Source organism: Aegilops tauschii, chromosome 3 (assembly GCF_002575655.3).
Source record: "Aegilops tauschii subsp. strangulata cultivar AL8/78 chromosome 3, Aet v6.0, whole genome shotgun sequence".
In the NCBI taxonomy this organism is placed as follows: Eukaryota; Viridiplantae; Streptophyta; class Magnoliopsida; order Poales; family Poaceae; genus Aegilops; species Aegilops tauschii.
This window is the reverse complement of record NC_053037.3, coordinates 580111193-580399550: the sequence shown is the minus strand read 5'-3', so window position 1 is coordinate 580399550 and position 288358 is coordinate 580111193. Positions and strand designations below refer to the sequence as shown.

The following is a 288358-nucleotide window of genomic DNA, read 5'->3' as shown; positions in this document are numbered from 1 at the left end:
TGATCTGTGCAGCTCCGTTCTCCCTGGGTGGATCCTATTTGACGCGCGCGTGCGTCCACGAGACGCGCTTTCGCTGAAGCGCAGGAGCACCTGCGTGCGACGGGCCGCCGGCCCACTTCGTGAGTTAAGGCAGTGCCAGCAAACCGGTTTCTTCCTATTTGTTTCTCTTTTGCCGGCTTTCTGATTTTTCGTTTTTATTTTTTAATTCTGTTTCTTTTTTCTTTCTCTTTTTATTTTATCCTTTTTCATTTTTATTTTCATCCTTTGTTTTCAAAAAAGTTTGAAATTCCATATTTTCTTCATGATTTCATAAAAAATTCATGGTTATTAAATTTTGTTCACAGTTCAAAATTTGTTCAGCGTATATTACGGAAATGTCCAATGTATATTTAAAATTTGTTCAGCGTACATCAAAAAAATGTTCAGTATGTATCTAAAAACTGTTCAGCATATATTAAAAAATGTTCAATTTATATATTTAAAATTGTTCATCTTATTGGAATTTCGAAATTTCTGTTCATCTTTCCAATAATTGTTCGCGTTTTAGGAGTTTGTTCAAATTTAAAAAATTGTTCATGGTTTTAAATAGTGTTCGCGTTTGTAAAATTTTGTCCAGAGTTTTCTTTTTTTTTCGATGTTTGAAAATTGTTCGAAAAAATTGAAAATATGTTCGGTACTTTAGAGCTCGCGCCGCATACAGACACGTAAAACGTTTCAGCCCGATTGGTAGGTTCTAGACTTCACGAACGGCACGTCACGAGTTCGATATCTGGCCACCGCGTTCATTTTTGGCTATATTTTACGCGCTGGAGTTCCTGACCTCCAAATGGGCCGGCCCATGTGCATCTACCTTCGGCGAACGCACCTTCGTTTGACGCTAACGAGCGTCAGACAGGGAGTCCCTTCTCCCTGTCTCTCTCACCTCAAGTGTGGGTCCAGTTAATTTTTCTTTTTAGCCTAAAAAAATTTATTTTTTCTTTTAGAAACACAACTTTTTATTGTAAGTTTTATTTTTGAATTTTTATTGTAATTTTTTTACTATATTTGTGTGTGAGCACTAAGTGCTTTATTTTGTGAAAAATCTTGTATTACTCAACATCAAGAATTCCGACAATGTCTAGGACTTCCTTTGGCCCAGACCCAAGCCATACAGCATAATTGGATTCCCAAAGAAGCATCCCTGCGCCCTATTGTTTCTCGGGTTCAAAACCCGCCGGAGTTGATCTCAGAACTGCTCGAGCCCGCGACGGCATCGTGGAACGCAGCTTTGATCACAAATGTTTTTCCTGCCGACTGATGCGGAGGCAATATTGAAGATTCCGGTATGCACCAAGAACATAGATGATTTTTGGGCATGGCACCCGGATAGGAAGGGGCGGTTCACGGTGAGCTCCACTTATAAGTTCATGGTAAAAACAAAAGATTACAAGAGAGGATTAGCTCGAAGGGAGAAGTGGCTCATCTATCTGTGAGAAGGAGGAAAAGGATTGGACGAATCTATGGAACTTGAAAGTCCCTTCGAAGTTGCGTGTGTTTCTTTGGCGTTTGGCTCGCCACTCGCTGCCGACAACGGATGTTCTCAACAGATGAAATATATCAACCAGGGATGCATGTCCTTTGTGCGGTGTGGCAGATTCTTGGCGCCATGCATTGCTAGCATGCACTCATGCTAGGTGCACTTAGGCGCTGGCTGATCCCGTACTGGTGTCTAAGATGGCTAAAAACAAGGAGCCTCGAGCCAAGAACTGGCTTTTCCAGCTGAATGAGGATCTTGATCAGAACATGTTTGCGAGGATGGTGGTAACCCTTTGGTCGATCTGGTACTCACGGAGGCAAGCTATTCACGAGGGAATATTCCAATCACCCGGGCAAACCTCATCTTTCGTTGATCGCTACATAGCTGAACGATCATATTCCCACACAAGTGGCGAGGCAAAATCTTGGAACGGGGAGCCGTCAGAATGCTCCTCGGCAATGGTTACCTTCGCTGGAGGGAGTAGTTAAAATCATTGTTGATGGTGTGTTGGTGCGAAACAGAAGAGGAGGTGCAGTTGTTGCTGTGTGTCGCGACCACACTGGAACGTACCTTGGATCCTCCGCGGTGGTATATAATGGGATCAGAGATCCAACTATTCTGGAAACTTATGCATGCAGGGAAGCGCTGGCACTGGCGGATGATCTTCTCGAGCAGAGGCTAAAGGTGGCGTCAGACTGCCTGGGAGTGGTGAATGATATTAACAAGGGCACAGGAGGAGCTCATGCTGCCATCGTTCATGAAATAACAAGTCATTGTAATAGTTTTGCTTTTTGTTCTTTTGTTTATGAGTCTAGAAACCACAATTTTGAGGCTCATAACATCGCCAAGTTTGCATGTAATTTGAATGTAGGTAGACACGTTTGGCTGAGTAATCCTCATGACCCCGCACGTGTGCCTATGAACATTCTTGAGTAATAAAGTGGCGAGGTTTTTCTCAAAAAAAGTTTTATATTCCTATTTTATCTATTTTCTTACTTTTTATTTCTTTTCTATTCAAATTTTCCCTCTTACTTTGTTGTAATTAGCTTTCTTGGGTTCCACCAATCTTGGGTAATATTTTTATGCCGTTTTATGAATTGTTTGAGAAATTAAAAAAAATTATCACATTTGTGTACATATTTTTTGAAAAGAATAAATTGATTCTAACACAAAAGACTTTATCGTGTTTTTTCGCGGAACAAAAACGTTTTGCATGAGTTGCATAAACACATATTTTTCCCTAAGTAGGTAACACAGTTAATGGATAGGCGAAGGTATTTACAAAAAGGCTTTTCATGTCTACATACAGGGCAACTGATGCATGTCTGCGAGAAGCAGGTAATGTTATTCTTTTTTTAAGTAGGAGATAATGTTATTCTGACTGTACACTGAGCATGGCTTGCTGTATTTTGATTTGGCAACTTGTTCCCAACATTTTTCTTCTGTTGTTTAACCTAGTATGTTCCTTCTATTCTCTCCGCTCAATTTTTATATTTTTTTTTCAAGCCTTTTTCTCTATTCCTCCTTTGGGTTTCCTTTCATTGATTTTCAAATACGCTTCATGTTTTTCCGTTAGTTTCTACTGATTTTCTGAATTGAATTTTAGCCCTAGTTAACCTAGCTCGCTCCAGTTTCAGCTACTAACAGTTAGGCTAGGAACCAAGGAACGCTCACTACCTGATCGCGATGTACTCACCCAGCCAGTCAATCAGTGAGCTCTGGTATAATAAGAGACGCAACCTTGTGCAGAATCTCAAAGAAGGATGCTCACGTAATTGCTACCTCTAGAAGAATTGCAACATTGGGCCGAAAACCATGCACGCTGGAGGATTTGTGGCCAAAATTGGAAAATTGGATTATCTTTGCAAATTAATCCTGGCCAACGATCTTTTAACAAGTACAAGATCCATCGGATTAAAAAAAACAAATAAATAGGAAAAACTTTAAACTTGCATTGTCATATCTCATGAGTTCAATGTGATTGAATTTCTGCCAAAGTTTATTAGTTATGATGAAGGAAAATTGAAGTAGTAGTCTTTCCAGGAGTCTGAGTCAACAGAAAATTATGAAATATGGTATGGCATAATCCTTAACGAAATTCCCTAGAAATCAAGGGAACCACATAAAAAATGCATCCAAATTATATCATATAAACTTCTGTTAGATATCTTCCAAATCAAATATGCCCTAAAAGTGAAGATTTGGTCGTACTGCATGGGCCCCTTCGTTTGTTACTATTGATGTTATATTGGTATCTACAAGGATACAAAAGGTATGTGCCTCAAGAATGGCGAGCTTTCAAGCGCTCAAAGGTTGTCCAGGTTTTTCTCCTCTTGATTTTTGCTCCGAGTAAACGATTGCAGAGACACAAATGATCCTTATAATGACTGAGCAAGCAAGCACATGCCGCCATGACAACCCCTTTACCTTCCCTGACTTCATGACCAATAGAACATTGTGGACTATATATGTCGGAGCACATAGACGTTTCTCAATGATTATGCCACTAACCTCACATAAAAGGTAGATATATATGTACTCAAAAATATAAAAATGTATCTATGCGGTGGTACGTAGGATTATGAAGCACTGGGAATAAGTACACATTAGGGTGATAAGACAAGGTATCAGTTCTGAATACACGATCTCCATGTATGACCCCATTGCAGATGAACCTGGTCGGGGACCTTGCGCCTATTAACAAGTTTGATTTTGTTGGATTACAAAAAGAAAGAATAGGAAAAAAACACATAATTGCATTGTCTTCGTCCAAAAGATACAAAAGATGATTCTGGCTTCGAATAAATAATTACACCCACATGATCTATTTATGACGACCAACCATGCAAGCACAATGCACCATGCCGCCCTACTTTACCTTCACTGACTTCATGGCCAGCAGAACATCGCGGACTATATGTATGCTCCGAGCACACACACTAATCTCACTTCAATGTGTAGCTACTCACCAAAAAAGAAATGGTTGTCTGCATGAATACTTAGGATTGCGAGGTACCGGGAATGAGTACACACTAGCATGAGAGGGCATCGACGCCTGGACTCAATCATCAAGAATTCAGTATCTTCTAAGCACAAGAAGAACAGATCCTTTCGGCTACCTAGTACCAGTCACTACTAACAGCTAATTGAATTATCTGCTCTGTGTTAAAGAAGCCGGAAGTTGAGCTTGTGCAGATGGTAGTAGCAAGAACCTCAAATGAGGCCATAAGAACCTCAAGACGTGGCCATGTGACCGAGCACTTCCCCATTGGTAGTGTTGGGTGTGTCGGCTCCATCAAGGGTTGAATGTACTGGTATGAACACATGTGCTGGTGGCGCAGCAGCACTACACCTAGCATTTGCATTAATAATCCCTTCTTGTGCATGTGTTGGTCTGATGTACGGGTGAGAGAAACAAAATTTGAATGGGAAAGAGAACTTTCAATCCAAGTTCTAATTGGCACTGGGTATTCATGGATGCTTGTTCCTACTCTTCTCATATTTTGACTGCATGCATGCACATGCACTGAATTAGGATTTCGGTGCAAGCTAAAAACAAGGGATAAATCATTGTGCCGTGATCCAGATTATAAACTAAGAAGAGGGGGAATGAGTCATTAGCAAATACACATAGCTGCAAGAAAATCTGTTTTCATTGCTAACTGCACAATCTGAACTATAACTGCAGTTACACAACCTGATTGAACATCACATGAAGCATTGATTCCTTCAAATGGCTAGCAGCTAAAGTCAAATGATAAAAAACATAATTGCAACCGGAGCAATGCAAAGAGAGAATTTTAGTGTGTTTCAAACTTTCAATACCTAACAAGATGAAATAAATTGCGAAAAAGAATGAACGCAGATAGAAAATTTCATCGACTATAATGCACTCTTTCAATTAAACTAGTACTCCTGGATGTTTTTCTATTTAAACAAATAATAAACAGAGAATAGCATAGTCAACAAGGAGGATATCTGCCTCATTTCATTGTCAGCAACAGGTACTTTGTTCTGGATACAGAAACAGGAAACATATGTATGTTTGCTATAAATTTTAGTACTAAGAAGACCACCAGGTAATCTATAAGAAAGAAGACCTTGATAAAAGGACAAGTCGATTCTTCACTAAATATTTTGGACGGTCTCCTATTCGGGCAAAACTGGTTCGTGCTGGAGCCGCTGTACCGTGCCCAGAACAAAGGACCTTCTAGTTCCTAGGTGACATCAACAAAATAGGGAGAAAGAGCAAAACTTCGAGGTTCCAATGCAACCTGGAATGGACAGATCCCAGAGCATGCAGTCAGTCCGTCAGATAGCTCTGCTAGGGAAAATATCCTGTGGAGCTTAGGCTCATGGACACCCCCTTATCTAGCCATCCAATTCTGCATCGCGATTCGTGCAAGTAGTTTTTTTTTGTTTCTCTCATATAGTTTAACATATGAACTTCAAACTTTTCAGCACAACAAAACATTCTGACTAGAATGTGGGAAAAAACTTCCAGATTTTTTCGTGCATCATAAATACTAAAAATAAGATTTTTTTTAATTAAAAAATCTCATTTTCTATATTTTTCTTGGACAAAAAAATCTGAAAGTTTTATCCCACATTGTTCTAAGAATGTTTTGTTGTTCTGGAAAGTTTCAAGTTCATTTGTTGTTTTGTTTTGAAGAAACAAAAAAGAGAAAGTTTTCATGTAGTAAGTTAGTTGTGTAGCACGGATCTCAAAGCAACATTATATGGTGAGGATAGGAGGTGTCCAGGAGCCCGTGCTCTAAATATCCGCGTCGCCTCTGCTAGAAGAACTGCAACCTTGCAACAAAAGGCAGAGAATACAGTTTAAGATCAAGACACTTTTCCTTGGTCTCAGATTGATCAAACGCACTGAAATTTATTAATCTGGGTGTTCGGCTTGTATATTACATCGACTTGGTAAAACTGTAACCACAGGCAAGAAATTTGACACCACTTAGTAGCATGCTAGATAAAACTGAATGTGGGCTTACTTCAAGTGATCCTGCAGCAGGACAAAACATACTCAGTAACAAATGATCAAAGTGAATTTTGAGGCAGTCAATCCATTTGAGACCAATGGTACTGAAGATGATCTTGCGCCGGTCACACGGAGATAATGAACATGCCTGGTACTCCCTCCGTAAACTAATATAAGAGCGTTTAGATTACTAAAGTAGTGATCTAAACGCTCTTATATTAGTTTACAGAGGGAGTAGAATCTAAAGGAGAACACAATCTGGAACCTCAGCCCGACCATGATAAACCTAATCCCAAACAATGCAAGAGCAACGACAACATAACATTTCAACACCTAACCAGATGTAATGGATACATGAATAAGAATGAACGAACATTTCACTGAGAAGTTGACTATAATGCAATCATGCACTTCAACAAGCAGTGCTCCAAGCTCTTCCAAAATCCAGGTTCAACTTGCTAGTCATCAAAGAGGATAATATTCCCTAATTTCATCACCAGGAACAACAGAACTGGTAGCCATTCAGCCTAAAAGGGTATTCACAGACACAAAATTCATGCAACAATGTAATAGTCATGGCTTCTTGATCATAATAAAGAAACTAATCTTTGAAACACACCCCAAAATGACTTGGTAGTTGAGGTATGGAAATAAGCATAGATTTCAGGCAACCATATAACAGCAGAGCTTCTTGACCACAACTTGATATGCATCAACAGAGAAGCCTGCAGGATCAAACTTCATATTGCAGATGATGAGGATACCGACAGGCTGTTCAAAAGTGCCACAACACTGAACAGCTATCAGATTCAGATCAGACGAAAGGCGAATCGTTCACAACATAACCCTCTAGTGCCAGAAAGAAGGTATGTGAAACCAAAGTTTGTTTGAGCAGAAGTTGAGTATTAATTGAAGCGGCCTTTGCGACGGAAATTGGCAACCAACTTGTAGCGCATAAAAAAATCCGTACTTTCAACCTGTCAGTCAGCTCTGGTAGAAGAACAGCAACCTTGCAACGAAAAGCAGCCAATACAATTTAAGATGAAGGTATTTGTCGCCAGTTTCTGGTCGATGAACCCCCACCCCCGCAAAACACATGTTTAAGTTCTCGCACATATACCCCAAAAGAGCACGAGTGCCACAGAAAACTGAACATATGTAGCCTCCTAGTGATGTGAGCAGCTGAGCAATTGCCCTGTAATGGTCCAGTAAAAAATGATCAGAGACACAATTCCTGGTGATGTCCTACTTCTGCTCGAGACAATCTGATTTCGACCAATGGTTATAGAGAAGAAAGGAGCATGGCTGTGTCTCGAGGGGAACACCAGCATGACCATGATTGAGATAACATCAAAAGATGCAACAACAAAGCCAGAACTATAACTGAAAATCCAATATCTAACCTGATGCAATGGATACATGAAGAAAAATGAATTGCAAGAGACCATTTCACCGGGAAGTTGGCCATAATTCAATGAGCAGTGCTCCAAGCTCTTCCACAAATCAAGTCCAACTTGCTAGTCAACAAAGGGTTTAATGTGCTCTAATTTTATCATCGGCTACAACAGAACTTCAAAACAGGAAACCAGAGTATTCAAAAGAACTGGATGATCTTTAATAAATAAGAAGACTTCTAAAAAATAAACAAAGCCAACTCTTCAGTTCAAAGCAAAACAGGGACACAAGGCAGATCAATTGGCAACTATTTCAAATGCTGAGGAAAATGACTTGGTTATTTTAGTATCAGCATGCATGGTAGCCATTGAGCCCAAAAGGATAATTCACCTCAAAAGCAGAGCAAAATGGCTTGGTAATTTTAGCATTAACACAAGCAGTAGTCACTTCAGCCCAAAAGGGTATAAAAAAAGGCATAGATATCATGCAACCACATAACAGTCACTTCTGGTCATAATTTATTATACATCATACATCAACACAAAAAGAAGAAATCAGCATGCTCATGCTTGATCCAACTCGTAGACATTGCAGCTCATGAGGATATGAAGACTAGGCCGTTAAGAAGCACCTCCTCACTCAATAGCCATCAGATGAAAGGCGAAGCGTCCGCAGCATAACCGTCTAGTGTCATGAAGAAATCATGAGGTACAAGAGTTTGTTTGAGCCAATGTTTATAGGCTGAGATGTCTCGGAAAATAGCAATCAGCTTGCCATCAGTGTCAACGTAAAACAGCGAACGCCCAAGTCTGACCAGCAAGAGCACGTCGCCATCACTCAAAGCAACGGTCACATGCCAATAGGCTAGAGTACCAACAATGCCTTCAAGGTTCCCCCAGATTTGTGCGACTGGCAATTGAACCCGGTACTTCAAATCCCAAACCTCACTTTCGTAGTTGTGCAGCACCCATATATCGACAGTTTCCATGGCCCAGTTACAGCTATAGATGCCAAGCGTGTCATCCATCTCACAGATACGTGAGCTGGTGGGGACAGGTGGAGCACGCATCTGCCGAAACGACTCAGTTGTGGTGTCGAATACGATTATCAGTTCGCTTTTACCCACATACTCCCATGGCCTGCTTTCAGTCTCATACAGCACCGGGTACCAGTGCAGGCTATCACGTAGCCGGACAGCTACATCTAAGAATGCTAATTTGATCTCCGAGCACCCGACATACCTCCGTGGCTGGTGGGAGCCCAGCGCAAAGACATAGCAGCGGCCAGTTTGATGTCTAGACGAGTCAGTGTTGTTCCTCTGTTGCAGTAACAGCCGGTACTCGCCGGTAGGGCGGTGTGGGTACATCCCCAAGATCCTCAAGTCCGGCAGTGGCTCGGGCCCGGGGGACACCAATTTGAAGTCACGCGTTGCTGGGTTGCAAACGGAGAGGCAGGTGCGAGAGCCACCAGCGTAGTCATACTTGGAGAGGACGAGGAGGCCATCGCAGGAGGCCTCCACAACGAAGACCCCGTCAAGCCAGGCGACGGTGTGGAGCTGGGCAGCCCGAATGTCTATGGCGAGGATGCTACGGTACCCGTTGCCGTGAACGATGGGGAGGGCGGGCTGGCGGGCTGGCGGGCGTGGTGGACAAGGAGGAAGCGGCGGGTGGAGGTGGCGCAGCGCCAGGCGCGGCGGACGGCGCGGCAGCGGAGGAGGGATATGGGGTCGAGGCGGATGAGGATCTCCCAGAGGACGATCTCATCTGGGAGGTTGTGGAGGAGAGGAGTCGCTGCTGCTGCCGCCATGGTCGCCGGCTGCGGCTGGGAGTGGTGCTGGTGGCGGCGGCGGCGGTCAATCGGTGTTTCGGTGGAATGGGGAATTGGAGATGAGCGTATAGAACTCTGGTCTGGGCTATTAAGTGTACATAGCTCTCAAACGGGCTGGGCTAAGCCCACAAGAACAAAGTTTTCCATACTTGAGAATGTCCTGTAGTATCAAATTTCAATATTACGCTAAACAAATAAATTTCAATATTGTGCCGTAATAATAAAACAAAATTTCAATATTGTGACGATGTTGCCACCAACAAAATTGTGACGACTACTCAAAAAAAAATGTGAATTTGTATGAAGTTTGTTCTGATATGCCACCTACAAAAAGAGAATAGGAAGAGCGTACTACCAGACTTAAAGTAAATGAATTCTACTCTCAACACTCACTCAACTGCTTTGTCTGGCCTACAATACGTTCCAAGCTTCAGCTACTCTTTCTCCCATTCCCACCCTTGCATTGAATTACTTGTACAAGTTTAAATTCTTGCAAAGCCTCCAAGGGAGCTAGCCTTGTCATCGTCGTCCGCCGAGGGTTAAGCCCAGCTGCATCTTCCCATGACGCGCAAGGGGGTTGGAGGAGAGGGGAGGGGGTGTCAAAATCGGTAGTTGTGGTTCTCCACATGTTGCCCTAGGAGCGATAGATGTTGGGTCTGGGCGAATCTGCCAATGAGATGAACCACGAAGATGTAAACAAGCGAAACAATGCCAACCGTGTGCAAGCTCAAAGATTGTTATTCTTGTTGTATTTCATTTCGTTGAATAGTCCCAATGTAGTACTCCCTTTGATCCCAGATGAATGTAGTGGTTTTAGTTCAAATTTGAACTAAAGCCATGACACTTTTTTTGAATCGGATGGAGTATGTATTTGCATACACCAGTTGGCAATCATCAGGAGTACGTAAGAAAATAAATAATCATGCCTAATTAGCAAGACTAGGTGGTTGGTTGCCGGGACAACTGAGCGAGGGATGCTTCAGGGTGAGGGAATAGGGACATTGCTGCATCATGATCTCGTCGACGAGGAGTGTCTGTCGGGAACGGGCATGCCCTGCAGCAGCATGCAGGGCGCCAAGGTGAAACCCTCCATGTCGTCGTAGCTGCGCGACGCATTTCTCTGCACGGTCATCTCTCGGTAACATTGGCCATGCACATCTTGGCCATGATGATAATTTCTTAATTGTTTATACGGAGCAAGAATCAAGAGGCAAGAAAACTGGATGACATTCGTGCATTTGAAAGTTTGTCATCCTTGAGGTACCTCCCTTTCTATCTTTTCGGATAAAGAAAATAACATCAATATTAATAATCGATGGGGCCAGCCATTGTATGGATAGATCTTCACTTTAAGGGCATCTTTGATTTGAAAGGATTTTTATAAAATTTGGAGGATAGCATCCAAATGAACTTTTTCTACACCAGTCCTTTTTTGTGGAGGATTCTTTTACACAATATTTCTATTAACTCAACCTCTTCGAAAGATTATTTTGCTTTTTTTCTTTTGTGTAATAAAATAACTTTGGCATATATTCTATCCCATTGGATTCATAACATGACAAAACAATCTGGTGGGTTTTCTTACTCCTCTTTTTAATCCTACGAATCAAACATTTTATAAAATATTGTTAGCAACGATTATTTTAAAAACACAATACGGTTTGTAGATCATACAGGCTGCATAATGTAATCCCACTAATTAAAACACATCAGGCAGAGGTGGGGATGATTGGAGGTGATTGTTTTATGACTTCAAAAATAATCTAGAATCTTTCATTGCCCAACAATAATGGTTCTCATCGAGCCCAGTAATTGTCATTAGTACTTCTGACGGAAAAAGGTCCACCCTCTTTTCTACCCTAACGACAACTGTTCTTTGTTGCATGGTAGTTTGTAGAAATACTTTTGGTGGGCTAGACATACTTGCATACTTTATTTGGCTACTGATCATTTTTATGCAACTGATGGGTTTGAGGTTTAACAAATTTACCAAGGATTGGTTTGAGCTAGAGTTGCGACATTTCAGGGTAATACGACCATTCCGTTGTGACTAGCAAATCAAATGATTAAGCAACGACATGCACATGGTCGTCGAGCGAAGGTAATCTAGATAGGACCCACACGTATGAGGGCGGAGCAGTGGTCATAGAGACGGAGGAGCGGCGACCACAAACACCATAGGTGGATGATCTTCCGATGAAGGAGTGGTGGCGGCAGGAGGAGCTAAGTCACAATGATGCCAGTGGTAGTCGGAGCCGACGGCAACGCTAGGCTTAGCACCGTGCCTCACGTGAGGTCCAAGAGAGAGAAACATAGGGCACCGAGTCATGTTTGTCGTCCGGATTGCTCCAATGAGGAAAATGGGTGGGACATACCATCCTACTGATGGGGGCCTGTTTAGCGAGACATACCATTCTAGGAACTCCCCTTCAATAGCAAAGAAGATACTACTTACATCAATCATAGTGAGCCATTTGGGAGGTTGGGCTCCATGGAGCTTGTTTTTGTAAAAAAAAAGAAAAACATATTTCAAAGCTTAATTTTCTTCTAAAAAAATTATACATGTTCATAAGTAGTATATATATTGTATAAGCCTACAAAGTTCCGCCATGAAATACATACACATGTGCCTTTTTTGTGTAGCTCTTACTTTTTTGTGTAGCTCTCACTTTAATGTATATCATCATCCATCATCGTTTCATATACATGTTCGATTCCATTCCAAACATTTGTATTTTTTACATGATTCCAAAGATTTGTTGCTTGCAAATGAAACTGAGCGATGGCCAAAGCCCAGCCCGTTTGAGAGCTCGGTCCCGAAGACAACACAACCGCACGAGAGAGAGGAAGACCTACCCACTCTCTCTGCCGCCGCCGCCGCTGTCACTACAACTCCACACCACCATCAGTGAGCTCCCGACCAGCCGGCGACCATGGCGGAGGCCTCACCGCCTCCTCTCCACCGCGGCCTCCCCAACGAGATCGCCATCTGGGAGATCCTCGTCCGCCTGCCCCCCAAACCCCTCCTCCGCTGCCGCGCCGTCTGCCGCATCTGGCTTTGCGCCACCTCCACCCGCGAATTTCTCCTCGCCCACCACGCCCGACAGCCCTCCCCCCCCCCCCCCCCCCCCCCCCCCCCCCTCCTCTACAGCTACAACTACAATTGCAGCGGCGGCCTCGAGTCCCTAGACATCATCCCCTTCGACCACCGGGTGCGGGTAGGGGTCGCCGCCGCCGACCGTCTCCAGTCCGTCGCGCGAATTGGTGACCCTTCCGCCCGCCCATACATATCCTGCGATGGCTTCCTCGTCCTCTTAATCGGCCAAGAACACTTATGCAACCCGTCAATGTGCTCGCCTCCCAAGTCTTACCACCGGCACCCACCAACCCGCCGGAATGTACCCGCACGGCCCAACCGGCGAGTACAGGATACTGCTGGCTCCTGATGATCCAGATGACTCCTACCAGGTCTACACACTAGGCCCCAGCGAGCCGCCCAGGCACATAGACATAGAGGGCCCCAATGTGGAGGACTTGTCACCCAGTACACATCTCATGTTCCGTGGTAGCCTGCATTGGTGCATAGGCAGCATTATACATGTATTCAACACCACAACTGAGTCCTTCTGGCAGATGCTCGCTCCAGATGTTCCTCACAGTGTTGACCGGTATGTGATGGATATACTTTATGGCGCTGTCCTGTTTGAGATGGATGGAATGCTTAGCATGCCCATTCTTACTGATGAATTTACCAGCATTGGTATCTGGGCTATGCAAGACTATGAAAATGAGGTCTGGACCTCAAAATACCGGGTCGAATTGCCACTTGCAGACCTCACCGTGCAGTTTGGAAAGTTTAACCCATGTCTTCATGGGGTGCCCGCTTTTTGGGACGGTGACGTGATCATCCTGGTCCAGTTTGGTGAGTGGCTACTTCGGCTTGACATGGATGGCAAGTTGGTTGCCAATTTGTGCCATTGCAGAGGCCTCTTTCCTACTCGACATCAACTCAAGCAAACTCTTGTTCAGCATACCTTCTTTCCGACACTAGAGGGTTATACTGTCAATGCTTCACCTTTCATCTGACCAAAAGATTATGCTGTGAAGACTTAGCCTTTCATCGGAGACCGTTGTTCACTGTGTGGTGCTTCTTAGCAGCTTAGCTCTCCTTATCCCTATGAGCTCTAGTATGTATTAATCAGATCCACTATGAGTCCAGTACCTTCTTTGTAGATGTATTAAAAATTATGATGAAGAAGCTCGGATTACTCCATGGTTGTGTTATACTATTTCATTGAATATTACAAGTCATTTCTGAATATTACAAGTCATTGATGAAGAAGCTCAGCTTAAAAAAATTGGGCAGAAGTGGTGGCAGTGAGTGTTGGTGCTAAATCACAAGTCATTTCTGACTTGTGTCTCTGTTTTCTTGAACTCACAAGTGGAGATCCTTTTCCCCTTTATATGGTCTCCTCGTAGTATGCGATAGTTAGCAATCTAGCTGCCTCTTGTCTCTGCTTATTGAACAGAATAATTGACTTGTCTTTTTATGTGGTATACTTTTCTAGAGATTACCCAGTTGTCTTCTCAGAACTAACTATTTAGCAAATGTACATTTCTTATTCCTATTTTGTGTTTTGTTTTATCAGAAGGTGTAATGAGGCAGATTATCCTCTTGTTGGCTGCTAACCATTTCAAGGAATTAATACTATCATAGTACTATTCCTTTGACAATTAGGATTGTAGATCTGATAATAAAGATAAGAAATCGACTAAGTAGGGGTGGTGTTTGTGCCTTTCTAACTAATGTTTTTTTAACTGCAGTTTCTGCTTATTAGTTTGAGCATTAGGGATTATTTGCTGTTGACTGTATTCAAGAAACCATTGCACTCAATTTCAATCCCCACACAATACTGTTTGGTAACTTACCTAAAAGCTGTGTTGTTAGGCTAGTGCATGCAGTCGGCTGCCATCATAAGGAAAAAGTAGCTCACTGTCAGCTATGCTCTCAGCTCAAACTATGTCTTGAGCTGTGGAGGACATCCACTGCTAGTTTGTAAGAATAGTTCACTGTCAGGTATATTTATTAAAGGAAAAAAGCAGTTCACTCACGTGTTTCCTCTTGCAGCACAGTGCAGGTAGTTTACAAGAAGGAAAGAAGATGACTCGAGTCTGTGTTTGTGAGTGAGTTCATCTATTGCTGCGGTCGTCGACATTTTGTTCGTGGAGATGTGTGTGCCAGCCTAAGTGCCTAACTGGTTGCCAGAATCCTAGGTATGGAAGGAACTTTTGATCCTTGCAGTCGTTGGTGTTGTTGTTTCACCTCCCTTTGGTGAAACAGAACATGATGTTACACTGATGCTCAGAATAATTGCTGTTATGAGCAGGCACGTCTATGCTCAAAATAAGAAGAGACGACAAAACACTTGAAAAGCTCGGGCTGGCGCGTTGCGACAAAACACAATAAGAAGAGAGTTACCCTGGGATGCAAGATACGAGGGGGGATGGGTCTGAAGACGCTCACCATGCTACTGTGTGCTGCACTAGCTACCAAGGCAGTGGCGTTACGAGCTGAGCTGCGGCAAGTTCTGAAGAGGCACCCAGAAATTCACGCTCTGACTGGTTGTGAGTCCTGTATGGAGGATATCTGCTGATGCTGTGGATGCTTGATGAATGGTGTCTCGGTTGGGGCCTCGGTTGCCTCTGTCCAGAATGGCAGGGAGGAGAACTGGAGAATGGTGTCGGCAAGTTCTGAAGATCGCATCAAAGGTAATTGTACCATTGGGGCCTCGGTTGCCTCTCTCCAGAATTATTTTGTCTGTACCAAACCTGATTACCATGCGTGCGACGATAAGAAAGGCAAGCTGTACATGTGTGCTGAAGCAAGGCGACGCAAGATGCATCCCAGACGGTGGAGACGTGGTGAGTGATCAGTGGTGGATCAGACTCAATATTGAGGGCTCCTTTGTTGAACAGACTGGCAAAGGACGTACAGGTATATTATGCGTATAACATCAACAGTTCGGAATCGGCGGACAGAGTACCATGAAGCTAAAACGAGTTGGAGTTCTAGGGGGTGCAAAAAACTTCCTGATGTTGGATGGACACAGACTGATTCCAGCTGAATATGTGAAGACATGGTCTGATGGGGCTGGTGCTGGGGCTGTATTGCAAAGAGGGGATGACGGCGCTGTTATGTTTTTGCTGTTGCTGATTTTTGTTGGTTGGTCACAGCGCGTTGGTAAGGCTTCGCATGACGAGGCTCTGCCACTAATCAACAGCCTTAGTTCAGTTTTTCTTTTTTTAGAAGAAGCCTTAGTTCAGCTGAACGATTGTCGTCTCTGTTTATAGTTTACAACGGCCCATTGTGGACATGGGCTCGCGCCCGTCCCGGTTTATAGTTTACAGCGGCCCATTGTGGAAATTGGATATCTATCCTTCGTTACGTTTTTTCTTTTCAAGTACAATTTGCTACTCCCTATGGGTCACAGAGATAGTTGAAGCTTTTTAAGCTAAAATTATTTATTAAATATAATATATTCTGATTAATAATTGTTGGGATGGCCGAGATGGTCTAAGGCGGCATGTTAAGTATGTGCTCCGAAAGGGCGTGGGTTCGAATCCCACTCGCAACAAACATAATCTTTTTTGTCTCTAATAAAATCGTTTTCCCCTTTGATTTTCATGGAATTTCTTGACGTCGGGAAATCTGTTGCTTTTTTATGTTGGACCAGAGTGATTCAGTTCGGGGCCCAGCTTATCATGGGCTTGATTGGTAGGTGCAAAAGAGGAAAATCCCATTATGGGCCGACCCATTTAATGTTCATCAAAGTCATGCATATATATACATGTACCATTGGCTCAAAAAAATTATATACACATACCTTTTTTAATGGAAGGTTTTGCTTGCTTTATTCGTTCCTCTTATAAAAAATCTCGAGGGTCCACATGGAGCAAGCAAGAACACTCTTTGAACATGCGGCAACTCTTCTTTCAATTTTATCAACCACCGGTGACATGTATGCCTAATGGAAGGATGAGATACGTCATACGTGGACGGTGTTGAACTGATACGACATCCGAGAATCTGGGCCAGACCTAGAGCCCTTCCTGCGCCAACATTGACTGGAATAGGTAAACTGACATGCAAATCTGTGACTTTAGCGAACAATGTAAGTATCTTTGAGGAGAATCAGCTAATACTCGCACGCTTCCATGACTAGGGGTGTGTGTGTGTGGGTCGCTTGCGTACTTGATGATCGGGAAATTGTCGTCGTTGAAATGAACAAGTGATGCAATTTGCCCTAACAAGTAAGTAATCAGATTTTGTAAGAGATTGGCCACCAGCGAATCCAATATAAGTAAGTAGGTGATCCCAGTGGGGGAGCCAGGAAAAAATGAATGAGAGGGGCAAGTAGTGTTACGCCTTGTTAGGTAGGGCCGATCCATCATAATACACAATTTTACCAGCAAAAAAGTCAGTGTTTATATTAATACTAGTCTTAACTCATAAATGTTGGGGGAGGGAGTATATAAATAATTAAATAATATAAATACAATATATTTTTAGTTTTGAAATTTATATTATATTAAATATCCATGCTCCATACAACTAAATCTAATTAAAATATACTACAAGCAATTCCCATGGTATCATCTTGTTTTCTCTCTTCATATGGAACAAAAAAAAAAATCCTATTTGAACCCATGACATCAGGGAAACTAATAACTAGCACATGTGAATTAGGTTTTCCTCGGAAGCAAAATAGTACTGGTCCCACAATATTCAACCATGCAGATGCAGATTGATGGCACTGTGTGTGAGCTCATGCGTGAACATATAATGCTTCACCTTCTGTGAAGTAGGATCGACAAAGCTTTACTACTAGTGCAAACACACCTGTGCAAATAGGCCGTGAACAAGAAAAACAATATATGGAGCTAGTGGAGTGGAGAGACGAGTTAATTAAGAAAGTAAATGTGGATTCTCATTTGGTAATAGGAGGCATTAGGAACGGGCGAAACTTTTCTAGCTTAGTTCATCAAGTGGCCTTGCATAAAGCGTATCGGCACTTCGGTATCTGTAGCACACCCGAGTCTTAGGGCAACAACTCGCACCACATCGCCGTTCTTGGAGTGAGGCACATCTTCATGTCTAAACCAGTATGCACAACGTCTCGCTGATATTTGGTCACCAGATGACAGACGGGCCTAGCTGTCAGCCCAGCGACAAGTACCTCGCAGAGGAAAATATCTTGTGCTCGAGTGAGCCCGGCTCCTCGGTGCATGCTGAAGGTCGCAGGAGCTCTCGAACATTTTTGCAAAAAAGCCTCCCGAAAAGTTTGCAAATTGTGCATAGGTAGAACAGATCCATCAGCTTTCTTTTTGAGGGGAATCAACTTTCTATATGCTGTCTGATCTAAGATCCAACGGCCCAAAAGCCCGTGTCACCGGAGAACTTGGGCCTCACGAGCATCTGATACTCCACCATACAGATGCTCGAATAATGACGGCGGTTTTTCTGAGAGACCTAGAATTAATAAATACACTATAAATAGAGAAGAGATAAGATGGCTCATATTGCGGCAAAACTCATCTTTGCTAACTATGTGCTGACATGCAAATCACGTTTTGGTATTAACTCGCATTGAATTCACATTGTCATCCAAAAAGGAATGTCACAGTGGTAGAAGCAGTGTAATATCTTTCGCAAAAAAATAAACAGTGTAATATAGAGTGTCATCCAAAAGGTTTTTTGATTGCACAAACATTTTTTTATAAATTCGAAACATGCTTTGAAACACATAAATTCTAGTCATCAGAAATATTCGAACAAGCTCATGGGCGTCCAACACGTCCCTGCTGCCAGACATTGTTAATCAGAAATATTCTTCGCATCGACGACACGCTGGTCCAGCACTTCCCCAATGCCAATGTAAGCTGGCCGCGCCGTGCCCCACCGACGACGACAAGCTGGTCCAGCACGTCCTCGATGCCAATGTCGGCAGCTCCGTGCTAGTCGCGCCCTGCCGTACCAGCATGTCGTCGTCGGTACGGCAGGACGCGGGGATGTGCAAGTTGGACTAGATGTTTGGAAGAGCTTGGAGCACTGCTCGTTGAATAAAATGATTGCATTATAATAAACTTCCCTCCTAGTGAAATGTTCTGTTGCAAGTCAGTCTTGTTCATGTATCTATTGCATTAGGTTGGGTATTGACACTAGTAGAAAACTGGGCTTTGGTCACAGGGCAATATTCACATTAGACCCGGTTCAGTCACGAACCGGGACAAATGTGAGCATTGGTCCCGGTTCGTGCGGCCAGGGGCCTGCCGGGCCTCGTGGGGGCATTGGTCCCGGTTCGTCCGGACCCTTTGGTCCCGGTTAGTGGGACAAACCGGGACCAATGGGCCACGTTAAAGGCCCACCACCCTTTAGTCCCGGTTCATACCACAAACCGGGACTAAAGGGCTGGTCCTAGTTGCGGCCAGTGTTTAGTCCCACCTCGCCAACCGAAGGGCGCTCACACCAGTTTATAAGCCCGTCCCTCTCTGCCTTGTTGAGCTCCTCTTAAAGTGAAAATAGATGTCCTTATACAGGGAATTTGACCTAAATTCACAGTAAATTTCATAGAAATTTATTATGAATTTAGGTTGAATTTCCTCTATAAGCGCATCTATGTTCATTTTTTTATAGTAAATAAAATAAATAAACCTTAATAAAATAAAATAAACTATAGTAACTAAAATAAATAAACCTTAATAAATTAAATAAAAATAGCAGCAGTAAAATAAATAAAAATAGCAGCAGTAAAATAAATAAAAATAAATTAATTAAAGTAAAATACATAAGTAATTAGAAATAACATAAATAAGTTTTTTGTTGTAAGTAGAAACAAAACAAAACAAATAAAGCAAAAGAGAAAACAAAAAACAGAGAAAAAAAATCATGCGACCTACTAGGCCACCACGGCCTGAATACGACTTGAAACCCATCCGTGGGCCAGGATTCAGGCCCGCAGAAGGCCCAGTAGGCCCCACGGGCAAAGAGAACGGTTAGGCCCGAAAGCCTGCAGTTGAGAGGAGCTCGAGAGGGTGGGCGCAGCAGCGCTTATAAACCACTCTCGAGCACTCTCAACTAGCGAGGTGGGACTAAACTTTTGACGCGGGGCAGCACAAGGCCTTTGTCCCGGTTGGTGCCACCAACCGGGACTAAAGGGGGCATTGGTCCCGGTTCGTGGCACCAACCGGGACCAAAGGCCTTTAGTCCCGGTTGGTGCCACGAACCGGGACCAAAGAGTTCCCTATATATACCCCATCGCCACAGCAGAGCACTCCAGAGTGCTCTGTTTTTTCTGGCCGGCAAGGGGAGGGCATTTGGGTGCTCTAGCTCACCTCCTATGCACATGAGGTGTTCGATGAAATGTCTGAGCCACACTAGTTAATCTTTCTCCTCTCGAAACTCGACCTCCGAGCACAATTTTCCCCGAGATTTGTCTAGGTTTAGCGGTCCGTCACGTCCCGTCCCCGTCTTCACCGCCGTCGATCGCCCGCGCCGATCTCGTCGCCAGCACCACCGTGGTGAGCCTCTTGTTCTTATCTTCTTTCTGAAAGGAAAAAAATTCTTACTTTAGATAGTTACTTGTCTAATTTTGTTACTTTTATTATTCCTTCTTATTACATAGTGCGATGGTTTTGGTATCCGCCCCCGTCGGCCCTCGTCCTGTCTATGATTCGGATGTGGTATATATTATCTTTTTATAACTATTTGGTTCATTTATTGTTTATGACAAATATACCGACCAACGTGACATAGATTTTATTTATCTAGGAGGTGGTTGAACCGGAAATTCTAACCGACCCTATTGTCGAGAGGTTAAATTTAGTTGAAGAAGAAAACAATTACTTGAAGGAAAAAATAAAAAAAATTGAGGAGGAGAAGATGATATTGGAGTTGCATGTTGCGGATGTCGTCGATGATCACAAGATCAAGATGGATGCAATGCGCTTGAAGATTAGAAAGATTAGAAAATATGCCATTCATACCGAGGCTTGGTATCATTATGCCGTTGGATCAATTGTTACCTTGGTTGCGATTATGATCGCATTTGTTTTCGCATTGAAATGTTTTACATAGTTTCAATGTATGGTTTAATTAATTAGATGCTCTGGAGAGCTATATATATGTTGTTAGATGAGAACTATGTATGTACTTTGGTTTTAATGTGATGATGAACTTCTATTAATTTGGTCACTTAATTATCTATTCATGATGTTCTGTAATGGTTTTTGACACACTTAATTATATATAATGCACGCAGATGAACCGGCAATGGATGTACGGTGACAGACACACCTCTGAGTACATTAAGGGCGTGCATGATTTTCTCGAAGTGGCTGAGGCAAACAAGCAGAATGGTTTTATGTGTTGTCCATGCCCTATATGTGGGAATACGAAGTCTTACTCTGACCGGAAAATCCTTCACACCCACCTGCTTTACAAGGGTTTCATGCCACACTATAATGTTTGGACGAGGCACGGAGAAATAGGTGTTATGATGGAAGACGGCGAAGAAGAAGAGGACGATGACAACTATGTGCCCCCTGAATACGGTGATGCTGCAACGGGGGAAGCTGCTGAAGATCAAGAGGAACCAGACGATGTGCCAAGTGGGAGTCTGTAGGAGATATGCCCTAGAGGCAATAATAAATGATATTATTTATCTCCGAGTTCATAATTATGTTTATGTTCCATGCTATAACTGCTATGGTTCTCGAGTCTGCAATAACCACGAGGCTCGGAGGAAGACTCATATGCACGTGTGGAATAATAAACGGTAAAATGTATTCCTAGTCTGGCCTCTAAGACTAGCTCAAGTGTTGCATGATGGTTATGTTTTCCTGATCATGGGCATGTCTATGTCAGCAACCTTGAGGGCATAATGTTAAGAGAACATTTGTGTTGAATCGACCCGGCATGATGTTATGCTATGAGATTCATTCGTCACAAGTTTATTGGTACATAACACAGAGATGGTTAACGTTTGCATGATTCCTTAGACCATGAGAGTATCGAGTTTCTTCATGCTTGCTTCATGAACTTTGGGGTTTGTTAAACGTCATCCGTAATTGGGTGGCTATTACGGCGGCTTACGGGTTCATGGAAAAGTGTGTCAAGTAACTTGATAGCTCAAGATTGGGATTTGCTCCTCCGACGATGGAGAGATATCTCTGGGCCCTCTCGGTGTTACGGTATCCATCATCGTCTGGCCAGACACTTTGTGATTTGATCACGGGGATGCCGGAACACGATAACGAGAAAAGAGAACAATACCGGTAACGAGGTAACTAGCATAGTGGACAAGTTGTTGATCCACGGGAATGCCAACATGTCTCACCTCGGGTATTTGTAACATATCGCGAAGCAACAGGAATAGCACACAGCAACTGGAGGTTCACTCGAATATTTATTCGTGTGGGTATAGGGGTCAATATGGGTGTCCACGGCTCCGATGTTGATCATTGATCGGAAGGGGTTCCGGGTCATGTCTATACTTCACCGAACCTATAGGGTCACACACATAAGGGTCATCTATCTGCTGAATACTAGACAGGGAGTCTGAGAGAAAATCACCGAAAAAGTTTCGGACACCGAAAAGTTTCGGACAGCGGAATCGTACCGCAAAGAGAGGTCATCGGATAAGTTTCGATGATACCGAAAAGTTGTTTCGGGATACACCATTAAGTCAAATTGGTTTCGGCACATGCCTGATAATTCTTGGAGGATGCCAGAATCATTCTGGAAGCTTTTTGGAATTTTCTGAGATAAAAACCGGAAATGTTCTGGAGCTGCCGGAGCCACATCAGATGCGTTTCGCAGATGAAAATCACTAAAACCGGAATTGTTTCGGAACGCGTTGAAAATCATTTTAGTGGGTACTGGAAATGTTCTTAGCCCACATAAATATTTTCAGTTCGATCAGACGCTGAAAAATGTCGTCGTGAATAGTGAAAATCAGCTTTATGGTTACTTTATGGAAAGCCACCTTTTGGGGCTTTGCTCCAAAAGATCTTGGGGATGACATGGATGGATAGGAGCCATTTTTTGGGCCCCTCATGAGGGTGTGGCCGGCCACATGGGGTATCCCCCCTTGGGGACCCTCTTGTTCCTTGGTTTCACTCCTAGGTCCTTGTGGAAGGACTTCATTCATGTGCATTTTGGGTTTCTTGTGAAACTACCCTACCCCCTTGGGATTTCCTATAAATAGAGGTGGAGGGGCAGCCCTCCACACTCATCCCTTGCTCTCATACACATGCCATGCATTATCTGGCTTCTTCTCTCCCTCCCACGAAAAGAGTTTCGTAGAGCCGTAAGGCTGTCTGGGTTCCGGCAGGAACTAGTTCTGGACGGCGAAGCCCTGCCGGATAGATGACACCGTATGTGTGCAACTCTGTAGAGAGATCGTAGTTTCGGTCTTAGTTCGTGAGTGCCTCCCGAAGGGCTGTCCGTGTGACCGTCCGAGTTTCGAAGGTCCTCCCGAAGGGCTGTCCGAGTGACCGTTCGAGTTTCGAAGGTCCTCCCGAAGGGCTGTCCGCGACACCGTCCGGGGGGCTGTTCGACCGCCTCCCGGAGGGCTGTCTGAGGAGCAGATGAGGGTATACATCCTCGCGGTTGGGAGGTTGTAAATCCTAGCTGCGGGGATCTGCACCGCCGATCGTCATCGACTCTACTTCCCGCTGCACTACGAGTCGGTAACGAAAAAGATCAAACCATGTATGCAGTCTCCATAGTGGTCCTGGGCTGGTGCGTAGGTCGGAAATTTTTTGTTTTCTGCTGCGTTCCCCTACAGTGGCATCAAGAGCCGTGCTATGCGTAGATGCAGGTTTCGATCTAGAATACATGGAGATGTATGCATATTGCATAATATAATTAGGTAGTAGATGAGATCTATTGCTGAAAATTATTTATGCGGGTGACAGATGAAATCTGTTACCCGAGGTTCTTGTTGCTTCCCTAGAATTTGCGTTTGCTCAATCTCGAGACAGCATGGTGGAATTTGACAAAGTTCTGGCAATCCGTGATCCTGATTGATCATGGAAGTGCTATCAGTTCTTTGGGTTCTGCCGTAGTCAAAAGAAAGATGAAATTCGCAGATGAAAGGGCATTGCAGATATTATCTGCATGGGGGTCATGCGTATGACGAAGTTTAGTATGGGGCTCGAGATTTAATTATCTCGTGTTTCATACACCCCGAGATGTTAATGTAGCAACTTGAATAATCATACTTGATGATAAAACGTTGGTAGCTGCGGTTTAAGTCAAAACCTTAGAAGCCACGTAAAATAAAATTTTGCATAAACCTATTAGAGGCGTCTAACTTGGTTTTGCAGGATGTGCATGTGATGTGGTATAGCAGTGCTCATACTAATTCGATTATGTATGAGATGACTATATGATGTAATTTGATTAACATGACCTGCGTGTCATGATTCGGCATGATGGCTGGAGCCATATGATTGCACTTTAATGACCTGCGTGTCAACCTTGTTGTAATGCATTATTTTGTTAGCTATAGAGATAGCAATATTATCTGGTGCATCAACAAGGTGGTGGCAATCTTCGCGAAGGTGAACACCGACGCGAATGCCGAAGACGAAGAAATGAAATACTTCTCCGTCAGAAAGGGCTATACCATATCATGCTATTATGAATTGCCTGAGATGTTTATCCCTTATGATGCACCCTTCTTGATTGCGCGGTAGTCGCTTTTATTAGGGTGATCTCTCACTTAAAATATCAAGTAGTTAGTGTTCTCCCAAGTGTAGCACCGTCACGGCACCTATCTTTTCGGGGTGCGCCATGGATGCATGGGTACGAACGACTAGAGAAGTGTGAGGCGGGTGAGGTCAGACCTCGCAGCAAGATCACTTGGTTGTCTTGACGTTCATGGCAGGATCGTCCTGAGCTCGGAACACATGCATCGAAAGATGAGCAAGAGTCACATAGAGATGTGATCGGCAAGTTGGCCTACCGATTAAAATTCCCGTTATGAGATGATGATTCTATGGCGATGAATTGAAGTCTGGATCTTGTATCACTCAAAATTAATTGTGAGAGATATTGATTTGAGTGGGAGCGCACTGTTGAATTAACATGTTTAATTCTCAGTGCAATTAATTATGAACACTGTCTAAGTGTTTCTTGCAAAATAGTTGTAGAATAATGGTTCGCGTTTCCACCTTCCCTATTAAAATTGAATAACTGTTAAATATCTGGTTAAAACTTTACGATTGGTAATGTAATATGAGGATTGTCCTCAAAAGTGCCGAGAAGGACTTTGTCCTATCGCATGCTTTCCGTATCCTCCCGCTAAAGCTATGGATCATGTGACTCTCGTCCTTTGATCCAAAAGCTATAATTCCGTTTCAGTCAAGTGCAATATGTTTGCTTCCATGAAACCCAAACTTCGAAAGTTGGGATAGTTATATGATATTCATGGAACTGTAAATTATTTTCAGATACAAACAAAGTAATGTTTGTTTGCAAGTATTAGTAAAAGTGTTTACTATGCATTTGACTGTTGGGAAAGGGATCCAGAAGAACGCCTGTCATATAATGAAAGGTGAATAAAACAACAACTTAAAGATAAAGGAAGTGTTCAAAGGGTGTTAGTATGACTTACACGCCTAGGAAGTCCGGGGCTAATGCCACTCTTAAGTTGGGTGCTTCTTCTGAGAGTAGGAGAAATACTAAAAGTTAAACTGCTAGAAGTATAAAGGCAAAAGGAAAGAAGACTGGAATATCTAGCTCATGTATGAATGTCATACAAGTTTTTGATGTATAGAAGGCTGGTCAAAGATATAGTTCTTGCGAATTATGGTTAAACATGTTAATCACTAATTCTTGGGTATTGTGAGTTCATCACAAAAATGCCCGCTCGATTGCAGTCTGTTGCAACTCGATGTAAGAACTACTATGGCATGAAAGACTAGCTAGAAATGAGGTTAAGGTATACACATGGAACATAGTAAATGTTACTATACCTTCCATCGGTGTATTGCCGTCTGTATTTATTTTCATAATTCATTTAGAGTTTTACAAACTCTATCCCATTGCATAAGGCATCTTGCAAGAAGGTTGTTCATAAGAGAACTTTTTATGTTCGATGTTATGAATAACACAAGGGCCATACTTTCATTATGAATGAGATGTATGTTATGAATATTGATAATAATACAATACCTCTGGGTTTACTTTTCATAATTCATTTTAGAGTTTCATACACTCTAGCCCATTGCACAATGTTTGTTGCAAAAGAGTTGTTCATAAAAACAACAATTGTTGTTAAGTATTATGAATAACATAAGGGCCATACTTCCATCATCGATGGGACGTATGTTATGAATATTGAGGGTAATATGATACATCCATAACACTGACGCTAAATGTCGCAAGACTAAAAGAATACCACACAAGTGTGGCACTACATTTGGTCACATTGGAGAAACCCGCATGGAAAATTCCATTATGATGGATTTTGAAGTCTTTTTGATTTTGAATCATCTGACACTTGCAACTTTCCTCCGAAAAGTGAAGTGACTAAAATACCGTTCACAGGCCATAAGGAACGAACAACAAACTTATTAGTGATCATACATTTGATGTGTGTAGTCCGATAAGTGTTGTTAGTGGTGGATTTATTTATCTTCAGAAATGACTCAAGTAGATATATGGATATTTACTTGATGAGACGTAAGTCTGGATCTTTTGAAATCATTCGAAAGGTTCTCAAAAATGAAGTAGAAGTTATTGTAACAAGAAAATTATGTTTCTGCAATTTGATTGCACAAAGGAATATTTGAGTTACATGTTTAGCGAATGTCTGATGAGTTGTGAAAGGGGTTTCATAACTTGCACCTCCCGGAACACCACTGCAAGTGGAAAGTCCGTGGAGATGTAATCAAACCATTTATGACATGGTAAGGTCAAAGATGACATAAATAAATTTGCCATTATCCCTTTTAAAGTGATGCTTTAGAGACTGCGGCTTTTACACTGAAAAGAGTTACTTCGGGTCTGTTGAAATGAAGCCATGGTATGGTACGCCCAACAATGTTATATCTTTTCTTAACATTTGGAATATGGGGCTTGTGTAAAAGGTTACAAACCTATTCCAAATCAGACAAGTGCTACTTTGTAGGTTATACCAAAATGTTGGGTATTCCTCCCTCACTATACCGAGGCAAATAGTTTTGCCGCGAAACGGTGTGCTTTTAAAGAGAATGGTTCTTTCAAAAAGGTGAGTGGGAGAATAGTGCAACTCGACGAGATAAACAGTATCTAAGTCATCAGATCAAAGGAAAGAGACCTTGGAAGTAATTCCAGAGTTTCCTACTGCGACTGATACGGAAGTCTCTACAATAAAATGTATGAACTTCGGTCGAACTTGCAGCTGAACCACGTAGGCAAGGCTCGTGCAAACCTCTCAGGTGCGCAAACGAGATATTGTTGTTAGACAACATTATACCTACGATACACAAGGAAGCGTTGATGGGCCCTGACTCCGGAATTGGCTAAATGCCAATACAACCCAAGTTGGTTTCCATATAAGTGATTCAAGATTAAAACCTTGATACACCTTTCGGAAGACTTAGAGTCTAACGAATATTTATGGAACTTAAAACTGATATGGATAAAAATGTTTTAGCCATAAAGCTCGACTTGTTGAAATAACAAGTTCAAGAGTTGACTACGATGAGGTTGTTTTCATCGTAGCGATGCTTAAAGTCGGTTCGGGTTGAACTAGCAATTAATACATATTTCAATCATGAGATATGAAACATGGATGATAAAAGGATTTCCATCTGATGGAAATGAAAGCTAGGACTTGTATATGATACAGTCCAAAGTAACTTGTCGATCCAGAGGATGCTAGTAGGTATGCAAACTTCAGAGTTCTAGCAATGGACAGAAGAGAGCAAAATGGAGTTGGAATCTTCGTGTTTTGATGAAATGGTCAAAGGGGTTTTGACTTCATCAATGGGTAACGAAGATGCTTGTAATTCAAGAAAGTAAGTGGGAGCGTAATAATATTTCTAAAAACCTTATGTGCTTGGCACATTGGTAATTGGAAATAAATTTCTTGACACGAATTAGGACTTCATTTGAAAATAGCTTTTCGATGAAGTGCTTAGGCTAAATAGCCTCAATATTAGGCATGATGATCTATGGAGATAGATTTACCTAATGGGGCTAAGAAATGAATACATATTGACAAGATGCTAAAACCTTTTAGCATTTAAAACGCCAAGGAGTGATTCTTGCCAAAGTCACATGGAAGGAGTTTTTGCAAGACTCGGTGTCCCAAAACACTGATGAGTAAAATACATGATGCAGATTCCACACACTTTTGTGGTTGGATTAATCATGTATTCCATGGTATGTAGAACAACCAGATATGTCCGATACTCCCAAGGTGTTGCGAGTATGGATACTAAAGTGATCAAAGTACTGATCGTGGGACAACAGTGAAAGATGTCATTGAGTACTAGAGTAAGTACTGATGATATGTTTTCTTGCAAGCGGAGATCATGAAGAGTTCGTTGTAAAATGTTACATCGATAGTCTTCATCTTTTCACCGTGCGATTTTTGATTTAAGTTAAGGGTTTTGTGTAACACACAATGTGGTGGCACAGTTAGTTGGAACTTGTTCAAACTAGTTACTGTGGCGAATTCTATAACAAGGGCTAAGTATGTTGACGCTTTAGAAGCGACAAAGAAGATGTTGAATCATATAGTTCATTCATGAACTGAGTATAGTTCCAAGATGGCTTTTGACAATGGGACACTACTGCAGGTAGTTGCTCCATAACTCAGTCTGAGGAATCCAGGTTCGACCTGTGATTCACATACATACAAAGCCAAGTCCACACAAAATATGAATTTTTGTGAAAACGTGAAAACGCGAGGACATGCAAAGATACACACGGAACTGAAGTCGTCAGATCCGTTGGACATCAGGCTATACCACAAGCGAAGCATATTTACACCGGTGTGCCACAGGTGTAAAGTGCATTAGCATTAACTAGATTATTGACTCTAGTGCAAGTGGGAGTCTGTAGGAGATATGCCCTAGAGGCAATAATAAATGATATTATTTATCTCCGAGTTCATAATTATGTTTATGTTCCATGCTATAACTGCTATGTTTCTCGAGTTTGCAATAACCACGAGGCTCGGAGGAAGACTCATATGCACGTGTGGAATAATAAACGGTAAAATGTATTCCTAGTCTGGCCTCTAAGACTAGCTCAAGTGTTGCATGATGGTTATGTTTTCCTGATCATGGGCATGTCTATGTCAGCAACCTTGAGGGCATAATGTTAAGAGAACATTTGTGTTGAATCGACCCGGCATGATGTTATGCTATGAGATTCATTCGTCACAAGTTTATTGGTACATAACACAGAGATGGTTAACGTTTGCATGATTCCTTAGACCATGAGAGTATCGAGTTTCTTCATGCTTGCTTCATGAACTTTGGGGTTTGTTAAACGTCATCCGTAATTGGGTGGCTATTACGGCGGCTTACGGGTTCATGGAAAAGTGTGTCAAGTAACTTGATAGCTCAAGATTGGGATTTGCTCCTCCGACGATGGAGAGATATCTCTGGGCCCTCTCGGTGTTACGGTATCCATCATCGTCTGGCCAGACACTTTGTGATTTGATCACGGGGATGCCGGAACACGATAACGAGAAAAGAGAACAATACCGGTAACGAGGTAACTAGCATAGTGGACAAGTTGTTGATCCACGGGAATGCCAACATGTCTCACCTCGGGTATTTGTAACATATCGCGAAGCAACAGGAATAGCACACGGCAACTGGAGGTTCACTCGAATATTTATTCGTGTGGGTATAGGGGTCAATATGGGTGTCCACGGCTCCGATGTTGATCATTGATCGGAAGGGGTTCCGGGTCATGTCTATACTTCACCGAACCTATAGGGTCACACACTTAAGGGTCATCTATCTGCTGAATACTAGACAGGGAGTCTGAGAGAAAATCACCGAAAAAGTTTCGGACACCGAAAAGTTTCGGACAGCGGAATCGTACCGCAGAGAGAGGTCATCGGATAAGTTTCGATGATACCGAAAAGTTGTTTCGGGATACACCATTAAGTCAAATTGGTTTCGGCACATGCCTGATAATTCTTGGAGGATGCCAGAATCATTCTGGAAGCTTTTTGGAATTTTCTGAGATAAAAACCGGAAATGTTCTGGAGCTGCCGGAGCCACATCAGATGCGTTTCGCAGATGAAAATCACTAAAACCGGAATTGTTTCGGAACGCGTTGAAAATCATTTTAGTGGGTACTGGAAATGTTCTTAGCCCACATAAATATTTTCAGTTCGATCAGACGCTGAAAAATGTCGTCGTGAATAGTGAAAATCAGCTTTATGGTTACTTTATGGAAAGCCACCTTTTGGGGCTTTGCTCCAAAAGATCTTGGGGATGACATGGATGGATAGGAGCCATTTTTTGGGCCCCTCATGAGGGTGTGGCCGGCCACATGGGGTATCCCCCCTTGGGGACCCTCTTGTTCCTTGGTTTCACTCCTAGGTCCTTGTGGAAGGACTTCATTCATGTGCATTTTGGGTTTTTTGTGAAACTACCCTACCCCCTTGGGATTTCCTATAAATAGAGGTGGAGGGGCAGCCCTCCACACTCATCCCTTGCTCTCATACACATGCCATGCATTATCTGGCTTCTTCTCTCCCTCCCACGAAAAGAGTTTCGTAGAGCCGTAAGGCTGTCTGGGTTCCGGCAGGAACTAGTTCTGGACGGCGAAGCCCTGCCGGATAGATGACACCGTATGTGTGCAACTCTGTAGAGAGATCGTAGTTTCGGTCTTAGTTCGTGAGTGCCTCCCGAAGGGCTGTCCGTGTGACCGTCCGAGTTTCGAAGGTCCTCCCGAAGGGCTGTCCGAGTGACCGTTCGAGTTTCGAAGGTCCTCCCGAAGGGCTGTCCGCGACACCGTCCGGGGGGCTGTTCGACCGCCTCCCGGAGGGCTGTCTGAGGAGCAGATGAGGGTATACATCCTCGCGGTTGGGAGGTTGTAAATCCTAGCTGCGGGGATCTGCACCGCCGATCGTCATCGACTCTACTTCCCGCTGCACTACGAGTCGGTAACGAAAAAGATCAAACCATGTATGCAGTCTCCATAGTGGTCCTGGGCTGGTGCGTAGGTCGGAAAATTTTTGTTTTCTGCTGCGTTCCCCTACAGCTGCAAGGGGGAAAGCTGCTGAAGATCAAGAGGAACCAGTGCCCGATGATGATGATCTCCGCCGGGTCATTGTCGATGCAAGGACGCAATGCGAAAGTCAAAAGGAGAAGCTGAAGTTCGATCGCATGTTAGAGGATCACAAAAAAGGGTTGTACCCCAATTGCGAAGATGGCAACACAAAGCTCGGTACCGTACTGGAATTGCTGCAGTGGAAGGCAGAGAATGCTGTGCCTGACAAAGGATTTGAGAAGCTATTGAAAATATTGAAGAAGAAGCTTCCAAAGGATAACGAATTGCCCGACAGTACATACGCAGCAAAGAAGGTCGTATGCCCTCTAGGATTGGAGGTGCAGAAGTTACATGCATGCCCTAATGACTGCATCCTCTACCGCAGTGCGTACAAGGATCTGAACGCATGCCCGGTATGCGGTGCATTGCGGTATAAGATCAGACGAGATGACCCTGGTGATGTTGACGGCGAGCCCCCCAGGAAGAGGGTTCCTGCGAAGGTGATATGGTATGCTCCTATAATACCACGGTTGAAACGTCTGTTCAGAAACGAAGAGCATGCCAAGTTGATGCGATGGCACAGTGAGGACCGTAAGAAAGACGGGAAGTTGAGAGCACCCGCTGACGGGTCGCAGTGGAGAAAAATCGAGAGAAAGTACTGGGCTGAGTTTGCAGCTGACCCAAGGAACGTATGGTTTGGTTTAAGCGCGGATGGCATTAATCCTTTCGGGGAGCAGAGCAGCAATCACAGCACCTGGCCCGTGACTCTATGTATGTATAACCTTCCTTCTTGGATGTGCATGAAGCGGAAGTTCATTATGATGCCAGTTCTCATCCAAGGCCCTAAGCAACCCGGCAACGACATTGATGTGTACCTAAGGCCATTAGTTGAAGAACTTTTACAGCTGTGGAATGGAAACGGTGTACGTACGTGGGATGAGCACAAACAGGAGGAATTTAACCTGCACGCGTTGCTGTTTGTAACCATTAACGATTGGCCCGCTCTCAGTAACCTTTCAGGACAGACAAACAAGGGATACCACGCATGCACGCACTGTTTAGATGACACTGAAAGTATATACCTGGACAAATGCAGGAAGAATGTGTACCTGGGCCATCGTCGATTTCTTCCAACCAACCATCGATGTCGAAAGAAAGGCAAGCATTTCAAAGGCGAGGCAGATCACCGGAAGAAGCCCGCCATGCGTACCGGTGATCACGTACTTGCTATGGTCAATGATTTACACGTAATCTTTGGAAAGGGTCCCGGCGGACTAGCTGTTTCGAATGACGCTGAGGGACACGCACCCATGTGGAAGAAGAAATCTATATTTTGGGACCTACCCTACTGGAAAGAGCTAGAGGTCCGCTCTTCAATCGACGTGATGCACGTGACGAAGAACCTTTGCGTGAACCTGCTAGGCTTCTTGGGCGTGTATGGGAAGGCAAAAGATACACCTGAGGCACGGGAGGACCTGCAACGTTTGCACGAAAAAGACGACATGCCTCCGAAGCAGTATGAAGGTCCTGCCAGCTACGCTCTTACGAAAGAAGAGAAAGAAATCTTCTTTGAATGCCTGCTCAGTATGAAGGTCCCGACTGGCTTCTCGTCGAATATAAAGGGAATAATAAATATGCCAGAGAAAAAGTTCCAGAACCTAAAGTCTCATGACTGCCACGTGATTATGACGCAACTACTTCCGGTTGCATTGAGGGGGCTTCTACCGGAAAACGTCCGATTAGCCATTGTGAAGCTATGTGCATTCCTCAATGCAATCTCTCAGAAGGTGATCGATCCAGAAATCATACCAAGGCTAAGGAGTGATGTGGCGCAATGTCTTGTCAGTTTCGAGCTGGTGTTCCCACCATCCTTCTTCAATATCATGATGCACGTCCTAGTTCATCTAGTCGACGAGATTGTCATTCTGGGGCCCGTATTTCTACACAATATGTTCCCCTTTGAGAGGTTCATGGGAGTCCTAAAGAAATATGTCCGTAACCGCGCTAGGCCAGAAGGAAGCATCTCCATGGGCCATCAAACAGAGGATGTCATTAGGTTTTGTGTTGACTTCATTCCTGGCCTTAAGAAGATAGGTCTCCCTAAATCGCGGTATGAGGGGAGACTGACTGGAAAAGGCACGCTTGGAGGGGACTCAATAATATGCAGGGACGGATATTCTTGGTCTCAAGCACACTACACAGTTCTACAGAACTCTACCTTGGTCACCCCGTATGTCGATGAACACAAGAACAGTCTGCACTCCAAACACCCGGAGCAGTGTGACGACTGGATTACATGTGAACACATCAGGACTTTCAGCAGTTGGTTGGAAACACGTCTCAGAGGTGACATCACTGTTTGTGATGAGTTGTACTCGTTGTCCAGGGGACCATCTTCGACTGTATTGACTTACAAACGATACGAGATAAATGGGAATACATTTTACACGATCGCCCAAGATCAAAAGAGCACCAACCAAAACTGCGGTGTCCGCTTTGATGCAGCAACTGAGAGGGGAAAGGACACATATTATGGTTACATAATGGACATATAGGAACTTGACTACGGACATGATTTTAAGGTCCCTTTGTTTAAGTGCAAATGGGTCAATCTGTCAGGAGGCGGGGTACAGGTAGACCCACAGTACGGAATGACAACAGTGGATCTGAACAATCTTGGGTACACTGACGAACCGTTCGTCCTAGCCAATGATGTGGCTCAGGTTATCTATGTGAAGGACATGTCTACCAGACCGAGGAAAAGAAAAGATAAGGAAGCGAATACATCATACGATGAGCCAAAGCGCCACATAATTTTTTCAGGAAAAAGGGACATTGTGGGAGTGGAGGGCAAGACAGACATGTCTGAAGATTATGAAAAGTTTCATGAAATTCCTCCCTTCAAAGTCAAGGCTGACCCAAGCATCCTGATAAACGATGAAGATTATCCATGGTTACGATGCAATAAGCAAATGACACAAGCGAAGAAAAAGTGAAGACTTTCTCCTGCAAGTATTATGATGATACCATGCCAACTTTGTAACAGACGAGTATGATACCATTGTCCGTTTTGTACAAGAAGTGCATCTAGTTTTTGCCGTAACCCTCTCAACTTTCTTGCACATGCTATGTGGATGAAATGATGATACCATGCCAACTTTCAACCTTTTCAGAGTTCATTTGAAATGCTTTTCAATTTTAGGGTCTTATAGCTCAAAATAATTAGTAAATGCATGAAAAATAACAGGCCAAAAATTAAAAATTATGCCACCTACTGGGCCACCACGGCCTGAATACGATTAGAAACCCATCCATGGGCCAGGATTCAGGCCCGCAGAAGGCCCAGTAGGCCCACATGCATGTACAGAGAGGTTAGGCCCGTAAGCCTGCTTGAGAGAGGAGGTCGACAGCTCAGGCGCACCGCACCTTATAAACAGGTGCGACTCTCTCTCAGCTAGCGAGGTGGGACTAAACTCACCACCACACCGCTGTGCAAGGCCATTGGTCCTGGTTGGTGGCACGAACCGGGACCAATTCCACCCTTTGGTCCCTGTTGGTGCCACGAACCGGTGCTAATGAGGCTGTGGCCCCATGAGCACCTTTAGTACCGGTTCGTGGCACGAACCGGTACTAGAGTTTCTTACTAAGCAGTTTTTAAGTCCCACCTCGCTAGCTGAGAGGCAGTAGGAGCGGTTTATAAGCCCTGAGTGCAGAGACGATGAAGAAGAGGTGCAATGCTCACGTTGCTTAGCTTCAAGCCTTGAGGAATAAGGTAGACTGCATGGAGCTATGTGCAGTGCAGTCTACACTATTCCGAAAGGCTTGAAGCAAATCAACGAGCATTGCGCCTCTTTTTTATTTTTAATTAACTTATTACAACTCCGGACTTCTTGTGTTCCGACAAAATAAAATAAACTTTAATAAAATTTATGAAACTAAAATTAACAACGTATTTTCTGTTCAAAACATTATAAGAAACCTCTATTTGAAACTAAAATCATATAAAATTGATGCAACTAAAATTATCGAAGTATTTTCTGTTCAAAATCGTTAAAAGCAAAAAGAATTTTCATAAAGAACTTTTTTTGATAGAAACTTTAATAGCAAAAAGAATTATCATAAAGTAAAATAAATAAGTAATTAGAAACAAAATAAAATAAAATAAATAAGTTTTTTGTTGTAAGTAGAAACAAAACAAAATAAATAAAGCAAAAAAGAAAACAAAAAAATAAATACAGCAAAAAGAATTTTCATAAAGAACTTTTTTTGATAGAAACTTTAATAGCAAAAAGAATTATCATAAAGTAAAATAAATAAGTAATTAGAAACAAAATAAAATAAAATAAATAAGTTTTTTTGTTGTAAGTAGAAACAAAACAAAATAAATAAAGCAAAAAAGAAAACAAAAAACAGGCAAAAAATAAAAATTATGCCACCTACTGGGCCACCACGGGCTGAATACGACTAGAAACCCATCCATGGGCCAGGATTCAGGCCCGCAGAATACCCAGTAGGCCCACAGGCATGTACAGAGAGGTTATCCCCGTAAGCCTGCTTTAGAGAGGAGCTCGATAGCTCAGGCACACCGCACCTTATAAACAGGTGCGGCTCTCTCTCAGCTAGTGAGGTGGGACTAAACTCCCACCACCACGCCGCTGTGCAAGGCCATTGGTCCCGGTTGGTGGCACGAACCGGGACCAATGCCACCCTTTGGTCCCGATTCGTGGCACCAACCGGGACCAATGCCCCCCTTTAGTCCCGGTTGGTGCCACCAACCGGGACCAAAGGCCGCCGCTTCCCGCCCTTTGCGCTGCTGAAAAGAGGCCTTTGGTCCCGGTTGGTGGGACCAACCAGGACTAATGCCTACCTTTAGTCCCGGTTGGTGCCACGAACCGAGACTAAAGGCTTTGCTATATAAGCAAACACTTAGGAAATTTTTCAGAGTTCATCTGCAGTTTGCCCCGACGACGCCGACGCCGCCCGCCGCCCCCGCCGTCGCCGTCGCCCGTGCCCGTCGTCGCCGTCGCCGTTGCCCGCGCCCTCGCCGTCAGTCGCGCCCCTGCCCCGACGCGCGCCGCCCCGGCCTGTCCCCATCGTCGCCGTCGCCCTGCCCCGCCCTTCGCCGCCGGCGCCCCCTACCCCGAGCGCGCGCCCACTGGCCCGTCGCCATCCTCGCCGCCGACCCCGCGGTCCTCCTCACCTTGGTCCGGCCGGCGCCCTTTTTTCATATATATGCTTTTTTTTTTCATATATATGCTTTTTTTCATATATATGCTTGTTTTTTCATATATATGATGATATGTTCATGTATGAGTATATGTATGTATATATGTTCTCTGTGTATATATATGTTCATGTATATATGCAAAAGATAGATTTTTAGAAAAGTTAGGATTTTTTTCTGTTCATAGATTTTTTTGGTGATATTAATTATTGTAGAATATGCAAATGTTTGTATATTCATATGAACAGTGCATTAGGCAAAACCTTTACTTTTTTTCGAAATTTTCTATTTGAACATTTTTTTATGAATGAGAGGAAAAAGGAAAATAAGAAGAGGAAGAAAGGAGAAGAAGAGGAGAGGAAGAAGAGGAGAAATAAATAAGAAGAGGAAAAAAGAAGAAAAAGAAGAGGAGAAGAAGAAAGGAATAGAAGAGAAGAAGAAAAAATAGAAAAAATTCTATTTTTTCTTCCTATTTTTTCTTCTTCTCTTCTCTATTCCTTTCTTCTTCTCCTCTTTTTTTTCTTCTTTTTTTTTCTTCGATCTTCTCCTCTATTCCTTTTCTTCTTCTCCTCTTTTTATTTCTTCTTCGTTTTCTTATGTTTTATCGGGTCTGTCGTCGTCGATATACCCCTCTCCCGATAACTTTAACACGAGGGGGGGTCGATATACCCCCTCCCCGATAATATTATTTTCCCATGTACGTATGTCGTCGTTGTCGATATAACCCCCTCCCGATAACTTCAACACGTGGGGGGGGGTCGATATACCCCCTCCCCGATAACATTATTTTCCCATGTATGTATGTCGTCGTTGTCGATATATATAACTCCCTCCCAGATAACTTCGACATGATGGACGGTCGATATTTATACCCCCTCTCGACCGTGATAACTTATACCACGGGAGCACCCCCGGCCCTCTCGCTCGACCAAAACTCTCGAGGACACCCAAACCCTAGAAAAAAACGATGTCGGTCTCCTACCCCCTCCCGCCGCGCCCCTACCCTTGAAGCGTTGCCGAGGCCACCCCAAACCCGGAATAAGCTAGGTCTACGTTTGCACTAATATATCCACCTGCTGTCATGTTTGTGTAATAATTGCCATGTTGTAATATTTGCAGAAACAATGGAGCACGGACGAGACGAGCAAGCAGAAGAGGTGTTGGGGGACATAATCTTAGCCGGAGGTGATATCTTGTCGTATCTTAACGACAATGATGGTCTGGAAGAACAGGGTGAAGAAGCAGGCTACGGTGATCGAAGAGTGGAGGAGGAAAAACATGATTATGATGGCTCCGGTGACCCAATGCTGGTGCAAGAAGGAGCCCGTGGTGACGGCTCCGGTGACCGAACAGAGTCCGGCCAGGTAAATATATTAGTTAAGCCTGTGCTGACTAGCTAATTGATGCATTCATTGTTTTGGTATGTACACATATTAATTAACACTCGTCTTTCTTCTTTTTTCTAGCCCTCCGGATCGAGCACAACTGCGGTAAAGAGACGAGGCCCGAAGAGAAAGTTGCGCTCGGATGAAAGGTTTGAGATCACAGAAATCACGCGCGACGGCCAACCGATTGAACCCATCCAGACAAAGGATGCATTTGCTGCTCAGTGCGGGGTTCTAGTTAGGGACAAGATCCCGATCAGCATCCACCAATGGTATAAGCCTAAGAAGGAAGACCCTGAGGTGTCTTATGTCAATGATATGCAGAAAGATGATCTTTGGACTGAGCTGAAGGCAAATTTCACCCTACCGCCAGAGGAGGATGCGGAGAAGCCAGTTAAAGAGCAATTAATCAAGTCTCATGCTCTTAAGAAGATGGCAGACCTATTCAGGAGGTGGAAGAATGAGCTGAAAACGTTTGTCGACAAAGAAGAGACACCAGAATTCATCGGCCGGTATGAGAAGATCAGAGATCACTGGCCCGCATTTGTGGCCCACAAGACATCAGAAAAGAGTAAGAAGATGTCAGCGACAAACAAGAAGAATGCTGCGAAGAAGAAGGTTCACCATCGCACGGGGTCAGGTCGCTACCTCAAAGCCCGACCTAAGTGGGCAAAGGCTGAGAATGATCTGCTTGAAAAAGGGATCGAACCACAGACAATGAACTGGACAGATCGTTGCCGGACTTGGTTCTTCGGGGCTGGCGGAACCTTGGACCCTGTATCAGGAAGGTGCGTTTGGACGAACGAGCTTTTGAGATACCAGTCAAGAAGATTCAGCAATATATCGATGCAGCGCAGGAAGGGACGTTCGTTCCAGACAGAGAGAACGACGAGCTCACAATGGCCCTCGGGAATCCTGAGCACCCTGGACGGACACGAGGCACGCCAGGCTCCGTTCCGTGGAAGGCTGGTTTTCCGGATGCGGGCGGTTACAAAAGCCAGGAGAGGAGGAAAAAAGTGGAGCAGATCCAAATTCAGAAGCTGCACGAAAGGGTTCAAGCGCTAGAGGAACGAGACGGCAATCGACATGCCGAAACTGCCCCCGAAGCTACACCGCCATCTCAGCGGAGAAGCAGCGTGGCTTCCACCGAGCTGCTTCAGCTGGAGCATGCGACTCCTGCTAGCTACCCCGTGGATGCTATCACGGAGTCTCAACATTGCCACCTTATGGCGGAATGGCAGAACTTCAAAGTCAAGGCGGCTGTTGGCTCTGTTTTACCTCCTGAACCCGGCGCAACCTACCACTGCCGGCCGATTCCAGAAGGATATGCTAGGGTGATGGTGGATGAAATAACGGAGGGATTTGAGGAGCTCCAGCTTGACCACCCTACCGGTGAAGGGGAGACTCGGCTGGGTTCTGCTCTGAAGACTCCATGCCTATGGCGGAAGGAGCTCATCAAGCTTCCGAACTGGACGGCTCCGGGGAGTAAGGGCACTCTGCCTCCTCCTCCGCCTCCTCCTCCGGCGAGTGATCAGGGCACTCAGCCTCCTTCTCCGGCGCGTGGCGGCACTCCGCCTCCTCCTCCGGCGAGTGATCAGGGCACTCAGCCTCCTTCTCCGGCGCGTGGCGGCACTCTGCCTCCTTCTCCGCCTGCGCCAGCGCGCCAGAGCAGCCAGCCTCCTCCTTCTCCGCCTCGTCAGCAAGGGCAGAAGGGACCCGCCGCCGCTGCAGCTGCTCCGGCGCGTCGTAGTCCTTCTCCTCCGCCTCATAAGCAAGGAAAGAAGACAGCCGTAGCCGCTCCGTCTGCTCTGCCGGCGTCTAGCAGTACAGCTGCCAGAGGCGGGAGGCAATACAGATTCGGTCCTTCTCTGAAGATTCCAGAGAAGTTACCATACGAGAGGACTGAGGAGGAAACCAGGAAGATCGTGCGAGCCGAAGTGACAAACATCTTTGAAGGGGTGAAAGCAAAGAAACATCCACCTCCGGAGGAGAAGGTAGATCCGGTGAAAGCAAAGCGCACTCTGGCTGCCCTGACAAAACCACCAAAGTCTCCGCCGGGAGGCAACTATGAGCGCATTCTTGCAAAGACATATGCCGAAGCGGAGCGGTCGGGAAGTACTGTCAGTGATCAAAGGTTAAAAGAACGACGAGCTGGGAAAAAAATTGCCCAGCTCGGCGAACAAGCGAACCAATCGTGCCCCCCGCTCAAGGTGTCAAAAGACATCGTCGCCAATGATCCGAGGATGGTGCCCGGTTATAGCAATCTTGGAGATTACCTGCCCGATGATGTACATTATGAAATCATGGAGGTGGACGAACACAAATACCATTACGGGAAGCCTCTCGTCAAAGATGAAAGATCTCTAACAACGATGATGCGAAGATTACATGATTGGTACATGAAAACCTGCAGAGAGTCTGATGGGACGAGTACTTTGACGCTGAGAGTTAAACCGGAGCATGACCTCGTTGGAATTGAACTGCTGAATGTTCCATTTGAGGATTTCTTCCAGTTTTACAATCAAAAGGCCCTCGATAAAACAACGATCACTTGCTACTGTCTGTAAGTAGTACTACTTCTGTCATTAAGTCTCTCTATATAGGTCAACTCTTTCATTGCATGTATTTATAATTATCCTCACTATATTATGCAGATTGAAGATCGCCGAATTGAAGAAAAGACAAATCGGTGATATTGGGTTCATTAACACAAATCTCATAGATGCATATCCGGTTGAAAAACATCCCAAAGAAGCCGAGGCCAACTTGCTACAATCGTTGGTATTAAATCAAAAGAAAGATATAATACTCTTTCCTTACAACTTCAAGTGAGTGTTACTGTCTTGTGCATATTCGGTTTCCCTTATTAGTCCAGGTTATGGTAATGTAATTGATGACTTATGCATGCATGCGCAGCTTTCACTATATTCTCCTAGAGATTAAGCTTGAGTAGGGAGTAGTAACCGTCTTAGACTCGAGACGAAAAGATCCCCAGGACTATGCGAACATGACTCAAATGCTCGAGAAGTAAGTTAAATCGATCATTATCCACCATATCAGCAACTTTGTTCATTTCCTGATATCAAGTAATTGTTTTCTTTGTCTGGCAGGGTTTGGAGAAAATTCACCACAAAAGCTCCGGGACTGCCGAAGAAGCTGCAATTTAAACACCCGAAAGTAAGTACTATAGTAGCACGTTCCGCGCATCTCCTAGTGATTCAAGCGCTAGTTTCATCAATACCATTTAGCATGCTTGCTTATCAGTTTGATTGACCTCTATTTCTTGTAAAGTGGTTGTGGCAGGATCCCGAGAATAATTACTGTGGATACTACGTTTGCGAGTCCATCCGCTACACGACCTGTGAGCGGGGCTACACTGAAGAACAATATGAAGTGCGTAAGCAATAATATTCACAATTTTATTTTATTACTATCATTTGTGTTGAGTTTCATTTATTCATATATATATGTATTGACCCCCTTCTTGAAATTAGATGTTTCGGAAGCGGGATGAACTCCTAGCACCAGATGGTATGTTAGGAATTCAAGAGGAATTGGCGGCATTCTTCCTTGACCACGTGATCGCTGAAAACGGAGAATACTATGTGGACCCTGTGTTCTTACAATTTAATTAGGAGATTGTATTGTAAGAGATAATTATTGTATATATGTAGCCGGTAGTGTCGGATAGATATACGAGAACTTGTTGTTCGACCAATCTCTCGGAGAAGGAGAGGTGGTCGATATAACTTCTCTCTGTATGCATATGTTTATGACGATCTTCTGTTTCCTTCATTTGATTACTAGCTAGCGTGTCTAGTCCTCTCCATACGTATATAGTACGTAGCGTCGACCAAGCACGGAGACAAGAGAGGACACTTCTCTCTATTAATTAGCTAGCTAACACAATATATGAAACACCTAAATTAACCCCCCAAAACCCCTAAACCACCCCCTTTCAAAAAAAAAACAAAAACCTCAGCTCCTGCCAGCTGCTGAGGCGTGGATGCCTATTGGTCCCGGTTGGTGACACCAACCGGGACAAAAGGCCCTGCCTATTGGTCCCGGTTGGTGGCACCAACCGGGACCAAAGGCCCCCCTGCCTGGGCTGGCAGCAGCGGCCACGTGGAGGACCTTCTGTCCCGGTTCGTGTAAGAACCGGGACTAAAGGGTTAGGGCTTTAGTAACGACCCTTTAGTCCCGGTTCGAAAACCGGGACAAAAGGCCCTTACAAACCGGGGTAAAAGCCCCTTTTCCTACTAGTGTGAGATGTTCATTTATAGTTCTGCCTTTTGCTATTGCACCTTTCGGGATTATCTCTAGTAACTCAATGGTTGTAGTCAGGTTCGTGTTCCCCTTGAGACACTCAATGATGCTCCTTCCTTCTCTATAACCATTCGCCGAAATCAGATTGTCTCAGACAGAACATCACCAGGAATAGTGTCTAATCATTTTTCACTGGATCATTACAGGGCAATTGCTCAGCTGCTCACATCACTTGGAGGGTACATATGTTCGGTTTGCTCTGGCATCCATACTCTTTTGGGGTCTGCTTGTGCAAGAACTTAAACACGTGTGTGTGCGTGGGGGTGGGGGGGGGGCACTAGTAGAAAAAGGGGCTTTTGGCCCGGTTGGTAAGGGCCTTTAGTCACCAACCGGGACTAAAGGAAATTTTATGATTTTTTTTTAAATTTTTTTTGAATTTTTTTTATTTTCAAATTTCTGAATTATTTTAACCTCTAATCTCTAATCACCACCCCTTATCACTGCTCAATTTATCCTCTAATCTCTAATCACCCCTCATCATTCCAAATCATCTAACTTCCCGGACAGTCACCCATCCTCTCACTACTCACGCTTAACTTCCGGGTTCTATTCTCCCTCGTTTCCAAGTCTGCACTTGTTGTTTTCCTGACAATAGTAACTAGTAGAAAACGGGGCAAAGGTCACAGGGCAGTTTTCACATTAGCCCCGGTTCAGTCACGAACCGGGACTAATGTGAGCATTGGTCCCGGTTCGTGAGCCCAGGGGGCCGTCCGGGGCCTCGTGGGCATTGGTCCTGGTTCGTATGGACCCTTTGGTCCCGGTTGGTGGTACAAACCGGGACCAATGGGCCACGCTCCTAGCCCACCACCCTTTAGCCCGGTTCATACCACAAACCGGGACTAAAGGGCTGGTCCTAGTTGCGGCCAGTGTTTAGTCCCACCTCGCCAACCGAAGGGGGCTCACACCAGTTTATAAGCCCGTCCCTCTCTGCCTTTTCAAGTGAAAATAGATGCCCTTATACAGGGAATTTGACCTAAATTCACAGTAAATTTCATAGAAATTTATTATGAATTTAGGTTGAATTTTCTCTATAAGCGCATCTATTTTCATTTTTTATATTGATAAAATAAATAAACCTTAATAAAATAAATAAAACTAAATAAACCTTAATAAAATAAAATAAAATAAACTATAGTAACTACAATAAATAAACCTTAATAAATTAAGTAAAAATAGCAGCAGTAAAATAAATAAAAATAGCAGCAGTAAAATAAATAAAAATAAAATGCGTCTGGAAGAGATTGTCCGTTTTGTACACGAAGTGCATCCAGTTTATGCCGTAACCCTCTCAACTTTCTTGCACATGCTATGTGGATGAAATGATGATATCATGCCAACTTTCAACCTTTTCAGAGTTCATTTGAAATGCTTTTCAATTTTAGGGTCTTATAGCTCAAAATAATTAGTAAATGCATGAAAAATAACAAATGAAGTCAGAAAGGATTGAAAAATGATGATGTGGCTTTGAATGGTGCATTTTGAACACACACAAAGTCAGGAGTTCAAATAAGTTTTAAAAAATGAAATCCCTTTGTAACAGACGAGTTTCCGGATGAAATCCTGATACTTTGAAAGAGATTGTCCGTTTTGTACATAAGTGCATCCAGTTTTTGCCGTAACCCTCTCAACTTTCTTGCACATGCTACATGGATGAAATGATGATATCATGCCAACTTTCAACCTTTTCAGAGTTCATTTGAAATGCTTTTCAATTTTAGGGTCTTATAGCTCAAAATAATTAGTAAATGCATGAAAAATAACAAATGAAGTCAGAAAGGATTGAAAAATGATGATGTGGCTTTGAATGGTGCATTTTGAACACACACAAAGTCAGGAGTTCAAATAAGTTTTAAAAAATGAAATCCCTTTGTAACAGACGAGTTTCCGGATGAAATCCTGATACTTTGAAAGAGATTGTCCGTTTTGTACACGGAGTGCATCCAGTTTTTGCCGTAACCCTCTCAACTTTCTTGCACATGCTATGTGGATGAAATGATGATATCATGCCAACTTTCAACCTTTTCAGAGTTCATTTGAAATGTTTTTCAATTTTAGGGTCTTATAGCTCAAAATAATTAGTAAATGCATGAAAAATAACAAATGAAGTCAGAAAGGATTGAAAAATGATGATGTGGCTTTGAATGGTGCATTTTGAACACACACAAAGTCAGGAGTTCAAATAAGTTTTAAAAAATGAAATCCCTTTGTAACAAACGAGTTTCCGGATGAAATCCTGATACTTTGAAAGAGATTGTCCGTTTTGTACACGGAGTGCATCCAGTTTTTGCCGTAACCCTCTCAACTTTCTTGCACATGCTATGTGGATGAAATGATGATATCATGCCAACTTTCAACCTTTTCAGAGTTCGTTTGAAATGCTTTTCAATTTTAGGGTCTTATAGCTCAAAATAATTAGTAAATGCATGAAAAATAACAAATGAAGTCAGAAAGGATTGAAAAATGATGATGTGGCTTTGAATGGTGCATTTTGAACACACACAAAGTCAGGAGTTCAAATAAGTTTAAAAAAATGAAATCCCTTTGTAACAGACGAGTTTCGGGATGAAATCCTGATACTTTGAAAGAGATTGTCCGTTTTGTACACGAAGTGCATCCAGTTTATGCCGTAACCCTCTCAACTTTCTTGCACATGCTATGTGGATGAAATGATGATATCATGCCAAATTTCAACCTTTTCAGAGTTCATTTGAAATGCTTTTCAATTTTAGGGTCTTATAGCTCAAAATAATTAGTAAATGCATGAAAAATAACAAATGAAGTCAGAAAGGATTGAAAAATGATGATGTGGCTTTGAATGGTGCATTTTGAACACACACAAAGTCAGGAGTTCAAATAAGTTTTAAAAAATGAAATCCCTTTGTAACAGACGAGTATCCGGATGAAATCCTGATACTTTGAAAGAGATTGTCCGTTTTGTACACAGAGTGCATCCAGTTTTTGCCGTAACCCTCTCAACTTTCTTGCACATGCTATGTGGATGAAATGATGATATCATGCCAACTTTCAACCTTTTCAGAGTTCAGTTGAAATGCTTTTCAATTTTAGGGTCTTATAGCTCAAAATAATTAGTAAATGCATGAAAAATAACAAATGCAGTCAGAAAGGATTGAAAAATGATGATGTGGCTTTGAATGGTGCATTTTGAACACACAAAAAGTCAGGAGTTCAAATAAGTTTTAAAAAATGAAATCCCTTTGTAACAGACGAGGTTCCGGATGAAATCCTGATACTTTGAAAGAGATTGTCCGTTTTGTACACGAAGTGCATCCAGTTTATGCCGTAACCCTCTCAACTTTCTTGCACATGCTATGTGGATGAAATGATGATATCATGCCAACTTTCAACCTTTTCAGAGTTCATTTGAAATGCTTTTCAATTTTAGGGTCTTATAGCTCAAAATAATTAGTAAATGCATGAAAAATAACAAATGAAGTCAGAAAGGATTGAAAAATGATGATGTGGCTTTGAATGGTGCATTTTGAACACACACAAAGTCAGGAGTTCAAATAAGTTTTAAAAAATGAAATCCCTTTGTAACAGATGAGTTTCCGGATGAAATCCTGATACTTTGAAAGAGATTGTCCGTTTTGTACACGAAGTGCATCCAGTTTTTGCCGTAACCCTCTCAACTTTCTTGCACATGCTATGTGGATGAAATGATGATATCATGCCAACTTTCAACCTTTTCAGAGTTCATTTGAAATGCTTTTCAATTTTAGGGTCTTATAGCTCAAAATAATTAGTAAATGCATGAAAAATAACAAATGAAGTCAGAAAGGATTGAAAAATGATGATGTGGCTTTGAATGGTGCATTTTGAACACACAAAAAGTCAGGAGTTCAAATAAGTTTAAAAAAAAGAAATCCCTTTGTAACAGACGAGGTTCCGGATGAAATCCTGATACTTTGAAAGAGATTGTCCGTTTTGTACACGAAGTGCATCCAGTTTATGCCGTAACCCTCTCAACTTTCTTGCACATGCTATGTGGATGAAATGATGATATCATGCCAACTTTCAACCTTTTCAGAGTTCATTTGAAATGCTTTTCAATTTTAGGGTCTTATAGCTCAAAATAATTAGTAAATGCATGAAAAATAACAAATGAAGTCAGAAAGGATTGAAAAATGATGATGTGGCTTTGAATGGTGCATTTTGAACACACACAAAGTCAGGAGTTCAAATAAGTTTTAAAAAATGAAATCCCTTTGTAACAGACGAGTTTCCGGATGAAATCCTGATACTTTGAAAGAGATTGTCCGTTTTGTACACAGAGTGCATCCAGTTTTTGCCGTAACCCTCTCAACTTTCTTGCACATGCTATGTGGATGAAATGATGATATCATGCCAACTTTCAACCTTTTCAGAGTTCATTTGAAATGCTTTTCAATTTTAGGGTCTTATAGCTCAAAATAATTAGTAAATGCATGAAAAATAACAAATGAAGTCAGAAAGGATTGAAAAATGATGATGTGGCTTTGAATGGTGCATTTTGAACACACACAAAGTCAGGAGTTCAAATAAGTTTTAAAAAATGAAATCCCTTTCTAACAGACGAGTTTCCGGATGAAATCCTGATACTTTGAAAGAGATTGTCCGTTTTGTACACGAAGTACATCCAGTTTTTGCCGTAACCCTCTCAACTTTCTTGCACATGCTATGTGGATGAAATGATGATATCATGCCAACTTTCAACCTTTTCGGAGTTCATTTGAAATGCTTTTCAATTTTAGGGTCTTATAGCTCAAAATAATTAGTAAATGCATGAAAAATAACAAATGAAGTCAGAAAGGATTGACAAATGATGATGTGGCTTTGAATGGTGCATTTTGAACACACAAAAAGTCAGGAGTTCAAATAAGTTTAAAAAAAACTAAATACAGCAAAAAGAATTTTCATAAAGAACTAATGGCACTAATAGAAAGTTTATATGTTTTCTAAAACTAATGGCAGTAACAGACAGTTTATAATTTTGCTGACCTAAAAGCAAAAAGAACTAAAAAATAAAGCAAAAAACAAAAGAAAAGAAATAATGCAAAAAATTTAAAAAACTGCCATCTATTGGGCCACCACGGCCTGAATACGACTAGAAACCCAACCTGGGCCAGGATTCAGGCCCGCAGAAGGCCCAATAGGCCAACGGACAGCACAGTTTGACATTAGGCCCATAAGCCTGCATTTGAGAGGAGCTCGAGAGGGCAGCCGCAGTGGAGCTTATAAACCACTCCGAGCCCCTCTCAACTAGAGAGGTGGGACTAAACTTTTTGCCGCGGGCAGCGCAAGGCCTTTGGTCCCGGTTGGTGGCACCAACCGGGACCAATGCCCCCCCTTAGTCCCGGTTGGTGCCACCAACCGGGACCAAAGGCCTCTGCTTCCCGCCCTTTGCGCTGGTGAAAAGAGGCCTTTAGTCCCGGTTGGTGGCACCAACCGGGACCAAAGGGTGGGTATTGGTTCCGGTTGGAGCCACCAACCGGGACCAAAGCCTTTGCTATATAAGTAACACTTTGGAAATTTGCTGATTTCCATCGCCAGTGTCCCCCCGCCCGACGACTACGCCGCCAGGCTGCCCCGTCGTCGTCGCCGTCGCCCGTGCCCCCGAGCCCACGCCATCGCCCGTCGCGGTCGTCCTCCGCCCCCCGCCGTCGTCGCCATCGGCATCCGCCGCGCGCCCCCGAGCCGTCGCCCCGTACGTCACCGTCGCCGCCCTCCGCCCCCGGCCCGCCGCGGTCGCCGGCCGTCGCCCTCCGCCACCCTGTGAGCGCCGCCCCGATCCCCTCCTCCTCCTCCCTGTAATGGATGTGTAGTTAGATTTGTAATTAGATTGTTGTAATTAGATTTGTATGTGTAGTATTAATTTGGATGTAATTAGATTTGTATGTGTAGTATTAATTTGGATGTGCAGTTAGATTTAGTTGTTGTAATTAGATTTGTATGTGTAGTATTAATTTGGATGTGTAGTTAGATTTGTAATTTAGTTGTATTAATTTGGATGTGTAGTTAATTAGATAATTTAGTTGTGGTAATTTAGATGTGTAGTTTAGATTTTTTTGGTGATATTATTATTGAATATGCAAATGTTTTTATGTTCATATGCAAAGAATATATCAATTTTTTCATAGAATTTTTATGATTTTTTCTGTTGTAATTTTGTTCATAGAATTTTTATGATTTTTTTTGTTCATAGAAATTGTGTATGATCAAAGTCATTTATGTATGTTCATATTTAGAAGAAAAAGAAGGAGAGAAAAAAGGAAAATAAGAAGGAGAAGAAGAAGAGAAGAAGAGAAGAAGAGGAGAGGAAGTAGAGGAGAAATAAATAAGAAGATGAAAAAGAAGAAAAAAAGAGTAGAAGAAGAAGAAATAGAGGAGAAGAAGAAGAAATAGAATAATATATTATTCTATTTTTTCTTCTTCTCCTCTATTCCTTCTTCTTCTCCTCTTTTTTTCTTTTTTTTTTCGATCTCCTCCTCTATTCCTTTCTTCTTCTCCTCTTTTTTTGCGTCTTCTTCCTCTTCTTATTTTTTATCGGGTATGTCGTTGTCGATATATGTACCCCTCCCCGATAACTTTTAGTAAGTACTACCTAGAAAGTGTTTAATATAATTAGTTAGAAAAATAATAGAACTAGTTAAACTAGCTAGTTTATTTTTAGTAAGTACTACTTTATTCTATTTATAGTAAGGAAATTAATAGAACTAGTTTGTTTTTTTAGTTAAAGTAATTATTCCCGCATCGACGTCGACGGTGCCTATCCCGCATCCTCGTCGTCGACTCGGCGGAGGAGGCCGGCTTGATCAGAGGGGCCATGTCCGGGACTGGGCTCCGCCGGGCTGGTTTTGGGAGGTGCTACCTTCCGGTGGGCGTAGGTTGGTGAGGAACCAGCCCGTCGTTGACCCGATCCTTGTTTGGTGGCGCTCGCGTGGGCCAGTGACGGTGCCGAGGCTTCCGGACACCGCGGAGGAGGTACGTCACCGTGTCAGCGAGGAGGACCAGCACGTCCGTCGCTACATGGTTGCGTTGGAGGGCAGGTTCGACAGTACCTGGCAGGTTCTTCAGGGATCTCACTGGAGCTATGATCCTGTGATGGTTCCGTCCCTTTGGGTGTCCACCGCCCGCGCCGATGTCCGTCGGGCGCTACTGTTCTAGCTGTACTAGCGATGCTATATGTATGATAGTTTCGAGGTGTATTAGTGATAATATTCGGTGATGTACGGACGCATGGAGATGATGTAGTTTTGCTTATAATTGAATGCATCCTAATTTGAATACTACTTTATTTTGTGATTTGATTTTGCTTATTGAATGCTCAAAGTGGAAAACTACTCCGATCCTACTTTGAATGCTAAAATTGGAGAGCACTATGATTAGTTGATAGCTTATAGGGTTTTTGTTTTCGCAGAAATCTAGGAGCCCCCCGGCCCCTCCATCATCCCCGCCGTCGTCCCCGTCACCGCCCCCTCCGACATCGAGGTGAGACCAGCCAAATCCTCTTTTAGAAAGATAATTAAACGATATTTCGGGTTGACTGTAAGTTTGTCGAGTCTCCACCATATATGAGAGGACGAAGAATCCCGACTGTGTTGTTGTGGGGGTAGCTTCTCCTTCGTTCCTGTGTGCTAGACAATTTGGTGTAATGCACTCGAGAACGAAAGGAGGAGCTACCATCACCGACGGTCGCAAATGTCAGAGAGGAATCAGTGAGGGAGAGTTCCACCATATATATATGAGAGGACGAAGAATCCCGACTGTTGTCGTGGGGGTCGCTTCTGCTTTGTTCCCGTGTGCTAGCTAGACATTTTGGTGTAATGCACACGGGGACAAAGGGAGGAGCGACCATCACCAACGGTCGAATGTATACACCACGTGAGCTGAGAGTTTTCAAGAAAAGACTCGACAAACCGATAGTCAACCCGTGATGAATAATAATGATCTAACTTAGGTTTTTTAGTACATATATTTAATTGTAGATGTTTAATATTTTGAATTATATATGAACATAGGAAATGTCATACTCGGACGACGAAAGTCTCCCGGGGGAGTGCGACTGGTGCCATGACGACCGAGGTCAGTGCGACAGGCCTCACCTGGACGAAGATTGGCGCTTCAGTATTAAGCTGGAGGAGACGTTCGATGTTGAAACGGTACGCAACGACGACAAGTGTTATTTTTTCGTAATTAAGCACGACTTCAACTATTTCAACGTGTACTTTTCATCTTTTACAATTCGGCTAGCTTATCCCATGCCATGCAAGACGCTACGTCTTGGAGAGGATGGGTTTTGAAGACCATGAAAGTATGGAAACAAAGAAAATTCACCTAAGGACCCATCATGATATAGATTTTGAAGTAAAGCTGTATAATTCTGAGAGCGTAACCCATTTTGGTTGCAAAAATTGGGAAGCATTTTGCAAGATGTATGGTTTTGATGAGGGTATGCTTGTCACCATGGATCTTAGTGATCCTGACATCGAGCAAGACAATATGGACATTTGGGTCCATGTTGATACGCCTTCAATTCTACCGCTATGTGAGTTTCTCAAACATAGTTATTATCTAATTTATATTGTTCATTTCAAAATAGTTGAAAGCTTATTTTCATTGACAGCTTATTTTGATTGTTCAAACAATGTGCGGAACATGGTAGACATAACCTACTACACCGATAGCTCTGAGTTAACTTGTAAGGAGAAAACTCATCTGGTCGGATTTTGTACTGATATTGAGAATTACAATATCTACAATCAAACTCCTCATCATTATGGTCCTCCATACGTGCCACTAGTGCATGTGGTGAACTACGGTAACTACTATGGAGATACCCTGGTAAGATTTCTTACTATTACGACATCCGTGCATATTTTGCATAGTTCTAAAACTAGTGCATTACCATTGCTAACTATGAAGTTATTACTATGTTTTTCAACAGATAATCCCAGAGGATTGTGTGCCTCATTTGATGTATCAGAATGGTAGGCTTGATGTTTTGAATATACAACCAGGTCATCCTACGAATCTCAACTGTCCATACCGGATTTCTAAAAGAAGTGGAGACATGCAAATCAAAGAATGGAAAAAATGTATGGACAGTTGCAAGGAGCTTCTTGGAAGCAAAAGGAAGCGAGGCGCAAGAATTGGAGACAGGATGATCTCCATTCTCCATAATGGGGAGTCAGGGTCTATATTGTTTTATGCTATTTTACCTTAAAGAGGGTATTTCGGTCCTACCTAATACTGATGATCATGTGCTAAGAACAATTAAGTAGGGTTGGTTCGATGACTGTGAGGATGATGATCGATCGTATGACTTGTTATTAATAACGAGTAGAAGTTGTATGATGATGATTAGTAGGACTTGTTATTATATATGATGATGCATGATGCGTGCATGAAGAGTTATTATATATCAGCGGGTGAAATGAACATGGATTGGATTGAAGTGAAGGCAACATGCATGTGGTGCGTGTCGAAAGTAGTACAATCCAAACTTGATCAAGTCCGGATTAGTATTACTTTCGACATGCACCACATGTTGCCTTCACTTCAATCTAAGCCATGTTTAGGCATAGCAGTACGTAGCGTTGGTAAACCAAGCACAGAGATATAAGAGAGGACACTTCTCTCTAATAGCTACCTAATAACAACCTAAATTAACCCCCCAAAACCCCCAAACCCCCCCCCCCCTTTCAAAAAAAAACAAAAACCTCAGCTCCTGCCAGGTGCTGACGCGTGGTTGCCTATTGGTCCCGGTTGGTGGCACCAACCGGGACCAAAGGCCCTCCTGCCTGGGCTCCCCGCACCAGCCACGTGGACGGCCTTTAGTCCCGGTTCGTGTAAGAACCGGGACTACAGGGCTAGGGCATTAGTAACGACCCTTTAGTCCCGGTTCCTGAACCGGGACTAAAGGCCCTTATGAACCGGGGTAAAAGCCCCTTTTCCTACTAGTGTAAGATGTCAATCCTATTAACCCTCAGGAATTTAGCTTGAGCATGAAGTGACACATTTCACTGTTTGAGTTTGAAACTATTGTTTTAAAAAACAATAATTATTTAGTAACACTAATATTTCTGAAATAATTAGTTTGACCACAGTTTGACCAGATTTGACCAAAATTCAAAAAAACTGAAATAATTATTTAGTAACACTAATATTCTAGAATAATTAGTTTGCCATTGTTTGACCACAGTTTGACCAGATTTGACCATATTTTTTCCAAATATAAAATTTGAAACTATTTTTTTTCTGTTACTAGTAAGTTTGAAGTTTTTTGAATTTTTTTGCCTCTCCAGATCTTAAAAGCCCCGTAACTTTTTTTTTCTGTTAGGTTTTTGAGGATTTTGAAAATGTTTAACGGGGTTCCCCAGTTAAAATCGGATGTAACTTTCCGAGTAGATGATTTTTCATATAAAAAACTTTTCATATAAAACCTTTAGTCCCGGTTCGTGGCACCAACCGAGACTAAAGGGCCCAGGTGAACCGGGACTAATGCCTTAGCCGCACGAACCGGGACCAATGCTCACATTAGTCCCGGTTCGTGACTGAACCGGGACTAATGTGAATATCGCCCTGTGACGAAAGCCCTGTTTTGTACTAGTGGGGGGGGGGTGGTGGTGGTGTTTGACCACCACCGGAAACAAGCCCCCGTCCAGGCTTGAGTACAGCTTTGCGCCCTCGCAAATTCATCCATAACCTCTCCAAAATGCTCAGAATCCATGGCGTCCAACTTCACTTTGTTTTACTTTGTCATATAAATGGCTCGTTTGCTAGATGGAGTAAGAACACTCTGTGATCTCCATCTTTCAGATGTTATTCCAGACTGTACAGGAGCAACTTTGCACCAATGCATGATTCTAGTTAAAGTGTCGAACATTCTTAAACAAATAAAAAAATTGCAATTTGACATGATTACTTTGATCTTCTAGATGCTTCAGTCTCATTGCAGATTGAATTTGTTCACGCCATACATCCGTGTTGTGTTTCTTAGGCAGCAACAACCGCTCTTATCTATATGGCTGATAGATCATCCGGTGCACCCATGAATATCTTTTGTGTCGAGCACTACACGACTAATGGATATAGTTTACACAATCAGGTCGGCACACATTGTTGCCTCAAAGGTGGGTTGGCTTCATAAAACTCCATTCATATAGATTAGCCTTCCACCATAGTTAACGGCTTGTTCGGATAATCCCTCCCACAAGGGGATTGGAGAGGATTGGAGGGGATTGAGGTGGATTTTGACTTGTAGGGGATTTAATCCCTCACAATCCCCTCCAAACCCCTTTAAATCTCAAGGACGAACAAGGCCTAAGGAATGTTGAACATGCGTCGGGTCTTTCAATTCCATCAACCAGTGGTGACATGTCCTGAATGAATGGTGTGTTTTGCCTAGGGGACGCCATCGATTCTGTTTTTTTTTGCGGGTGGAACGCCATGGATTCTGAGCACCCAACCAAGTTCAGCAACATTGACATGTATTATATAACGTTTTAGAGAAATTGACCTACAGACCTATGGCTGAAGCGAACGTACGCCAAAGCATCTTTGAGGACAACCAGCTGGTGCTCGCATGCTTCCATGACTGGCAGCGTGTCCTTTGTGCACTACTTCCTTCGTTCCTAAATGTAGGTCTTTTTAGACATTTTAAATGGAATACAACATACGGACGTATGTGGATATATTTTAGAGTGTAGATTCACTTATTTTGCTCCGTATGTAGTCACTTGGTGGAATCTCTAGAAAGACTTATATTTTGGAATGGAGGGAGTAGATGATAGGGAAATCATGGGCATGGAAATGACCAGGTGATGCAATTTCGCCCTAATGTCAACAGGTATTAATCAGATTTTGCAACAAACTGACCGCTAGAACGAAATATAAATAGAGAAGAGACGAGATGGCTCATATCACGACAAAAATCATCTTTGTCGAAAAAAGCTCTGGGCTGGAAATCATGCTTTTGGTATTAATCTTTGTTCAATTAGCCTTTGTCGATCACCGGTACTAGCTAGCAAAAAGGAGCAGCAGGTCGTAGGATGTCGCGTTCTTGTCATGCCAAGTAAGTACTTAGTTCTTAGATATGGAAGGATGGGTCGGTGCTTTGTCAGGCTAGTGTGTACTCATTCCCGGTGCCTCACAATCCTACACACACATACATATACTCTTTATTGTTTTGATGTAAGTAGCTACCATTTGAAGTGAGATTAGTGGTGGAACCATTGAGAAACATGTGTCTGCTCTGAGCATACATATAGTCCGTGATGTTCTCTCGTCCTTAAAGTCAGTGAAGGTAAGGAGGGCCGGCATGGCACCATGTGCTTCCTTGCTTGGCTGCTATAAATTGACCATGTAGCTCTGCACAATCGTTTATTGGGAGATAGAATCAAGAGCAAAGAATCTGGACAACCTTCGAGCACATTTGAAAGCTCGTCTTCTATGAGGCACCTACCTTTCGGATCCTTTTGGATGCAGATAATAACATCAAAAGTAATAATCAATAGGGCAGACATGGTACGGACAAATCTTCACTCTTTGTTCTGAAAGATTCAAATAAAAATTTGGAGGCTAGAATCCGAATGAATTTCTTCTATCTAGGTCCTTTGGTTCGTAGTGTTAAATATTATGAGAATTTTTATTAAGGATTCTTCTACACCATACTTCGTAATCGACATTATTTTCATTTGGAGGATTATGTGAGTTACTCAACCTCTTGGAAAAATACTTTTATTTTTCTTCATTGTAATAAAATAGACATTGGCACTAATTCAATCCCATTGGATTCATCGGATATGACATTGCAATTGTATTTTTTTCGTATTTCTGTGAACCCGGCAGGTAAATCTAAAATTCTGTAAAAGATCGTTGGCAAGGATTATTAGGGAAGACAATACAGTTTGTTCGGAGAGAAGATACTATCATTGTTTTTTCTCTAACTGCAAGGGGCTATGGTTTTTGATAATTAACCAATTCTTTTGGTTTGGGGCACTACTACTGCCACTAATAATAATATAATATAATAATATATATATATATATTTTTATATAATAAAGCACAGATTGACTTTGTCGGGTTCACCGTCACAATACGCTTTCTTCCTGTGAATTTACGCTTTCAGTTTAAACTTAAAACATATACACGAGGTGGTACTAAAGCGTTAGAAAAAAAACGAACCGTTTTTCCTCCGTTCAAGGCAGGCCGTATTATTTTCGGCCGGAATTCACAGCGACAACCTGCGTGGCCCATCTACGCTGGCAAAGACCAAAAATATTTTGTGCGGTACATGGGGATCGAACTCACGTCCTCCCACTAAGCCTGTAATACCGAGATCAATTGAGCTAGCAATTGTTAGTTTCTTGAAAGAGAGTTCAACTCATGATGAAATAGTCCCACCTCGACTATTTACATCCAGCCACACCAGTTAATATACGTGCAGAATTTGCACCTACCCAGAAGCTAGTTGCTGGATGATTACCACCTAGGTGGTGGCTGATGAGATAATGGATGTATGCAGATTGTCATGGAGTCTACCAGAGACACGATGCTACATGAAAACAAGGCAAGACGTGATACAAGGAAGGAAGATGCATGCTATTCTTGGGAAGATGAACAACGATGTACAATTTTCATGGGAGATCAGCGGAACTGACAGGTTGAATTAATGTACATTTTGCTCTATCCTTAATACATGGCACATGACATCTTGACAGCCTGGGGACTCATGAGTGTGAATATACGATTGAACTGCTATCCTGGAATATTCATGTAAAAAAAATACTCATTTGCTTATGGATATATACTACATATCACTAGATTATTGATAAAAAATACGTTGTGATGCTAGCTAAACAATTTTTTTAAATTAACAGATTATGCTTGCTGCAACTATTACTCCTCTTGATTCGTTTGCTTGCTGCTGCAATTATTATTCTAGGTTAGTTTGCTTGCTGCTATTACTTCATATTTATTGAAGTTCAAGAATGAACAAATAATCTAAAGAATGACCTAACAATCAAGAGGTGGTTGTTCAGACAGATCAATTTACTTGAAATCATACCCCATATGCTGATGAAATGAACCAATTTCTTATCATCAGCGAGCGTTGTCCAACGACATGGTTCCTTGATCTGGCAGATTCATAGAAACCAGCGTTTTCTCCCGTTGCAACGCACGGGCATTTGTGCTAGTTAAGACAACATTGGGTTGCCACTAATTAAGGCAACATCAGGTATAGATGGGATGATTTGTGAAGCAGTTTTTTTTATGACTTGAAGTCGATCTGCCATCTTTTATTCCTTAACAATACTAGTCGTAATTTTCATTAGTGCTTTTGATTGATGGACAAAGGTCCACGATAATCTCTTTCCTAACATCAACCGCTTTTTGTCATCCTAAAAAAAACGCTTTTTGTTGGCCTGGTACTTTTGATGGGTGAGAGAATATACATATGTGCCTACAATTAATTTTATGATATGAAGTGACAGGCTGCCAGCTTGTCCAAAGGGTTGATCCAAGCTAGAGCTGCGGCACTTGAGGGATCCTAGCCTCCTAGTCCTAGGGGGAATTTCGAAATTGCCCACTTCTCCGCACGGAGCGCGTCCCATCCCGTCGGCCAGAGAACAAATCGCCTAGAGCTTTTCCTATTTTTGTGACAACTCACTTGCAACAAAACTATATACTAAAAAAAAATACACTTCCGTGATGGTACGTGTTTGTCACAGTAGGTCGCGTTTTTTTGTCATGCAAGTACATCTATGACAATTTTATAACAGAATTAAGATAGTCATACCTGTACTGTCGTAGAAGTGTTTCATGACATTACCAAAATTATTATCACGGAAGTGTCCACTTCCATGACGATAAATCACGCGTCACAGAAGTGCTTTCATCAATGGTAACCGACACGTGGCATCCACCGTAACGGAACGCCGTTAAGCTATCGGGACCGGTTTTGGATCCGATAACCCGTTAACAGCCCGGATAAATGGGGATTTTCCACGTGTAAAATCGTCATTGGCTGGAGAGGAAACACGTGTAGCTCCGCGTTGGCACAGGTGTCACTCATCCAATGGGCGAGATGCGCCTATGATATGTTTACACGTGGACCGGCCCAAAAGTGACCCATAAAGTTTAAATGGGCCGGCCCAACTAAAGGCCCACAAGATTTTGCAGACCATAATGGGCCGGCCCAGCTAAAGGCCCACGAGATTTTGCGGACCATAATGGGCCGGCCCAGCTAAAGGCCCACAAGATTTTGCGGGCCATAATGGGCCGGCCCAGATAAAGGCCCACAAGATATCTTGTGGGCCATAATGGGTCGGCCCAGGTAAAGGACCCTAGTAGGCCGGCCCATTAACTGGCTGCCATGTTTTGGGCCAAATGCCGGCCCATATTTGATCCGGTCCATTAATGGCCTGCCTCGTTCCGGGCCTAATAATGGACCATATGCGATCCAGCCCGTTAAAAGCCTACCACATTCTGGGCCAAATTACGGCCCAGATCAGGTTCGGCCCTTTAAGAGGCTTTGGGCTAAATTATGGCCCATATCAGATTCGGCCCGTCAACTGGACGCTATACTTTTGGGCCCACTTGCTAAAGGCCCATTTAGTAATTCGGCCTGATATTAGTTTCGGCATGTTAAGGGCCCGTTTAACATTTCGGCCCTATATTAATTTCGTCCTGTTAAAAGCCCGTCATGTAGCTGGGCTTAACTACGACCCGGTTTGCATCCGGCCTGCTCGCAACCGATAATCTGATTGGGACAAACAAGGACCAGACAATTTTGACCTGTTAAAAGCCCGTGATTTGATTCGCACAATCATGGGCCGGGGTCCATTTCGGGCTGTTGCCGGCCCGTGAGCTGTTCGGCACGTTTCTGGCCCAACCTACTTCTCGGCCTCCTAAAAGCCCATTGAGTTTTCTTGCGAAAAGAGGGCCGGCGGTTTACTCGGCCTGTTAAAGGCCCGAATCTACTAGTGGGCCAGTTTACATTTAGGCTTTTTAACAGACCAAGATGACGGGGCCCATGATGCGGATCATACATCGTGATTGCATGACGGCTCGATTATGTACCGTAATTTTACGGTTTGGCCGGTTTACTGCGAAGACAGGATATATATACACTAAAATAACTGCAGCATCATGAATAAGAAAAAACCTAGACTATACAATAAAGAAATTACGGCATATTACATCCACTGGGCATCAAAGTTCGCCACTATGATAATAAAGCACAAGCAGACAGCAGATTACATACACTGGGCATCAAAGATCGCCACCAGTGCAAATAAACACGCCGACAAAATAATATACAAAACCGAGAGCACTTCAATAGAGTTCAAGAAAGGTTAGCCCTGCTGGGGACCTGCAGCGCAAGCAGCTGAGCAAGCTGATGAGACTGCGCTTGTTTAACACTTATATCATCCTCACTCTGAAAGATAAACAAGCAGACAGATGACAGGTTTTGCACATAAAAGTATCAGTGCTGACAATTCATCACATTTCTTACTAACGAATAAAGTGACACAGTTTAAAATTGCATTAACACAATATGGTATTGTTCAGGTCAAGACATGGTAGGAAATGACATTGTGAAGGAATTGGCAGCTTCACGACATCACTGGATTACAGATTAAGAACTCATAAGTATCAATGGTTAGTGTGCTGTCAATTTATCCCATTTCAGATTGGCAAATAAAGAGACGGTTTAAACAATAGTAGAATGATATGACAGTGTTCATAGTTAAGACATTGCAGAATATGACATTGTGCTGTAGTGGGTAGGTTCACCACACCACTGGATTACGGATCAAGAACAGAAGCATACATGCAGTGCAAAAGAAGATCACTTGCTCTGTATAGTTTAATTTACATGGTATGAAGAAGGAACTTGGTTGTACAACTGAAAACTGAAATTGAGAAGGACAAACTTTTGTTTATGAACTACATAATAAACTTTAAACATGCAATTTGATGAAACACCAAAAATAAACAGCTGTTGCAGTCATGCCTAACCAAATATACACAACAAAGTTTGAAGGCTTGAGAAGTACAAACTTACATTATTGGTGAAGACATGCTCTATAAAGCCCTTGTCCAAGCTGATGGGGGGGGGGCAATTCAAGAAGTTTACCACATAATCTTCTTCATAAGCATTGCCTTTATTCTATATTTTGTTAAGAGTAAATATATATGTGATAATATAATAAAAAATGGAGAATATTTAAGATAAGATGAAGAGTGATGCTACATAAGCAAGTAGCTATAAATGTAAGTACAGCGATACAGGCAAAAGGTACAGCCAAGAGCAATGCACAGCTAAACTTCTTTAGTACCATCAGTACTGTTAATATTAGTGTAACTCTCATAGGCGACACAGCTCCCCGCATTTCCTTGCTATTCTTATAAGATTCGAGTGGGCAGGCCACTACAAATCCTATTCCTATGTTTACAAAATCCTACGAATCAAAGAGGCCCGAAGAGTTCAAAGTGTCCATCAAAACCGACCGTATAGACCTCTACCTACACTTCAAATGTCCCTGCTCATCTTCACTACAAGGAACATACTGTACTACTATCATACTCCCTCTGTTCCAAAATATAAGTCTTGGTAGAGATTTCCACTATGGATCACATATAGATGTATCCAGATACATTTTAGAGTGTAGATTCACTCATTTTGCTCCATATGTAGTCCATGGTGGAATCTATACAAAGACTTGTATTTAGGAACGGAGAGATAACTTATTAAAGAAGAACGGAAGAGGAACATGCTAAAGAAGAGCAAGCAGATTTTGGATAATAAAATGTTCGTTGCGCAGTGCCCACATGATGAACCAGAGTGCATTAAGAATGCAACTCCCTGCTGTCTCTCGACTCTTTCAGGCGGTTGCATGAAGATCATACGTCTCCTAACCCTTCTTCTTTCTCGTCTTTGATTCTTCCCATACAGAACACCGCACGGGCCGCCGGCCGGACCACCGGCCTGTTGGAAATATGCCCTAGAGGCAATAATAAATTGGTTATTATTATATTTCCTTGTTCATGATAATCATTTATTATCCATGCTAGAATTGTATTGATAGGAAACTCAGATACATGTGTGGATACATAGACAACACCGTGTCCCTAGTAAGCCTCTAGTTGACTAGCTCGTTGATCAATAGATGGTTACGGTTTCCTGACCATGGACATTGGATGTCGTTGATAACGGGATCACATCATTAGGATAATGATGTGATGGACAAGACCCAATCCTAAGCCTAGCACAAGATCGTGTAGTTCGTTTGCTAAGAGCTTTTCTAATGTCAAGTATCATTTCTTTAGACCATGAGATTGTGCAACTCCCGGATACCGTAGGAATGCTTTGGGTGTACCAAATGTCACAACGTAACTGGGTGGCTATAAAGGTGCACTACAGGTATCTCCGAAAGTGTCTGTTGGGTTGGCACGAATCGAGACTGGGATTTGTCACTCCGTGTAAATGGAGAGGTATCTCTGGGCCCACTCGGTAGGACATCATCATAATGTGCACAATGTGACCAAGGAGTTGATCACGGGATGATGTGTTACGGAACGAGTAAAGAGACTTTCCGGTAACGAGATTGAACAAGGTATCGGGATACCAACGATCGAATCTCGGGCAAGTACTATACCACTTGACAAAGGGAATTGTATACGGGATTGAATGAATCCCCGACATCGTGGTTCATCCGATGAGATCATCGTGGAACATGTGGGAGCCAACATGGGTATCCATATCCCGCTGTTGGTTATTGTCCGGAGAACGTCTCGGTCATGTCTGCATGGTTCCCGAACCCGTAGGGTCTACACACTTAAGGTTCGATGACGCTAGGGTTATAGGGAATAGATATACGTGGTTACCGAATGTTGTTCGGAGTCCCGGATGAGATCCCGGACGTCACGAGGAGTTCCGGAATGTTGGGAATCGTAGCATAATTTAAAATTTTCCTACGCTCACCAAGATGCATCTATGGAGTCTACTAGCAACGAGGGGAAAGGAGTGGATCTACATACCCTTGTAGATCGCGAGCGGAAGCGTTCCAATGAACGTGGATGACGGAGTCGTACTTGCCGTGATCCAAATCACCGATGACCGAGTGCCGAACGGACGGCACCTCCGCGTTCAACACACGTACGCTGCAGCGACGTCTCCTCCTTCTTGATCCAGCAAGGGGGAAGGAGAGGTTGATGGAGATCCAACAGCACGACGGCGTGGTGGTGGATGTAGCGGGTCTCCGGCAGGGCTTCGCCGAGCTTCTGCGAGAGAGAGAGAGGTGTTGCAGGGGAGGAGGGAGGCGCCCAAGGCTTAGATGTTGCTGCCCTCCCTTCCCCCCACTATATATAGGGCCAAGGGAGAGGGGGGGGCGCAGCCTTGCCCCTTCCTTCAAGGAAGGGTGCGGCCAGGGGGGAGTCCTTCCCCCCCAAGGCACCTCGGAGGTGCCTTCCCCCTTTAGGACTCTCCCTTCTTTCTTATCTCTTGCGCATGGGCCTCTTGGGGCTGGTGCCCTTGGCCCATATAGGCCAAGGCGCACCCCTTACAGCCCATGTGCCCCCCCGGGGCTGGTGGACCCCCTTGGTGGACCCCCGGACCCCTTTCGGCACTCCCGGTACAATACCGATAAAGCGCGAAACTTTTCCGGCGACCAAAATAAGACTTCCCATATATAAATCTTTACCTCCGGACCATTCCGGAACCTCTAGTGACGTCCGGGATCTCATCCGGGACTCCGAACAACTTTCGGGTTTCCGCATACATATATCTCTACAACCCTAGCGTCACCGGACCTTAAGTGTGTAGACCCTACGGGTTCGGGAGACATGCAGACATGACCGAGACGCCTCTCCGGTCAATAACCAACAGCGGGATCTGGATACCCATGTTGGCTCCCACATGTTCCACGATGATATCATCGGATGAACCACGGTGTCGAGGATTCAATCAATCCGTATGCAATTCCCTTTGTCAATCGGTATGTTACTTGCCCGAGATTCGATCGTCGGTATCCCAATACCTTGTTCAATCTCGTTACCGGCAAGTCTCTTTACTCGTACCGCAATGCATGATCCCGTGACTAACGCCTTAGTCACATTGAGCTCATTATGATGATGCATTACCGAGTGGGCCCAGAGATACCTCTCCGTCATACGGAGTGACAAATCCCAGTCTCGATCCGTGCCAACCCAACAGACACTTTCGGAGATACCCGTAGTGCACCTTTATAGTCACCCAGTTACGTTGTGACGTTTGGCACACCCAAAGCACTCCTACGGTATCCGGGAGTTGCACGATCTCATGGTCTAAGGAAAAGATACTTGACATTGGAAAAGCTCTAGCAAACGAAACTACACGATCTTTTATGCTATGCTTAGGATTGGGTCTTGTCCATCACATCATTCTCCTAATGATGTGATCCCGTTATCAATGACATCCAATGTCCATAGTCAGGAAACCGTGACTATCTGTTGATCAACGAGCTAGTCAACTAGAGGCTTACTAGGGACAGGTTGTGGTCTATGTATTCACACATGTATCACGATTTCCGGACAATACAATTATAGCATGAATAATAGACAATTACCATGAACAAAGAAATATAATAATAACCATTTATTATTGCCTCTAGGGCATATTTCCAACACGGAATGGTCCTGAGGTAAAGATTTATATATGAGAAGTCTTGTTTTGGTCACCAGAAAAGTTTCGGGTGCTATCGGTAACGTACCGGGACCACCGGGAGGGTCCCGGGGGTCCACCAGGTGGGGCCACCGGCCCCAGAGGGCTGCGTGGGCCAAGTGTGGGAAGGGACCAGCCCCTAGGTGGGCTGGTCCGCCTCCCACAAGGGGCCCAGGGCGCAGGAAGGGGGGAAGGAGGAAACCCTAGGCTCAGATGGGCCTTAGGCCCACCTAGTGGTGCGCCCCCCTCTCTCCCCCCTTGGCCGCCCCCTAGATGGATCTAGGGCTGGCCGCACCCCTTGGGGGGAAACCCTAGATGGGGGCACAGCCCCTCCCCCTCCCCTATATATAGTGGGGGTTTTGGGGCTGCCAAAGACACGAGACTTCCTCTCTCTTGGCGCAGCCCTACCCCTCTCCCTCCTCCTCTCCCGTGGTGCTTGGCGAAGCCCTGCAGGATTGCCACGCTCCTCCATCACCACCACGCCGTCGTGCTGCTGCTGGACGGAGTCTTCCCCAACCTCTCCCACTCTCCTTGCTGGATCAAGGCGTGGGAGACGTCACCGGGCTGCACGTGTGTTGATCGCGGAGGCGCCGTGGTTCGGCGCTTAGATCGGAATCAACCGCGATCTGAATAGCTACGAGTACGACTCCTTCATCCGCGTTCTTGCAACGCTTCTGCATCGCGATCTACAATGGTATGTAGATGCACTCCCCTTCCCCTCGTTGCTAGATTACTCCATAGATTGATCTTGGTGATGCGTAGAAAATTTTACGTTCCCCAACAGTGGCATCATGAGCTAGGTCTATGCGTAGTTTCTATGCACGAGTAGAACACAAAGTAGTTGTGGGCGTCGATGTTGTCAATTTACTTTCCGTTACTAGTCTTATCTTGATTCGGCGGCATCATGGGATGAAGCGGCCCGGACCGACCTTACACGTACACTTACGTGAGACAGGTTCCACCGAATGACATGCACTAGTTGCATAAGGTGGCTTGCGGGTGTCTGTCTCTCCCACTTTAGTCGGATCGGATTCGATGAAAAGGGTCCTTATGAAGGGTAAATAGAAATTGGCATATCACATTGTGGCTTTTGCGTAGGTAAGAAACGTTCTTGCTAGAATCCCATAGCAGCCACGTAAAACATGCAACAACAATTAGAGGACGTCTAACTTGTTTTTGCAGGGTATGCTATGTGATGTGATATGGCCAAAAGGATGTGATGAATGATATATGTGATGTACGAGATTGATCATGTTCTTGTAATAGGAATCACGACTTGCATGTCGATGAGTATGACAACCGGCAGGAGCCATAGGAGTTGTCTTAATTTATTGTATGACCTGCGTGTCAATGAAAACGCCATGTAATTACTTTACTTTATTGCTAACCATTAGCCATAGTAGTAGAAGTAATAGTTGGCGAGACAACTTCATGAAGACACGATGATGGAGATCATGATGATGGGGATCATGGTGTCATGCCGGTGACGAAGGTGATCATGCCGCACCTCGAAGATGGAGATCAAAGGCGCAGGATGATATTGGCCATATCACGTCACTTTATGATTTGCATGTGATGTTTATCATGTTTAAATCTTATTTTCTTAGAACGACGGTAGCATAAATAAGATGATCCCTCACTAAAATTTCAAGAGACGTGTTCCCCCTAACTGTGCACCGTTGCGAAGGTTCATTATTTCGAAGCACCACGTGATGATCGGGTGTGATAGATTCTAACGTTCGAATACAACGGGTGTTGACGAGCCTAGCATGTACAGACATGGCCTCGGAACACATGCGAAACACTTAGGTTGACTTGACGAGCCTAGCATGTACAGGCATGGCCTCGGAACACAAGAGATCGAAAGGTCGAACATGAGTCGTATAGTAGATGCGATCAACATGGAGATGTTCACCGATGATGACTAGTCCGTCTCACGTGATGATCGGACACGGCCTAGTTTGACTCGGATCATGTATCACTTAGATGATTAGAGGGATGTCTATCTGAGTGGGAGTTCATTAAATAATCAGATGAACTTCATTATCATGAACATAGTCAAAAGGTCTTTGCAAATTATGTCATAGCTTACACTTTAGCTCTACTGTTTCAGATATGTTCCTAGAGAAAATTTAGTTGAAAGTTGATAGTAGCAATTATGCGGACTAGGTCCGTAAACTGAGGATTGTCCACATTGCTGCACAGTAGGCTTATGTCCTTAATGCACCGCTCGGTGTGCTGAACCTCATCGTCGTCTGTAGATGTTGCGAAACATCTGACATACACATTTTGATGACTACGTGATAGTTCAGTGCGTAATGCTAACGGTTTAGAATTGTGGCACAAAGACGTTTTGAAACGTCGCAGAACATATGAGATGTTCCGAAGGCTGAAATTGGGATTTCAGACTAGTGCCCACGTCAAGAGGTATGAGACCTCTGACAAGTTTCTTAAGCCTGCAAACTAAGGGAGAAAAGCTCAATCGTTGAGCATGTGCTCAGATTGTCTGAGTACTACAATCACTTGAATCGAGTGGGAGTTAATCTTCCAGATGAGATAGTGATGGTTCTCCATAGTCACTGCCACCAAGCTATTAGAGCTTCGTGATGAATTAAAACATATCAGGGATAGACATGATGATCCTTGAGCAACTCGCGATGTTTGACACCGCGAAAGTAGAAATCAAGAAGGAGTATCAATTGTTGATGGTTAGTAAAACCACTAGTTTCTAGAAGGGCAAGGGCAAGAAGGGATACTTCATGAAACGGCAAATCAGTTGCTGCTCTAGTGAAGAAACCCAAGGTTGAACCCAAACCCGAGACTAAGTGCTTCTGTAATGAGGGGAACGGTCACTGAAGCGGAACTACCCTAGATACTTGGTAGATGAGAAGACAGGCAAGGTCGACAGAAGTATATTGGATATACATTATATGAATGTGTACTTTAGTAGTACTCCGAGCAGCACCAGGGTATTAGATACCGGTTCGGTTGCTAAGTGTTAGTAACTCGAAATAAAAGCTGCGGAATAAACGGAGACTAGCTAAAGGTGAGATGACGATATGTGTTGGAAGTGTTTCCAAGGTTGATGTGATCAAGCATCGCATGCTCCCTCTACCATCGAGATTGGTGTTAAACCTAAATAATTGTTATTTGGTGTTTGCGTTGAGCATAAACATGATTGGATTATGTTTATCGCAATACGGTTATTCATTTAAGGAGAATAATGGTTACTCTGTTTATTTGAATAATACCTTCAATGGTCTTGCACCTAAAATGAATCTCGATCGCCGTGATACACATGTTCGTGCCAAAAGATATAAAATAGTAATGATAGTACCACATACTTGTGGCACTGCCATTTGAGTCATATTGGTATAGAACGCATGAAGAAGCTCCATGTAGATGGATTTTTGGACTCACTCGTTTTGAAAAGATTGAGACATGCGAACCATGTCTATTGGTATATATGCATGAAGAAACTCCATGCAAATGGATCGTTTGGACTCACTTGATTTTGAATCACCTGAGACATGCAAATCATACCACATGGGCAGGATGACTGAAAGGCCTCGTTTTCAGTAAGATGGAACGAGAAAGCAACTTGTTGGAAGTAATACATTTTGATGTGTGCAGTCCAATGAGTGCTGAGGCACGCAGTGGATATCGATATGTTCTTACTTCACGGATGATTTGAGTAGATGCTGAGAATATTTACTTGATGAAACACAAGTCTGAATTATTGAAAGGTTCAAGTAATTTCAGAGTGAAGTTGAAGATCGTCGTGATAAGAGGATAAAATGTCTATGATATGATCATAGAGATATCTGAGTTACGAGTCTGGCACACAATTAAGACAATGTGGAAAGTGTTTCACAATTAATACCGCCTGGAACACCACAGTGTGATGGTGTGTCCGAACATCATAACTGCACCCTATTGGATATGGTGCATACCATGATGTCTCTTATCGAATTACAACTATCGTTTATGGGTTAGGCATTAGAGACAAGCGCATTCACTTTAAATAGGGCACCACGCAATTCTGTTGAGACGACATCGTATGAACTATGGTTTAGAGAAACCTAAGCTGTCGTTTCTTAAAAGTTTGGGGCTGCGACGCTTATGTGAAAAAGTTTCAGGCTGATAAGCTCGAACCCAAAGCGGATAAATGCATCTTCATAGAATACCCAAAACAGTTGGGTATACCTCCTATTTCAGATCTGCAAGCAAAAGTAATTGCTTCTAGAAATGAGTCCTTTCTCGAGGAAAAGTTTCTCTCGAAAGATTTGAGTGGGAGGATGGTGGAGACTTGATAAGGTTATTGAACCGTCACTTCAACTAGTGTGTAGCAGGGCAAAGGAAGTTGTTCCTGTGGCACCTACACCAATTGAAGTGGAAGCTTATGATAGTGATCATGAAACTTCGGATCAAGTCACTACCAAACCTCGTAGGTCGACAAGGATATGTACTACTCCTAAGTGGTACGGTAATCCTGTCTTAGATATCATGTTGTTAGACAATACTGAACCTACGAGCTATGGAGAAGCGATGGTGGGCCCATATTCCGACAATTGGTTAGAAGCCATGAAATCTGAGATAGGATCCATGTATCAGAACAAAGCATGGACTTTGGTGAACTTGCCCGATGATCGGCAAGCCATTGAGATAAATGGATCTTTAAGAAGAAGACGGACATGGACGTTAATGTTACCGTCTATGAAGCTCGACTTGTGGCAAAGAGAATTTTCACAAGTTCAAGGAGTTGACTACGATGAGATTTTCTCATCCGTAGCGATGCTTAAGTCCGTCGGAATCATGTTAGCATTAGCTGCATTTATGAAATCTGGCAGATGGATGTCAAAACAAGTTTCCTTACCAGTTTTCGTAAGGAAAGGTTGTATGTGATACAATCAGAAAGGTTTTGTCCTAAGGATGCTAAAAGGTATGCTAGCTCCAGCGATCCTTCCATGGACTAGAGCAAGCATCTCGGAGTCAGAATATACGCTTTGATGGAGTGATCAAAGTTTTTGGGTTTATACAAAGTTTGTTAGAAACTTGTATTTACAATAGAGTGAGTGGGAGCGCTACAACATTTCTGATAAGTATATGTGAATGACATATTGTTGATCCGAAATGATGTAAAATTTCTGGAAAGCATAAAGGGTTGTTTGAAAGGAGTTTTTCAAAGGAAGACCTGGATAAAGCTGCTTACATATTGGGCATCAAGATCTATAGAGATAGATCAAGACGCCCGATGATACTTTCAAAGAACGCACACCTTGACATGATTTCGAAAGAGTTCAAAATAGATCAGCAAAGAAGGAGTTCTTGGCTGTGTTACAAGGTGTGAGTATTGAGTAAGACTCAAGACCTAACCACAGTAGAAGAGAGAGAAAGGACGAAGGTCGTCCCCTATGCTTTAGACGTAGGCTCTACAGTATGCTATGCTGTGTACCGCACTTGAAGTGTGCCTTGCCATGAGTTGGTCAAGGGGTACAATAGTGATCCGGGAATGGATCACATGACAGCGGTCGAACTTATCCTTAGTATCTAGTGGACTAAGGAATTTTCTCGATTATGGAGGTGAAAAGGAGTTTGTCGTAAAGGGTTACGTCGATGCGAACTTTGACAGTAATCCGGATGACTCTGAGTAGTAAACCGGATTCGTATAGTAGAGCAGTTATTTGAAATGGCTCCAAGTAGCGCGTGATAGCATCCACAAGATGACATAGATATTCGTAAAGCACACACGGATCTAAAAAGTTCAGACCCGTTGACTGATAACCTCTCTCACAAGCATAACATGATCAAACCAGAACTCATTGAGTGTTAATCACATAGTGATGTGAACTAGATTGTTGACTCTAGTAAACTCTTGGATGTTGGTCACATGGTGATGTGACCTGTGAGTGTTAATCACATGGTGATGTGAACTAGATTATTGACTCTAGTTCAAGTGGGAGACTGTTGGAAATATGCCCTAGAGGCAATAATAAATTGCTTATTATTATATTTCCTTGTTCATGATAATCGTTTATTATCCATGCTAGAATTTTATTGATAGGAAACTCAGATACATGTGTGGATACATAGACAACACCGTGTCCCTAGTAAGCCTCTAGTTGACTAGCTCGTTGATCAATAGATGGTTACGGTTTCCTGACCATGGACATTGGATGTCGTTGATAACGGGATCACATCATTAGGAGAATGATGTGATGGACAAGACCCAATCCTAAGCCTAGCACAAGATCGTGTAGTTCGTTTGCTAAGAGCTTTTCTAATGTCAAGTATCATTTCCTTAGACCATGAGATTGTGCAACTCCCGGATACCGTAGGAATGCTTTGGGTGTACCAAATGTCACAACGTAACTGGGTGGCTATAAAGGTGCACTACAGGTATCTCCGAAAGTGTCTGTTGGGTTGGCACGAATCGAGACTGGGATTTGTCACTCCGTGTAAACGGAGAGGTATCTCTGGGCCCACTCGGTAGGACATCATCATAATGTGCACAATGTGACCAAGGAGTTGATCACGGGATGATGTGTTACGGAACGAGTAAAGAGACTTGCCGATAACGAGATTGAACAAGGTATCGGGATACCAACGATCGAATCTCGGGCAAGTACTATACCGCTTGACAAAGGGAATTGTATACGGGATTGATTGAATCCCCGACATCGTGGTTCATCCAATGAGATCATCGTGGAACATGTGGGAGCCAACATGGGTATCCAGATCCCGCTGTTGGTTATTGGCCGGAGAACGTCTCGGTCATGTCTGCATGGTTCCCGAACCCGTAGGGTCTACACACTTAAGGTTCGATGACGCTAGGGTTATAGGGAATAGATATACGTGGTTACCGAATGTTGTTCGGAGTCCCGGATGAGATCCCAGACGTCACGAGGAGTTCCGGAATGGTCCGGAGGTAAAGATTTATATATGGGAAGTCCTGTTTTGGTCACCGGAAAAGTTTCGGGTGCTATCGGTAACGTACCGGGACCACCGGGAGGGTCCCGGGGGTCCACCAGGTGGGGCCACCGGCCCCAGAGGGCTGCGTGGGCCAAGTGTGGGAAGGGACCATCCCCTAGGTGGGCTGGTCCGCCTCCCACAAGGGGCCCAGGGCACAGGAAGGGGGGGAAGGGGAAACCCTAGGCTCAGATGGGCCTTAGGCCCACCTAGTGGTGCGCCCCCCCTCTCTCCCCCCTTGGCCGCCCCCCTAGATGGATCTAGGGCTGGCCGCACCCGTTGGGGGGGGGGAAACCCTAGATGGGGGCACAGCCCCTCCCCCTCCCCTATATATAGTGGGGGTTTTGGGGCTGCCAAAGACACGAGACTTCCTCTCTCTTGGCGCAGCCCTACCCCTCTCCCTCCTCCTCTCCCGCGGTGCTTGGCGAAGCCCTGCAGGATTGCCACACTCCTTAATCACCACCACGCCGTCGTGCTGCTGCTGGACGGAGTCTTCCCCAACCTCTCCCTCTCTCCTTGCTGGATCAAGGAGTGGGAGACGTCACCGGGCTGCACGTGTGTTGAACGCGGAGGCGCCGTGGTTCGGCGCTTAGATCAGAATCAACCGCGATCTGAATCGCTACGAGTACGACTCCTTCATCCGCGTTTTTGCAACGCTTCCGCATCGCGATCTACAATGGTATGTAGATGCACTCCCCTTCCCCTCGTTGCTAGATTACTCCATAGATTGATCTTGGTGATGCGTAGAAAATTTTGAATTTCTGCTACGTTCCCCAACAGTGGCATCATGAGCTAGGTCTATGCGTAGTTTCAATGCACGAGTAGAACACAAAGTAGTTGTGGGCGTCGATGTTGTCAATTTACTTTCCGTTACTAGTCTTACCTTGATTCGGCGGCATCGTGGGATGAAGCGGCCCGGACCGACCTTACACGAACACTTACGTGAGACAGGTTCCACCGAATGACATGCACTAGTTGCATAAGGTGGCTTGCGGGTGTCTGTCTCTCCCACTTTAGTCGGATCGGATTCGATGAAAAGGGTCCTTATGAAGGGTAAATAGAAATTGGCATATCACGTTGTGACTTTTGCGTAGGTAAGAAACGTTCTTGCTAGAATCCCATAGCAGCCACGTAAAACATGCAACAACAATTAGAGGATGTCTAACTTGTTTTTGCAGGCTATGCTATGTGATGTGATATGGCCAAAAGGATGTGATGAATGATATATGTGATGTATGAGATTGATCATGTTCTTGTGATAGGAATCACGACTTGCATGTCGATGAGTATGACAATCGGCAGGAGCCATAGGAGTTGTCTTAATTTATTGTATGACCCGCGTGTCAATGAAAACGCCATGTAATTACTTTACTTTATTGCTAACCGTTAGCCATAGTAGTAGAAGTAATAGTTGGCGAGACAACTTCATGAAGACACGATGATGGAGATCATGATGATGGAGATCATGGTGTCATGCCGGTGACGAAGGTGATCATGCCGCACCTCGAAGATGGAGATCAAAGGCGCAGGATGATATTGGCCATATCACGTCACTTTATGATTTGCATGTGATGTTTATCATGTTTAAATCTTATTTGCTAAGAACGACGGTAGCATAAATAAGATGATCCCTCACTAAAATTTCAAGAGACGTGTTCCCCCTAACTGTGCACCGTTGCGAAGGTTCGTTGTTTCGAAGCACCACGTGATGATCGGGTGTGATAGATTCTAACGTTCGAATACAACGGGTGTTGACGAGCCTAGCATGTACAGACATGGCCTCGGAACACATGCGAAACACTTAGGTTGACTTGACGAGCCTAGCATGTACAGACATGGCCTCGGAACACAAGAGATCGAAAGGTCGAACATGAGTCGTATAGTAGATGCGATCAACATGGAGATGTTCACCGATGATGACTAGTCCGTCTCACGTGATGATCGGACACGGCCTAGTTTGACTCGGATCATGTATCACTTACATGACTAGAGGGATGTCTATCTGAGTGGGAGTTCATTAAATAATCAGATGAACTTCATTATCATGAACATAGTCAAAAGGTCTTTGCAAATTATGTCATAGCTTACACTTTAGCTCTACTGTTTCAGATATGTTCCTAGAGAAAATTTAGTTGAAAGTTGATAGTAGCAATTATGCGGACTAGGTCCGTAAACTGAGGATTGTCCACATTGCTGCACAGTAGGCTTATGTCCTTAATGCACCGCTCGGTGTGCTGAACCTCATCGTCGTCTGTAGATGTTGCGAAACATCTGACATACACATTTTGATGACTACGTGATAGTTCAGTGCGTAATGCTAACGGTTTAGAATTGTGGCACAAAGACGTTTTGAAACGTCGCAGAACATATGAGATGTTCCGAAGGCTGAAATTGGGATTTCAGACTAGTGCCCACGTCAAGAGGTATGAGACCTCTGACAAGTTTCTTAAGCCTGCAAACTAAGGGAGAAAAGCTCAATCGTTGAGCATGTGCTCAGATTGTCTGAGTACTACAATCACTTGAATCGAGTGGGAGTTAATCTTCCAGATGAGATAGTGATGGTTCTCCATAGTCACTGCCACCAAGCTATTAGAGCTTCGTGATGAATTAAAACATATCAGGGATAGACATGATGATCCTTGAGCAACTCGCGATGTTTGACACCGCGAAAGTAGAAATCAAGAAGGAGTATCAATTGTTGATGGTTAGTAAAACCACTAGTTTCTAGAAGGGCAAGGGCAAGAAGGGATACTTCATGAAACGGCAAATCAGTTGCTGCTCTAGTGAAGAAACCCAAGGTTGAACCCAAACCCGAGACTAAGTGCTTCTGTAATGAGGGGAACGGTCACTGAAGCGGAACTACCCTAGATACTTGGTAGATGAGAAGACAGGCAAGGTCGACAGAAGTATATTGGATATACATTATATGAATGTGTACTTTAGTAGTACTCCGAGCAGCACCAGGGTATTAGATACCGGTTCGGTTGCTAAGTGTTAGTAACTCGAAATAAAAGCTGCGGAATAAACGGAGACTAGCTAAAGGTGAGATGACGATATGTGTTGGAAGTGTTTCCAAGGTTGATGTGATCAAGCATCGCATGCTCCCTCTACCATCGAGATTGGTGTTAAACCTAAATAATTGTTATTTGGTGTTTGCGTTGAGCATAAACATGATTGGATTATGTTTATCGCAATACGGTTATTCATTTAAGGAGAATAATGGTTACTCTGTTTATTTGAATAATACCTTCAATGGTCTTGCACCTAAAATGAATCTCGATCGCCGTGATACACATGTTCGTGCCAAAAGATATAAAATAGTAATGATAGTACCACATACTTGTGGCACTGCCATTTGAGTCATATTGGTATAGAACGCATGAAGAAGCTCCATGTAGATGGATTTTTGGACTCACTCGTTTTGAAAAGATTGAGACATGCGAACCATGTCTATTGGTATATATGCATGAAGAAACTCCATGCAAATGGATCGTTTGGACTCACTTGATTTTGAATCACCTGAGACATGCAAATCATACCACATGGGCAGGATGACTGAAAGGCCTCGTTTTCAGTAAGATGGAACGAGAAAGCAACTTGTTGGAAGTAATACATTTTGATGTGTGCAGTCCAATGAGTGCTGAGGCACGCAGTGGATATCGATATGTTCTTACTTCACGGATGATTTGAGTAGATGCTGAGAATATTTACTTGATGAAACACAAGTCTGAATTATTGAAAGGTTCAAGTAATTTCAGAGTGAAGTTGAAGATCGTCGTGATAAGAGGATAAAATGTCTATGATATGATCATAGAGATATCTGAGTTACGAGTCTGGCACACAATTAAGACAATGTGGAAAGTGTTTCACAATTAATACCGCCTGGAACACCACAGTGTGATGGTGTGTCCGAACATCATAACTGCACCCTATTGGATATGGTGCATACCATGATGTCTCTTATCGAATTACAACTATCGTTTATGGGTTAGGCATTAGAGACAAGCGCATTCACTTTAAATAGGGCACCACGCAATTCTGTTGAGACGACACCGTATGAACTATGGTTTAGAGAAACCTAAGCTGTCGTTTCTTAAAAGTTTGGGGCTGCGACGCTTATGAGAAAAAGTTTCAGGCTGATAAGCTCGAACCCAAAGCGGATAAATGCATCTTCATAGAATACCCAAAACAGTTGGGTATACCTCCTATTTCAGATCTGCAAGCAAAAGTAATTGCTTCTAGAAATGAGTCCTTTCTCGAGGAAAAGTTTCTCTCGAAAGATTTGAGTGGGAGGATGGTGGAGACTTGATAAGGTTATTGAACCGTCACTTCAACTAGTGTGTAGCAGGGCAAAGGAAGTTGTTCCTGTGGCACCTACACCAATTGAAGTGGAAGCTTATGATAGTGATCATGAAACTTCGGATCAAGTCACTACCAAACCTCGTAGGTCGACAAGGATATGTACTACTCCTAAGTGGTACGGTAATCCTGTCTTAGATATCATGTTGTTAGACAATACTGAACCTACGAGCTATGGAGAAGCGATGGTGGGCCCATATTCCGACAATTGGTTAGAAGCCATGAAATCTGAGATAGGATCCATGTATCAGAACAAAGCATGGACTTTGGTGAACTTGCCCGATGATCGGCAAGCCATTGAGATAAATGGATCTTTAAGAAGAAGACGGACATGGACGTTAATGTTACCGTCTATGAAGCTCGACTTGTGGCAAAGAGAATTTTCACAAGTTCAAGGAGTTGACTACGATGAGATTTTCTCATCCGTAGCGATGCTTAAGTCCGTCGGAATCATGTTAGCATTAGCTGCATTTATGAAATCTGGCAGATGGATGTCAAAACAAGTTTCCTTACCAGTTTTCGTAAGGAAAGGTTGTATGTGATACAATCAGAAAGGTTTTGTCCTAAGGATGCTAAAAGGTATGCTAGCTCCAGCGATCCTTCCATGGACTAGAGCAAGCATCTCGGAGTCAGAATATACGCTTTGATGGAGTGATCAAAGTTTTTGGGTTTATACAAAGTTTGTTAGAAACTTGTATTTACAATAGAGTGAGTGGGAGCGCTACAACATTTCTGATAAGTATATGTGAATGACATATTGTTGATCCGAAATGATGTAAAATTTCTGGAAAGCATAAAGGGTTGTTTGAAAGGAGTTTTTCAAAGGAAGACCTGGATAAAGCTGCTTACATATTGGGCATCAAGATCTATAGAGATAGATCAAGACGCCCGATGATACTTTCAAAGAACGCACACCTTGACATGATTTCGAAAGAGTTCAAAATAGATCAGCAAAGAAGGAGTTCTTGGCTGTGTTACAAGGTGTGAGTATTGAGTAAGACTCAAGACCTAACCACAGTAGAAGAGAGAGAAAGGACGAAGGTCGTCCCCTATGCTTTAGACGTAGGCTCTACAGTATGCTATGCTGTGTACCGCACTTGAAGTGTGCCTTGCCATGAGTTGGTCAAGGGGTACAATAGTGATCCGGGAATGGATCACATGACAGCGGTCGAACTTATCCTTAGTATCTAGTGGACTAAGGAATTTTCTCGATTATGGAGGTGAAAAGGAGTTTGTCGTAAAGGGTTACGTCGATGCGAACTTTGACAGTAATCCGGATGACTCTGAGTAGTAAACCGGATTCGTATAGTAGAGCAGTTATTTGAAATGGCTCCAAGTAGCGCGTGATAGCATCCACAAGATGACATAGATATTCGTAAAGCACACACGGATCTAAAAAGTTCAGACCCGTTGACTGATAACCTCTCTCACAAGCATAACATGATCAAACCAGAACTCATTGAGTGTTAATCACATAGTGATGTGAACTAGATTGTTGACTCTAGTAAACTCTTGGATGTTGGTCACATGGTGATGTGACCTGTGAGTGTTAATCACATGGTGATGTGAACTAGATTATTGACTCTAGTTCAAGTGGGAGACTGTTGGAAATATGCCCTAGAGGCAATAATAAATTGCTTATTATTATATTTCCTTGTTCATGATAATCGTTTATTATCCATGCTAGAATTTTATTGATAGGAAACTCAGATACATGTGTGGATACATAGACAACACCGTGTCCCTAGTAAGCCTCTAGTTGACTAGCTCGTTGATCAATAGATGGTTACGGTTTCCTGACCATGGACATTGGATGTCGTTGATAACGGGATCACATCATTAGGAGAATGATGTGATGGACAAGACCCAATCCTAAGCCTAGCACAAGATCGTGTAGTTCGTTTGCTAAGAGCTTTTCTAATGTCAAGTATCATTTCCTTAGACCATGAGATTGTGCAACTCCCGGATACCGTAGGAATGCTTTGGGTGTACCAAATGTCACAACGTAACTGGGTGGCTATAAAGGTGCACTACAGGTATCTCCGAAAGTGTCTGTTGGGTTGGCACGAATCGAGACTGGGATTTGTCACTCCGTGTAAACGGAGAGGTATCTCTGGGCCCACTCGGTAGGACATCATCATAATGTGCACAATGTGACCAAGGAGTTGATCACGGGATGATGTGTTACGGAACGAGTAAAGAGACTTGCCGATAACGAGATTGAACAAGGTATCGGGATACCAACGATCGAATCTCGGGCAAGTACTATACCGCTTGACAAAGGGAATTGTATACGGGATTGATTGAATCCCCGACATCGTGGTTCATCCAATGAGATCATCGTGGAACATGTGGGAGCCAACATGGGTATCCAGATCCCGCTGTTGGTTATTGGCCGGAGAACGTCTCGGTCATGTCTGCATGGTTCCCGAACCCGTAGGGTCTACACACTTAAGGTTCGATGACGCTAGGGTTATAGGGAATAGATATACGTGGTTACCGAATGTTGTTCGGAGTCCCGGATGAGATCCCAGACGTCACGAGGAGTTCCGGAATGGTCCGGAGGTAAAGATTTATATATGGGAAGTCCTGTTTTGGTCACCGGAAAAGTTTCGGGTGCTATCGGTAACGTACCGGGACCACCGGGAGGGTCCCGGGGGTCCACCAGGTGGGGCCACCGGCCCCAGAGGGCTGCGTGGGCCAAGTGTGGGAAGGGACCATCCCCTAGGTGGGCTGGTCCGCCTCCCACAAGGGGCCCAGGGCACAGGAAGGGGGGGAAGGGGAAACCCTAGGCTCAGATGGGCCTTAGGCCCACCTAGTGGTGCGCCCCCCCTCTCTCCCCCCTTGGCCGCCCCCCTAGATGGATCTAGGGCTGGCCGCACCCGTTGGGGGGGGGGGAAACCCTAGATGGGGGCACAGCCCCTCCCCCTCCCCTATATATAGTGGGGGTTTTGGGGCTGCCAAAGACACGAGACTTCCTCTCTCTTGGCGCAGCCCTACCCCTCTCCCTCCTCCTCTCCCGCGGTGCTTGGCGAAGCCCTGCAGGATTGCCACACTCCTTAATCACCACCACGCCGTCGTGCTGCTGCTGGACGGAGTCTTCCCCAACCTCTCCCTCTCTCCTTGCTGGATCAAGGAGTGGGAGACGTCACCGGGCTGCACGTGTGTTGAACGCGGAGGCGCCGTGGTTCGGCGCTTAGATCAGAATCAACCGCGATCTGAATCGCTACGAGTACGACTCCTTCATCCGCGTTTTTGCAACGCTTCCGCATCGCGATCTACAATGGTATGTAGATGCACTCCCCTTCCCCTCGTTGCTAGATTACTCCATAGATTGATCTTGGTGATGCGTAGAAAATTTTGAATTTCTGCTACGTTCCCCAACAGTGGCATCATGAGCTAGGTCTATGCGTAGTTTCAATGCACGAGTAGAACACAAAGTAGTTGTGGGCGTCGATGTTGTCAATTTACTTTCCGTTACTAGTCTTACCTTGATTCGGCGGCATCGTGGGATGAAGCGGCCCGGACCGACCTTACACGAACACTTACGTGAGATAGGTTCCACCGAATGACATGCACTAGTTGCATAAGGTGGCTTGTGGGTGTCTGTCTCTCCCACTTTAGTCGGATCGGATTCGATGAAAAGGGTCCTTATGAAGGGTAAATAGAAATTGGCATATCACGTTGTGACTTTTGCGTAGGTAAGAAACGTTCTTGCTAGAATCCCATAGCAGCCACGTAAAACATGCAACAACAATTAGAGGATGTCTAACTTGTTTTTGCAGGCTATGCTATGTGATGTGATATGGCCAAAAGGATGTGATGAATGATATATGTGATGTATGAGATTGATCATGTTCTTGTGATAGGAATCACGACTTGCATGTCGATGAGTATGACAATCGGCAGGAGCCATAGGAGTTGTCTTAATTTATTGTATGACCCGCGTGTCAATGAAAACGCCATGTAATTACTTTACTTTATTGCTAACCGTTAGCCATAGTAGTAGAAGTAATAGTTGGCGAGACAACTTCATGAAGACACGATGATGGAGATCATGATGATGGGGATCATGGTGTCATGCCGGTGACGAAGGTGATCATGCCGCACCTCGAAGATGGAGATCAAAGGCGCAGGATGATATTGGCCATATCACGTCACTTTATGATTTGCATGTGATGTTTATCATGTTTAAATCTTATTTGCTAAGAACGACGGTAGCATAAATAAGATGATCCCTCACTAAAATTTCAAGAGACGTGTTCCCCCTAACTGTGCACCGTTGCGAAGGTTCGTTGTTTCGAAGCACCACGTGATGATCGGGTGTGATAGATTCTAACGTTCGAATACAACGGGTGTTGACGAGCCTAGTATGTACAGACATGGCCTCGGAACACATGCGAAACACTTAGGTTGACTTGACGAGCCTAGCATGTACAGACATGGCCTCGGAACACAAGAGATCGAAAGGTCGAACATGAGTCGTATAGTAGATGCGATCAACATGGAGATGTTCACCGATGATGACTAGTCCGTCTCACGTGATGATCGGACACGGCCTAGTTTGACTCGGATCATGTATCACTTACATGACTAGAGGGATGTCTATCTGAGTGGGAGTTCATTAAATAATCAGATGAACTTCATTATCATGAACATAGTCAAAAGGTCTTTGCAAATTATGTCATAGCTTACGCTTCAGCTCTACTGTTTCAGATATGTTCCTAGAGAAAATTTAGTTGAAAGTTGATAGTAGCAATTATGCGGACTAGGTCCGTAAAATGAGGATTGTCCTCATTGCTGCACAGAAGGCTTATGTCCTTAATGCACCGCTCGGTGTGCTGAACCTCATCGTCGTCTGTAGATGTTGCGAAACATCTGACATACACGTTTTGATGACTACGTGATAGTTCAGTGCGTAATGCTAACGGTTCAGAATTGTGGCACCAAAGACGTTTTGAAACGTCGCAGAACATATGAGATGTTCCGAAGGCTGAAATTGGGATTTCAGACTAGTGCCCACGTCAAGAGGTATGAGACCTCTGACAAGTTTCTTAAGCCTGCAAACTAAGGGAGAAAAGCTCAATCGTTGAGCATGTGCTCAGATTGTCTGAGTACTACAATCACTTGAATCGAGTGGGAGTTAATCTTCCAGATGAGATAGTGATGGTTCTCCATAGTCACTGCCACCATGCTATTAGAGCTTTGTGATGACCTATAACATATCAGGGAGAGACATGATGATCCTTGAGCAACTCGCGATGTTTGACACCGCGAAAGTAGAAATCAAGAAGGAGCATCAATTGTTGATGGTTAGTAAAACCACTAGTTTCTAGAAGGGCAAGGGCAAGAAGGGATACTGCATGAAACGGCAAATCAGTTGCTGCTCTAGTGAAGAAACCCAAGGTTGAACCCAAACCTGAGACTAAGTGCTTCTGTAATGAGGGGAACGGTCACTGAAGCGGAACTACCCTAGATACTTGGTAGATGAGAAGGCAGGCAAGGTCGACAGAAGTATATTGGATATACATTATATGAATGTGTACTTTAGTAGTACTCCGAGCAGCACCAGGGTATTAGATACCGGTTCGGTTGCTAAGTGTTAGTAACTCGAAATAAAAGCTGCGGAATAAACGGAGACTAGCTAAAGGTGAGATGACGATATGTGTTGGAAGTGTTTCCAAGGTTGATGTGATCAAGCATCGCATGCTCCCTCTACCATCGAGATTGGTGTTAAACCTAAATAATTGTTATTTGGTGTTTGCGTTGAGCATAAACATGATTGGATTATGTTTATCGCAATACGGTTATTCATTTAAGGAGAATAATGGTTACTCTGTTTATTTGAATAATACCTTCAATGGTCTTGCACCTAAAATGAATCTCGATCGCCGTGATACACATGTTCGTGCCAAAAGATATAAAATAGTAATGATAGTACCACATACTTGTGGCACTGCCATTTGAGTCATATTGGTATAGAACGCATGAAGAAGCTCCAGTAGATGGATTTTTGGACTCACTCGTTTTGAAAAGATTGAGACATGCGAACCATGTCTATTGGTATATATGCATGAAGAAACTCCATGCAAATGGATCGTTTGGACTCACTTGATTTTGAATCACTTGAGACATGCAAATCATACCACATGGGCAGGATAACTGAAAGGCCTCGTTTTCAGTAAGATGGAACAAGAAAGCAACTTGTTGGAAGTAATACATTTTGATGTGTGCAGTCCAATGAGTGCCGAGGCACGCAGTGGATATCGATATGTTCTTACTTCACGGATGATTTGAGTAGATGCTGAGAATGTTTACTTGATGAAACACAAGTCTGAATTATTGAAAGGTTCAAGTAATTTCAGAGTGAAGTTGAAGATCGTCGTGATAAGAGGATAAAATGTCTATGATATGATCATAGAGATATCTGAGTTACGAGTCTGGCACACAATTAAGACATTGTGGAAAGTGTTTCACAATTAATACCGCCTGGAACACCACAGTGTGATGGTGTGTCCGAACATCATAACTGCACCCTATTGGATATGGTGCATACCATGATGTCTCTTATCGAATTACAACTATCGTTTATGGGTTAGGCATTAGAGACAACCGCATTCACTTTAAATAGGGCACCACGCAATTCTGTTGAGACGACACCGTATGAACTATGGTTTAGAGAAACCTAAGCTGTCGTTTCTTAAAAGTTTGGGGCTGCGACGCTTATGAGAAAAAGTTTCAGGCTGATAAGCTCGAACCCAAAGCGGATAAATGCATCTTCATAGAATACCCAAAACAGTTGGGTATACCTCCTATTTCAGATCTGGAAGCAAAAGTAATTGCTTCTAGAAATGAGTCCTTTCTCGAGGAAAAGTTTCTCTCAAAAGAATTGAGTGGGAGGATGGTGGAGACTTGATAAGGTTATTGAACCGTCACTTCAACTAGTGTGTAGCAGGGCACAGGAAGTTGTTCCTGTGGCACCTACACCAATTGAAGTGGAAGCTTATGATAGTGATCATGAAACTTCGGATCAAGTCACTACCAAACCTCGTAGGTCGACAAGGATATGTACTACTCCTAAGTGGTACGGTAATCCTGTCTTAGATATCATGTTGTTAGACAATACTGAACCTACGAGCTATGGAGAAGCGATGGTGGGCCCATATTCCGACAATTGGTTAGAAGCCATGAAATCTGAGATAGGATCCATGTATCAGAACAAAGCATGGACTTTGGTGAACTTGCCCGATGATCGGCAAGCCATTGAGATAAATGGATCTTTAAGAAGAAGACGGACATGGACGTTAATGTTACCGTCTATGAAGCTCGACTTGTGGCAAAGAGAATTTTCACAAGTTCAAGGAGTTGACTACGATGAGATTTTCTCATCCGTAGCGATGCTTAAGTCCGTCGGAATCATGTTAGCATTAGCTGCATTTATGAAATCTGGCAGATGGATGTCAAAACAAGTTTCCTTACCAGTTTTCGTAAGGAAAGGTTGTATGTGATACAATCAGAAAGGTTTTGTCCTAAGGATGCTAAAAGGTATGCTAGCTCCAGCGATCCTTCCATGGACTAGAGCAAGCATCTCGGAGTCAGAATATACGCTTTGATGGAGTGATCAAAGTTTTTGGGTTTATACAAAGTTTGTTAGAAACTTGTATTTACAATAGAGTGAGTGGGAGCGCTACAACATTTCTGATAAGTATATGTGAATGACATATTGTTGATCCGAAATGATGTAAAATTTCTGGAAAGCATAAAGGGTTGTTTGAAAGGAGTTTTTCAAAGGAAGACCTGGATAAAGCTGCTTACATATTGGGCATCAAGATCTATAGAGATAGATCAAGACGCCCGATGATACTTTCAAAGAACGCACACCTTGACATGATTTCGAAAGAGTTCAAAATAGATCAGCAAAGAAGGAGTTCTTGGCTGTGTTACAAGGTGTGAGTATTGAGTAAGACTCAAGACCTAACCACAGTAGAAGAGAGAGAAAGGACGAAGGTCGTCCCCTATGCTTTAGACGTAGGCTCTACAGTATGCTATGCTGTGTACCGCACTTGAAGTGTGCCTTGCCATGAGTTGGTCAAGGGGTACAATAGTGATCCGGGAATGGATCACATGACAGCGGTCGAACTTATCCTTAGTATCTAGTGGACTAAGGAATTTTCTCGATTATGGAGGTGAAAAGGAGTTTGTCGTAAAGGGTTACGTCGATGCGAACTTTGACAGTAATCCGGATGACTCTGAGTAGTAAACCGGATTCGTATAGTAGAGCAGTTATTTGAAATGGCTCCAAGTAGCGCGTGGTAGCAGCCACAAGATGACATAGATATTCGTAAAGCACACACGGATCTAAAAAGTTCAGACCCGTTGACTGATAACCTCTCTCACAAGCATAACATGATCAAACCAGAACTCATTGAGTGTTAATCACATAGTGATGTGAACTAGATTGTTGACTCTAGTGAACTCTTGGATGTTGGTCACATGGTGATGTGACCTGTGAGTGTTAATCACATGGTGATGTGAACTAGATTATTGACTCTAGTGCAAGTGGGAGACTGTTGGAAATATGCCCTAGAGGCAATAATAATTTGGTTATTATTATATTTCCTTGTTCATGATAATCGTTTATTATCCATGCTAGAATTTTATTGATAGGAAACTCAGATACATGTGTAGATACATAGACAACACCGTGTCCCTTGTAAGCCTCTAGTTGACTAGCTCGTTGATCAATAGATGGTTACGGTTTCCTGACCATGGACATTGGATGTCGTTGATAACAAGATCACATCATTAGGAGAATGATGTGATGGACAAGACCCAATCCTAAGCCTAGCACAAGATCGTGTAGTTCGTTTGCTAAGAGCTTTTCTAATGTCAAGTATCATTTCCTTAGACCATGAGATTGTGCAACTCCCGGATACCGTAGGAATGCTTTGGGTGTACCAAATGTCACAACGTAACTGGGTGGCTATAAAGGTGCACTACAGGTATCTCCGAAAGTGTCTTTTGGGTTGGCACGAATCGAGACTGGGATTTGTCACTCCGTGTAAACGGAGAGGTATCTCTGGGCCCACTCGGTAGGACATCATCATAATGTGCACAATGTGACCAAGGAGTTGATCATGGGATGATGTGTTACGGAACGAGTAAAGAGACTTGCCGGTAACGAGATTGAAAAAGGTATCGGGATACCAACGATCGAATCTCGGGCAAGTACTATACCGCTTGACAAAGGGAATTGTATACGGGATTGATTGAATCCCCGACATCGTGGTTCATCCGATGAGATCATCGTGGAACATGTGGGAGCCAACATGGGTATCCAGATCCCGCTGTTGGTTATTGGCCGGAGAACGTCTCGGTCATGTCTGCATGGTTCCCGAACCCGTAGGGTCTACACACTTAAGGTTCGATGACGCTAGGGTTATAGGGAATAGATATACGTGGTTACCGAATGTTGTTCGGAGTCCCGGATGAGATCCCGGACGTCACGAGGAGTTCCAGAATGGTCCGGAGGGAAAGATTTATATATGGGAAGTCCTGTTTTGGTCACCGGAAAAGTTTCGGGTGCTATCGGTAACGTACCGGGACCACCGGGAGGGTCCCGGGGGTCCACCAGGTGGGGCCACCGGCCCCAGAGGGCTGCGTGGGCCAAGTGTGGGAAGGGACCATCCCCTAGGTGGGCTGGTCCGCCTCCCACAAGGGGCCCAGGGCGCAGGAAGGGGGGAAAGGGGGAAACCCTAGGCTCAGATGGGCCTTAGGCCCACCTAGTGGTGCGCCCCCCTCTCTCCCCCCTTGGCCGCCCCCCCTAGATGGATCTAGGGCTGGCCGCACCCCTTGGGGGGGAAACCCTAGATGGGGGCACAGCCCCTCCCACTCCCCTATATATAGTGGGGGTTTTGGGGCTGCCAAAGACACGAGACTTCCTCTCTCTTGGCGCAGCCCTACCCCTCTCCCTCCTCCTCTCCCGTGGTGCTCGGCGAAGCCCTGCAGGATTGCCACGCTCCTCCATCACCACCACGCCGTCGTGCTGCTGCTGGACGGAGTCTTCCCCAACCTCTCCCACTCTCCTTGCTGGATCAAGGCGTGGGAGACGTCACCGGGCTGCACGTGTGTTGAACGCGGAGGCGCCGTGGTTCGGCGCTTAGATCGGAATCAACCGCGATCTGAATCGCTACGAGTACGACTCCATCATCTGCGTTCTTGCAACGCTTCTGCATCGCGATCTACAATGGTATGTAGATGCACTCCCCTTACCCTCGTTGCTAGATTACTCCATAGATTGATCTTGGTGATGCGTAGAAAATTTTGAATTTCTGCTACATTCCCCAACAGTGGCATCATGAGCTAGGTCTATGCGTAGTTTCTATGCACGAGTAGAACACAAAGTAGTTGTGGGCGTCGATGTTGTCAATTTACTTGCCGTTACTAGTCTTATCTTGATTCGGCGGCATCGTGGGATGAAGCGGCCCGGACCGACCTTACACGTACACTTACGTGAGACAGGTTCCACCGAATGACATGCACTAGTTGCATAAGGTGGCTTGCGGGTGTCTGTCTCTCCCACTTTAGTCGGATCGGATTCGATGAAAAGGGTCCTTATGAAGGGTAAATAGAAATTGGCATATCACGTTGTGGCTTTTGCATAGGTAAGAAACGTTCTTGCTAGAATCCCATAGCAGCCACGTAAAACATGCAACAACAATTAGAGGACATCTAACTTGTTTTTGCAGGGTATGCTATGTGATGTGATATGGCCAAAAGGATGTGATGAATGATATATGTGATGTATGAGATTGATCATGTTCTTGTAATAGGAATCACGACTTGCATGTCGATGAGTATGACAACCGGCAGGAGCCATAGGAGTTGTCTTAATTTATTGTATGACCTGCGTGTCAATGAAAACGCCATGTAATTACTTTACTTTATTGCTAACCGTTAGCCATAGTAGTAGAAGTAATAGTTGGCGAGACAACTTCATGAAGACACGATGATGGAGATCATGATGATGGGGATCATGGTGTCATGCCGGTGACGAAGGTGATCATGCCGCACCTCGAAGATGGAGATCAAAGGCGCAGGATGATATTGGCCATATCACGTCACTTTATGATTTGCATGTGATGTTTATCATGTTTAAATCTTATTTTCTTAGAACGACGGTAGCATAAATAAGATGATCCCTCACTAAAATTTCAAGAGACGTGTTCCCCCTAACTGTGCACCGTTGCGAAGGTTCGTTGTTTCGAAGCACCACGTGATGATCGGGTGTGATAGATTCTAACGTTCGAATACAACGGGTGTTGACGAGCCTAGCATGTACAGACATGGCCTCGGAACACATGCGAAACACTTAGGTTGACTTGACGAGCCTAGCATGTACAGACATGGCCTCGGAACACAAGAGATCGAAAGGTCGAACATGAGTCGTATAGTAGATGCGATCAACATGGAGATGTTCACCGATGATGACTAGTCCGTCTCACGTGATGATCGGACATGGCCTAGTTTGACTCGGATCATGTATCACTTAGATGACTAGAGGGATGTCTATCTGAGTGGGAGTTCATTAAATAATCAGATGAACTTCATTATCATGAACATAGTCAAAAGGTCTTTGCAAATTATGTCATAGCTTACGCTTTAGCTCTACTATTTCAGATATGTTCCTAGAGAAAATTTAGTTGAAAGTTGATAGTAGCAATTATGCGGACTGGGTCCGTAAACTGAGGATTGTCCTCATTGCTGCACAGAAGGCTTATGTCCTTATTGCACCGCTCGGTGTGCTGAACCTCATCATCGTCTGTAGATGTTGCGAAACATCTGACATACACGTTTTGATGACTACGGGATAGTTCAGTGCGTAATGCTAACGGTTTAGAATTGTGGCACCAAAGACGTTTTGAAACATCGCAGAACATATGAGATGTTCCGAAGGCTGAAATTGGGATTTCAGACTAGTGCCCACGTCAAGAGGTATGAGACCTCTGACAAGTTTCTTAAGCCTGCAAACTAAGGGAGAAAAGCTCAATCGTTGAGCATGTGCTCAGATTGTTTGAGTACTACAATCACTTGAATCGAGTGGGAGTTAATCTTCCAGATGAGATAGTGATGGTTCTCCATAGTCACTGCCACCAAGCTATTAGAGCTTTGTGATGACCTATAACATATTAGGGATAGACATGATGATCCTTGAGCAACTCGCGATGTTTGACACCGCGAAAGTAGAAATCAAGAAGGAGCATCAATTGTTGATGGTTAGTAAAACCACTAGTTTCTAGAAGGGCAAGGGCAAGAAGGGATACTTCATGAAACGGCAAATCAGTTGCTGCTCTAGTGAAGAAACCCAAGGTTGAACCCAAACCCGAGACTAAGTGCTTCTGTAATGAGGGGAACGGTCACTGAAGCGGAACTACCCTAGATACTTGGTAGATGAGAAGGCAGGCAAGGTCGACAGAAGTATATTGGATATACATTATATGAATGTGTACTTTAGTAGTACTCCGAGCAGCACCAGGGTATTAGATACCGGTTCGGTTGCTAAGTGTTAGTAACTCGAAATAAAAGCTGCGGAATAAACGGAGACTAGCTAAAGGTGAGATGACTATATGTGTTGGAAGTGTTTCCAAGGTTGATGTGATCAAGCATCGCATGCTCCCTCTACCATCGAGATTGGTGTTAAACCTAAATAATTGTTATTTGGTGTTTGCGTTGAGCATAAACATGATTGGATTATGTTTATCGCAATACGGTTATTCATTTAAGGAGAATAATGGTTACTCTGTTTATTTGAATAATACCTTCAATGGTCTTGCACCTAAAATGAATCTCGATCGCCGTGATACACATGTTCGTGCCAAAAGATATAAAATAGTAATGATAGTACCACATACTTGTGGCACTGCCATTTGAGTCATATTGGTATAGAACGCATGAAGAAGCTCCGTATAGACGGATTTTTGGACTCACTCGTTTTGAAAAGATTGAGACATGCGAACCATGTCTATTGGTATATATGCATGAAGAAACTCCATGCAAATGGATCGTTTGGACTCACTTGATTTTGAATCACTTGAGACATGCAAATCATACCACATGGGCAGGATGACTGAAAGGCCTCGTTTTCAGTAAGATGGAACAAGAAAGCAACTTGTTGGAAGTATTACATTTTGATGTGTGCAGTCCAATGAGTGCTGAGGCACGCAGTGGATATCGATATGTTCTTACTTCACGGATGATTTGAGTAGATGCTGAGAATATTTACTTGATGAAACACAAGTCTGAATTATTGAAAGGTTCAAGTAATTTCAGAGTGAAGTTGAAGATCGTCGTGACAAGAGGATAAAATGTCTATGATATGATCATATAGATATCTGACTTACGAGTCTGGCACACAATTAAGACATTGTGGAAAGTGTTTCACAATTAATACCGCCTGGAACACCACAGTGTGATGGTGTGTCCGAACATCATAACTGCACCCTATTGGATATGGTGCATACCATGATGTCTCTTATCGAATTACAACTATCGTTTATGGGTTAGGCATTAGAGACAACCGCATTCACTTTAAATAGGGCACCACGCAATTCTGTTGAGACGACACCGTATGAACTATGGTTTAGAGAAACCTAAGCTGTCGTTTCTTAAAAGTTTGGGGCTGCGACGCTTATGAGAAAAAGTTTCAGGCTGATAAGCTCGAACCCAAAGCGGATAAATGCATCTTCATAGAATACCCAAAACAGTTGGGTATACCTCCTATTTCAGATCTGGAAGCAAAAGTAATTGCTTCTAGAAATGAGTCCTTTCTCGAGGAAAAGTTTCTCTCAAAAGAATTGAGTGGGAGGATGGTGGAGACTTGATAAGGTTATTGAACCGTCACTTCAACTAGTGTGTAGCAGGGCACAGGAAGTTGTTCCTGTGGCACCTACACCAATTGAAGTGGAAGCTTATGATAGTGATCATGAAACTTCGGATCAAGTCACTACCAAACCTCGTAGGTCGACAAGGATATGTACTACTCCTAAGTGGTACGGTAATCCTGTCTTAGATATCATGTTGTTAGACAATACTGAACCTACGAGCTATGGAGAAGCGATGGTGGGCCCATATTCCGACAATTGGTTAGAAGCCATGAAATCTGAGATAGGATCCATGTATCAGAACAAAGCATGGACTTTGGTGAACTTGCCCGATGATCGGCAAGCCATTGAGATAAATGGATCTTTAAGAAGAAGACGGACATGGACGTTAATGTTACCGTCTATGAAGCTCGACTTGTGGCAAAGAGAATTTTCACAAGTTCAAGGAGTTGACTACGATGAGATTTTCTCATCCGTAGCGATGCTTAAGTCCGTCGGAATCATGTTAGCATTAGCTGCATTTATGAAATCTGGCAGATGGATGTCAAAACAAGTTTCCTTACCAGTTTTCGTAAGGAAAGGTTGTATGTGATACAATCAGAAAGGTTTTGTCCTAAGGATGCTAAAAGGTATGCTAGCTCCAGCGATCCTTCCATGGACTAGAGCAAGCATCTCGGAGTCAGAATATACGCTTTGATGGAGTGATCAAAGTTTTTGGGTTTATACAAAGTTTGTTAGAAACTTGTATTTACAATAGAGTGAGTGGGAGCGCTACAACATTTCTGATAAGTATATGTGAATGACATATTGTTGATCCGAAATGATGTAAAATTTCTAGAAAGCATAAAGGGTTGTTTGAAAGGAGTTTTTCAAAGGAAGACCTGGATAAAGCTGCTTACATATTGGGCATCAAGATCTATAGAGATAGATCAAGACGCCTGATGATACTTTCAAAGAACGCACACCTTGACATGATTTTGAAAGAGTTCAAAATAAATCAGCAAAGAAGGAGTTCTTGGTTCTGTTACAAGGTGTGAGTATTGAGTAAGACTCAAGACCTGACCACAGTAAAAGGGAGAGAAAGGACGAAGGTCGTCCCCTATGCTTTAGACGTAGGCTCTACAGTATGCTATGCTGTGTACCGCACTTGAAGTGTGCCTTGCCATGAGTTGGTCAAGGGGTACAATAGTGATCCGGGAATGGATCACATGATAGCGGTCGAACTTATCCTTAGTATCTAGTGGATTAAGGAATTTTCTCGATTATGGAGGTGAAAAGGAGTTTGTCGTAAAGGGTTACGTCGATGCGAACTTTGACACTAATCCGGATGACTCTGAGTAGTAAACCGGATTCGTATAGTAGAGCAGTTATTTGAAATGGCTCCAAGTAGCGCGTGGTAGCATCCACAAGATGACATAGATATTCGTAAAGCACACACGGATCTGAAAAGTTCAGACCCGTTGACTGATAACCTCTCTCACAAGCATAACATGATCAAACCAGAACTCATTGAGTGTTAATCACATAGTGATGTGAACTAGATTGTTGACTCTAATAAACTCTTGGATGTTGGTCACATGGTGATGTGACCTGTGAGTGTTAATCACATGGTGATGTGAACTAGATTATTGACTCTAGTGCAAGTGGGAGACTGTTGGAAATATGCCCTAGAGGCAATAATAAATTGGTTATTATTATATTTCCTTGTTCATGATAATCGTTTATTATCCATTCTAGAATTGTATTGATAGGAAACTCAGATACATGTGTGGATACATAGACAACACCGTGTCCCTTGTAAGCCTCTAGTTGACTAGCTCGTTGATCAATAGATGGTTATGGTTTCCTGACCATGGACATTGGATGTCGTTGATAACGGGATCACATCATTAGGAGAATGATGTGATGGACAAGACCCAATCCTAAGCCTAGCACAAGATCGTGTAGTTCGTTTGCTAAGAGCTTTTCTAATGTCAAGTATCATTTCCTTAGACCATGAGATTGTGCAACTCCCGGATACCGTAGGAATGCTTTGGGTGTACCAAATGTCACAACGTAACTGGGTGGCTATAAAGGTGCACTACAGGTATCTCCGAAAGTGTCTGTTGGGTTGGCACGAATCGAGACTGGGATTTGTCACTCCGTGTAAACGGAGAGGTATCTCTGGGCCCACTCGGTAGGACATCATCATAATGTGCACAATGTGACCAAGGAGTTGATCACGGGATGATGTGTTACGGAACGAGTAAAGAGACTTGCCGGTAAGGAGATTGAACAAGGTATCGGGATACCAACGATCGAATGTCGGTCAACTACTATACCGCTTGACAAAGGGAATTGTATACGGGATTGATTGAATCCCCGACATCGTGGTTCATCCGATGAGATCATCATGGAACATGTGGGAGCCAACATGGGTATCCAGATCCCGCTGTTGGTTATTGGCCGGAGAACGTCTCGGTCATGTCTGCATGGTTCCCGAACCCGTAGGGTCTACACACTTAAGGTTCGATGACGCTAGGGTTATAGGGAATAGATATACGTGGTTACCGAATGTTGTTCGGAGTCCTGGATGAGATCCCGGACGTCACGAGGAGTTCCGGAATGGTCCGGAGGTAAAGATTTATATATGGGAAGTCCTGTTTTGGTCACCGAAAAAGTTTCGGGTGCTATCGGTAACGTACCGGGACCACCGGGAGGGTCCCGGGGGTCCACCGGGTGGGGCCACCGGCCCCAGAGGGCTGCATGGGCCAATTGTGGGAAGGGACCAGCCCCTAGGTGGGCTGGTCCGCCTCCCACAAGGGGCCCAGGGCGCAGGAAGGGGGGAAGGGGGAAACCCTAGGCTCAGATGGGCCTTAAGCCCACCTAGTGGTGCGCCCCCCCTCTCTCCCCCCTTGGCCGCCCTCTAGATGGATCTAGGGCTGGCCGCACCCCTTGGGGGGGGGGAACCCTAGATGGGGGCACAGCCCCTCCCCCTCCCCTATATATAGTGGGGGTTTTGGGGCTGCCAAAGACACGAGACTTCCTCTCTCTTGGCGCAGCCCTACCCCTCTCCCTCCTCCTCTCCCGCGGTGCTTGGCGAAGCCCTGCAGGATTGCCAGGCTCCTCCATCACCACCACGCCGTCGTGCTGCTGCTGGACGGAGTCTTCCCCAACCTCTCCCTCTCTCCTTGCTGGATCAAGGCGTGGGAGACGTCACCTGGCTGCACGTGTGTTGAACGCGGAGGCGCCGTGGTTCGGCGCTTAGATCGGAATCAACCGCGATCTGAATCGCTACGAGTACGACTCCTTCATCCGCGTTCTTGCAACGCTTCCGCATCGCGATCTACAATGGTATGTAGATGCACTCCCCTTCCCCTCGTTGCTAGATTACTCCATAGATTGATCTTGGTGATGCGTAGAAAATTTTGAATTTCTGCTACGTTCCCCAACACGGCCCCCACCGCCTGTGTTCCTCCGCCACTCCCACCCCCACCCCGGCCCCCGCCCGCGTCGAGTTTTCTTCGTTTGGCGAGGCCCCACCACCGCCCCCCACAACCACCGTCCCCACCCGAGCCCCTTCTTCGCACCGGCGAACTCCAGCGAGCTCTAAAAAATCGACTGACCCAATTTTGAAATTTAGTCTACTGTGCTTTAACTAGTGTGGAATATAAAAGGGGAAAACCATAAGCATTGGGAGTATAGTGTTGAGCGTGCTAAGGCGGATCTGAAGGTGCAAACCGGACAAAGGCAACTTTGCAACCAATGTTTGGTTTCAATTAGCAGGTAAGTGATGGACAAGAAATCAGAGTAAAGCAGTGGCGATCTATTTATTTGCTGCGATAAATAAGTTGAGCAGATACGAAAGAGTACCGCCTCTGGTGTAGCGCCGTGTATGCATCTGCTGAGAATTTGACGGTGCTGCGGTAGCGATGGCTGTCGGCGGCGTGGAAGCAGATCTAGGAGGGTAGACGGTGACGGCGGGGCACGGTGGACGAGACCGTCGTAGGAGCGGCGCCGGCAACCCATGGAAGTTTATTGGACCACTGTTCATAAACAAATAATTGGACCATTGTTCATCTGTTTGTTTATCAGTATTTCTAGGTTTACATCAATCTGAACTTCGACTCCAGCTAACGAAACTGAATTCTTCTGAAACTTTGGCAGCAGCTGTTAACTGGCAGGAGGGTTCGGGCTAATCATGACCAAGCAGGACGGCCACGTCGCCAAGGAGTACTCCGCCGCCGGTTGAACGGGGAAGGGGCGGGGAGGGATGGCAGAGGAGGAGGAGGAGGGAGGATACCTTGGTGGAGCAGAGGAGGATGAGCGATTCGCAAGCACGGTCAAGTCACGACTGCCGGCCAATGTCGCCGTCGCGGCCAGGAGCGAGTCGCCGTCACCGTCGCGGCCAGGAGCGAGTCGCCGTCGTCGGCGCGCCTAACCCCCGTAGTGGCCATCGTCTTCTGCGCCTCACCACATCGCCGTCGCGAACGCCGTCGCTTGACCACCTCGTGGACACCAGCGCCGGCGCCTTCCGGCGGCGCAACTCGATCTAGGTCTCGAGCGAGAGGCGAGGTGGGGAAACACGACGGCCTCTGGTCTGTATCGGATACCAGCCTGATACGGGTGTAAACGAGAAAACCAGTGTAAAACTTACAGCACAAAAACGACATGCCAAGCACCAACGACAGGCCGATCCGTTTTTATTTTACAGGGGTATATTTTACAGGTGTATTGGGCCCTAAAACGAGGAACCAAGCGGGGCCTAAGGTAGCGGGTGGGCGACACTGCCACCATGGGCTTGGGAGGTGTCACGAATGTGCACATGTTAGGATTTAAGCAGTGGGTATCTATACTTTCAGGTCCGAGCCCTATCAGGATGGTATGATGTGACCTCCGCTCTTCGGTAACAAGGTTTTCTAGGACACACATAGACTACTACTCCGAGAACGGTACTTTTTTTAAGGACTCCTCTCACACCGTGTGACATTGATAGGGTGGTTGTACTAGTTTTCATACAGTTTGCGCCTATTGAATACTCCCTCCGTCCGGAAATACTTGTTATTAAAATAAATAAAAGAGAATGCATCTAGACGTATTTTCGTTTTAGATATATTCCATTTTGTTCATTTTGATGACAAGTATTTTCGGACGGAAGGAGTACTACACGACTGTTTGTGGAATTCGTTACTGAAAAGCACGGGAAGTCGACCCAAAAACTAAATAAAAGACATACGTAGTCAGTTTAGTTGCTGGACATTCATACATATTTCACCTTATGTATCTTGCCCAAAAAGGGTTTTCCCCCACTTTGTATACAAAGCAACCAACCGATACATCCAACGATAGGTGTTGGGGCGAAAGCAACACAGTCATGCCCAAAAAAAAAGAAAGAGAAAATACAAGAGAAACAAATGCCAACAACGGCGGATCGACGAAAACGAAGAAGAAGCCTCGTGGCCGCTGCACCCACCGGAGATCGCCAACCAAGCTCCGAGCCTCCGAAGCACCGGTACCAATCAGCACCTCCAAGAAGGGACGCGACGATGACGACGTTGCTGCCCAGGGTTTCCCCCGGTACGCTGTAGGAGAGAGGAAGGGTAGCCCCAAAGCCCTCCAGGAAGGTCCGGCGGTACCCACAAGCGCCACCGCGTCGGTGTCGGTCAAGCCAACAGGGATTTCTCCCGATCGCAACCTCCACCTCAGGCACTCCAAAGCTCGCCACCAAACAGACCCTCACCCTGCGCCAACCCGGACACGAAGCTTCGCACGCCGTCACACCCCGATACCGTGAAGCAAGGCCCGCACACTACTAGGAAAAGGCCTGCTAGTGGCGCACCTGTTTTGCCTACTAATGGCGCACTACAGGTGCGCCACTAGCATCACGCCATTAGATTTTTTTACCAATGGCGCACCACAGGTGCGCCATTAGTATCTGGTATACTAATGGTACATCACACGGTGCGCCAGGTGCGCCATTAGTATCTATTAGTATCTGGTATACTAATGGTACATCACACGGTGCGCCATTACTATCTGACTTAGTAATGGCGCACCACATAGAAGTGCGCCATTACTAACATTTTTTTTGGGTCACTATGGCTTAATCTCGGGTCAATATCCCGAAAGGTCACCCATCCTAACACTACTCCAGCCCAAGCACGCTTAACTTCAGAGTTCTATCCAACCCCAGCACCAGCTCACTTCACAGGCACTTGTTGATATATCTATCATATCAATCCTATTAAACCTTGTTGATGTCTAGGACTTTGTTCATGTTCATGTTCATGAGTGTGATGAAATTTTGAAAAAATATTTGAAACTTTCCGGTCATATTACGTATCATATTTTGAAAAAAAATTCAAAATTTTTTAAACCAATTTTTTTCTGTTACTAGTGGCGCACCTAGCAAATGGTGCGCCACTAGTAAGTTTGATTTTTTTTTTTCATCCCCGCCTCTAGATCTTAAAAGCCCCGTATCTTTCGTTCTATTAGGTTTTTGGCGATTTTGAAGATGTTCAATTCGTATGTAACTTTTCGAGTAGATGATTTTTCATATATAAAACTTTTTAATCCGAGTTCGTATGCAAAAGTTATGCCCATTTTACAAATTCCAGAGAGATTTTGCAAATAAAGTCAAAATTCATATTTGTAAATTTTCCCAACAACTAGACCACATATCACATGGGAAACTTATTTTTTTTGACATTTCCATCATTTTCTTTTATTTTTCTAAAACTGAAAAGGCGGTCGGGGGGGGGGGGGGGGGTGCATTCGGTGGAATTTTTGGGCAAAGTTAGTAATGGCGCACCGTGGGTGTGGTGCGCCATTACTAGTTAAAACTAGTAATGGCGCACTGTCCCTGGTACGCCATTACTAGTTTTGAAAAAAAATAAAAAAGTTTTGTTAGTAGTGGCGCACCGAGGGTGTGGTGCGCCCCTGGTGCGCCATTACTAATTTTGAAAAAAAATAAAAAAAAATTGTTAGTAGTGGCGCACCGTGGATGTGGTGCGCAATTAGTATTTGAATACTAATGGCGTACCAACACATGGTGCGCCATTAGTATATAGTAGTGGCGCCATTAGTGTTCATATTATCTATAGCCCTTTTCCTAGTAGTGGCACAAAGAAGAAGAGGAGCCGGAACTAGGGCAGCAGCACCGTCGGCACGCGGGAGGGCCCCACCTCCACCTCACAAGTTTGGTTTAGATCACACACTGTTGTTGTTGTGTGTTCGATCAGGTTCATGTGGTTATAATTGATCATATGTGTGTGTGATCAGGATCAGAATCCGTTGAATATTTGGAAGCATACCTTCTGCTGAAACTTGAAAATGAAATTTAGCTAACTTTTAAATGTTTGTAGATGTATGGGTTCAACCAGGACCAAGTTGAATACCATCATATTGGCCGAAATGGAAATGTTCATGGAGTTGGATTTGTAGCTGCCAGGAATCTGGATGCACAACATGGTTTTACGAACTCGGCGGTCTCGCAACCTTAGCACTTGTCTGATTCATGCAGACCCCGGAGACGGCGTGCACACCTCGTCCGTTTCCCCCCTCTAGGTGCCGGCGGCGGCACCGTCCGTGAGGGAGGCCACACCACCGAGACGAGCGCCGCCTCTTCAGACATGCCACCACTCCCCCCGCATGTATGAGGGCCCGGTGCGACGCTGCGGTGGCACTGCTACCCTCCCAGGGCCCTCGTCCCGCCTAACCCTAGAGCGGTTGACCACAAGATCTAGACCTTTGACTTCCCACAGACGGGCTTTGACAAGTGGACCTCTTCACCCGGTTATGTTAGGTCAGCCCATAGGGACACCTAGGAGCAACATCCGGGCCAAACCCACAGCAACACCCCCTCCGTGTAGACCCGACGCGTCCGTTTCCCCCCTCCAGGTGCCGGCGGCGGCGCCGTCCATGACGGGGGCCACACCCCAGAGACGCGTGCCGCCTCTTCAGACATGCTACCACACCCTCCCCCCGCATGTATGAGGGCCCGGTGTGACTCTCCGGTGGCATTGCTACCCCCCAAGGCCCCCGTCCCGGCTAACCCTGGAGCGGTTGACCACCAGATCTAGCCCTTTGACTTCGCACGAAGCAGCTTTGACCAGTGGACCTCTCCACTCGGTTGTGTTAGGTCAGCCCATAGGGACACCTAGGAGCAACATCCCCTCCGTGTAGAAACGACGCGTCCGTTTCCCCCCTCCAAGTGCCGGTGGCGGCGCCGTCCTTGAGGGGGGGGGGCACACCTTGGAGACGTGTGCCGCATCTTCAGACATGCCACCACACCCCCCGCATGTATGAGGGCCCGGTGCGCTCCGGTGGCATTGCTACCCCCAGGGCCCCCGTCCCGCCTAACCCTGGAGCGGTTGATCACGAGATCTAGCCCTTTCACTTCCCACGGACGGGATTTGACCAGTGGACCTCTCCATCCGGTTGTGCTAGGTTAGCCCATAGGGACACCTAGGAGGAACATCCGGGCCGAACCCACAGCAACATCCCGTCCGTGTAGAAACGACGCGTCCGTTTCCCCCCTCTAGGTGCCGGCGACGGCGCCATCCGTGAGGGGGGACACACCCCGGAGAAGCGTGCCGCCTCTTCAGACATGCCACCACTCCCCCCGCATGTATGAGGGCCCGGTGCGACGCTCCGGTGGCTTTGCTACCCCCCAGGGCCCCCGTTGACAGTGTCCTGGACTAGGGGGTATTCACCACGTCGTCTCCCGATCAGTTAGATTGGGCCGAGGACCCCCATGGCCATATACTCCTGGGCCAGTTCGGACAACTGCCGCATACAAGGAAGATTCCACAAGACTTGGTGATCAAGACAAGGACTCCTCCCCACCGGCGTATTCGGCTAGGACTCTTGTTATCCTAGGCCTCTGGTGCATTATATAAACCAGGGCCAGGGTAGTCGATAGATCATTACAACAATCATAATCTCATAGGCTAGACTTCTAGGGTTTAGCCTCTACGATCTCGCGGTAGATCAATTCTCGTAACCCTATATTCATCAAGATCAATCAAGCAGGAAGTAGGGTATTACCTCGATAGTGAAGGCCCGAACCTGGGTAAACATCGTGTCCCCTGTCTCCTGTTATCCATCGATCCATGACACATAGCTTGGGACCCCCTACCCAAGATCTGCCGGTTTTGACACTGACAATGGTGCTTTCATTGAGAGTTCCGTTGTGCGATCGGCAAAAGGATCGATGGCTCGCCCGCAGATTAACTGCGACGTCGACATCTTCGTCACCGGCTCGACTGGTCACCTTGGCTTGACTGAGGACTGTGCCCTGCCTCCGGTCGTCATGTTCGGACGAGGACCTTCATCAAGACCAACTCCGATCTCTATCAAGATCATGGAGGAATCATCCATGGAGTTCGGGGGCTCAACGTCAACATTGCCCTCGGGCGACCGTGCTGTTTTTCTGGACAGCAAACTTGTATCCGCCACCACCGCCTCCTCGAGTGTCTTTTTAACGATCGCTTCAGTGGAGTTGTGCGGAATTGAGTCTACAACAACCCTGGAAAATTTCGTCGAATTCCGATGGAGAAATCTCTGGCAATCTATGATATACCGGAGCCCTGTCAAATCCAGACGGGTATCTGGAAGAGTTTAGGGCGTGGTCTCCAGAGCCCAGCTCGGAGGTCCTTTGGAAGATCCAACCGTTCATTTGCTGCGGAATTCCCATATTTACCACCCCTCAAAATTTCAGCTCGATCCGACCGTCCAAACTCCGGGAACTTTCCGATTAGTGCATCACTTTTCAGATCTGTTTTCTGCGCGAATACAGATCCGATCCGAATTCATGTTTCTTTATGAACCTGATATTGGACAACCTTTTTAAAGGAATTTTATTTTAAGGTATTGCGCGTTGTTCTTAACACATGCCCATAAAACTTTAAGCCTCCTCTGAGGTAATCTTCGCCATCACGCTGGTGTCAAACCAGTCCGGCAATATAGCTCCACGACTGCCGACCTGCACTAGACATGTTGTCGCTTTTTAAGCCGAGCTCAACTTCTTCGAATCCTCACCTCGGCGAGCCAAACAAGAGTTCGGAATCGCCAAAGATAAATCATCACCAACATCGCCGTTCCACGAATTACACGGAGGGGGCACACCGGCATCGCCGCATGGTCACTTCATCAAACCAGCATTGGCCGTGTCACAAGTTATGACCTATACCGAACTACTTCAACACCTCGGCTGACATGGCAGCTGCAACGACTCCTTACCGACCTGCTCCGTCACCTAGGCTAGACCGGGGACTTGGCTATTTCTTCATCAACATGCTCCGGTGACTTCGGCGTCACCAGCCGACCAGCTTCGTTACGTTAGCTGGACCGAGGGCTTTGCCTCGGCAAGCCAACCTTTGCCAGCATCGCCATGCCGTCGCTTTATCGCCCATCAAGCAATGGGTGTGCGGATCGATTCCCAATTTTTGGGAGTCGCTTTTCTTCGGACTGCTACAACAAATAAATCAGGTGCTATTAATCCTAACATTTTTTGCTTGTTGGGTTTATTTTTCTTAAAGAACTATTACTCTGGTTTGTTGCATTATCTGTACACAGGTCTGTCAAATGGCGGCCACGTTCAAGACGGTCGCGTGGTGGTTCGGTCAGTTTCCATACATAGTTCGGCGAACGCCGCATCCGAAACTCGGACCGCCCTGCAAATTCAGGCTTTGTCACGCCTTCACTGCGTCACGCCGACGCCCTGCATCGACATTGGCTTCGGCGCCAGGCCACATATTTTTAAATAAATTATTTTTGCATAAAGCAATTTTGCAAGGATTATATATATTATTATTATTTCCTGGACTGCACTGTTTTATGTGTGCAGGTAATCGATTTTGACTGCGTTATGTGGTCACTACTCCGGAGTCCCGAACTCCTTGCTCGGACACCTCGGGCCTGGGGGCTGGGACCTCGGCCATGCCGAGGACTGCGAACTTTGTCGGATCTATCACAGATCAATGGGCGTCTTCATCCCGCCACAAGCCCGAATCACGTCATCAACACCGAGCACATTACCAGCTAAGTTGCTTTCATGCTCAAAAACATTCAGTTTCAAATTTTGTTCGGTTCGACCAAGCATTATACTTTTGGCACAAAGTTGTTTGTGACAAAGTTCCTTGTCAAAACTTTGTTTGTGACCCACATATTCAAATACCCCGTGTATTTGGGGGCTCCCTTGATGGAGCTTTTCCTCTTGCATATGATTATACTTGTACGGCTCCGTTCCTTGTTCGTATATTACGCCACAATATGCACCTTATTGACCTAAGCGATTTGCAAGCTGGGTTGCCTTGCTCCTGTGTTTACCCCTACGTTCCCGATTGTTCGGCTAGGGAGTAAAGGGAGCACCTCTACTATTGTCACGACCGGGTCATCCGAGCTCTGACCTCAGACTGGGTGAAGCCGAAAGCTGGCGCTCTTATTGTTTTCAATAATGGTCGGCACACAGCGGAACTCATGAGTACAAAAAATCTATTGCACAAGTCTCATAGTAATAATGAGCAACCGAAGAAAGGTATCAGTGGGGGTACTATTTTCTTCGAAAATGCTTCTTACACTTCGTCATTAATATAGCATAAGTTCCCTAAGCGCGCTTTGTCTGTTACAGCCTTATGACCTGATTGCCTGGTTATCGGAAACACCGTCAATAATGGTCTAGGAGATGTGCCGAAGTGGGCTGGAGTGTTGGGCCCCTAGGCTGGGCTAACTAGCAACTCTTTTGTTAGTGGGCTGATTTGAATTAGGGGTCTCATGTCAAACTTTTGAAAATTAGCGAGCTAAACGAGTTAGCTCGTGAAACTCATTAGCTCGCTCGTTAAGCTCATTAATTTTAATGAGCAAAAAACATTGTTCGGCTTGGTTCATTAACTAACGAGCATAAGCCGAAATGAGGCGAACTATCGAGCGCTCATTATGCTCGCGAGCTTCGAGCTTTTCTTCCAGCCCTATCGACATAGATGGTGGTCGGTGCGCCTCAGATTGATGACGTGGCACGCACATCTGTGCTGACGGCCGCCCGTCTAGGCCGTCGGCATAGATCGGACGCTGTTAGCCGCACGTCACGAGCGGGGACGCCGGGCCCGCATCTATGCCGACGGCTTACGTATGCCGACGGCTGCTGTAGGCATAGGCTGGGGCTACTCCGATGGCTGACCTGTGCCGATGGTTGCCGTCGGCATAGCTCGGGATAGCCCGACGGCCACGCTATGCCGATGGCCTGGATTCGGCTGTCGGCATATCCAGGAATAGGGCGACGGTGGCCGTCGGCACCGGCCCCTGTTCCGGTAGTGTCTATATGTATACATAGTCAATTTGCCTTTTCGTTACCTTGCAAGTGAAGTGGACTTCAATTATTACGCAATTGTGTCTGTGTTATATTGTCCTAACATGTGAAATTTAACTCGTGCAATATTTTAAAAGCCTATGGGAACGCACGGTCACTCTATTAGTCTATATAGTTATTGTACTACTATTTAACCATCCTCTTATGGCAGGGTGTACTTTGAGACTATCGAAGTGCATGGTCTTGATTATTTTACAGCCTCGAGGAAGCTGCTCGGGAGTTTCCTTTTGTAGTCGAGTAGAGGGTGTCATCTGCTTGGGTCTTTTCGTTTCCGTTGTTTACGAGTAGGGTGTGTCTTTTTTCTATTCCAGTGTTTTGTTGCTGCCAATTGTGCGAGTAGCGGGTGTCTTTATCAGGTCATATCACGCCGCGTTGTCATCTAGCAGCTTATTAGTACTTACACTTCCGCTTCGGTAGACCCCCTCTAACACAAGGTCGGCTGAGATTGCCCAATACCTCTTCATAACACAGGGTATGATGGGCATTTGTTAAAAAGAGTCGGCCCGCCCGCCCGCCCAAAAAAAATGCCCGAGCGTATACGTATACGAATATAGGTCCCGCCCGCCCGACTGAAAAAAACCAACACTCCGTCCAGACGTGGCCGCCCCGCCCGCCCGCGATCAACGCGGCTGCCGCGCATCGTCTTCCGCGTGTTGCCCCCGTCCCTATCCACCCTCCCCCAGACCGCGCCTGCCGCACGCCGCCGTCTGCCAGCTCCCCGCCTGCCGCACGCCACCGCCTGCCGGCTCCTCGCCTGCCGCGCCTCTCACCTACCGGCAACCGCGCAGTCAACGCGGCTGCCGCGCATCGTCTTCCGCGTGGCGCCCCCGTCCCTATCCACCCTCCTCCAGACGCGCCTGCCGGATCCCCGCCTGCCGCACGCCACCGCCTGCCGGCTCCTCGCCTGCCGCGCCTCTCACCTACCGTCGTTAATGCCCCTCCCCGCACCTGCTCCGCGCCCGCCGGCTATAAAATCTACTCCCGTCGCACCCGCCCTGCCCACACCGCCCGTCCATCTCACCCCTCTCTCGCCCCCACCGCTGCGTCATCTCCACCGGCCTGCAAAAATGGCGTCGAGCGACTCGGACAGCGAGAGCGCGGCACCGGGTGGCGTCTGGCCTTCGAGCCTGACACAAGGGCAGACGGAAGATCTCTTCCGGTTCGGCCTGTTCGTGCCGCTGGCGGCGAAGGTGCCGCGGCCGTGGAGGATCTCCGCCGACGGCTACCCCACGTAGGGCCCGCCGGCGACGAACGCCGAGCTGAGCGCGCACCCCGGTGGGCGGTTCAACCGGAGGAACCGCCACCCATTTTGGAGGGGCAAGCGGTTCAGCGACGTGATCGGCGCCTTCAAGCGCGCCGCCCGTGGGCTCCCCGTCGGCGACATCACAGGCGAAGCCGGGCCCTCCCGCCTGCGCGGGCGCGGGCGCGCCAGGCCTCCTGGCCCCGCCCCGCCAGCCCCGGCCGAGGCCGTGATCCCGCCGGAGGTGGCGGCGCTTCGACAGGATGGCGACCCGGAGGACACGCCCGGACTGCTCACGGCCCTAGCGCGGTCATCGGAAGAAGCCGCCGCGGCGGCGGCGCGGGAGGCCGAGGAGCAGGCGGCGGCCTTGGCGGCTGTTGAGGCAGCGCTCAAGGCGGAGCAGAGCGACAACGGTAGCGACGATGATGATGGAGGCGACTGCGGCATGATGGAGGTCATCGACCTTTCCATGGAGGAGTAGTTTGTTTAGGTTGTTTTTTATGTGTAATTTCAAATTTCGTTCAAGTTTATGTGAAATATCCTTAAAATATGAATGGAATTTGAAATGTTTTGAATCAAAAAGACATGTGTGCTCTTATTTTTTACGAATTTTAATATCTGATAAAGTAAAAAAAATCCTTAAACAGATGTAAAAAAATTTAATGTCTATCGAAACGGACCATTCCGTCATAGCGGAATGACTTACCTTAAATTTCATGCAGCAAATGAAAAACTTTATGCGATATTAGCTATATAAGCAGACCCGAATGTGTGGAAAAAAAGTATGGGATTATCCGATTCACTTGCTGAAAACGTGAAAGAAACACATGAAATACTGAACGCACGTCGCGTCACGTTCAGGCAGTGTTTTAAGGTATTTTCGCCCAAAATAACACTAGAAAATGCATCGGACGTCAAAAAAATAACAAAAATTGTCGTGCGTGCTCCCGATGGTGCCTGGAGTACGTGGAAAAAATTGGGGGTCGTTCGGTCTAGATGAAAAAAAACGTCTTTGAGAGTAGCGCGACCGGCACACCGGAACGGTGCTGGTTACACTAGGGGTGCGTGATTGCATGCATGAAATTAAACAATTTTTTGCGAGGGTGTGTGCATGCCCAATATAGGTCCCCACGCAAGATATGAACGAAATCGGACACCGAACGCACGTTGCGTCACGTTCGGGTAGTGTTTTAGGGTATTTTCGCCCAAAAAACCCTAGAAAAAGCATTGGACGTCAAAAAATAACGAAAATTGTCGTGCTTGCTCCCGATGATGCCTGGAGTACGTGAAAAAAGTTTGGGGTCGTTCGGTCAAGATTAAAAAAACGTCTTTGAGAGTAGCCCGACCGGCACACCGAAACGGTGCTGGTTGCACTACGGGAGCGTGATCGCATGCATGAAATGAAACCATTTTTTGTGAGGGTGTGTGCATGCCCAATGTAGGCCCCCACGCAAAATATGAACGAAATCGAAGACCGAACGCACGTCGCGTCACGTCCGGCCAGTGTTTTAGGGCATTTTCACCGGGAAAATCCTAGGAAATGCATCAAGCGCCGGAAAAATATGCAAACTGGCGTGGGTGCTGTTGACGGTGATGCCAACGTGTGGAAATAGTTGTGTGCCATTTGGCAGAGTAAAAAAAAGTAGTTGGGAACTCCCCTCCGGTAGACCGAAACGAACCTCGTTGCACTAGGGGTACGTGATCGCATGCATGCAATTGCACGAAAGTGGGCATACATATGGGCATGGCTGACATAGGGCCCCACGCAAGGTTGGAACGAAAACGGACACAAACGAACGTTGCGTCACGTCCGGCCAGTGTTTTAGGGCATTTTCACCTGAAAAAATCCTAGGAAATGCATCGAGCGCCCGAAAATATGCGAACTGGCGTGGGTGCTGTCGACAGTGATGCCAAAGTGTGGAAAAAAGGTTCGTGCCATTTGGCGGAGTCAAAAAAAAGTAGTTGGGAACCCCCCTCCGGTAGACCGAAAAGGGGCTCGTTGCACAAAGTCCACGTGATCGCATGCATGCAATTGCACGAAAGTGTGCGTACATGTGGGCACGGCCGACGTAGGGCCCCACGCAAGGTTGGAACAAAAACGGAGACAAAACGAACGTTGCGTCACGTCCGGCCAGTGTTTTAGGGGTTTTTCACCGGGAAAATCCTAGGAAATGTATCGTGCATCGGAAAAATATGAAAATTGGCATGGGTGCTGTTGACGGTGATGCCAACGTGTGGAAAAAGTATCGTGCTATTTGGCGGAGTTAAAAAAAGTAGTTGGGAACCCCCTCTGGAAGAGCGAAACGAAGCTCGTTGCACTAGGGGTACGTGATCGCATGCATGCAATTGCATCAAAGTGGGCAGACATGTGTCCACGGCAGAAGTGGGGACCCACCCAAGGTTTGAATGGAAACGGACACAAAACGCACGTTGCGTCACGTCTGGCCAGTGTTTTAGGGCATTTTTCCCGGGAAAATCCTAGGAAATGCATCGAGCGCCAGAAAAATATGCAAACTGCCATGGGTGCTGTCGACGGTGATGCCAACGTTGTGGAGAAAGTCACGTGCCATTTGGCGGAGTAAAAAAACGTAGTGTGGAACCCCCCCCTCCGGTAGACAGAAACAAACCTTGTTGCACTAGGGTTACGTGATCGCATGCATGCAATTGCATCAAAGTGGGCAGACATGTGGGCACAGCTGACATGGGGACCCACACAAGGTTGGAACAAAAACGGACACAAAACGAACGTTGCGTCACGTCCGGCCCGTGTTTCAGGGCATTTCACCAGGAAAATCCTAGGAAATGCATCGAGCGTTGGAAAAATATGCGAAATGGCGTGGGTGCTGTCAACGGTGATGCCAATATGTGAAAAAAGTTGCGTGCCACTTGGCGGAGTCAAAAAAACATAGTGGCCTCGCGTCTTTTGTCTGACGTAAAAAAATACACGAATTGACAATATTATAGAAAAAATAAAAAACATATTTAATAATGTGATGTAACGTTACATAACTGCCCGGGCACTGCCCGGACAGTGCACCGCCCGGGCAGGTAAGTAATGTTACATCACATTGTTAAATATGACCATGCATGGGTTAACTGACGCGGCTATTTAAGCCGGTCGCGGCGTTCTTCCGTGGCCGAGGTGGGACTAAAATGCATGGCGCCGGCTGCCCGCCCGCGAGGGAAAAAAATTAAACCGTCCGTCCGCACGGGCCTGGTGACATGGCAGGCATGCAGACGTGCCCGCGCAGCCCGCCCGCGATCAACGCGGCAGCCCCGCAGTCAACGGGCATGCGCGCCATGCGCGCCGCGTCGCACCCGTCGCGGACCCACCCCCCACGTCCCCCGCACCAATCACGCCGCCCGAGGCGCGCATGCACGCAGGCGGTTTCACGCGCGTGCCCCGGCGTCCCACCTGCCACCTCCCCTCCCCGCATCGCTGCCGCATGCCGCCGCTGTCGGCTCCTCGCCTGCCGCTGCGCCTGCCGGACGCCACCGCTGCCGCCTACAGGACGCCACCGCTGCCGCCTCCTCGCCTGCCAGCCGACAGCCCCGCCGTCTGGTTTGCCCCGCCGCCTGGCATGCCCCCTCCGGACGCGTCGTTCGCGGCGGCCGAGGGTCAAAGCGCCTGCACGCCTGCCGCCGGTCATTAACGCGCCGACGTTAATAGCCCCGGCGTCCCACCCGCCACCTCCCCTCCCCCGCATCGCTCCGCCCGCAGCCCGCCGCTTTATAAAGGCCCAGCCCGTCCCTCCGACGCCCACCCCGTCCCTCCCACGCCCACACCCGCACCCGTCCCACCGACGACCACCGTCGATGGCGTTCTTCCGCGGCAGTAGGAGCACCGGTGGCGGCGGCGACAACGATGACAAACTCGGTGCATGGCCGATGAGCATCGGAGTGCCGGAGACGGACTGCCTCCCCGTGCCGCCGGGCTGTCGTCTTCCCCGCAACTGGAAGATCGACGCGGACGGCTACGCGACGCCGGGTCCCGGCGCGATGGAGGAGGAGCTCCGCAACCACAGCGGCGGCCGACACAACATCGAAGGCCGCAAGAATTTTTGGCACGGGAAAGACTATTGGGAGGTCATGGCAGCCTTCTGCCTTGCGACGGCCGGCGTGACCCCCGACCTGACGGGCCGCAGCGGCAGTCTTCGCGCACCGCCTCCACCGCACGATCGCTGCAGACGTGGCGGCGGCCACGGTGTGCAGCCGGCACCGGCGCCCGCGCCGGCCGCCCCTCCCTCGCCGCCGGAGATAGAGCTACCACCGGAGCAGGTCATCCTCCACGAGGACGGCGATCCGGATGACACCCCGGGGTACCACGTGGCCGTACGGGCGTCGGAGGCTGCGGCGGCGGCGGTGAAGGAAGCCGCCGAGATTGCGGTCGCAATCCAGGCGGCCGAGGCGATGGCGGCGCAGCAGGCGGCGATGGCGCCGCCGGAGTGGCAGCAGGAGTGGCAGCAGGCGCCGGTGGCGGAGAAGGAAGAGGATTCGGACGACGTCCCGGTGGACTGGGACGACGTCGCGAACCGGTCCAGCAGCGACGATGACGGCGGCAACGGCCCGGCCGTGATCTACCTCGTTGATAGCGACGCCGAGTAGTTTTTTAGTGTGTTGTTTAGTTAATTTGGTTATGTCGTTCTAAGCCTAAGTACTAGACTTTATGTACGAACTAGACTTTATGTACGAACTAGACTTTATGTACGAATTTATCATCATCGAGTTTGCTCGAGTATGTAAAATATCTTATCTATGTTCAATGAAATTTGAGTGAAATTTGTTTTGTCCATTTCATTTGAGAGTATTGATTTGATGATGCATTTGTACACGAATATATGGTAAAACATAAGAAATTAGTAACGATGCTCAATGTAAAGGTACGCTATTGAATGCATGTAATGAAACGAAATTTTGTGAGTGTGTGCGCATCCCGAATTTACTCCTACACGCATGATATGAATGAAATCACACAAGAAACACACATCGCGGCACGTCCGGACAGCGGTTTAGGGTACTTTCGCCTAGAAAACCCTAGAAAATGCATCGGACGTCAAAAAATACCGAAAATTGCCGTGCGTTCTGTGGATGGTCAAGCCAACGTGTGGAAAACGTTACGTGACGTTTGACGGAGTAGAAAAAAACCGTAGTTGGGAACCCCCTCTCCGGCAGACCGAAAAGTAGCTGGTTGCACGGCTGCGTGATCGCATGCATGCAAGTGCACCAAAGTGTGCGTGCACGTGGGCACGGCCAACGTAGGCCCCCACGCAAGGTTGGAACGAAAACGGATACAAAACGAACGTTGCGTCACGTCTGGCCAGTGTTTTATTGATTTTTGACCGAGAAAACCCTAGAAAATGCATCGAGCGTCGGAAAAATATGCAAATTGGCGTGGGTGCTGTGGATGGTGATGCCATCGTGTGGAAAAAGTTTCGTGACGTTTGACGGAGTAGGAAAAAAACCGTAGTTGGGAACCCCCTCTCCGGCAGACCGAAAAGTAGCTGGTTGCACTAGGGCTACGTGATCGCGTGCATGCAAGTGCACCAAAGTGTGCGTGCACGTGGGCACGGCCAACGTAGGCCCCCACGCAAGGTTGGAACGAAAACGGATACAAAACGAACGTTGCGTCACGTCCGGCCAGTGTTTTATTGATTTTTGACCGAGAAACCCCTAGAAAATGCATCGAGCGTCAGAAAAATATGCAAATTGGCGTGGGTGCTGTGGATGGTGATGCCATCGTATGGAAAAAGTTTCGTGACGTTTGACGGAGTAGGAAAAAAACCGTAGTTGGGAACCCCCTCTCCGGCAGACCGAAAAGTAGCTGGTTGCACTGGGGCTACGTGATCGCATGCATGCAAGTGCACCAAAGTGTGCGTACACGTGGGCACGGCCAACGTAGGCCCCCACGCAAGGTTGGAACGAAAACGGATACAAAACGAACGTTGTGTCACGTCCGGCCAGTGTTTTATTGATTTTTGACCGGGAAAACCCTAGAAAATGCATCGAGCGTCGGAAAAATATGCAAATTGGCGTGGGTGCTGTGGATGGTGATGCCATCGTGTGGAAAAAGTTTCGTGACGTTTGACGGAGTAGGAAAAAAACCATAGTTGGGAACCCCCTCTCCGGCAGACCGAAAAGTAGCTAGTTGCACTGGGGCTACGTGATCGCATGCATGCAAGTGCACCAAAGTGTGCGTGCACGTGGGCACGGCCAACGTAGGCCCGCACGCAAGGTTGGAACGAAAACGGATACAAAACGAACGTTGCGTCACGTCCGGCCAGTGTTTTATTGATTTTTGACCGGGAAAACCCTAGAAAATGCATCGAGCGTCGGAAAAATATGCAAATTGGCGTGGGTGCTGTGGATGGTGATGCCATCGTGTGGAAAAAGTTTCGTGACGTTTGACGGAGTAGAAAAAAAACCGTAGTTGAGAACCCCCTCTCCGGCAGACCGAAAAGTAGCTGGTTGCACTGGGGCTACGTGATCGCATGCATGCAAGTGCACCAAAGTGTGCATGCACATGGGCACGGCCAACGTAGGCCCCCACGCAAGGTTGGAACGAAAACAGATACAAAACGAACGTTGCATCACGTCCGGCTAGTGTTTTATTGATTTTTGACAGGGAAAACCCTAGAAAATGCATCGAGCGTCGGAAAAAATATGCAAATTGGCGTGGGTGCTGTGGATGGTGATGCCATCGTGTCGAAAAAGTCTCGTGACGTTTGACGGAGTAGAAAAAAAACCGTAGTTGGGAACCCCCTCTCGAGCAGACCGAAAAGTAGCTAGTTGCACTGGGCTACGTGATCGCATGCATGCAAGTGCACCAAAAGTGTGCGTACACGTGGGCACGGCTAACGTAGGCCCCCACGCAAGGTTGGAACGAAAACGGATACAAAACGAACGTTGCGTCACGTCCGACCAGTGTTTTATTGATTTTTGACCGGGAAAACCCTAGAAAATGCATCGAGCGTCCGAAAAATATGAAAATTGGCGTGGGTGCTGACGACGGTGATGCCAACGTGTGGAAAAAGTCTCGTGACAGTTGGCGGAGTAAAAAAAAAGTACCTATCAATCAATGTATTTTCGATAATGGTTGTTTTAAAAAACGAACGCAAGTAATGATTGGGAAAAAACTAATGAATGGGTTCTTAGAAAAAAAATTAATAGATAGGCCCCGCGTATACATGCATATCCATCGGGGGTCAAAGCCCAAGTGGACGCCGCCTCCACGCCTCCACGATCGCCAGTCCACGCCGCCTCCACGATCGCCTCCCCTGACGCCATCTGCGGCTGACGCTGCCCCCTACGCCACCTCACGCCGCCTCCACGATCACCTCCCCCGACGCCATCTGCGGCCGACGCCGCCCCCGACGCCACCTCATGCCGACGCCAGCTCACGCCGACGCACCAGACAGTGACTGCCCCGACACCATCTGTGGCCGACGCCGTCGCCCCCGTCGCCACGTAACGCCGACGCCCCCAAGTTGGTAAACACAGATTCGGACGTACTTGCATGTTTCATGTGCTTTATCATGGATAACCTTGATCCTAGAATTTTTTATCCTAGATCATTAGAGTGTGTAGTTAGTGCACTAAGTACTGCGTAAGTACATGCATGCATGAGTGGCTGATACATGCACTGTAGATACCATAGTTTTTCTTAGTTCTGTCAAAACCACCTAAGTGTTTGGCTATAGTGTAGTTTTCCCAAACACACCCTAAGTTGCACCTTGGAATATGTAATGTGAATGAGGTTATATATCTATGAAATTTATTTGCAGGTTGCGACCGACGCCATCTGCCAGCAATGCCACCGTGCCGTCGTCCCCCCAGGGCCGGCCCTGATCCCATGGCACGAGGTACTATGCATTCATCATGTTTATCATGTATCCATATAAAGAAGCTAACATTATTTTTGCTCCTATTCCTAGCGACGGTGGAGTACGGAGATATTTTTTGTTCGGTTGAGAAGTGGTGTCTCTTGGTCAGCAAACTAAACTCTAGCACTGGTAGAAAATGGGCCTTTAGTCCCGGTTCGCAAAGGCCTTTAGTCCCGGCTGTGCAACCGGGACTAAATATGCGCGACTAAAGACCCCCCCTTTAGTCGCGCCTCTTACGAACCGCGACTAAAGGCTTTAGCCCCGGTTCTCGTGGCTAACCGGGACTAAAGGCCCGTCCTTTAGTCCCGGTTCTCGTGGCTAACCGGGACTAATGGCCTCCTCCGCAGGTTTAGGGTTTTAGCCCCCTTAAACCTGGTTTTTTTGCGAATTTTTTTAAATTTTTTTATTTTCAAATTTCTGAATTATTTTAACCTCTAATCTCTAATCACTACCCCTCATCACTGCTCAATTTAACCTCTAATCTCTAATCACCCCTCATCATTCCAAATCATCTAACTTCCCGGACGGTCACCCATCCTCTCACTACTCCAGCCTGAGCACGCTTAACTTCCGGGTTCTATTCTCCCTCGTTTCCAAGTCTACACTTGTTGTTTTCCTCACAATAGTAGGATGTCAATTCTATTAACCCTCAGGAATTTAGCTTGAGCATGAAGTGACACATTTCACTGTTTGAGTTTGAAACTATTGTTTTAAAAAACAATAATTATTTAGTAACACTAATATTTCTGGAATAATTAGTTTGACCATTGTTTGACCACAGTTTGACCACAGTTTGACCAGATTTGACCAAAATTTAAAAAAAACTGAAATAATTATTTAGTAACACTAATATTCTAGAATAATTAGTTTGACCATTGTTTGACCACAGTTTGACCACAATTTGAATTTTTTTGAATTTTTTTGCCTCTCCAGATCTTAAAAGCCCGTATCTTTTTTTTCTGTTAGGTTTTTGAGGATTTTGAAAATGTTTAACGGGGTTCCATCCGGATGTAACTTTTCGAGTAGATGATTTTTCATATAAAAAACTTTTTCATCCGAGTTCGTATGCAAAAGTTATGCCCATTTTAAGAAATTCCAGAGAGATTTTGCAAATAAAGTCGAAATTCATATTTGTTAATTTTCCCAACAACTAGACCACATATCACATGAGAAACTTATTTTATTTTATTTTTTTGACATTTCCATCATTTTCTTTTGGTTTTTCTAAAACTGAAAAGGCGGTCCACCGGGGGGGGTGGGGGGTGGGTAGAGTTTGATGGGCCCTTTAGTCCCGGTTGGTCTGGCCAACCGCGACTAAAGGACTAACCTTTAGTCCCGGTTGGTCTGGCCAACCGCGACTAAAGGCCTTCGGGCCAGCCTGAGGACCTTTAGTCCCGGTTGGCCAGGCCAACCGGGACTAAAGCCCCTCCCGTCCGCCAGCTGTCGACCGAGCGCGCTGGGCCCAGACAGTTGGTCGCGGGTCTCCTCCCGAACCGCGACTAAAGACCCCTTTGGTCGCGGTTCGATTATTTTGGGGACTAATGGGGGCGTATGGAAGCCTCTTTTTCTACTAGTGTAGGCAGAAAAAGCGTTTTGCAAGCACTAGTCTGGAAAAAATGCTGATGATTCCTAGTGTGCTCATGCGAAAATGTTTGCTCAAGTTCATTATTAAATCATATGCGTTAAAGGCGAAGGTGAAGGTGCCTAGTCGCTTTCTAGATTCCAATACGGGGGAAATGATGATAGACGAGCTGATTGAGAACATCGTTGCCAGTGGCACGTACGATGATGATTTTCTCCGTAGAATTGTTCTGGTTCTTCTAGGCACGGTTCTTGCACCGCAGTCCACAAAAGAAGTTCCTAATACTTATTACAAGTTAGTGCATGATGTGGAGGCCATCAAAGCATTTAATTGGAACGCGTTTACTTTACGCGTGTGGGGTTGAAGGCTTCACAAAGACCTTATCAGATCTTACAAAATTTACTTGGCCGATCGGAAACCTTGCCCTCCTACGGGTAAATCTTATGTTATATTTGTTTCTTTCGAACTATTGTTTGTGAAAAAAAATTGCTAATATACTTCATGTTCATGCAGTACTTGTTTTGGGAGAAAGTGCAGCCACTGAATGATGAGGCATTTGATCCATTGGCTCATGAATATCCGTTGATGCTTAATTGGTCAGAAGATGAGGCTAAGAAGCGTGACGCGTACGACACGTCATATGGCCGTGGTAATGGGACGGTAAGTTACTATTAATATGTTACTATTTCGTACTGCATGCACTTATGTTACTATTTATATGTTGAGAAATTTATATTGATTTTACCTGTCACAGATTGATGACGTGATAAGTGAGAAGTACAAGCAGACATTAATTGCTCAACAAGGAAGAAAGGCGGAGGAAGAATTAGAGCAAGAAGATCGTGCCCAAAAAAAGAAAGATAATAGAGATGAGGCTTCATCGAGCAGGGATAGTACATTAGATCAAGTGATGAAATGCATCAAAGATATGCAAAAAGAAATTAGACTTCTCCCTCAAAAATGTGCTGAGTTAATATGAGTGATGTTCAGTTTACATTGGATTATTCATAATTTATGCATGTAGTTAATGCTTTCGATGTGTCATTGCAGATAGTAGTGGAGAAGCTGGAGAAGAAAGGTCTTGTATTCAAGCTAAACAAGGGGTCTGATGATGACATTGAGTTTGTGGAGCATAGTGAAGACTGGGTGGGGAAGTATGGTCCATCAAAATACAAGTCATCAAAATATTGGACAGATGTAAAATCAACTCCTGCAAAAGAAGATATGGACAACAGGGTGGACGCATCCTTCACCACTGGGAACGGGAATAAATTGGCGCGTGAGAAAGGTGTGCATCACAACACACCTGGTACAGGAGATGAAGGAGACCCCTTCGTTATTGAGGACAATGGTAATTCACCCAACCCATCTCTTGCGACGGTAGACACGAATGACTTTCCGGCTGTTACTTCAACCCCCAAGAATATGAATGAAGTGTCAGACGGGTCTAGCGCCGATAAATCTGAGGAGATTAGTATGGATAGTCTGAACACCCGTATTAAAAATGCGAAAGAAAATGGTACTCCGGAGAATGATGGGAAGGAGAATGATGGGAAACGCAAGAGCAAACAGTCAAAATATTGTCTTTCACCTTAGCAGCAGAACGGTGGACGTAAACGTGCAAAGAAAAGTAAGTGCTAGGTAATTTATTCTTGCAACATACTTCTGTCCTTGCATGCACACTTTATTAACTCATTGTTTCTTGCTATTTTAGGTCTGTTTGGTATAAGAGCTGCTATGATTAATACTGATTACATTAATGAGGATCACATAGAGGCTGCGAAGGTTTATATCCGGACACTGGCAGACTCGGAGAAGCTTTGCAGCAAAACTGTCGTGCACATGACGGGAATTGGTTGGGAAACATGTACACATGAAATGCGTGAAGCCATCATTTCGAAAAAGTGGTTGCATGGCGGTGTAAGTATTAGCAATAATTAATTAAGTTGTACATGTCATTTACATAAATTACCTAATAGGCGTATTGATGTTATGTTATTTTGTAGGTCATCAATAGTTATTGCAACCATCGTGCTGACCGTCACATATTATCATCTTGGGTGTCCCACTGGCTTATTCTTCGTGCTGATGGAAAGGTTAACAACTCTAAGAGGCATTTTATGGATCACTTCACAAACCAAACTAAAATGGTGTCTAGAGTTACTGAAGAGTATTTCATCAAAGATAAGGTACTTCAGTTTAGTATGATCATTCGTAGTACATCTGTGTGTACACCAACATGAATAAACTTTGTTGTAGGCATACTTTCCTTTTAATGTGGAAGAAAATCATTGGATAACAGTTCTTATGCACAACAAGAAAAAAGAGTTTCAAGTTTTAAACTCTACTGGTAAATGCAGCAAAAGAGTTCTTGCAAAGATTGCTAAGCTGGTAAGCTTGCAACGTTACATAAAACAATATATAGTTATTCGAAACGTACTTCATATGGATTTGTCATTTTTATTTCAGAGGGCAGAAATAGCAAATGATACAAAGGAGGTGAATGCTCTTATTGAAACGGAACATCCTGTATCATCCTGGCCAATAAAGGAGTACGATATGCCGTCACAAACAGACGGGTATGTTGCAAATGTTGAATTAGTATGTACTTGTCTGATCCATCAATAATTGACTTGTGGTTTCTTGCAGAGTCTCTTGTGGTCTTTTCGTGGTGAAATGCGTTCAAAACTGGGACGGAGATGATTGGACATTTGAGTTTGATCAAGATGAGGTTAATGCTTCAAGGGGACGCATTCTAGCTGAAATACTTTTTTCAGAGTGCAACACGAAGGAAGTAGTGAAAGAGAAGATCCTCAAGATCATGGAGAAGAAATGAGTCGGAGGATGGGGCGTTGGCTATTATCTCCACTAAATAAACGTGTCGTTGTCGGTACTTGATACAATTTTCATAATAAGACATCTCTATATTGTAATGCGGCATGGTTTAGCATGTTCAGCAACTAAATAAATGTGTCGTGGTCGGTATTTGCTACAATATCTATTCTTCAAAGTCACTCTTATTTGCATTATTGTCGGTGACACTCTTATTTGCATCATTGTGGGTGATGATTTTTCAAATTGTTATATAGTGTGATGATTACGCCGCCGTGGCCGGCCTGGCGCTGCCTTTTTATAATGTTTTGTATTTTGTACTGTGATGTAATGCGGACGCCGGCTGCTTTGCTGCTTTTTTATAATGTTTTGTATTTTGTACTGTGATGTAATGCGGACGCCGGCTGCTTTGCTTTCTGTCAAATAAAACTTAGAAAAAAAATGCCCAACCACCGCAGCCGGGCCCATAGTAGCGAACAGATCATACCCAAATCAAGCCCGAAGGGGGCGACTCGGGCGGCTGATAGAGCCCACTAATAGGCCTGGCAACGGGGTCCAACGGGGCTGCGGGCGTGGATAAGAGAGGAGCTTGGTGGAGGGGGCGGAGGCAGCTATTTAAGCCGCTCCTCGCGCCCCCCGGCTTCCGAGGTGGTACTAAAGATGGCGCCCCCATTGCGCCCCACGCTGCACGCGGTCGCCGCAAGGCTCAGGAGGCCTAATTTGCGTTGTCTCGGGCCGGCCCAGTTTGGCCCAATGAAGGCACGCCGCCACTCGCCCCCTGCCCCGGCCCACGCCCACTCCCCTCCCCCGCGCGCCGCTGAACTCAGTGTTTAGTCCCACCTCGGAAGCGGGGGCCGTCGAGGACCGGCTTAAATACCTGCCTCCGCCCCCTCCACCGAGCTCCTCTCTACCTAGTACCCGCAGCCCCGTTCGACCCCGTGTCTGGGCCCATTAGTGGGCTGAATCGGCCGCCCTAGTCGCCTTCGGGCTAGATTTGGGCAGGTTCTGCCTGCTACTATGGGCCCGACAGAGGTATTTGGGTATTTTTTTTTCGAACTTGCTATTTTGGACAGAAGCAGCGGCCGGCCACATACATTTCATAACAGTACAAAGGGAATCACAGTACAAAATAGCAGCGTCGGGCCGCATTTTTTCGCAGTACAAGAAGTACAAATCAGGTGTACAAATCATCATAAAAAATAAACAGAATTTCGAAACTGCATATATAAACAGTACAAACCATCACGTAACAGTACAAATCAAGTTTTCTGGCACACATGTGCGAATAAACATAGCATAGGTTATTTAGACATGACTCGTGCGACCACTTTTATTCTTCTAACCAACCAAGCTGCTTCTCTACGCCCGATTCCTGAACAAAATATAAAAAATTGGGTGAGAAAAATATAGTCGGTAGAATCAAATTGGCAACATAACAAAACAAAAAGGTAGCAACTCACTTCTCGTTCAGACTACATGTAGCCTTGTTATGTCTACATGTAGCCTTGTTATGTCCTGAGAGACTACATAGACTGCACAAAGGACCACTTTTCTTCTCTGTAAAATCTTTTGGCCTACCATTCTTTGTAACGTCGGGGCCACCCTTCGACCGCCCCTTCTTAGGTGCACCCTTCGTCGAAACTTTCTGAGGATCACCAATACCAGGCTCAACTTGTTGTGCCTGACTTGCCTCCTTCTTAAGCATAGCATACCTTCTACTTCCTGTAAGTTCCTCCTCTGAAATCTTTTTCTGCGCTATTATGTTGTCCAGACACTTCATCAACTCGTCGAACAAGAAGGGATCATTTGCTGCAACATGAGCAGCTTCTGCGGTTTTAATGGTTATTGCACTATACCGTTCTCTCTCCAATGGCCCTGACCAACCCCATCCAAACATATCACTCTTCCGCTGCACAGGCAACCCATGTCTCGCATGTTTGGACAACCGATGCAGGACACAACACTTTGGTATTTCAGTTAAGTTCAGATGATGGAGAACAAACAGAATATGTTTGCATGGCAGCCCTTTCCGAACCATCCTAAGACAACTGCATGTAATTGTTTCTTCTGAGTTACCTGGTTCATAAACAACATTGTACCTGAACTTGTGGTTATCCTTCCATGTCACCATGAATGTCTGACGCCCAATTCCCACGAGCGTCTCAAATATCTCCAGCTGACCCATCTTATGCAAATCATCTTGGAGGATGTAGAAATTAGCAGGTGTGAATACTTTGGCGGCATGCTCCTCAAGGGCCTTATATTCAGTAACCGACGGTGGTTCCTTCTGGAATGCCTCGCAGTCATCATACGCCTCGTTCTTACGCAGGCGAACTATACAGTTCTCATAATGCACCATCAAATCAACAATTGTCATACTGTAGTCCAGGTGAAGGTGAAGGCAGGAGTTGAGGCTTTCACTCCTCTGGTTACTTCGCATACCAAGGAAAAAACCATCGGAAAGATATGAAGCTGCCCAAAGTCTCCTCTTCCTGTACATCCTGTCAAGCCACTCTTCAGTTCTATCCGTCTTCCACTTATCATAGAAAGCTTTCTATCTCTGCTCAAAGTTCGCTTGAGAGGTGGCATAGTACATGAGCGATCTGAACTCATCCAGTGACTTGTAATGCAGGTGCCTCTGCATATTTTTCTCGATATGCCAGGAGCAAAGACGATGGAAAACATCTGAAAGGACAGTCCGAATAGCCCGGATCATTGCAGCGTCACCATCTGTGATTATTGACTTTGGCTTCACCTGACAGTTTGCCTTCATAAATGTTTGCAGCAGCCACACGTATGTCCCTTCCGTCTCGTCAGCAATGATGGCACAACCAAACACTGTGGTGCAACGGTGGTTGTTAACTCCGACAAAGGGGACGAACGGCATACCGTATCTGTTCATCTTATACGTGCTATCAAACACGACCACATCTCCGTAGTCCTGATAGTCCCTCCGCGACTGTGCATCGCACCAGAACATACTCTTCAGTCGCCCTTCCTTGTCACGCACATACTTAAAAAAAACACAGGGTCCTTCTCCTTCCTGCTCCTCATAATGCCAACTGCCGTCTCTGCATCACCCTTTGCAATGAGCTTCATTTTTTCTCTGCAACAAAGATTGTAAATGTCCCTCATGATAAGCCCGCACTTATCGTACGAACCGTATCTGCTGATGAAGTTATCCATTATAATATGCTTACTTATCCCGGCCGCTTCCATCGCCAATATCTCGGCCCTCTGGCCATCTCCAATCCGTCTGTGTGACGACAAAAAACAAACCTCGTCGGGCCGAGCCATCGCGTGGTTGTGATCATCCACGAATGATGCGACGAACCAAACGTCACGTTCTCTGTCCAGCTTCACCACCATATGTGCACCGCAGTCGCAACGTGTCTCCGTTCTAGCCTGCGCTTGCGGCCCTCCATGGTTATGAACTTGCTCTGCCTTCTCCCTGCCCTGGAGCAAAGAAACCGCCGGTACCATATCATTCCCGAAGCACCTCGTTTCACCTTCTGTTTCCTGATGCTAAACCCGTGCTCTCTGGCGTCATTGTTGTAGAATATGTATGCATCCCCTTGCGACCGAAAGGTCATAGCCATGACCTTCCAATGTGTCTCAAGCATCTTCTGCTGCCTTTGAGCCTCCTCAATATCAATCTCTCCCTCATCGTGATCAACGCTAGGACCATCTGACTCCTCCTACAACATTCATTTGAAAATATATATGTCAATTACTATCATTCAAATCATAGTATTGATCGATGTACAACATCTATCAACTAACATGGCTCAAGTTATCTGCAAATGATTCCTGCCAACTATGTTGCACATTGTCAACATCCACATCTTCCTGCAAATTTGTACACAAAGATATATAGTTAGCCATGCCATACCTTGCAAATTCAAAAATAAAATCAAAATATACGCCACTTACGTTTTCACTATTTGCGTCATGTTCATTATTATGAAAATCATCCGGAGGTAAGATATCATATGACGAGACGGAATCATTGTCGCTGCTGTCATCATCTTCGTTCAAATTTTCGTTATCAGTCTTAGTCACCTTATCAGTATCATTCTCGTCCCTCCTGAATGCGGATTTTTTCTCCATGTCAACACGCCTAACTCACAGAACTGCAAAACATTTGAAGTGTTGATTACAACAAGGACAAAAACTCATGTTGGTTTGCAAAAAAAGAGAAAGACGTGTAATCCATGAACCGAGCAGCTACCATGAATTTTTTCTTAATGCAATGGTTCAAACAACACTTTTTATTGTTGTGTGAAACAACTAGTTGAGGTTGCCCAGAGGTGTGTGCATATTGTGTGATGTCGTCATGAAAAAAATATAGCGTTCTTTAAATTAAGCCTGCCCTCCACTTACATCCTAGATTCGCCACTTAACTAGCCCTAACTTCCATCCATCATGCCCGCTAGGTTTAGATGACAAACCTTGCCCCGCGGTGTAGGCGTCGCCGGCGTTCGATGAAGGCAGCTGTCCCCGCCTTGAATCTAGCAGCTGGCGACGTGCACGACGAGCCACCGGCCGGATGTTTGGCCGGATCCGCGACGGGGGGTGGGGAGAGTGGTGTGGAGGCGGCGTGGCATGTCGGGACCTTCACGTCCGGGCGGTGGATGATGACGGTGAGATGCGGCGACGCACGCTGTTGGGACGGCGACGGCGGCGTCTGACGGAGTCGGACGGCAGCGTCGGACGGGGTCGGAGGGCGGCGATCCGCGGCGGCGGCGATCGGATGGGGCGGGCGAGTAGACGGGGTGGGCGGGCGAGTACACGGGCCTTCACGTCCGGGCGGTGGACGATGACGGTGAGATGCGGCGACGCACGCCGTTGGGACGGCGACGGCGGCGTCGGACGGGCTCGGACGGCGGCGGCGGACGGGGTCGGAGGGCGGCGATCCGCGGCGGCGGCGATCGGATGGGCCGGACGAGTAGACGGGGTGGGCAGACGAGTAGACGGGGTGGGCGGGCGAGTAGATCGTGCTGGTAGTTTGTTTGTGTTTTTTTTTGCATGCACGCGGTCTACGTACGCCATCCACAACTGTATAATACGAGGTGGGCATACCCTTCTTTCGTACGCTTTGTTGGGGGTCTACCGAAGCAAGCCCCTAGTACTTATTCTCCCTAACGCAACTCTTATCTCTCGCCCACTTCGATTTTGCTCGTCTTCTGCTAGCTGCAGCCGGCGGATTATCGCCTGATCTGTCCCTTGTCCGGCAGATTACACATGTAAGTTCCACTTCTTCTAATTTAGCCTTACTCTCGCGCACCTAAAGTGTGCGCTTAGCAGCATGTGTTTGTCTTTAATCCAATAGTACCCACACATATAGCTATGTACATCACTCGATGCAGAGACTAGAGACTATCCTCCTTTTCAAATGCAAATAAATAAATAAATAAGGTAGTACCCACACCGCTAGCTTGGAAATACTGAATTCCGAGTACTTAACCCTCGCGTTGTGTTGTTGTATCCATTCTAGATGGCAGGAGGAGTAGAGGTTTTAGTGGTGTTTTGGAAAGAATGGGGGATCCAAGCGCTGGTGCTGCTAAGCTTCGCGCTGCAGGTTATTCTCCGCTTCTTGTCGGATTTCCGTCAGTGCAGAGATTCAGCCGTGCTCAGAGCCATCATTTGGCCAGCGTATCTGTTGGCCGACACGACAGCCATATACGCTCTGGGCCACATGTCTGTGACTAGCTGCAGTAGCAGCAAGAGGTCGCTGGAGCACCGGCTGATGGCGTTGTGGGCGCCGTTATTGCTGCTGCACCTTGGCGGGCAGGACAACATCACCGCCTACTCCATTGAGGACAACCGGTTGTGGTTGCGACATCTACAGACTTTCGCGGTGCAGGTGCTGGCAGCTACCTATGTCCTATATGAGTCCTCCGTCGTGGCTCGTCAGACCTTGCTCCGTCGGGCTGCAATTCTTATGTTTGTGGCTGGTGTTCTTAAGTACGGGGAGAGAGTATGGGCGCTCAAGTGCGCTAGCACTAGTAGCCTATCTTGCAAGAATTACAAGAGTTTTGGCAGGGTGCGTATTGGAAATACAAAGACATGCATTGATGGGTGCATATGGCAGAGGCTCGGTGATGTTAGCTCACTCGCTACTAAATATCCCTAAACATTTGTTGAAGGGTCCGTTGCCTCTTATAGCTCTTCAGAAGGGAGTTACAGAATTTCATTGGAAGGGTATGTACCAGGTGGCCGAGGTGCAGCTCTCGCTCATGTACCAGGTCTTTTACAGCAAGGCTCCAGTGATCCACACATGGTACGGGCGCTGCATCCGGGTCATCTCGCCGATGGCCATTCTCACTGCATTCCTGACATTCCGTCGATTCTGTCAAACAGATGGTGGTAACTTCAACATAGTAGATGTCGGTGTCACGTATGTTTTGTTGGTAGGCGCCGTTGTCCTGGAGATCACATCAATGTTGAGAGCCATGTACTCGGAATGGGCACAAGCCGACATGTCCAGATGGGAAACTCATCTAGATGGTCGCGATCCTAAACCTGTAGTTATGTTGTTGTTGTTTGGTCTTCAGCTTGTGCTTTGCTTGCCCAGCTATCTTGTGAGATGTGCAATGTTGAAGGCAGGACTGCCAGCAAGGTATTGGTCAGGCTCCATGGGACAACACAATTTTATCCACATGTGCACTCAGAGCAGGGACAGTCGGAGCAGCAGAGTTGCGAGATGGATGGGACGTGAGGACTGGTGGAACACACTGGTCTACACGTCGACCATCCCAGTCCCGGCAGATTTGAGCCAATTACTAGAGAAACAACTGTTGCCCATGCATATTCGCTACCAGACCTCTGGCCGAGATGACATCAATAACTCAAGGGGCCGGGTGGCCCTGAAAAGGATGGGAGTATCGCAAGAGGAACTGGCCTGCTGGAGCGTGGACATCGAACTGGATGAGAGCATCCTCGTGTGGCACATTGCCACTCATGTCTACCTCAGCTGGTACAATGCGACAAACTCACACCCTCCGGCTCTGGCTTCAACAATCGAGGTGCTCTCCAACTACATGATTTTCCTGCTTGCGGCACGTCCCTACATGCTGCCCGACAATATTTGTCGCCAGAGCTATGTGGAGTTGTGCAACAAGGTGATCAATCAGCTCGAATACAGCTCGGCCGATGATCTGGTCAGCTTACTACGGCAGCAAGGGGAAGCACTAAAGACCATCGGCCCTTGTGAGAGCCCTCCTGAGATTGCTAATACAGAGGAAGAGAATTCAACATTTGACAGAGTATGTCAGCTTAGTTCAAAACTGATCCGCAAATCTGTTGCAGGTGCTGACATGCTGGACCTCATCTGGCAAGTGTGGGTGGAGATGCTATGCTACGTTAGTTACAAGTGCAGCGCAGACTCCCATGCCAGACAGCTCAGCAAAGGCGGAGAGATCACCACTGTCATTGCTATTCTAATGGAATACATGAGATCGAATATCTTCCATTCCAGACTTTCAGTGCACCTGAATATACTAGACTGCGACATATGCTAATCGATAAAACACTTGCAGTACTACTATTAGTCTGTTCAATCTCAGAGTCTTCACCGCAGAACTACAGCAATTACGGTATTACGCTTAGCCACCTATTGTAGTGTTAGTCGTGCTGGAATTGAACTGACGGCAACATGCATGCATTCAGTGGGATCACGTGAAGTTCAGTCAGCACAAGCAGTGGTTGGTAACACGATATATTTTCAGATGTGTTTGAAGTCATCGAGAGAATGAAAAAGATATTAATCACGCCCTTAATTTGTATACTCTGATATTGTTTGCTGCCTTTTTGGGAGCTGCAACCACTACAGGAAATGCATTGAAAGCAAACTACTCAATATACTCGGCTAGCACTATTAGAAAAAAGGTTATAGGCAAACGCTTACTAGTAACGCGGGTTTATGCCCCTCGCTACTGCTACTTACTAGTAGCGCGGGTTTTTACCCCTCGCTACTACTAAGCGGTCTCTACCGTGCCCCCTCGGGACATGCCATAGTAGTAGCGAGAGGTATAAGCCCGCGCTACTACTAAATTGATAATAGTAGCGAGGGCGATAAACCCACGCTGCTACTAACTACATGGTTTTTAAAGAGCCCTGAAATCCCCATCTCCTTCCCCAAATCCTTTCTCTCCCCCGTCACTCTCCCCCCTCTCTCTTCATAGGCTCTCATATGGACCTCCTACGCATGCGCGCCTCCTCCTCCATGGCGCCAAAAGAGGACGACGCCTCGCGCCGCCGGCGTCCCGGAGCTCGCCGGTCTTCCCCGCATCTCCGTGCCACCACGCCGGAGCACCTCACCACTGGCGACCAACCCCGCTGCTACCTCCATCTCCTTCCTCTCTTCCTTGTTTTTCTTTTTCTCTCTCTCTCCCTCTGGTTTGACTCACCCTCCCATGTCCTTGCCTGTGCAGGTCGTCACCATGGACGACCAGGAGTTCGCTGCCTTGGCTGCGAAGAGAATCCCCATGCCACTGCCTTGCCCGGCCATGGATACGTACACTCTGCAGCAGCCGGCGCCGGCACTGGTCTGCCGCTGCCTTGCTCAGCCATGGATATGTACCCTCTGCAGTAGCCGGCGCTGGATCTGGTCTGTCGCTGCCTTGCTCGGCCATGGATACGTACCCTCTGCAGCAGCCGGCGCTGGATCTGGTCTGCCGCTGCCTTGCTCGGCCATGGATACGTACCCTCTGCAGCAGCCGGCGCTGGATCTGGTCTGCCGCTGCCCTTCCACAGCTCCGGCAACCCCTGCCATCGCTGGATCTGGATCGAGATTTTTTTTTTTGAAATTAATAGTAGTAGCGCGGGTGACACCCACGTTACTACTAATTAACGTAGTAGTAGCGCGGGTCCGCGCTACTATTACAAATTAGTTGTAGCCGCGCTACTACTAGGCTTTTTCCTAGTAGTGTATAAGGCCGATAAAACACTTGCAAACATCTCGTGGTTGGCAACTGGGTGTAAGCCGAGTGTTTGCTATCACGTACTCAGTTAGTGTCAAATAGGGATGCTTGGCAGCATAAAGCATTTTGACGACCAGACTGTGTTGTCGGTGTTGCCATGTGGCACCTGCACATAAGCTGAGTGGTTTTCTTAAACACTCGGCTTATAGGAAGCCGAGTGCCACATGGACACCGTCACACCGGTAAGCCGATTACTCACCAGCAGCACACGCAGCTTCCTGCAGCACCTTTACCAGAACATCGGCCCTCCTGAGACTGCTGAGAGCCTGAGACAGAGGAAAAGTATTTGACAGAACTATAGGCCCTCCACATCAAAGTCTCCGCCGCAGAGCTATATTATTCTCTTTCCGTTTTTATGTCAAAGTTGAACAGAACTGTGAAACAATAGACATGACAGCAGGTACTCTTGCATTTTGTCAATATATAAGCAACAAATAAGAAGCCTTTTTCCTGCTACCGGGTGGGTACTTACCTTCCATGGCATCGATCATTGATTTGTGTGTGGGATCGCTAGCTTCAAATCAGGTAGGCAACAAACATGAAGCCTTTTCCCTGTAAATCGGTCAGCAGGCGCTCTCCGAAGCCAGCTAGATCTGCTTGCCACCATGGCCCCCGCTTGTGTCGGCGCTCTCCACCGGAAGAATGGTCTGCGGGAGCAGGATGGATAAGGAAAAATGCAAGAGTGGTGAGCGTGTATTGTGTCGAACAGGTTGCAGGCAGGCATGAGCAAACGGTGGGTGACACAAGCTAGTAATTGTAAACCATATCGGGTTTGTAGACACTGTGGACCACGATCAGGGAGACGACCACGATCACCGATGACCAGGCCGGCGACGAAGTCCGCGTTCGCAGCAGCCGCCCGCCCGCTCACGTTCATCCTTGCTAGAGTATGTAACAAAAAAATTTGCCAAAATTACCACAATTCGCAGCCGCCGGCCGCTCGCTCGGTTCATCTTTGACATGGCAGCTCGTGCCTCGTGCTCCGGCACCCTTCCTCCCCTCGTCTGGCAGGAGCCATGGCAGCTCATGCTTGGGCACGCATAGAAGCTACCACTATTAGGGAAAACCCTAGTAGCAGCGCTTGATATATGCATAGCAGTAGCGTTGGGTCAAGCGCTACTGCTAGCGCACTACATCTAAGTTGTAGCAGTAGCGCTGCCCCTACCAGCGCTATCGGTAAGTATTGTTAGCAGTAGTGCTTCCTGGACCAGCGCTACTGATAAGGTCCACAGGAAGCGCTGCTGCTAATCCAGCGCTACTGCTAGGTGCTTTCCAGCGCTACTACTAATGTTCCTGCTTTCAGCAGGTATTTGTGTTGTATTTATATAGACTCTATACAATAGTTTCATCAGATCATAGTAAACATACACTATTCTCATCATATCATAGACGTACAGTAGTCTCGTCATACCATCATCATCATCATCATCATTCAACACAAATATCATTAAATCTCGAAAATAGTGATACACAAGTGCGATCATGTCATGTCTCGAATAAGTGCAACTGCATGGTCATCGCAAACACACAAGTTTAATCATCTCTATCTAAACTATGATGTAGAAGAGAAGAGCGATCAACATGAGCAAGAGCGCGACTATGTAGTACCGGCGGTTCCGCCCTGCTCATGCTGGAGTGTCCACCTCAAGTAACTACTTTCCGCTTCGGCTCTGCTGTCGAACCCTCTGTGGCTAGCACCCGGGTACCTGTGCACCTGGGCCTGAGCGGCTGGCCAGTGGTCGTAGACTCCTGGAACCCTCCCAACGTACACGACATAGTAGCCCTTCGCCATCTCTGATCTATGTACCTGCATCGTGAGTTGATGAATTGAACGATAATATGCAACATAATGTACTTAAGAAAACAAGGAGGCATAATTAGTAAAATACAAGCAACCAATAGTAAACATAAATGACGAAGTTCCTCATACCCAAACTAATTAACTAGAGCGATCTACGCTAGTTCAGGACCACGGTTTAGTTACATCACATAGTTTCGCCGTGCATAAATTCAAAGTTTTGCCATAGAAAGACAGTAGTGACACATTGTCATCAACAATCAGTCCTCCATGTCGGCGGTCAATCTTCATAGTCAGGGGGGAAGCACCCGAGCTTCTTGAAAGGCTTCAGGTCCAGACGCTGAGCGAGTAGCAGTGCTCGAACATCTTCCCGCATGATTGGCCCATGGTAGAACATCCCTATTGGTTTGAGGAACTACTTCATGATCACTTGGGCAAGTTCACACTGTACGTGATAAAACTCAGCTCTGATTCGATGATCTGGTGTCCTTCCTATGCTTGTGGCCCAGCTGACAATCTCGACATCGTTGGTAGTAGGTGACATGCGAAGGCGTTGATTATCCCTTCTATACTCGAGCAGGTGATGCATGAGGTAGAATCCATCAGCCATACTGGTGTGCGGTTGCTGGATGCAGCAGAAGTCGGTCTTATGACCGAAAGCCAGCTCGCGATTCCTATACTTTTTCACCTTGATATATCCACCAGACAGGCTGAAGGTTAACAGGGCACTATCGAGAACACTCTTTATGTGCTTGTAATCCTTTGTGCTGAGGTTCTTCGATGAGTCCAAGTACATCGCATGGGAGTATTCCGGGTACAGAGCGATGAGGACGGCGCCCGCTCCCCCCCCCCCCCCCCGTTGCGCAAATTAAGTACACCTCAAATTAGCCTCCATGCTTGCAAAGGAATGATTAACACTTACGAAAGGATATGTGCGGATGACTTACGTGGGATGATAAGGCACGAGAATCGCTTCCTTGTCCTTATTAGCAATCATGAATTCGCCGAGGTACTTGCTCGCATAGTCACGGTGCTCTTTGCAAACTGCCAAGAAGCTCTCGTGCATATAGAACGGGTCCGCGACGCAGATATATTTGATGTTCTCGACCCTGATGAAGTAGTTCAGATACAGCGAATACATGCGGTTGAACTGGAAATCCAGCTTAGTCATGTGGAACATGGCGTAGATGTAGTCAAATCACAGGATGAACTTATTCGCGGGCCATCTCTCGACGTACAACCTCCCACCCGGCACGTGAGCCACGTAAAGCGGGTATCCTGGTTTTTCTGTGACCAGAAGGCTTTTCTCTCTGGCTAGCACATCTTCATGGAGTCTCCTTAGATCACTGTTCAGTATGTGCTCTAGCGCTTTCGCAGGTAGGATCGGTTGGCCGGTGACATGGAAGCGCTGCGCACCTTCGACATGTATTCTGTCTACCACCCGGGGCTCCAGAGGCGGCTGTCTGCTTGAAGCAGCTCTGGCTCCTTTAGGGCCTTTCTTGTCCGGTCTCCTCCTTTGCTTCTTGGTGGGTGGCGGTAGTGAGCCCACCATACCTTCCCTAACCACCACCCCCAGTGTCGTCGGGCTAATCAGTGGACGGGCCTCGGGGGGTTGCTGGGTACAGGCGGCATCTGGAGGCGTCTCCTGCGAGGATCGCTTGAAGAGAGACTTTTTGCATTCCGCCTTAGGACGTTCCAGCTCCGGCAAATCAGGCAGCATCAAGTCATCATCTCCACGCTCATAGCCTGAGTCTTCGCCGTCCTGAGCCATCAATCCTCCATCATCATAGGCGGTATTGAAATACTTGTCTGGGTCATCATCATCATCCTCCATGTCATCATCAACATTTGCTTCTTTAACAACGGGGGCTACATCATCTGGCACTAATGGAGGCTCTCCCTCGCGTCGTCCACTATCACTCGCCACGACAGGTGCAGGTAATGTGGTAGGTGGGGTGGTGTTCATACCTTCTTGAGCAGGTGGCGTTGGCGTGATACTAGGCGCCTCGAGACGAAGAAGAGACTTCGGCCAAGGCAAGAACCATCCCTTGCATGCGCCAATCATCTTAGGGGTCTCGTTGTCATCGACTGGTACCGGAGGAGGAAAATCCTCGAAGCTGGCAAAGACACTGGCCACGTTAACCTTGAAGACGCCATCGGGCATCTCTCGGTTGTGGAACATGCAGTCCTTCGGCTTCACGATCGTTGCCTTTCCCACGACCACCTTCTGGCCCTTGATGTTGTAGATGTTGGGGAATGTAGCAGAAATTCAAAATTTTCTACGCATCACCAAGATCAATCTATGTAATAACTAGCAACGAGACAGAGGGGAGTGCATCTTCATACCCTTGAAGATCGCGATGCGGAAGCATTGCAAGAACGCGGTCGGTGGAGTCGTACACCTAGCGATTCAGATCGCGGCCGAATCCGATCTAAGCACCGAACAACGGTGCCTCCGCGTTCAACACACATGCAGCCCGGTGACGTCTCCCATGCCTTGATCCAGCAAGGAGAGAGGGAGAGGTTGTGGCAGACTCCGTCCGCAGCAGCACAACGGCATGGTGGTGATGGAGGAGCGTGGCACTCCAGCAGGGCTTCGCCAAGCACTACGAGAGACGAGGAGGGAGAGGGGTAGGGCTGCGCCAAGAGAGAGGTAGACTCATGTCCTCTGCAGCCCCCAAACCCCCACTATTTATAGGGGAAGGGGAGGGGCTGCGCCCCCATCTAGGGTTCCCCTCCTAGGGGTGGCCGCCAGCCCTAGATGCATCTGGGGGCGGCCAGAGGGGGAGAGAGGGGGGGGGGCGCACCCTAGGTGGGCTTTAGGCCAATCTGAGCCTAGGGTTTTCCCCCTTCCCCCCTTCCCTGCGCCTTGGGCCTCTTGTGGGAGGTGCACCAGCCCACCTAGGGGCTGGTCCCCTCCCACACTTGGCCCACGCAGGCCTCCAGGGTTGGTGGCCCCTCCCGGTGGACCCCGAACCCCTCAGGTGGTCCCGGTACGTTACCGATAATGCCCAGAACACTTCCGGTGTCCAAAACGGGACTTCCCATATATAAATCTTTACATCCGGACCATTCCGGAACTCCTCGTGACGTCCTGAATCTCATCCGGGACTCCAAACAACATTCGGTAACCACGTACATCTATTCCCTATAACCCTAGCGTCATCGAACCTTAAGTGTGTAGACCCTACGGGTTGGGGAATCATGCAGACATGACCGAGACATATCTCCGGCCAATAACCAACAGCAGGATCTGGATACCCATGTTGGCTCCCACATGTTCCACGATGATCTCATCGGATGAACCACGATGTCGGGGATTCAATCAATCCCGTATACAATTCCCTTTGTCAATCGGTATGTTACTTGCCCGAGATTCGATCGTCGGTATCCCAATACCTCGTTCAATCTCGTTACCGGCAAGTCACTTTACTCGGTCCGTAATGCATGATCCCATGACTAACTACTTAGTCACATTGAGCTCATTATGATGATGCATTAGCGAGTGGGCCCAGAGATACCTCTCCGTCATACGGAGTGACAAATCCCAGTCTCGATTCGTGCCAACCGAACAGACACTTTCAGAGATACCTGTAGTGTACCTTTATAGCCACCCAGTTACGTTGTGACGTTTGGTACACCCAAAGCATTCCTACGGTATCCGGGAGTTGCACAATCTCATGGTCTAAGGAAATGATATTTGACATTAGAAAAGCTCTTAGCAAATGAACAATAGACGATCTTTTGCTATGCTTAGGATTGGGTCTTGTCCATCATATCATTCTCCTAATGATGTGATCCCGTTATCAATGACATCCAATGTCCATGGTCAGGAAACCATAACCATCTATTGATCAACGAGCTAGTCAACTAGAGGCTCACTAGGGACATGTTGTGGTCTATGTATTCACACATGTATTACAGTTTCCAGTTAATACAATTATAGCATGAACAATAGACAATTATCATGAACAAGGAAATATAATAATAACCATTTTATTATTGCGTCTAGGGCATATTTCCAACAGTCTCCCACTTGCACTAGAGTCAATAATCTAGTTCACATCACTATGTGATTGCAATGAATCCAACACCCATGGTATTTTATCATATCTCGCTTGTGAGAGAGGTTATTAGTCAACGGGTCAGAACCTTTCAGATCCGTGTGTGCTTTACAAATCTCTGTGTCATCTCCTAGATGCAGCTACCACGCGCTATTTGGAACTATTCCAAATAACTGCTCTACTATACGAATGCGGTCTACTACTCAGAGTCATCCAGATTAGTGTTAAAGTTTGCATCGGTGTAACCCTTTACGACAAACTCTTTTACCACCTCCATAATCGAGAAAATTTCCTTAGTCCACTAGTTACTAAGGATAACCTTGACCGTTGTCCTATGATCCATTCTTGGATCACTCTTGTACCCCTTGACTGACTCATGGCAAGGCACACTTCAGGTGTGGTACACATCATAGCATACTGTAGAGCCTACGTCTAAAGCATAGGGGACGGCCTTCGTCCTTTCTCTCCATTCTGCCATGGTCAGGTATTGAGTCTTACTCAATACTCACACCTTATAACACAGCCAAGAACCCCTTCTTTGCCGATCTATTTTGAACTCCTTCGAAATCTTGTCACGGTATGTATTCATTTGAAAGTACTATTAAGCGCTTTGATCTATCCTTATAGATCTTGATGCTCAATGTTCAAGTAGCTTAATACAGGTTTTCCATTGAAAATCACTTTTCAAACAACCCTATATGCTTTCCAGAAATTCTACATCATTTCCGATCAACAATATGTTAACGACATATACTCATCAGAAATTCTATAGTGCTCCCACTCACTTCTTTGGAAATACAAGTTTCTCATAAACTTTGTATAAACCCAAAATCTTTGATCATCTCATCAAAGCGTATATTCCAACTCCAAGATGCTTACTCCAGTCCTTAGAAGGATCGCTGGAGCTTTGCATACTTGTTAGCATCTTTCAGGATTGACAAAAACTTCTGGTTGTATCACATACAACCTTTCCTCAAGAAAATCGTCGAGGAAACAATGTTTTGACATCCTATCTGCAAGATTTCATAAATGATGCAGTAACTGCTAATATAATTCCAACAGATCTTAGCATCGCTACGAGTGAGAAAGTCTCGTCGTAGTCAACTCCTTGAACTTGTCAGAAAACATCTTAACGACAAGTCGAGCTTTCTTAATGGTGATACTTACCATCATTGTCCATTTTCCCTTTTAAAATCCATCTGTACCCAATAGCCTTACGACCATCAAGTAGTTCTTCCAAAGTCTATACTTTGTTTTCATACATGGATCCTCTCGGATTTTATGGCCTCGAGCCATTCGTCGGAATCCGGGCCCACCATCGCTTCTCCATAGTTTGTAGGTTCATTGTTGTCTAGCAACATGATTTCCAAGACATGATTACCGTACCACTATGACGTAGTACGGATCCTTGTCAACCTACGAGGTTTGGTAGTGACTTGATCTGAAGTTTCATGATCACTATCATCAACTTCCACTTCAATTGGTGCAGGCTCCACAGGAACAACTTCCTGTGCCCTGCTGCACACTAGTTGAAGTGACGGTTCAATAACCTCATCAAGTCTCTACCATCCTCCCACTCAATTCTTTCGAGAGAAACTTTTCCTCGAGAAAGGACCCGATTCTAGAAACGATCCCTTTTGCTTCCGGATCTGAGACAGGAGGTATACCCAACTATTTTTGGGTGTCCTATGAAGATGCATTTATCCGCTTTGGGTTCGAGCTTATCAGCCTGAAACTTTTTCACATAAGCATTGCGACATCTTAGGTTTCTCTAAACCATAGTTCATACGGTGTCGTCTCAACGGAATTGCGTGGTGCCCTATTCAAAGTGAATGCGGTTGTCTCTAATGCCTAACCCATAAACGATAGTGGTAATTCGATAAGAGACATCATGGTATGCACTATATCCAATAGGGTGCAGTTATGATGTTCGGACACACCATCACACTATGGTGTTCCAGGCGGTATTAGTCGTGAAACAATTTCCACAATGTCTTAATTGTGTGCCAAACTCGTAACTCAGATATTCATCTCTATGATCATATCATAGACATTTATCCTCTTGTCACGACGATCTTCAATTTCACTCTGAAATTACTTGAACCTTTCAATAATTCAGACTTGTGTTTCATCAAGTAAATATACTTAGCATCTACTCAAATCATCTGTGAAGTAAGAACATAACGATATCCACTGTGTGCCTCAGCACTCATTGGACTGCACACATCAAAATGTATTACTTCCAACAAGTTGCTCTCTTGTTCCATATCACTGAAAACGAGGCCTTTCAGTCATCTTGCCCATGTGGTATGATTTGCATGGCTCAAGTGATTCAAAATCAAGTGAGTCCAAATGATCCATCTGTATGGAGTTTCTTCATGCATATATACCAATAGACATGGTTCGCATGTCTCAATCTTTTCAAAACACGAGTGAGTCCAAAGATCCATCAACATGGAGCTTCTTCATGCGTTTTATACCAATATGACTCAAATAGCAGTGCCACAAGTATGTGGTACTATCATTACTATCTTATATCTTTTGGCATGAACATGTGTATCACTACGATCGAGGTTCAATAAACCATTCATTTTAGGTGCAAGACCATTGAAGGTATTATTCAAATAAACAGAGTAACCATTATTCTCCTTAAATAAATAACCGCATTGCGATAAACCTAATCCAATCATGTCTATGCTCAATGCAAACACCAAATAACAATTATTTAGGTTTAACACCAATCTCGATGGTAGAGGGAGCATGCGATGCATGATCACATCAACCTTGGAAACACTTCCAACACATATCGTCATCTCACCTTTAGCTAGTCTCCGTTTATTCCGCAACTTTTATTTCGAGTTACTAACACTTAGCAACCGAACCGGTATCTAATACCCTGGTGCTACTAGGAGTACTAGTAAAGTACACATTAATATAATGTATATCCAATATACTTCTGTCGACCTTGCCAGCCTTCTCATCTATGAAGTATCTAGGGTAGTTCTGCTTCAGTGACCATTCCCCTCATTACAGAAGCACTTAGTCTCGGGTTTGGGTTCAACCTTGGGTTTCTTCACTACAGCAGCAACTGATTTGCCGTTTCATGAAATATCCCTCCTTGCCCTTGCCCTTCTTCAAACTAGTGGTTTTACTAAGCATCAACAATTGATGCTCCTACTTGATTTCTACTTTCGCGGTGTCAAACATCGCGAATAGCTCAAGGATCATCATATCTATCCCTGATATGTGATAGTTCATCACGAAGCTCTAGTAGCTTGGTGGTAGTGACTTTGGAGAACCATCACTATCTCATCTGGAAGACAACTCCCACTCGATTCAAGCGATTGTAGTACTCAGACAATCTGAGCACATGCTCAACGATTGAGCTTTTCTCCCTTAGTTTGTAGGCTTAAGAAACTTGTCGGAGGTCTCACACCCCTTGACGTGGGCACGAGCCTGAAATCCCAATTTCAGCCCTTGAAACATCTCATATGTTCCGCGATGTTTCAAAACGTCTTCGGTGCCTCAATTCTATACCGTTTTAACATTACGCACTGAACTATCACGTAGTCATCAAAACGTGTATGTCAGATGTTCGCAACATCCACAAACGACGCTCGAGGTTCAGCACACCGAGCGGTGCATTAAGGACATAAGCCTTCTGTGCAGCAATGAGGACAATCCTCAGTTTACGGACCCAGTCCGCATAATTGCTACTATCAACTTTCAACTAAATTTTCTCTAGGAACATATCTTAAACAGTAGAACTAACGCGTAAGCTACGACATAATTTGCAAAGACCTTTTGACTATGTTCATGATAATTAAGTTCATCTAATTATTTAATAAACTCCCACTCAGATAGACATCCCTCTGGTCATCTAAGTGATACATGATCCGAGTCAACTAGGCCATGTCCGATCACCACGTGAGACGGACTAGTCATCATCGGTGAACATCTTCATGTTGATCGTATCTTCTATACGACTCATGTTCGACCTTTCGGTCTCCCGTGTTCCCAGGCCATGTCTGTACATGCTAGGCTCGTCAAGTCAACCTAAGTGTATTGCGTGTGTAAATCTGGCTTACACCCGTTGTATGCGAACGTTAGAACCTATCACACCCGATCATCACGTGGTGCTTCGGAACAACGAACCTTCGCAACGATGCATAGTTAGGGGGAACACTTTCTTGAAATTTTAGCGAGGGATCATCTTATTTATGCTACCGTCGTTCTAAGCAAATAAGATGTAAAAACATGATAAACATCGCATGCAATCAAATAGGGACATGATATGGCCAATATCATTTTGCTCCTTTTGATCTCCATCTTCGGGGCACCATGATCATCATCGTCACCGGCATGACACCATGATCTCCATCATCGTGTCTTCATGAAGTTGTCTCGCCAACTATTACTTCAACTACTATGGCTAACGGTTTAGCAATAAAGTAAAGTAATTACATGGCGTTATTCAATGACACGCAGGTCATACAATAAATTAAGACAACTCCTATGGCTCCTGCCGGTTGCCATACTCATCGACATGCAAGTCGTGATTCCTATTACAAGAACATGATCAATCTCATACATCACATATATTTCATTCATCACATCCTTTGTCCATATCACATCACACGACACATGCTGCAAGAACAAGTTAGACGTCCTCTAATTGTTGTTGCAACTTTTTTACGTGGCTGCTATAGGTTTCTAGCAAGAACGTTTCTTACCTACGCCAAAACCACAACGTGATATGACAATTTCTATTTACCCTTCATAAGGACCCTTTTCATCGAATCCGATCCGACTAAAGTGGGAGAGACAGACACCCGCTAGCCACCTTATGCAACTAGTGCATGTCAGTCGTTGGAACCTGTCTCACGTAAGCGTACGTGTAAGGTCGGTTCGGGCCGCTTCATCCCACGATGCCGCCAAATCAAGATAAGACTAGTAACGGCAAGTAAATTGACAAAATCAACGCCCACAACAACTTGTGTTCTACTCGTGCATCGAAACTACGCATAGACCTAGCTCATGATGCCACTGTTGGGGAACGTAGCAGAAATTCAAAATTTTCTATGCATCACCAAGATCAATCTATGGAATAACTAGCAACGAGAGAGAGGGGAGTGCATCTTCATACCCTTGAAGATCGCGATGCGGAAGTGTTGCAAGAACGCGGTCAGTGGGTCGTACACGAAGCGATTCAGATCGCGGCCGAATCCGATCTAAGCACCGAACAACAGTGCCTCCATGTTCAACACACACGCAGCCCGGTGATGTCTCCCGTGCCTTGATCTAGCAAGGAGAGAGGGAGAGGTTGGGGAAGACTCCGTCCAGCAGCAGCACAACGACATGGTGGTGATGGAGGAGCGTGGCACTCCAGCAGGGCTTCGCCAAGAACTGCGAGAGACGAGGAGGGAGAGGGGTAGGGCTGCGCCAAGAGAGAGGTAGACTCATGTCCTCTGCAGCCCCAAAACCCCCACTATTTATAGAGGAAGGGGAGGGGCTGCGCCCCCATCTAGGGTTCCCCCCCTAGTGGTGGCGGCCAGCCCTAGATGCATCTGGGGGGCGGCCAGAGGGAGAGAGAGGGGGGGGCGCACCCTAGGTGGGCCTTAGGCCCATCTGAGCCTAGGGTTTTCCCCCTTCCCCCCTTCCCTGCGCCTTGTGTTGGAAATATGCCCTAGAGGCAATAATAAATGGTTATTATTATATTTCTGTGTTCATGATAATAGTCTATTATTCGTGCTATAATTGTATTGTCCGGAAATCGTAATACATGTGTGAATACATAGACCACAACCTGTCCCTAGTAAGCCTCTAGTTGACTAGCTCGTTGATCAACAGATAGTCATGGTTTCCTGACTATGGACATTGGATGTCATTGATAACGGGATCACATCATTAGGAGAATGATGTGATGGACAAGACCCAATCCTAAGCATAGCATAAAAGATCGTGTAGTTTCGTTTGCTAGAGCTTTTCCAATGTCAAGTATCTTTTCCTTAGACCATGAGATCGTGCAACTCCCGGATACCGTAGGAGTGCTTTGGGTGTGCCAAACGTCACAACGTAACTGGGTGAATATAAAGGTGCATTACGGGTATCTCCGAAAGTGTCTGTTGGGTTGGCACGGATCGAGACTGGGATTTGTCACTCCGTGTGACGGAGAGGTATCTCTGGGCCCACTCGGTAATGCATCATCATAATGAGCTCAATATGACTAAGGCGTTAGTCACGGGATCATGCATTGCGGTACGAGTAAAGAGACTTGCCGGTAACGAGATTGAACAAGGTATTGGGATACCGACGATCGAATCTCGGGCAAGTAACATACCGATTGACAAAGGGAATTGCATACGGATTGATTGAATCCTCGACACCGTGGTTCATCCGATGATATCATCGTGGAACATGTGGGAGCCAACATGGGTATCCAGATCCCGCTGTTGGTTATTGACCGGAGAGGCGTCTCGGTCATGTCTGCATGTCTCCCGAACCCGTAGGGTCTACACACTTAAGGTCCGGTGACGCTAGGGTTGTAGAGATATATGTATGCGGAAACCCGAAAGTTGTTCGGAGTCCCGGATGAGATCCCGGACGTCACGAGAGGTTCCGGAATGGTCCGGAGGTAAAGATTTATATATGGGAAGTCTTATTTTGGTCGCCGGAAAAGTTTCGCGCTTTATCGGTATTGTACCGGGAGTGCCGAAAGGGGTCCGGGGGTCCACCAAGGGGGTCCACCAGCCCCGGGGGGCCACATGGGCTGTAAGGGGTGCGCCTTGGCCTATATGGGCCAAGGGAACCAGCCCCAAGAGGCCCATGCGCAAGAGATAAGAAAGAAGGGAGAGTCCTAAAGGGGGAAGGCACCTCCGAGGTGCCTTGGGGGGGAAGGACTCCCCCCTGGCCGCACCCTTCCTTGAAGGAAGGGGCAAGGCTGCGCCCCCCCCCTCTCCCTTGGCCCTATATATAGTGGGGGGAAGGGAGGGCAGCAAAATCTAAGCCTTGGGCGCCTCCCTCCTCCCCTGCAACACCTCTCTCTCTCTCGCAGAAGCTCGGCGAAGCCCTGCCGGAGACCCGCTACATCCACCACCACGCCGTCGTGCTGTTGGATCTCCATCAACCTCTCCTTCCCCCTTGCTGGATCAAGAAGGAGGAGACGTCGCTGCACCGTACGTGTGTTGAACGCGGAGGTGCCGTCCGTTCGGCACTCGGTCATCGGTGATTTGGATCACGGCGAGTACGACTCCGTCATCCACGTTCATTGGAACGCTTCCGCTCGCGATCTACAAGGGTATGTAGATCCACTCCTTTCCCCTCGTTGCTAGTAGACTCCATAGATGCATCTTGGTGAGCGTAGGAAAATTTTAAATTATGCTACGATTCCCAACGGTGGCATCATGAGCCAGGTTTATGCGTAGTTACTATGCACGAGTAGAACACAAAGAAGTTGTGGGCGTTGATGTTGCCAATTCTTCTTGCCGCTACTAGTCGTTTCTTGTTTCGGCGGCATTGTAGGATGAAGCGGCCCGGACCGACCTTACACGTACGCTTACGTGAGACAGGTTCCACCGATTGACATGCACCAGTTGCATAAGGTGGCTAGCGGGTGTCTGTCTCTCCTACTTTAGTCGGAACGGATTCGATGAAAAGGGTCCTTATGAAGGGTAAATAGAAATTGGCAAATCACGTTGTGGTCATACGTAGGTAAGAAAACGTTCTTGTTAGAAACCTACAAACCACGTAAAACTTGCAACAACAATTAGAGGACGTCTAACTTGTTTTTGCAGCAAGTGATATATGTGATATGATATGGCCAGAAGATGTGATGAATGATATATGTGATGTATGAGATTGATCATATTCTTGTAATAGGAATCACGACTTGCATGTCGATGAGTATGACAACCGGCAGGAGCCATAGGAGTTGTCTTTATTATTTTGCATGACCTGCGTGTCATTGAATAACGCCATGTAATTTACTTTACTTTGTTGCTAAACGCGTTAGCCATACAAGTAGAAGTAATCATTGGCGTGACGACTTCATGAAGACACAATGATGGAGATCATGATGATGGAGATCATGGTGTCATGCCGGTGACGAAGATGATCATGGTGCCCCGAAGATGGAGATCAAAGGAGCATGATGATATTGGCCATATCATGTCACTATATGATTGCATGTGATGTTTATCATGTTTTTGCATCTTATTTGCTTAGAATGACGGTAGTAAGTAAGATGATCCCTTATAATAATTTCAAGAAAGTGTTCACCCTAACTGTGCACCGTTGCGAAGGTTCGTTGTTTCGAAGCACCACGTGATGATCGGGTGTGATAGATTCTAACGTTCGAATACAACGGGTGTTGACGAGCCTAGCATGTACAGACATGGCCTCGGAACACACGCAATACACTTAGGTTCACTTGACGAGCCTAGCATGTACAGACATGGCCTCGGAACACGGAGGACCGAAAGGTCGAGCATGAGTTGTATAGAAGATACGATCAACATGGAGATGTTCACCGATCTTGACTAGTCCGTCTCACGTGATGATCGGACACGGCCTAGTCGAATTCGGATCATGTTTCACTTAGATGACTAGAGGGATGTCTATCTGAGTGGGAGTTCATTAAATAATTTGATTATATGAACTTAATTATCATGAACTTAGTCTAAAATCTTTACACTATGTATTGTAGATCAAATGGCCCACGTTGTCCTCAATTTCAACGCGTTCCTAGAGAAAACCAAGCTGAAAGATGATGGCAGCAACTATACGGACTGGGTCCGGAACCTGAGGATCATCCTCATAGCAGCCAAGAAAGATTATGTCTTAGAAGCACCGCTAGGTGAAGCACCAATCCCTGAGAACCAAGACATTATGAATGCTTGGCAGCAGCGTGCTGATGATTACTCCCTCGTTCAGTGCGGCATGCTTTACAGCTTAGAACTGGGTCTCCAAAAGCGTTTTGAGAAACATGGAGCATATGAGATGTTCGAGGAGCTGAAACTGGTTTTTCAAGCTCATGCCCGGGTCGAGAGATATGATGTCTCCGACAAGTTCTTCAGCTGTAAAATGGAGGAGAACAGTTCTGTTAGTGAGCACATACTCAGAATGTCTGGGTTGCACAACCGCTTGTCTCAGCTGGGAGTTAATCTCCCGGATGACGCGGTCATTGACAGAATCCTCCAGTCGCTTCCACCAAGCTACAAGAGCTTTGTGATGAACTACAATATGCAGGGGATGGAAAAGACCATTCCCGAGGTATATTCAATGCTGAAATCAGCTGAGGTAGAGATCAGAAAAGAACATCAAGTGTTGATGGTGAATAAAACCACTAAGTTCAAGAAGGGCAAGGGTAAGAAGAACTTCAAGAAGGACGGCAAGGGAGTTGCCGCGCCCGGTAAGCCAGTTACCGGGAAGAAGTCAAAGAATGGACCCAAGCCCGAGACTGAGTGCTTTTGCTGCAAGGGAAGTGGTCACTGGAAGCGGAACTGCCCCAAATATTTAGCGGACAAGAAGAAGGCCGGCAACACCCAAGGTATATGTGATATACAAGTAATTGATGTGTACCTTACCAGTACTCGTAGTAGCTCCTGGGTATTTGATACCGGTGCGGTTGCTCATATTTGTAACTCAAAACAGGAACTACGGAATAAACGGAGACTGGCAAAGGACGAGGTGACGATGCGCGTCGGGAATGGTTCCAAGGTCGATGTGATCGCCGTCGGCACGCTACCTCTGCATCTACCCACGGGATTAGTTTTAAACCTCAATAATTGTTATTTAGTGCCAGCTTTGAGCATGAACATTGTATCTGGATCTCGTTTAATTCGAGATGGCTACTCATTTAAATCTGAGAATAATGGTTGTTCTATTTATTTGAGAGATATGTTTTATGGTCATGCCCCGCTGGTCAATGGTTTATTTTTGATAAATCTCGAACGTGATGTTACACATGTTCATAGTGTGAATACCAAAAGATGTAAAGTTGATAACGATAGTCCCACATACTTGTGGCACGGCCGCCTTGGTCACATTGGTGCCAAGCGCATGAAGAAGCTCCATGCAGATGGACTTTTGGAGTCTCTTGATTACGAATCATTTGACACGTGCGAACCATGCCTCATGGGTAAGATGACCAAGACTCCGTTCTCCGGAACAATGGAGCGAGCAACCAACTTATTGGAAATCATACATACCGATGTGTGTGGTCCAATGAGTGTTGAGGCTCGCGGAGGATATCGTTATGTTCTCACTCTCACTGATGATTTAAGTAGATATGGGTATGTCTACCTAATAAAACACAAGTGTGAAACCTTTGAAAAGTTCAAGGAATTTCAGAGTGAGGTTGAGAATCAACGTGACAGGAAAATAAAATTCTTACGATCAGATCGTGGTGGAGAATATTTAAGTCACGAATTTGGTACACACTTAAGGAAATGTGGACTAGTTTCACAACTCACGCCGCCTGGAACACCTCAGAGAAATGGTGTGTCCGAACGTCGTAATCGCACTCTATTGGATATGGTGCGATCTATGATGTCTCTTACCGATTTACCGCTCTCATTTTGGGGTTATGCTTTAGAGACTGCCGCATTCACTTTAAATAGGGCACCGTCTAAATCCGTTGAGACGACACCGTATGAATTATGGTTTGGGAAGAAACCTAAGCTGTCGTTTCTAAAAGTTTGGGGATGCGATGCTTATGTCAAGAAACTTCAACCTGAAAAGCTCGAACCCAAATCGGAAAAATGCGTCTTCATAGGATACCCTAAGGAAACTATTGGGTACACCTTCTACCTCAGATCCGAAGGCAAGATCTTCGTTGCCAAGAACGGGTCCTTTCTAGAGAAGGAGTTTCTCTCGAAAGAATTGAGTGGGAGGAAAGTGGAACTTGATGAGGTGATAGTCACCCCTTCCGAGTCGGAAAATAGCGCAGCGCGGGAAAATGTTCCTGTGGTGCCTACACCGACGGGGGAGGAAGTTAATGATGATGATCATGAAGCTTCGGATCAAGTTGCCACTGAACTTCGTAGGTCCACAAGGACACGTTCCGCACCAGAGTGGTACGGCAACCCTGTCCTTGAAATCATGTTGTTAGACAACGGTGAACCTTCGAACTATGAAGAAGCGATGGCGGGCCCAGATTCCGACAAATGGCTAGAAGCCATGAAATCCGAGATAGAATCCATGTATGAAAACAAAGTATGGACTTTGACTGACTTGCCCGATGAGCGGCGAGCCATAGAAAACAAATGGATCTTTAAGAAGAAGACGGACGCAGATGGTAATGTGACCATCTACAAAGCTCGACTTGTCGCTAAGGGTTATCGACAAGTTCAAGGGGTTGACTACGATGAGACTTTCTCACCCGTAGTGAAGCTGAAGTCCGTCCGAATCATGTTAGCAATTGCCGCATACTATGATTATGAGATATGGCAGATGGACGTCAAAACGGCATTCCTTAACGGCTTCCTTAAGGAAGAGTTGTATATGATGCAGCCGGAAGGTTTTGTCGATCCTAAGAATGCTAACAAAGTATGCAAGCTCCAACGCTCAATCTATGGGCTGGTGCAAGCATCTCGGAGTTGGAACATTCGCTTTGATGAGATGATCAAAGCGTTTGGGTTTACACAGACTTATGGAGAAGCCTGTGTTTACAAGAAAGTGAGTGGGAGCTCTGTAGCATTTCTCATATTATATGTGGATGACATATTATTGATGGGAAATGATGTAGAATTATTGGAAAGTATAAAGGCCTATTTGAATAAGTGTTTTTCAATGAAGGACCTTGGAGAAGCTGCTTATATATTAGGCATCAAAATCTATAGAGATAGATCAAGACGCCTCATTGGTCTTTCACAGAGTACATACCTTGACAAGATATTGAAGAAGTTCAGTATGGATCAGTCCAAGAAGGGGTTCTTGCCTGTATTGCAAGGTGTGCAATTGAGCACGGCTCAATGCCCGACCACGGCAGAAGATATAGAACAGATGAGTGTCATCCCCTATGCCTCGGCCATAGGGTCTATTATGTATGCCATGCTGTGTACCAGACCTGATGTAAACCTTGCCGTAAGTTTGGTAGGAAGGTACCAAAGTAATCCCGGCAAGGAACACTGGACAGCGGTCAAGAATATCCTGAAGTACCTGAAGAGGACTAAGGATATGTTTCTCGTTTATGGAGGTGACGAAGAGCTCGTCGTAAAGGGTTACGTCGACGCTAGCTTCGACACAGATCTGGATGACTCGAAGTCACAGACCGGATACGTGTATATATTGAATAGAGGAGCAGTAAGCTGGTGCAGTTGCAAGCAAAGCGTCGTGGCGGGATCTACATGTGAAGCGGAGTACATGGCAGCCTCGGAGGCAGCACAGGAAGCAGTCTGGATGAAGGAGTTCATTACCGACCTAGGGGTGATTCCCAATGCGTCGGGCCCAATGACTCTCTTTTGTGACAACACTGGAGCTATTTCCCTTGCGAAGGAGCCCAGGTTTCACAGGAAGACCAGGCATATCAAGCGTCGCTTCAACTCCATTCGTGAAAGTGTTCAAAATGGAGACATAGATATTTGTAAAGTACATACGGACCTGAATGTAGCAGATCCGTTGACTAAACCTCTCCCTAGGGCAAAACATGATCAACACCAGGACGCAATGGGTGTTCGATTCATCACAATGTAAATAGATTATTGACTCTAGTGCAAGTGGGAGACTGTTGGAAATATGCCCTAGAGGCAATAATAAATGGTTATTATTATATTTCTGTGTTCATGATAATAGTCTATTATTCGTGCTATAATTGTATTGTCCGGAAATCGTAATACATGTGTGAATACATAGACCACAACCTGTCCCTAGTAAGCCTCTAGTTGACTAGCTCGTTGATCAACAGATAGTCATGGTTTCCTGACTATGGACATTGGATGTCATTGATAACGGGATCACATCATTAGGAGAATGATGTGATGGACAAGACCCAATCCTAAGCATAGCATAAAAGATCGTGTAGTTTCGTTTGCTAGAGCTTTTCCAATGTCAAGTATCTTTTCCTTAGACCATGAGATCGTGCAACTCCCGGATACCGTAGGAGTGCTTTGGGTGTGCCAAACGTCACAACGTAACTGGGTGACTATAAAGGTGCATTACGGGTATCTCCGAAAGTGTCTGTTGGGTTGGCACGGATCGAGACTGGGATTTGTCACTCCGTGTGACGGAGAGGTATCTCTGGGCCCACTCGGTAATGCATCATCATAATGAGCTCAATATGACTAAGGCGTTAGTCACGGGATCATGCATTGCGGTACGAGTAAAGAGACTTGCCGGTAACGAGATTGAACAAGGTATTGGGATACCGACGATCGAATCTCGGGCAAGTAACATACCGATTGACAAAAGGAATTGCATACGGATTGATTGAATCCTCGACACCGTGGTTCATCCGATGATATCATCGTGGAACATGTGGGAGCCAACATGGGTATCCAGATCCCGCTGTTGGTTATTGACCGGAGAGGCGTCTCGGTCATGTCTGCATGTCTCCCGAACCCGTAGGGTCTACACACTTAAGGTCCGGTGACGCTAGGGTTGTAGAGATATATGTATGCGGAAACCCAAAAGTTGTTCGGAGTCCCGGATGATATCCCGGACGTCACGAGAGGTTCCGGAATGGTCCGGAGGTAAAGATTTATATATGGGAAGTCTTATTTTGGTCGCCGGAAAAGTTTCGCGCTTTATCGGTATTGTACCGGGAGTGCCGAAAGGGGTCCGGGGGTCCACCAGCCCCGGGGGGCCACATGGGCTGTAAGGGGTGCGCCTTGGCCTATATGGGCCAAGGGCACCAGCCCCAAGAGGCCCATGCGCAAGAGATAAGAAAGAAGGGAGAGTCCTAAAGGGGGAAGGCACCTCCGAGGTGCCTTGGGGGGGAAGGACTCCCCCCTGGCCGCACCCTTCCTTGAAGGAAGGGGCAAGGCTGCGCCCCCCCTCTCCCTTGGCCCTATATATAGTGGGGGGAAGGGAGGGCAGCAAAATCTAAGCCTTGGGCGCCTCCCTCCTCCCCTGCAACACCTCTCTCTCTCTCGCAGAAGCTCGGCGAAGCCCTGCCGGAGACCCGCTACATCCACCACCACGCCGTCGTGCTGTTGGATCTCCATCAACCTCTCCTTCCCCCTTGCTGGATCAAGAAGGAGGAGACGTCGCTGCACCGTACGTGTGTTGAACGCGGAGGTGCCGTCTGTTCGGCACTCGGTCATCGGTGATTTGGATCACGGCGAGTACGACTCCGTCATCCACGTTCATTGGAACGCTTCCGCTCGCGATCTACAAGGGTATGTAGATCCACTCCTTTCCCCTCATTGCTAGTAGACTCCATAGATGCATCTTGGTGAGCGTAGGAAAATTTTAAATTATGCTACGATTCCCAACACCTTGGGCCTCTTGTGGGAGGCGCACCAGCCCACCTAGGGGCTGGTCCCTTCCCACACATGGCCCACGCAGGCCTCCGGGGTGGGTGGCCCCTCCCGGTGGACCCCGAACCCTTCAGGTGGTCCCGGTACGTTACCGATAATGCCCAGAACACTTTCGGTGTCCAAAACGGGACTTCCCATATATAAATCTTTACCTCCGGACCATTCCGGAACTCCTTGTGATGTCCTGGATCTCATCTGGGACTCCGAACAACATTCGGTAACCACGTACATCTATTCCTTATAACCCTAGCATCATCAAACCTTAAGTGTGTAGACCCTACGGGTTTGGGAATCATGCAGACATGACCGAGACATCTCTCCTGCCAATAACCAACAGCGGGATCTGGATACCCATGTTGGCTCCCACATGTTCCACGATGATCTCATCGGATGAACCACGATGTCGGGGATTCAATCAATCCCATATACAATTCCCTTTGTCAATCGGTATGTTACTTGCCCGAGATTCGATCATCGATATCCCAATACCTCGTTCAATCTCGTTACCAGCAAGTCACTTTACTCGTTCCGTAATGCATGATCCCGTGACTAACTACTTAGTCACATTGAGCTCATTATGATGATGCATTACCGAGCCCAGAGATACCTCTCCGTCATACGGAGTGACAAATCCCAGTCTCGATTCGTGCCAACCCAACAGACACTTTCGGAGATACCTGTAGTGTACCTTTATAGCCACCCAGTTACGTTGTGACATTTGGTACACCCAAAGCATTCCTACGGTATCCGGGAGTTGCACAATCTCGTGGTCTAAGGAAATGATAGTTGACATTAGAAAAGCTCTTAGCAAACGAACTACACGATCTTGTGCTATGCTTAGGATTGGGTCTTGTCCATCACATCATTCTCCTAATGATGTGATCCCGTTATCAATGACATCCAATGTCCATGGTCAAGAAACCATAACCATCTATTGATCAACGAGCTAGTCAACTAGAGGCTCACTAGGGACATGTTGTGGTCTATGTATTCACACATGTATTACGGTTTCCAGTTAATACTATTATAGCATGAACAATAGACAATTATCATGAACAAGGAAATATAATAATGACCATTTTTATTATTGCCTCTAGGGCATAGTTCCAATAGTAGAGTACAGTGCACGGGGTGTCGTCGGCCTACGAAGGAGACATGTCTGCGACATCAAACATCCGAAAGGCAACTGAAACGTAAGACTATAGACATGCTGGTGAAAAGGGTATGACGCGTAATTACCTCGAGGGCGTCGAGCTCAGCCAGTGATGAAGGCCCACCGAGCATGCAAGAGACGGAGGTCGGGCTGCTATGAACAGGAGCGGGACCTTTCGCGGTTGCTTGAGCAGGTGCTGGTGCTCTCGTGTTCACCAAATTGCTCCCGACAAAGCTGGGAAGGGCAAAGTCCTCCGGCCGTGTATTTGGATTGTTCTTCGTGAAATCCCATAGTGCCGGAAGCAAGCTGACCACCGCGTCAGTGACCGCTGCAGAGACGGCCCCGAGCAACTCTTCTTTGGTCTCAGCTTTGGTCTTATCGACCGCAAGGTTGACCTTCTCGTCGATGCTCTGCTGAGTGACGGCCCGTCTCTTCCTTCTTTCCTCTGGCTCCTCGTGGTAGCATGTCTTCCACGAGGCACCATCTCCGACGCCGTGCACACGTCCATAGGACGGCGACTTCTCCACCGGGACCTTTTTCAGTATGTTCAGGGCCCGGTTGAATGGGGTGTCCCACTTGGGCCTCGCCGACGACTGTCATGACTCATTGCTTTCGGCTGCCTTTTGGTGCTGCTCTTTCTGCAAAAGGAGCGTGGATGGTTTACTAATCTGAAAAAATCTGCAGTCGAATTGATTGGAAGCTAATATGATAATGTGGTAATATAACAATTACCAGAAGTCTCATGAACTCCCTCGTGTTCGGGTCCGTGTAAAAGATCTTTTTTTCTTTGTCCCACTTGTACCGGGCCCTGATCCAGTCATGCTCCACCGGGTCGGTGAACTCCGCCAAGGGGTCTGGGATTCCGTGACTTTCACGTTTGGCATCCTCCTTGGCCCATACGTGCCTCTTCCCCTCGTAACCACGGCTTTCGAGGCGGTGGGGAGGCGTGTTCCTGGCCTGGAACGCCTTCATTTTCTCCGACTTTGCCTTGACACTTTCTTTACCAAGATTCTCCTTGAATTTTGCAAAGTCCTCTGCCGTTATTGATGGATTGTCAGCATGAATCTTGGACCACGGTTCATTCTTCGCAATCGCGTTTTTCACCCGAACTTTCTAGGAGGACAAGTCGCTGGTGAACGCCACCATCGCCTTGTCATTTATCTTTGTCATGGCAGGACATCCCATGGATCTTTATAGTCTTTTTCATTTCGGCCGGGGAACAAGAACCTATTGTGCATCTTCTTTAGGAGCATGTTCTCCATATGTGGTATGAGCCTCAACCTCTCGTCGTTGATGTTGGCGGTTTCCCTGAGGATGCATCCAAGTTGATTGCCCCAGCAAGAGCGTGCATCCTCCGGCGCTGTTGGCTCTAACTTCTTGGGGTGCATCTCCGTGACCACAATTTGTCCGATGCCAAGCTCGTTTCATCTTCGTGTCCTCTTCTTCTTCGGTGCTTTACCGGCTATGACAACATCGTTGCCGGTCTCGGGGGTGGTGTCGGTGCCGGTGCCAGTTCTGGTGTCGGCGTCGGTGTCGGGGTTGGTGCCACTGCCGCCACCATGCAACCCCATCTGGTTTTCGTCCAGGTAATCGAAATAGTGATTTGCTGCCTCGATGGGGTCTTTGAGGCAAGCAGAACCACCCTCGACTTCGGCGTCGGTAGACATGTTTCCTATTCAATAATTGTAAATAAAAGATATAATGAAGAGAAAAAAGGGGCCTAGCTATATTTGGTCGGAATGTTGATTCATTCCCCTTCCGGCAAATCCCGGGTACTCCATATGTCCTAGTTTCTAGCACAAGTCATGCAGAAAATCACAGAAATTTTTGGCATGACCTTTGCTAAAAAGTGGACATATGGAGCGCCTGAAATTTGCTGGAACGGAAATGAATCAACATTCCGAAAAAACATAGGCCACTAGGATATTCTTCGACATTCAACCAACATTGGAAAACCAACATATAACATCAATGGCATATATCATTCAAGCAAAAGCATGCTTGTACTTAAATGCACAAAAATGACAAAAATAGCTACAAACTTGCTCCTAGGGTTCAGACATAGCTAACTCCTAGCACAAACTTGCTCTCTCTCTCTCTCTACTGTTTTTGCTAACTTGCTCAAAATTTTGCTACCTTTTTTTAATTTGCTACTGTTTTTATATCTAATTTTTTGCTACTATTTTTTTAAAAAAATTTGCTACTGTTTTTCTAAACTTTGCTACTGCTTTTTTTAAAAAAAATTGCTACTATTTTTTTTAAATTGTTAACTTTTCTAAACTTTGCTACTGTTTTTTTAATTGCTACTGTTTTTTATACCTTTTTTGCTAACTTGCTACAAATATTTGCTAACTTGCTAAAAAACAAAAACTAAAATTTGCTAATCAGCTACTGCCCTAATGTGCTAAATTTGCTAACTTTGCTATTTTTTTGCTAAATTTGCTAACTTGCCCTAAAATTTGCTAATCAGCTACTGCCCTAATTTGCTAAATTTGCTAACTTTGCTAATTATTTGTGATAAATTTGCTAACTTGCCCTAAAATTTGCTAAATTTGCCCTAAACAGAGAGAGAGAGGAGGGCAGGGGAGAGGAGAGGCTTACGGCGAGGGAGCTCAGGCTCGGGCGGCGGCGGTCGAGGCAGTGGGCGGAGATGGCAGCGAGGTCGAGGGCGCACGGGCAGGGGAGAGGCAGGGTCGGCGTTGTGGTCGAGGGCGGGCAGGGGAGACGCCGGCGAGGTCGAGGCCGGGCTCGGGAGACGGCCGGCGACGAGGTCGACGGTCGACGGCCGGCGGTCGAGGGCGACGGACGGCGCGAGGGTGGGCAGGGTGACGGCGGCGGCGACAGAGTGGGGGGAAGAGGATGGGGAGGAGTGGGGTTGGGACTTGGCGGACTTGGCAAAATTTGAGCCCCCGCGGTGGTTAACTCAAAGTAGTAATAGCACTGGATTGTGAACCAGCGCTATAGCTAAAAATAGCTATAGCGCTAGGTTGTAATGCAGCGCTGCTGCTAATGGCACATAGTAGTAGCGCTTTTTTAGTACCCAGCGCTATAGCTATCTTAGCTATAGCGCTGGTTCACAACCCAGCGCTACTACTATTTTGAGTTAAACTTTTTATTCTTTTCTTTTTGTTATTTTCCTTTTCTAGTTTTTAGTTTTCTTTTCTTTTATTATTTTCCTTTTCTTTTCTGTTTACTTTTCTTTTTCTTTTATACTGCTTTCTCCCTTTTGTTTTTGTTTTTTTGTTTTTCTCCCGACGACGGCGTCTCCCTCTTCCCCACTACGCGAATATCACCGGAACCACGCATGTGGTGGTAACATATCACTTGACCGATAACGGTTACTTAAGTGCGTACACAAAATAGATACATATATATATAAATGTGTAGGTTTCTGATCAGCTGCGTCGACGACGTTTCACATTGAGCTTCTTCCCTTTCTTGTTCGTTGCCGAGTAATTGAGCCCCTCCTTGTGACTTTTCCGGAGCCATGGATTACGATCTTTCTTAGGTAATGTAGTATTGATTCTTCATTTCACGTATGATTCATCGTCATCGTCATCTTTCCTCATCGGGTTGCCGTATTGGTCGTAGTCTTCCTCGTTGGCTACTCCATCCATGCCGACGATGCTCCTTTTGGATCTCCTCACGACAATACGGCTGGGATTGGCTGGGTCGATTGTGAAGAAGCATTGTGTCACATGCTTAGCGTGTACCCATTGCTCATTTTTGGCGATGATGTTAACGTTCACGGGAGTGCTCTTCGCGTCGGGTATAGACATGGTGGTGAAATACTTGTTTTCTCTTACGACGTCCTTGGCCCATCTGACAGGGAACATCATCGCATCGTGCATTCCAGCATAGTCAAGCTCCCAGATCTCTTCGAACCTTCCGTAGAATCTTTCAGTTGTGCCGTTGGCGTCAGTCACGCATTGAATTGTCACCACGGAGTTCTAGTAATCACTGTCCATGTCTTTGGCCTCCGTGTAGAACGTGACCCATTGATATCGTAGCACTGATAGGTCGCGAGCTTGGGCGCGGGGCCATGTGCTAAGGCGTGTATGAGCAATCCGTTCGAACTGCCCTATTCCGGGGGATTTTCAAGAACTTGCTCTTTGAACCAGTGCAAGAAAGTGGCGTTGTGCTCTACAGTAACTTCGTCGTCCGTCTTGAGCATCCCCTTATCACAGTACTTCTCTGCGATGCTTTCTTTGTGCTGTGCGACATAATCATCTACCACATCTAGGTGTTGTAGCACTACTAAGTTATCCCTGTCAAAGTCGTTCCGTCGATCCGAGTAGTCCACGTGCAATTCCCTCCGGCCGTTGTTGTGACCATCTCCTTCGAGCTTCCCATCGCGCTTCTTGACGGGCAAACCAACAACAGGGTCTCCGACGTTTATATAATTCTCGCAAAAGGAGACGCACTCATGCGTCAGATACCCCTGGAAGATGCTCCCTTCCGGACGGGACATGTTACGAACGAATCCTTTGATGACCCCATTCATCCTCTCGAACAGCATCATGCTGTGAAGGAATGTCGGCCCGAGGTAGATGATGTCGTCCATGATGTGGACACACAGATGCACCATGACGTCAAAGAACGCGGGCGAGAAGTACATCTCAATCTCACATAGTATGACAACAATCTCTTCCTGTAGCATTCGGAGCTGCTTCACACTTATGGACTTTCGAGATATAACGTCGAAGAAGTTGCAGAGACCAGTAAGCGTGTCACGGACGTGCTTCTCCATTATCCCTCTAATGGCAACCGGGAGTATCTGCGTTATCTCATCACGCGACAGTCATGAGACTTCATCCCGCTGAACCTTATCTTCTTGGGGTCTAGAAATCTGCTTATCTTCCCACAGTAACCGGAACTGACTTTGATTCCCATAAGGCGCTTGATGAATTGATCGATCTCCTTCGCACTTAAGGTGAAGCAAGAAGGGGGGCAATAATTCTCCTCCTTCTTGTTGACTTTTCTGCCCCTTTCCCCTCCTCCGTCTCTGTCTCCTCCATCGACTTTTTACGGTGCAGCTCTTTCCTGATCTTCAAATCTTCCAAGTCTTTCCTTGCCTTCAGCCCATCCTTGGTCTTCTCCGGCATGTTCATCAGTGTGCCAAGCAAGCTCTCGAGGACATTCTTCGTGATATGCATTTGATCAAGGCAATGAGGCGTGTTGTGATTAGGCCAGTACTCCAAGTCCCCGAAAACAGACCTCGTTTTCCGTACCTTCAGCAGCGGTTCCGGCGCCTTTTTGATCTTTCCCGGCGCGGGGCATTGTTCCCAGTTTCTCAACAGCTCGTCGATTTCGGTGCCGCTCCTCTTACGTGGAGGTCCTCGAAACTCAGCCAACCCATCGAATAGATCTCCACGCTTTCTCCACGGGTCATCCTTCTCGAGCCATCTACGATGCCCCATGTGCACGATTTTCTCGGACCCGCCATCTTTCGTTGACGTAAGCTGCTGAGACATTGTATCATCCATGCACCTCGTGCATCCGTAGTATCCATGGCACACCTGGCCTGAGGTGTACCCGTAACCGAGATAGTCGTGCACCGTCGTCATCAGCGTGGCTCTCATATGGAAATAATCTCCTTTGCTGGCATCCCATGTCCATGCTGGTGTTTTCCATAACGTGTCCAGCTCCTCTTGCAGAAGCCCCATATACAGGTTAATACTATTTCCCGGTTGTTTCGGCCCTTGAATCATCATGCTCATATGTATGTACTTTCTCTTCATGCACTTCCATGGGGGGAGGTTGTACATCCATACAAACACGGGCCATGTGCTGTGGTTGGTGTTCTGGTTTCCAAACGGATTCATGCCATCGGTACTTGCACCATGCACGATGTTCCTTGGATCTTCTGCAGCAAATCCATATACGGCGTTGAATGCTCTCCACTGGCTACCATCTACGAGGTGTCTCAGCCTCGGATCATCTCCATCGTCGGGCTTCTTCCTCTCCGCGTGCCAGCGCATGAGCTTTGCTTCCTTAGGATCTACGAAATACCGCTGCAGACGGGGAGTGATCGGAAAGTACCATACAGCTTTCTAAGAAGCTTTCTTTCATGCCTTCTTGTATCGAGAAGCATTGCACACTAGACAACTGTTTTTTTGCGTGCTCCCCCCAATAAATGATGCAATCGTTGATGCATGCGTGGTACCTAATGTGCGGCAGACCAAAAGGTCAAACGATTTTCTTGGCCTCCTCGACACTAGTAGGAGACAGGTTCCCGCGGGAAGAACTTTATTATGTAGAAACTTCAAATGCTCATCGAGGCTTTTGTCTGTCCATTTGTTTTTGGCCTTCGTCTTTAGAAGTTCGAGCGTGAAACTCAAGCGGGTCACCTCGGGATCGCAACCTTCATACAATGGAGTCCTTGAGTCTACTTCAAGTTGCGCTAGCTTGGCTTCCTCTCTAGAAGCAGCTCTCTCGCTAGTCATACTCTTGCGAAGGAGGTCTCGAACATGAGGGTCCTGCACGACTGCACTTAGTAGTGTCGAAGACTGCGGCGTGACCGCCGCCTCTTCTCCGCCATGTCCGGACTCTTCTTCGCCGTGTCCGGAATCTTCTCCGCCGTCGTCGTCATTTCCAGACTCTTCCCCGCCGACATGTCCGGCGCCATCGTCTTCTTGTTGATCGGTCATCTCTTCATCTAGCCCCATGTCGTTATTCCCTGCCATGTGGATGTCCTCATCATCATCATCAGCATCATCATCTTCTTCACTTATCCACTGAGTATAGCCATCCATGAAACCATTCATCAGCAGGTGCGCCTTCAAAGTGCCACGATCGAAAGGGTCCAAAAGGACTCCTTCCTTGCATCTTGCACACGGACATCTAATCCTAGTCCGATTATTTGCATACATGTCCATCACCGCGGATTGCATGTACCGCTCCACCTTCCATCCACTCACCTTCATGACCGACTACACGGTATAACAAGCAAAAGGGTTATGAAATAAATAATGCATGCTTCAAAGTCATATATATATATATATATATATATATATATATATATATATATATATATATATATATATATATATATATATATATATAATTTTGGCATGACCTTGCCTAAAAATAGGACATATGAGTTTCCTCGAAATTCATCAAAATGGAAATAAGTCGACATTTTGGCAACACATAAGCAACTCGAGGGCATGTCACTAGCACAAATCTCTCCATACATATATATATATATATATATATATATATATATATATGTGTGTGTATATATATATATATCCGAAACACTCATATTCTCATTGACACACATATTCCCATTCTTGAAATGAACAACTTTTTACTTACCTATATATATATATATATCTCCCGAGAGAGACCGAGAGCACGCGGTTAATTAGATGATGTGGAGGAGGGTGGTTGGCTAAATAGCTAGCTAGATCTAGTTGTTGGGGAGGAGAGGTGAATCTAGCTAGCTAACTAATGGAGAGGGGTTATGGTGGATGGGGGCATTAATGGGGAGAGAAGAGAGGTGTTGGAGAAAGAGAGAGGCCATTTATGGAGGAGGGTGCCATTAATGAGGAGAGAAGAGAGGTAGGAGGAAGAGAGAAGAAGAGAAACAATGGTGGAGCTAGAGTGGAGAGGGGAGAGGGGAAAGGAGGGGGAGAGAGGGCAAAGTGGGGGAGAGGGAGGGGAAGGGGTGGAAAAGGTGGCACCAGCCGTAACTAGCAGTAGCGCTGCTTTGCAAAAAGCACTGCTGCTATTGGACATAGTAGTAGCGCTTTCCAGGAAAAGCCCTACTACTAAGGAGGGCCCACTAGCAGTAGCAGCGCATAAAAACAGAGCGCTGCTACTAAACTGTTAGTAGTAGCTTTTTTTCTGTACACCGCTACAACTACGAAAACAGTCGGTGACCTCGTCTAGTCCCACATAGTAGTAGCGCTTTTCTGCTTCACAGCGCTACTACTATGGAGTTACTAGTAGCGCTTTCCTGGAAAAGCGCTACTGTGAAATAGCAGCAGCGTTTACTTCTTTCCAGCGCTACTACTATGCTATTGTGTATAAGCGTTTTCCTAGTAGTGTACTCACCAAAGAAAAACTGTCTTGAAGGAGAACAGGTTGATGCCGATATGTGGATCCCACATGTCATAATGCCCAATTTATTGGTCAGTCTAACGGAGTTTGACTCCTATGCCACATCAGCGCTTATATGCGGGTCATCCCTGTCATAATCTAGTTTAACAACACGAACCTTTACATAACAAAAATCAATAGTTTTGCGAACCAATTTGTAGTTGGATGGTTAGGTGGACAGTGGTATCTCCAACCCAGTAGGGTTCAAGTCTTGGTGCTCGCATTTATCCTGGATTCATTTCAGAATTTCTTTTTCGATAAAGGGTGATTTTATTATCTCAAATGTAGCATCAAGCGGATACAAAACATTATGAGTAACACCCGGCCTCTCCATAATTAGGATGCACACAGCCAAACACCAAAGTCTCACACTAGAAAAAGTAAGAACACCAACAAAACGGCAACAGTAGAGTCCTATGGACTGACACTTTGCCTATGTCGAACTCGGCGGTGGATCGATCCGGAGGTTATGCTGCCACCCATGTTGGGAAAAAACCTCCATAGCCGCCTGCTCCAACCGCGTACACACCGCCTTGAACAGCGGTTGGTGCTCCGCCTGTTGTAGCGTAGACCACGTATGAAGCGAGTGCGTACAACGGAAAATAACCTGCAGAGGAGAAGCATTTTTGTCATTAAAAATCAAATCATTTCTACATAGCCAAAAGCGACCATAGTAAGGCATAGGCCCCCACCCTTATTAGCGTTTTGAAACTATTTGAAATTCCGTCCAACCAATGACCAAATATATTTGCAATACTCGTTGGCGGATACAAATTTGACGCTATTTGGATGACTGACCATGTAGAACGTGCAAACTTGCATTGGAAAAAGAGGTGTTTGATTGTCTCGTCATGAGCACAAAAGCAACACTTCTTACTTCCTGGCCAGTTGCGCCGTGCAAGATTGTCTTTGGTGAGCACAACTCCCCTACGAAGATACCACATAAAGATGTTAACTTTTAGTGGAATCTTTGACTACAAAATTTTCTTGTTATTATTCACTGGCACCTCGGAATGCATAAGCGCATGGTACATTGAGTCTACTGTGTAAGACCCTGATGTCGTGAATTTCCAGTGAAACACATCCCGGCCTTGTGTCAGATTAATCGAATCCAGACGGGATAAAAGATTATGCCATGACAAAAGTCGGGGGCCAATCAAATCCCGCCTGAACGAAATATTCGGCAGGGATGAACTAAGCACTTGCGCAATAGTATTACTCTTATCGCGAGCAATGGCGTATAAGGCTGGGTATTGCTCTCGGAGACTGGCATTGCCTAGCCATATGTCTTCCCAGAAACGAACCTCTGACCCATCCTTTATCGTGAAAGACCCAAAGCGAAAAAGATGTTTCTTTGCCGCCATTAGGCCAGCCCAAAAGTGTGAGTCGCCAGGTTTCCAATAAGCCTGAGACACCGCCTTTTGACCTAGATACTTGTTGCGCAATATGGTTTGCCAAACACCATCCTCAGTAAGATGTTTGAACATCCATTTACTAAGTAGGGCCTCATTCTTGACCTGCAGGTCATGAATTCCAAGGCCACCTGGTCTTTCGGCCTACAAACAACGCTCCATTTGGCCAGCCTATATTTTTTCTTTTCACCGTCTCCCTGCCAAAAGATTCTAGATCTAAAATAGTCCAGTCTTTGGAGTACCCCTTTTGGGAGTTGGAAGAAACAAAGCATATAGAGAACCATATTTGTGAGGAAAGAGTTAATTAAAACCAACCGTCCTCCAACCGAGAGCAACTTGCCTTTCCAACTGCTCAGTCGTTTCTCTAGACGCTCCTCAACATGCTTCCACTCCACAATGGTGAGACGCCGATAGTGAACTGGTATTCCCAGATATTTAATTGGGAATTGACTGTGTGCACAACCAAACAGGTCAGCGTAATCTGCATCCGCCTCAACGGCTTCTCCAAAGCAGAAAAGTTCACTTTTATGGAAGTTAATTTTGAGACACGACATTTGCTCAAATGCTGAAAGCAAGAGTTTCAGGTTTCGAGCCTTGTCCAGGTCATGTTCCATAAAAAGAATTGTGTCATCCGCATATTGCAGAATAGAGAGACCACCATCCACAAGGTGTGGCACTACTCCTGCAATCTGGCTGTCCTACTTGGCGCGCTCAATCAGAATAGCCAACATGTCAACAACAATGTTAAATAACATTGGGGACATGGGGTCACCCTGTCGTGGTCCTTTTTTTGTCTGGAAGTAATGGCCTAAATCATCATTGACTTTGATGGCCACACTACCTCCATTTACAAAATTTTGGATCCATTGGCGCCATTTATCAGAGAAACCTTTCATTCTTAGGTCCTATTGGAGGAAAGACCATTTGACCTTGTCATAGGACTTCTCAAAGTCGATTTTAAATACTACTCCACTCATGTTTTTCCGGTGCATCTCATGAACGGTCTCATGCAAAATTACTACGCCATCGAGTATATTCCTTCCTTGCATGAACGCCGTTTGAGATGGCCGGACAACATGGTCAACTACTGAGTTTAACCTATTCGTAGCCACTTTGGTAAAGATCTTGAAGCTAACATTAAGGGGGCATATGGGTCTGAACTGCTGGATCCGTTCGGCCTCCTTAATCTTTGGCAACAAGACAATCTCGCCAAAGTTAAGTCTGAATAGGTCTAGTCGGTCGGCATGAAGATAATTAAACAACTCCAAAAGGTCAGTCTTGATGAGAAATTCTGATAGAATTCTGCGGGGAAACCATCTAGACCTGGAGCTTTGTTATGTTCCATTTGGAACACCGCCGCTCTCACCTCCTCTTCTGAGAATGGTGCCATTAGGATATCATTTTCTTCTGCCGTGACTTGTGGAATATCATCTGTTTGGCTCTCGTCAATGGTGAAGTTCCCCTCAGCTGGCGCGCCGAACAAAGATTTATAGTATTTGGTGATATACTTTTTGAGCTCCTCCTGACCTTCGATCAACCCCTCATCTTGTTGGAGATTTAAATACATTTCTTCCTATGTTGCCCATTGGCAATCAATTGGAAGTATCTTGTATTACTATCACCCATCAATATGAGATCAGCTTTGGATCTCTGGTAGTATTTGATCTCCTCTTCTCGCAAAAGACGGGCGACCTTCTCATTAGATTGATTTTTTAATTCAATCTGTTGTTGAGATAAGGTGCGTGTCTCTGCAATCTTGTCAAGGTCCTGAATAATGCTAGAGAGCTGTTGTTTTTCTTTTTTATATATCCCGTGTGTTTCGCCCATCCAGTGAGGTGTTGCCTCATGACCCTTATTTTAAAGTTCCATCTCTGAATAGGTGTGCGACCAACGGCGGGCTTCTCCCAAACATTCTTGATCATGTCTACAAATCCATCCCGATGCAACCATCCCAATTCAAATTTGAAAGGCGACAGGCTGCTGGGTTCGTAGAGTTAGAATCCAGAATGATGGGTGCATGATCCGATAATGCCTCGATACGCTCTAGGGCTCGCACGGTTACCATAGGAAATTTTAGTTCCCATTCGGTGTCCACGAGTACCCTATCGAGCTTCTCGTATGTCGGCACAGATCGATTATTAGCCCAGGTGAACTGCCGCCCCGACATACTGACCTCCCGAAGATCCAAACTGTCTATCACAACATTGAATAGGAAGGGCCAATGATGTCGAAGCGGTCATTATTTTTCTCTTGTTGGTACCTAAGGATATTAAAGTCCCCTCCAATAATCATTGGATATGGGTTATCCTTAGCCAGGTTCACCAATTCATGAAGAAAAGACGATTTGTGTTCACCTTGGGCAGCCCCATAGACTGCGACCAGGCTCCATGTAAGATTATCAGCTCTGTTTTGTAAGTGAAATTTGATATGAAATTCACCTGTCGAAAAAGCCAACAAGTCCATGGTCTATATCCCAAGAAGGATTCCTCCAGACCTTCCACGAGCTGGTAGACTATGCCACGTGTAGTCAAAACCACCTGATAGGTGCTCGAGGACATTTTGCCGGAAGTCACCTTTACCAGCCTCAGAAATTGCCACAAAGTCCAACCCATGTTCACGTACACAATCACCGATGTGTTTATGTTTAGCCACGTCTGAGAGACCTCTGCTATTCCCAAACATGCCTCTCATGTGGAAACTCGGGTCGATGTGGAACATTTCGCCTTCTTGGGCGGTTTTTGTTTCTTTTTGGGGAAATGTGATTTAGATTTCCGCGAAGACGCCATGAAGTCACAAAACATGGACCCAGGTCTTGCTTCATCTAAACCAACCTCGGTAACCTCACCAACCAAGTGGGAGATAAGCGGACCATCATACTTTATTTTACTGTAGAAGTAGTTTATTTTTAGTAAGTACTACTTTATTTTATTTATAGCAAGTGCTTAGTAGTTGAACTAGTAGATTTAATAAAACTACTTTATTTTACTATAGAAGTAGTTTATTTTTAGTAAGTACTACTTTATTTTATTTATAGTAAGTGCTTAGTAGTTGAACTAGTTGATTTAATAAAACTACTTTATTTTACTATAGATTTAGTTTATTTTTAGTAAGTACTACGTTATTTTATTTATAGTAAGTGCTTAGTAGTTGAACTAGTTGATTTAATAAAACTACTTTATTTTACTATACAAGTAGTTTATTTTTAGCAAGAAAATTAATAGAACTAGTTTATTTTTTTAGTTCAAGCAATTATTCCCGCATCGACGTCGACGATGCCTATCCCGCATCCTCGTCGTCGACTCGGCGGAGGAGGCCTGCTTGATCAGAGGGGCCATGTCCGGGACTGGGCTCCGCCGGGCTGGTATTGGTAGGTGCTACCTTCTAGGGGGCATAGGTTTGTGAAGAGCCAGCCCATCGTTGACCCGATCCTTGTTTGGTGGCGGTCGCGTGGGCCAGTGACGGTGCCGAGGCTTCCGGACACCGCGGAGGTGGTACGTCACCATGTCAGCGAGGAGGACGAGCACGTCCGTCGCTACATGGTTGCGTTGGAGGGCAGGTTCGACAATACCTGGCAGGTTCTTCAGGGATCTCACTGGAGCTATGATCCTGTGATGGTTCCTTCTCTTTGGGTGTCCACCTCCCGCGCCGATACCCTTCGGGCGCTACGGTTCTAGCCGTAATAGCGAGGCTATATGTATGATAATATTCGAGGTGTATTAGTGATAATATTCGACGATTTACGGACGTAAGAGATGATGTAGTTTTGCTTATAATTGAATGCATGCTAATTTGAATACTACTTTATTGTACGATTTGGTTTTGCTTATTGAATGCTCAAATTGGAAAACTACTCCTACTTTGAATGCTAAAATTGGAGAGCACTATGCAAGGCGTATGCATTTGATTAGTTGATAGCTTATAGGGTTTTTGTTTTTGCGGAAATCTAGGAGCCCCCTCCATCATCCCCGCTGTCGTCCCCGTCACCGACCCCCCTCCGACCTCGAGGTGAGACCAGCCAAATCTCCATGTCAATATGAGTCCTATAAGATATTTTGAAATATTTTTTCCCACATTTTCAACCATTGAAATGTAATGGCCATCAAGTTTGAATGCTCATATGTTGTAGATAAAAACATGTATATTTCCGTTCCAGAAAATTTCAAGCGCTCGATATGTCCTTTTTTAGAAAGATAATTAAACGATATTTCGGGTTGACTTTAAGTCTGTCGACTCTCCACCATATATGAGAGGACGAAGAATCCCGACTGTTGTCGTGGGGGTAGCTTCTCCTTCGTTCCCGTGTGCTAGACAATTTGGTGTAATGCACTCGGGAACGAAAGGAGGAGCTACCATCACCGAAGGTCGCAAATGTCAGAGAGGAATCAGTGAGGGAGAGTCTCCACTATATATATATGAGAGGACGAAGAATCCCGACTGTTGTCGTGGGGGTAGCTTCTCCTTCATTCCCGTGTGCTAGACAATTTGGTGTAATGCACTCGGGAATGAAAGGAGGAGCTACCATCACCGACGGTCGAATATGTACACCACGTGAGCTGAGAGTTTTCAAGAAAAGACTCGACAGACCAATAGTCAACCTATGATGAATAATAATTATCTAATTTAGGTTTTTAGTGCATATATTTAATTGTACAAGTTTAATATTTGAATTATGAACATAGGAAATGTCGTACTCGGACGACGAAAGTCTCCCGGGGGAGTGCGACTGGTGCCACGACGACCGAGGTCTGTGCGACAGGCCTCACCTAGACGAAGATCGGCGCTTCAGCATTAAGCTCGAGGATACCTTCAATGTTGAAACGCTACGCAACGACGACAAGTGTGTTTTTCATAATTAAGCACGACTTCAACTATTTCAACGTGTAATTTTCATCTTTTACAATTCGACTAGCTTATCCCATGCCATGCAAGACGCTATGTCTTGGAGAGGATGGGTTTTGAAGACCATGAAAGTTTCAAAACAAAGAAAATCCACCTAAGAACTCATCATGGTATGGATTTTGAAGTAAATCTGTGCAATTCTGAGAGCGTAACCCATTTTGGTTACAAAAAATGGGAAGCACTTTGCTAGATGTATGGTTTTCATGAGGATATGCTTGTCACCATGGATCTTGGTGATCCTGAAATCGAGGAAGACAATATGGACATTTGGGTCCTTGTTGATACGCCTCCAATTCTACCGCTATGTGAGTTTCTCAAACATAGTTATTAACTAATTTATATTGTTTATTTCAAAATAGTTGACAGCTTGTTTCCATTGTCAGCTTATTTCATTCTTCAAAGAATGTGCGGAAGATGGTAGACAAAACCCACTACACCGATGGCTCCGAATTAACTTATCAGGAGAAAAATCATCTGATCGCATTTTGTACTGATCTTGAGAATTACAATATCTACAATCAGAGTCCTCAACATTATGGTCAATACGTGCCACTAGTGCACGTGTTGAACTACGGGAACTACCATGGAGATACCCTGGTAAGATTTTTTACTATTACGACATCCGTGCATCTTTTGCATACTTATAAAACTAGTACATCATTGCTAACTATGAAGTTATTACTATGTTTTTCAACAGAGAATCTCAGAGGATTGTGTGCCTCATTTGACGTATTAGAATGATAGCCTTGATGTTTTAAACATACAGCCAGGTCATCCTACGAATCTCAACTGTCCATACCAGATTTCTAAAAGAAGTGGAGACATGCTAATCAAAGAATGGAAAAAAATGAATGGACAGTCGTAAGGAGGTTCTTGGAAGCAAAAGGAAGCGAAGCGCAAGAATTGGAGACAGGATTGTCTCCATTCTCCATAATGGAGAGTCAGGGTCTATATTGTTTTATGCTATTTTACCTTAAAGAGGGTATTTAGGTCCTACCTAATACTGATGATCATGTGCTAAGAACAATTAAGTAGGGTTGGTTCGATGACTATGAGGATGATGACCGTATGACTTGTTATTAATAACGAGTAGAAGTTGTATGATGATGATTAGTAGGACTTGTTATTATGATGATGCATGATGCGAGCATGAAGAGTTATTATATTCAGTGGGTGAAATGAATATGGATTGGATTGAAGTGAAGGCAACATGCATGTGGTGCATGTCGAAAGTAGTACAATCCAAACTTGATCAAGTTAGGATTAGTATTACTTTCGACATGCACCAAATGTTGCCTTCACTTCAATCTAACCAATGTTTAGGCATAGCAGTAGCGTTGGTAAACCAAGCACGGAGATAAGAGATGACACTTCTCTCTATTAGCTAGCTAACAACCTAAATTAACCCCCAAAACCCCTAAACCACCCCTTTAGAAAAAACCTCAGCCCCTGCCAGCTGCTGACGCGTGGATGCCTTTTGGTCCCGGCTGGTGCCACCAACCAGGACCAAAGGCCCTCCTGCCTGGGCTCGCCGTAGAGGCCACGTGGAGGCCCATTTGTCCCGGTTCGTGTAAGAGTCGGGACTAAAGGCCTAGGGCTTTAGTAATGACCCTTTAGTCCCGGATCCACAACCGGGACAGATGGGCCTTACGAACCGGGACAAGTGGCCCTTTTTCTACTAGTGCTTGCTGCACGGAAAGATGGTGATCGCATACTTGGGCTATTCTGCTGGCCCAAATGCACTAGCACTAGTATCAACGTCCGTCAAGACCGTCCATAAACACTGCCTTCATTTACAACAGCAACCACCGAAAGTGCGCTTGCTCCTCAATGACCTGCCTGATAATGACTTCAGCATGGTGGTGAAGAGCCTGATCACAATCCGTCAAAGCAACGAGCCTGTCGTTATGACCGGTATCATACCAGGGTCTTTTTACGAGAGGTTGTTTACTAGTGGCTCCTTGCATCTTATGTGCTTGTCCTGTAGCCTGCATTGGCTCTCCAAGGTGCGAGTTTGCCACTGCTTTACTGGTTGATCCGTTGCATCACTTGTCGATTATATAACTAAAATCTTTATTCATTACAAGAAATATGTCAACTTGTGACCTTCTCTTATTGACCGTGGGTGAATTGGTCGTAAATCTACGACCACTTAGAATCAATTGGTCGTAAGCTGTTAGGGAGGGTCCAACCCCTAAACCATAACGACCATTTTGATCAGAAAGGTCTTAAAGCAGACATTTGTGATGGACGGCCTTATTTCTAGATGATTACGACCTTTATTCTAAATGTGGATATAGTGATATGACTGGACTGCAACATCACCAACTCCGCGTGTGTGTCGTGTCATTTTCTTTTTTTGAGAATCGCGTGTCGTGTCATTTGAGCTTATGTGTCACTTCTATTGGGCCATGTTCTAACAAGGCCATGTCCTTTTCTTCTTTTAATGTTTTCGTGTGTCGAGTTGGCCTTAGGGCGAGGCGTAAGAGGCCGGCCCATTGGCGGGCGTCGAGCAAATTAAAACATGTTACGAAAAATAATAGGCAAAAATGGGGATTCGAACTCCCGAGTTCGCGCTGTGGAGAAGCGTTGCTAGCCAGTAAACTAGCAACCTGGGATTTGGTAGAATAGAAGCGCAAATATTAAAGTCCTAGGTAATGCGGCCAGTCCTTTTTAATAAGAAAATCAACATCTCTTGTAAAAAAACGTCAACAAAATTTTCTTATCATGAGCAAATTTCAAAATTCTAACAAACTTTAAAAACATGAACAAGTTTTGAAAAAAATATTTTTTTAAATTCCAAACATTTGTTAAAATATCTTATATATATGATAAACAATTTTTTAATATACGCTGAACAATTATTTAATACACATTCAAATCATTGTGATATATGTCAAACTTTTTTAAGTTATTATTAAACATTTTTTTGAATTTGTTGAACAAATTTTAAAATACGTTGAACATTTTGCTAATATACAGCAAACATTTCCATATATATATACACTGAAAATTTTTGTAAGACAGGGTGAACTCTTTTATAATATAAAAAAGAGAGAAGAAAAGTAAATAAACAGAAATAAACAATGCGGAAGGATAAAATCATAAGGAAAAAAAATCTGAAAAAGAAAAATAAACCCGAAACATAAAACTGGAAGACAAGGGGAAAAACCGGACTGAAAACAAACAAGCTGTACATGGGCTGGCCCACCATACTTCGCCAGGCAAACCATTGCCGCTACTGGAGGCACACGGGCGTCCAATAAGATTCGCCCTGGCCCAGGAAGGGGATCCACCTTTTTTTAGTTTCGTTTTTTTTGTGTTTTCTTTTTCGTTTTTGTTTTTTGCTTCGTCAAAAAAGTATGGGATATTAAAAAAATATTAGATTTTCAAAAAATGTTTACTAAAGCAAAACAATGTTCACTAATTCAGAAAAATGTTCACAAATTCTATAAATTCAGAACATTCTTTAAGTTTGATGATTTGTTTTGAATTCGATGAATATTTAAAGAAATCATGAATAGTTTCCAAAATATGATGAACACTTTTGGAATCAAAGAAAAATTTTGTTTCATTTTATCTCTCTAAAAATGTTAGTTATTTCTGAGAACATTTTTGAAAAATATTTGTTGTATTTCAGGTTTGTTATTTTTCCTGAAAACAAGTCCACATATAATGACACAGTGCAAAGGTTTTCCATTTTTTATTTTTTTTGATTTCCTATGCCGATTTCGAAATACGGTCAAAGTTGACGGCACGTCCAAATTGGCAACAAATAGTTGGTAGTTTTTTGGCACATTCAAAGGTTTTCCAATTTTTTTGATTCTCTTGAATTTTTCATACCAGTTTCAAAATACGGTCAAAACGACGGACATGACCATTCCTAGCTAGTGGTTGTATCTTGAAATTTTTTTTGGTGTTTCTCTGATTAACTATATACTTATGTACCTAGAAATGATTTTTGGAAAACATAAGGAGCAAACTATGAGGCAGCTGCAGTTCAAATTTGACCCGCTTCCTGCTGAATCGGCAGAAATTCGTCTTTTTCATGAGAGGTGGATCAAATCTTTTGAAACTCAACCATTTGGTCAATTATGCATTAAATATGTTCTAATATTTTAGAAAATTTATTTGATCCAATTTTGCAACAAATATATATTAGGTCCTTCACAAAAAAGCTCATTTTGGACACTCGAAAAATGGAAAATAAATTTTTTGTTCAAATAAAATGAAAACTTCCTTAGAAAACATTGTTTGTAATTTCAAGATGTACCCATATGCACAATATGAGATCATTTGAACAAACTATGCGATGAATGTGGCCATAAAATTGATTATTTGGCTTGAAAATCATGCATCTTCACACGTGATAGCAAGTTTCTGAGAACACTTTTTCAAAAGAATTGTCGTATTATGAGTTTATTATCTTATCTGGTAACTTGGTCACACATAATGACACAACGCGAAGGATTTCCAATTTTTTGTTTTTTGAACTTTTCATGCCCATTTCAAAATGCAGTCAAAACGACGGGCATGACCGTTCCTACCTAGTAGTTGAATTTTTGAAAACTTTTGGTGTTTCTCTGATTAAATAGATACTTATGTACCTACAAAATATTTTTGGAAAAAATAAAGAGCAAACTATAAGGCATCTGCAGTTCAAATTTGACCCGTTTCCTAGTGAATCAACGGAAATTTATTTTTTTCACCGGAGCTGGATAAAAGTTTTTAACACCCAACCATTTGGTCAATTGTGTATTAAATATGGCCTAGTATTTTTAAAAATTAATTTGGTACAATTTTGCAACAAATATATGGTATGTCCTTCACAAAAAAAAGTCATTTTGGGCACTCAAAAAATGGAAAATTGATTTTTCGCCCAAAGAAAATGAAAACTCCCTTAGGCAACATTGTTTATCATTTCAATATGTCCCATTGTGTATGATATGAGATCGTTTGAATAAACTATGCCATGATTGTTACCATAACATTGATCATTTGACTTGAAAGCCATGAATCTCCACACATGATAGCTCATTTCTGAGAACATTTTTTTAAACTAATTACCGTATTACAAGTTTATTATATTTCCAGGCAACTTGGTTACATATAATGACACAATGCGAAGGTTTTCCAAGTTTTTGAATTTTTTTTAAATTTTTCATGCCCGTTTCAAAATGCGGTTGAATTTTGGAAAATGCGGTCAAAACGGTGAGCATGGTCGTTCCTTGCTAGAGGTTGAATTTTGGAAAACTTTTGGTGTTTCTCTGATTAAATAGATACTTATGTACCTAGAAAATATTTTTGGAAAAAAATGAAGAGCAAACAATAAGACTGCTGCAGTTCAAATTTGACCCATTTCCTACTGAATCGGCGGAAATTTGTCTTCTTCACCAGAGGTGGATACAAGCTTTTAACACCAACCATTTGGTCAATTGTGCATTAAATATGACCTAGTATTTTAGAAACTTGATTTTGTACAATTATGCAACAAACATATTGTATGTCCTTCACAAAAAAACTCATTTTGGGCACTCGAAAAATGGAAAATTGATTTTTCGTCCAAACAAAATGAAAACTCCCTTAGGCAACATTGTTTATCATTCCAATATGCCCCCTTGTGCATGATATGAGATCATTTGAATAAACTATGCCATGAATGCTACCATAAGATTGATCATTTGGCTTGAAAGCCATGAATCTCCACACATGATGGCTCATTTGTGAGAACACTTTTTTAAACTAATTAACGTATTACAAGTTTATTATTTTTCCTGGCAACTTTGTTACATATAATGACACAACGTAAAGGTTTTCCAAATTTTTGATTTTTTTTGAATTTTTCATGCCCGTTTCAAAATGCGGTCAAAACGGCGGGCATGCGTTCCTAGCTAGCTGTTGAATTTTGGAAAAATTTTGGTGTTTCTCTGATTAAATAGATATTTATGTACCCAAAAATTATTTTCGGAAAAAACTATGAGCAAACTATGAAGTTCTTGTAGTTCAAATTTGACCCGGTTGCTCGTGATTTGGTACAAGTTGGTTTAAATGGCCAAAAAAGGCTAGAACGATCGGAAATGCATACAAGTTGGTTATCATCAATAAAATGTGGTATAACTTGAGTGAAAACTTTAGTGGTTCCATTTTGCAAAATATTATTGGTAGTTGCTTCATAAACCCCTTTGTTTTTATCACTTAGAGACTATATTTTAAATTACACACGTAGTCTCCAACTAATCAGGACGTCTCCCCTGGATCACCCTACCATAGGCGATCTGAACCGTCCGATCGTCCCGGATCCAACGGCAGACTTGACCCCCTCACCGTCTCACCCAACTAGCCCTAACACAACCCGCACCACTCTGTTGGGGAACGTAGCAATAATTCAAAATTTTCCTACGTGTCACCAAGATCAATCTAGGAGATGCTAGCAACGAGAGAGAGGGAGTGCATCTTCATACCCTAGATGGGTTTGGGCGCCCCAACCCCCTAGGAAACTTGCCCCCCCAAGCCGGGAGGGGCGGCTGCCCTAGGGGTGGCGCCCCCACCTCTCCTGGTTACGTGAGAGGGGTTGGGAGGGGCGCATAGCCCCTTAGTGGGCTGGTTTTCCCCTTCCCCTTGGCCCATAAGGCCCCCCAACGCTTGCCGGGGCCTTCGAAACCCCTTTCGGACATGCTGGCCATAGCCTGATACCCCCGGAACAATTCCGGACTCCAATACCCTTCGTCCAATATACCGATATTCACCTCCGGACCATTCCGGAGCTCCTCGTCATGTCCGGGATCTCATCCGGGACTTCGAACAACCTTCGGTAACCACATACTATTTCCCATAACAACTCTAGCGTCACCGAACCTTAAGTGTGTAGACCCTACGGGTTCGGGAACCGTGCAGACATGACCGAGACACCTCTCTGGCCAATAACCAATAGCGGGATCTGGATACCCATATTGGCTCCCACATGTTCCACGATGATCTCATCGGATGAACCACGATGTCGGGGATTCAATCAATCCCGTATACAATTCCCTTTGTCCATCGGTATGTTACTTGCCCGAGATTCGATCGTCAGTATCCCAATACCTCGTTCAATCTCGTTACCGGCAAGTCTCTTTACTCGTTCTGTAACGCATGATCCCGTTGCTAACTCCTTAGTCACATTGAGCTCATTATGATGATGCATTACCGAGTGGGCCCAGAGATACCTCTCCGTCATACGAAGTGACAAATCCCAGTCTCGATTCGTGCCAACCCAACAGACACTTTCGGAAATACCTGTACTGCACCTTTATAGCCACCCAGTTACGTTGTGACGTTTGGTACACCCAAAGCATTCCTACGGTATCCGGGAGTTGCACAATCTCATGGTCTAAGGAAATGATACTTGACATTAGAAAAGCTCTTAGCAAATGAACTACACGATCTTGTGCTATGCTTAGGATTGGGTCTTGTCCATCACATCATTCTCCTAATGATGTGATCCCGTTATCAATGACATCCAATGTCCATGGTCAGGAAACCATAACCATCTATTGATCAACGAGCTAGTCAACTAGAGGCTTACTAGGGACATGTTGTGGTCTATGTATTCACACATGTATTACAGTTTCCAGTTAATACAATTATAGCATGAACAATAGACAATTATCATGAACAAGGAAATACAATAATAACCATTTTATTATTGCCTCTAGGGCATATTTCCAACAGTCTCCCACTTGCACTAGAGTCAATAATCTAGTTCACATCACTATGTGATTGTAATGAATCCAACACCCATGGCGTTTTATCATATCTCGCTTGTGAGAGAGGTTATCAGCCAACGGGTCTGAACCTTTTAGATCCGTGTGTGCTTTACAAATCTCTATGCCATCTCCTAGATGCAGCTACCACGCGCTATTTGGAACTATTCCAAATAACTGCTCTACTATACAAATCCGGTATACTACTCACAGTCATCCAGATTAGTGTGAAAGCTTGCATCAGTGTAACCCTTTACGACGAACTCTTTTACCACCTCCATAATCGAGAAAATTTCCTTAGTCCACTAGTTACTAAGGATAACCTTAACCGTTGTCCTATGATCCATTCCTCGATCACTCTTGTACCCCTTGACTGACTCATGGCAAGGCACACTTCAGGTGCGGTACACATCATAGCATACTGTAGAGCCTACGTCTAAAGCATAGGGGACGACCTTCGTCCTTTCTCTCTCTTCTGCCGGGGTCAGGTATTGAGTCTTACTCAATACTCACACCTTATAACACAGTCAAGAACTCCTTCTTTGCCAATCTATTTTGAACTCCTTCAAAATCTTGTCACGGTATGTATTCATTTGAAAGTACTATTAAGCGCTTTGATCTATCCTTATAGATCTTGATGCTCAATGTTCAAGTAGCTTAATACAGGTTTTCCATTGAAAAACACTTTTCAAACAACCCTATATGCTTTCCAGAAATTCTACATCATTTCTGATCAACAATATGTTAACAACATATACTCATCAAAAATTCTATAGTGCTCCCACTCACTTCTTTGGAAATACAAGTTTCTCATAAACTTTGTAAAAACCTAAAATCTTTGATCATCTCATCAAAGCGTACATTCCATCTCCGAGATGCTTACTCCAGTCCTTAGAAGGATTGCTGGAGCTTTGCATACTTGTTAGCATATTTAAGGATTGACAAAACTTTCTGGTTGTATCACATACAAGCTTTCCTCAAGAAAATCGTCGAGGAAACAATGTTTTGACATCCTATCTGCAAGATTTCATAAATAATGCAGTAACTGCTAATATAATTCCAAGAGACTCTTAGCATCGCTATGAGTGAGAAAGTCTCATCGCAGTCAACTCCTTGAACTTGTCGGAAAACATCTTAACGACAAGTCGAGCTTTCTTAATGGTGACACTTACCATTATTGTCCGTCCTCCTTTTAAAATCCATCTGCACCCAACAGCCTTACGACCATCAAGTTGTTCTTCCAAAGTCTATACTTTGGTTTTTTTATACATGGATCCTCTCTCGGATTTTATGGTCTCGAGCCATTCGTCGGAATCCGGGCCCACCATCGTTTCTCCATAGCTCGTAGGTTCATTGTTGTCTAGCAACATGACTTCCAAGACAAGATTACATACCTCTCTGAAGTAGTACGCATCCTTGTCGACCTACGAGGTTTGGTAGGGACTTGATCCGAAGTTTCATGATCACTATCATAAGCTTCCACTTCAATTGGTGTACGTGCCACAGGAACAACTTCCTGTGCCCTGCTACACACTAGTTGAAGTGACGGTTCAATAACCTCATCAAGTCTCCATCCTCCCACTCAATTCATTCGAGAGAAACTTTTCCTCGAGAAAGGACCCGTTTCTAGAAACAATGACTTTTGCTTCCAGATCTGAAATAGGAGGTATACCCAACTGTTTTGGGTATTCTATGAAGATGCATTTATCCTCTTTGGGTTCGAGCTTATCAGCCTGAAACTTTTTCACATAAGCGTCGCAGCCCAAAACTTTTAAGAAACGACAGCTTAGGTTTCTCTAAACCATAGTTCATACAGTGTCGTCTCAACGAAATTGCTTGGTGCCCTATTTAAAGTGAATGCGGTTGTCTCAAATGCCTAACCCATAAACGATAGTGGTAATTCGATAAGAGACATCATGGTATGCACAATATCCAATAGGGTGCAGTTATGATGTTCGGACACACCATCACACCATGGTGTTCCAGGCGGTATTAGTTGTGAAACAATTTCCACAATGTCTTAATTGTGTGCCAAACTCGTAACTCAGATATTCATCTCTATGATCATATCATAGACATTTTATCCTCTTGCCACGACGATCTTCAACTTCACTCTGAAATTACTTAAACCTTTCAATAATTCAGACTTGTGTTTCATCAAGTAAATATACTCAGCATCTACTCAAATCATCTGTGAAGTAAGAACATAACGATATCCACTGCGTGCCTCAGCACTCATTGGACTGCACACATCGAAATGTATTACTTCCAACAAGTTGCTTTCTTGTTCCATCTTACTGAAGACGAGGCCTTTCAGTCATCTTGCCCATGTGGTATGATTTGCATGTCTCAAGTGATTCGAAATCAAGTGAGTCCAAATGATCCATCTGTATGGAGTTTCTTCATGCATATCTACCTATAGACATGGTTCGCATGTGTCAATCTTTTCAAAAATGAGTGAGTCCAAAGATCCATCAACTTGGAGCTTCTTCATGCGTTTTATACCAATATGACTCAAATGGCAGTGCCACAAGTATGTGGTACTATCATAACTATCTTATATCTTTTGGCATGAACATGTGTATCACTACGATCGAGATTCAATAAACCATTCATTTTAGGTGCAAGACCATTGAAGGTATTATTCAAATAAACAGAGTAACCATTATTCTCCTTAAATGAATAACCGTATTGCGCTAAACATAATCCAATCATGTCTATGCTCAACGCAAACACCAAATAACAATTATTTAGGTTTAACACCAATCCCGATGATAGAGGGAGCGTGCGATGTTTGATCACATCAACCTTGGAAACACTTCCAACACATATCGTCATCTCACCATTGGCTAGTCTCCACAGCCTTTTATTTCGAGTTACTAACACTTAGCAACCGAACCGGTATTTATTACCCTGGTGCTACTAGGAGTACTAGTAAAGTACACAATAATATAACGTATATTCAAAATACTTCTGTCGACCTTGCCAGCCTTCTCATCTACCAAGTATCTAGGGTAGTTCTGCTTCAGTGACCGTTCCCCTCATTACAGAAACACTTAGTCTTGGGTTTGAGTTCAACCTTGGGTTTATTCACTAGAGCAGCAACTGATTTGCCGTTTCATGAAGTATCCCTTCTTTCCCTTGCCCTTCTTGAAACTAGTGGTTTTACTAACCATCAACAATTGATGCTCCTACTTGATTTCTACTTTTGCGGTGTCAAACATCGCGAGTTTCTCAAGGATCATCATGTCTATCCCTGATATGTTATAGTTCATCACGGAGCTGTAATAGCTTGGTGGCAGTGACTATGGAGAGCCATCACTATCTCATCTGGAAGATTAACTCCCACTCGATTCAAGCGATTATAGGACTCAGACAATCTGAGCACATGCTCAACGATTGAGCTTTTCTCCCTTAGTTTGCAGGCTTAAGAAACTTGTCAGAGGTGTCATACCTCTTGACGTGGGCACTAGTCTAAAATCCCATTTCAGTCTTTGGAACATCTCATATGTTCTACGACGTTTCAAAAAAAAACCCGTCTTTGGTGCCACAATTCTAAACCATTAGCATTATGCACTGAACTATCACGTAGTCATCAAAGCATGTATGTCAGATGTTTCGCAACATCTATAGACGACGCTCGAGGTTCAGCACACTGAGCGGTGCATTAAGGACATAAGCCTTCTGCGCAGAAATGAGGATAATCCTCAGTTTACGGACCCAGTCCGCATAATTGCTACTGTCAACTTTCAACTAAATTTTCTCTAGGAACATATCTTAAACAGTAGAACTAAAGCGTAAGCTATGACATAATTTGCAAAGACATCTTGACTATGTTCATGATAGTTCATCTGATTATTTAATGAACTCCATCTTAGATAGACATCCCTCTAGTCATCTAAGTGATACATGATCCGAGTCAACTAGGCCGTGTCCGATCATCACGTGAGACGGACTAGTCATCATCGGTGAACATCTTCATGTTGATCGTATCTACTATACGACTCATGTTCAACCTTTCGGTCTCTTGTGTTCCGAGGCCATGTCTGTACATGCTAGGCTCGGCAAGTCAACCTAAGTGTTTCGCATGTGTAAATCTGGCTTACACCCGTTGTATGCGAACGTTAGAATCTATCACACCCGATCATCACGTGGTGCTTCGAAACAACGAACCTTCGCAACGGTGCACAGCTAGGGGGAACACATCTCTTGAAATTTTAGTGAGGGATCATCTTATTTATGCTACCGTCGTTCTAAGCAAATAAGATGTAAACATGACAAACATCACATGCAAATCATAAAGTGACATGATATGGCCAATATCATCTTGCGCCTTTTGATCTCCATCTTCGAGGCACGTCATGATCACCTTCGTCACTGGCATGACACCATGACCTCCATCATCATGATCTCCATCATCATGTCTTCATGAAATTGTCTTGTCAACTATTACTTCTACTACTATGGCTAACGGTTAGCAATAAAGTAAAGTAATTACATGGCGTTTTTCATTGACACGAAGGTCAAACAATAAATTAAGACAACTCCTATGGCTCCTGCCGGTTGTCATACTCATCGATATGCAAGTCGTGATTCCTATTACAAGAACATGATCAATCTCATACATCACATATATATAATTCATCACATCCTTTTGGCCATATCACATCACATAGCATACCCTGCAAAAACAAGTTAGACATCCTCTAATTGTTGTTGCATATTTTACGTGGCTGCTATGGGTTTCTAGCAAGAACGTTTCTTACCTACGCAAAAGCCACAACGGTGATATGCCAATTGCTATTTACCCTTCATAAGGACCCTCTTCATCGAATCCGATCCGACTAAAGTGGGAGAGACAGACACCCGCTAGCCACCTTATGTATCAAGTGCATGTCAGTCGGTGGAACCTGTCTCACGTAAGAGTACGTGTAAGGTCGGTCCGGGCCGCTTCATCCCACAATGCCGCCGAATCAAGATAAGACTAGTAACGGCAAGCAAATTGAACAAATCATCGCCCAAAACTACTTTGTGTTCTACTCGTGCATAGAATCTACGCATAGACCTAGCTCATGATGCCACTGTTGGGGAATGTAGCAATAATTCAAAATTTTCCTACGTGTCACCAAGATCAATCTAGGAGATGCTAGCGACGAGAGAGAGGGAGTGCAAAGGAACTCCATTTTCTGTTTTGATTTTTGCCCCCAAACCAACTCTCCTCCCTAGTCCTTTGAACCCTCAACCAAGATCCATGAAGATCCACTGGTCTTCAGTTCAAAAATTTCAAACTACACTTGCTGCAAGTTTGGACCAGATTTGTCAAATTTGGTGAAATTCATTCAAAACCTTCTCCAAAAATTCCAAGTAAAATCAGGCAGCCTCTGGGGGCATTGAGTGGTCATCTCACCAAGTTACAGCTCCAGAAAAATTTATCTCATAGCCAAAACCTTCTGTCGAACACCTGCAGTGCACTGTCTATGTCAAGTTCAGAAAGTTCAGAGATTCAGTCAGTGGCCTGCTGTCGTTTTCTTCAGAGAAGGATGTCGATCTCGCCAGTACCACTGCGTCGCCTTGCTCCTCGTCCCCTCCCTCTTGTTCCTGCACCGCACGTACGCCTGGCGCCTTGCGGGCGTCAGCGACGAGCAGCAGAAGGTGCGCCGCCCCGTGACCGACGCCGGCGGCGGCTTTGCGGACGCCAGCGAGAGACATGGGGCCGACGACGCCACCCAGCACCGCCCAAACCACCGGAGCTCGCCGCGTGGCCTTCCACTCCCCCGAACGCGCTGCCGCTCTCATCGTGAACCGCAGGGCGCGGAGCGCGCTCTCTGCCGCCGTTGAGCCCGTGCGGTCAGCTCACCGTGGACCGACGCCATTACGCCAAGACCAAGCCCGTTTAGCTGTGAAACGACTCCAGTAACCTCCACTGATGCTGCCTGGCCACTCAAACCTCCTGCCAATCCACTGCTCCGCCGTAATCGCTCACCGGAGATTCTCCGTTCACGGCCACCCCGTCGATCTGCCTATAAATAGAGGCCCCGAGCTTCAACTCGAGCACCCACCATCCCTGCACTCCCCCTAGAGCACGCCTAGCCACTGGAAGAGCCCCGAGGAGGTCTCCTCCCCCGACTCCGGCCGCCGCAACCCGCCACGGGATCCAGCCCGATTCGCCCCCGTGTGTGCTCCTCCGCCTCCATTCTCTTGCCAGTAGCTTCACCATGCATCCCTCTTTCTGACCCGCACTTCAATTCGAAGCTTGCAGCCCTCCACCGGAGTTCCCCATCCTCACCCGAGCCGCCGCCCACCGGAGATAGTGTCGCCGTCGACGTGGTGCTCCCCGTTGGACAGTCCACCACCCACCGACGCGGAAGAAGACGCTGAAGCTCTTGGTACCCTCCGTTTCTCCTAACTCGCCGTGGTTCGACGCCGGCGTCCACCGCAGTCTTCGGGCGCCGGCGAGCTTTTTAAACCTGACAGGTGGACCCCGCCTGTCAGCCTCTATTCTATTCTTTCGCGAACCGTTTTCTGTTGGCGCCTTCGGGCAAACTACGTCTTCTCTATTTAGCTAGCGCATTTCTTACCGAAGCGTTTTCTGTTTTCCCAGTTTAAACCCCGGAACTTTTCTGTTTCATTACAGAAAGGTCCCTGGACAGAAACCTTTATAACTTTTTAATAAAAAGGTATTTTTGAGTGATTCTTTTTCTGACAATCTTCAAATTTTGTCTAGTTTTTTATGGGATTTATTTGAAAAATGTTTGGAGAAGTTTCTGTGCATGTGTTGGTTTTCACGTTAGTGCCCGTTTCGTGATTGCAGTAGGTTCCGGAACAGGTGACGGAGCCGCGAACTTCGCCGAGCTAGACTCCGACTTCTCCGAACCAGGCAAGCATGTTTTGAACATTTGATATGACAGGTGTTTTGCATGTTTGCGTGAAAGTTTGTGCGTGGCATATGAGTGTCGGTAAATACTTCGTTGCTTGTAAGGCAACGACCCGGTTGTTCCAAAGTTGCGATGACCTCTGATGAGAGGTGGCCTAATCATGTGGTGACATGAAGGGCAGCAAGGTGGTACTGTTGTAGCATACCAGCCTTGCGTCATCCGACTTTCTCCGACGTTAACGCGGTTGGAGCCACGTTATCGTTCTTTTCCCGCAAGTTCCAAAGTTGCGATGATCTCTGATGAGAGATGGCCTAATCATGTGGTGACATGAAGGGCAGCAAGGTGGTACTGTTGTAGCATACCAGCCTTGCGTCATCCGACTTTTCCCGACGTTAACATGGTTGGAGCCACGTTATCGTTCTTTCCCCCTTCCGTGCTACCACATGTCTCATTGCCAGGATGCGGTTTAGTAAGTTGGTAACCTCTTTCCGTGTACACACCAAACAGAGAGGCCGGGATGATGGTACCTTGGCCCAGGATTAAAGCCAGTCATCCGGTCAGGGGGCATGGGTGTTTCCGGTTGGGACCGAGAGGGGGGGCACCCCCTTAGAGCGCGCGTATAGAAATTTGATCCCAGGCTACGCGAGGTTGTAGCCTCCCCGTCTCAAGGTTTTTCTTGAACGTTGCCGAGGGTGATCCCTGGCTTCGGAAGGTTAAATTGGGTGTGTACTGGTTAGACGTGTTTCTTCCAAAACACCGCAGACGGAACTAGTCCCCGTGACTACTGAAATCCGTTGGATGTGGTTAAGTACAAACTCTGCAGAGTCAATTCTTTCCAAATCATCGTATCCATGATCTAGTAGCGTAACTTTATATCCATATCTATCCGCGTGGAAAACTTGTTCCCGGTGAGCAAGCTCAAGTGGTAAATCCAGTTTTATTGTTATTCCTGTGGATGGACTAACTTTATATTTGTCTCATGCTTGTGATAATTTATGTTCCCGAACTATTGTATTATTGAGCTGTGATATAAGCCCTTTATGTGACGTCGCGCAGACGTCCGACCGTGGCGTGTACTTGTTTCTTACTTTAAATATAAGCCCTTTATGTGATGTCGCCCAGACGTCCGACTGTGGCATGCACTGTATTTATCTTCTGTTATAAGCCCTTTATGTCGTGTCGCCCCGACGCCCGACTGTGGCATTATTATTCCGCATTTTCCGCTCGAGGAGTCTTTCAGACACTCGTTTGGCACCAGTATTACTATTCTGCATTTTTCCGCTCGAGGAGTCTTTCAGACACTCGTTTGGCACCAGTATTACTATTCTGCATTTTCTGCTCGAGGAGTCTTTCAGACACTCGTTTGGTACCAGTACTACTATTCTGCAGTTTCCGCTCGAGGCTACATTCAGACCCTCGCTTGGCACCCAGTATTTATTATCTCTATGTTTGATCGCACTGGTTAACTTGTTCATGTGCTTCATGTTTACATTTGTTATATCTTATGTCCGAACTGTCTTGCGAGTACTTTCATAGTACTCACCTGGCTTGTTGATTTGGCCAGATGTTGACGAAGGCGATCTCTTGGATGAAGAGTTTGATAGCGCGTCCGACGCCTAGAGGAGTCCCAGTCAGTCCTGCGCGATCCCGGATTTTGGTCACTTGTATTGTATTCGCTTCCGCCACCCGCAATAAGTCTCCTCGAGCCTCACTCCGACGCTCGAAGAGCTGTAGTCTTCTGGAATCATATCACTCGCTTCGCGATGATATTTCCACCACCGTTATTATAGTGAGTTAGTAGTTTGCCACCCTATCCGCCGTCTTGTTTTATCGGCGTGCATGTAATAAATTGTTGGGCAGTCTCTGCTCAACTTTGTATTATATTTAGTACTCCTGGTATTTTTCTTCTGTGACCAAGATATTGTCTACCAGTGAGAAGGAATTCTTCCTCGCTGGTCCGTAAAAGGGATTGGTCTCTCAATAATTATTTTATTGAAAAACCGGTCGTCACAAGCTTGGTATCAGAGCCAAGCTGACTGTAGGAAGCCACTAGGTGCGATCGCTAATCGGTTATTAGCGTTTTTGTGCTTTTTCAGCATTTTGCAATTATAGCTATTTTCTGTTGGTCAACATAAATTTATGACATGACTACTCAGAATTTTTGCCTACTTTTGTAGATGGCTGGCAGCAGCTGTGAGAATCGAGTGTTCACCAACGTGCCCGAGGGGTTTGTCAAGCTCCTCGTCTCCATCACCAAGCTCGCGATCGGGCCAGCAGCTCGCCCGGAGTTCACACTCTATCAGCACAAGCTCAGTGACGACGTGTCTATGCACCAAGCTGTGGTGCAGTTCAAGGGAGGACGTTCCGCTGCACGCCACTTCCGTTTTGTGGGAAGGGCCATGCCTACGGAGAGGCATGCCATGCAGATGGCTGCCCGGGAGGCGATAGCTCGCCTTCGGGACATCCTTCCTACGATGAAGACTCGTCGCTACCGCTACCTCCCATGCCATGTGCCATACACCAGCCACTATGCGTTCGCCTGCCATCGGGGAGAACGAGATGAAGCCATCGAGATGGTTGTGGAGTATCTCAAGGCTCTGGAGGAGTCTTTCGACAACCTCGTAGATGATCTTGTGGCTGCCCGCATGGACTTCGTCCGGGGCGGTCCTGCCAGCAGGAAGGAGCTTCTCCACACGGCGCCGCCTCTGACATTTGTCTCGTCTTCAGCCTCTTATGCACCGGCCGTTTTGGCCACCGCTCGCCGTTTGCCTACCACTGAGGAGTTCGACCGAGTCATCGCCCCTACTCCAGTCAGAGCCGCACCGCCTGCCACACGCGCTCTGGCCCCAGTCGCCCCCGCACCATCACCGCAGCGCAGCGTTACGCGCCAGGAGCCAGCTAGAGAGGAGGTGGAGGTTGATTCTCCTGGACCGCTGAGCCTTGCAATCGGCAAGGGGAAGGAGATCTTCACCATCTCCGACTGAGAGCACCGAGTAGCCGCGTGTTATGTCTGCTTGTTTGATGTGCTATTTTATCTGTACGCTAGTTTTAAATAACATGTCAGGATGTGTACGCGCATCCTGAGTGCTGTATCATGTGGTTGCTTTTCGCATATAAGATTTATGTTAAGCACTTCTTCTCCATAAAAAATCATTTGTGTTTTGAAAACCTTGAAGCCTTTTTAAATTGTTGCCTTTGCAAGATTTTTCTTGTGCTACACAGTTTTTCTCATGGGTTTTGCAAATAATACCCCAGACTGGAAAAATGTCTCGCCCGTGCACTCGCTCCATGCCCAATCAGCCAGAAGAGGTTTATGGGACGCAGACTAGCAACAATTTCACTCAGGGTCAGTCCAGCCAACAAGACAGCGAAGCAGCACTGTCTCAAGTATGCCGTCTCTTCGAGCAAAGCGAGCAACAGCACCAAGAGATGATGAATCATGTCATCAACATGGGAAACCACCGTGAACCCTATCAACCACATTCCAAGTTATCTGAATTACAGAAGACTCGCCCCTCAACTTTTGCTCACACCGATAGGCCACTGGAAGCCGATGATTGGCTTCGTGAGATTGAAAGGAAACTGATTATTGCTCAGTGCTCAGATCATGAGAAGGTGCTTTATGCACCACACTACCTTACTGGAGCAGCCGCAGCATGGTGGGAGAACTTCCTACACATGCATCCCAGGGAACACAACATCACCTGGGAAGAGTTCAAGGAAGGCTTCCGTGGGGCACACATCCCCAGGAGGATCCTAAAGATCAAGAAGAGAGAGTTTGATGACCTGAAACAGAGAGGCATGTCAGTGACAGAATACAATGGTCAGTTTACCCAGCTGTCTCGTTATGCCTACGACGAGCACATGACAGAAAGCAAGAAGATGGAAAAATTCCTGGACGGCCTGGCACCAGCGCTGAGATGCCAACTGATTGTACACACCTTTCCGGATTTTAAGACGCTGGTGGACAAGGCCATCACCTTGGAGAATGAGCGCCGTAGTCTGGAAGATATCCGCAAGCGAAAGAGGGACAAGACAACTCTTGCTTGCAGCAACCGAGGCAAGACTGAGGTCCCAAGGACAGACGCAAGGAGATCCACGACTACTGAGCCAAGGCCCGTCGGACAGTTTCATGCCAGGGACAAGGAGTTCACATACCGTCCAGGGGTCACCTGCTATGCTTGTGGTCAACAAGGGCATTATGCTAAACAGTGCCCGAAGCCAAGAGACTCGGCACCCAAGCCGAACAATGGTGGAAACAATCCCGCCCCCAAGCGCAACAACTTCAACCCCAGCAACAACCACAGGAAGGGTCACCTGAACCATGTGACCAGGGAAGAAGCGCAGAATGCCCCAGACATCGTGCTCGGTACGTTCCCTGTCAACACAGTACCTGCCATGGTTTTGTTTGATTCTGGAGCTTCCCATTCGTTCGTTTCGAAGAGTTTTGTTTCTCAACATGGTTTTCCGATACTTCCCTTGGAAAAACCTATGATCATCAAGTCCCCCGGAAATAAGCAAATCGCTCAGGGTTACTGCCAAGGAGTGGTCATTGAGTTCGAAGGACTACAATTCCACGCGAATCTCATCGTGTTGGAAAGTAAAGGACTGGATGTCATTTTAGGGATGGACTGGTTGACCACCAACAAAGGATTCATCGACGGTTTCAATCGGACAGTGATCCTCACTCACCATCACGGCAAGACGATAAGAGTTTCCGCTCAAGAAAGGCCACGATCACAGAAACCAAAACTGAACAAGATGGACATTGCAGAACTGAGAAAAGTTCTAGTGGTATGCGAGTTTCCTGATGTGTTCCCGGAAGAACTACCAGGCATGCCACCAGACCGAGAGATAGAATTTAGCATTGAACTAGCACCTGGCACCGCTCCCATCTATAAGAAGCCTTATAGGATGGCACCCTCAGAATTGGTGGAGTTGAAGAAGCATATAAAGGAGTTGTTGGACAAAGGATTTATTCGAGCCAGCTCCTCACCATGGGGTTCGCCTGTGTTGTTCGCCAAAAAGAAGGATGGGACACTGAGGCTGTGCATAGACTATCGAGCCCTCAATATGGTCACCATCAAAAACAAATATCCGATGCCACGGATCAATGATTTGTTTGACCAGCTCGCACAAGCCAAGGTATTTTCAAAGATTGATTTGAGATCGGGATACCATCAACTGAAGGTACGGACAGAAGATATTCCCAAGACAGCTTTCACTTCCAGATATGGGTTATACGAGTTTACAGTGATGCCTTTTGGACTAACGAACGCCCCCGCATATTTCGTCCACCTCATGAGCAAAGTGTTCATGAAATTCATGGACAAGTTTGTGGTGGTATTCATTGACGATATTCTGGTTTACTCAAGGACACCAGAAGAGCATGCTGAGCACCTCAGAATTGTTTTGGGAGAATTGAGGAAACATCAGTTGTACGCCAAATTTAGCAAATGCGAATTTTGGCTAAGACAAGTTGGCTTCTTAGGCCATGTACTGAACCAAGAAGGCGTGGCCGTAGACCCAGAAAAAGTCAAGGCCATACTGGACTGGAAGCCGCACGCCAACGTCACAGATGTGCGGAGTTTCCTAGGGATGGCCGGATACTACAGAAGATTTATTGAAGGATTCTCCACTGTGGCGAAACCGATGACACAGTTACTCAAGAAGGACAAGAAATTTGAATGGATGGAAGCATGTGAGCAGAGCTTCCAAGAACTCAAGAAGAAGCTGACAACCGCACCGGTCTTAACTGTGCCAGACATACACAAGAGCTTTGAACTGTATTGTGACGCGTCCCGAAAAGGTCTCGGATGCGTACTAATGCAGGATGGCAAAGTTGTCGCATATGCCTCCAGGCAGCTGCGAAAACATGAGGAAAATTACCCAACACATGACTTGGAGCTAGCAGCAGTCATACATGCACTCAAGGAGTGGAGGCACTTTCTGTTGGGAAACCGCTGTGAAATATATACGGACCATAAGAGCCTCAAATATATTTTCACACAGCTGGAGCTGAATTTACGCCAACGACGCTGGTTGGAACTGGTCAAAGACTATGACGTCGGTATTCACTACCATCCAGGGAAAGCAAATGTAGTGGCCGATGCCCTTAGTCGAAACCCCAGCCCGGACAATGGCGGTCCGCAAAGCTTGAGGCCTGAGTTTCAGCAAGAGTTCGCTAGGCTCAACATGATGTTAGTCTCCGAGGGCACCGTTTCGAACCTGGAGATACAACCCACCCTGGTGGAACAAATTAAGAAGGCTCAACAGGGACATCCCAGCATCGAAGGCATAAAGAAGAAAATGAGCCTTAGTAAAACTTCAGAGTTCTTCACCGACAGTGAAGGGACATTATGGTACTGAGACAGACTTTGCGTACCTAACATTGAGGAACTCAAGCAACAGATCTTGATGGAAAGCCACACTGCTCCATACTCGATCCATCCTGGAGGAACCAAAATGTACAAGGACATTCAGGAAAGATTTTGGTGGCACGGTATGAAAAGAGATATAGCCACATTTATTGCATGTTGCGATTCATGTCAGCGCATCAAGGCCGAGCATCAAAAGCCAGCAGGGCTACTCCAGCCAAACAGGATACCGGAATGGAAATGGGATGAAATAGGAATGGACTTCATTGTCGGATTACCCCGATCACAACGCGGAAATGACGCCATATGGGTCATCACGGACCGACTAACCAAGGTTGCTCATTTCATTCCCGTGAAGACTACCTACTCCACACAAAGACTGGCAAAACTTTATCTCTCCCGTATAGTTTGCTTGCACGGAGTCCCAAAGACTATTATGTCAGACCGAGGCACCCAATTCGTCTCCAAATTTTGGGATCACCTATAACAAGCTCTGGGCACGCAACTAACTTTCAGCACAGCATACCACCCTCAGACTGATGGACAGACGGAACGTGTAAACCAAATCCTAGAAGATATGCTAAGAACTTGTGTGCTCACCTATGGATCCAGTTGGGAAGAGAGTCTGCCATATGCCGAATTTGCTTACAACAACAGTTACCAAGCCAGCTTGCAAATGGCACCCTTTGAAGCATTGTACGGACGGAGGTGTCGTACCCCACTGAACTGGTCAGAAACAGGTGACAGCCGTATCTTCGGCCCAGACATGCTTAAGGAGGCCGAGGAGAAAGTTAAGCAGATCAGGGACAGACTCAAGACAGCACAGAGCCGACAAAAGAGCTACTATGATCAGAAGCATCGTGAGGTCAGCTTTGAACCCGGTGATTCCGTATACCTCCGAGTATCTCCTATGAGGGGTCTGCAACGGTTCAAAATTAAGGGGAAGCTAGCCCCAAGATTTATTGGACCATTTTGTGTAAAGGCACGAAGAGGCACGGTGGCCTACCAACTAGACCTACCCAAGGAGCTGTCAGACGTCCATGACGTATTCCATGTCTCGCAGTTGAGGAAATGCGTGAGTAACCCGGAGAAACATGTACCTCACGAGAACATTGATATGCAACCAGATCTCACCTACAGAGAAAGGCCAGTAAAGATTTTAGAAGAGTCTGAACGGAGGACCCGTCAGAAAACGACGAAATTTTTCAGGGTTCAGTGGAGCAACCATACTGAGGATGAAGCCACATGGGAAAGGGAAGATTTCCTTCGAGCAGAGTATCCATATCTATTTGAGGATCAGCAGAAATCTCGAGGACGAGATTTTTCCTAAGGGGGTAGGTGTTGTGACACCCAAGTTTTTATTTGGATTTTTCAAAAGATTTTTATTTAACTTGAGGGGAGTGATTTAAATTTTTCTTCAAGAGAACTCTCACTCTCAAATATTTTTCTTTGTGGCAAAAGCTTTATTTGGATCCACCCAAGATCTGTCTTTGGTCTTGGAGGTTCTTGCTTTTCATTTGGACTCAAGACAAAATGTTTTTCATTTGGGGAAAATAACTGTTGAAAATCTCTTTGAAATCTGCACTATGGCTTTTGGAAAATCCTTTGCCACTTTCAACAATTCCTTCTTGCCAGGGCCTTAGTGCAAATCCTCTCTCCTAACCACTTCCTCACCTTTGGATCATGATTTGCATCAAATCCAGCAAGTTGGACCTCCCCATGTGATCATTTCCATTTGAATCTTATTCAAACAAATTTCTGTCTTCTATCCTACCACTTGGAGATTTACAAAGGAACTCCATTTTCTGTTTTGATTTTTGCCCCCAAACCAACTCTCCTCCCTAGTCCTTTGAACCCTCAACCAAGATCCATGAAGATCCACTGGTCTTCAGTTCAAAATTTTCAAACTACACTTGCTGCAAGTTTGGACCAGATTTGTCAAATTTGGTGAAATTCATTCAAAACCTTCTCCAAAAATTCCAAGTAAAATCAAGCAGCCTCTGGGTGCATTGAGTGGTCATCTCACCAAGTTACAGCTACAGAAAAATTTATCTCATAGCCAAAACCTTATGTCGAACACCTGCAGTGCACTGTCTATGTCAAGTTCAGAAAGTTCAGAGATTCAGTCAGTGGCCTGCTGTCGTTTTCTTTAGAGAAGGACGTCGATCTCGCCAGTACCACTGCGTCGCCTTGCTCCTCGTCCCCTCCCTCTTGTTCCTGCACCGCACGAACGCCTGGCGCCTTGCGGGCGTCGGCGACGAGCAGCAGAAGGTGCGCCGCCCCGTGACCGACGCCGGCGGCGGCTTTGCGGACGCCAGCAGGAGACACGGCACCGACGACGCCACCCAGCACCGCCCAAACCACCGGAGCTCGCCGCGTGGCCTTCCACTCCCCCGAACGCGCTGCCGCTCTCGTCGTGAACCGCCGGGCGCGGAGCGCGCTCTCTGCCGCCGTTGAGCCCGTGCGGTCACTTCACCGTGGACCGACGCCATTACGCCAAGACCAAGCCCGTTTAGCTGTGAAACGACTCCAGTAACCTCCACTGATGCTGCCTGGCCACTCAAACCTCCTGCCAATCCACTGCTCCGCCGTAATCGCTCGCCGGAGATTCTCCGTTCACGGCCACCCCGTCGATCTGCCTATAAATAGAGGCCCCGAGCTTCAACTCGAGCACCCACCATCCCTGCACTCCCCCTAGAGCACGCCTAGCCACTGGAAGAGCCCCGAGGAGGTCTCCTCCCCCGACTCCGGCCGCCGCGACCCGCCACGGGATCCAGCCCGATTCGCCCCCGTGTGTGCTCCTCCGCTTCCATTCTCTTGCCAGTAGCTTCACCATGCATCCCTCTTTCTGACCCGCACTTCAATTCTAAGCTTGCAGCCCTCCACCGGATTTCCCCATCCTCACCCGAGCCGCCGTCCGCCGGAGATAGTGTCGCCGTCGACGTGGTGCTCCCCGTTGGACGAGTCCACCACCCACCGACGCGGAAGAAGACGCTGAAGCTCTTGGTACCCTCCGTTTCTCCTAACTCGCCGTGGTTCGACGCCGGCGTCCACCGCAGTCTTCGGGCGCCGTCGAGCTTTTTAAACCTGACAGGTGGACCCCGCCTGTCAGCCTCTATTCTGTTCTTTCGCGAACCGTTTTCTGTTGGTGCCTTCGGGCAAACTACGTCTTCTCTCTTTAGCTAGCGCATTTCTTACCGAAGAGTTTTCTGTTTTCCCAGTTTAAACCCTGGAACTTTTCGGTTTCATTACAAAAAGGTCCCTGGACAGAAACCTTTATAACTTTTTAATAAAAAGGTATTTTTGAGTGATTCGTTTTCTGACAATCTTCAAATTTTGTCTAGTTTTTTATGGGATTTATTTGAAATTTTTTTGGAGAAGTTTCTGTCCATGTGTTGGTTTTCACGTTAGTGCCCGTTTCGTGATTGCCGTAGGTTCCGGAAGAGGTGACGGAGCCGCGAACTTCGCCGAGCTAGACTCCGACTTCTCCGAACCAGGCAAGCAAGTTTTGAACATTTGATATGACAGGTGTTTTGCATGTTTGCGTGAAAGTTTGTGCGTGGCATATGAGTGTCGGTAAATACTTCGTTGCTTGTAAGGCAACGACCCGGTTGTTCCAAAGTTGCGATGACCTCTGATGAGAGGTGGCCTAATCATGTGGTGACATGAAGGGCAGCAAGGTGGTACTGTTGTAGCATACCAGCCTTGCGTCATCCGACTTTCTCCGACGTTAACGCGGTTGGAGCCACGTTATCGTTCTTTTCCCGCAAGTTCCAAAGTTGCGATGATCTCTGATGAGAGATGGCCTAATCATGTGGTGACATGAAGGGCAGCAAGGTGGTACTGTTGTAGCATACCAGCCTTGCGTCATCCGACTTTTTCCGACGTTAACATGGTTGGAGCCACGTTATCGTTCTTTCCCCCTTCCGTGCTACCACATGTCTCATTGCCAGGATGCGGTTTAGTAAGTTGGTAACCTCTTTCCGTGTACACACCAAACAGAGAGGCCGGGATGATGGTACCTTGGCCCAGGATTAAAGCCAGTCATCCGGTCAGGGGGCATGGATGTTTCCGGTTGGGACTGAGAGGGGGGGCACCCCCTTAGAGCGCGCGTATAGAAATTTGATCCCATGCTACGCGAGGTTGTAGCCTCCCCGTCTCAAGGTTTTTCTTGAACGTTGCCGAGTGTGATCCCTGGCTTCGGAAGGTTGAATTGGGTGTGTACTGGTTAGACGTGTTTCTTCCAAAACACCGCAGACGGAACTAGTCCCCGTGACTACTGAAATCCGTTGGCCGTGGTTAAGTACAAACTCTGCAGAGTCAATTCTTTCCAAATCATCGTATCCATGATCTAGTAGCGTAACTTTATATCCATATCTATCCGCGTGGAAAACTTGTTCCCGGTGAGCAAGCTCAAGTGGTAAATCCAGTTTTATTGTTATTCCTGTGGATGGACTAACTTTATATTTGTCTCATGCTTGTGATAATTTATGTTCCCGAACTATTGTATTATTGAGCTGTGATATAAGCCCTTTATGTGACGTCGCGCAGACGTCCGACCGTGGCGTGTACTTGTTTCTTACTTTAAATATAAGCCCTTTATGTGATGTCGCCCAGACGTCCGACTGTGGCATGCACTGTATTTATCTTCTGTTATAAGCCCTTTATGTCGTGTCGCCCCGACGCCCGACTGTGGCATTATTATTCCGCATTTTCCGCTCGAGGAGTCTTTCAGACACTCGTTTGGCACCAGTATTACTATTCTGCATTTTTCCGCTCGAGGAGTCTTTCAGACACTCGTTTGGCACCAGTATTACTATTCTGCATTTTCCGCTCGAGGAGTCTTTCAGACACTCGTTTGGTACCAGTACTACTATTCTGCAGTTTCCGCTCGAGGCTACATTCAGACCCTCGCTTGGCACCCAGTATTTATTATCTCTATGTTTGATCGCACTGGTTAACTTGTTCATGTGCTTCATGTTTACATTTGTTATATCTTATGTCCGAACTGTCTTGCGAGTACTTTCATAGTACTCACCTGGCTTGTTGATTTGGCCAGATGTTGACGAAGGCGATCTCTTGGATGAAGAGTTTGATAGCGCGTCCGACGCCTAGAGGAGTCCCAGTCAGTCCTGCGCGATCCCGGATTTTGGTCACTTGTATTGTATTCGCTTCCGCCACCCGCAATAAGTCTCCTCGAGCCTCACTCCGACGCTCGAAGAGCTGTAGTCTTCTGGAATCATATCACTCGCTTCGCGATGATATTTCCACCACCGTTATTATAGTGAGTTAGTAGTTTGCCACCCTATCCGCCGTCTTGTTTTATCGGCGTGCATGTAATAAATTGTTGGGCAGTCTCTGCTCAACTTTGTATTATATTTAGTACTCCTGGTATTTTTCTTCTGTGACCAAGATATTGTCTACCAGTGAGAAGGAATTCTTCCTCGCTGGTCCGTAAAAGGGATTGGTCTCTCAATAATTATTTTATTGAAAAACCGGTCGTGACAGATCGTTGGTATCCCAATACCTTGTTCAATCTCGTTACCGGCAAGTCACTTTACTCGTACCGTAATGCATGATCCCGTGGCTAACTCCTTAGTCACATTGAGCTCATTATGATGATGCATTACCGAGTGGGCCCAGAGATACCTCTCCGTCATATGGAGTGACAAATCCCAGTCTTGATCCGTGCCAACCCAACAGACACTTTCGGAGATACCTGTAGTGCACCTTTATAGCCACCCAGTTACGTTGTGACGTTTGGTACACCCAAAGCATTCCTACGGTATCCGGGAGTCTCACAATCTCATGGTCTAAGGAAATGATACTTGACATTAGAAAAGCTCTAGCAAACGAACTACACGATCTTGTGCTATGCTTAGGATTGGGTCTTGTCCATCACATCATTCTCCAAATGATGTGATCCCGTTATCAATGACATCCAATGTCCATGGTCAGGAAACCATAACCATCTATTGATCAACGAGCTAGTCAACTAGAGGCTTACTAGGGACATGTTGTGGTCTATGTATTCACACATGTATTACGGTTTCCAGTTAATACAATTATAGCATGAACAATAGACAATTATCATGAACAAGGAAATATAATAATAACCATTTTATTATTGCCTCTAGGGCATATTTCCAACAGTCTCCCACTTGCACTAGAGTCAATAATCTAGTTCACATCACCATGTGATTAACAGTCAAAGTTCACATCGCCATGTGACTAATACCCAAGAGTTTACTAGAGTCAATAATCTAGTTCACATCACCATGTGATTAACACTCAATGAGTTCTAGGGTTTGATCATGTCATGCTTACGAGAGAGGTTTTAGTCAACGAGTCTGCAACATTCAGATCCGTGTGTGCTTTACAAATCTCTATGGCATCTTGTAGATGCAGCTACCACGCGCTACTTGGAGCTATTCCAAATAACTGCTCTACTATACGAACCCGGTTTACTACTCAAAGTCATCCGGATTAGTGTCAAAGTTTGCATCGACGTAACCCTTTACGACGAACTCTTTTACCACCTCCATAATCGAGAAAATTCCTTAGTCCACTAGATACTAAGGATAAGTTCGACCGCTGTCATGTGATCCATTCCCGGATCACTATTGTACCCCTTGACTAACTCATGGCAAGGCACACTTCAGGTGCGGTACACAGCATAGCATATTGTAGAGCCTACATCTAAAGCGTAGGGGACGACCTTCGTCCTTTCTCCCTCTTCTGCCGTGGTTAGGTCTTGAGTCTTACTCAATACTCACACCTCCTAACACAGCCAAGAACTCCTTCTTTACTGATCTATTTTGAACTCCTTCAAAATCTTGTCATGGTATGTACTCATTTGAAAGTACTATTAAGCGTTTTTGATCTATCCTTATAGATCTTGATGCTCAATGTTCAAGTAGCTTAATCCAGGTTTTCCATTGAAAAACACTTTTCAAATAACCCTGTATGCTTTCCAGAAATTGTACATCATTTCTGATCAACAATATGTCAACAACATATACTCATCAAAAATTCTATAGTGCTCCCACTCACTTCTTTGGAAATACAAGTTTCTCATAAACTTTGTAAATACCCAAAATCTTTGATCATCTCATCAAAGCGTACATTCCAACTCCGAGATGCTTACTCCAGTCCTTAGAAGGATTGCTGGAGCTTTGCATACTTGTTAGCATCTTTCAGGATTGACAAAACCTTCTGGTTGTATCACATACAACCTTTCCTCAAGAAAATCGTCGAGGAAACAATGTTTTTTTTTGACATCCTATCTCCAGGATTTCATAAATAATGCAGTAACTGCTAATATAATTCCAACAGACTCTTCGCATCGCTACGAGTGAGAAAGTCTCATCGCAGTCAACTCCTTGAACTTCCCGGAAAACATCTTAACGACAAGTCGAGCTTTCTTAATGGTGACACTTACCATCATTGTCTGTCTTCCTTTTAAAATCCATCTGCACCCAACAGCATTACGACCATCAAGTAGTTCTTCCAAAGTCTACACTTTGTTTTTATACATGGATCCTCTCTCGGATTTTATGGCCTCGAGCCATTCGTCGGAATCCGGGCCCTTCATCGCTTCTCCATAGCTCGTAGGTTCATTATTGTCTAGCAACATGACTTCCAAGACAGGATTACATACCACTCTGAAGTAGCATTCATCCTTTACGTCCTACGAGGTTTGCTAGTGACTTGATCCGAAGTTTCATGATCACTATCATAAGCTTCCACTTCAATTGGTGTAGGTGCCACAGGAACAACTTCCTGTGCCCTGCTACACACTAGTTGAAGTCATGGTTCAATAACCTCATCAATTATCCACCATCCTCCCACTCAATTCTTTCGAGAGAAACTTTTCCTCGAGAAAGGACCTGTTTCTAGAAACAATCACTTTGCTTCCGGATCTGAAATAGGAGGTATACCCAACTGTTTTGGGTATTCTATGAAGATGCATTTATCCGCTTTGGGTTCGAGCTTATCAGCCTGAAACTTTTCCACATAAGCGTCGCAGCCCCAAACTTTTAAGAAACGACAGCTTAGGTTTCTCTAAACTATAGTTCATACGGTGTCGTCTCAACGGAATTGCGTGGTGCCCTATTTATAGTGTAACTCGATAAGAGACATCATGCTATGCACCATATCCAATAGGGTGCAGTTATGATGTTTGGACACACCATCACACTATGGTGTTCCAGGCGGTATTAGTCGTGAAACAATTTCCACAATTTCTTAATTGTGTGCCAAACTCGTAACTCAGATATTCATCTCTATGATCATATCACAGACATTTTATCCTCTTGTCACGACGATCTTCAACTTCACTCTGAAATTACTTGAACCTTACAATAATTCAGACTTGTGTTTCATCAAGTAAATATTCTTAGCATCTACTCAAATCATCTGTGAAGTAAGAACATAATGATATCCACTGCGTGCCTCAGCACTCACTGGACTGCACACATCAAATGTATTCCTTCCAACAAGTTGCTCTCTTGTTCCATCTCACTGAAAACGAGGCCTTTCCATCATCTTGCCCATGTGGTATGATTTGCATATCTCATGTGATTCAAAATCAAGTGAGTCCAAACGATCCATCTGCATGGAGTTTCTTCATGCGTATAAACCAATAGACATGGTTCGCATGTCTCAAACTTTTCAAAAACGAGTGAGTCCAAAGATCCATCAACATGGAGCTTCTTCATGCGTTTTATCCCAATACGACTCAAATAAGAGTGCCACAAGTATGTGGTACTATCATTACTATCTTATATCTTTTGGCATGAACATGTGTATCACTACGATCGAGATTCAATAAACCATTCATTTTAGGTGCAAGACCATTGAAGGTATTATTCAAATAAAAAGAGTAACCATTATTCTCCTTAAATGAATAACCGTATTGCGATAAACATAATCCAATCATGTCTATGCTCAACGCAAAAACCAAATAACAATTATTTAGGTTTAACACCAATCTCGATGGTAGAGGGAGCATGCGATGCTTGATCACATCAACCCTGGAAACACTTCCAACACATATCGTCATCTCACCTTTAGCTAGTCTCCGTTTATTCTGTAGCCTTTTATTTCGAGTTACCAACACTTAGCAACCGAACCGGTATCTAATACCCTGGTGCTACTAGGAGTATTAGTAAAGTACACATTAACATACTTCTGTCGACCTTGCCAGCCTTCTCATCTACCAAGTATCTAGGGTAGTTCTGCTTCAGTGACCGTTCCCCTCATTACAGAAGCACTTAGTCTCGGGTTTGGGTTCAACCTTGGGTTTCTTCACTAGAGCAGCAACTGATTTGCCGTTTCATGAAGTATCCCTTCTTTCCCTTGCCCTTCTTGAAACTAGTGGTTTTACTAACCATCAACAATTGATGCTCCTACTTGATTTCTACTTTCGCGGTGTCAAACATCGCGAGTTGCTCAAGGATCATCATGTCTATCCCTGATATGTTATAGTTCATCATGAAGCTCTAGTAGCTTGGTGGCAGTGACTTTGGAGAACCATCACTATCTCATCTGGAAGATTAACTTCCACTCGATTCAAGCGATTGTAGTACTTAGACAATCTGAGCACATGCTCAACGATTGAGCTTTTCTCCCTTAGTTTGCAGGCTTAAGAAACTTGTCAGAGGTCTCATACCTCTTGACATGGGCACTAGTCTGAAATCCCAATTTCAGTCTTTGGAACATCTCATATGTTCTGCGACGTTTCAAAAACGTCTTTGGTGCCACAATTTTAAACCGTTAGCATCACACACTGAACTATCACGTAGTCATCAAAACGTGTATGTCAGATGTTTCGCAACATCTACAGACGACGCTCGAGGTTCAGCACACCGAGCGGTGCATTAAGGACATAAGCCTTCTGTGCAGCAATGAGGACAATCCTCAGTTTACGGACCCAGTCCGCATAATTGCTACTATCAACTTTCAACTAAATTTTCTCTAGGAACATATCTTTAGTAGAACTAAAGCATAAGCTACGACATAATTTGCAAAGACCTTTTGACTATGTTCATGATAATTAAGTTCATCTAATTATTTAATGAACTCCCACTCAGATAGACATCCCTCTAGTCATCTAAGTGATACATGATCCGAGTCAACTAGGCCGTGTCCGATCATCACGTGTGACGGACTAGTCATCATCGGTGAACATCTCCATGTTGATCGTATCTACTATACGACTCATGTTCGACCTTTCGGTCTCTTGTGTTCCGAGGCCATGTCTGTACATGCTAGGCTTGTCAAGTCAACCTAAGTGTTTCGCATGTGTAAATCTGGCTTACACCCGTTGTATGCGAACGTTAGAATCTATCACACCCGATCGTCACGTGGTGCTTCAAAACAACGAACCTTCGCAACGGTGCACAGTTAGGGGGAACACGTCTCTTGAAATTTTATTGAGGGATCATCTTATTTATGCTACCGTCGTTCTAAGCAAATAAGATGTAAAGATGACAAACATCACATGCAAATCATAAAGTGACATGATATGGCCAATATCATCTTGCGCCTTTGATCTCCATCTTCGAGGCGCGGCATGATCACCTTCGTCACCGGCATGACACCATGATCTCCATCATCATGATCTCCATCATCGTGTCTTCATGAAGTTGTCTCCCCAACTATTACTTCTACCACTATGGCTAACGGTTAGCAATAAAGTAAAGTAATAACATGGCGTTTTCATTGACACGCAGGTCATACAATAAATTAAGACAACTCCTATGGCTCCTGCCGGTTGTCATACTCATCGACATGCAAGTCATGATTCCTATTACAAGAACATGATCAATCTCATACATCACATATATAATTCATCACATCCTTTTGGCCATATCACATCACATAGCATACCCTGCAAAAACAAGTTAGACGTCCTCTAATTGTTGTTGCATGTTTTACGTGGCTGCTATGGGTTTCTAGCAAGAACGTTTCTTACCTATGCAAAATCCACAACGGTGATATGCCAATTGCTATTTACCCTTCATAAGGACCCTCTTCATCGAATCCGATCCGACTAAAGTGGGAGAGACAGACACCCGCTAGCCACCTTATGCATCAAGTGCATGTCAGTCGGTGGAACCTGTCTCACGTAAGAGTACGTGTAAGGTCGGTCCGGGCCGCTTCATCCCACAATGCCGCCAAATCAAGATAAGACAAGTAACGGTAAGCGAATTGAACAAATCATCGCCCACAACTACTTTGTGTTCTACTTGTGCATAGAATCTACGCATAAACCTGGCTCATGATGCCACTGTTGGGGAACGTAGCAGAAATTCAAAATTTTCCTACGTGTCACCAAGATCAATCTAGGAGATGCTAGCAACGAGAGGGGAGGAGTGCGTCTACATACCCTTGTAGATCACGAGTGGAAGCGTTCAAGAGAACGGGGTTGATGGAGTCGTACTCGTCGTGATCCAAATCACCGATGATCCTAGCGCCGAACGGACGGCACCTCCGCGTTCAACACACGTACAGAGCGGGGACGTCTCCTCCTTCTTGATCCAGCAAGGGGGGAGGAGAAGTTGATGGAGATCCAGCAGCACGACGGCGTGGTGGTGGAAGTAGCGGGATCCCGGCAGGGCTTCGCCAAGCGCAAGCGGGGAGGAAGAGGTGTCACGGCTTGGGGTGCTGCTCCCATGCGCCTCCCCACTATATATAGGGGTGGAGGGGGCTGATTTCTTGCCCTGCAAGTCCATTGGGGCGTTGGCAAAGGTGGGGGAAAGAAATCCCATCATTTCCCTTCCCCACCGATTGTTATCCCCCTTTTTAGGGATCTTGATCTTATCCCTTCGGGATATGATCTTATTCCATCTAAGGTTGGATCTTGGTGCGCCTTGACCAGGGGTGTGGGGCCTTGCCCCCACTACCCACGTTCATGTGGGTCCCCCCATGCAGGTGGGCCCCACTTCGGAACCTTCTAGAACCTTCCCGGTACAATACCAAAAAATCCCGAACATTTTCCGGTGGCCAAAATAGGACTTCCCATATATAAATCTTTACCTCCAGACCATTACGGAACTCCTTGTGACGTCTGGAATCTCATCCGGGACTCCGAACGACTTTCGGATTTCTGCATACTAATATCTCTACAACCCTAGCGTCACCGAACCTTAAGTGTGTAGACCCTACGGGTTCGGGAGACATGCAGACATGACCGAGATGACTCTCCGGTCAATAACCAACAGCGGGATCTGGATACCCATGTTGGCTCCCACATGTTCCACGATGATCTCATCGGATGAACCACGATGTCGAGGATTCAATCAATCCCGTATACAATTCCCTTTGTCAATCGGTACGTTACTTGCCCGAGATTCGATCGTTGGTATCCCAATACCTTGTTCAATCTCGTTACCGGCAAGTCACTTTACTCGTACCTTAATGCATGATCCCGTGGCTAACTCCTTAGTCACATTGAGCTCATTATGATGATGCATTACGGAGTGGGCCCAGAGATACCTCTCCGTCATATGGAGTGACAAATCCCAGTCTCGATCCGTGCCAACCCAACAGACACTTTCGGAGATACCTGTCGTGCACCTTTATAGCCACCCAGTTACGTTGTGACGTTTGGTACACCCAAAGCATTCCCACGGTATCCGGGAGTTGCACAATCTCATGGTTAAGGAAATGGTACTTGACATTAGAAAAGCTCTAGCAAACGAACTACACGATCTTGTGCTATGCTTAGGATTGGGTCTTGTCCATCACATCATTCTCCTAATGATGTGATCCCGTTATCAATGACATCCAATGTCCATGGTCAGGAAACCATAACCATCTATTGATCAACGAGCTAGTCAACTAGAGGCTTACTAGGGACATGTTGTGGTCTATGTATTCACACATGTATTACGGTTTCCATTTAATACAATTATAGCATGAACAATAGACAATTATCATGAACAAGGAAATATAATAATAACCATTTTATTATTGCCTCTAGGGCATATTTCCAACATCACCTGCACTGGTATCGTCGGCACCTGCAACTGTTTTGGTAGAATCTGTGAGTCACGAGGACTCAGCAATCTCACACCCGCGAGATCTAGATTATTTAAGCTTATAGGAAGGATGAGGTAATGAGGTGGAGCTTCAGCAAGCACTAAGCATATATGGTGGCTAACATACGCAAATAAGAGCGAGAAGAGGAGCAACGCAACGGTCGCGAAGCTAGAAGTGATCAAGAAGTGATCCTGAAACTGCTTACATTCATACATAACCCAAACCGTGTTCACTTCCCGGACTCCGCCGAAAAGAGACCATAACGGCTACACACGCGGTTGATGTATTTTAATTAAGTCAAGTGTCAAGTTCTCTATAACGGGACATTAACAAATTCCCATGTACCACATAACCGCGGGCACGGCTTTCGAAAGATAATACCCTGCAGGGGTGTCCCAACTTAGCCCATCATAAGCTCTCACGGTCAACGAAGGATATTCCTTCTCCCGGGAAGGCCCGATCAGTCTCGGAATCCCGGTTAACAAGACATTTCGACAATGGTAAAACAAGACCAGCAAGACCACCCGCTGTGCCGACCAATCCCGATAGGAGCTGCACATATCTCATTCTCAGGGCACACCGGACAAGCTAAGCATACAGGTACCAACATAACCCAAGTTGCCAAGGGACGGTCCCGCACGGTGCTCTAGTTTGGACCAACACTCGGAGGAGCACTGCCCGGGGGGTAAAAATAAGATGACCCTCGGGCTCGCGAAAACCCAAGGGAAAAGGCTTAGGTAGGCAAATGTAAAACCAACGTTGGGCCTTGCTGGAGGAGTTTTATTCAAAACAAACTGTCAAGGGGTCCCATAAATCACCCAACCGCGTAAGGAACGCAAAATCAAGGAATATAACACCGGTATTGTCGTGGAATGGTCACGGCAGATGTCCTTAGTGTCAGGACTTAGTCGCGAGGCCAGCGCATCTATGTGGTAGCTTGAGAGGGGTTGGGCGGAATCGAGAGACGCAACACAAGACAAGGATTTAGACAGCTTCGGGCCCCAGGAAACATCATCCGGTAATAGCCCTACATGTTGTTTGTGGCTAGGTCTCATTATGCTCATGAGAGAGTCGCCGGTAAGCCGGCTCTTTGTGTCTAGCCCTAGAGATTGTTTCTTGTTGCCTGTCCCTCTTGGAGAGCCCTGCCCCTCCTTATATAAGTTAAAGGGGCGGGTTACATGTGGAGTCCTAGTAGGACTAGGACTAGTCTATCTTCTCTTACAAGTTAATTACAAGTCCGGGTCTTGCTTCCTCGTAAAGGAAATATTTGTCATCCCTTTCCTTTTAATCCGGCCCATCATAACGTGAGCCGGCCTTCTGGGCTTTAGGCCTTGTTGTCCATCTGACCCGCCCGCCAGGTTACTAATGAGTCGTCAAGATCGGGCAGGTTATCTGTGAATCGCCAAGCTCCGGGCGGGTCACCAGTGAGTCGCCAAATCCGGCCGGGTCATACCGCGGGGTATATCCCCGACATTAGCCCCCAGTTTAATTTTGATTTATCCATGTTAAACTGATCCTGTAAAATAAACACAAGAACAAACTTGATAGGTTGTGCTCCGGGTTAAATTTTTGTAAGCCGGCACCTGATCATCCTTAAATCCTTGTCATTTCCTTCTCGATACATGCCCATGAACTCATAGCAAATCTCCTTTAGTAGATATGTTCAAACTTTGTGAATGCAACAAATCCAGATACTTCTTTTGAGAAATCCGGGTCAATAGGCCAGCTTCAGAGTCAATTTACTCGCATTAGTCTCTTGTAGAGAAATATTGTAAGAAATAATCCACTTGAATCGGCTTCCAAAGCGCCGGCTTAAAACATATTGGTCTTGAAATACTCATCTGACTTTCAGCCGGCTTGAAGAGGTAAAACTTGCCGGTTTATCATAACCAAAATTACCGGTTTGTAAATATGGATGGCACCGAGTCATAATTGATACCGACGCCGGGTCATAATTGTTGCAGACACCGGGTCAATCTGGTTTGATCAAAACTGAGAATTTGAAGATTTTTCTCCCTTATATCCATATTACCTATAGCCCCCAAGTCTTGAGCAGAACAAAGTGATGGCTTAAGACTTGTTTCCATATAATTACTGCCACTTTGAAGAAATCCATGTTGTTCATCTCAGCCACTATTAAAAACTGAATACTCCATATATGTAGCCCCCAAGTGTCGGGTCATTATGCAATAATGAGCAGGGACTTTATAAATATGATCATGTAGATTTGAACAATAATGTGTAGCCCCCAAGGGCCGGCTCAGTAAGATAATATTGAGCTGGTACTTTATATATACTTCTTTGAAAAGAACATCATATAATGTAACCCCCACCATGGGGCTTGAACCCACGTCCACAAGGTTAAGAGCTTTGTGCTTTACCAACTGAACAATGGACCTTTCAATATAATGGTTTTAAGACTTGTGTACCTTGAATTGTTGACAGGAGCAATTGGTAGCCCCCAAGGGCCGGCTCATTACAATGTGATGATTCGGGTCTTCAATAAGTTGAGCAAAACATGTCTTTACATTAGCCCCCAAGTGCCATGGTGCATGCTGGCAGTGACATGGGACTTGCATATTTGATGTGATCTCAATTTAAATAATGTAGCCCCCAAGTGCTGGGTCGTAAGCCTGCAGCGACTCGAGACTATTCTTTCCATTGTAGAATAAATCATATCCATTGATAAAATAATAGCCATTGCGCCAAAGCGACTTTGAATACCTCATCTGCTGATAAGTCAATCCGGAGTTTAAATACCCGGCGGCTCTTGGCCGATGGCGATTTAATACGCCTCCATTGTAAGCCGGAATTTGTAGAACCCGGTGGCTTATAGCCTTTGAGAAAATCAAGAATTGATAACCCTTTTGAGACACCAATTTCAATCTATGATGATGGGCTTGAATTTAATCATTTATGTAAGTCATAGCTCTGTAAATCCTGCAGAGTTTAAACAACATATGCCCTGGCGACTTAACATCAAAAACCAGGGCCGGTAACCACCCAAATGTAGTCTTATCCTGCACATAATTAGATCACAAGATCCCTTGGCGGTTTACCGCAGGGCGGGTCATAATATCTCACATATAACCATTGATGTGTAACAAGGAGTCACAGATAAGCCTGCTATGAATCATAACTTTGAAACATAACTATAATAATATTATTATACCTGTGATATTGAATTTTCACTGCCGGTTTATGTGACCTGTGCAGTAAGGGTGATAACCCAATCTTTAGAAATCAAGACTTCCAAATGTTTATGATTGTCATATGATGGCGACTTATCATCCAAAGTCAAACCGGGTTAAATAGCAACCACTCATATACACTTTAGATATGATCAAAAGAGCTTCAAATAAAATCCAAAAATTGTTTTCAAAAAGAGACTTCAAAAAATTTGAGGCTTCTGATTCACATACGATCAGAAAACCGTCCCAAAGGGGTTAAGCTAAGATTCGAATACGATCATATAGCCCCCAGTGGCTTTGGCGTTGCCGATCAAGAGGGTACCGACAGCTATGTTCTCTTTGGTTCGAATACGACCTATGTTTGAACAGGAAGCCCCCAAATGACCTTGAGAGTTGTTTAACGACGCTGATTCGAATACGATCCACGTCGGTTCCCAAAAGGGGTTGAGCTATGATTTGAATACGATCAAGAAGCCCCCTAGTGAGCTCGGCAGTGTGCCGATCAAGAGGGTACCGACAGCTATGTTCTCTTTGGTTAGAATACGACCTATGTTTGAACAGGAAGCCCCCTAGTGATCATGAGAATATTTAACGACTCTGATTCGAATACGATCAGGGTCACACCTAAAGGGTTAAGCTAAATTCGAATACGATCAGCTCCCAATGGTCATTAAAGCAGGGTACCTATGTTTGGGTTGTGCTTTGTAACAGACTCTTTTTGGTCCCTTTAATTTTTCCTGAGAACTCGAACTTTTGCGAGAGATAAATTCTTTTTGAACCGGAAAAACCGGATATTGAGAGTTTCAAAGCTTTGTGACAAACAAATTTACCTTGAACCGGATTTTGAACCGGATTTGAGAGCTTCAAAACTTTGTGGCAGATAAATTTCCTTGAACTGGATTTTAAACCGGATATTTAAGAGCTTCAGTGCTTTGTGGGAGATGTCAAGTCTCTTGAGCCGGATCTAAACCGGAATCCTTCTTTTTAAGCCGGAAATTTTCTGACGGCCTTTAAACTTTTTACCAATATGGCGGTAGCCTCCGGAACCGGGTTATTTTTCCCTCCAATGACCCAGAGTTCTTGAATGCATTGAAACCGACCAATGCTGCCGAGTCATATCATTGTAGCCCCCGAGTCTCAAGACGACTCGAGGAGTTGGCTTTGAGATTCTCCATATTGACCATAGCATAAGGTGTACATCATCGGTGTTGATAGCGCGATGTGAATCCACAGAAGGTTGAGGTGACTGCGGCGGGTTATAAATGATCATGTATGAGCCGTGTCAGCAACTCGGCCAATGGTCCCTTCCAACTGGCTGTTTGAAGTTAACCAAACTTTAGTGGCGGCGACTTGTGCGCCTGCCCATTTGAACCATCCATTGCAGATGACGGTTGATAGTATATGATAATTTGCCTTCAATTTGTTGAAAGAAAACCGGGCTACCCAAGCTGTGACTTGTTCATACTCAATAAATAGCTCATGCAGACAGGTGCGGCCCGGTATGCTGATGTAGACCAGGCCGCGAGAGACGGACATCAAAGACGACCCCGGCTTCAGAGGCAGCACAGATAGCTGAGTCGGTTGCGGTGTTATAAGCCGGCGTGGACAGGCAAGTTAGCCACATTATATTGATGTAAACTGGTCTGCAGAATGGCGGTTTGCACATATATTCATCGAGCTTGATGGCATGGTCAGATACTAGCGCATTATACCGGTAGCGCGAGCTATACATCCATGACACGGCCATAGTTTTTGTAGTGAACAATTGTCCTGCATAGACAATATTGCAGACCAAGGCAAAAATAAAATGCTCTTTGACAAAAATAATATATGCTAATAACATATATTTTAGATGGATATCACCTTACGTGTTTAGGCCGGAAATAATCCGCCATGAAGTTGATGATCACTAGGTGAAACTGAAATTACTCAAAGGTGAGTCGGCCGTGGGAGCAGACAGATGAGTCGGCCGCGGCGTTTGTAAGCCAGTGCGGACGAGCAAGTTGTCCTCCTCGTTGTAAGCCGGTGCGGACGCGAGAGACGGCCACGACGTTGTAAACCGGCGCGGTCGCGAGAGACGGCCACGGCGTTGTAAGCCGGTGCGGGAATCCGTTGAGTAAGGACAACCACCTGTGCCAAATAACGTTTGGCGTGTCTCCATCTCCGCGGTATAATACCACTTTGCGATGGGTAATTTCCCTGCATATAAAATACAACAGGGCAAAGTAGCTTTGCTCGGATGAATTAATAGTGCTTAAAAATAAAGTAAATAGCACCTGGTTTTCTGTCGGAGGTCGATCCAGTTGTGATAACAAGGCGGCCATATAAAACCAGCCGGTAGGTACAGTCAACCGCGGCATTGCAAATGGTGCAGACGGAAAAATCAATCACAAGCGCAGTAAGCCGTGCGGACGGCGAGTCATTCGCGGGCACGGTCCCGGTTAGTTGATGTAAACCAGGTCACAAGGACGGCGACTTGCACACGTTCGTTCACTGGGTAGTATGGCACAGACGAAATGTCGGTACAAGAACATTGCCAGTGCGCTCCATACCCGCAGTATAATGCCTCATCTAAGGTGAACAATTGTCTGATGTATTTTGACGAAAGATATCACAAGGCCACATGGGCAACTCAACCAGGGGCGGGTCATCCGCGGAGAGGTTGAACGGATCGAAACAAAATGATGTCTGGCAACAGCAACAGTAGGGCCGCTAGGCAACTCACAGGTGGCCGTAGTAGAGGTGGCAAGCCGGTTTGAACAGGGATCACGGTGGAGACCATGGCAGTGGCAACTCATGGTGGTGGAACGGCGGCTTGCTGGAGACCGCGATAGCGACTTGCCAGCAGCGGCGACTTGCCCGGGCGTGCGGGCGGCTTAAATCATCAAAGACGGGCGGCTCGGGCTGGCCGCAGTACGTCCGCTTCCGGGTCGTTGTTTTCTTTTCCCATATGTATTGTAGCATATAATATCCACCCTTGGCAGAAGTAAAAATGCGACAGCTTGGGCGCGGTCATGACAGGGCGCCAGCAAGTCGAATGACAAGGGCGCGACAGTGGTGACTAGCCTGAAGGCGATGGGAGGCCATAACGGCTCGGTCAAGCGGAAACGGCCCAGGGACGATGCTCAAAAATTCCTTGGCGAAGCGAGGCGAGGCCGGCTCGGGGCCGGAACGGCGGCGGAGATGGGCGCGGCGAGGCGAGGATGCGGGCGCAGGCGATGGACCAGTCCTGGTCGTGGGCCTTTTCCCCTTTTTTGTGTTTGTGAGTTCTAGACGCAGATGACTGCCGCTGATCCATAGTCTTTTGCCCTTTGACCCCTTGCGTACTAGTAACAACATGTGGTACCATGTTGGCTTGATGTGTTGGACTTTCTTTTTCCTGACCACGTGAGAGCTTCAGTACATAAATTTTTTGTATGACTTTGCCAAGGCAGATCCGATCGCCTCCTCATATAGCAATTTTGGCTAGGTAGAATATCTAGAGTTATAGATCAACTTGGCCATCACGTGGCAGAGTACTTAATGGAGGCGTCTTCCAGTTGCTTTGCAGGCTTCTCGTATAGACACGGGAGCCGATCCCTTGCATGCATGCGCGTGTGCCTAGTTTGGTCGGTCCGAGGAAACCGAGGACTGCGGCGATTTGACCACAGGGCAGGATTGCTTCATATCAGCCTTGGTGGCTACGCGCGTCGCATAAACCGAGAAGGAAAACTCCAGCGGAAAATTAGATCGCGGTCTCGGCGTTTTTTTCGGACAGCAGCAGCGGAGCGGACCGCAACCCTAGCTTTCTCTCGATCACAATTTGTACCTCGAGTTACCCTGCGTAATTTTTTCGCGCCGGCTCTTCTTCATCCATCAATTCGCGAGCTTCTCGATCCTGTGAAAGATCCCTCCAAGAACTCAACACCACCGTGCGCAGGCCCCACGGTGGACGCCAACTGTCGTGGAATTGTCACGGCAGATGTCCTTAGTGTCAGGACTTAGTCGCGAGGCCAGCGCATCTATGTGGTTGGGCGAAATCGAGAGACGCAACACAAGACAAGGATTTAGACAGCTTCGGACCCCGGGAAACATCATCCGGTAATAGCCCTACATGCTGTTTGTGGCTAGGTCTCATTATGCTCATCAGAGAGTCGCCGGTAAGCCGGCTCTTTGTGTCTAGCCCTAGAGATTGTTTCTTGTTGCCTGTCCCTCTTGGGGAGCCCTACCCCTCCTTATATAAGTTAAAGGGGTGGGTTACATGTGGAGTCCTAGTAGGACTAGGACTAGTCTATCTTCTCTTACAAGTTAATTACAGGTCTGGGTCTTGCTTCCTCGTAAAGGAAATATTCGTCATTCCTTTCCTTCTAATCCGGCCCATCATAACGTGAGCTGGCCTTCTGGGCTTTAGGCCTTGTTGTCCATCTGACCCGCCCACCGGGTTACTAATGAGTCGCCTAGATCGGGCAGGTTATCTGTGAATCGCCAAGCTCCGGGCAGGTCACCAGTGAGTCGCCAAATCCGGTCGGGTCATACCGCGGGGTATATCCCCGACAGGTATGACGGAAACTAGGGTGGCAAGAGTGGAACAAAACACCAGGCATAAGGTCGAGCCTTCCACCCTTTACCAAGTATATAGATGCATTAATTAAGTAAGAGATATTGTGATATGCCAAAATATCCATGTTCCAACATGGAACCAACTTCAACTTCACCTGCAACTAGCAACGCTATAAGAAGGGCTGAGCAAAAGCGGTAACTTAGCCAAACAACGGTTTGCTTGGAAAGGTGGGTTAGAGGCTTGACATGGCAATATGGGAGGCATGATATAGCAAGTTGTAGGTAGCGCGGCATAGCAATAGAGCGAACAACTAGCAAGCAAAGATAGAAGTGATTTCGAGGGTATGGTCATCTTGCCTGCAAGGTTCTCAGAGTTGTCGAAAGCTTGATCCTCGTAAGCATTCTCAACAGGTTCCTCGTAAGCGTTCTCGTCTCCCGGCTCTACCCAAAGCAAGAACACAAGCAAAGGACCAACAATCAATCACGGGAAATGCACAAGCAACATGATGCAATACATGGCATGATATGCGAGATGTGATATATAATGCATATGCGTGCTCCGGAAGGGAAAAGATGAACAAGGCATCAACTTGGCAAACCAAGTATGCCGCTAGAAAGGTGAGATGATTTCGGTTGAAATCGATATAAGGATCACCGGAATCGGATGCACGGTTTGCAAATGACAAGCAAAACAAGGATCGTAAAATTCTGCGATTAACAGCATGATGCCACTTAGTATGCAACAAGAAGCTAAGCTACTGCACTCCAACATAACAACAAAGCATATGAAAGTGCTGCACTCAAGATGCTTGACAAAACATGAACAACGAGCTACAGCTAAATCACAACAGAGCAGGTCCAAACAAGCATGGCAAAAGTGCAAAAGATATCAGCTTCACAGACTTTGTAAAAATACTAGCATGCCAGAAATAACATCAGGAAGCCATGTTTAGAGCAAGAAAACAATATGCTACAGGAACATATCATAGAAAAAAAGTCCCTTACTGATCATGAGCCAAAAAGGCACAGAAGATATGATGGCACCTCTATAAACGTAGCAAGTTTTATTACCAGATTCGGACTTAGCAGAAAACAGAGCATGGCATAACCAGCATCATGAAGGCAAATTTGCGAGCTCAAATCACTCACCACAAGGCCGTGCATGACAAAACAAGCATACTACCAGCAAGATGACATGTTCATGAAGCTAATCATGGCGAGAGCAAGTTCATAGCATGCAAGGATCAACTACAACAACCTTGGCAAAATTGATTAACATGTAAACAATCTACCAGGAACATTTTATAGCAAAAGTAGAGCAAGATTGAGGCATGCTAGGGCACTCCATAATTGCAAACAGGGGCATGGATGGATAGAACACATCTATATGTCCAAAACATCCTTACAGAACATACTCAAAAGAAGCATGGATCTCACTGTAGCAGCATGGATACATGGCATCAAAATAACAGCAGGAAAAGGACTTCGAAAAATCTTAAGTCCCTGAAAACAGCAACATCACGAAGCCTAGTTTGCATGCTTGTGCTAGTCACCACATAGTTCACCAAAATACATGGAAAGCACCTCTGTAAAGATGGCATGACATAGATCAAAACACATGTAGAGCTCATGCTCATAAGATGCACACATCAAATGCAACAAAAATGACAAAACATCATAATCTGATAAGTAACAGTAGTAAACATCATATAGCACTCTTGCAGCGATGATTTAGGCATAGAGATGAACTCAAACAAGCATGGCACAATGGAACAAAATGAAGAGCATCTCATGATGAACATTCTGATATATTATGCACGCAAAACGGAGCAGTATGCAAAGAGATATGACATGATAAACAGGGCTCTAGAATGCTAAAATTTAAGGACTTCGGGCACGGACTTTGAGGCGGCCGGAGGTGTCGCCGGAGTTGAGGAGGGAGATGGGACCGGCGAGGTCGGGGCGATCGGAGGACGTCGACGGCAGGGCGCGGTCGCGGCGGGGCGGCGACGGATCTCGCCGGGCGGCGGCGCAGGGCGGAGGACGTGGCGGCTCCGGTCGCCGGCTGGAGGAGCAGGGGCGGCGCCGGACGGCTCGGCGGGGAGGCGCGGGATCTGGCGGCGGCGGCGATGGGCTCGGGGGGGGCCTCGGGCCCGGCGGGCTTCGACGCGCCATGTGGCAGCGCGGGATCTGTGCGGAGGCAGTGGCGATTTCGTCCGGCTCGGGCCGGACATGTCCGGCGGCGCGAGGGGAGCGGTGGCTAGGGTTTGGACCCGGATTTCGGGGGAGATGTACATATTTATAGGTAGAGGGAGCTAGGAGACTCCAATTGAGGAGCGGTTTTCGCCCACACGATCGTGATCTGACGACGGAGAGCATGGAGGGGGTTTAGATGGGTTATTAGGCTGTTTTGGAGGGGTGTTGGGCTCCAACACACAAGAGGCCTTTGCAGTTACCCGGTTAACCGTTGAAGCATCAAACGGCCTCCAAATGGAACGAAACTTGACAGGTGGTCTACCGGTGGTGTACCAAGGCCACTTGGCAAACCTCGGTCCATTCCGAGAACGTTTAACACCCGCTCACGAAAAAAGACAAGAGGGGTGCGCCAGTGCATGTGGGAGTGTCGGATTGCAAAACGGACAACGAGGAAAATGCTCGGATGCATGAGACGAACACGTATGCAAATGCGATGCACATGATGACATGATATGAAATGCATGACAAGAACAAAAAGAAAAATGAAGACAAAACCTAACCACGAAGGGAATCTCATAACTTAAAGCCGAAAATGGCAAGAGTTGGAGTTACAAATATGGAAAGTCACATCCGGGGTGTTACAACACTCCACCACTACGAGAGGATCTCGTCCCGAGATCTAGGAATGAAAGAACTCCGGATATTCGGAATGGAGGTGGTCCTCACGCTCCCAGGTGGCTTCTCGGTCGGAATGGTGTGACCACTTCACTTTCAGGAATTTGATAGACTTGTTGCGAGTCTTGCGCTCGGTTTCTTCGAGAATAGCAACGGGATGCTCATGATAAGACAGATCTTCTTGGAGATCAATCTCTTCGAAGTTGATGGTGCGCTCAGGAGTCTTGAAGCACTTGCGAAGCTGTGACACGTGAAACACATCATGCACATTCGCGAAGTTGGAGGGAAGCTCAAGTTGATAGGCGAGGTCGCCTCTTTTGCCAATGATCTCGAAGGGACCCACGTATCTAGGGGCAAGCTTCCCTTTGATACCGAAGCGACGAGTGCCTTTCATTGGAGAGACGCGGAGGTAGACATAGACTCCGATTTCAAAAGCCACATCACGGTGCTTGTCATCAAAATAGCTCTTCTGGCGCGATTGCGCGGCTTTGAAATTCTCATGAATGAGTTTGCACATTTCTTCGGCTTCTGTGATCAAGTCGTTGCCAAGAAGTTGGCGTTCACCTGTCTCGGACCAATTTAGAGGAGTACGGCACTTCCTGCCATAGAGAATTTCGAATGGGGCCTTGCCCGCACTTGCTTGGAAGCTGTTGTTGTAGGAGAACTCCACATATGGGAGGCAATCTTCCCACTTCATGCCAAAGGAAATGACACAAGCCCTGAGCATATCTTCAAGGATTTGATTGACTCGCTCGACTTGGCCACTTGTTTGGGGATGGAAAGCTGTGCTGAAGCGAATGTTGGTGCCCATGGCCTTCTGGAAGGAGTCCCAGAACTTAGAAGTGAAGATGCTTCCATGATCTGAAAAAAATCAATTGTGGGATGCCGTGCAAGGAGACAATCCTGGAGGTGTATAGCTCTACCAGCTGAGCTGCTGTGATAGATTCTTTGATAGGAAGAAAATGAGCCACTTTTGAAAGCTTGTCGATGACAACGAAGATAGCATCATTTCCGCGCTTGGACTTGGGAAATCCAGTCACGAAGTCCATTTCGATATGATCAAACTTCCATTTTGGAATAGCAAGAGGTTGGAGGAGACCAGCTAGTCGTTGGTGTTCTGCTTTCACCCTTCGACAGACATCACATTCGTTCACGAATTGAGCGATTTCTCGCTTCATTCGAGTCCACCAATACGACTGCTTGAGGTCATGGTACATCTTCGTACTTCCAGGATGAATGGAAAGAAGAGAATTGTGCGCTTTGTTCATTATGACCTTCCTTAGATCACCTTTAGGAACCACAATCCGGTACTCGAAGAATAAAGTGTCTTTGTCATCAATGCGATAGCACTTGTATTTGGAAAGACCCTTGGCAATCCCATGTTTCACCTTCATCACCAAGGAGTCAAGGAGTTGTGCCTCACGAATTTGATCTTCCAAAGTAGGAGAGACTAGGAGGTTGGCAAGAAAGCCTTGAGGAACAACTTGGAGATTCAGTTTGCGGAAAGCTTCACAAAGGTCCGGTTGGAAGGGCTTGAGGATTAAGCTGCTGCAATAAGCCTTCCTGCTCAAAGCATCTGCAATGACATTTGCCTTGCCTGGAGTATATTCAATACTCGGATTGTACTCTTGAATCATTTCGACCCATCGAGTTTGCCTGAGGTTGAGATTGGGCTGAGTGAAGATGTACTTGAGACTCTTGTGATCGGTGAATATGTCCACTTTCCTTCCCAACAAGAGATGTCTCCATGTTATTAATGCATGGAGAATTGCCGCCAACTCAAGATCGTGAGTGAGGTAGTTCTTTTCGTTGGGCTTCAACTGACGAGAGGTATAGGCCACAACTTTCTTCTCTTGCATTAACACAGCACCGAGACCTTGAAGAGAAGCATCACAGAAAACTTCGAATGGCTTGGATTCGTCAGGAGGAGTTAAGACAAGAGTTGTGACAAGTTTCTCTTTGAGAGTGTTGTAAGCAACGTCACACTCAGGAGTCTAGACATACTTCACATGCTTCTGGAGGAGGTTGGAAAGAGGCTTTGCAATCTTAGAGAAATTCTCAACGAATCTTCGGCAATAGCTTGCAAGTCCAAGAAAACTGCGAAGCTGCTTGACATTCTGAGGAGGTTCCCAATTCACAACTGCAGACACCTTCTCGGGATTAACAGTGATACCCTTGGCAGAGATGATATGACCAAGGTAAAGAACTTCATCAAGCCAAAACTCACATTTGGAAAACTTCGCATAGAATTGATACTCTCTGAGCTTGTCGAGCACCAATCGCAAATGTTTGGTATGATCCTTCTTGTTCTTGGAGAAGACCAAGATATCATCGAGATACACCAAGACGAATTCATTGGTGTAGGGGTTAAAGATGAAGTTCATCATTCGAGAGAATGTTGGAGGAGCATTGACAAGGCCGAAAGACATGACATTATATTCATAAGAACCATTACTTGTTCTGAATGCTGTCTTGGGAATATCTTGTTCACGAATGTGAATCTGATGATAACCCATATGAAGGTCAAGCTTGGAGAATACTTTTGCACCTTTAAGTTGCTCGAATAGCTCATTGATGTTGGGAAGTGGATACTTGTTCTTGATTGTCTTCTTGTTCAATGGGCGGTAGTCGACACAAAGTCGGTCCGTGCCATCCTTCTTCTGGACAAAAAGAACACCACAACCCCACGGAGATGAACTCGGTCTGATCAGACCCAGACGCTCTTGTTCCTCGAGCTGTTTCTTCAATTCTTTCAGCTCCTTGGGTCCAAGCTTATATGGGCGCTTGCAAACGGGTTCCGTGCCAGGCTCAAGATCGATAACAAACTCGACTGGCCGGTGAGGAGGCATACCCGGAAGCTCTTCTGGAAAGACATCTTGGTACTCACAAACGACTGGAATCTGAGAGATTGCGTCTAGCTCGCCCTTCTCATTGAGAGAGAATAACCGAATGGTCTCATCACGAGCGGCACAGATGATCACATCCTCAGAAGAGTGTGTCAATTGAATTTCCCTGGCAGCACAATCAAGTCGAGCCTTGTGCTTAGAAAGCCAGTCCATCCCGAGAATTAGATCGGTATCAGAGTCGCCAAGAACAAAAGGTTTAGACAGAAATTTATAGTTGCCCATCGTGATAGAAACATCCGGAATCATTGTGGTAGCCCTCATAGAAGAGCCCGGAGAAACAACTCCCATGGGTTTTTCCAACATTTCCAAAATGAAATCATGCTTTGCAACAAATGATCTTGACATGAAACAATGCGATGCACCAGTGTCAAAAAGAACTTTTGCAGGAAAGGAGTTAACTGAAAGGTTACCGATGATCACATCTGAAGAATCCTCAGCTTGAGCTGCATTCATCATGTTCACCTTTGCAGACTTGGGATTATGCTTGACCACTACATTGCTGGAAGATCTCACATGAGGAGGAGGCGGAAGGCGCCTTTGGTTGAAGCACTTGTTCGCATAGTGACCTTTCTGCTGACATTTGTTGCAAGTCACCTCTAAGAGCGGACGATGATAAGGAGCATTTGACCTTGGAGCTTGATTCTGAGACTTGTTCTGATAGCCAGGGTTGGGTGGGTGGGAATGTTCTTCTGTTGGAAAGGCTGACGAAACGGAGGAGGAGGAGGCAACCAGAACTTCTGTTGCTTAGCTGCCACTAGTGTGGAAGAAGAAGACTGAACTGTGTCCCTGACTCTCTTCTTAGAAACCTCACACTTGATCTGAGCAGCTTCTTGCTTCAGTGCCATGTTGTAGAATTCATCATACTTGGTCGGCTCAAAAAGCACGAGAGCTAATTGCAGATCTTCTCTGAGGCCACCTCTGAATTGATAGATCATACTCTTTTCATCAGGAACGTCTTGCTTAGCGAAGCGAGCGAGTTTCTGAAACTGGGTATTGTATTGATACACGGACATGCTGCCTTGCTTGAGATTGCGGAACTCCTCACGCTTGCTCTCAACAACACTTTGTGGAATGTGGTGAGCTCTGAAGTCTCGGCGGAAATCATGCCAGGTAATCACACGACCTCCTCTGGAATCTTTGTATTGTTGATACCACTCGGCAGCTTGATCCTTGAGTCGAAAAGAAGCAAACTTGACAAAGTCCTCAGGCCTGACATTGCTACATTCAAAATGCTTGTTGATGTCCACGAGCCATTCATCGGCGTCTGTGGCCTCGGCACAGTAGCTGAAAGATTTCGGCTGATTTGCAAGGAACTGGTTGAGGGTAGCGAAGTGAGGCTGATTGTTGCCTTGGCCTTGATTTCCTTGGTTGCCTTGCCCTTGGGTGCGCTCTTGCAAGAGTTGCAAAATCATCTGGGCATTGGCGTTAGTGGCTGCCATGATAGCTTGGCATTCCTCCGGAGGCGGAGGTGGTGGCGGAGGGTTCCCCTGACTCCCATCATTGCGTTCCGGATTCTGACGCGTTGGCGGAGCCATCCTGAAGAGGGTGACATCCGTTAGCATCTTGATAGACAGATAGACAAGTTGAATCAACGGATAGAAATTGCAACATATAGTCTTCACAATAAACATTCGAACGAGGATGAACAAATGAATTCCATAGTAAATCATCACACTTCCATAAGTTGAGAAGCCACTTAGAAAAAAAGTATGGAATCAACATTTGACTTCGAAGCAACTCGAATACCACAACTCAAAACAAAACAAAGGATTGGCTTGCAGAATAAGCCGGAACAAACATATGATAGAGATTTCGTCCGAAGTTTTCGTGGTGGGGCCCACACGGGCTCGATCGTACAGCACCATCATGTACAAGGCATGACATACGAAGCGTCCTCGAGTCAGCATAGCCAAGGACTCTTTAAGACACTATGAGACCACTGTACAACCAACCGTGGATAGGCGGACCACTAGACGTCGAACCCCAATCTCATATCATGCATCTGTCGGAAAGAAATCCTAGGAGCTACTTGAATTCCCACTTATAAACTCCCGAAACTTTCTGGTTATGCAATCAGGTGTTGGGGATACAGGGGACGCAATATATCTCACCCAAACTAACAATACCTAGATCTAGCTATATCCATCCTTCAACACATAACCAAGAAACCTTCGGAAATCATTTAGCTCAACCTTCGAAAAGCATCCGTTATACGAGTTATGGCAATACTCCCGAACTCCCGCCCCAGTACTGGGTGGCGTCAAGGTGATCTCACCAACAACTGCATAAAAGAGATTTTCGATGTCGGCGAAACTCAGGTATTCCAGAAATGCAACGATAAAATTGTGACGACAACACCTCGGAGCTCAACCCCTAAATTTCAGGAGGCACCAAGAACAATGTTCTCGCCACAAAACCATCGGAACGATTCCAAGATACCCGCGTGATCCTAAAATTTTTTTAGTGAAATTTGAGGAGAGGAGAGTCAAAACTTCTACGTCAGGGGGCCTCACCAGAGCGACGAAGGGACTGAGGAGTAAAAATAATCCTACTCTCCGATATATATAATCCTAAGACTCAAAACATTTTTTTCTAGACTCAACAACGCCAGCGATTCGATCAAGCAGGGGGCTCCTAAGTCGGCGATGGCTCTGATTACCAAAATGTAACACCCACGATGCGGCTATATCTCTCACGTGTCGAGGCACGACTTAGAGGCATAACCGCATTGTAGGTTTTGTCGCAAGAAGGGTCATCTTCACACAATCCCATGTAATGAACAAGAATGGGATAAAGAGAGTTGGCTTACAATCACCACTTCACACAATACATAAATAAATTCATACATCATCCAAAATACACACATGGACCGACTACGGTCAAATCCAAATGAAAAGAAGATAACCCCAAATGCTAGATCCCCGATCGTCCCAACTGGGCTCCACTAATGATCATCTGGAAACGAAACATAGTAACGACCAAGTTCCTCGTCGAACTCCCACTTGAGCTCAGTTGCGTCACCTGCACTGGTATCGTCGGCACCTGCAACTGTTTTGGTAGAATCTGTGAGTCACGAGGACTCAGCAATCTCACACCCGCGAGATCTAGACTATTTAAGCTTATAGGAAGGATGATGTAATGAGGTGGAGCTGCAGCAAGCACTAAGCATATATGGTGGCTAACATACGCAAATAAGAGCGAGAAGAGGAGCAACCCAACGGTCGCGAAGCTAGAAGTGATCAAGAAGTGATCCTGAAACTGCTTACGTTCATACATAACCCAAACCGTGTTCACTTCCCGGACTCCGCCGAAAAGAGACCATAACGGCTACACACGCGGTTGATGTATTTTAATTAAGTCAAGTGTCAAGTTCTCTACAACCGGACATTAACAAATTCCCATCTGCCACATAACCGCGGGCACGGCTTTCGAAAGATAATACCCTGCAGGGGTGTCCCAACTTAGCCCATCATAAGATCTCACGGTCAACGAAGGATATTCCTTCTCCCGGGAAGACCCGATCAGTCTCGAAATCCCGGTTAACAAGACATTTCGACAATGGTAAAACAAGACCAGCAAGACCACCCGCTGTGCCGACAAATCCCGATAGGAGCTGCACATATCTCGTTCTCAGGGCACACCGGATAAGCTAAGCGTACAGGTACCAACATAACCCAAGTTGCCAAGGGACGGTCCCGCACGGTGCTCTAGTTTGGACAAACACTCGGAGTAGCACTGGCCCGGGGGTAAAAATAAGATGACCCTCGGGCTCGCGAAAACCCAAGGGAAAAGGCTTAGGTAGGCAAATGTAAAACCAAGGTTGGGCCTTGCTTGAGGAGTTTTATTCAAAACGAACTATCAAGGGGGTCCCATAAATCACCCAACCGCGTAAGGAACACAAAATCAAGGAATATAACACCGGTATGACGGAAACTAGGGCGGCAAGAGTGGAACAAAACACCAGGCATAAGGCCGAGCCTTCCACCCTTTACCAAGTATATAGATGCATTAATTAAGTAAGAGATATTGTGATATGCCAAAATATCCATGTTCCAACATGGAACCAACTTCAACTTCACCTGCATCTAGCAACGCTATAAGAAGGGCTGAGCAAAAGCGGTAACTTAGCCAAACAACGGTTTGCTAGGAAAGGTGGGTTAGAGGCTTGACATGGCAATATGGGAGGCATGATATAGCAAGTGGTAGGTAGCGCGGCATAGCAATAGAGCGAACAACTAGCAAGCAAAGATAGACGTGATTTCGAGGGTATGGTCATCTTGCCTGCAAGGTTCTCAGAGTTGTCGAAAGCTTGATCCTCGTAAGCGTTCTCAACAGGTTCCTCGTAAGTGTTCTCGTCTCCCGGCTCTACCCAAAGCAAGAACACAAGCAAAGGACCAACAATCAATCACAGGAAATGCACAAGCAACATGATGCAATACATGGCATGATATGCGAGAAGTGAGATGCAATGCATATGCGTGCTCCGGAAGGGAAAAGATGAACAAGGCATCAACTTGGAAAACCAAGTATGCCGCTGGAAAGATGAGATGATTTCGGTTGAAATCGATATAAGGATCACCGGAATCGGATGCACGGTTTGCAAATGACAAGCAAAACAAGGATGGCAAAATTCTGCGATTAACAGCACGATGCCACTTAGTATGCAACAAGAAGCTAAGCTACTGCACTCCAACATAACAACAAAGCATATGACAGTGATGTACTCAAGATGCTTGACAAAACATGAACAACGAGCTACGGCTAAATCACACCAGAGCAGGTTCAAACAAGCATGGCAAAAGTGCAAAAGATATCAGCTTCACAGACTTGGTAAAAATACTAGCATGCCAGAAATAACATCAGGAAGCCATGTTTAGAGTAAGCAAATAACATGCTACAGGAACATATCATAGCAAATCAAGGCAGGGATGAATCTACTAAACGCATAGAACAAAAGTCCCTTACTGATCATGAGCCAAAAAGGCACAGAAGATATGATGGCACCTCTATAAACGTAGCAAGTTTTATTACCAGATTCAGGCTTACCAGAAAACAGAGCATGGCATAACCAGCATCATGAAGGCAACTTTACGAGCTCAAATCACTCACCACAAGGCCTTGCATGACAAAACAAGCATACTACCAGCAAGATGACATGTTCATGAAGCTAATCATGGCCAGAGAAAGTTCATAGCATGCAAGAATCAACTACAACAACCTTGGCAAAATTAATTAACATGTAAACAATCTGCCAGGAACATTTTATAGCAAAACTAGAGCAAGATTGAGACATGCTAGGGCACTCCATAATTTCAAACAGGGGCATGGATGGATAGAGCACATCTATATGTCCAAAACATCCTTAATGAACATACTCAAAAGAAGCATGGATCTCACCGTAGCAGCATGGATACATGGCATCAAAATAACAGCAGGAAAAGGACAGCAAAATCCGAAGCCCTGAAAACAGCAACATCACGAAGCCTAGTTTGCATGCTTGTGCTAGTCACCACATAGGTCACAAAAATACATGGCAAGCACCTCTCTAAAGATGGCATGACATAGATCAAAACACATGTAGAGCTCATGCTCATAAGATGCACACATCAAATGCAACAAAAATGACAAAACATCATAATCTGATAAGTAACAGCAGTAATCATCATATAGCACTCTTGCAGCGATGATTTAGGCATCAAGATGAACTCAAAAAAGCATGGCACAAGGGAATGAAATGAAGAGCATCTCATGATGAACATTCTGATATATCATGCATGCAAAACGGAGCAGTATGCAAAGAAATATGACATGATGAACAGGGCTCCAGAATGCTAAAATTTAAGGACTTAGGCAAAATTCAGGGTCAACCTTCCTTTTGGATCTGGATCTGGGGGCCTCGGGCACGGACTTTGAGGCGGCCGGAGGTGTCGCCAGAGTTGAGGAGGGGGATGGGGCCGGCGAGGTCGGGGCGGCCGGAGGACGTCGGCGGCAGGGCGCGGTCGCGGCGGGGCGGCGGCGGATCTCGCCGGGCGGCGGGGCGGCGGCGCAGGGCGGAGGGCGCGGCGGCTCCGGTCGCCGGCGGGAGGAGCAGGGGCGGCGCGCGGGGCGGCGCCGGACGGCTCGGCTGGGAGGCGCGGGATCTAGCGGCGGCGGCGATGGGCTCGGGGGGCCGGCCTCGGGTCCGTTGGGCTTCGGCGGAGGGAGGCAGCGGTGCGCCACGTGGCAGCACGGGATTGGTGCGGTGGCGGTGGCGATTTCGTCCGGCTCGGGCCGGACGTGTCCGGCGGCGCGAGGGGAGCGGTGGCTAGGGTTTGGACCCGGATTTCGGGGGAGATGCACATATTTATAGGTAGAGGGAGCTAGGAGACTCTAATTAAGGAGCGGTTTCCGCCCACACGATCGTGATCCGACGACGGAGAGCATGGAGGGGGTTTAGATGGGTTATTAGGCTGTTTTGGAGGGTTGTTGGGCTGCAACACACAAGAGGCCTTTGCGGTTACCCGGTTAACCGTTGAAGCATCAAACGGCCTCCAAATGGAACGAAACTTGACAGGTGATCTACCGGTGGTGTACCAAGGCCACTTGGCAAACCTCGGTCCATTCCGAGAATGTTTAACACCCGCTCACGAAAAGAGACAAGAGGGGTGCGCCGGTGCATGTGGGAATTTCGGATTGCAAAACGGACAACGGGGAAAATGCTCGGATGCATGAGACGAACACGTATGCAAATGCGATGCACATGATGACATGATATGAAATGCATGACAAGAACAAAAAGCAAAATGAAGACAAAACCCAACCACGAAGGGAATCTCATAACTTAAAGCCGTAAATGGCAAGAGTTGGAGTTACAAATATGGAAAGTCACATCCGGGGTGTTACAAGATCTACATATCCGAATTGCCAAGATTGCCTTCCACGCAAAGGAGAGTCCCATCCGGACACGGGACGAAGTCTTCAATCTTGTATCTTCATAGTCCCATAGTCCGGCCAAAGTATATAGTCCGGCTGTCCGAGTACCCCCTAATCCAGGACTCCCTCACTCGCCGGCATCGCCTCCGCCTTCCGCCGCGTCGCGCGTGACCTCCCCACATGGTGCTATGCAGGCACAGTGCTCCCTCCCTCCATTCTCTTTGCTCTGCTTTCTTGTCTGAATAATACTGCGTCTTTCTTCAGAATTCGACGCCATGGTTGAGTTGGATCACTTCACCTCCTCTGATGGACTGATTGTTTTTGTGGTGGAAATCCAATCCTGCAGTTGTGGTGGGCGGGCTGACGATCCCGGCGCTGTACCAGAGGTTGAGAATGGAGTGATACATGAGGCTGGCATCCCTCAACGTCTACAGATATGGGCTCTTCTACCAGAGCTTCTCCCTCACCTGCTGGCGTCCGCTGGGGCCTCCACCATCTCCTCGATGGCGGAGGCTACGTGCATGGCCCTCATTCTGAATTTAGATCTATGCCTGCAGGAGACGCAATGGCTGCTTAGCGAACCAGGTATGTTCACCTGGAATTTTGGTGGATTTCGGCTTCTCCGTTGCCGGCGTTCCGGTATAAGGATGTTGTTTCTGATTCCTGTTTCTCGATCTGCCGTGCGTGCAGCGCCGGGGATCAGCGCCTCGCCGTCAGAGGAGAACATTCGTTACTTCAATGTCATGGTCCTTGGCCCTGCGCAGTCGCCCTACGAAGGCATGATATATATGCCTTTTTATCATATAATATATTGTTTGTTTCCCCTGCTGAAATAGTGTGCCTACCAGTATTATGTGCTTTCTATCCTGCAATGCTATGGCGGTACTGCAATTGTTGCTGCTGTATCCTGATTACTTGTATTATTATGTATTTGTTTGTGGCCTTTGTATGTGCTATCTTTTGCTTGTAAAAATGTCTGCAGATGTGTTGTAAAATAGCACAGATGGTAATTGATCACCTAGAGCCGTTGCTCTAGTGATGCCGCAGTTGTACGCTCGTAAACTTATGTTGTCTGAGTACTGAATAGCTTAGATTGGTAGTGTCATCATCATGTGCTGGCTTAGTTCCATTTTGTTTTGGTTCATCCTGGCGGTTGTCGTGCTCCTAGTGTCCTTGTAAGACAAGTTTACATATTCGTTGTAAGAAATGTTATTACATATACCTATTGAGCTTGTGCTTTGTTTGTTATAGACCAAAACTGCTTTACATATCCATTCTGGATGGTCGTCACATAAGACTGCATGAGCTCTATTGAACCTGCTTTCTACTTGTACAAGTTATGCCACATCGGAAGATTGCCTTTTGCATTTACGCTTGCTATAAGTGTACTCGTGATATGTGAGACAAGTTTTGACTCTTTCATGCTAGATCTATGACAATGTTATATTAATCAATTAGCTCGTGGGAGTTAACTATATTGGTATTATAAGTGTTGCATGTGTAATTAATAAATTGCAGAAATAACACCTTCTTGGAATCTCCCAGTCCTGGTGTGTGTGATCTGACTGGGTTGCATTGGTGTGTGGTTGCAGGACAAGGTGGTGAACCCGCTGTTCGAGAAGAGGCCGAAGCAGTACGGCATCGGTGGCGCCCTGCCGCCCAAGAAGGACCTCCATCGGTTCGTCAAGTGGCCCAAGGTCATGCGCATCTAGCGCCAGCGCCGCATCCTCAAGCAGCGCCTCAAGGTGCCCCCGGCGCTCCACCAGTTCACCCGCACCCTCGACAAGAACCTCGGTATATACGAAACTTGCCTGTTCATTTGTCGCTGGACTCGGAATCCACAATGCCTGAGGTCGTTTAGTTGTTGTGCTGTATTATTTTGACTTGTGGGTATGCAATAGCTAAGTGAGCAAGTATTAACTTGGCCAAGATAATGAAAAGAGTTGATGGATGTGTTTTAAGATTCCTGCTGGTAGATACATTGGGAGCCTCTTCTTGCGTGATAAGGGCAATGCATGCTGTTGCCCTACATACCTACTACTATATTTATTTTACTGAATATATTGACATGCCATGACATTATGAAGTAATAGACTGGTTAGCGGAAGCTTTCACTTCTAAGGATGCCAGTAGGAAGAATCATTGTAGTTAAGTGACTGTGTGGCTGATGTGGCCTTGCTATGTTTGTACCTGAAGTCACACCTCTATAATTTCTTTTCCTTTATGTTGGAACGTGTCTAGTTAATGACCGGTATTGAGAGATTTTGGTGGTTGCTTTGAGTACATTTAACTTGGAGTTCTCCAGTACTCCTAGATTTGCTACTCAAACAAATTTTGAGTACTTGCACTGGAAAGGAGTGAAATACTCCTGGTACTTGCATAGGTTTAAAAATGACTTGCATAGGTTTAAAAATACTCCTGGTACTTGTGATGAAACCAACAAGCAACTTGCTAACCTCTTTCAGTGTTCAATCATCTTTTCAGTGTTCAATTTCAGATTATACAAACTGGAAGAGTTTGTTGTTCTTTTTCTTTTTTGAACTAAACTAGAAGTAGGAGTTCATTTTATTGGGTTAGTGTTGTAAATTGTGGATGCTTCCTTTTTGTTATTGGCTTATTGCTTGCTTGATTTGGATAGCTACAATTGAAATTATTATGATGCCATATTTTTGATATTACTCCATGCTCACCAAGTTATTGAGTTGAAGTTGTCGTTGTTTGCTGTCAAGATTTGCTTAGCCTAAATACATGGTTATGTTTTGTGTACCGCTGTCCTCATGTTGAGCTGTTCAATTTCACTGTTGTACTGCTGTCAAGATCCTGTTGTACTGCTGTGAAGGTTCACTGTTCAGTTTCAGTTAAATTTCAGTGTACAATTTCAGTACTGTTGGAGTAAATTTCACTGTTCGATGATTGTACTCCAGTGTTCAATTTCGATGTTCGATGATTGTACTCCAGTGTTCAATTTCCCAAGTGAGAAAATTTCAATGTTCAATTTCAGTGAAAACAATACATGTACCAGCGGTAGTAGCTCCTGTGGTAGCGGCGACTGCTCCAGCGGCGGTAGCAACTGGGCAGGCGTGGAACAGCCTGGCCTCGGAATGGCCTGAGAGCGGGCCAGGAGGAGCCCCTGCGCATGGGCGGCAGCAGAGCACGCCTGGGCGGAGGCAGTGCCTGCTCTACTTTCTTGGCTACTACGGTGATGCATGCACCGGTGAAGCAAGCACACATGCTTGCCTGGCCACATGTATCTTCCTTGGCTGCGAACATCATCTACAGGTACGACAAATGTCCCACCTCTCTGTGTGATACGTCCATTTTGCATCAGGTTTTCTTACTGTTATTTATAATGTTTTTATCCATAATAATGCTTTTTGGAGTAATTCTAATGTCTTTTCTCTCATAATTTGCAAGGTACACACCAAGAGGGAGAATTCCGGCAGCTGGAAATCTGGACCTGGAAAAGATACGTCAGGCTACCTATTCTGCACAAATCCAAGCAAGCTGAAACTTGACGGGGATTTTTTATGGAATATATAAGAAATATTGGAGCCAATAACTACTTGAGGGGGGCCCACCAGGTAGGCACAACCCACCTGGGCGCGCCAGGGCCCCCAGGCGCACCCTGGTGGGTTGTGGCCTCCTCAGCCCACCTCCGGTGCCCATCTTCTGGTACATAAGTCATTTTGACCTAGAAAGAACAAGGAGAGGGCTTTCGGGTTGGAGCACCGCCGTCTCGAGGCGGAACTTGGGCAGGAGCACTTTTGCCCTTCGGCGGAGCGATTCCGCCGGGGGAACTTCCCTCCCGGAGGGGGATCATCGTTATCATCATCACCAACAACTCTCCCATCTTGGGGAGGGCAATCTCCATCAACCACTACAGGAAACAGCTATTTTGCCGTCTGCCACGGCGGACGGCAAAGGCCTTTGCCGTCAGCCGCGGACGGCAAAAGGCTCCGGCAAAGTAGGCCACGGTAAACAGCTGCTTTGCCGTCCGCTTCCTGGCGGCGGACGGCAAAGGCTCTTTGCCGTCTGCCGCGGACGGCAAAGAGAGCGGACGGCAATAATTGCGCTGTCAGTCCGTTATGTGGCTAACGGAAGACCTTTGCCGTCCGCCGCTGACGGCAAAATTTCTATGGTCTTTGCCGTCCGCCGTATGATGTCATCTACACGTCACTAGATGGCAGGTTCTTTGCCGTCTGCCGCTGATGGCAAAGTGCAGGTTCTTTGCCGTCTGCCACTGATGGCAAAGTCTTTGCCGTCTGCCACTGTAGGCAAACTGACCAAATGGGTCAGCTCCCAGGAAGCACAGTTGGCTGCCACGTGGCTTCTTTGCCGTCCGCGGCGGACGACAAAGAGCCCGTTGCCGTCGGTGGCAGACGGCAAAGAGCCTGCATATTGGCTCTTTTTTCTGTTTTTTATTAAATCCAACAATTTTCACTCCAAATATATATGACATGTATAGATATATTTCACAGGCATTCATATCACAAAATTCCATCCATAAACAAAGTTCCTTCATACATAAACAAAGTTCCATCCATAAACAAAGTTCCTTCATACATAAACAAAGTTCCGTCATGCATAAACAAAGTTCCATTCATATCACAAAGAGCCTTCATACATAAACAAAGTTTCATCCATACATAAACAGAAAGACTAGAACAAGAAGAGTAGCTTCCATGAAGTGAATGAAATCTGCAAAATGGCAAAATAAGAAAGTTAGAAATAGGTGACTAGAACAAGAAGAGTATGTCATTTATGAGCTAACTTACGTGAAATGGATCATATATGAGCTAACTAAGTTGAAATGGGTCGTTTATGAGCTAGCTAAGGTGAAATGGATCGTTTTTGAGGTAACTAAGGTGAAATGGATCGTTTTTTAGCTCACTTAGGTCAAATGGATCGTTTTTTAGCTAACTTAGTTGAAATGGATCGTTTTTAGCTAACTTTGTTGAAATGGATCATTTTTGAGCTAATTTAGTTGAAATGGATCGTTTTTGAGCTAACTTAGGTGAAATGGATCATTTATGAGCTAATTTAGTTGAAATGGATCTTTTTGAGCTAACTTAGGTGAAATGGATCATTTAAGAGCTAATTTAGGTGAAATGGATCGGTTTTTTAGCTCACTTAGGTCAAATGGATCGTTTATGAGCTAAATTAGTTGAAATGGGTCGTTTATGAGATAACCTAGGTAAGATGGGTCATTTTGGAGTTAACCTAGGTGAAATGGGCCATTTTAAAGCTAACGTAGGTAAAATGGATCATTTAGGAGCTAATCTAGGTAAAATGGGTCATTTTTGAGCTAACTTGGATGAACTGCATCATTTATAAGCTAAACTAGGTAAAATGGGTCATTTTGGAGGAAAAGAAGCTAACTCTAGGTCATTATGGTAAGCATATTGGAGGAAATAAAGCTAAGTCTAGGTCTTTATGCATTTGTTAAGCAAAACACTAGAGAAACTTACCGTGATCAGGGAGGTGTAGGAGCGGGGTGGCTAGTGCCGCTACCTGGAGAAGGATCGTGCGATGCGTTTCTGGAGTTAAGCTGCACCAAAGATCATTTCCAATGTCTCGTTAGCATTACGACACTCAAATGTTAAGACTAGCAAGTAATGTCCATTCAAATTAAACTCACCGTGCTCCCAGGAGCAATCACTAGCATCGGCGGAGCGGGCTGACCGGACTTCTCGCACACAGACTGCACATTTGGTTTTCAGAACAGAGACATACTAGTTAGTAATGAGACTCAAATGTTAAGACTAGCAAGTAATTTGCAGAAGAAACTTACCACAAGGAGCTCGTACATGGCCCTTGCCTGCATGTCATTCCGTGCCCTCTCCTCCTCCATCATCTTTCTCGTCCTCTCCTCCATCTCCCGCTGCCTCTCCGCCGCCTCCGCCAGAAGTTTCTCCGTTCTATCTCTCTCAGTCTGTATAGCAGCCTGCAACACCACTCACATGACCATTTGTAATCATTGATGGAAGCGCACACAATGTAATGGAGAAAGATAATTGAGTACGTATCACTAACCTTGACGGCGAGTTGCACTGGCCGTTCACGAGGCCTTATCTCAAGAGCGGAGCTCGACTGGCGTGCCTTGATCTCCGGGAGAGTGCTAGGACAACGGATAAGTCCATCTCCAATGGCTATGGAGCCATGGGACCTCCCGCCACCAGATATCATCACCAGCTCTGGATCAATGGGACCCTGGCTCGGGTTAAAGTCCTCCCCTTTCCTCGCCTTCCCCTCATCTCTATATCTCACGAGCTTGTTGTGGGAGGAGATGTTGGTGAAGTTGTTTGCATCATCGAGGTCAGACTGAGAGAAAGCCTTGACTTTCTTGAAAGAGCCAGTGTGGGCCATGGCATACAGGTCGTACACCTCTGGCACCTTATCCGCCTTATTGTAGCGTGCCTGAAAGAGAGAAACAATGAAAATTAGTAATTAAAGGGCTCAAGCTAGCATGATGAATGAATTGCATGAATCATGAAGCAAACCACATACCCAGTTGCGCCCGAACTGATATAAGTTGGAGCTGCCTTGATGGTGTGGCACACCTTCCATTTGGGCACGTTTGTCCTTGGCCTGGTTGTGGAGGGCTAGCCATTCTTTTGAGCACCACTCATCGACCAACACCTCCCAACAATCCATCCGATCCGCACACCATCTCGGAGGCGCCTTAGTTAGCAAATAGAAACTTGAGCGCTACGGCTAAGAATTACTAAATGAAGGAACTTAAGTAGAAGGCCTTAAGAATTACCTTCATGTACTGCTCCTTACTCAGGAACTTATCGCGGCACGCCGGCTTGGTCTTCTTGATACCACGCAAGGCGTAGTAGTCTCGAACAGCCTGCACCCGAGCCTCGTGCCGTAAGTTCTGGAGTAGGCGCTTGCAGACGTTCTGGATAACATTTGCCGCGTCCTCCTCGTATCCCTCCTCACACCTGTAGAATGTCTGCAATCAAATGAGACAATATTGATTAGTACAATTAATAACTAGCTAGTTGAAGATTTTGAAATGTGTAAAGGAGAAATTACCCAGAACGTCCTGATCACCATGTCTGCCCTCGTGTCGCACACGACACCGTCGATAATGACATCCGGCGGGGCCGGGGCAGCCACGTAGTGCTCCCAGCTCAACCCAAGCTCTGGAAGCCGACCCTCACCAGGCAACGTGACAAACCCCGGGAAGTTTTGCCGGCAAAGAACTCCAAGGACGGAGTTGGTCCGGCGGACACTATGATGGTGGTCCCAACCCCTGCAGCATGACAAGGCCAACGCATTAGTTATCTGAAGAAACGTGAATGCAGAAGGTACAAAAATATTAAATGCACTTACGTACCTCTCCCCATCAGGGAAGATCAACCACCTCTGCTCGCGGGTCGCCGGCACGGACGGGAGCCGTGTAGCACCACGCTGGTAGACGGTGCCACCCTCCTCCTCAAGATCAGTCGGCTCCCCGCCATCATCAGCATGGCCACTCGGCTCCTCGGGCTGATCCGGCCAGGTACCCCATCCGGACGTGTGCTCCTCTGGGGTCTCGTGGGCCGAAGGCCAGTCGACCCGAGGCTCATGGGCCCAAGACCCGTGGACCGGAGGCTCGTGGACCGGAGTCCGTGTAGCCTCCTCCTCGGACGAGTCCACCCTAGCAGTCACGTGCTCGGGTGAAACAGCTGGGGGTGGCGGCGAGGAAGGCGTCGTAGCAATCACCCTACCTCCTCTCCCGCGACCACGTGCCCCACCTCCTCTCTTCCTACCTCGTCCCCTGCTGGGCACCGCGGTCGACGAAGAAGGGCCCGGAGGTGTGGACATACTGTCCAGCAACGCTCGGCGGAGAGGTGCGTCTGGAATCGAAGACCTCAGACCACGCGCCGACGAAGAAGGGGCCTTGGCGCGCTCCCGACCAGCGCCCACCATCTTTCAACACCTGCCATGACAAACAGTAAACGAAATTAGTACAACATAAAAAAAAGACCGACATGAATAATAATATGTGTATCACTTAAGTGTATCATCATCAAGTACAACATTACAAAATTTAATACCTGACACTACTAATAATCTCGATCAGTATCATCAATAAATGCACAATCATCATCAGCACTATAATCAATGACGGGCTCATAGGGTTCAGTGGCATCAACATGTGCAAGGCCACCTTGACGTAATCGGTCAAGCAATGACAGGTCATCCGCAGCAGTAACCTCTTCTTGTTCCGGCTCTTCTTGTTCCTCCTCTGGGGTGATGTCGGATTCACTATCGCTGTCTACTTCAATGTTTTGGCGTGAAGTATAGCGGTTCTTGAAACGCTTTTTGGAAAGACGTGTCTCTTGGAAGAATTCTCCTTCATATGTGTCTGGGTTAATGTGAGGTTCATAATCCTCTTCCTTTGGGGGAGATAGTCTAGCACGCGGCGGCACTTCATAAACGACATCCCAACCTTTCAGATTTGGATTAGTTTGGCAGGCCCACAGTAGATAGAATACTTGGGTCGCCTGTTGAGCCGTAATATAGACATCAGGAACATCTAAATGGGTGCTTTGGTTGATTTCAACTATCCCTATATCTTCATGAGTCCTTCTAGTCTCCTTCGGCTGAAACCAATAACATTTGAAGACTACGACATTCGGTGGGTTTTCACCATAGAATAGAAGTTCATAAATTGCTTCAACTCTCCCATAATACTCGGTACCTCCTTCGCCGATAGCAGATACACAACAATTTGTAGACTTTCAGTCGGCCATAGATAGCTCTTTGCCATAGGTACGAAAGCGATACCCGTTGATGTCGTATTTGTCAAATGAACGGACCTTATAGTCAAAACCATTAGCGACTTGTCTCAATTCGGCGTCCATAGACTCTGAATTAGCCTACAAGTTTAATATGAAAGGATTGTTGCATTACACACAAATTAGCGAATGAAACCGGGATAGCCGCCTACAAATTAGCCTACAAGTCTAATAGAAATTACCGTTTGTTTGAACCAAGAGATGAAACCGGGATAGCCGCCTCCTTGCTTTGCGAGAAGCTCATACTCTTCGACAGAATCCTTTTGGATCACCGCTCCATACGAGAATAAGGCGACGTATCGACTGTATGAAATATCCAGGAATAAGAGCAGTTCAAAGGAAATAGAAGTTGCAAAACTATGTACCGAGAACTTACTCGATGTACGGCCGCACTTCTATCAGGTTGTTGAAGATATACAACGAAATGGTCTGCCATTGTTCGTTATCCAAAGATACTGGATTTGAAACACTGGCTGGTGCGAGATTCCCTTTGAATAGGCTGAGGTTGGATCTACCCTTTTTAGGGTCGTCAGCATTGTACCGAGGCTTCGAAGAAATAGCTGAGTTCTGCCAGTACTAGCCATTCATCCTCAGGGATGAAGCCACGCAACATCACCGGCATTACCCGCTCAATCCATATGTGCCAATCATGACTCTTGAGACCAAATATCTTCAATTTATCAAGACTGGCTCCCCTCTGTAGATTCGCTGCATACCCATCGGGGAACATCAACTGCATTTTCACCCACAAGATAATTTCCCTCATAGCTGGCCTTCCAAGAGTGAACCATGCCTTTGGCTTCGTCCAGTTCTGCTTTCCTTTCGGTTCTTTCATGTTTTGTAACGGCCTATCACATAGCGCCTCCAGATTGACTCTAGCCTTAGTATTATCCTTTGACCTATGCCGAACAATGTACCAAAAAGTGCCTCGGCGATATTCTTCTCAGTGTGCATCACGTCGATGTTGTGTGGGCAAAGGAGGTCTTTGAAGTAAGGCAGATCCCATAAGCATGTTTTGTGAGTCCAGGCGTGCTTAGAATTATACCCCTTGAAGTACCCTGGACGCTCTGGATCTGGCTCGAGAGCGTTTAACTAATCCAGGGTCTGTTGGCCTGTCAATGCAGGTGGTGCAGAGTTTTTGACAACTCTACCTCTGATGAAGTTCTTCTTGTGTTTCCTGAACTTATGGCGAGGATTCAGGAACTGTCTATGCATGTCGAAGCAAGAAAACTTGCGACCGGCCTGAAGCCAACGAAACTCAAGAGCTCCCTTGCATGTGGGGCACGGGAACCTTCCATGCACACACCAGCCAACGAATAGCGCATACGCCGGCAAGTCATGCGTCGAGTACATGTACCAGACACGCATTATGAAGTTCCGTTTGCTATAGGCATCGTATGTCTTGAACCAATTATCCCAGGCTTCTTGCAATTCGTCCTTAAGCGGTTGCATGTACACATTCATATTTTTCCCCGGATAGTTGGGCCCTGGAATTATCAACGTCAGGAAAATGTTCTTTCTTTGCATAATCTGTCTGGGGGGAGATTGAGTGGAAAGACAAATACGGGCCAACAACGGTATTGGGCTGCCGTCATACCAAACACACTGAACCCATCCGTGCTGATGCCAACTCGAGGATGCCTCGGATCTGCCGCTTTGTCACCATGTAATTCATCAAACTTTTTCCACGCAACACCATCCGATGTGTGTACAATCATCAGATTCCCATCTGCATCTAGTTCGGTTCTTTTGCCCGTTTTGTGCCATGTCATCTGTTTGGCCGTCTCTTCGATCATGAAAAGACGTTGAAGTCTTGGTACGATTGGCATATACCGAAGAACACTAACGGGGATTTTGGTCTGTGTCTTCTCACCCATACCGTTGTCTACCACAACATACCTGGAAGACTTGCAAATGGGACAATAGTTCAAGTCCGCATAGTCAAGCCTAAACAAGACACATCCTTTCTCACAGGCATGTATCTTATCATAGGGCATCTTCAGTGCACGGAGGATTTTGTCCGACTGGTACAGGTTTGCAGGCATTACATGGCCTTTGGGTAGAAAGCGTCCAAATACTGTCATCATTGCATCGTAGCATTCTCTGCCCAAGTTGAACTGAGCCTTCAGAGCCATTACTTGTGAGATGGCATCCAACTGACAAAGCTCAGTGTGCTCATGGAGCGGACGTTTTGAAGACTCCAACATTTCATTGAAGGCCTTTGCAGATTCCTCCATCTCCTCGTCCGAATCCCGAGCATCATCAAAGTCTTGCACCATGTTTTCCATCCCGGTACCATGCTTGTCGGTGCGACGACGATCCACCTCAGCTCGGTCACGTTGGGCAGACTCACCATGAAATGTCCACACCGTATAATCCGGCGTAAAACCACTCTTGTGCAGGTTTTTGACCATTTCAGCCTCTGTCCTCTTTTCCCAATTGCCGCACCGTAAACAGGGGCACCAGGTTTTCCTCTGGCCATTTGCAAATGCGGCTCGCACAAACCCCTTGGCTTTTGTGAACCATTCAGTGCTCCATTTGTTCTGACCAGTGTGACCGGTGTACATCCACGCACGATCACTCATCTTGACTTCTAGAGCTACTAGACACACAACAAATATATATATATAATTCACCATGTATATATTCATCAGTTGATCTACTTTGTCAATTTTATTACGTCCATGCAACCTACACTCTAATAGGTAATGATAGGTCCTAATCCCACCCGAGTATGTTTAGATTGGGTTCATTTTCCCATGCTATGCTCCGGATCCTACGCAAAATTTCGGCAGCACCTCCCCGTTGTTCTCCTGATACACGTCTCTGCAATAAACAGAGAGGATGTGTACCCGAAGAACAACAGGGGAGGCACTGACGAAATTTATGCGTCGGATCCGGAGCAAAGCATATGGGAAAACGAACCCAATCTAAACATACTCGGGCTGTCCATGGATAGCGTTGGACAATTCGAAAGAATCAAGGTTATAGATATGCAAATGCATGCATATTTATAACTATGACGCTTTTGAACGGGAGACACATATTGGTTACGCATACTGATGATTCAAGACACGTATGTAGCTAGCTATCAAGTTTCATCGGAATAGATCAAATAATTAATGGGGCAGGAGGACATGTCATTTGTGCTCACCCACGAACGAAGGGGCAGAGCTCGTCAAACGCACGGCGAGGTCGTCGAACACCAAACCTCGCAGCGATGAAACAACTGCACATTTAAAACTACCCGATCAACACAATTATATATGATGTTTTTCATAACAAAATCGAAAGATATATGACCTAACTAATAATTCACAAATATATGACCCCGTCGGCTTCTGGAAGGCCAAAGAACACCTTTTCGGGAGGTGTCGGGGGTCGGGGTGTCGTGTCGGTCTCGGGGTGCTGTGTCGGGGTCGGGGTCGGGGTCTCGGGTCGGGGTGCCGGGTCGGGGTCCGGGTCGGGGTGTCGGGTCAGGCTCGGGGTCGGGGTGTCGGGGTCGGGGTCGGGGTCGGGGTCGGGGTGCCGGGTCGGGGTGCCGGGTCGGGGTCGGGGTGCCGTGTCGGTGTCGGGGTCGGGGTGTCGGGTCAGGCTCGGGGTCGGGGTCTCGGGGTCGGGGTGTCGGGTCGGGGTGCCGGGTCGGGGTGTCGGGTCGGGGTGTCGGGTCGGGGTGCCGTCTCGGGGTCGGGGTGTCGGGTCGGGGTGCCGGGTCGGGGTCGGGGTGTCGGGGTCGGGGTTGGGGTCGGGGTGTCGGGGTCGGGGTCTAGGGGTCGGGGTGTCGTGTCGGGGTGCCGGGTCGGGGTCGGGGTTTTTTCCTCTTTTTTCTTTTTCTTCTTCTTCCTATTCTTCCTTTTCTTCCTCTTCTTCTTTTTTCTTCTCCTCCTCCTCCTCTTCTTCTTCCTTTCCTTTTTCCTCTTCTTCTTCTCCTCCTCTCCTCTTTTTTCTTCTTCTTCTTCCTCTTCTTCTTTTTTCTTCTCCTCCTCCTCTTCTTCTTCTTCCTTTCCTTTTTCCTCTTCTTCTTCTCCTCCTCTCCTCTTTTTTCTTCTTCTTCTTCCTCTTCTTCTTTTTTCTTCTCCTCCTCCTCTTCTTCTTCTTCCTTTCCTTTTTCCTCTTCTTCTTCTCCTCCTCTCCTCTTTTTTCTTCTTCTTCTTCCTCTTCTTCTTTTTTCTTCTCCTCCTCCTCTTCTTCTTCTTCCTTTCCTTTTTCCTCTTCTTCTTCAACTCCTCTCCTCTTTTTTCTTCTTCTTCTTCCTCTTCTTCTTTTTTCTTCTCCTCCTCCTCTTCTTCTTCTTCCTTTCCTTTTTCCTCTTCTTCTTCTCCTCCTCTCCTTTTTTTCTTCTCCTTCTTCCTCTTCTTCTTTTTTCTTCTCCTCCTCCTCTTCTTCTTCTTCCTTTCCTTTTTCCTCTTCTTCTTCTCCTCCTCTCCTCTTTTTTCTTCTTCTTCTTCTTTCCTCAAACTAAACTAAACCTAAAACTAAAACTAAACCTAAAACTACAACTAAAACTAAATCTAAACTAAAACTAAAACTAAAAAGGAAAAAATAGAAAAAAACAGAAAAAAGGGGGGCTCACCTGGGGGGTGGAGGAGGCCGGTGAAGGAGGGGGCGGGGCGGTGGAGGAGGCGGCCTGGGGCGGCGGGGGGCCGGGCCCTGGCGGTGGGGCGCGGGGCGGCGCGGGGCCGGGGCGGGGGGGCGACGGGGCAGTGGGGGCGACGGGGCCCCGGGGCGGCGGCGAGCCGGGGCGGCGGGGGCGACGGGGCGGCGGGGGGCCGGGCCCGGGCGGTGGGGCGCGGGGCGGCGGGGGGCCGGGGCGGGGGGCGACGGGGCGGTGGGGGCGACGGGGCCCCGGGGCGGCGGCGAGCCGGGGCGGCGGGGGCGACGGGGCGGCGGCGGCGCGCGGCGGGCGGCGCGCGGCGGGCGGCGCGCGGCGGGCGGCGGCGGCGGGCAGCGGCGGCGGCGGCGGGGTGGGAGGAGAGAAACGGCGAGGGAGAGACGAAGTGAGTAACGGGCGGGGGGTACGGGCCCTTAGGTAGTGAGCTCTTTGCCGTCCGCCCCTCTTTGCCGTCTGCTAGCGGACGGCAAAGAGGTGGCCCGTTAAGTTTTTCCCAAACGGGCGGGGGGTGGGGGCCACCTCACTCTTTGCCGTCCGCCAGCGGACGGCAAAGATTCTTTGCCGTCTGCTGGCAGACGACAAAGAGCTGGCAGATGGCAAAGAGCTTCTTTCCCGTCTGCCCTTTCTTTGTCGTCTGCTTTTGGGTAGCTGATGGAAAAGAGCTTCTTTGCCGTCAGCTAGCAGACGGCAAAGAGCTAGCAGATGGCAAATTAGCTGATTCCAGTAGTGAACATCTCCAACAGCACCATCTCATCTCAAACCCTAGTTCATCTCGTGTATTCAATCTTGTTACCAGAACTATAGATTGGTGCTTGTCAGTGACTAGTAGTGTTGATTACATCTTGTAGTTGATTACTATATGGTTTATTTGGTGGAAGATTATATGTTCAGATCCAATATGCTATTTAATACTCCTCTGATCATGAGCATGTTTATCATTTGTGAGTAGTTACTTTTGTTCTTGAGGTCAAGGGAGAAATCATGTTGCAAGTAATCATGTGAACTTGATATGTGTTTGATATTTTGATAGTATGTATGTTGTTATTCCCTTAGTGGTGTCATGTGAACGTCGACTACATGACACTTCACCATATTTGGGCCTAAGGGAATGCATTGTGGAGTATCAATTAGATGGTGGGTTGCGAGAGTGACAGAAGCTTAAACCCCAGTTTATGCGCTATTCCGTAAGGGACCGATTGGATCCTTGAGTTTAACGCTATGGTTAGAATTTATTCTTAATACTTTTCTCGTAGTTGCGGATGCTTGCAGGAGGGTTAATCATAAGTAGGATGTTTGTTCAAGTAAGAACATCACCTAAGCACCGGTCCACCCACATATTAAATTATCAAAGTAGCGAACACAAATCAAACCACGTGATGAAAGTGACTAGATGAAATTCCCGTGTACCCTCAAGAACGATTTTCTTATCATAAGAGACCGTTTTGGCCTGTCCTTTGCCTCAAAAGGATTGGGCTACCTTGCTGCATACTTTTTACTATTATTGTTACTTGCTCGTTACAAATTATCTTGCTATCAAACTACTCTGCTACTCACAATTTCAGCACTTGCAGACATTACCTTACTGAAAACTACTTGTCATTTCCTTCTGCTCCTCGTTGGGTTCGACACTCTTACTTATCGAAAAGAGCTAAAATTGATCCCCTATACTTGTAGGTCATCAAGGCTATTTTCTAGCGCCGTTGCCGGGGAGTGAAGCACCTTTGATAAGTGGAATTTGGTAAGGAAACATTTATATAGTGTGCTGAAATTTATTGTCACTTGTTACTATGGAAAACAATCTTTTGAGGGGTTTGTTTGGGGTATCTTCACCTCGTCTGGAACCACAATTAGCTCCTACTGAAAATATTGAATATGAAATTCCTTCGGGTATGATAGAAGAACTGCTAGCTAATCCTTATACAGGAGATGGAACAGAACATCCTGATATGCACTTGATATATGTGGAACAAATTTGTGGATTGTTTAAGTTTGCAGGTTTACCCGTAGATGAGGTGATGAAAAAGGTTTTCCCTTTATCTTTGAAGGGAAAAGCATTAGCATGGTATAGGCTATGCGATGATATTGGATGATGGAATTGGAATCGTTTGAAATTGGAATTCCACCAAAAAAATTATCCTATGCATCTAGTTCATCGTGATCGGAATTATATATATAATTTTTGGCCTCGTGAAGGAGAAAGTATCGCTCTAGCTTGGGGGAGTCTTATGTCTATGTTATATTCATGCCCCAATCATGAGCTCTCAAAAGAAATTATTATCCAGAAATTTTATGCCAGGCTTTCTCGTAATGATCAAACCATGCTTGATACTTCTTGTGCTGGTTCTTTTATGAAGAAGACTATTGAATTCCGGTGGGATCTTTTAGAAAGAATTAAACGCAACTCTGAAGATTGGGAACTCGACGAAGGTAAAGAGTCAGGTATTAAGCTTAAGTATGATTGTGTTAAATCTTTTATGGATACCGATGCTTTTCAAAAGTTTAGCACTAAATATGGACTTGACTCTGAGATAGTAGCCTCCTTTTGTGAATCATTTGCTACTCATGTTTAACTCCCTAAAGAGAAGTGGTTTAAATATCACCCACCTATTAAAGAAGAAATTAAAGAACCAGTACCAATTAAAGAAGAAACTATACTTTATAATGTTGATCCAGTCGTTCCTTCTGCTTATGTTGGGAAACCACATTTCCCTGTTAGGATAAAGGAACATGTTGAAGTTTCAACTGTGGTTAACAAAAGCTATATTAGAACACCTAAACCTCATGAACAAATTAAAGTAGAACCTAGCATTGCTATGGTTAAAGATCTCTTGGAAGAAGATATTGATGGGCATGTTATTTACTTCTGTGAAGAAGCTGCTAGAATTGCTAAACCTGATAGAAAAGATAAACATAGACTTGTTGTTGGCATGCCTGTTATTTCAGTTAAAATAGGACATCACTGTTATCATGGTTTATGTGACATGGGTGCTAGTGTGAGTGCTATTCCTTACACTTTATATCAAGAAATTATGAAAGACATAGCACCTACTGAGATAGAAGAAATAGATGCTACTATTAAACTTGCTAATAGAGACACCATAGCACCAATTGGGATTGTTAGAGATGTTGAAGTCTTGTGTGGGAAAATGAAATACCCTACTGTTCTTGTCCTTGGTTCCCCACAAGATGACTTATGTCCCATTATCTTTGGTATAACTTTCTTGAACACAGTTTATGCTAAGATAGATTGTAAGAAACAAACTGTTGGTGTTGGTTTTGGTGATGAGTCTCATGAGTTTAATTTTTCCAAGTTTAGTAGAAATCTTCATGAAAAAGAATTGCCTAGTAAGGATGATTAAGTGGTCTTGCTTCTATTGCTTTGCCACCTACTGATCCTTTACAACAATATTTGCTAGACCATGAAAATGATTTACATATGCATGAAAGAAATGAAATAGATAAGATTTTCTTTGAAAAACATCCTTTGCTTAAACACAATTTGCCTATTGAAACTCTTGGAGTTCCTCCTCCACCTAAAGGTGATCCTGTGTTTGAATTAAAACAATTGCCAGACACTTTGAAATATGCTTATATTGATGAAAAGAAGATATATCCTGTTATTATTAGTGCTAACCTTTCAGAACATGAAGAAGAAAGATTATTGAAAGTTATAAGGAAGCACTGGGCTGCTATTGGATATACTCTTGATGATTTGAAGGGCATTAGTCCCACTCTATGTCAGCACAAAATTAATATGGAACTTGATGCTAAACCCATTGTTGATGACCAACGTCGGTTAAATCCGAAGATGAAAGAGGTGGTAAGAACGGAAATATTAAAACTTCTAGAAGCAGGTATAATCTATCCCATAGCTGATAGTAGATGGGTGAGTCATGTTCATTGTGTCCCTAAGAAAGGAGGTATAACTGTTGTTCCTAATGATAAGAATGAACTTATTCCACAAAGAATTGTTACAGGCTATAGAATGGTAATTGATTTTAGAAAATTAAACAAAGCAACTAGAAAAGATCATTACCCTTTGTCTTTTATTGATCAAATGCTTGAAAGATTATCTAAGCACACACTCTTTTGCTTCCTTGATGGATACTCTGGCATTTCAAAAATACCTGTTTCTCAACCTGATCAAGAAAAGACCACTTTTACTTGTCCCTTTGGAACCTATGCTTATAGACATATGCCTTTTGGTTTATGTAATGCACCTGCTACCTTTCAAAGATGCATGATAGCTATATTCTCTGACTTTTGTGAAAAGATTGTTGAGGTTTTCATGGATGACTTTTTTGTTTATGGGAAGTCTTTTGATGATTGTTTAAGCAATCTTGATCGAGTTTTGCAGAGATGTGAACAAACAAATCTTGTCTTGAATTGGGAGAAGTGCCACTTTATGGTTAATGAAGGCATTGTCTTGGGTCATAAAATTTCTGAAAGAGGTATTGAAGTGGATCAAGCTAAGGTTGATGCAATTGAGAAAATGCCATGTCCTAAGGACATCAAAGGTATTCGTAGTTTCCTAGGTCATGCTGGTTTCTATAGGAGATTTATCAAAGACTTTTCTAAAATTTCTAGGCCTCTTACTAATCTTTTGCAAAAGGATACTCCTTTTGTTTTTGATGATGATTGTCTTGAAGCCTTTGAAACACTCAAGAAAGCCTTAATTACTGCACCTATTGTTCAACCACCTGATTGGAACTTGCCTTTTGAAATTATGTGTGATGCTAGTGATTATGCTGTTGGTGTTGTTCTAGGACAAAGAGTTGATAAGAAATTGAATGTTATTCATTATGCTAGTAAAACTCTAGATAGTGCTCAAAGAAAATATGCTACTACTGAAAAAGAATTCTTAGCAGTGGTGTTTGCTTGTGATAAATTTAGACCTTATATTGTTGATTCCAACGTAACTGTTCACACAGACCATGCTGCTATTAAATATCTTATGGAAAAGAAAGATGCTAAACCTAGACTTATTGGTTGGGTTCTCTTGTTGCAATAATTTGATTTACATATCATTGATAGAAAAGGAGCTGAGAACCCCGCAGCTGATAACTTGTCTAGGCTTGAAAATGTGCTTGATGACCCACTACCTATTGATGATAGTTTTCCTGATGAGCAGTTAGCTGCAATAAATATTTCTCATAGTACTCCTTGGTATGTGATACGTCTCTGTCGTATCTATAATTTTTTATTGTTCATGCCAATATTATACAACTTTTACATACTTTTGGCAACTTTTTATACTATTTTTGGGACTAACATATTGATCCAGTGCCCAGTGTCAGTTCCTGTTTGTTGCATGTTTTTTGTTTCGCAGAAATTACATATCAAACGGAGTCCAAACGGGATAAAAACTGACGGAGATTTTTTTTTTGGAATATATGTGAATTATGGGAAGTGGAATCAACGCGAGACGATGCCCGAGGGGGCCACGAGGCAGGGGGGCGTGCCCCGGGGGGGCAGGCGCGCCCCTGACCCTCGTGGACACCCCGTAAGGCGGTTGGAGACCTTCTTTCGCCGCAAGAAAGCTAATATCCGGATAAAAATTGTGTTCAAATTTCAATCCAATCGGAGTTACGGATCTCTGGGAATATAAGAAACGGTGAAAGGCCAGATCCGGGAGCGCAGAAACAGAGAGAGACAGAGAGAAAGATCCAATCTCGGAGGGGCGAGAGGCTCTCGCCCCTCCCATGCCATGGAGACCAAGGACCAGAGGGGAAACCCTTCTCCCATATAGCGAGAAGGTCAAGGAAGAAGAAGAAGAAGGGGGCCCCTCTCCCCTTCTCTTCCGGTGGCGCCGGAACGCCGTCGGGGCCATCATCATCACCGCAATCTACACCAACAACTTCACCGCCCTCATCACCAACTCTTCCCCCCTCTATGCAGCGGTGTAACCCCTCTTTTACCTGCTGTAATCTCTACTTAAACATGGTCCTCAACGCTATATATTATTTCCCAATGATGTATGGCTATCCTATGATGTTTGAGTAGATCCGTTTTGTCCTATGGGTTAATTGATGATCGTGATTGGTTTGAGTTGCATGTTTTATTATTGGTGCTGTCCTATGGTGCTCTTCGTGTCGCGCAAGCATGAGGGATTCCCGCTGTAGGGTGTTGCAATACGTTCATGATTCGCTTATAGTGGGTTGCTTGAGTGACAGAAGCATAAACCCGAGTAAGGGGGTTGTTGCGTATGGGATAAAGAGGACTTGATGCTTTAATGCTATGGTTGGGTTTTACCTTAATGATCTTTAGTAGTTGCGGATGCTTTCTAGAGTTCCAATCATAAGTGCATATGATCCAATAAGAGAAAGTATGTTAGCTTATGCCTCTCCCTCAAATAAAATTGTAATAACTAGCAGAGTGGCCGCTCTTCGCGCGGGCTAGTATTTAATTAAGATAGTTAGAAAGAAGTAAATATTTTCTGGTTCTTTGGGCTGGTCTTGATTTTTATTATAAGAGGCGCCCCTTTCATGTTTTGGGGAAATATCTGATGGCTATGTTGTTGTTGTTGTTGTTGTTGTTGTTGTTGTTGTTGTTGTTGTTGTTGTTGTTGTTGTTGTTGTTGTTGTTCTCTTTTAATGCTATGTGCTCGAATCCTTGTGTGTATTGTGTTTGTGGTGTGGCCGGCTTGACCGACCCATTGTGCAAAAAATACATACAACCAAAATGCAACTAATAGCAAAAGAAAATCATGTTATCGAAGAACTTAGCAATATACTGACTATTTTACTAACTCGCAATCACACGATATATCCAGCATCTCTCCTATCATAAAAGACCATGTAAGAATAGGATAAGACACACCACATGACGTATATACATGAAAGATAAGTAATAAAAACAATTATCAAGGTTATATACTTCTTCTAGATAATAGTTATCATTCCAGGTTATATAACTGCATATGGGAGATAAATTGAGCTTGTCAGCATAGCTAAAAATACTTGTTTTGTGAATATACATTTGAACTATTCCACTAAGATATGCATGATTTTTCTACCTAGCTACAAAATGGTTGTCTTGTAAATATCAAATATAACTTGTTTACTCCTTTAGTATATGAGTGTTTGCACAAGTTTCGCCCGATACATACCTAAGAAACCTGAACAAACATAGAAAATGGCATAGAATACATTTTACATCAGGAGCAAATAAGAAGTAGAAGTTGTGACTTGATTTATATTCCTCCTGTCTTATTCTATTGCTTTGTGACCACTAAGATCGATGAAAAAATTATTGGTAAACGGACACCAAACTACGATTTCGACTGTAGCAATTACCCTTAAGGTTTCCACAAGAAGCGTGTCATCTTTAAGTTAATATCATTTTAGCATTGATTTGTAAAATAAGATAGTGATTGGCTGTAAAGTTTACTAAGGATCAAACCATTGTTTCTAAGTAAATGAGTTATATTGGATTCTACAAAGACTTTGCTAGTCAGAAATTCCTAAACAAAAGTATGTGCTAACCAGAGAGGGTTGTCAAGAAAAGAAATGAAATACCACGAAAAATATAACCAACCGATGGTCGTCTCTCAACATTTGGTTAATCTTCTGTACAGTCTCGGTGCAATAACAACTTCGTTGCTCCGCTACTGGCAAGAGCAGCTTGCCTGTGTTTAACTCAGCATCATCTTGCAAGTGTATACTAAAAAAAGTAATCAGCAATCAATATATGGACATGTGATGGTTATGGGAAGATCGTAATCGAGCCATTGTTTACAGTACCAGTTGTGGCTAGTCACGCATAAACCTGCCGTTACCTATTCATTGTCGAGCTAAAGGTTGCAGCCAGTAAGTATGTAATCCGGGAGTGTCATGGGGATAATGCTAAACCATAATTTCATGGGTCTCCTTGCGTAGGTCGAGGGCTGTCTGCTCTAGGATGTGGAACGACTGAGGCAGAACGCTGACACTGAACTGCTCACTCACCCATGCTTTATCTCCCTTTTGTTCTCCTTCAGCAGCTGTCCATGTATGTCACGCCAAGAAAAACAAAATGAGGCGCCGTTCCACATCAGAAGGAAAATGATGTATTATTGCTTCACCTCCAAGCTTCTCGATTTTTTTCTTGCCGAGACCTAATTAAGTTCAAACTGCAGACGAACAATAGCACAAATAGCATTTGGTCCATTACATTGGCATATATCATCCAACCTCTGAAGAGTATCAAGCTTCAGATGAACAATGGCATACATATCATTGTCTATGACATTGTATAAATCATTCAACTTCTAAAGAGTAGACTGTTGAGTAAATAGGCAATTTCTTGATTAAATTAATCCATGAGTAAATCACTAGCATGGCATTGACACATATAAACGCATACTGATATTCAGTCAAACTAGCACATACTACGCTAATTGCATAAAGATCTACGTATAACGCTAGCATGGCTAAAACAGAAAACAGTAGGAGCGGGATAAACGAGTTATACCCTCCAGTAGGCCATGCAGAGGCCGCGGCTTTGGTGGCAGCAGCGGCGTCCTCGGCGGCCTTCTTGTCAGCTTCAGCTTTCTCGGCGGCGGCACGTTCGGCGTCGTGGACATGGTGATGATGAAGGCGATGCGGACGTAGAGGAAGTAGACGACCGGAAGTGAGCAGTCGCGTAATCGCTGCCCAAAAACCTATTCGCCCCTCACCCCGTACAGGAACCAGAAGGGCGTGGTTTCGGAGACCTGCTCTCCCTTCGACCGTGTACGCGGCGGATGGGATGGAGTCACCGGCGCAGCAGCAGCAAGGGAACAACGGTGGGCGTGCGCGTGGAGTAGATGTGTTCTGTTCGTGGCGGCTAGGGTTAGGAGACACCGCACACTTATATAGGCGCAGCCGCGTGGAGAGACGTGGGCTCGACCCACGTCCGAGTCCGTGACAGCCCACGATCCGACGTCTTAGATCGTGGCCCAGCTGTCAGAGAACTCTACGTTAGTGACTAGCAAAAATAAGCGCGTAGGTGTGAGCTCAGCTCGGCTCAATCCCGCAACCCGCGGTGCAGGGCGTCGTGATGTGGCGTGGCGAGGAGGGCGGCGGAGGAGGAGTGCGCGAGGGCCTCTTCTCTTCTCAAGCTCCAATAGCATGTAGAAGAGAAACCCTTATAAGGAGGTCCAACTCCTCTTCCACTTCCGGGGTGGGACTAAACTTCCCACTACACCTAGTGCCATATAACCCACATGGGCCCTTAGAGATTTTTCAGAAATTGCTATATGGGCCTAGAGCCCATCTCAAATTTCAGCAATCCCCCACCAGATCTCGAGGGCCCATTGTGTCCTCTGTTCCAATTACTGTTTCGATATACCAGTGTTTCAATGAAGACCCGTTAAGGTTGAGCTTCACCTAGAGCAAGTAGCTACACTCCTTCACAACTGAACAATGGACTATGCCTTGAATTGTCAGTTTGGCGTAAAGAAGTTTCACCACATGTCTCACTAGTACTGGGCTGCCGAAGGCTGACCCCTCAGGTGGAGCATATAAGTCACACTCCTGGCCTATTCATGAGCTTACTAGAGATCACCCCAATCTCATAGACTGTGACCAGCAGTCGGGCTCATATAGGTGTGTTCCTCCAAAGATCGCTCTGTAGGATAGCATCTTGCTTATATAAGCTTCGGAACACTTTAAGACAGTAGTCATCCTACCATACAGTATCGAGAGTATTGCATCTCCAACGGAGTGGGTTAGTATAGTTACTCTCCTCAGTTCACCACTGGCTTGTTTTCCCAGGTCCTAATTCACGGGATCTCCGATCACATAGGTTGGGTTACTACCATGGCAACTCATGTGGGTCTCATACCCATCTCCCTCGATGCATTATCTATAACAACACGTGATAGCCCTTTCGTAAAGGGATCTGCCAGATTCTTAGCCGTATGGACATAGTCCAACGCTATCACTCCGGAGTTTCTTAATTTTCTGACAGCTTTTAATCTCATTCTTATGTGTTTGGTGGACTTCATGTTGTCCTTTGAACTCTTCACCTTGGTGATGACAGTCTGATTGTCACAGTTCATAAGGATAGCCGGAACCGGTTTATCAACCAATGGCAAGTCCATCAAAAGATCTCGAAGCCATCTCGCTTCAACACCAGATGTGTCTAATGTCGTTATTCTGCTTCCATTGTCGATCTCGTTAAGATCGTTTGCTTGCAAGACTTCCAGGAAACAGCGCCACCTCCAAGAGTAAACATATACCCACTTGTGGCCTTCATCTCATCAGCATCAGAGATCCAATTTGCATCACTATACCCTTCAAGTACCGACGGGTCTCCGGTATAGTGAAGTCCATAGTTCATAGTACCTTTCAGATAGCGCATAACTCGTTCAACAGCATGCCAATGTACATCACCCGGTTTGGAAACAAACCGGCTCAGTTTGCTCACAGCAAACGCGATGTCGGGCCTTGTTGCGCTCGCTAGGTACATCAGTGAACCAATGATTTGAGAGTATCTCAACTGATCTATAGCCGTGCCTTTGGACTTTCGAATCAACACGCTAGGATCATATGGTGTTTGAGATGGTGTGCAATCCGAATATCCAAAACGACTCAACACCTTCTCAACATAGTGGGATTGCAGAAGTGTAATCCCACCCTCATTATCTCTCAGTAGCTTGATGTTCAAGATAACATCAGCCACACCAAGGTCTTTCATCTCAAAGTTCTGAGACAGAAACGACTTGACCTCCTCAATGACTTTGAGGTTGGTTCCGAATATCAGTATGTCATCAACATACAAGCACAGTATAACTCCTTCGCCCCCACCATGGCGATAGTATACACATTTGTCAGCCTCATTAACAACGAAACCAACAGATGTCAGAGTTGTATTGAACTTATCATGCCATTGCTTAGGTGCTTGCTTCAGGCCATATAAAGATTTCAGCAACCTACACACCTTTCTTTCCTGACCATCTATCACAAAGCCATCTGGCTGTTGTATGTAGATTTCCTCGTTTAGCTCTCCATTCAGAAAAGCCGTCTTAACATCCATCTGGTGGACGAGAAGACCATGCGAGGCTGCCAATGAGAGTAATACTCGAATGGTGGTCAGTCTAGCCACAGGTGAATAAGTGTCGAAGAAATCTTCCTCTTCTTTCTGGTCATAGCCCTTGGCCACAAGCCTAGCCTTGTACTTTTCAATCGTACCATCGGGCCTAAGCTTCTTCTTGAACACCCACTTACATCCTAATGGTTTGCAACCATAGGGACGTTCAGTAACCTCCCATGTCCCGTTAGCCATGATGGAATCCATCTCGTTACGGACCGCATCCTTCCAGTAGTCAGCTTCTGGAGAGGCATACACTTCTGAAATAGAAGTGGGAGTATCATCCACGAGGTACACGAAGAAATCATCACCAAAGATCTTTGCAGTCCTTTGTCTCTTGCCCCTACCAAGGGTTTCCTCGTCATCCTCCTCAGGATTTTCATCATGTGTTTGTTCATAATATTCCATAGGGATGGCAGGTTCAGGAGTCTCCTCAGATTCCTGTCTAGAAGTGCTTTGCATATCTCTCATAGGAAAAATATCCTCGAAGAATGCAGCATCCTTAGACTCCATAATTGTACCGACCTTCTGGTCAGGTACCTCAGATTTCACTACTAGAAATCTATAGCCAACGTTGTTCTTAGCGTAGCCCAAATTAACGCAGTCCACAGTCTTGGGTCCAAGCTTACGCTTTTTGGGGATCGGCACATTGACTTTCGCCAGACAGCCCCAAGTGCGCAAGTACGAGAGTGTTGTCCTTCTCTTTGCCCATTTCTCATAGGGAGTGATCTCATTATCCTTTGCCGGAACTTTATTTAGGACATGACATGCCGTCAGTATAGCCTCCCCCCACCATGCCTCGGATAAACCCGATGTATCTAACATGGCATTAACCAAATCAGTTAGAGTACGGTTTTTCCGCTCGGCAACCCCGTTTGACTGGGGGTGAATAGGAAGGCGTCCTCTCATGAATAATGTCGTGTTCCACACAGAAGGAATCAAACTCACTCGAGAAGTACTCTCCACCACGATCTGACCAGACTCGTTTAATTTTCTTTTCAAGTTGATTCTCAACTTCTACCCTATAGATTTTAAAGTAGTGTAGAGCCTCATCTTAAGTATTTAACAGATACACATAGCAATATCTAGTGGAATCATCTATCAATGTCATGAAGTATTTCTTTCCACCTTTAGTCAACACACCATTCATCTCACAAAGATCAGAATGTATGAGTTCTAATGGTGCCAAGTGTCTCTCCTCCGCGGCCTTGTGAGGCTTGCGAGGTTGCTTAGCTTGCACACATGAAAGGCACTTAGAACCTTTGGCTAAAGTAAAACTCGGGATTAAATCCAACTTGGCTAGCCGCGTCATAACACCGAAACTAATGTGACAAAGACATGAATGCCAAACTTCAGATTCATTAACATTCGAATGAACATGGTTCACGACTTTATTACAAAAATCTGCGAGGGAAAGGCGGAACATCCCCCCGATCTCATAACCTTTTCCAACAAAGAGTCCATATTTCGTAACAACTAATTTATTAGACTCGAAAACCAACTTAAACCCTTCTCTACATAGAAGGGAGCCACTAACGAGGTTCTTCTTGATGGCGGGGACATGCTGCACGTTCTTCAGCTGCACGATCCTTCCCGAAGTAAACTTCAGATCGACCGTGCCAACACCATGAATAGAAGCACTCGCGCCATTCCCCATCAATACGGACCCATGGCATGTGACCTGGTAAGAAGTGAACAATGACATGGCAGCACACACATGTACACCTGCACCTGTGTCCACCCACCAATCGGTGGGCTGAAACACTGAAAAAACAGTAAATAAATTACCGTACCTAGGTGCACCATTCTCATTGTTGTCCACAATCATGTTGACGGACTTGGAGTCATGTCCTGACTTCTTGTACTTGTTTGGGCACTTGTTGGCCCAATGTTCAACCGAACCACAAGTAAAGCAGCCCTCGTCCTTCTTGTTCTTCTTGAAGGTCTTCTTAGCCTTCTTCTTAAAGTCGGTATTGTGTTGGACACCGTTCTTTCCCTTGGGCTTGTGGGAGTTGAAGTTCTTCTCGTTCACCATGTTGGCGACAGAAGTCCCTTCGGCCCCTTTTCCGTGCGAGTCCTTTGCCCTTGAATTCTGCTCAACACTCAGATGGCCAATGACATCCTCCACAGAGAATTCACGCCTCTGATGTTTCAGAGTGGTGGCAAAGGTCCTCCAGGAATTAGGGAGCTTAGCGATTATGCAGCCCGCGACAAACTTGCCCGGTAAATCGCACTTAAGAAGTTCAAGCTCCTTAACAATGCATATTATCTCATGAGCCTGCTCCAATACAGGACGGTTTTCAACCATCTTGTAAGCGTGGAACTGCTCTATAATATACATCTCGCTTCCGGCATCGGCTGCCCTGAACTTAGATTCGAGCGCCTCCCACAAGTCCTTGGCGACATGCACATGTAAATATGCGTCGACCAGTTTATCTCCGATCACGCTAAGAACTGCTCCGAGAAACACAACGGTAGCCTCCTTGAACGCCTTCTCCTGTTTAGGAGCAATCATTCCCGTGGAGACACCGGTGACCCAGAACACGTTCATAGCCGTGAGCCATAACGTGGTCTTAGTCTGCCAACGCTTAAAGTATGTACCGGTAAACTTATCCGGTTTCAGTGCAGCGGCAAAGCCACTTGCCGAAAAATTCCTACACATAATAGGTTTTTGGATTGTTGAGTAAATAGGCAATTTCTTGATTAAATTAATCCACGAATAAATGACTAGCATGGCATTGACACATATAAACGCATACTGATATTCAGTCAAACTAGCACATACTACGCTAATTACAGAAAGATCTACATATAACGCTAGCATGGCTAAAACAGAAGACAGTAGGAGCGGGATAAACGAGTTATACCCTCCAGTAGGCCATGCAGAGGCCGCGGCTTTGGTGGCAGCAGCGGCGTCCTCGGCGGCCTTCTTGTCAGCTTCAGCTTTCTCGGCGGTGGCACATTCGGTGTCGGCGGACATGGTGATGATGAAGACGACGCGGACGTAGAGGAAGTAGACAATCGGAAGTGAGCAGTCGCGTAATCGCTGCCCAAAAACCTATTCGCCCCTCACCCCATACAGGAACCAGAAGGGCGTGGTTTCGGAGACCTGCTCTCCCGTCGACTGTGTACGCGGCGGACGGGATGGAGTCACCGGCGGCGGCAGCAGCAAGGGAACGATGGTGGGCGTGCGCGTGGAGCAGATCTGTTCTGTTCGTGGCGGCTAGGGTTAGGAGACACCGCACACTTATATAGGCGCAGCTGCGTGGAGAGACGTGGGCTCGACCCACGTCCGAGTCCGTGACAGCCCACGATCCGACGTCTTAGATCGTGGCCCAGCTGTCAGAGAACTCTCCGTTAGTGACTAGCAAAAATAAGCGCGTAGGTGTAAGCTCGGCTCGGCTCAATCCCGCAAGCCCAAACTCTAATGTGCTTGACTTGGAAGTAGGCCACTCTTTCACTGTGAGGATCTTCTTTTAGTCTGTAGCCACCCCTTGCCCACTAATGACATGACCCAGGTATTCTATCTGTGGTTGAGCAAACGAACATTTATTCAACTTCACATATAGTTGATTCTGCTTCAGAAGGTCAAATACTTGCTGCAAATAGGTGACATGATCTTGCAAGGATTTGTTGTAGATTAAGATGTGATCAACAAAAACAAGAACACAAACCCTAGTCAGCTCAGCCAGAATTGTGTTCATAGCACTCTGGAGGGTGGGTGGTGCATTTGTGAGCCCAAATAGCTTAAAATTCATAGTGACGTGGGTCTTGAATGCCGTTTTGTATTCGTCGCTTCATGTAATCTTATCTGATGGTAACCAGCTCTCAGATCCAGCTTAGTAAACCAAACAGCACAAGATAACTCATCCAACAATTCTTCAACTACAGGCATTGGGTATTTTATTAGACGAATCCATCTTATTTCCTTATTTCTCTGTTTTGGTAGCAGGAGAAGTAGTTTGTTCAGCCCGGACTTCAAAGTAGTCTCCCCCGTTGACCTTCTTTTTTAGATAGAATCCTCAATGAGTGGAAAGGACTCCCAAACTTGCTCCACAGTACTATACCATACAGAGTCGCGCCCTTGTGATATGATAAGAAGAAAAGGGGCCAGGCCGCCCTCTTTTCTTTTCCGCACCAAGCCTTCTTGTAAAATCGGGTGTATAGCTCAGTTGGTAGAGCATTGGGCTTTTAACCTAATGGTCGTAGGTTCAAGTCCTGCTATACCCAAAACAAAAAAAACACTCTTGTATTCGTAAGGATGCATAGTAGCCTTCAAAGAGCACTCTTTGGCCTTGAGAAAAGCCCCTTTCTCATCAACATCTCGACTTCGCTCGTTGTTTGAGGTAAGTATAAAGGAGATCAGACTGGCTCGGTCATTGATAGGCCGGCCTTCTCCTTATTCATTGGATAGTGCGCGGGGGAAAGTCAAGTCAAGCACTAGTTAGTTGGGGTGGGACGCACCAAAGCAGCGTTCGTTGCACTAGCGCCTTATCTTTTGAAGCTAAACAGAGGCTCGAAAGACGGAGTACATCCGAAGTCGTTGGCTGCCTTTTTGTAGTGCGCAAGTCAGAGTGAACTTCTTCTTCTGTTCTGCGAATCTACTAACGAGAACTGTCGTACAGTCCTATCTTTTTTTAAGAAAGATCTTAGATGAACGTTTTGTTTCGTTACCTAAGTAGTTGAGCAATTCATTCCAAGGTAAACAAAGAGGTATTTCCTTTTCTCGTTCAGTCCTTCTCTCCTTCCATCCCAGTAGGCCTATTCATGCTTTTTTGCTATCCATCTTGATCAAATAGAAGAAGGGGAAACTCAGACTAGGCAAAACACCTCAAAAAGTGAAAAAAAGATAAAACAACTTTCTTATTGTCAAGTAGTAAACCATAGTTCTCATCCTAGGAAACCATATCGATCATCGGTTCAGAGCTCCCAACTACGAAGCTCTTTTCTAGAGCGAGTCAACAATTCGTGGAACCATGGTTTGGATGAAGCTATGTACCCGGGTGGAGATGATTTGTCTCAAAGATGTTCCGCTCATCCAAGAATCTGAAACTTCATCTACATAAACTCATAAATAGCCCTTTCCTTTCTTTTCTTGACTTAAAAAGGTAATCAATCCTTTCTTTTCATCTTTTATCAAGTCTTCCTCTTCCTGATTGAGTCTATCAAGGACAGAAATTCGGATCAACTATGAGGAGTAGGGCTGCTGGGCAAGTGAATGAACTCTGTCCTAGGCATTTCCAATAAGTTCAGTGAAGTGAGGGCGAAGCCTTTTTTGAGAGGGAAAATACACTCCAAATGATATTCCATAATGGAAGGAATGAGTGGAAGATTTACTGGAAGAAAAAAATACGATACTTTTCTAGTCGTAGGTAGGGCTACCTATCTAGTTTCGTGCTTCGGGTGTACCAGATTCAATAGGCTAGGTTATAGCTGACAGATTTCTTTAAGAACTAGCCGCCTATAAGCCTCGCTAGTAGTATTCCTGCCCAGTGCCGGAGTAGTGACTCACAAGGTAAGTTCTCATCGATGCATTTCCAACACTCTCTTTTTCTACGTACACTTTTGATTCCTCAGTAGGTAGGGACAACGTTCGAGATCTCATCCGACCTTCTATTTCTCACTGATTGGGAGATTGGATTGGAATCCGAGGAGAACTGATTGGATGTCATGGAACGAATGGGGCACTACGTTGGTTACCCACTGCTAGCCTAGCGGAGATTTCTCTATTTGTTGAAAGTGGAAAGGAGTCATATTTGAATCGGAAAGTTGGGCTCGTTCACTCACACCTTTCTTTGATTATCGATGACTTGGCTTCTTGCTCAAGTAAGCACCCGGCATACCAATTCATTATCCTTGGGGCTCGGCTCGCTCCTTCCTATCTACGTTATTCTTTCTTTGTTACTCTCGTAATGACGTTCTGAAAGAAATCAAGGTTACCAGGTCACAGCTCTGATTCTTCTTCCCTTATAGAACCTTCCTGCAAGAAATCAGTGGAAGTGGGTCCGCCCCTACAACTCATCAAATTTGCGTTCTTTTTTGTTCTGCGCTGTACATATTCTCAAGTTATGAGAAAGAATGGATTTGAATGCAATTTTGAATTAACAAAATAAACGAATGAAGAATATTTTTACCTCTTATCTGATAAGCAATCAAAGCATTTGAACTGCTCAATGAACAATAAAGAAAGAGCTAAGGTAAAAAAGTATATGTGTTACTAATAGTAAACCAATTTTATTTGGAGTTTGCTTTCAGCTGAACATGTTATAACTACAAATGAGGTGAGGCTTGATTAGGTGGCTTTGCAAGAACCAGGGAGGAACACAAGTTACGTACTTTAGGCTAAACATATGAATTTAGAAGATCAACTTTTCCAATTGGACATAAACAAAAGCAACCAATAATATATATATATATATATATATATATATATATATATATATATATATATATATATATATATATATATATAAACTTCCATAATATTTTCTCTATGGTGAAGTAATTTCATCGATAACCACTAAACGATTAAGTAGCGATGTATGCAAGCTAGACAACGAACATTTCATAATACACTCGTTCTGCATATCTTTAGGATAAAAGATAAAACTGCGAAAAAATCCGTTTTCCTAAATAAAAAGATCAAGAAATCTATTTTGTATGGTTCTTATTTAGTTGAAAACGTTTCCATGAGACTTTCTTTCATTGAAGAAGTCCATGACTTGCTCTAGGTGATATGAGGTTGAACAGGCTTTAGAAAAAATGCAAAGAAGGGTACATGAGGGTGGAATAAAAATCAAAAAGATGACCCCTTCTTTCTTCCTGAGCATTACCGATAAATATTCATTCTTTATACGTTATGTTGGGTTTTAGATGTATATCATTTATTATATGAAACCAAAAAGAAGAAATGACAAGAAAGTTGTATATAGATGGAGGAATAAATTATGATGTGGAAAACAGGGCAGGGGTTCAAATCCTGTCATCCCTACCTATTACTTCTCCTATTGGCAGTAACGAGGGATCAATTGAGATCGATTCAAATTGGACAAAATTCAGAGTTTCATTTTTCTATATGCATGCGGTACAAAAATCATCCTTTTCTTTACTGCTTTATCTCCCGGAAAGCAATCTTAGTTCAGTTCGGTAGAACGTGTGTCTCCAAAACCCAATGTCGTAGGTTCAAATCCTACAGAGCGTGATTCTGTTCTTGTTATGTCGAATCCAAAAAAAAGAACTTATATAAATATAAGAAAATGAGACAGTAATGAGGTCCATATCGTCATCGTAATAAAAAGAAAGATCTGCAAGCATTCTTTATGGGAGTCGGGGCTTTCTGATTTGAAGTTGCTGGAAAAGGACCTCTGTGACGAGGCGTGGCGTGGCGAGGCGGGCGGCGGAGGAGGAGTGCGCGAGGGCCTCTTCTCTTCTCAAGCTCCAATAGCATGTAGAAGAGAAACCCTTATAAGGAGGTCCAACTCCTCTTCCACTTCCGGGGTAGGACTAAACTCCCACTACACCTAGTGCCATATAACCCACATGGGCCCTTAGAGATTTTTCAGAAATTGCTATATGGGCCTAGAGCCCATCTCAAATTTCAGCATAGACTAACATAGGGAAAGCACACAGATCACTCCAGCACAAAGAATAAACGAAAAAACACACTGCCATCTTATATATGCATACCGTAGGGCTTGGGTATGTACATAGCAAGGTATGTGCAGCTCACCTTGCTGCTAAACGGAAATTTCTTTAACTTCCTAGCAGTCTGCGCACATGACCTCCCAGTCCAAGGATGAGAAGGAAGGCGTTCCATTATTTCTCTATCTCCAAGCTTTTCTAATTATGTTTGCCCATGATTTCCACGGAGATGCTTGCAAACCTAACCAAGATGTAGTTGTGATTCTGCTGCAACCCGTCACCACAGAAGTGTGGACAGAGCTGAGGAGGAGATACCCATACATAAGCATGGTCTTCCATGCACACAATACATGCATCTATAAAAAGGTGTATCAAATAATTGCGTCCGACATACTTCAGAACTCGTATTATGTAACTGCTCAGGTCTACAAAATACATAAGAAAAATATTAATCAAAATATATAACAATATATAAACCATATGCGATATAATATATATAGCTTGATATGCACTTATAGGTGCCTAGCTCGATTACCTGGGCTTGTCCATGTAGTCGCCCTGGGCAACATCACCGACATGAGGCCAGGGGTGATCCTCCTTTTAAAAAAAAAAGGTCACCGACATACATGTAGGATATTTTATTTGTTGCGAATTTCCGTTTATCTCATGCTGATCTGCATTAAGGATTGGATTCATCAGCCTAATCTGCCGATCTGTATGATTCATGATTAGAGGGAAGGCGAGGGTCAGGACCTGATCGATGGTGTAAAGAATTGAGATAATCCCTGCTGTTAACTGAACATATATCTTGTTGTTCTCATGCTGGTTATACGTACGTTTCATCTCGCTCTTCACGGATCTTTATGTCCGCTAGATCACGTCAGTCGTTCATCTATGGGGAATCCGTGGTCAGCTCTTTATGTCCGCTAGATCACGTCAGTCGTTTATCTATGGGGAATCAGTGGTCGTCATGCTGGGCGCCCGGGCGTTGCAGCTAGCCATGTATGGGAGGGGCCGCTCCATGTATGGGGAAGAGTGCCTCCAGCTAGCTCTGAGAGGATCCCATGGTGGTGTAGCCTTGTAGGGAAGGAGAGGATCACCATAGTAGAGGACGTGTGCAGCCCGTCATGCTGGGGAGGAGTGCCACCAGCTAGCTCTGAGAGGATCCCATGGTGGTGTAGCCTTGTAGGGAAGGAGAGGATCCATCTAGCTCCACGAGAAGGACCGGGGGCATCCGCCTCCAAACACCCTGGCGGCGTGACGATGGAGGCTGGATTGATGGGAAAGACTTTTTAGGGTAAATAGAGAAAGTAACGGGGAATTGATTAATAGAAAAGGCCTAGGGAAAATTAGTGCATGGCATTGGTGGGTAATTCCTATCGAAAAGGCTTAGAAAAAATTAGTGCATGGCATAGGTGGGTAATTCCTATCAACTCTAATCTACCGGTTGAGGTTATTTAATCTGATAAATTAAAGGTCGGATGTTTCTAATTATTGTGGGATTTTCTTAGCTAATTATCTTTATTAAGGTGATCCCATCAAGTACTTTTTATATAAATAGATGATTACCGGTCTAGTTATCGATTGCCTAGGGACAAATAACTGTCTTGCGTGACAACAAGCTCTCTACTAAAACTAACTTAGTTGTGTCTTCATCTAAACAGCCCCTAGTTTTTATTTACGTGCTCTTTATATTCTTGCAAACCTATCCAACAACATCTACAAAGTACTTTTAGTTTCATACTTGTTCTAGGTAAAGTGAACGTCAAGCGTGCGTAGAGTTGTATCGGTGGTCGATAAAACTTGAGGGAATATTTGTTCTGCCTTTAGCTCCTCGTTGGGTTCGACACTCTTACTTATCGAAAGAGGCTACAATTGATCCCCTATACTTGTGGGTTATCAAGACCTTTTTCGGGCGCCGTTGCCGGGGAGTTATAGCGTGGGGTGAATATTCTCGTGTGTGCTTGTTTGCTTTATCACTAAGTAGTTTTTATTTGTTATTCTAAGTTGTTTTCTATCTTTAGTTATGGGTAGGAAACGCAAAATATCAAAAAAATTAGTGGTACCTACTGAACCAATGGTTGAAGAACCACTCAAAATCTATCACACTCCTGAAGCTTTTTACTTGGATCATCTTCGATCCCTATGTGCTTGGGCTGAAACCCCAACTAGCTTAGTTGAGGGCAAATCTTTAGATGAGCATGCTTGTTATGTGCGACACCGCATATCTGAAAAAGGGGAACTTTTATTGGATCAAATTCATCGTTTGCAATGCTATGCTTGGAATTTATGTGAAATATATGATTTTACTTGTTGTTCTGAAGACCCTAAGAAACACCTTCCCTACCAATGTGAGTTTAGTGATAATGGAATCGTATCTTCGTATGCTCAGGGTGTTTACAATTACTATGATGTTCAACAAATTGAAGAATTTGTTGCTTTTAAGGGTGCTTATGAAATTGCTTCTTTGATTGGAAAGTATGATGCTACTCTTTACAAATTGGAAAATTTTGCCATACTTAAATATTGTTATGATAATTATGCTTCTAATGCCTATGTTAAACCATATATTGAGGACTCCTCCGCTGTCCAAGAAGAGACTAATATTTTGCAGGAGTCTATGGAAGAAGGAATTGATGAAACTGTGGGCTCATTGGATGAAAAAGATGATGAAGAGAGCGAAGAACAAAAGGAGGAAGAGCGGATTAGCTACCTGTGCCCACCTTCTAATGAGAGTAACTCTTCAACTCATACATTGTTTAATTTCCCTTCATGCTTACCGAAGGATGATTGCTATGATGATTGTTATGATCCCGTTGATTCTTTTAAAACATCCCTTTTTTATGATGCTTGTTATGCTTGTGGCCAAGATGCCAATATGAATTATGCTTATGGAGATGAACTTGCTATAGTTTCTTATGTTAAACATGAAATTGTTGCTATTGCACTCACGCATGATAGTCCTATTATCTTTTTGAATTCTCCCGACTACACTATATCGGAGAAGTTTGCCCTTATTAAGGATTATATTGATGGGTTGCGTTTTAGTACTACACATGATGATTTTGATAGATATAATATGCATGTGCTTGCTGCTCCTACTTGCAATTATTATGAGAGAGGAACTACATCTCCGCCTCTCGATGTTTCCAATATGATCAAATTGCAAGAAACTATTTATACTACGCATTGGCCTTTACTATGTGTGCATGAATTGTTCTTTTATGACATGCCGATGCATAGAAAGAGGGTTAGACTTCGTCGTTGCTTGATATATGTTGCTTTGTGCTTACTAGTAATGCTAAATCATTGTTAATTAAAATTGGCTTTGATGTACCTTGGGATCCAGGTGGATCCATTATTTGAGCACTATATGCCTAGCTTAATGGCTTTAAAGAAAGCGCTACCAAGGAGACAACCCGGAAGTTTTAGAGAGTCATTTATTTCTGTTGAGTGCTTTTATATAGTTTAAAAACAAAAAAATAAAGAGGGGAACTCAAAACTTTTTCAGAAAAGGAAAGTGAAAGTGAGAAAGACGAGCATTGTTAATGTGGGAGCTAGCCTTGAACTTTGTTCATGCTCACGGAAACTTTGTGAATCTTGATTAAAGAAACTTTTCAACAAAAATAATTATCCCCTTGTACAATTCCATTGTATTATAAAAATAATGTGCCAAGATTTGCCTTTAGGATGTTTACATTGCTTGTTGGTTTGTGCGGTGCAGAATCAGAAACTTTGGCTGTAGTGCGCGATTTTACATTTTTTTACTAGAACGTCAAACGGGTCTGAAACTTTTTGCACTGTCTTCCTATACAAATTGTTTATTTTTCCTAATTTTTGCAGAATGTTTGGAGTAACAGAGGTATGGTGAATGTTCAGATTACTACAGACTGTCCTGTTTAAGACAGATTTTGTTTTTGATGCATAGTTTGCTTGTTTTGTTGAAACTATCGATTTCTATCAGTGGATTAAGCCATGGAAAAGTTATATTACAGTAGCTACAATGCAAAAACAAAATATGAATTGGTTTGCAACAGTACTTGAGTAGTGATTTGCTTTATTATAGTAACGGATCTTACCGAGTTTTCCGTTGAGTTTTGTGTGGATGAAGTGTTCGAAGATCGAGGAGGTGTCGATGTGAGGAGAAGGAGGAGAGACAAGAGCTCAATCTTGGGGATGCCCAAGGCACCCCAAGTAAATATTCAAGGAGACTCAAGCGTCTAAGCTTGGGATGCCCCGGAAGGCATCCCATCTTTCTTCAACAAATATCGGTATGTTTTCGGATTCGTTTCGTTCATGCGATATGTGCAAATCTTGGAGCGTCTTTTGCATTTAGTTTTCACTTTTCTTTTATGCACCATGCTGGTATGAGATAGTCCATGGTTGATTTATAGAATGCTCATTGCACTTCACTTAAATTTTTTTGAGTATGGCTTTATAGAATGCTTCATCTGCTTCACTTATATCATTTGAAGTTTGGATTGCCTGTTTCTCTTCACAAAACTGCCATTTGTATAATGCTCTTTTGCTTCACTTATATTTGTTAGAGCGTGGGCATATCTTTTGTAGAAAGAATTAAACTCTCTTGCTTCACTTATATATATATCTATTTAGAGAGTTGACAGGAATTGGTCATTCACATGGTTAGTCATAAAATCCTACATAAAACTTGTAGATCACTGAATATGATATGTTTGATTCCTTGCAATTGTTTCGCGATATAAAGATGGTGATATTAGAGTCATTCTAGTGGGTAGTTGTGGATTGTAGAAATACTTGTGTTGAAGATTGTGATTCCCGTAGCATGCACGTATGGTGAACCGTTATATAACGAAGTCGGAGCATGATTTATTTATTGATTGTCTTCCTAATGAGTGGCGGTCAGGGACGAGCGATGGTCTTTTCCTACCAATCTATCCCCCTAGGAGCATGCGCATAGTACTTTGTTTCGATGACTAATAGATTTTTGCAATAAGTATGTGAGTTCTTTATGACTAATGTTGAGTCCATGGATTATACGCACTCTCACCCTTCCATCATTGCTAGCCTCTTTGGTACCGTGCATTGCCCTTTCTCACCTTGAGAGTTGGTGCAAACTTCGCCGGTGCATCCAAACCCCGTGATATGATACGCTCTGTCACACATAAGCCTCCTTATATCTTCCTCAAAACAGCCACCATACCTACCTATCATGGCATTTCCATAGCCATTCCGAGATATATTGCCATGCAACTTCCATCATCATCATGTACATGACTGGAGCATTTATTGTCATATTGCTTTGCATGATCGTAAGATAGCTAGCATGATGTTTTCATCGCTTGTCCGTTTTTTGATGTCATTGCTACGCTAGATCATTACACATCCCGGTACACCGCCGGAGGCATTCATAAAGAGTCATATCTTTGTTCTAGTATCGAGTTGTAATATTGAGTTGTAAGTAAATAAAAGTGTGATGATCATCATTATTAGAGCATTGTCCCATGTGAGGAAAGGATGATGGAAGCAATGATTCCCTCACAAGTTGGGATGAGTCTCCGGACTTTATGAAAAATAAAAGTGGCCAAAGAAGCCCCCCAAAAAAGAGAGAGGCCAAAGAAGCCTAAAAAAAGAAGAAGAAAAAAGAAAAAAAGAAAAAAAAAAGAGAGAGAAGAGAGAAGGGACAATGTTACTATCCTTACCACACTTGTGCTTCAGAGTAGCACCATGTTCTTCATATAGAGAGTCTCTTGAGTTATCACTTTCATATACTAGTGGGAATTTTCATTATAGAACTTGGCTTGTATATTCCAACGATGGGCTTCCTCAAATGCCCTAGGTCTTCATGAGCAAGCAAGTTGGATGCACACCCACTTAGTTTCAGTTTGAGGTTTCATACACTTATAGCTCTAGTGCATCCGTTGCATGGCAATCCCTACTCCTCGCATTGACATCAATTGATGGGCATCTCCATAGCCCGTTGATTAGCTGCGTCGATGTGAGACTTTCTCCCTTTTTTGTCTTCTCCACACAACCTCCATCATCATATTCTATTCCACCTATAGTCCTATGTCCATGGCTCACGCTCATGTATTGCGTGAAGTTGAAAAGGTTTGAGAACATTAAAAGTATGAAACAATTGCTTGGCTTGTCATTGGGGTTGTGCATGATTTGAATATTTTGTGTGGTGAAGATGGAGCATAGCCAGACTATATGATTTTGTATGGATAACTCTCTTTGGCCATGTTATTTTGAAAAGACATGATTGCTTTATTAGTATGCTTGAAGTATTATTGTCTTAATGTCAAATGATAGACTATTGCTTTGAATCACTCGTGTCTTAATATTCATGCCATGATTAGATTACATGATCAAGATTGTGCTAGGTAGCATTCCACATCAAAAGTTATCTTTTTTTATCATTTACCTACTCGAGGACGAGCAGGAATTAAGCTTGGGGATGCTGATACGTCTCTGTCGTATCTATAATTTTTTATTGTTCCATGCCAATATTATACAACTTTTACATATTTTTGGCAACTTTTTATACTATTTTTGGAACTAACAAATTGATCGAGTGCCCAGTGCCAGTTCCTGTTTGTTGCATGTTTTTTGTTTCGCAGAAAATCCATATCAAACGGAGTCCAAACGGGATAAAAACTGATGAAGATTTTTTTGGAATATATGTGAATTATGGGAAGTGGAATCAACGCGAGACGATGCCCGAGGGGGCCACGAGGCAGGGGGCGCGCCCCAGGGGGCAGGCACGCCCCTGACCCTCGTGGACACCCCGTAAGGCGGTTGGAGCCCTTCTTTCGCCGCAAGAAAGCTAATATCCGGATAAAAATCATGTTCAAATTTCAATCCAATCGGAGTTACGGATCTCCGGGAATATAAGAAATGGTGAAAGGCCAGATCTGGAGCGCAGAAACAGAGAGAGACAGATCCATTCTCGGAGGGGCTCTCGCCCCTCCCATGCCATGGAGACCAAGGACTAGAGGGGAAACCTGTCGGTGTCAAAACCGGTGGATCTCGGGTAGGGGGTCCCGAACTGTGCGTCTAAGGTCGATGGTAACAGGAGACAGGGGACACGATGTTTACCCAGGTTCGGGCCCTCTCTATGGAGGTAATACCCTACTTCCTGCTTGATTGATCTTGATGAATATGAGTGTTACAAGAGTTGATCTACCACGAGATCGTAGAGGCTAAACCCTAGAAGCTAGCCTATGGTTATGATAATGAGTATCCGTCCATCCGGACTACGCTCTCCGGTTTATATAGACACCGGAGAGATGTAGGGTTACATGGAGTCGGTTACATAAAAAGGAATCTACATTATTGATCGCCAAGCTTGCCTTCCACGCCAAGGAGAGTCTCGTCCGGACACGTAGAGGGTCTTCGGTCTTCGTATCTTCACGGCCCATCAGTCCGGCCCGTGGCTAACAGGCCGGACGCCCGAGGACCCCTTAGTCCAGGACTCCCTCAGTAGCCCCTGAACCTGGCTTCAATGACGAGGAGTCCGGCGCGCAGATTTGTCTTCGGCATTGCAAGGCGGGTTCCCTTCTTCCGAACTCCAGAATAGTCTTCGGATGTAGTAAGCATATCCAGACCTGTGTATGCAATTGCAGAGAATACAATATTTCTCGATCCCAATCTGCTGACAATTGTTTATGACGTCACGCCCGCCTGGTTATTGTTCCGAACCGTTTGGCTAGCCCGCCGCCCCACGTCTCGGGACGCGGTTTCACTGGCACGTCTTGTCAAAGCAGAGATCGTGTCCCCTTTATTCACGGGATTTTCATCAATGCAAGCGTGGGTAACCCAATCGTCCCCCGGGTACAACTCTTTGGAGATAGGTAAGTCTCGAGACCCAGGAGGAGACGCTCGGTATTCGGGGTCTTTATATAGGGACCCAGACTCGTCTTTTTCCTTTGCGCTTGCTTCTTCCTCAACCCCAGCCACCTCAAGTTCTAACTCTCGGGTTCCAATCACCACCAGCCCCAATCATGTCCGGATCCAGCCGTCCAGGCCGGTGGGTGGCTTCTTCTGTCACGGAGGAGGATATTGCGAAGCTCCGCGCGGCGAGGTATCTGACCCTAGAGATTCTTCATCGGCTCCCAGCAGCAGGGCAGGTTGTACCTACCCCTAGATCCGGCGAGAGGGTAGTATTTGCGGCCCACTTCCTTCACGGGTTAGGGTTCGCGCTTATCCCCTTCGTCCGGGGCCTCATGTTTTACTATGGACTTGATTTTCACGATCTGGCCCCGGACTCTATTCTTCTTATCTCGACATTTATCGTTACGTGTGAGGCCTTCTTCCGGACTACTCCTCCCTTTGGTTTGTGGCTCAAGACCTTTGACGCGAGGCCACGGGTGACAGAGGAGGACATGTAGAATGCGGCAGCGCCATAATAGGCAAGCTTGCCAGCGCGGTTTGGTTTGAAGGATCTTTCGCCGAGTCTTCTGACCTATGGCAGTGATACGTCTCCAACGTATCTATAATTTTTGATTGTTCCATGCTATTATATTACCTATTTTGGATGTTTACGGGCTTTACTTTACACTTTTATATCATTTTTGGGACTAACCTACTAACCGGAGGCCCAACCCGAATTGCTGTTTTTTTGCCTATTTCAGTGTTTCGAAGAAAAGGAATATCAAATGGAGTCCAAACGGAATGAAACCTTCGGGAGCGATCTTTTTGGAACAAACGTGATCCAGAGGACTTGAAGTGCAAGTCAAGAAACAATCGAGGCGGCCACAAGGATGGAGGGCGCCCCCCCTACTGGGCGCGCCCCCTGTCTCGTGGGCCCCTCGAGCGTCCACCGACCTACTTCTTCCTCCTATATATACCCATGTACCCCGAAAACATTAGAAGCGACCACGAAAAACTATTTCCACCGCCGTAACCATCTGTATCCGCGAGATCCCATCTTGGAGCCTTCGCCGGCGCTCCGCCAGAGGGGGAATCGATCACGGAGGGCTTCTACATCAACACCATAGCCCTTCTGATGAGTTGTGAGTAGTTTACCACAGACCTTCGGGTCCATAGTTATTAGCTAGATGGCTTCTTCTCTCTATTTGAATCTCGATACAAAGTTCTCCTCGATCTTCTTGGAGATCTATTCGATGTAACTCTTTTTGCGGTGTGTTTGTCGAGATCCGATGAATTGTGGGTTTATGATCAAGTTTATCTATGAGAAATATTTGAATCTCCTCTGAATTCTTTTATGTGTGATTAAGTTATCTTTGCAAGTCTCTTCGAATTATCAGTTTGGTTTGGCCTACTAGATTGATCTTTCTTGCAATGGGAGAAGTGCTTAGCTTTGGGTTCAATCTTGCGGTGTCCTTTTCCAGTGACAGCAGGGGCAGCAAGGCACGTATTGTATTGTATTGTTGCCATCGAGGATAAAAAGATGGGGTTTATATCATATTGCATGAGTTTATCCCTCTACATCATGTCATCTTTCTTAATGCGTTACTCTTTTCTTTATGAACTTAATACTCTAGATGCATGCTGGATAGCGGTCGATGTGTGGAGTAATAGTAGTAGATGCAAAATCGTTTCGATCTACTTGTCACGGACGTGATGCCTATATACATGATCATGCCTAGATAATCTCATAATTATTCGCTTTCTATCAATTGCTCAACAGTAATTTGTTCACCCACCGTAATACTTATGCTATCTTGAGAGAAGCCACTAGTGAAACCTATGGCCCCCGGGTCTATCTTTTATCATATAAGCTTTCAATCTACTTTTATTTGCATCTTTTACTTTTCCAATCTATATCATAAAAATACCAAAAATATATTTATCTTATCATATTATCTCTATCAGATCTCACTATCGCAAGTGGCGTGAAGGGATTGACAACCCCTTTATTGCGTTGGTTGCGAGTTCTTGTTTGTTTGTGTAGGTGCGTGGGACTTTGGAGGAGCCTCCTACTGGATTGATACCTTGGTTCTCAAAAACTGAGGCAAATACTTACGCTACTGTGCTGCATCACCCTTTCCTCTTCAAGGAAAACCAACGCAAGCTCAAGACGTAGCAAGAAGGATTTCTGGCGCCGTTGCCGGGGAGGTCTTCGCTCAAGTCAAGACATACCAAGTACCCAGCACAAACGCATCTCCCTCGCATTACATTATTTGTCATTTGCCTCTCGTTTTCCTCTCCCCCACTTCACCCTTGCCGTTTTATTCGCCCTCTCTTTCCCAACCTCCTCTCTTTTTCGCTTGCCTTTTTTTTTGCTTGTGTGTTGGATTGCTTGTCGCAATGGCGCAAGATAATACCAAATTGTGTGTTTTTCCAATACCAATAATAATTATTTCCTTAGTACTCCGATTGCTCCTCTTAATGATGCTGAATCTTGTGAAATCAATGCTGCTTTGTTGAATCTTGTTATGAAAGATCAATTTTCTGGCCTTCCTAGTGCCGCTACCCATCTAAACAACTTTGTTGATTTGTGTGAGATGCAAAAGAAGAAAGACACGGATAATGATATTGTTAAATTGAAGTTATTTCTGTTTTCACTTAGAGATCGCGCTAAAGTTTGGTTTTCGTCTTTGCCTAAGAATAGTATTGATTCATGAAATAAGTGCAAAGATGCTTTTATCTCTAAGTATTTTCCTCCCGCTAAGATCATCTCTCTTAGGAACGATATTATGAATTTTAAACAACTTGATCATGAGCATGTTGCCCAATCTTGGGAGAGAATGAAATTGATGATTCACAATTGCCCTACTCATGGTTTGAATTTATGGATGATCATACAAATTTTTTATGCTGGATTGAATTTTGCTTCTAGAAATCTTTTAGATTCGGCCGCGGGAGGCACTTTTATGGAAATCACCTTAGGGGAAGCTACTAAACTCCTTGATAACATTATGGCTAATTATTCTCAATGGCACACCGAAAGATCTACTAGTAAAAAAGTGCATGCTATAGAAGAAATTAATGTTTTGAGTGGAAAGATGAATGAACTTATGAAATTGTTTGCCACTAAGAATGCTCCTATTGATCCCAATTATATGCCTTTGTCTACTTTGATTGAGAATAATAATGAATCTATGGATGTGAATTTTGTTGGTAGGAATAATTTTGGTAACAATGCTTATAGAGGAAACTTTAATCCTAGACGGTTCCCTAGTAATTCCTCTAATAATTATGGAAATTCCAACAATAATTCTTATGGTAATTTTAACAAGATACCCATTGATTTTGAGAATAGTGTGAAAGAATTTATGATCTCTCAAAAGAATTTTAATGCCTTGCTTGAAGAAAAATTGCTTAAAGTCGACGATTTGGCTAGGAACGTTGATAGACTTTCGCTTGATGTTGATTCTTTGAAACTTAGATCTACTTCTCCTAAGCATGATATCAATTAGTCTCTCAAAGTTATGAGAATTTCCATTGATGAGTGCAAAGAAAGAACCGCTAGATTGCGTGCTAAGAAAGATTGCTTCGTAAAAGCGTGTTCTTCTAGTTCCCATGAAAATAATGATGAGGATCTAAAAGTTATTGATGTGTCCCCTATTAAATCTTTGTTTTGCAATATGAATCTTAATAATGATGGGACTGGAGATGAGTCAACTTCAATTAAAAGGCGTCTCGATGATTCGGAGTTTTTAGATCTTGATGCTAAATTTGGTAAAAGTGGGATTGAAGAGGTCAAGACTTTAAATAGCATTGAACCCACTATCTTGGATTTCAAGGAATTTAATTATGATAATTATTCTTTAGTAGATTGTATTTCCTTGTTGCAATCCGAGTTGAATTCTCCTCATGCTTATAGTCAAAATAAAGCTTTTACCAAACATATTGTTGATGCCTTGATGCAATCTTATGATGAAAAACTTAATTTGGAAGTTTCTATACCTAGGAAACTTAATGATGAGTGGGAACCTACTATAAAGATTAAAATTAAAGATCATGAATGCTATGCTTTGTGTGATTTGGGTGCTAGTGTTTCCACGATTCCAAAAACTTTATGTGGTATTCTAGGTTTCCATGATCTTGATGATTGCTCTTTAAATTTGCACCTTGCGGATTCCACTATTAAAAGCCTATGGGAAGAATTAATGATGTTCTTATTTTTGCAAATAGGAATTATGTGCCCGTAGATTTTATCGTTCTTGACATAGATTGCAATCTTCCTTGTCCTATTATTCTTGGTAGACCTTTCCTTAGAACGATTGGTGCAATTATTGATATGAAGGAAGGGAATATTACATTCCAATTTCCATTAAGGAAAGGCATGGAGCACTTTCCAAGAAATAAAGTTAAATTACCTTATGAATCTATCATGCGAGCTACTTATGAGTTGAGTGCCAAAGATGGCACCACTTAGATCTATCCTCGCTTTTATGCCTAGCTTGGGGCGTTAAACAATAGCGCTAGTTGGGAGGCAACCCAATTTTATTTTTTGTTTTTTTGTTTTTGCTTCTGTTTAGTAATAAATATTTCATCTACCTTCTGTTTAGATGTGTTTTTATGTTTTAATTAGTGTTTGTGCCAAGTTAAACCTATAGGATCCTCTTGGATGATAACTATTTGATCTTGCTGAAAATTCCAGAAACTTTCTGTTCACGAAAACAATTGTTTAAAATCACCAGAACGTGATAAAATACTGATTCCAATTGCAGTAGATCAATAAACAAATTATCTAGGTCTTCCTATTTTGGTAGATTTTTCTGGGTTCCAGAAGTTTGTGTTAGTTACAGATTACTACAGACTGTTCTGTTTTTGACAGATTCTATTTTTCGTGTGTTGTTTGCTTATTTTGATGAATCTATGGCTAGTAAAATAGTTTACAAACCATAGATAAGTTGAAATACAGTAGGTTTAACACCAATATAAATAAAGAATGAGTTCATTACAGTACCTTGAAGTGGTGTTTTGTTTTCTTTCGCTAACGGAGCTTACGAGATTTCTGTTGAGTTTTGTGTTGTAAAGTTTTCAAGTTTTGGGTAAAGATTTGATGGATTATGGAACAAGTAGTGGCAAGAGCCTAAGCTTGGGGATGCCCATGGCACCCCAAGATATTCAAGGATAACCAAAAGCCTAAGCTTGGGGATGCCCCGGAAGGCATCCCCTCTTTCGTCTTCGTCTATCGGTAACTTTACTTGGAGCTATATTTTTATTCGCCACATGATATGTGTTTTGCTTGGAGCGTCTTGTATGATATGAGTCTTTGCTTTTTAGTTTACCACAATCATCCTTGATGTACACACCTTTTGGGAGAAACCCACATGATAGGAATTTATTAGTATACTCTTTGTGCTTCACTTATATCTTTTGAGCTAGATAGTTTTGCTCTATGTGCTTCACTTATATTTTCTAGAGCACGGCGGTGGCTTTATTTTGAAGAAATTCTTGATCTCTCATGCTTCACTTATATTATTTTGAGAGTCTTTTAGAACAGCATAGTATTTGCTATGGTTATAAAATTGGTCCTAGAATGATGAACATCCGAGTTGGGTATAATAAAAACTATCATAGAAAGTGCATTAAACACTTTGATCAATTTGATGCTTGATAATTTTTTTGAGATATAAATGTGGTAATGTTAGAGTCATGCTAGTTGGGTAATTATGAAATTGAAAATACTTGTGTTGAAGTGGGCAAGTCTCGTAGCATGCACGTATGGTAAAAGTTGTGTGACAAATTTGTTGCATGGAGTGCTCTTTTAATTGTCTTCCTTATGAGTGGCGGTCGGGGACGAGCGATGGTCTTTTCCTACCAATCTATCCCTCTAGGGGCATGCGTAGTAGTACTTTGCTTCGAGGGCTAATAAGCTTTTGCAATAAGTATACGCACATTTACGCACATTTACCCTTCCACTTAGCTAGCCTCTATTATGCCGCGCAACCTTCGCCGGTATCATGAACCCAACATTTACCTTCCTCAAAACAGCCACCATACCTAACTATTATGGCATTTCCATAGCCATTCCGAGATATATTGCCATGCAACTCTCCACCGTTCCGTTTATCATGACATGCTTCATCATTGTCATATTGCTCTTTGCATGATCATGTAGTTGACATCGTATTTTTGGCAAGGCCACCTTCATAATTTTTCATACATGTCACTCTTGATTCATTGCATATCCCGGTACACCGCCGGAGGCATTCACGTAGAGTCATATTTTGTTCTAAGTATTGTTGTAATTCTTGAGTTGTAAATCAATAAAAGTGTGATGATCTTCATTATTAGAGCATTGTCCCAAGTGAGGAAAGGATGATGAAGACTATGATTCCCCCACAAGTCGAGATGAGACTTCGGACTTAATAATAATAGTAATAAAAAGAGGCCAAAGAAGCCCACCAAAAAAATGAGATAAAAGAGAGAAGGGACAATGTTACTATCTCTTTTCCACACTTGTGCTTCAAAGTAGCACCATGATCTTCATGATAGAGAGTTTCCTATGTTGTCACTTTCATATACTAGTGGGAATTTTTCATTATAGAACTTGGCTTGTATATTCCAACGATGGGCTTCCTCAAAATGCCCTAGGTCTTCGTGAGCAAGAAAGTTGGATGCACACCCACTTAGTTTCTTTTGTTGAGCTTTCATATATTTATAGCTCTAGTGCATCCGTTGCATGGCAATCCCTACTCACTCACATTGATATCTATTAATGGGCATCTCCATAGCCCGTTAATACGCCTAGTTGATGTGACACTATCTTCTCCTTTTTATTTGCCCTCATAACCACCACCATATACCACATATAGTGCTATGTCCATGGCTTGCGCTCATGTATTGCGTAAGAGTGAAGAAGGCTGAAGCGCGTTAAAAAGTATGAACCAATTGCTCGGCTTCTCATCAGGGTTGTGCATGATGGGAGTATTGTGTGTAATAGAAATGAAGCATGGCCTAACTATATGATTTTGTAGGGATAAGCTTTCTTTGGCTATGCTATTTTGATAAGACATGATTATTTGTTAGTATGCTTGAAGTATTACTATTTTTATGTTTTAAGGACTTTTATCTTGAATCATTTGGATCTGAACAATCATGCCACAATAAAGAAAATTACATTGAGAATTATGCTAGGTAGCATTCCACATCAAAAATTCTGTTTTTATCATTTTCCTACTCGAGGACGAGTAGGAATTAAGCTTGGGGATGCTTAATACATCTCCAATGTATCTATAATTTTTTATTGTTCCATGCTATTATATTACCTGTTTTGGATGTTTACGGGCTTTACTTTACACTTTTATATCCTTTTTGGGACTAACCTACTAACCGGAGGCCCAGCCCGAATTGCTGTTTTTTTGCCTATTTCAGTGTTTCGAAGAAAAGGAATATCAAACGGAGTCCAAACGGAATGAAACCTTCGGGAGCGATCTTTTTGGAACAAACTTAATCCAGAGGACTTAGAGTGCAAGTCAAGAAAAATCGAGGCGGCCACGAGGGTGGAGGGCGCGCCCCCTGTCTCGTGGGCCCCTCGAGCGTCCACCGACCTACTTCTTCCTCCTATATATACCCATGTACCCCGAAAACATCAGAAGCGACCACGAAAAACTACACCGCCGTAACCTTCTGTATCCGCGAGATCCCATCTTGGAACCTTCGCCAGCGCTCCGCCGGAGGGGGAATCGATCATGGAGGGCTTCTACATCAACACCATAGCCCTTTCGATGAGTTGTGAGTAGTTTGCCACAGACCTTCGGGTCCATAGTTTTTAGCTAGATGGCTTCTTCTCTCTCTTTGAATCTCAATACAAAGTTCTCCTCGATCTTCTTGGAGATCTATTCGATGTAACTCTATCATAAAAATATATTTGCAAGTGGTCGTGAAGGGATTGACAACCCCTTTATTGCGTTGGTTGCGAGTTCTTGTTTTTTTTTGTAGGTGCGTGGGACCTTGGAGGAGCCTCCTACTGGATTGATACCTTGGTTCTCAAAAACTGAGGGAAATACTTACGCTATTGTGCTGCATCACCCTTTCCTCTTCAAGGAAAACCAACGCAAGCTCAGGACGTAGCAGGCAGCAGGGGTGGTTTTACATCAGCGAGCCGCGTGGCTCCAGGTGGGCGGCTACGCCCGCGTTCTGACCTGGCCCTCCCATCCAGCTTGCTTCATGGATCAATAAGGGATTGGACTAGGGATCAGCCAGTGACGTGCAGACTCTGCAGAGTCGCATTCGAAGCCTCATCGAGAAGGGCCTCGACCTAGTGAACGTCGTTCAAGTGATGCTAGTCCGCCGGACCTTGCCATGTCAGCTGCGGCCCCTCCTAATCCAGAAGGACGGCGGACTCTTCAGCACTTCTTCGGCACCACGCAGGAAGGAATGTGGAAATTATATTTCGGGGAACGAGGGCCTTGGCCGGACACCACCGAAGATGTTGGCCTTGACTAGAATCATGCGGACACTGAGGTAAGTATCCGCTTTCCACACACCTTTCATTCAAGCATCTCTTGACGAGATACCGAGCAACCCGTCTCCATACAGGACTGGATAAAGAAAGCGGTATTAATCTGGTGTCCGGCGCCCCTTCCCGAAGACTCCGCGACCGCATTGCTGACGAGAATGCTGGCACTGACACCGTACCAGGTGTCTGCAGGGGAGGGCGAGAACAAGGACACCAGAGGTGATCTCTGCCCTGAAGATAAATTGGACACTGTGTTCGGGGAAACCAAAACCCTTTCGCCCGAGGGCAAAGGTGCAGAGGAAGCCCTCTATGGTAAGAAGAGGGCCGCTTCCGAAGATCAGGAGGGGAAGCCGTCCAAGAGAGGAAAAACGCCTTCGACGGGCAGCTCGGGCCGGGCAAGCGATGTTGCCGTAGAACTTTATGATGAGGACAAACCTCTGGCCAAACCGTAAGTGAAGCGGGGCACTTTAAACGTACCTCATTCTTTTCCTATCAGTGAAGTAATCGTCCGATATATGTACATCCTCACAGGTTAACGCCTGGTTTTTCTCAACCGTCCTCCTCCTCGGGAGACCTTCTTCCGGAGATGATGGAGAGTGGTACGCCTTCTCCGGCTTCCTCGCCCAACAGGGCGGATGAATCTGATGTATCATCCCGGAGGGCTCCTCTCGATCGACAAGCAGTGCAAGGGACGAAGAAGGCATTACCCGAAGGTGGTGCCTCTGTCCCTTAGGGTTCGGAAGTCAAGAATGACGGCCTCGCACTATCCGGTTTACAGCCGGAAACAATTCTGGAGGCGAGTAAGCGGATTCCTTCAAAGGAATGTCGTACTCCGACGGTGGTGTCCGAAGACCCCGGAGCGCCGGAACTGCTGACGGACATGCTGCGACAAGCGTCCGTTTCAGAGGAGCACCGTGCCTTGATGGTTACGGTGGTCGAAAAGGTTCTATCCGCGAAAAGCGGATTGAACGAGGCCTTCACGAGCCTTCTAAGAGGCTTCGAGGTTTGTGATGTAACTTTGCCAATTGAATTTTATTGACAGAATGCACCTGTTGTATATGCAGTAGCCACTGAGACTCGGATTGTCTGCCGAAGGAGGCGATCGGAGGATCAAAAAGATATGCTTAGGTACTAACCTTGATTTAATTTTAAATACAGGCTGTCTCCTCCCCGGCAGCTACCCGGAATACGGAAGTGGCCGAACTGCATCGAAAGCTGGATATTGCGGGGGATGACATTGCATTGATCAACAGGCATCTTGACGACTCGCAAGGTATATATTTCGAGCATTCTTTACACCAATTTGCTTGTAATTGAGGCCTGACGCGGAAGAGAGCTTTATATGAAATGTGCATGAAGGCAGATGGTGCTGCCGCTGTTGAAGCTCTTCAGGCGGAGCTAGCCCGGGCCACGGAGCAGGCCCGGTGTAGTAATGCGGCTGCCGAAAAGGCATCGGCTGATCTTAGAGCCGAACAAGCAGCTCGGCGCCAAAATGAGGAGAAAATATCCGCACTGGCGCTTGAATTGGAGAATGCTGCCAGCCGCTGTGAATATCTTGAGAAGGAGAGTAAAGCTAAAACGGCTGAGCTTGATAAGGCCTTACAAGAGGTGAGTGAAGCTCGGTCTGAATCCAGGGTAGCTCGGGAAGAGATTCGGCATGCTAAGGAGATAGCGGCCGGTAAGCCCTTTTTGCTTCAGACCAAGTTCGGCGATCCGGACTATGCTCAACTGAACCAGGTCTGGAGTTCTCCGGCTGAATTTTTGGACTTGCCGAAGAGTTCTTCCGATGCGGCGCAGTTTGCCCAAGCGCAAGAGGGGTATGCAACGGAGAAGCTTTTCTGGTCACAATTTGGCGCATCAAAGCGCACTCTGCTGCTGAATGAACAGATGTCCCAGTGGGCCAAACTTCATAGGATATCCGGCGACGCCATGAAGAACGTCATAATCCGGTTGTGGCCCAATGAGCCAATTCCAAAGAGTTATTTTGGCTTAGTGCAGCATCTTGTTGACGTGGTGCCGCGTATCGACGCTGTGAAGCGGTCGGCGTGCATTGAAGGTGCACGGATGGCTCTTGCCCGAGTCAAGACATTCTGGAGGAAGATGAGGACCATCGATGTTGCGGCAAAGAGTCCGCCCAAGGGCAAGGACCATAAGGAGCCGGAGCATTATTTTGAAGACGCCCTGGAAGCCGCCTACCTGATAGAGGGTCAATGCTCAAAGAACATAATGTTCAAGTGAGGTGTATTAGAGTTGTAAAAGACAATTTTACAATTGATATATTTTTATATTTTGCTCAAAAGCTTGTGCTCCTCCTGTGGGGCCGTTTTAATATAATCTGAAAGGTTTCCAGTCGTCAGCTTCAGCCCCCTCGTGGAAGTACGGGGGTGTTCGGAAAAAGCATGTAATCACTCTTGATCCAACGTCTTGGTCCATAAAGGAGGTGACAATGCGGCGAACCAGGCAATCGGACTATAGGGCGTTAACACTTTCACTTAGCCATAGGAGTTTTATAGTTGGGGCTACGACATAGCCCCTGGTGTGCATACGACTTATTCCGCTGTGGTGCGTTACATATATGACCGGAAAAGGAGGTCCTTCGTGTTACACGGGGGAATCGCGACAGATTCCGATAAGTCATCGAGTGGTTGACCAGCTCGCGCAGCATCATGACAGTCGGTTTTCGGCTTTCTCTACTGAGGTGCTCATCCGGTCTAAGCCAGGGCACAATCGCAGTAGTTCTCCCTTTACTACCCTAGCCAATAGAGCGGAACGTAGGGTAGCAAGCACAGGAGCCGGGCAACCCAACCATTGACCCAAGACATGATTCGGAGCTGATGCATATAAGGCCAAAACTCGTGACACCGAAGTATGCTATAAAGCTGTTCGGACTTTGTTGGCAACTCATTTGTTCCCGTACCGAGCCCCTGGCAGGTAATGCCAAGGTGCATATGTAGAGCGGCCATTAAGGCCGTACTCATTGTTGAGAGAGTACGGAAGATTCGTTCGGATAAAGTTTTACTGGGAGCAGAGCAATATGCCAATGATAAATTAATATATAAAAAACCACAAACCCAGCTATTTGACATGCTCGGGGTCGGGAACGGAGGGAAAAAGGCATAATACAGGCTCAAAAATAAAGAGTGCGGTCTACAAAAAGTTATTTTGGACCTCCTGTCGCACGTCTGCGTCGCCCGTCCTCGGGGGTGGGGAAATCCTTAACGGGAGTAGCCCCTTAGGTGAGTGTACGGATCCGAACTCCGATAGAGTCTGTTGTAGATGTTGTCCTTTTCGTCACCCGTTTCTTAAGAGATAATAAAGAAAGAAAAACAGAAAATGGATAAAAAATGTTACGGGAATGTTTGCAGGGTTGTTCGCATTGTGCTTCCGTCGACGCCATGGTATCTGGAGTGCGTAGTGATGTACGCGCGGTGTAAATCTTGCTGGTATAGGAGGTGGGTGACGGAAGCCGAACTGCTATTTCCGTTCCGGGAGTGGTCGTACTTCGGAGGGAAACTGTTTCTGGCCCCTGGTATTCGGCTAGTGAGCCACTCCGTCGTCTTTATCGCTTGGCGGCCTCCTCCCTTTGTGTTCGGCGTTGAGCTTGCCTGCCTGCTTGAAGACCCAACAATTTCTATTGGTATGATTAGCTGGCTTATCAGGATGGCCGTGAATCTGGCAAGGTCGGTCCAATATCCTGTCAAGGGTGGATGGTCCGTCTTGGTTTGCCTTTAGTGGCTTCTTCCGTTGACCGGGTTTTGGATTATTAAATCCTGCGTTGACCGATGTGTCGCATGAACATTCATTGTTATTGCGACTGTTGTGTTCGGTTCGTCGTGGCTTGCCGTTGCCGTCTCGGATTTCGAAGGTGCCCGGGTCACTGGCGTTATTGCTTTTACGAGCGAGCCAGTTGTCTTCTCCCACACAAAAGCGAGTCATTAGAGCGGTAAGGGCTGTCATGGACTTGGGTGCTTCCTGGCCAAGGTAACGTGCTAGCCATTCATCCCGAACGCTATGCTTGAAGGCCGCGAGGGCTTCCGCGTCCGGACAGTCGACAATTTGGTTCTTTTTGACTAAGAAGCGAGTCACCTACCAGGGATAGGCTTTTTAGTGAGTTTAGTACGTCGCCCATGGGCGAGTGTTGGAAAAAATCTGCGGCGCTGAACTTGAAGATCGATAACCGATCGAGTTCGGTAGCTGCGGACTCGCAGGGTTCGGAGCTCGTCGCCAGAGGCGAGTCCGGGCCTCCGTGGATACAGATATCATGCGAAGTAGAATCTGTGTGCGGCTCCAACGCCGCGGAATCGGTAGCCTCCGTGATGGGGTTGAGCTTCCCATCTTTGGATGGCTCGATCTGCTCCAGATCTAAGGCCAGAGCTATTGCAGGAGCCATCTCCTGGATGCGGCCCGATGACACGTTTAAGCCATGCTTATCGGGGCGAAGGGGAGTGGTTGCCGCGGTCTCAAATCCGTTGAAGATCAAGTCTCCACGGATGTCCGCGGCATAATTCAAGTTTCCGAACCTGACTTGATGGCCAGGGGCGTAGCTATCGATCTGCTCAAGATGGCCAAGCGAGTTGGCCCGCAGTACGAAGCCGCCGAATACGAAGATCTATCCGGGGAGGAAGGTTCCTCCCTGGGCAACGTCATTATAGACGATCGAAGAGGCCATCGGACCCTTTGCCGACGGCACAGTGGAACTCTCAATGAAAGCACCAATGTCGGTGTCAAAACCGGCGGATCTCGGGTAGGGGGTCCCGAACTGTGCGTCTAAGGTTGATGGTAACAGGAGACAGGGGACACGATGTTTACCCAGGTTCGGGCCCTCTCTATGGAGGCAATACCCTACTTCCTGCTTGATTGATCTTGATGAATATGAGTGTTACAGGAGTTGGTCTACCACGAGATCGTAGAGGCTAAACCCTAGAAGCTAGCCTATGGTTATGATAATGAGTATCCGTCCATCCGGACTACGCTCTCCGGTTTATATAGACACCGGAGAGATATAGGGTTACATGGAGTCGGTTACATAAAAAGGAATCTACATGATTGATCGCCAAGCTTGCCTTCCACGCCAAGGAGAGTCCCGTCCGGACACGTAGAGGGTCTTCGGTCTTCGTATCTTCACGGCCCATCAGTCCGGCCCGTGGCTAACAGGCCGGACGCCCGAGGACCCCTTAGTCCAGGACTCCCTCAAAACCCTTCTCCCATCTAGGGACAAGGTCAAGGAAGAAGAAGAAGAAGAAGAAGGGGGGCCCTCTCCCCCTCTCTTCCGATGGCGCCGGAACGCCGCCGGGGCCATCATCATCACCGCAATCTACACCAACAACTTCACCGCCCTTGTGACCAACTCTTCCCCCCTCTATGCAGTGGTGTAAACCCTATTTTACCCGTTGTAATCTCTACTTAAACATGGTGTTGAACGCTATATATTATTTCCCCATGATGTATGGCTATCCTATGATATTTGAGAAGATCTGTTTTGTCCTATGGGTTAATTGATGATCGTGATTGGTTTTAGTTGCATGTTTTATTATTGGTGTTGTCCTATGGTGCTCTCTGTGTGGCGCAAGAGTGAGGGATTCCCGTTGTAGGGTGTTGCAATACGTTCATGATTTGCTTATAGTGGTTTGCTTGAGTGACAGAAGCATAAACCCGAGTAAGGGGGTTGTTGCGTATGGGATAAAGATGACTTGATGCTTTAACGCTATGGTTGGATTTTACCTTAATGATCTTTAGTAGTTGCGGATGCTTGCTAGAGTTCAAATCATAAGTGCATATGATCCAAGAAGAGAAAGTATGTTAGCTTATGCCTCTCCCTCAAATAAAATTGTAATAATGATTACCGGTCTAGTTATCGATTGCCTAGGGACAAATAACTTTCTTGCGTGACAACAAGCTCTCTACTAAAACTAACATAGTTGTGTCTTCATCTAAACAGCCCCTAATTTTTATTTACGTGCTCTTTATATTCTTGCAAACCTATCCAACAACATCTACAAAGTACTTTTAGTTCCATACTTGTTCTAGGTAAAGCGAACGTCAAGCGTGCGTAGAGTTGTATCGGTGGTCGATAGAACTTGAGGGAATATTTGTTCTACCTTTAGCTCCTCGGTGGGTTCGACACTCTTACTTATTGAAAGAGGCTACAATAGATCCCCTATACTTGTGGGTTATCAGTGTGCTGATTATGCTAATTACATTGTTGCTAAATATTTGTCACCTAGCTTTACATACCAACAAAGGAAAAAATTCTTCTATGATTTAAGACATTACTTTTGGGATGAGCCACATCTTTATAAAGAAGGAGTAGATGGTATTATTAGACGTTGTGTACCTGAGCATGAACAGGGACAAATCCTACGGAAATGTCACTCTGAGGCTTATGGAGGGCATCATGCTGGAGATAGAACTGCTCACAAGCTATTGCAATCTGGATTTTATTGGCCTACTCTCTTCAAGGATGCCCGTAAGTTTGTCTCATCTTGTGATGAATGTCGAAGAATAGGTAATACCAGTAAGCGTCAAGAAATGCCTATCAATTATTCACTTGCTGTTGAACCATTTGATGTTTGGGGATTTGATTACATGGGACCTTTTCCTTCCTCTAATGGGTATACACATATTTTGGCTGCTGTTGGTTATGTTACTAAATGGGTAGAAGCTATTCTAACTTGTAGTGCTGATCACAACACCTCTATTAAAATGCTTAAGGAAGTTATTTTCCCAAGGTTTGGAGTCCGTAGGTATTTAATGACTGATGGTGGTTCACACTTTATTCATGGTGCTTTCCGTAAAATGCTTGCCAAGTATGATGTTAACCATAGAATTGCATCACCCTATCATCCTCAGTCTGGTGGTCAAGTTGAACTTAGCAATAGAGAAATAAAATTAATTTTGCAAAAGACTGTCAATAGGTCCAGGAAGAATTGGTCTAAGAAATTAGATGATGCACTTTCGGCTTATAGAACAGCGTATAAAAATCCTATGGGTATGTCTCCTAACAAAATGGTTTATGGAAAAGCTTGTCATTTGCCTCTTGAGTTAGAACATAAAGCTTTTTGGGCAGTGAAAGAGCTCAACTATGATTTCAAATTTGTTGGTGAAAAGAGGTTATTTGATATAAGCTCATTAGATGAACAGAGAACCCAAGCATATGAAAATGCAAAGTTATTCAAAGAGAAAGTTAAAAGATGGCATGAAAAAAGAATCCAAAAGCGTGAGTTTAAAGTCGGAGAATATGTTCTTTTGTACAACTCTCATTTTAGATTTTTTGCAGGAAAGCTCCTCTCGAAATGGGAAGGCCCATATGTCAGCGAGGAGGTTTACCGGTCTGGTGCCATCAAAATAAATAATTCCGAAGGTACTAACCCGAAGGTTGTTTATGGGCAACGAATAAAGCATTATATCTCAGGTACGCCTATTAATGTTGAAAGTAATATTATCCAAACTTTGACACCGGAAGAACACATAAAAGAGTCCTTCCGGAACACTCCAGAATCGTGAAAATAAGGAGGTACGTGATACGGTAAGTAAACGGACTCCGAAAAATCTGCAAAAATATTTTTTATCAGTTTTGGAACATTTTAGAATTTTGGAAATAAAGAAACTACCAGGAAGCGTCCCCTGGTGGGCACAAGACACCAGGGCACGCCAGGCTTGCCTGGCGCGCCCAGGTGGGTTGTGCCCACCTGGGACACCTTCCGTACTCCGTTTTTCTTCCATGTACTTGTCCCCCAAGATAAAAACATCTATATATACTTCCCGAACCTGTTAACCACCGTATCGCGAAGAAAACCTCTGTTCTCTTTTCTTGCTGCTTTCTGCGTAGATCTGAAAATATGTCACCTCAAGACTCTGAAGGAGAGAGCTATGTTGTTGATCTCATCGCAAACCCCAAGTCCTATGGGGATGAGAAGCACTATGGCTGGACCTCCGAAGAGGATGAAGATGAATCGATTCCTCCCGGTTCAAAAATGAAAGCATGGAGGCGTTATGCAAGAGGATAATAAAACTCGAGATAGATAGCGAGTTGATGATGGAGAATTTTACTCTCAGTCAGAAGCTGAAGGAAGTAAAGGGCAAATCCCCTACCTTCTCACCACCACCACCACCATCTTCTTCACCACCAAAGGAGAACTAAGTATCGGGTATAGGCACTCCCCTTGGCTTCCGCCAAGCTTAGGGGAGGTGCCCTGGTATCATATCATTCCACTATCTTTTTGCTTTTACTTATCTTAGTTCGATCTTTTTGCTTTAGATAAAATAAAGTTTAGTTCGATCCTTTCTTCTTTGAGAGTTTACTTAGTGATCTATCATTGTAATCGTGTGCAAGTTATATAATAAAGTTTAGTTTGAGTTTTTGCTTTATTTACTTTCATGTTGCAAATAAAAGAAAAGAAATAAGAAATAAAAATAGAAAGGAAATAAATCAATAAGATTATATACTAATCCTATGGTAGGTGATGGCACCACATAAGGAAAAGTATAAGTAGAAATTTTATTAGAGATTGACAAACATAGCATTAGTCAATGATGCAACTCATGAAAGAATTAATAAGGGAAGAGAAGATTCACATATAAATATACTATCCTAGAAATCTTTTATGATTGTGAGCCCTCATCAAAATATTATATGCCAAAATTACTGACGTTGGACAAGGAAGACAACTTAATGATTAATGTTTGTTTATATTCACATAGAAGTCATATTGTCATAGATCCTTCAACATGTGGTGCTTGCCCCTATCTTTGCTAGCCAAAAATTCCGCACTAAGTAGAGATACTACTTGTGCATGCAAAAACCCTTAAACCCAAATCTTTTTCAAGTGTCCACCATACCTACCTAGGGATTGAGCAAGATCCCTCAAGTAAGTTGTCATCGGTGCAAAAAGGCAATAAAAATTGCTTCTAAATATGTGAGATCATTTAGAGTAAGAGAAAATTGAGCGTTGTACGAACTTGGATGACAAAGAATAAAAGCGACAGACTGCATAATAAAGGTTGTCATCTTAAGGGGCAATACAACGTGACGTTCTCTTGCACTAAGGGATTGAGCATGCAAACAATTAAGCGCATGGCAACATCTGCTTCCCTCTGCAAAGGGCCTATCCTTTACTTTTATGTATTTACTTTTATGCAAAGAGTCAAATTTTTCCTTCTATTCCTTTTTATTTTCTCTTTGGCAAGCATCATGTGGTGAGGAAAGATCTAGGCACATATGTCCAGTTGAATATAGATAACATGAGTTATTATTGTTGACATCACCCTTGAGGTGAGTATGTTGGGAGGCGAAACTATAAGCCCCTATCTTTCTATGTGTCCAGTTGAAACGTTTTGCTCATGGGTACGAGGTGAGTGTTAGCAATCATAGAAGACTATATGATGGTTGAGTATGTGGACTTGCTTAAAAGGCTCCGATACGCGACTCTTCCTGAAAAGATGATGAATTGTAGTTGCAAAGTTGACTGAGAACATAGTTTGTTGGTTTCTAATAGAGTTTTTGCTTTATACTTCGATTATGTGATGAACTGTTACTTATTATTCATGGGAAGTATATGATGCAAGTTCTATGATAAAAGTCCTATGTTTAATTTTGTTGTTGTTATAATAATCAACATGATGCTTCTATGTCTGTATTTTGTTTTTATCGACACCTCTCTCTCAAAGCATGTGGACATGTTTTTCGATTTTGGTTTTCGCTTGAGGACAAGCGAGGTCTAAGCTTGGGGGAGTTGATACGTCCATTTTGCATCATGTTTTCTTACTATTAATTATAGCTAATGCCTTTTCTCTCATAATTTGCAAGGTACACACCAAGAGGGAGAATTCCGGCAGCTGGAAATCGGGACCTAGAAAATATACATCAGGCCACCTATTCTGCACAACTCCAAACAGGCTGAAAATTGACGGGGATTTTTTATGGAATATATAAGAAATATTGGAGCCAATGACTACCAGAGGGGGGCCACCAGGTGGGCACAACCCACCTGGGCGCGCCAGGGCCCCCAAGCGCGCCCTGGTGGGTTGTGGCCTCCTCGGCCTACCTCTGGTGCCCATCTTCTGGTACATAAATCATTTTGACCTAGAAAAAACAAGGAGAGATCTTTCGGGACGGAGCGCCGCCGTCTTGAGGCGGAACTTGTGCAGGAGCACTTTTGCCCTCCGGCGGAGCGATTCCACCGGGGGAACTTCCCTCCCGGAGGGGGAAATCATCGTCATCATCATCACCAACAACTCTCCCATCTTGGGGAGGGCAATCTCCATCAACATCTTCAACATCACCATCTCATCTCAAACCCTAGTTCACCTCGTGTATTCAATCTTGTTACCGAACTATAGATTGGTGTTTGTGGGTGACTAGTAGTGTTGATTATATTTTGTAGTTGATTACTATATTGTTTATTTGGTGGAAGGTTATATGTTCAAATCTCATATGCTATTTAATACTCCTCTGATCATGAGCATGTTTATCATTTGTGAGTAGTTACTTTTGTTCTTGAGGTCACGGGAGAAATCATGTTGCGAGTAATCATGTGAACTTGATATGTGTTCGATATTTTGATAGTATGTATGTTTTTATTCCCTTAGTGGTGTCATGTGAACGTCGACTACATGACACTTCACCATATTTGGGCCTAAGGGAATGCATTGTGGAGTACCAATTAGATGGTGGGTTGCGAGAGTGACAGAAGCTTAAACCCCAGTTTATGCGCTATTCCGTAAGGGACCGATTGGATCCTAGAATTTAACGATATGGTTAGAATTTATTCTTAATACTTTTCTCGTAGTTGCGGATGCTTGCAGGAGGGTTAATCATAAGTAGGAGGTTTGTTCAAGTAAGAACAACACCTAAGCACCAGTCCACCCACATATTAAATTATCAAAGTAGCGAACACAAATCAAACCAACATGATGAAAGTGATTAGATGAAATTCCCGTATACCCTCAAGAACGCTTTGCTTATCATAAGAGACTGTTTTGGCCTGTCCTTTGCCTCAAAAGGATTGGGCTACCTTGCTGCATACTTGTTACTATTATCGTTACTTGCTCGTTACAAATTATCTTGCTATCAAACTACTCTGCTACTCACAATTTCGGCACTTGCAGACATGACCTTACTGAAAACTACTTGTCATTTTCTTCTGCTCCTCGTTGGGTTCGACACTCTTACTTATCGAAAAGAGCTACAATTGATCCCATATGCTTGTGGGTCATCACTGTGTCATTTTGCTCCTCTTCTCCTTGCATCCGAGAAAATTGGTGCTTCATATGCTATTGATTTACAGTTTCTGTTTGTTAACACCAAGTCTAAACTGTTGCTTTGATTTTTCCTGTTATGACCAGGACAAGCTACAAGCTCCCAGCGCGTCTGATCCAGGGTTACGGAAGATGGCCATGCTCATGAGCCCCTCTGGATCAAAGTAGGTATTCCTTTCTGCCTCCTTTTGGATTCACTCATATTTTGCCTCGTGGATTGATGGATTTGTCCTATGGTACTGTTATTGTAAAGTCTGGTCCTCATTTACTTTCTGTAATTGATTGCCTGCTTGATGAGGCTATACCAACTGTCTAAATTTTGAATGCATGCTAGCTAAGGCTTTATTAAGCCCTTGGTGTTGATTGAGCGTTTGCTCCTCTAATGTTCATGAAGTCCATTGTTATATACCTCTCATTGTAGGATGGCAAGTTATGGCAGCTGGAGCATGTCTCATAAGAGAGAGCAATGAAATCCATTGTACTGCTCCGTCAAAAGAAAAGTACATTCTACTGTTATGATAGTAGCAGATGTGCCATCATTTTCTTATTGTATATTCCCTTCGTTCCTGCTATATTCGTGTGTAAGGAAATGTATTCCTGAGATGATTTTTTGTGTTATGTAAACCTAGGAGATGTGTTATGTGATGTGATATGATGGTTGACTTGAATTTGACCTGGAGTTTTCCTAATTTGAATGAAATAATAATGTTGGATGTATGTGTGTGATTGGGCTAAAGTCTGCTTGGGCCAAACAATTCTCAACATTAAAAGGCTGGTCCAAACTGGACAAATAATTGGGTCGAAAAAGGCCACATCCCAAAGAGCATCTAACAATTTTAGAAATGAAATGGAAAAAGTCTTATAAAAAAATGTACTGCATAAAGGCCGAGGGCCAAAAAAATTGCATGAATCTCAAGAACTTAAAAGGCCGAATTATTGGGCTAGGCCCATGTAGCTAGAGAAAATTAACAGAAAAAAAATATATTAAAAAGGTTGAATTAGTGGGCTCGGCCCATTTAAAGCGTCGAACTGGACCGGGCTGATTCTTAACAATGACCTTTTCATTTAGTCGCAATTTTGCCACGTCAGCTTGCCACGTCGGATTCAATGTGGCCTGGGCAGACAGCTAGCGACCAAAACAGAAGGTCGTAGGATCAACGACCTTTTGTTTTGGTCGTTGCCTTCAACGACCTTATCATAAAGAAGGTCATTAATTTTCATTAAAGACGGTCAGCTTTTGACCATCTGTTTTTGGTCACAAAAATGTCGCAAATAAAAAACAATGACCATTCAGCGACCAATAGTGATGGTCGCAAGTTGACATATTTCTTGTAGTGATTACTGCAATCTCCTGAAGTTCTAATAAGGGATCACATCCTAGCATACGACATTGATGCGCATGCTAGGCATGAAATGCTCCCCATGGTCCATGAGGCTTATTCACAGCAGTTCAAGAATGATTTCACACATTTCCTTAAGCTGAGAGCCAATGGAATGGCCCCAAGAGGCTGGATGATTATTTCCATTATTGGGAGGCCTTCTGATGGAAGCACCTTCGAATTCTTGCACACATGGGAAGTCATAGCTCAAACTCTAAGTATCATGGCCTCAGAGGTACATTCCATGGTTTTCCCAGTATAGCATTTTTATCATTTGCGGACAAACATGCGAGCATTTGATCTTTTGATATGAATGATAGGGTGTGATTGATAAAGAGAAGTGTTAGAATTATGTCGAATATTATTGTACAAGGTAGGTTGCAGTTGGACTATGAGTCATATGGTGTGTTGATAGGATTATGGAGTCGTATCCTAATAGGACACTTGTATCCTAGACATCTTATATAATGAGAGGGTAGACACACGATGTAACATATGTCAACGTAATAGCACAGGCACGTGGGGGAGCCGGCGGCATGTGTCGGCATCCCGGGCGGCCGAGTGCGGTATTGTAGTGGTATCATGGGGAGGAGCGTCCATAGTCAGGCCCCGGCGATGTAGCCATATCGATGAACCTGATTAACAAATCTCGATGTCATGCTCGTGTGATTGCTTGGTACTTGATAGATCAACTATACGCCTCGGATTATTCTAACAAGAAGTTTGATTATTTCTATGTGCCGATGTATGGACCTTCCAGTGAGGAGCTGAGGAGATCATCTAAGAATAGGACTCCCTTTTTATCAGGGAGATGCGGGTACGCGGCCCTACAACTCATACGGAAGATGCTCTCCTCACCCAACCATGTTTGTGAACGAGATGAGAGCCATGTCTGAGCCGATAATTGTGCAGCATTTCGGAGACATGATGGATGAGTTCGCCGGGATTGGGAAGTGGTATTGGAGCCTGGAGGGGAACTTGCAGGACATGCTTGCCAAGGACACATTGGTGGCCGTATCGCTCAGCAAGACGGCCATGAAGATCAAAAATCACATGAAGTATTAATTCCTTCAAATGGAATGGTCAGCAACTAAAGTGAAATGACATCTCCATGTGATGCAATAGAAAGCTGCAATGGTAATCAAATATTTCCATACCTAACCAGATGCAACACATTCATGAAGAATGAATCGCAACGGAAATCAGGTGCAAGTTGCTAGTTAACAAAGAGGACAATATTAATTTTTTGCTAAAAGAAGCAATGAGGATAGTATGCCTCACTTCATTGCCAGCAAAAACAAAACTTAGATATAACAAACACATCTACCTATGCCAAATATTTAGTATTCAGAAGACAACTCGGCAATCAATATATTAATCCACTCGGTAATTCAGCTAAATATTTAGTATTAAGAAAGAGAAGGAACTCGGTAAGAGGCCAACTCAATTATCCAGTTCAAGTAGCAGAGACATGATGCAGCTAGATTGGTAATTATTGAGTACTAAGAAGATGGTAATCCATGTCCAAGCTGAGGCAAATCTTCGCCCGGTGAATAGTAAGTTCAAAAAATGTTGAAAAAATAAAAAAATCTGAATTTTCTATCGAAGATTCTGAAGTGCGCTACCAGCATGCAAATTTTTGCGGTGAAATGACATTCGAGGAGCCCTACACACAAAAAAACTGCTCTAAATAGTGTGTGCATTCAAAGTTTCTCACAGACTTGATTTTTTTGTTCTGGGAGCTCCTAGAATGTCCTTTCACCCCTAAATTTGGCGCACACACACACACACGTAGTGCATTAGAGCATCTATGATGCCAAAAAAATCATTTTTAAATTTTTTGCTATTATTTCTGAATATATTGTTAATGGGCGGGAGCAGATGAGCCCGGGTTCCAAAATGCCGCTCTCACTCGAAGAGGATCAATAGATACAGAAAGTAAAGCAAAGTCATGCTCCAGTTCAAGAAAACGGAGACATGCATGAGTTGGATCAACTGAGAAATATTTCACACGTGATGCACAACAGAACATTTCACATGAAAGTTGACTAATTTGCAATAATTACATTCAATTGAACGAATGGTTCTCCAACCTCCTCTAAAATCATGTGAAACTAGCAAGTGAACAAATTAAATGGATAATCTGACACATTTCATTATCAACCAGAACAAAACTTAGAAATAGGAAGGCCATTAAAAAAAACTTACAAACATGGAAAACATGCATGTTGCTAAATAAGGATCATTCATTGTTGAAAAGATCTCTAGATATTCTCTCAAAAAACAAGAAGACCGAGATAACAAGGCAAAGTCAATTATTCAGTTCAAAAAATAGATACATGAGACATGTACATTCCTAACTAGTAAGTACTAATAATATTAGAAACTAAATAAAATACGCAAAAAAGATCTCCACTTTTAAAAACTAGAGACACGAGGCAAGTTTGTTAGATCATAATCTAAATTCTCACCATAGTGACTTGATAATTTTAGCACCAACAAGCAAGGTAGTCTATTCAATCTAAAAGCGCATTGGAACAAGCATAGATTTCATGCAAACACATCACAGTGGTAGCTTCTTGACCATAACTTTATATGTACCAACAGACAAGCCAGTGGGCTCCTACTTGATATTGCCCCTCGTGAGGATTAACAGTTATGGTGTTAAGAAACACCACCTCACTCAAGAACAAGTCAGATGAAAGACATATCATTCACAACATAACCCTCTAGTGTTGGGAAGAAGCTATGAGGAACAAGAGTTTGTTTGAGGCGACCTTTGCAATTGAAACTAGCAACCAACTTTCCATCCATGTCAACCTGAAGTAGCCACTTGCCATACTCGACCAACACAAGCACATCACCAGCACAAGAAAAAACCATCGCATTACAAGGACTGCCAAGCTTTCTGCATTGCAGCCTGATCTCCACAATGGGCAATTCAACCCGACACTTGAAAATCCATATCTCGGTTTCATAGTCCTACATCATCCAAATATCAATGATTGTTGCGTCATCATTGAAGATAGACATACCGAGCAATCCATCCATCTCAAACAGAATAGTGCGACCATGAAAAACTGGAGCACACATCTGCCGGAGTGACTCAACTGTGGTTTCGAATAAAGTTATGGTGTTGCTTCCATTACTATGCTGCTTTGGGTGCCAATGCAGCATACCACTAAACAGGATAGGTGGCCCAATGAGACTCCATACATCAGGTGGGAGTCCAATTTGCCTTGGTGGTTGGCCAGATCCCAATACAAAACATAGAAGGCACCTTTACCAGCATACATGATTCGATACTCGTTGGTAGGGCGGTGCCGGTACATTCCCAAGAATGTGAAGCAACAAAGCATCGGCATGTGAGCATACTGACGAGTAGCCGGATTGCAGATGTAGTAAAGTATACCAAGGGGAGAGAGGACCAAGAGGCCATCACAAGAGGCCTCCAAGCGGAAGAAGGCGTGGCTAAATCGAGCGATGGGCTGTTGTAGCCCTGCCCGATGGTCAAAGGGGATGATGCCGCGAGACTCACTATCGGTGTTGTAGAGGAACGGGAGGGTGGGCTGGCGGGCGTGGTGGGCGAGGATTAAGTCGCAGGTGGTGGTGACACAACGCCAGGAACGACAGACGGAGCGACATCGGAGGAGTGATTTGGGGGATAGGCGAATGAGGATCTCCCAAGTGACAATCTCCTCAGGAAGACCGCGGTGGAGAGGTGTCGTTTCTGCTCTTGCTGCCTCTGCCATGGTCGCCGGCTAGGATCTTGGGACCTATGGTGGCGGCGGAAAGGAGGTGGGGATCTTGGATCCTATGGTGACGGCGGAAAGGAGGTATGGATCTTGGGCGAAATGGAGGTGGGGATCTTGGATCCTATGGTGGCGGCGGAAAGGAGGTATGGATCTTGGGCGGAACAGAGGTGGGGATCTTGGATCCTATGGTGGCGGCAGAAAGGAGGTAGGGATCTTGGGTCCTATGGTGGCGGCGGAAAAGAGGTAGGTTAGGTCTTCTATGGGAAAATAGAGAGGGATTTGGTCTGGACTTATAGCGTAGAATAACAAGTATATCTGGAAAACTATGAGAGACTTCCTTATAAAACCGGCAAAATGATAGCTTACTATTCGACACTCAAAAAAATGTCCTTCCCTCTTTGATATGGGGTCCAAATTTTATTTCATATATGATACTTTTGTCTAATTTCAAACTAGTGGTGTTAAATGATGAGGGAGCAAGTCATTGCTAGCGTTAAATGATGAGGGAGCAAGTCATTGCTGGCTAGTGGTGTTAAATGATGAGGGACCAGATGGATTTCCCGCTCGATTCTTTCAAAGGAACTGGGAGGTGATGAGGGAGCAAGTCATTGCTGGCGTGAAGTAGTTCTTTCGAACGGGCATTATGCCGGAGGGGGTGAATGACACGGCCATAGTACTCATTCCCAAGGTGGACTGCCCGGAGAGATGGTCTGAGTTCAGGCCCATTAGCTTGTGCAATGTCATCTACAAGGTGGTGGCCAAATGTCTGGTAAATCGCCTCCGCCTTCTTGACGAGATTATTTCGCCGGAGCAGAGTGCCTTTGTACCTAGACGCCTCATAACAGACAACGCTTTAATTGCTTTTGAATGCTTTCACTACATACAACAAGAGAAGGACCCTGAAAAAAGTTTTTGCGCATATAAATTGGATTTGTCTAAAGCATATGACAGGGTGGACTAGATCTTCTTAGAGCGAATGATGCAAAAGATGGGTTTCGCTCACCGGTGGGTGAACTGGATTATGTCATGCGTCACCTCGGTGAGATGCACTGTAAAATTTAATGGTACCCTCTTGGATTCGTTTGCACCGTCCCGTGGGCTACGGCAAGGTGATCCTCTATCCCCGTTCCTATTTTTATTGGTGGCTGATGGTCTATCTGCATTGTTGAAGAAAGGGGAAGAAAATGGTGATTTTACCCCGCTAAAGGTGTGCCGCAGAGCCCCTGGCGTGTCCCACCTACTTTTTGCAGATGACACGCTACTCTTTTTCAAAGCCGAAGAGGAGCAAGCAAGGAATGTGAAGCAGGTCCTGCATGCTTATGAGAGGGCCACGGGCCAAAGTATTAATCCGGCAAAGTGCAGCGCTTTATTTGGTGATGCATGTCCAATTGAGGAGCAACAGAAAGTACGTGTAGTTCTTAATATTGTGACATATTTTTTTGAGGATAAATACTTGGGATTCCCTACACCGGAGGGTCCCATGTTGATACGTCTCCAACGTATCTATAATTTTGATTGTTCCATGCTATTATATTACTTTTTTGGATGTTTATGGGCTTTACTTTACACTTTTATATCATTTTTGGGACTAACCTACTAACCGGAGGCCCAGCCTGTATTGCTGTTTTTTTTTTGCTTATTTCAGTATTTCGAAGAAATAGAATATCAAACGGAGTCCAAACGGAATGAAACCTTCGGGAGCGTGATTTTTGGAACGAACGTGATCCAGAGGACTTGGAGTGCACGTCAAGAAGCAATCGAGGCGGCCACGAGGGTGCAGGGCGCGCCCTCCCTTACTGGGCGCGCCCCCATGTCTCGTGGGCCCCTCGGGCGTCCACCGACCTACTTCTTCCTCCTATATATACCCATGTACCCCGAAAACATCAGAGGCGACCACGAAAAACTACTTCCACCACCGTAACCTTCTGTATCCGCGAGATCCCATCTTGGAGCCTTCGTCGGCGCTCCGCCGGAGGGGGAATCGACCACGGAGGGCTTCTACATCAACACCATAGCCCTTCCGATGAGTTGTGAGTAGTTTACCACAGACCTTCGGGTCCATAGTTATTAGCTAGATGGCTTCTTCTCTCTCTTTGAATCTCAATACAAAGTTCTCCTCGATCTTCTTGGAGATCTATTCGATGTAACTCTTTTTGCGGTGTGTTTATCGAGATCCGATGAATTGTGGGTTTATGATCAAGTTTATCTATGAGAAATATTTGAATCTCCTCTGAATTCTTTTATGTGTTATTAAGTTATCTTTGCAAGTCTCTTCGAATTATCAGTTTGGTTTGGCCTACTAGATTGATCTTTCTTGCAATGGGAGAAGTGCTTAGCTTTGGGTTCAATCTTGCGGTGTCCTTTCCCAGTGACAGCAGGGGCAGCAAGGCACGTATTGTATTGTTGCCATCGACGATAAAAAGATGGGGTTTATATCATATTGCATGAGTTTATCCCTCTACATCATGTCATCTTTTCTTAATGCGTTACTCTGTTCTTTATGAACTTAATACTCTAGATGCATGCTGGATAGCGGTCGATGTGTGGAGTAATAGTAGTAGATGCAGAATCGTTTCGGTCTACTTGTCACGGACGTGATGCCTATATACATGATCATGCCTAGATAATCTCATAATTATTCGCTTTCTATCAATTGCTCGACAGTAATTTGTTCACCCGGGTCTATCTTTTATCATATAAGTTTGCTATCTACTTTTATTCGCATCTTTACTTTTCCAATCTATATTATAAAATACCAAAAATATATTTATCTTATCATATTATCTCTATCAGATCTCACTTCCGCAAGTGGCCGTGAAGGGATTGACAACCCCTTTATCGCGTTGGTTGCGAGTTCTTTGTTTGTTTGTGTAGGTGCGTGGGACTTTTGAGGAGCCTCCTACTAGATTGATACCTTGGTTCTCAAAAACTGGGGAAAATACTTACGCTACTGTGCTGCATCACCCTTTCCTCTGCAAGGAAAACCAACGCAAGCTCAAGACGTAGCACATGTCTCGTGGGAAGTTTCAAAACTTGCAGTCCAGATTGTTGAAGAGAATTATAGCATGGGGAGATACGTTGTCCTTGGCTGGAAAGGAGACGATGATCAAAGCCATTGCGCAGGCTATACCAACGTATGTAATGGGGGTGTTCAAGCTACCCATGTCTGTATGTGATGACCTCAACCGTATGGTCCGAAACTTCTGGTGGGGTGCATCGGAAGGGAAGAGGAAGACACATTGGCTGGCGTGGCCAAAGATCTTGGCGCACAAAACTCAGGGCGGGCTGGGATTCCGCGATTTTCGTGCCTTCAACCAAGCCCTCCTTGCCCGGCAGGCGTGGCGCTTACTAATTAATCCTCACAGTTTATGTGCGCAGGTTCTCAAGGCGAGGTACTTCCCCGAGGGCCGCCTCGAGGATACAGTCTTCTCCGGCAACGCCTCCCCTACGTGGCAGGCCATTCAATATGGCCTCGAGCTCCTCAAGAAGGGCCTCATCTGGCGTGTAGGGGATGGCCGAAACATTCGGATTTGGCGAGACCGATGGATCCCCCGCGAGCCTTCACGCCAACTTATTACCCAAAAGGGTACCTGCCGACTACGACGAGTGGCCGAACTCCTGCACGAGGACGGGTCATGGCGCCTAGACCGGCTCCATCGCTACTTCCACCTGGCAGATGTGGAGGTGATCTCCAGCATACGTACTTCGACCCGCGTAACCGACGACATCATCGCATGGACACCGGAGAAGAACGATATCTTCACTGTTCGATCCGCTTACCAGTTCGCCATGGACGAGCGCGAGCGTCCACTGGCCACCGCCATGAGCAGGGCACCGGATGGTCATCGCGCCATCTGGAAGATCATATGGGGGTGCCCTGCTCCCCCTAAGGTACGCGTGTTTGCTTGGAGGATCGTTACGAACTCGCTTGCTACTTGGGCAAATAAGCTTTCTCGTCATCTTGAGGTTTCTGATAAATGCCCCCTGTGTGGACTGGAATGGGAGGATATGTTCCATGCTTTCTGTAGATGCCCATTGGCAAAGGAGCTGTGGCACGCCATGGCCATGGATTGGTGTATTCCGAAGGTGGAGGACATCATGAACACTGGTCCGGAGTGGCTCTTCACTCTGCTGGACCCTCTTGACGAGGCAACGAGGATGATCGTCCGTATGATCATGTGGAGGACCTGGCATGTCCGGAATGAGATCACGCATGACAACAAACCGCCCCCTGCTGAAGCCTCACGACGGTTCTTGCATGGGTATATTACTTCGTTGCTATGCATCCAACAACACCCAAATGCTGATATGGTCAAGGGGAAGATGACGGTCTCCTTGCCACAGTATATCACTCGTCCTCCTAAGGTGGCCAAGGAGGAGAGATCATGGACCGCGCCAGTGCCGGGCCGCACAAAGCTGAATACCGATGGAAGTTTTGTTGCGGCGTCTGGAGCGGCAGGAGGAGGGATGATTTTGCGCGATGATCGAGGAGAAATCATCTACACTGCATGTAGAGAGCTGCGCACATGCGATACTGCCCTGGGAGCGGAGCTTGCGGCATGCAAGGAGGGCCTTGAGTTGGCTCTGCATAGGACCGGTTTGCCTATAATGGTCGAGCTTGATTGCGCGAAGGCTGTGGCGATGATCACAGCAAATGTGGAGGATCGTTCGGTGCACCGCACCCTCATTCACGAGATTAGAGATATAGCGGCTGCCGCTGGAAGGGAGATCTCATTTACTCTTTGTTGTCGTTCACAAAATTAATGTAGTCATGAACTTGCCTCTTATGGGCGAAGGACCCCCGGACTGTTGTGCGGTTCCACTCGGCGATTGAGTCTGTTGTACGTCTGGCCTGCGCTGAGAGGCCGCCTTGAGTAATGAGAAATCCCTTTTCACCCGTAAAAAAATGACATGTGAGAGCATCTACAACCGGACTCCCTATTCCTTCCCTAAACGCTCGGAACCCCCGCCCGATCAGTGTCCGGTGAAAAAAAAAGTTAACCCAACCGAAACCCTCACTTTCTTTCTAAACGTCCGGACTGAGCGGCACACCTCAAACCCGTCTTAAATCTGAAGACAATATGAGGCTGCCCGGGCACATCCACTCGACACCATATGCAGCCACTCAATCCTCATCTCTCCCTCTTCCCTTCGCTTATGCATGCCGCCCCGCCCGCGTCGTGCGCGCCGCTGCCCGCCACGTTCGCGCCGCCTGGAGCTCACACGCGCCGTGGCCGCCGCGTCCGCGCCGCCCCTGTGCTGGTCACCGCGTGCCCGCGTGCTGGCCGCTGCGTCCGCACCGCCCGCCTGCTGGTCGCCACGAGCACGCGTGCTGGACGCCCGCTTGCTGTCCGCCGCATCCGCGCCGCCCGCCTAATGGTCGCCGCGTGCCCGTGTGCTGGCCATCGCCTCCGCGCCGCCCGCCTGCTGGTCGCTGCTGCATGCCCTCACCACCCAGAGCTCGCCCGCGCCGTGGCCGCCGCGTCCGCACAGCCCGGAGCCCGCGCACGCTGTGGCCACTGTGCTCTCGCTGGTCGTCCTCGCAGCCGTGTCGTGCTCGAGCTGGGCGTGCTTGCGCGCTAGCTAGCCGCCCCGTACGTGCATGCATGCTAGACGCTGGCTAGCTAGCTGTCTCTGCTGCTTTTCGTGCACGAGCTGGCCGCGCATGCATGCTAGACGCCCGAAACGTCCGGACTGCAGCCTCGCAGCCTCGCGGGCATGCGTGCGTGCCGCGCCGACGTGCTGGCTGGCCGCCACAGCCGATGGCTTACGTGCTCTCCTCGGTTCTCTCCATGCTCTGATGATGCCGCCCTTAACCTGCTCGATGAAATGACTGAGAAAATGAGGTGTCAAAGTAGGAGTCACGGCTGGGTATAAGCAAAAATAAGGGGTCAAAACAGACACTAACCGGCGCGTCCTCGGACGTTTGAGGGACGAAATTTGTACATTATGGCCGTAGATACTCTGACAAGACACTTTTGCACCTCACTGTTTCAACCACGATGTGTGTTTATTTACCTGAACTTTTTTTTCTCCGATGTACTCCTAATTGTTTACACAAATTTTGGTTTGGTAATGGCGCACTACATTACATTGCTCAAGCCATCATGACATTGCTCTTTGGATATCAAATTGAGAAATCACATCGTGATTTGCATGTATGGGGTTCTCAAGGAAGAGGCGATATTATCTTTAACCAAAGATGGTATGGTTGGATCAAATCGATCCTCAGCTCAGGAACCTCAGCTATTCTTCTGAATAGCGTATTGGGCAAGAAGTTTAAATATGAACGAGGGGTGTGTTAGGGCTATGCGTTGTCCCTCTTCTATTCATTATCTCTTGCAAAATGTAATCAATCACCTGTCTACTTCAGGGCAAGTTGCATCACCTATTCGTTTCAGGTGTAACAATTTCATTGCTAGTCGTGGAAGCATGCCAGCGCTAGCCACAATGTACAATGTTTGGTTGCAAGGGAAGACTTCAGCTCTTGCCTATCGGCTCTACTGCATCTGCAGTGCATGCAAATCAGTCAGACATCTCTAGCAGAAGAACTAAAATATTGCAACCAAAAGCAGAGAATACAGTTTTTCCTGCAAAAGAAAAAAGAGCAGAGAATACAGTTTAAGTTGAACAGACCTTTAGCCTGTTTCAGATGAATCAAACACACTGGAATATATCATCAATCTGGATGTCAAACTTAGATATTGCATCGATAGTGTAAACTGTAACCACACAATCGAAATATTTTGTCGCCAATATGTACATTTATCTCACACACGCATGCTCCAGGCACTTCTAACAATCACGTGAAAATAGCAAGTGACCGAATTGAGAGGAAACTCGTGTAGGTTGCTACAGAATGACTACTCAGCATTGAGAATAACACTAGATATTCACTAATAATAAAAACAAGACATTGATAAAACGGCAAAGTCAAATTTTCAGGTCAAGAAATAGACACATGAGCAAATAGATTGCTTACTACAGAAGATAGTAGTAAGAAGATAAAATAGCAAAATAATGTTCTAGTTCAATAATATTGACACATGAGGCAGACTAGTTGACACATCTTTCAAACACACCAAAGTGACTTGGTAATTTTGGTATCAAAACAGGCATAGATTTCACGCAACCAAATAACAGGAGAGCGCTTCTTGACCACAACTTGATATGCATCGACAGAGAAGTCTGCAGGCTCAAACTTTATGCTCATGAGGATACTGGCAGTCAAGTCATTCAGAAGCGCCACCTCACTCAACAGCTATTAGATTAGATGAAAGGTGAAGCATTCACAACATAACACTCTAGTTTCGGAAAGAAGGTATGTGAAACTAAAGTTTGTTTGAGGCAAAGTCAAGTATTATTGAGGACTTTCCGATGGAAACTGGCAACTAACTCACCGAGCAACAGCAACTACAATTTGTGTCGCAGATTTTTAGATGCAAAGCACTACTTAAGCTCTTATTAATAGCATTTTGCACTACAAATTCTCCATAAATCCAATGCGGGACAAATTAAAAGAGCAATCAGTACAATGGATGACGCATAGACGCCAACGAGTATTACGAAAAAGAAAGATGAAACAGTGTACTCATACCCTGTTCCAAGCCCAGCCACAACATGCAGCAGCTCCACGGGCTAGTGGTAAGCGAATAATATACCCTGTTTCTTGCCTAGAACGAGACAACTGCAAAATTACAAAGCCAACAGGGAACAAGGCAGAGTGTATGTTCAAAGATTCAATCGCAGGAATTTAGAAGTGAGCAAAATTTGAGCCAAACATTTTCTGCAAAATATAAGCACCGGATTTCATTGCTAATAAGTATTACGAGGGAAGAAGAATCGCACATAGACAAAAGATAGCATCAAGCACAATAGATGGAGCATTAGGCTGATCCCTTCTCCAAACTAAGACAGTGAAGTCAATTCTTCCTTTAGAAAATGGAGATATGAGACAGGTCAGTTGCCACAAGTTCAAATGTGCACCATAATTTGGCAACACATACAGATACTCTCTTCAACCTGAAAGAGTATCAAAGCAAGCATTTATTTTTTCCATGCAACCACATAACAGTGACAGCTTCTTGGTCATATTTTTATATGCATCAACAAAGAAGCTAGTGGGTAAAATTCACATAGGGTAGCTCACGAGGATACAAACATTTAGACCTTTAAGAAGCACCGGCACACTCAACATCTTTGACATGAAAGGATGAACATTCACGACATAACTCTAGTGTCAGAAAGAAGGAATGTCAACTAGAGATTGCTTGGGCTGAAGTTGACTAGGATCGAGGCCGCCGCAATGGAAACTGGCTGGGCTTGCATCTATTTCTGTGGAGGTGACAGATTTAAATATTACGAGTTTTATATTTTGTCAACATAGCAACTATTGATTTTGTGCTGGATGTTCAGCGTCTTCCCAGTTTCAGCGAGAAGCAGATAATGTTTTCTGCATATACACTAAATAAGCATGGCTTATTATATTTCCCTTAGGCAACCTGAAACAGAAGTGCTGCTAGCTAGGATCATCCCAGGAAGTACTGCTAAACATCCCTCAAAATTAATGCTAGTTTCTTTTCTTTCTCTTTTCAATCTATAAATTTTCCACCATTTTTTTCTATGTTTATCCAAATTGTATTTCCCCTGTTGTTCATATGCTTTTCTTAACTTACTTTCAGCTTCAACCACACTCCAGCTGCAGCTACTAAATCTAATGGCCTTATTTACGTACAGCTTTCTTTCTAATCCATAAGCCAAGGGCACTAAAGCCAGCGAGGTCATGCTTGAGACGACCTACATTCTACCAGTGGTACCGGATATGGCCTTGCGCCGGTTATAAAGAGAAAAAGAACACTTACAGTGTCTCAAGGAGAACACAATCCGGGACCTGAGCCTGACAATGGTAGAGATGATCTGAAACAATGCAACAGCTGAACAACACATGCAGAATTATAACAAAACATCAGAATACCTAACCAGACGCAGTGGATACACGAAGAATGGATTGCAACAGAACATTTCACTGAGTTGGCTATGATGCAATCATGCATTTAAACAAGCAGCACTCCAAGCTCTTCCGGAAATCTAGGTTCGAGTTGTTGCCCAACAAAGAGGATAATCAGCCCTAAATGTATCACCAGATACTACAAACAGGTAACCGGTGGTATTAAGAGAAACCACTGGATGATCTGCAATAAAGAAAACATTGATAAAAAATCAAGACAATTCTTCAGTTTAAAGACAAACAAAGACACGAGGCAGATCGTTTGGCAACTATTTCAAAAGCTGGCGAAAACTACTTCACAGTTTTGGATCTGAGCCTGCACATTATAACATATCTTCTATCAACTGATTGAACATAGCAAGAAGCATAGATACTTCCTTGGAACGCATCACCTAAAGTGATTCCAAACGATGCAACACAAAGACAGAACTATAACAGTATGTTTCGATGCCTAACCAGATGCAGCGAACAAGAATGAGTTGCAACAGAATTCCATTGAGAAATTAATGTAGGGCTCACAGCTCTTGTATAAGTTCAGGTGCTGCTGCTGGTCAATAAGATGATAATATGCATCAAATCATCATAAGCTACAAAAAGAAGGAACAAGGAACACATGCATATTTTCCAAATTTTAGTATTAAGAAGACAAGCAGGTAATCCCTATAAAAGAAGACACTGATAAACAGATAGGACAACAAAAACATAGACGAGGCATGTAGAATTGCTTACTACTCCCTTCGTCCCACAATATAAGAGCTTTTTTGACACGACACTAGTGTAGTGTTAAAAACGCTCTTATATTATGGGACAGAGGGAGTAGTATTTAGTACTAAGAAGGTAAGAAGACCACTATATAAAGGGGGGAAAAGAAGTCCATTCTTCAGTTAATGAAAACATAGACATGGGTCAGAGAAATTGAAAAACATTTCAAATCATGGTCCAATTGATTTGTAATTTATCATCAACACTCACATCAGCCACTTGGGCCCAAAAGGATATTCAAAGAAATATAAAGCAAACAGGTAATACCATAACAACCAGAGCTTCTTGATCATAACTTTTTATACATCAGCAAAGAAAACTAGTGGGCTGGTAGAGTGTCTAGTTAATACATACTGCAGCTCACATGGATACGGAGACCTAGGCCGACATGAAGCACCAACTCTCTTAGCTGCCCCCAGTTCAAAGGCTAAATATTGACAACATAATCATCTGGTCAGATGAAAGGCAAAGCATTGACAACATAACCCTCTAGAGTCGGAAAGAAGGTATGTGAAACTAGAGACTGTTTGAGCCGAAGTCGAGTAGGACAGAGGAATCGGCGATGGAGACTAGCAACCAACTTGCCATCAATGTCAATCTGAAGTAGGGAGTCGTCTTCAAATTTGACCA

General features: G+C 45.1%; 3 protein-coding genes, 1 long non-coding RNA gene, 1 other non-coding gene and 1 pseudogene across 5 annotated transcripts in view; 5 read left to right on the top strand and 1 right to left on the bottom strand.

Moving 5' to 3' along the window:
- Window positions 1–12894: 12894 nt before the first annotated feature.
- On the top strand, window positions 12895–16283 carry LOC120962017 (uncharacterized). Its single transcript, XR_012205669.1, has 3 exons — window positions 12895–13918; window positions 14860–15005; window positions 15119–16283. It is a non-coding gene; the product is annotated as an uncharacterized lncRNA (long non-coding RNA).
- Window positions 16284–106327: 90044 nt separating this feature from the next.
- On the top strand, window positions 106328–113760 carry LOC109743802 (uncharacterized). The gene is made up of 10 exons (XM_020302893.3): window positions 106328–106342; window positions 109244–109321; window positions 111438–111584; window positions 111679–111831; window positions 111975–112506; window positions 112639–112844; window positions 112931–113113; window positions 113184–113315; window positions 113394–113503; window positions 113574–113760. Exons 1-10 carry the CDS (start codon window positions 106328–106330, stop codon window positions 113758–113760), a joined length of 1743 nt encoding a protein of 580 aa, XP_020158482.3.
- Window positions 113761–119253: 5493 nt separating this feature from the next.
- Window positions 119254–123030, top strand: LOC141020726 (uncharacterized). Its single transcript, XM_073495664.1, has 6 exons — window positions 119254–119802; window positions 119906–120125; window positions 120314–120378; window positions 120431–121120; window positions 122192–122305; window positions 122890–123030. The coding sequence occupies exons 1-6, from the start codon at window positions 119254–119256 to the stop codon at window positions 123028–123030; spliced, it is 1779 nt and encodes a 592-aa protein (XP_073351765.1).
- A 37319-nt stretch (window positions 123031–160349) lies between these two features.
- LOC141042521 (jasmonate O-methyltransferase-like) lies at window positions 160350–275269 on the top strand (annotated as a pseudogene).
- On the top strand, window positions 241723–241795 carry TRNAK-UUU (transfer RNA lysine (anticodon UUU)). Its single transcript has one exon. It is a non-coding gene; the product is annotated as a tRNA-Lys (tRNA).
- Window positions 275270–286962: 11693 nt separating the features above from the next.
- The window catches only part of LOC109740501 (F-box protein At5g49610-like), a 2505-nt gene continuing 1109 nt past the window's right edge, over window positions 286963–288358 (bottom strand). Inside the window, exons 1-2 of the mRNA XM_020299557.4 lie at window positions 288083–288358; window positions 286963–287150 (exon numbers count right to left, since the gene is read on the bottom strand). The exon at window positions 288083–288358 is cut by the window's right edge and continues 1109 nt beyond it. Coding sequence (XP_020155146.1) covers window positions 288183–288358 — 176 coding nt within the window. The 3' untranslated portion in view covers window positions 286963–287150; window positions 288083–288182. The remainder of the gene's footprint in view (window positions 287151–288082) is intronic.

Coding starts and splice junctions, on each gene's coding strand:
- LOC109743802 (XM_020302893.3), top strand. Junction 109,322..111,437: donor CCCTGATCCCATGGCACGAG/GTACTATGCATT, acceptor ATGTTCATGCAG/TACTTGTTTTGGGAGAAAGT. Junction 112,507..112,638: donor GAGCAAACAGTCAAAATATT/GTCTTTCACCTT, acceptor TTGCTATTTTAG/GTCTGTTTGGTATAAGAGCT.
- LOC141020726 (XM_073495664.1), top strand. CDS start 119,254: ATGGCAGGAGGAGTAGAGGTTTTAGTGGTGTTTTGGAAAGAATGGGGG. Junction 120,379..120,430: donor AAGGCAGGACTGCCAGCAAG/GTATTGGTCAGG, acceptor ATGTGCACTCAG/AGCAGGGACAGTCGGAGCAG. Junction 122,306..122,889: donor AGCAGCCGGCGCCGGCACTG/GTCTGCCGCTGC, acceptor CTCGGCTTATAG/GAAGCCGAGTGCCACATGGA.